Source organism: Cheilinus undulatus, linkage group 8 (assembly GCF_018320785.1).
Source record: "Cheilinus undulatus linkage group 8, ASM1832078v1, whole genome shotgun sequence".
Taxonomy (NCBI): Eukaryota; Metazoa; Chordata; class Actinopteri; order Labriformes; family Labridae; genus Cheilinus; species Cheilinus undulatus.
The window spans coordinates 4,238,169-4,443,168 of record NC_054872.1 but is presented as its reverse complement, the minus strand read 5'-3'; the positions used below and the strand labels follow the sequence as shown (position 1 = coordinate 4,443,168).

General features: G+C 40.0%; 6 protein-coding genes across 10 annotated transcripts in view; 2 read left to right on the top strand and 4 right to left on the bottom strand.

The window, feature by feature from the left end:
• Nucleotides 1–12,178: 12,178 nt before the first annotated feature.
• LOC121513836 (pituitary tumor-transforming gene 1 protein-interacting protein) lies at nt 12,179–43,898 on the bottom strand. Its single transcript, XM_041793832.1, has 7 exons — nt 43,621–43,898; nt 43,382–43,428; nt 40,902–41,010; nt 38,023–38,131; nt 34,252–34,317; nt 21,454–21,500; nt 12,179–12,627 (listed from the first exon to the last, which is right to left on the bottom strand). Exons 1-7 carry the CDS (start codon nt 43,733–43,735, stop codon nt 12,578–12,580), a joined length of 543 nt encoding a protein of 180 aa, XP_041649766.1. The 5' UTR covers nt 43,736–43,898; the 3' UTR covers nt 12,179–12,577.
• Nucleotides 43,899–57,330: 13,432 nt separating this feature from the next.
• Nucleotides 57,331–106,956, top strand: LOC121513689 (NLR family CARD domain-containing protein 3-like). Of its 5 annotated transcripts, none has more exons than XM_041793603.1 (7): nt 57,331–57,360; nt 58,988–59,355; nt 61,038–61,258; nt 65,629–67,468; nt 84,971–85,144; nt 96,747–96,920; nt 103,462–106,956. In XM_041793603.1, the coding sequence occupies exons 2-7, from the start codon at nt 59,039–59,041 to the stop codon at nt 103,469–103,471; spliced, it is 2,736 nt and encodes a 911-aa protein (XP_041649537.1). In that variant the 5' UTR covers nt 57,331–57,360; nt 58,988–59,038; the 3' UTR covers nt 103,472–106,956. The 5 variants fall into 5 exon arrangements, with proteins under 5 accessions (XP_041649537.1, XP_041649536.1, XP_041649535.1 ...); XM_041793602.1 differs by lacking the exon at nt 57,331–57,360 and adding an exon at nt 57,627–57,775 and having other exon boundaries at nt 65,632–67,468; XM_041793601.1 differs by lacking the exon at nt 57,331–57,360 and adding an exon at nt 57,629–57,775.
• Nucleotides 106,957–109,779: 2,823 nt separating this feature from the next.
• LOC121513692 (dysbindin-A-like) lies at nt 109,780–123,192 on the bottom strand. The gene is made up of 10 exons (XM_041793611.1): nt 123,027–123,192; nt 119,533–119,586; nt 117,502–117,552; nt 117,344–117,404; nt 115,265–115,397; nt 114,644–114,776; nt 113,282–113,304; nt 112,887–113,033; nt 111,254–111,382; nt 109,780–110,221 (listed from the first exon to the last, which is right to left on the bottom strand). Exons 1-10 carry the CDS (start codon nt 123,080–123,082, stop codon nt 109,962–109,964), a joined length of 1,047 nt encoding a protein of 348 aa, XP_041649545.1. The 5' UTR covers nt 123,083–123,192; the 3' UTR covers nt 109,780–109,961.
• A 3,319-nt stretch (nt 123,193–126,511) lies between these two features.
• LOC121514113 (protein Jumonji-like) lies at nt 126,512–146,549 on the bottom strand. The gene is made up of 8 exons (XM_041794206.1): nt 146,379–146,549; nt 141,554–141,690; nt 138,929–139,529; nt 137,276–137,420; nt 136,596–136,771; nt 135,332–135,481; nt 135,016–135,233; nt 126,512–134,488 (listed from the first exon to the last, which is right to left on the bottom strand). Exons 2-8 carry the CDS (start codon nt 141,596–141,598, stop codon nt 133,322–133,324), a joined length of 2,502 nt encoding a protein of 833 aa, XP_041650140.1. The 5' UTR covers nt 141,599–141,690; nt 146,379–146,549; the 3' UTR covers nt 126,512–133,321.
• Nucleotides 146,550–150,535: 3,986 nt separating this feature from the next.
• Nucleotides 150,536–161,603, top strand: LOC121513124. The gene is made up of 8 exons (XM_041792666.1): nt 150,536–151,164; nt 153,092–153,204; nt 156,616–156,719; nt 157,072–157,246; nt 157,350–157,458; nt 157,581–157,666; nt 160,210–160,280; nt 160,388–161,603. Exons 1-8 carry the CDS (start codon nt 150,574–150,576, stop codon nt 161,584–161,586), a joined length of 2,448 nt encoding a protein of 815 aa, XP_041648600.1. The 5' UTR covers nt 150,536–150,573; the 3' UTR covers nt 161,587–161,603.
• A 25,004-nt stretch (nt 161,604–186,607) lies between these two features.
• LOC121513596 (aldehyde dehydrogenase, mitochondrial-like) overlaps nt 186,608–205,000 on the bottom strand; it is a 31,933-nt gene continuing 13,540 nt past the window's right edge. The window contains exons 6-13 of the mRNA XM_041793429.1: nt 199,122–199,250; nt 197,158–197,271; nt 196,218–196,320; nt 193,448–193,632; nt 191,466–191,630; nt 190,718–190,875; nt 190,337–190,451; nt 186,608–186,904 (exon numbers count right to left, since the gene is read on the bottom strand). Of these exons, the coding sequence (XP_041649363.1) occupies nt 186,872–186,904; nt 190,337–190,451; nt 190,718–190,875; nt 191,466–191,630; nt 193,448–193,632; nt 196,218–196,320; nt 197,158–197,271; nt 199,122–199,250 (1,002 nt within the window). The 3' untranslated portion in view covers nt 186,608–186,871. The remainder of the gene's footprint in view (nt 186,905–190,336; nt 190,452–190,717; nt 190,876–191,465; nt 191,631–193,447; nt 193,633–196,217; nt 196,321–197,157; nt 197,272–199,121; nt 199,251–205,000) is intronic.

Sequence of the window (205,000 nt, the reverse complement as noted above, 5' to 3'; positions counted from 1 at the left end):
GATAGATAGATAGATAGACAGACACACGGACAGATAGACAGATAGAAAGATAGATAGATAGATAGAAAGATAGATAGATAGAAAGACAAACGGATAGATAGATAGATAGATAGATAGATAGATAGATAGATAGATAGATAGATAGATACATAGACAGACAGGCAGACAGACAGATAGATAGATAGATAGATAGATAGATAGATAGATAGATAGATAGATAGATAGATAGATAGATAGATAGATAGATACATAGACAGACAGGCAGACAGATAGATAGATAGATAGATAGATAGATAGATAGATAGATAGATAGATAGATAGATAGATAGATAGATAGATAGATAGATAGACAGACAGACAGACAGATAGATAGATAGATAGATAGATAGATAGATAGATAGATAGATAGATAGATAGACATTTATTTTCATTGCATTGTAAAAACACAACAAAAATAGAATGGCCGTCTGAGGCGGCAGACCCACACCTAAGCAGCGCCACTGAGGAACTTACATTCCCATTGATTACTCTGGTGTTCAAAATTTTGAAGTCAGAAAAAAAACAAACGGATGCGCAGATCATCACCAAAATCTTATCGATTCTTCCCTGTCACTATCTCAATATTCCCTGAAAGTTTGGTGACGATCCGACTTTCCCTTCTGGAGTTATTTTGTACACATACAAACAAACAAACGAACAAACAAAGATACGGAACCCTTTACATAACCCGCTGCCGATTTCATCGGCATGGGTAATTACATTTGGCAGTCTCCTCTGTGGCAGCAAACACAGTTGTCCAAGCAGTGGTTAGAAATACGCAGCTTCACGCTGTAAACTAGATGTAAACTCCGTCGGAACGCCGTCAGTTCTGGTGTGAGTGTAGGGCTTTGTTTTGCTGCTAGTGATGGAGTGCCGGGCCGCTGCATTCGTACGCACCGCCCCATGCTACCTCAGTAGGTAGCATTCAGTAGTCTCCTGTTGATCAGGCAGTGTTCCATGGCAGTTCCTGGCAGTTGTTGTTAACTTTTAAGCTAGCCAGGAGTGTAGTTGAGACTGAGGTCTTCTTTTTTACCTTTTTTGGGTTTTTCTTGATGGAAATTTCCCCCTCCTTCCCTCAAAGGTGTTCTGGACCATCCAGCTTCGTTGTTTTCACAGGTTTCAACATATGTTGTCCACTTAATTGTGAAAAAACACTCCAAGATATAACTGGTGTATAACTGATGAAGGCTGTCTACTGCAAAGAAACAGTAAAGATCTCTGTGTTAGGTGTTTATGCCTAAATGCCAGCAATAGCCAGGGTACAGGGCATGTTTTCATGTTTGCTTTCCATCCATCCCTTTCTGAGGATGTTTCTTCGAATTTTGCAAAATGCAAAATGATTAATTGATTTGATTTCATAGGTCAAAGGTCAAGATCTTTGGGCCTCCTATTCATCCAATGCATGGGATATACACTAAAAAAGCCAAAAGTGTCAGGCCGCCGGACCATTCCACCAACAGGTGGACATGACATTGAATTAATACCGATCTATAATGCATGTACTGTAATATGGAGTTTCACCCCTTTTGCAGCCACAACAGCCTCAGCTCTTCTTGGAAGGTTTTCAACAAGATTTTGGAGATTTTCTGTGGGAATGTTTTGCCCATGGGATACACGGCGTTGCAGGGGTTAGCGCTGTTACCTCACAGCAAGAACGGTCCTGGTTCGCTTCCTGGTCAGGGCCTTTCTGTGAGGAGTTTGCATGTCACAGACTGAAGAGCATTTTTACTCAGTCTTGTCTTGGTCTGGGACTGTCCAGACTCAGGATTTTCCATCGAGACAGTTGAGACCTAACCTTGCAAAGCAGATGAATACACCCATTTCCTCGTTTCTCACTGGTGAATCCATCTTGCAAAGCTCCCGTCTGAACAGTTTGGGCCCGGTTAGAAGACCAATCAGCGACGAGGGTTAGTACTTTCAGGCGCTGCAGAGTTGTGACGTAAACAAGCAGCTGCAAGAGGCCGGTGCAATTATGGTGGAAGATATTAGCGTGGATGATGCTGAAGTGCCAGTTTTATCAGAACTTGACATTTCTTTGTTAAAAGAAGAACAAAGAACAGCAGTGAGTTGTTTTCTTTTCAAAACTGACAAAAGTCATGCACTGACATGTCTACAGTTGCCAGGGTTCACATTATTTCTTGGCACCTGCGCACGCACACCTCAGTCGTGGTTACTTCACATGTTTTGTTGCTCTGATTGGCCCGTAAAGATGTGACAGACAGAACGTTCATCCAATCACACTCCAAGTTTTTTACAAATCCTCTGCCCTTCCCCAAATGCTGTGTATTGAAGGTTTTCCAGATTTATGTGTGAAACAAATCCATCTGGTGTGTCAGGTTAGGTATAATGTGCGCACGAAATACTGATTAATAATATTAATATCATTCCTGGACAGCTGGGTAAGCAAATTGTTCGAACCTTTTCTAAAGTCTGAGGTAGAGGCAGTAGAGGGCTACACGATGGACAGGGATAGTATGACTGAATTTTATTTTAGGCTGGGAATGAGCTATAAAACCTGGCATTGTAGGAACCATTATTACCGAGAGGCATTTAAACAGAATATTGAGAGCCAGTTTGCTTTACCGGCAAAGGTACGACATGGATGCCAGGATAGGAAGGCGCGCTCGATTTGCTTACCCTGCTGTCCAGGAATGATATTAATATCATTAATTAGTGTTTCGTATGCACATTATACCTACTTCGTGGCCACAAATTAGTATTACATGTGCACATTACGCTTATCTCATGGCCACAAATTGGTATTTTGTGGCCATGAATTAGTATTTTGTGTGCACGTTATAGCTGTATTGTAGCCACAATTTAATTTCCTTTTGACTATGTCAGGTCTGGGGCACTGTAGAATCCACTATTTCATGGATTTGATATTTGTTAATATTTGTCTCGCTATAAGTTGCTTGATATGAAAGCATGGTGAGGCTTTGAAGGGAGGGTCTTGTGGAGTCTCAGGGAAGTTTTTGGCCAATCAAATTCTATTTTGATGGTATTTTTTGGACTCTGGGCAGCTTATACATATTCTAAATACTCATCTTGATTGTTGGAATAAACCCTAACACTACCACACATTTGGAGCACATCTTTGCCCATATCTTGAGGCCTCTTAGAGCATGAGGTCCCTGGAAATTGCCCACCTCTCTCTAATGATCCAGCCTTTCCTCAATAACATGCATTCATTGGGTGTTACTGATTTACAGAAGAGTGTTGGACATTCCTCCGTCCTTTCTCCTGTAATGAATCCATCACATCTTCAGTGTTGTGGTTATGTGTCATGTGTTGCTGATGGTAGAAATCCAAAACTGTCCCTATCCCTGACTAACTCTGATGTACTGCTTGTCCACATCAGGGCTGAGAAGTAGTTGAGTTTGTTAGCCATCAAAAATAGAAATCCCTCAGTATGAGATTATGTTGACACCCCAGCACTGATTTAATTGGTCATGATTTTGCAGAAACATGCTTGAGTGAAAACTCTTTTAATGGAGACATTTGATGATGATTTCCAGCAGCCTCTTTCTGCCACAGTCAGATCAGACTCTGACAGTTCACATTGGTATATGGTTGAGATTAAAGCCAGCTCTGGGATTAAAGCTATCACGGCTATGAGAAGGCAGCATCAATAATCTAAATCCTTCAGCAGTGAGCTCATGAGCGCTGTTCTTCTTCTGTCATGTGTCTTTATGTGCAGGCTGGCATCTCTGATCTGATCATGTCTGTGCTGCAGTCACCACAGCAGCTGCATGAGTAATTCAGAGGCAGAGAGTGTATACCTTAATGTGTCTGAGTGTGGATCTGTGAGAGAGAGCAACCCGGTGTGGAAACATCTCAGGAATGCAGAGGGACGACTGTTTTCATACTGCTGCCTAATTACTTTGACTGGAGCGTGCTCATAATTGAGACGAATGCACAGCTTGATTAGTTTGAATAGGTCCTTCATTACAGAGAGCACTTCTCAGTGATGCGTGCAAACATTTTACAGCTTTATAACACAGCTCTACAGTCGGAGACAAAGTCCGTCTATAGGAGGAAACACTCTCTCATATATTAAAGAGATTCTGCTGTCTTTTTAAAATAATGAAGTGAGGTATTTCTGCGAGAAGGATTACGCCTCAGTACAGGAGGCCCAGGGGAGTCCCACGTAACAACCTTAATGAGACGTTTTAATAACTTGCTCTTTTATCACATCCAGTATTATTTTTACTTAAGATAATCTTTATGAACACAAGTCAGCAAAATGTGTAAACTAAAGGTTAGTCATGGTTTTAGGCTGGCCACACTCAAGACAATTTTAAATCTCAACCAATGTTAAAATAATGTGAGACTTTAGATAGAAGGTGTAAGATTGGGGGGCAGCTAGCCCAAAAATGGGCTAAAGGTTGGTGTGATGATTATATCTTAATTTAAAACAGACGTGTGCGTATCATTGCAAATAAAAATCACGTAGAGGCTCCTTTGTTACTTTTAGGCAAATCTGCAATCTCAATGTGTTTGTTTGAGCGTAAACACTGATGATTGTGCAAAAGGAAGTACTGACCTATACATAAAAAGTGACCTACAGGAAGATTTAGAAAGATGGCTGTCACTGCAGACAGGAGCGCCATGTTCGAGAAAAGTTAGGACAAGTCTAAGGGCCCATGACTGACAGAACCACTAAATAATTTTCTGCATAGTTGCTTCACAGTATTTTTTTAAATTTTATATATATATATACAGTTGAAACCAGAAGTTTACATACACTATATAAAAAGGCACATAAACTTTTTTTTCTCACCATCTAACATTAAATCAGATTAAACATTTCCTGTTTTTGGTCAGTTAGGATTACCAAAATTACTTCTATTTGCTAAATGCCAGAATAATGAGAAAATGATTTTTTTTAGACAATTTTTATTACTTTCTTCAAAGTCAGAAGTTTACATACACTAAGATTACTATGCCTTTAAACAATTTGGGAAAGCCCAGATGATGATGTCATGTCTTTGGAAGCCTCTGATAGGTTAACTGACAACATTTGAGTTAATTAGAGGCACACCTGTGGATGTATTTTAAGGCACACCTGAAACACACTGCTTCTTTGTGTAACATCATGGGAAAATCAAAAGAAATCAGCCAAGATATCAGGAAGAGAATTGTGGACTTGCACAAGTCTGGTTCATCCTTGGGTGCAATTTCCAGATGCCTGAAGGTGCCACGTTCATCTGTTCAAACAATTATACGCAAGTATAAACACCATGGGAATGTCCAGCCATCATACCGCTCAGGAAGGAGACGGGTTCTGTGTCCCAGAGATGAACGTGCTTTGGTCCAAAAAGTGCATCTCAACCCAAGAACAAAAGCAAAAGACCTTGTGAAGATGCTGGCTGAAGCTGGTAAGAGTGTGTCATTATCAACAGTCAAACGAGTCCTGTACCGACATGGGCTGAAAGGCCACTCTCCCAGGAAGAAGCCATTACTCCAAAAGAAACATAAAAAAGCCAGATTACAGTTTGCAAATGCACACAGGGACAAAGACCTTAATTTTTTGAGACATGTTCTGTGGTCTGACGAAACTAAAATTGAACTTTTTGGCTATAATGACCATCGTTACATTTGGAGAAAAAAGGGGGAAGCTTGCAAGCCTGAGAACACCATCCCAACTGTGAAACATGGGGGTGGCAGCATCATTTTGTGGGGTTGTTTTGCCGCAGGAGGGACTGGTGCACTTCACAAAATAGATGGCATCATGAGGAAAGAACATTATGTGGAAATACTGAAGCAACATCTCAAGACATCAGCCAGGAAGTTAAAGCTTGAGCGTAAATGGGTTTTCCAAATGGACAATGACCCTAAGCATACTGCCAAACTGGTAACAAAGTGGCTTAAGGATAACAAAGTCAATGTTTTGGAGTGGCCTTCACAAAGCCCTGATCTCAATCCCATTGAAAATTTATGGGCAGAGCTGAAAAGGCATGTGTGAGCAAGGCGGCCTACAAACTTGGCTCAGTTACACCAGTTCTGCCAGGAGGAATGGGCCAAAATTCCTGCAAACTATTGTGAGAAGCTTGTGGAAGCATATCCAAAATGTTTGACCCAAGTCATACAGTTTAAAGGCAATGCTACCAAATACTAATGAAATGTATGTAAACTTCTGACTCCCAAGAAAATAATAAAAAATTGTCTAAAAAATGATCTCTGTCATTATTCTGGTATTTAGCAAATAGAAATAATTTTGGTAATCCTAACTGACCAAAAACAGGAAAAGTTTAATCTGATTTAATGTTAGACGGTGAGAAAAAAAAGTTTATGTGCCTTTTTATATAGTGTATGTAAACTTCTGGTTTCAACTGTATATATATATATATATATATATATATATATATATATGTATCTATATATTTATATATATATATATATATATGTATGTATATATGTATGTATATATATATAAAGCCTATATATATACTCCTGATCAAAATTTTTAGACAATTTATTGAAAACAACAATTAAACTTAAACAGGCTGTTCATCAGCTGATCAAAAGTTTAAGACCACAGCCTTTAAAAGCCAAAAATCTGTCAAAAAATGTGGATTCAATGTCATTTTCAGTCAGGTATTCACGCTGTCATGACCTCCTAATGGCAACGGCAATAAAGCTTTCTGTCTTTGAATGTGATTGTTGAGCTGCATAAGCACGGTCTATCGCAACATGCCATCGCTGCTTAGGTTGGACGCAGTAAGAGAGTCATTTTCTGGTGCCGACTGCAGCCCAATAACCATCAGACAGCATCTGCGAGGGAAGGGCTCAAAACACAACAAACGTCTTCAAAGGCCTCATCTCCTTCAATGCCACTAAATCGCCCATTTGATCTTTGCAAGGGAGCACCAAACATGGGACACTGAAAGGTGGAAGAAAGTTTTATTCTCTGATGAGAAAAACTGTAACCTTGACGGTCCTGATGGCTTCCAACCTTACTGGCAAGACAAGGAGATCCCACTGGAGATGTTTTCAATGTGGCACAGTGGAGGGGCCGCCATCATGATCTGGGGGGCTTTTTCCTTTAACGGAACAATAGAGCTTCAGGTTGTGCAGGGGCGTCAAACGGCAGCTGGCTCGGTGGAGATGTTGCAGCGGGCATCCCTCATGACTTAGGGCCCTCGTCTGTGTGGTAATGACTGGGTTTTCAACAGGACAATGCTGCAGTTCACAATGCCTGCCTGACAAAGGACTTCTTCAGGAGAATAATGTCACTCTTTTGGACTATCCTACGTGTTCCCCTGATCTAAATCCAACTGAGAACATTTGGGGATGGATGGAAGGGAAGTTTCCAAAAATCAGTTCCAGACAGGGGATGCCCTTCATGAAGCCATCTTCACCATTTGGAGCAACGTTCCCACTAGCCTCCTGGAAACACTCGCATCAACCATGCCCAAATGAATGTTTGGAGTGAACATTAAGAACAGTGGAGCGACTCATTACTGAGTCCTTTTTTGAAACTTCAATTTCTGTTTTGAGGGGTTTTCAGGTTTTTTTACGGTCTAAAACTTTTGATCAGCTGATGAACAGCCTGTTTCAGTTTAATTGTTGTTTTCAATAATTGCTTATCCACATTTTTTTTTTTTTTTTTTTTTGGCCTCACTCTCATTTCTTCTTTTTGCATTTTGAAGCTCTACTTAAAACCTTTTTAAGATCCAACAGTACAAAATGAAAATTCTTGCAATTTTTCAACTGGTCTTAAATTTTTGATCAGGAGTGTATATATTTTAATTGCATTAACACTTGTAATAACAGAATTTAAAAACCCTGTGTTATGAAACACCTTAACCCTGGTTGTATATGCGAAAATAGTGCATTTGAGTTATGTTGCCACTGATGCGTTGGACCCACCCAGTCCTGTGTTCATTCCGTACCTTTGACAGAACAAAATCTGATGTTCAGTCCAGAATCTGCGCTCACTGTAGCATCACAAAGAGTCATTATAAAACACCATTTTTTTCTATAGCCACTAGAGAAGCCTTTACTAAACTTAGAGTTGGGACCCAAAAATGGGTTCCTGGTCCATTTAATTGGGTCTGCAACTGCCAGAGTAGACGCTTCAAAATAATACAGGTGGACAGACATTCAATTTTACTGTCAGTGTTTTCATAAACCAAGAGTTGAATACATCAGAGATCCATCAGCAGATTAAATGCAATCTAAGTGTATAACTTACATCGAAATAAAATAATTAAAAGATCATAAGAGATATTGCAGACTTTTAAACAGAATCAGAATCAACTTTACTGGCCAAGTATGCTTGCACAACAAGGAATTTGCCCTCCATGTTCAGGAATCAAACATTAAATATGAAAAATAAAAAATAAAAAGCATAAAAAAATATGATGTCAATATGTCCACGCTATTGTTCAGTATTTTAAACAGTTTATACCGTCCCTGTGCAATGGGGGTATGCTTGTAAGGTTACCTAATAGAATAAATGGATTTAAAACACTTGAACAACCACTTTTTGATTCACCATGTATTATTACTTGAGGGCTCATTGTTAATAATAGGCATGCAGGTCTTTGTACAGCTGACCCCCGGGGGGTGTGCTGTCTGCAGTGAAGTTACCTGCACGTTTCCTGACTCTGCACCAGTAGAAGACCTGGACTGAAGGAAGGTCCATCCCAGTGTCTGCTTGGTGACAGATCCAAACCAGACGGTGATGGACATGCAGAGAACAGACTGCACCCTGGACGATGAAGAAGATCAGCAGCTCTTGAAGTAGGGTGAATCTCCAGAGCTATCTCAGGAAGTACAACCTCTGCCCAGGCTTTTTCAAGAGCAGCCTATGTGGTAGATGTTAAGGTGATGCATGATATATTTTTATAAGCATGGGAGGGAGAAATGACACCTATCGTTTGGGTCTTAAGTTGATATAGTTTGGGAACTCCACCAGAGCAATGTTGACTTGAAGAGCTCTGGTGATGGCTGCAAAGACCAACAATTTTTGTTCAACTGCTCTAAAAATCTCGAGCCTTTCACTCACTGTTGGGTTTAATGTGTTATTGACTAACAAATAACTCTTTGGCTGTAACGTAACATGTCAGTTTAACAGTTGAAGTATGCATTAGTTAATGTTTTCATAAAATTGATCCACTACTGAAAGGAAAATGCTGCAGTTCTTTTTTTGCTCAAAGGTGGAAAAGGGTGTTAGTATAACACTTTTACTGTATTTTTGAGAGGAGAAATTGTGTGAGTGGTTAAAGGACTAAAAATGGGCTCTTCAAGATTAGTATATTTATCATCGGCCCATTTAATTGAAAAAAAGGCCTTACAACGCCATTTAGCTGCAGGGAAAGGTGCCCAGTTTAGGAGTTACTGCCCCCTTGTCTATAATAGCTGATGTCTGGCCTGCTGGTGGCACCAGATGGCTGAGAGGTAACTACATCTGGAAGCCCACACAGCCAAAGATGTCTTTGAGGTAATGTGAGAGGAGGAAGCTGGTCCGGTACAGTAACGCCTCCACGGAGACCGTTTGTTAATGTCTTTGTTGGTCTGTGAGGAGGCTGAAAAAAAGTTCATATGCTTTGTGTTCATGTCAGCAGTTATTGGTTATGAGGAACACTCGATGGCACACTGAAGGACTTTTATGTTGAATCTGGTCAAATAAGTGCCAGATTTGCTGTAGGTCCTCATTGCTACACCCTGACTGTAGGGCCAGGTCCTGATCAGGTTTCAGAAATGTCAAACTTAAAGGGGCTGTTGGGACTGTTAGTGAACATTGTGTAAATTGAACCTCAGGGATCAAAGAAATATTCTTCATCCTTCAAGTGTTTTTCTGTCCCTTTAAAGAAAAGTTATCACACGATCACATCGTCCTCTCTGGAGCAGAGTGCACCAGGTGATTTATTATTTCCCAGTGTGTCTTCATATCTGTGGCCCATCCTGTTTGCTGGAGTAATGAACTTCGTTTTCATTCTCTGAAAACATTGTGAGATAGTAATGACTATTCCAGGTATTAGTCAAGCCCTCGGGTCCCATATTTGCTACTTTATCCCATTTTGCCCCTTTTAACCAATTTTTGCCACTCTTTACCCACTATATGACACTTTTTTCTGCCAATTTTTTGCCAGTTTTAACAGCCCACTTTTGCCACTTTTTGTACATTTATGCTTCTTTCAACCACTTTTATTTTTACCATTTCTACTGCATTGTTGCAACTTGTTCTCCTTTCTAATCCCATATTTGCTGCTTTATCCTTTTTTTTACCCCTTAAACCTATTTTTGCCACTTTAAACCAACTTTGCCACTCTTTACCCCTATATGACACTTTTTTGCCAATTTTTTTTGCTATTTTACGCAGTTTTTTGCCAGTTTTTAACAGCCCATTTTTGCCACTTCTCAGCTACTTTTTTTTTACGATTTATGCTGCCAACTTTGCCACCTGCAAATTTTGCCACTCTTGATAAATTAACCTCTTTCCATCCATATAAGCCACTTTTTGATTTTTTTTTTTATTTTTTTTTACCATTTTAAGCCAATTGTTGCCAACTTTTTTCCTCTTATCCCATATTTGCTGCTTTAACTCCAATTTTGGCATCTTTAAACATTTTTTGCCACACTTGAACCACTTCTCACCATTACTTTTGGCAATTTAAAACAATTTTTGACACTTCTGCACTGCTTTTCACCATTTTTATCCAATGCTTTTGTTTACTGAAATAGTGAACTTTGTAATGCTTGAAGATTCAACTTTCCTGAGAATCATAAACTAATATTTAGTTGCATAACCACGGTTTCTGATAACTGCTTCACACCTGTGGTACATGGGGTCGACCAACTTCTGGCACCGGTCAACAGGTATTGCAGCCCAGGACAATTTTACTACATTCCACAATTCCTCTGTATTTCTTGGTTTTGCCTCATGAACAGCATTTTTTATGTCAGCCCACAAGTTTTCTATGGGATTAAGGTCCGGGGATTGTGCTGGCCACTCCATTACTTGAATTCTGTTTGTCTGGAACCATGATTTTGCTCGCTTGCTGGTGTGTTTGGGGTCATTGTCTTGTTGAAACACCCATTTCAAGGGCATTTCCTCTTCAGCATACAGCAACATGACTTCTTCCAGTATTCTGATGTACTCAAACTGATCCATGATCCCTGGTATGCGATAAATAGGACCAACACCATAGTCTGAGAAACATCCCCATATCATGATGCTTGCACCACCATGCTTCACCGTCTTCACTGTGTACTGTGGCTTGAATTCAGTGTTTGCAGGACGTCCGACAAACTGTCTGTGGCCCTTAGACCCAAAAAGAAAAATCTTACTCTCATCAGTCCACAAAATATTACGCCATTTCTTTTTAGGCCAGTCAGTGTGTTCTTTGGTAAATTGTAACCGCTTCAGCACACGTATTTTTTTTAACAATGGGACTTTGCGTGGGCTTCTTGCTGGTAGCTTGGCTTCACATAGACATTGTATGATTGTTACAGTACTCACAGGCAATCTTAGATTTTCTTTGATCCTCCTGGAGCTGATCATTGGCTGAGCCTTTGCCATTTTGGTTATTCTCTGATCCATTCGAATAGTCGTTTTTCTTTTTCTTCCTCGCCTTTCTGGTTTTGGCTGCCATTTTAAAGCGTTTGATATTATTTTAGCTCACTAATTGAACTCGGCACTGCTATTTTTTAGAACATGCCCCTTTCAGTAAATGATTCAGTTTCACAGAATCAGCAGCATGCCGGTCATGCCTGTTGGGTCTGTTGGTTTTCTATACCTTTACTACACCTTCTAGAAACTTACTTGCAGTGTAGAAGTTGAAATTCTAACAAAAACAGTGATTTATCTTGCTAGTGATGTGGGACTGCTATTATTTTGAACACAACTGTATGTGGCCTTGCTTCACCCCTTTCACCTGAAATGATGCTGATTGATCCAGTTATTTTCTAAACAGTGATGTGAAATCTGGTCGGTCTGCCGACTTTGCAAGGTTGTTAATTCCACCTGTTAACCACAAAAATGATGAGCTGATTTTGTTTCACCGTCTCTTCGTAATTGATGCCATGGGTTGAAAAAGTTTCAAACTATTTTAGCCTCATAGGATTTCCTGAAAATAAGTTTAAAGAATAAAATATGATTTTAATATAAATGCAGAGAGCATCATTATTAAAAGAGAGGGTTTTATTCATGTGTGAGCACACATTCTTTGTACAATCATTCTTTTGCATGGATGTGCAAAGTGCAAAGATATGAGACAGGGATATTTAAAAAGAAACTACTCGTACAAAGAAATTACAGAAGACCACAAAATTTCAGGAAGATAAAAAAAGGGGTTGACATTCATTCAACACGCTACACTGCATCTTCAGCAAGAATCACAAGGCAAAAATAAATCTGACTTTCTACGATCAGGCTTGTTAATGTTGAAAAAGTGTGAAACTGTGATTTTTAAACAGATTAATGTGTGTTTTCTTCATTGTTTATGAGAGGAACAGGCATCACGCCACACTAAAACTACAGAGCAGCTCAACATGCAGCCCGTGGATCTCCTCCAGTGCAGCTGCTTTACTCGTTCTCAAACTTGCTGTATGGGTGGTCCGAGTCCCCGACCAGACCTGCACAGAGGAGAGAGGAGGGCAGAGAGAGTGGAGACGGAAAGAAAATACAGAAGCTGGAGGTGAGAAAGTGAACATGGAGTTCTGAATTTGTTCTTCTTTTCTATAAATCCTTAGAGTGGTGATCTCTAATGTTGATGTACGCTTCATAGAATAAAAAAACAACCACAAACATCCCAGTATTTCTGAAAATGTAAAGAACACAGCATGCACGAACAGTCTGTTCCTCTCATCTGCCTTGTCCACTTCTCCAGGACGATTCAGGCAGGATTAAGATGGAAGATCTCCACACTTGGACAACGTTTACATAAACATATTAACAATCCAAGCGTTGTTCTTGGCAGCAGCTTTGACGATGAGCAGCCCTTCAGGGGCAGCTTTGGTTTCTAGTATACGACCCTTAGTGAAGGTTAAATCAAGAACAATTTATTCATCTATTTTTCCAGAAAATCACAAACTGCTGACTGTTTTTGTTCTGTTTTGGGAAAGATAAATTAGTGTAGCAGACAAACTTACAAAACATTTAACATTTTAACATCTTTCATTATTATTTCACTGAAACTTAGACCTGATTTTTCAAAACAGACAAAAAATATTAAAGCGAAAATCTTTAATTTTACAACTTTATAGAATAAATTAAACCTCAGAACATTTTTTTCTGAAGAAACCCAACATGTTTACTTAGTAGGTCTGAAACTAGGGCTGAACGATCTGAGAAAATAATCTACTTGTGATTTGATATGCATTTTCTTTTTTACTTCCTCATATTATGCATTTTCAACCAACCAAAGCAATTAATCAGTCTATACCACTGATCATCAACTGGCAGCCCGAAGGCCATATCAGACCCCCCAGAGCTTCCTCTCTGGCCCCTGAAAGATCATTAGATTCAGAAAAGGAGGAAAAGAAGATGTTTTGGTTTTAAGAGTATCCTTTGGCTTTAAATGTCTGCAGCTGTTAAATCTACCCCACAAACAATTCAGGTTGAAATAGTTTGAGAATGACTTAACATTTGATGTATTTTACAGATATTTACTGTCATAATTAGTAGATATTTAAAAATAGGGCTAAGGTCGGCAGAAGTGCTGCAAAAATGACCAGATAAAGAGTTGAAAAGAGATTAAAATGTGGCGAAAATTGGTCAAAGAGGGAAAAAGGGGCAAAAAGTATCATAAATCAGTTAAAAATGACAAAAATAGTTCAAAAAAGTAATGAAAATGGGTAAAAACGGGCAAAAATAGAAGAAAAGTGTCAAAATGGATAAAAGAGTGGCACAAAGGGATAAAACATGTGGGAAAAGTGGTTTAAAGGGGTTAGCGAATGGCAAAAATTGGGTTTAAGAATCAAAAAGTATCAAGAATGGGTGAAAAGTGGCAAAAAATAGGTTTAAAGATGCAACTGTTGACTTGAAAATTATACTGACTGTCAATTGCACTGAATATTTAGGAAAATCAGAGAAAAATATCGTTTGCATAATAATGTGGAACGTGGTGTATGTTTGCAGTTTGCTGCAGCGCACCAGCCTTGTCTTGTACAATCACAGAACAGCCACACAAGAGCTGCACACTGACGGTCATTCATCACAGTCTTTACCTCAGTAAATCTACATGCAGGAAACTTAATTCATTGTATAACTGAACCGGGAAAAAAGAAAGAATTAAAGCATTCTGTACAAATGAGGTGGGTTTCTCTACACAAAAAATAAATGAGGCTTTTACTCTGAAAGGACAAACCAGAAGTGTAATTATACTGTGTGACTACCTACCTGCCAAAACGATGTAAATGTGGCTCTGTGTTTTATTCTCTATCTAAATTCAATTGTCTATTTTGGCCTGGAGATGTGTGCATCTTGCAGTAAAAATTAGCCTTCAATTCTCAGGTGCAGGCGATCTTAAACCTTTAATATTCACGCTGAAATTAAAATCAAGCCATGACACAGCAGTTATGTGGCTGCCACCCCGTCTGAAACCAGCCTGCACATAATGAGAAAATAATGTGATGTGATATTGTTTTATAGTGAATCAACAGTCTGCTACATGTCTCTAATAAACCCACAACAACATTTTTTTCATCACTAAATCTGCAGCAGTTAATCTGAGGGTAGCTGGCAGCTAGCATTAGCTTTATCTGGCTGCATGAGTTTGAAACAAACACGCTGAATGTGAAAGCATGGCTTGTTTACATAAAAGATTCCTCATGAAATTAAAGTTAATTCAGACTTTTGAAACACATTGACTACAAAAGCTTGTGTCACAATCATAATTCATTAGTGTGTTATTGTACAGCCATAATTTGGAGCTGTTTTTGGTTTAAAATGAGCCTTGTACAGTTAAAAAAGGGGCTTTTTCTTAGAGCTGCAGACTGAGCTCTAGTCCAAATGGTGGTAAAACTGATACTAATGAGTGAAATAAGGAGCTACAACTGGTTTATTTGATATCAAAATGAGGCAGCTTGGTTTCAACATTTCTGGTTAATCCAAGGAAAATTTATGCCACTTTATTTAATATTTAACATCCTTTTCCCTACATGGACTAAATGTGGAAGAATATCTATTATTGATGCACTCAAACATCAATATTTACTCCTTTGTTTGTTTCATAGAACAGTAAAGGAAAAAAGGGTTAATCGAGGTTTTTATACTTTTCTTCATGAGAACAAATGACTGGAACGTAACCAGAGCTCAGTGTGTCAGGTATCTGTGTATTCTGGCACTTGTTTCACGTTATTACTGTTTTCAGCTCATGTCAGGATGGCTACATGATAATTAAAGAGTTAACTGTATTCCAGGGAAACCAGAAATCCTGCTGACAAAACAACAGCTGTGCTGAAGGACGGCCAGAGGCAGCTGGGGGAATGTGAAGATTTCTAAACTATAAAATTGTTCATTAGATGCAGACATTCAGAAACAAGAGCTGATGTAGACCCTATGACCATGAGAGCCACACTAAGGGAGTTTAAACCTATTAAAACTATCCACTGACGTCCTGAGGTTCAGGGTTTGGGGTCAGGTCTTTAAAGAGTGATATATGAAGTCAGTCTTGGTTAATGCCCAGTGAAACACCCTTGAATTTTTAACCTGAGAGTTTGTGCATTGTTGAATTAATTAGGTGGAAAAATAGACAATTACCTCAACTGACAGGTAGGTCTGCATGTTTTAAGAAAATATTATCTCACATTCTCTGCTGTGCCATCAAGCTAGCTAACCTCGCAGCTGTCACCAAAGATGACAGCTATAATTTAAATCTAGTTGCCAAATAGTGTGGATGCTCGGTTCGTCCATCTAAGGCTCAATGTGATCAGTAAAATATGATAAGGCTCAGGGATCACATAAAACATGGACTTCACGCATTGGTTTCTTCAGCTCTGTTTTGAAGCCAAATGATGAAATGTAAGAATCAAGCAGAAACCTCTTAACCTGACAGTCCAGACAGACAGCGTCTTTGGGAAACAGTCTGGGTCTCTGTGGAGTCCAAATATCCCCAATTCAAGCTGATATTTCTCCATTTTTCCCTGCATTTTCAGCCTTTTAGAGCAGGCAGCTGCATTTTGCACACTTGGCCTGGCTAAACAGTTGTGAAATACCCCTTCAATACATTCTTTTTTTTTACATAGCAGAAGAGATTTTCTGCGCATAATGGAAAACATTCAAGTGTCATTTTTTGGAATAAGGGCTGAACGACTTGGGAAAATAATCAAAATGCAATTTTTTTTTCAATGTAGTGATTGCAATTTGATATGTAATTATTCCTCAAGTTCCTCATCTTAGGAATTTTTCAACAAACACAACCGATAAATCATTCTATATCATAACCAAAACTATATTAGATAGAACTAGGGCTGAACAATTTTGAAATAAAATATCTTATTGTGAGGATTTTGACTTGTATTGCAAATTCAACATGAATTATTGTAATGAAGAGATGCTTATTTTTATGCCATCTTCATGTTTCATCAGAAAAGTGTACAGAAATGAAGAAAGTAGGATTTTTTTGTGCACTATTCTAAATAATGTCACTTAAATGATTTCATGATATGTAATGCACATCTGTGCTACAAAAAAAAGATTTTAAACCAATATTTTGACACAAATTTAGGGTTAAAGAAATACTGCAACTTGTGCAATTTGAAAATTGCAGCAGGCCAATCTAATTTTCATTTAATTGCCCAGCCTTATTTGGAATGGTACAAAAATCCTCCTTTTCTTGTTGTATGTTTTTCTTAATCAAAGTGACATAAAAATGATAACCCCTTGAATAATGAAATTGATAACAAATTTGCAGTATAAGCAAAAATAACTGCAGTTAGATATTTTCTTAATCGTTCTCCCCTGGTTCATTAGATCAAATATTGATGAAACCTAGCGTCATACCCCCCACCCACAATCAGCTGATAGCTCCCACACCCATTCACAGCTCTCTCTACCATCACTAATCCCTGCTTGCATTAATGCAGAGGGACCACGCTGCTGCTGGCAAAGCTTCACCTCCTCCACCCCAGCCGCCTCCTTCATAGCTGAAAGCTTGGTGCACCCTCATATTCAGATTCATGTTACTATGGATTAATTGCTCCTGAATAATTTCACTGTGTTCAATACACATTGTCACAAGTGTATCTATTCATTTAGAGGTTTTTAGCTGCACACTCCCTGGAAAGTCAAAGCATGCAAACCCAGAGAGCTTCTTTAGAGCAGAGCCTTCTCTGCCAAGTAAAACTGCAGATCTATTTTGCAATAAAATGGTTAAATGTATGAAGAGAGAGTTCCTGACTGAATGCAGAGTATTATATAGATTGATTTAACGCTTGAATTTGTTGAAAAATACACTAGATGAGGAACCTAATGATAATCGCATATAAAATCACAATATTAGGGGAAAAAAAAATCACAATTAGATTATTTTTAGAAATCGTTCAGCCCTAGTGCAAACCAGCGTGTTGTAACAGTTTGTCCAACGGTCTGCCTTAGCTCAACCATCAAAGTTAGATGTGACTGTGTTTAATACGGCAATGACCATAAATTGGCTTCAAACGATGAGCAAATGGGGGATGTCATTTAGACTTCGTCCAATGCTATACAGTCTATGGTTTGAATGCCATCTCTACCACTCTCAATGTGCATCACTCTCCTCAGTAATGCCCAGATTTCTGCAAATGTTCTCTCTCAGATAAGGTGTAAAAGAAAAAAATCGACCCGTACAGTTTTCACAAATAAAGATGTGAGCTACAGAGAGCATGTATGTTTTGAATCAGGCTGTAATCATGGTGTAAAAACAGGCATTTTAATTTGGAATCTGATGGTTTTTGTCTAAAACCTAAAGTGGACAGTCCAGGAACTGCAGTAGTATTTACTTTAACACTGGCTTCATTTTTTAGCCCCAGAGTCTGGCAGTTAGTTTGCATGCATGTCTATTATATAAATCAGATCAGTTACATGTCCAGCAATCACACGTTAGTGTTTTAAATGATTAAAATCCAGTTCAGCCTCAGTGTATAATATCATGACTTGAGGCAATCTGGTGGTGAGACTGACAGTTGAAGACAAACCCTCACCTGGAGTTTTGTTAAAGAGCAATCCTTTGATGCAGGAAAAATTCAATTGTGTGGGAGGAATTACTTCCCATTGATTGAGTCCTGATGGTGTGTGTGTGTGTGTGTGTGTGTGTGTGTGTGTGTGGGGCAGCATCGGTGCTGTAGGCTGTCAATTACGTGGGTTTGTGTACGAACAACATGACAGGGTGATGGATGGCGGCGCGTTCTTCCGGCCTCCTGCTACCATTTGTTTACCTCCACAGGGACTGCAGACGAGGCTGCGCTCCTTTAATGCTCATCCTGGTTGTTCTGTAAAACATAATCCAGGGAGCTGCCATGCATCCTCACAGGGACTAAACACTGAGACGTGCCATTTCCTCAAAGCGCTGGCTCTCGTGTGAGGCAGCAGCTCATTTAAGGTGGCTGAGGATTCCTTAAGGGACGACCGGGAGGTTCTTCAGCTTAATCAGAAATACTTTCATTCCACTGTCAGCTGAAATGATCCCAGCATGGGAATATGAAATATTATTACAGGTATCACTCCAGGCACTTTATTCCCAGCACAGCATTATAGCCAGGATAAGCCGGATAAAGCTGGATCCTGCAGCTGATCTTTGGGTGCTGCCAACTAGTGGTGGCTCCAGTAAGTGCAGAAGTATTTGCAGTGTCTGCAGCTGCCTGCTGACTGTGACAGCAGCAGGAATAGCTGGTTTAGGCAGCTGCTGCCAGTAACATTTTCATATCAGACTTCATTTACCAATGTCTAATATCTATTTAGGGAACAGAGTAAAAAAAAAAAAAAAAAAAGATCATTTGCCACATATATTTAAGACAGGGTTGTAAACATAGCACTATTCTTCTTACCAATAATTAAACAGATGCATTTAATAATCACAGACTGACAGCACTGGAATACATTTTTAATAAATGTTGTTTTCAAACATGTTTTTTCCCCAGTGCAGCTGTTGTGCTAACAATTACAGACAGCTCCTACTTGACTATGCTTGCTAGTTAGTGGAGGACTAATCAATGTGATTATTTGAAGGATCACTTGGAGATCAGTAATAAAATCTCATCTACAAGTAGGGATGGGTACCATATTCGGTACTTTTATAGGCACCAACCGAATACCAATAGTACCAATTCTCATTAAATCAAATGGTACCATTTTTCAGTACCTTAACACATCCTTGTGACTGGAAGAGAGTGGAAGAGTAGTCAATTTTTCATGCTGGACGCGAACACAGCATTGCACACATGAGAGTAATGACATCTGTAGAATACGATGCAGGTTACGCTGCAATATTTGTGACGTGAAGTTCAAGGTTTACCACAGCATTACTTCTAATCTGCCTGGTGTGAGTGAGTCTGAAAAGTTGCTCTCCATCTCTCCAACTTGGCAGAGCTGGCGCCGTATGAAGCTCTCTGTCAGGATGGATGGATCCAGAGGGATTTTAAAGAAGTGACAGAGCTCGTGCTCATACTCACTGCTTATTTTCATTGTAGAATGAAACATTTTGGCATATTCTATGATTTTTTGGAATGAATAAAAATCGAACGTAGGGGATTCAGTGTGCAAGGTTAGGGTGCATGGTGTTTTTATGTGCAGCATAAAGAAAACCCACTGGGTTGTTATAGTGGTTTACATTTTCCATGTTGAAGTAATTTGTAAAAACAGTTGTGGTGTTACATAACAAACTGTGTTTGGTGTTGTTCTGATATATTTGATATTTGAAAGTGTTTTGATATTGAGAAATTCGAAATGTCAAATTCGAAGTTTTGAGGTTATTTTTATAAATAAAATAACATTAGTTATTGCATATTCACACACAGAGGTTATGTACCAGTAGTGGCCCACAGGTACCGGGAATCGGTACCATAGCGGTTCAAATGTGAAAGGTACCCATGCTTATCTACAAGTAATTCAGAAAGGCAAAAATAAACTACACTGCATTTTTTTATCAACTTTTAAAGAAAACTAGTTCTTTGTGCAGTCAGTGAATCTGTGTAAAGTTTCTGCTGTCAAATCGGGGACTTTTCTTTAAGTGAAAGCTTCTGTAATGTGCATTTTGCATGTTTATTCTAAAGTGTGAGGTTGGCACCACTGTTAGAGAAGCTATAAACATATTCTTTCTATCAACCTTTATCTTAACCTGACATGCCAGGTAGACTGTCATATATCCATTGCATGGATATTTCACATTCATCTAGGAAAGCTTGCTATCAAGGTGTTTGAAAAGGGCAGGAAGGAAGCGGAGTGAAGTGGCACTGCAGGCATGCACCGCTGCTGGTCTGGAGCGCCGGCTGTTGAAACACTCTGATAGACCAGAGAGGGAGCGATTTGCTCCGCAATACGATTCACCGGCGGATCATGACGTGGTCGCTTTATGTGGAAATTGGAGGTAAGGGAGTGCTACCTAACTAACGTTAGCTTGTTAACGTTGCTATATAATAGTTTAAGTCACTGTCAGCTTTCACATTCAGTCAGTGATCTGGGGAGGTCATGTTAGTTAAAAGTCAGTCATATTTCATCATGTCAGCACAATATTTTTATATCATGATTTAGAGAGGTCTGTTGGCTCTACCAACTGTTGTTAACTTCAGAAACAGCATAACATGACTGATGTGTTCTGTAGGGATTCAACCCAAACTCGTCTCCTCATTGGTTTGTCTATCCAGCTTAAAAATAATTTTCTTTCATTTAAAAAATAAAAACACAAATAGAAAGCAACCAAACAGTCAGCTTCTCTGAAGTGTACAGAAGTAGGAGATGTTCTTGATGCCAGGGGGCAGTTTGATGAGTGTGTGTGACGCCACATGAAAGCTATGAATTCCCTCCCAGCATGCTCCTTGTTCAAAGACAAACCTTTGCCTGTAGCTCCAGTGACCTGTAAACTCCAGCTCAGAGCCAGGAGGGAACTTCTATCTGGCTCTGCTGTATGATAATTTATGCTCAAATTGATTTAAGCGAACAAGAGATAGTGTCACCTATACATGACCTGAATTACTTTGCTTTAGGAAAGACTATACTCCGATGAATAATGCATAGCTGGCACAGGTTATGGAAATAACAGTCAATGACATTGCCCCAGAAAATCTAAAAGCGATTCAACATGTAGCTGAGACACAGCTGACACGAGCAGAACAGAGAGGAGGGGGGACTACACGCAGCACCGTGGTAGACTCTGATTAACTCGTGTACTGCAGGTGTTTAACTCGGAGAGAGAGACAGGTACAAAGTCTGAGACTGTGGTTACAGAGGTACAATGACAGTGACACAAAAGAATGATTCATACTCACCATACTTCCTGCGGATCTCGTCATGTCTGGCTCTTCTTTCTCCTTTCCTGTAAAACAAAATCATACCAAAGGTCAAAGTGAGGTTAAGTTCTTCCAGAAAAGTCAGAGGAAAATGAAGACTGAATTGTTTATAAGGAAGATCCTGTCTGTTTGAGTTAATACCATTTTTCCATATTATATCATTTGTTCAGAAGTAAAAATGACAAACCAAAAGCTTTTCCCATGGCCTGTAGTCTTAAAAATGCTTCAGTTTTAACAATGTCCACAAGGTTTGAAAAGCACTTGGATTTTGGAGAAAGCGCTTGAACCTGCTTTTTTTCTCTGTAAAAAGTCAGAATATTGTAAAATGAATAAAGTTTTTTTACTGTGATTTAAGTAAAAAAGTGAAACTTCTATATACTCTAGATTCATGTCATACAAAGTGAGATATTTCAAGACTTTCTTGTTTTAATTGTGATGATTTCAGCTTACAGGCCATGATAGTCAAAAATCCACTCTCTCGAAATATAAGAATATCACAAATCATCAGTCCAAAAGGCTTATAATACAGAAGTGTTAACCTTCAGGAAAATTATGTCCATTTATCATTCAGTACTTGGTTGGAGTTCCTTTTGCACAAATTACAAAAAATGATTGTGTCATGGAGCCGATCAGTCTGTGGCACTGCTGGAGTGTTATGAAGCTGAGGTTGCTCTAGTGTCTCTTGTCTTTCAGACCCTCTATGGCAGTGGTTCGCAACCTTTTCAGCCTGCGACCCCAAATATGAAGGTGCCAGAGACCGGGGACCCCCACTGAACCTGAAGGTGGTTGAACACGGCTATTCAAGAATAGTTATTTGCAGACAAGGTCGCCCATAAGGGGGGATAAATGGGAGAGCTTTCTGGTGCCCAGCCAAACTGGGGGCCCATGGAGGTCAGCAAAATCATGATCTAGTATAAAGTTAAGCTGTGATACCCATATTTCATATCTAACCCGATAAAATAACCACACTTGTGAAAGAAACTAATACCTTTTTTAACCATTTGTGTAGTAAACAGCCTTCTTAAATGGGTTTATAATGGCAAAAAAGGTGGAAAAAGTAGTGAAATTGAATTTTTAAAAGTAGCAGAAATGGGTTAGAAGTGGCAACAATTACATAAAAATGGCAAAAAAAAAAAAAAATCAAAATCAAAATAGGTTGAAGTAGAAAAAATGGCCATGGTGGTAAAAGGGAGATCAAAAGTGTCTGAAAAGGCTTTAAATTGGCAAAAATGGGCTGAAATTTGGTGAAAAATTGAATTGAATTGAAAAAAATGATATAAACTGGCAAAAATAGGTGGATTTTGGCAGAAGTTAAACTAGCACAAATGGTCATATCAGACAGAGTAATGTGGGTAAAATGGGAAAAACTGGGTGTAAAAAGTGGTAAAAAAAAAAAGGGGTTAATAGTGGCAACATTGGGCTTAAGTGGCAAGAATATCTATTTACACCTAATCTGCATAGATGTGTGATTTGCCACAGCTCTGGAAATGCTTTAAAAGTCACATTTAAAGCACCTGATTAAGAACTTGGAAAAGGTTTACATACACTGAATTAAAATGAAGCATGTTGTTGATCAATGAAGTTCTGTGTTTGATAAATGATGACAATGTAACCAGTTTGGGCAAGAAAAGAGCTGCCTCAAAATAAAAGGTCTATTTCTGTGCTGTTTCAGAGACTTAGGATAACACTCCTGAACCTGAACCCTGAGCCCGTCTGTGGTTTTAAAAAAACAACCTCTTATAAATGGGTGCATTCGACTAAAAGGATTTGGTTCAGCCATCACAGCTCACTCTTCACTGCTAGCTAAAGCAGCCTACAGCAGTAGTGTCAAAACTCTTCATATCTGAATGATTTAGTGCCCACAGTATAAAAAAAATATGGAGGTAGCTTTAAAGGTTAAAGGGTTAACAGGCATGATGTGCATCTAAGTTGTCGTCCCAACAGTACTGCTCCCTTCCTCCAAAGTGCCACTGTAAAATAAAGCTTTCACAATGATAAAAAAAAAAAAAAATTCTTAGTCTTTTAAAACAGAGCAAGGAATCTTAACACAGCTTTTCCAAATGTCCTTGTTTTATTTTGGATTATTTAGAATTATTTCACTATAACCAAAAACTGTCGGGGTCTAAATGATGGCCCCCCTTTAGAACTGGCCTTTTTTGTTGAGTCATAGCACAAACTGTTGTTCAAATACAGTCTTTAAGTTTGCAATAACCAAAGTTGTAAGATTAAGTTAGAATGAGGCTTATCTTCACATTTACAGAGTCTAAAAACTTCAGTAAAGGTTCGAGCTGTCACTGGAGAAAGCATCATGGCAAAAACTGAAGAAATTAGTTTAGACTGGAGTAAATAAAAAACATTGATGCCCACAAAGCAGGAGAACTACAAAGTTATCTCAGCTTTCCCAAGAGTCAGGAACTGGAGTGAGAAGGTTTATCAAAGAACTCAAAGAGAGTTGCACAGTCCAGAACAAGCCTGGCAGAGGTAGGGAGAGAAAGATTTCAACAACTCTGGAAAGAAAACTAGTGACAGACCTGTCTAAAGACCCCAGAACAACTGCCCAGACTCTAGTGAAGGACATAGCCAAGTCAAAGAAGACCACCTTTAGAGTCCTGCATAGGGATGGACCAAGAAAAAGTCCACTTCCACTGAAGAGACACGTTCAAGCCAGACTGAAGTCGGCTAATGAAAACCTGGAGAAGTATTCTGATACTGGAAGCATGGCCTTTGGTCAGATGGGACCAAACTAGAGCTCTTTGGCCATAAAGACATTGGTTATGTTTGGAGAAAGAAGGGAGAGGGGTGTCACCCAAAAAATACCGTCCCTATAGTGGAACATGGTGGTGGGAGGATTATGCTGTGGGGATGCTTCAGTGAGTCTGGAACAGGTGGAAGGAATCATGAGGAAAGAGGGATATGTGAAGATTTAGAAAGGAAACCTCAAGCAGTCATCAGCTAAACTGGGTTAAGGTTGTGGTTTTGTCTTCCAACATGACAACCACCCAAATATCCATGGATCCTGGTGAAGAACTACCACCAGAGGACCACAGTGAACCTTACTGACTGGCCCGACCAAAGTCTTGACTTGAACCCCATTGAAAATCTGTGGGGTGAAGATGAAGGTCCATGTCAGAAGACTATCAAACCCAGAGGAGCTTGGGTGATTGGCCAAAGAAGAATGGGCTTGGCTTCCTCAGGAGACATGTCTAGACTAAAACTACAACAAACGACTGCAGGCTGTGATCCAGCAAAACAGAGACACCTCTGACCATTAGCATCAGGGGATCATCATCTAGATCCCGGTAGGTTTTGTAAAATAATTTTGTTTCTGTGAGCAAAGTAAAATAATGTTAGCATCCAAAACAAAAACAGGATGGTTAAAAAAAAAGCTGTGCACTTGGGAAATTCTGAAATTTTCAAAGGGGGGCTAATAATTGTTCATTACCTGCACTGATACTACAACAGTTAGTTATTTGGCATCCCCATCTGTCAATTCAGTTGTCAGTTGTGTTTTGGCTTTGTAGGAGTGCAACACACAACGTTGGCTCTGCTGATCCTTATTTCACCTACATCCTAATTACCCCTTCTTTAACAGCACTGTGAAATAGGATACTGACTACACAAATGCCGCCATCACGCTTAATTTTAATGGGAACAGCCGTTCTGTCAATAACGGCTCTGTGTTCGGGGGTTACCTTCTGCGACTGAATTTCAGTCACCAAACAGTAAAACCATCATGTGTGAATCTCCACCAGTCCTCTTCTTCCACCTTTACCATAAGAGTAGGAGCAGGAACAGAAAACATCACAGGATGGCGTTCATTCTCACTTCCTTTCAGAAGGGCCAGGCTGCACGGCTAACAGAGGAGTTAAACATGCAGTGTCAGTGTCAGCGTTTCACCAAACCTGAAGAGATTTAGTCCCTACGATAGCTCAGCTGAATGGAGATCAGATACTAATGAAACCTGGGGGGAAATGAAATCTTAATATGAGATTACAGTGACTGGCACAGGAAGGGAGGAAGTGACTGCAGGTGAAAATGGAGTTTTTAATACCCCATCATACACAACCCTACTGCAGGCTGCAATAAGAGAACATTTCATATGCATCTTCAGCTTTCACTTTAGCAGCAAGATTTCCATGAAGATAACTGAGCATACGATGTACTCTCGGTCTGATGATACGTAGAAAATCTTGCTTTGCTTTAAAGCATTAACACCAGAGAATGCTGCTATATGATTCATGTATGGATAAACTGTTGAGATTCAGGCACTACTGCTGCAGTACATGATACACAAAGACAACATTATTTAAAAAAACGTCATGATGAATGGTTTCATAATTTTTCATTACTCATATATTGATTAACTGTGTTATGCAGCCCTACACAGCCCATTTATCCACAGCATCATTTCTACACAATGTCGATACGAGGCACAAACATACGGAGGGCTCAAAGTGCTACACTGCTGTGAGAAAGTATTTCCCCCTTCATAATTTAATTTTCCTGATATACGCACACGGACAAAAGAGTTGATTCCCTTCCAATAAAGACAGAAAAGAAAAAAAACACAATGGTCACTGAAATAACTCGAAAACTGACAAAAGCAATAATATATAAAAATTTACTGAAAACTGACAAATGAAAATCAGACATTCCTGTTGAATATCAGACAAAGATAATCTGAGTAAATACAAAAATCACTTTTTAAATTATAATTTTATCTTTCAGGGAAAAAAAGCCATCCAAACCAACCTGGCCCTATGTGAAAAAGGAACTGCCCCCTTGTAAAATCATGAATTAACTACGATTAATCACATTTTTTGTAAATTTGCATTCAGTTTCCCTAGGAACACCCAGTCCTGATTACTGCCAGACCTGCTGAATCCAGAAGTCCTTTAAATAGAAGCTGTCAGACAAAGTGAAGTAGACTAAAATATTATGGTGCCATCTGCAGAAACTCAAGAACAGATGAGAAACAAAGTCACTGACATCTATCAGTCTGGAAAGGATTACAAAGACATTCCTAAGGCTTTGGGACCCCAGCTAGCCACAGTGAGAGCCATTATCCACAAATGGAGAAAACTTGGAACAACAATGAACCTTCCTAGGCGTGGCCGGTCTACCAAAATGACTCCAAGGGTGCATCGGCAACGCATCCAGAAGGTCCCAAAAGAACAACATCTAAAGACCTGCAGGTCTCACCTTACTCAGTTATGGTCACTGTTTATGTTTCAACAATAAGAAAGACACTGGGCAAAAATGGCATCATGGGAGAGTTCCAAGGCCAAAACCACTGCTGACCAAAAAGAACACAAAGGTTCATCTCACATTTGACTAAAAACATCCTGATGTTCCCCAAGACTTTTGGGAAAGTCTTAGGGAACTTTTTGGAAGGTGTGTGCTCCAATACAGCTTGAGTAAAACTAACACGGCATTTTATCAAATGAGCATTAAAACATGGTGGTATTATGATGGTCTGGGGAAGCGCCTCTGCTTCAGGACCTGGAGCACTTCTTACTGATGGAACAATGAATTCTGCTCTCTACCAGAAAATCCTGAAGGAGTCCAGCCATCAGTTCTTCACCTCAAGTTCAACAGCACTTGGGTTTTAAAGCAATGATCCCAAACACATCAGCAAGTCCATCTCTGAATGGACTAAAAAAACTAAATGAAGATTTTGGAGTGTTCTAGTCGAAGTCTGGACTTAAATCTGATTAGGATGCTGTAGCATGTCCTTAAACATGCTGGAAAACCCTCCAATGTGGCTGACTTAAAACAATTCTGCAAAGAAGAGTGGGCCAACATTCCTCCACAGCAATGTGAAAGACTCATCACCAGTTATCTCAAATGCTTGATTTCAGTTATTGCTGCCAAGGGTGGCATAACCAGTTATTAGGTTCAGGGGGCAATGACTTTTTCACATCTGGCCAGGTAGGTTTGGATGTTTTTTTGCCCTAAATAAATGAAATCATCATTTAAGTATTTTGTTTTTACTCAAGTTATCTTTGTTTAATATTAAAATTTGTCTGTATCTACACCAGCCAAACAGGCATGAAAGAGCATGTGTGCCTTCCTATGAATAAACATTTAAACTCTGGCTTCTTCTGAGTATTAAGTCACATTTCCACTGATTTTCCTCCTCTATGGGGCGTTTTCATTGGAAGGAGAACACAGACAGTGCAGCAGGCCTGCTGTCAGCCCCTCGCTCAGCCTCTCTGAAGATTTAACAAAAGCCTGGGAGGAGGTTTTGTGGTGCGGACCACTTCTCTTCATGTCTGCACAAAGAGCTGGTGTAAATCCATCAGTGTTTTATTGCCAGGTAGTGATCTGTGAGCAATCGGGGTGGCTGAGCACTGCCTGCCATCTGTCTCCCGCCCCGCTGACGGCTTGTACACAACAAATTGATTGACATGTTCACGCTCTTTCACATAAATATGGTGGCTTTCAACAAGTGTGGCTGCAGACCTCACAGCCAATTAAACAGAAAATGAAGGCACTAAAACACAGATAAATGCACATTACATTCCATAGAGATTCCCGAGGACGATGTAAGTGGAAACGAAGCTTCAGTTTACAAGTAATTAATACGCACCAATGCTGCCAATAGTTTTATCTAATGGATCAGATCAGACCTGTGAATATTCTTAATATCAGACATATCAGAAATCCCTGAAGTGTTCCTGCCAGTAAACATGACGCCCACACTTTGCATGCAGCACTGTGAAGGTCATGCCGATGATCAATGATTAAAAAAGGATTTATAAACAAACATTTGATTCCTGCTCTGACACAAACAGGATGGAAGTTAGCAAAGTTTTATAACGACAGAGAAGAGACACAGTGGCAGTAAGTAGGACAGATAGGTTGTGAAGCAGAGGAGCAAAAACAGGTAGAGCTCATTAAAAAATGTCAATCAAACATTAAAACGAAGCCGAACCTGCTCCAAAGTTCAGCGCCGATACCAACAAGCAGTTTCTGTGTTCGGATAAATTTAACATCTAATTTAATGTGAGCTCAAGGTGTAAAGCATCACTCTCTATAAGGAAAACTACAAAACTTAAACAAGGCCAAACAGAGCTAATGGGATGTTCACTTAAAAACTGTGATGAGCTTCATCCTGTTTATATAAGTACGGATGGGAATCGAGAACAGTTCCAATTGGTTCACTCCATCGACATCATGTACGTTTTATCTTAATGATGCCCTTATCCATGCCTTACCTCCTCACGCCTCAATAAAACTCCATAAAGTTTGTTAACAGTTAGAACTTAAATAAACATAGATTATCCTTGGGCGGCCGACCCAGGTAAACTGACAGGCCATGTCTGCATTTTCATATTCATTTACATGGAAGTTCTTCCATCCTAATTTGCATAAACACAAACATAGGTTTGGAACAGCGGAGGTGACTGTTGACAACACAGGACTAGTATTTCTCTCACAGCAGGCAGTGAGCCACTACATAGCCCATCCAGATGTAGTTACCAGCAGTGTTGTAGTACTCAAGTCCAATTAGTTAAAACATCAATCAGTCATTGAAATCTGCGTTGACATCGGCGAGATAACGCTGATCAGTGAGCTAAACGAGGTGGCATAAGGTAAAATTATGATGTGTTTAATGACAACTCAGACTCTAGAGTATTGAAGGGGGGACAAAGTGAGTCAGAGCATGAGTTCAGTTAAAAACAGGTCTCATTTTCCACCCTAAATACACAAATAATCCTGTTAATAAAACTAATATTAAAGATGAAGAGTGTATCTGTTCTTCTAGCCCTTTAGAATAAAAAGTTGAAGTAATCCATACATTAATGAAACACATCAGTGTAGGCTACCTGTAAAGTTGGAATGGCTTCAAAATAATTAATTCAATTTAATTTGGCTCTAGGTTTAAGGTAATGGGGACTCGACTTGGACTTGGACTAAGATAAAGGGGACTAGACCCTGACTCCACTTGGATTTTCCTTTGGTGACTCAGACTTGAACACAAGGGACTCAGGACTCAACTCGGACTTGAGGTTTGGTGACTCGACTGCAACACTGGTTACCAGCATATCCATTTAACTCATCTATAATCTCCCTTTTCTCTGCACCTTTCGCGTGCATGTTGTGCTGGCGAGTGAGGCTCATCCTCAAGCAGATCACAATGACCGCTTAAGAAACTTCAGACATAGTGCTGCTGTAAGAGATTTAAGATCACAGGTGCAGACTAAGATTTTGCAAAGACTGGGAGTCACTAACTTCACGACTAGAGTAAGAGTCCTTATAAGAAAAAAAACAAAACAAAACAAAAACAAAGCAACTTTGCAAGTTATGGCAACAACCGAAGAAGTATCCTGGAAAAATTTCAGGATAAAAGCTTCCCACAGAAACACACTAAAATCTTGCATATTAGGATTTTCACATGTTAATTTTAAACGGAATAAGCCTATGTCCTGATCGTCCATTATGATGAGTCGAATAAAACAATCGTACAATTTATCCAATTGAGATAGTTGAAAGAAAATAAGTAGTTTGATAAGAAGAAATAACAATAATGTCAGGACTCTTTATTGACTGAAATTTGAATAAATTGTTGAGTTCTGTCAACCAAAGCTTCACTCTACCAGTCAGGGTAAAAAGGACTAAATGTGACTGAAACTAAAGAACATTTTCATCTGAAGACTAATACTGGACCTTAAATAGAAGACAATATTTACGTTGGTACACAGTACAAAAAAACTACTGCACACTGCAGTGAATTGATCTGAGATTGTAGTCTTAACCAGTTTGCTTATAGCAGTGGTTCTCAAAGTAGGGGTTGGGACCCCATTTGGGGTCGCTAGACACGTTCTGCCTATTGTTGTCTCTTTTGACCCATTATCATGGATATGAACCTATTTTCACCCAGGTTTGCCCATTTTAATTACATTTGACTATTTGTTATGCTAATTTTTGCAAGTTTTACCCAATTTTCCCAAGTTCTCTGCCTTAGTTAAGCCATTTTGCCAGTATAAACCACTTTTTCCCACTTTTAAATCCCATTTCACCAAAGTTTCCACCCATTTCTGCCACTCAAATCCCCTTTCACCACTTCTTATGCCTGTTTTTGCCATTTATTGCTGCCTCTCTTATCTGTTTTTTGGCAGCCTCTAACCCTTTTCTTCTACTTTAAAATCCCATTTCACCACCTTTTCCCTCATTTTTTGCCATTTTAAGCCATTTTAGCTATTTTCAATCCATTTTAATTCTGTTTTTAAGAAAAAAACGATGCAGATTTTTAAGAAGACTATCCACTAAAAGATATTTGTTGCTTTGTTAAGAATTGTTTTTATTTAGGTTTATTATTTAATATGTTTATTGCAACTTAAGTGTAGAGTGGACCATGATTTTGCTGACCTAGTTTGCCCCCAGTTTGGCTGGGCCCCAGAAAGCTCTCCCCTTTGTCCCCCCTTATGTGTGGCCTTGTCTGCACATGACTATTCTTGATTGTGCATGGCTGTGTTCAATCACATTCAGGTCCAGTGGGGGTCCCCAATCTCTGGCACCTTAATTTTGGGGGTCACGGGCTGAAAAGGTTGAGAACCCCTGGCCTATAGAATTGATAATCATGCTGAAGAATTGCTCTTCTTTCAAGTTATTAAGGCATAAGACACAAGTTGACACCATTTCAAAACCAGTAAAAACTCCTCTGAGTCAGTTTAAGAGGCTAAACTGCAAAGACCCTGAGTTAGTCACGGAAAAACATGATTATTTTAGCATCAGTCTTGTAAATAGATTTCTAAATCTCTTTTCTGCTTTTAGAGTAGAAACATAAAAATCTGATTCTGTCATTTTAAAGGCAGTTTTAGTATCACTAAGAGTCCAAACAGCAGTGTGGCTCAGTTCCTAGTGGGCTGTTAATGATTTCCTCAGACTGCTCTCTGGGCTCTGATGGAGATGAAGACTCAGCGCTGGCTCTCTGGGGGCCTGGCTGCAGTGTATGGAGTCTTTTCCATGATGGGTCCGATCGTTTCTGAATGTCCCGTTCACAACATGAACTTCCTCTATGTAGGTCACTGCACTAACTCTGACTTCAGAGATGTGATCATGCTCTCTGCAGGAAACCTCAACTGGATTCTGTGGCACGTGAGAGAAAAGCTCCTAGAGGTTGGATAATTCAGCTCACACAGAGAGAGAGAGAGCAGAGCTGTGATGTGATGTTCCCAGCTCTGCAAGTGATGATGATAAACCACAGTTACTGATAATCTTTCTGCACGACTGCCCCGCTTACCAACACATCACCCGGCCATCCTCAGAGCATGAATGCACTGGGAGCACAGGCACCAAAGAGAGAGACGGGGCTGCAACATTTATGCAGTGCAGGAAAGAAGAGGGCTGACTATGAGTAACACAGTGTTTCTTTGACAGAGCAGAGTGCTCCACAGGATGTAGCTCGCTCTATTTATGACCACATTACCAAAGAGCAGCTGCTCAGCCTTGACAATCCAATTGGTGTTTTGGGATGCGAGCGGAGAAACTCTGAGCTCCTCCTCTGGGACGTGGACTTGTTGGGGCTGCACACATGCACCAGTTGCTTAAATCCCAAACAAACAATGGCCCTTTTGTTTGGGACTTGAGTTTTTCCACTGCTGGGAATCAAATCAAGCTCCTGCAGGGAGATCAGGGGGGAAAAAAACCCCAACATGAAGAACGAATGAGATCGGATCTTTAAGTTATTTGCTGATCTTTTGTTCATCTCTGTCATTTTACCTGATCTGACAGCACAGCTGGCTGTGCTTTTAGTAAGGCAATGATACAGTCAATGGTAGTAACAAGTAAGTGAGTAAACATTTTTTTCTCTCACTCTGATATCAAACTCAACTTTTTATGTACCTTTGGGGCTTCATTTTTCAACACCTAATATTCAGAATGGCATCTAAAATGCACAAAGAATACAATACAATCTCAGAACCTGTAGCTAGAGCTGTGTAATTGATAATAAAGTTTGACTGTAATTATAGCTGACAGTCTTGGGATTTGCCATTGTGATTACAATGCAATGCATAAATGGTTTCATGAGTCTACTTGCTTGACTATCAAGGAAAGTGCAGAGAATAATGATTGTTCGAAAAGTGTTTTCTGCTCAAAACGTACAAATATTTAGTAGGTCTTGGCAATTAATCAAAAATCAGATAAAATCGCAATATGGCCTAAGGTAATTTTCAAATCGCAGAAGTTGCGATATTTCTTAACCTGAAATTTGTCAGAATACTCTAGTAGTGGAGTGTGGTTGAAAAGGGCAAAAAACGGCGTAAAAAGTGCCTGTTTTATGCTTGTTGCATCTGCGAGGTCGCGAGTGTCCGCATGTTGAAAGTGACATCAAATGTTAAGACACGCCCCTTCGCGGGGGCCAATTTTCGTCTGGCTGTGCACATCCCTGAAATCTTTACAGACGCGGGTGGCAGATGTCAGATGGCCAATTTTGAGGAGCTTTTGGTGGAAGAAGTCAGAAAATATATGGTTTATAATGTTTATAGTATTTATAATGGTTTATAAAAGGCCGAATGCGGTGCAGCAGGTAATCGAACCTGTGGGAAGACAAACGAAAGTACTGGAAATGTACTTCCTCATCTATCTCTCACATTGGCCGTACAAGAATATTGTACTCCCCCTCGTCCTTCCTCTCTTGATTGAATAGCCATGTGGACCATCTCCTCTCTTTTATGCTGTAACAACAACAGTAAACACAGCAGCTCCTCTTCATGGTTCTCAGTGATGTAAACAACAAATCTTCCACTATGTCTTGCATTAAAAACGCTACAGACGTGATTCTTGAAGACACTGCCCCCTAGCTTTTGGGAGAACATCAGTTTGCGGTGAAGAGGAAGCCGGCACTAGGTATAAATGCACAGACGTTTCCACATCATGATTCTGCATCAGTTTTATCCATGCATCCGTCCACGTGAAAAGCACAACCGAGCCTTTAGGCTTCTAGCTTGAGAAGTGTCAAAAACAGGCAGAAAGAAAGTGGTGGAAGGGGTTTAAAATAGACAAAAATGCGTTTTAAGTGGCACAAATGTGTTAAAACTGGCAAAATTGGTGTAATGTGGCAACAATATAATCTGAAAAATATTCTTTTTTTTTTTTTTTTAAGGGCATTTGGAGGCCCCCTCTCAGTGTCTCGATCCCAACGTTGACAACCACTGCTCTATTGGTTACCCTGGTTTAATCTAAGTAGAGTATAGCAAACTAGAGCATGTACTCTGTCATCTTCTTTAGCTCTGTTGCCTTTTAAATGAACCAAAGAGGAAGCTGCTGGTAAACAGAAACAGTAAAACGACCTCCGTCATATGGAACCAGAAGAGTTTTGAGGAGTTGGGCCAAGAAGAAATTTAAAAGAAAAGAAGAATTTCTTTTCTTCTTTTGAATTTTCATGTTCCAGTGTCTGCTGGTTGGAGCTCATTGCCCTCCCTCAGAGACTTGATGATAATAATGTTACTTTAATCGGTACAGAAAATTGGCCAAAATGAGTCAGAAATTACCCACATATCAGACATCATCATCATTCCTTAAAAATGTCTTTGCAGGGCTCGTTTCTGAGTCTGTGTTCGTGTCATAGCTCCGCTTGTAGTGTTTGCTTCTGCCAGAAGGGGCTGACACGGCATGAGTTATGCAAACCAAGCACTGAAAACACCAAATCCTCTACCTCGAGCATCATCAGGAGTTCATAAGTGTGGAGCTGTTATTTAAATTAACACAGTGAGAGTTGTTGCTGTCAGCTTCAACCACTCCTTCTTAAGCCAGCAGTGAATTTCTTACCTCTCCTCGGCGCGCTGTTTGATCTCTTCTCTCCTCCTGGCAAATCTCTCCTCATCTCTGTCGGGCCTAAAGACAGAACAAGGCAGGAACAAAGTGTCTGGATTACAGTGGAACAAAAACACTTAAACATTCACATTTTTTAAATCATATTCAGTGTCACTTTAGCTGCAGGGATACTCTCTTCACAAAGCACTGCCACTTACAAAGTTAGAGTGATTTAATTTCTCTGGAGCGTGATTTATATTTGATTCACGAATTGTCTCTACAGCTCAAGAAACAAAAGGAAATTAATGTGAAGGAGAGTGGAAGCGTGCGTCCCCTACGATAATGGAATAGTGGAATTTAATGGACGCTGAGCAATCAGGAGGTGGGAAAATAAAATTGCCTGTAGGTAAGGGTAACTGCTGTCTTTTTAATGGACGCTGTCTGAGTGTTGAACATGCTCTACATCCTGTTTTTTTGGTCAGATGATAGACAGGAACGGGACTCAAGCAGCCGCAGGCCTGTCAGTGTGTGACAGGCCGGCCTGCTGATGATTGACTGACATGACATTTTCATTTCGCTGCAGCACAATGAGAGCAGCGCACACGTGGATGTCATGTAGAGGAAACTACAATAAGCTGGGATGAAGCCATAATTCATGAGTGCTCACTTTAACTCCCAAGGTTCACAGCCCTGAACCAAGAAGAGCTCCTTTTCTCTGAATGATACAAGGTTGAAACTTTGATGCACAAACTTCTGGAACGATGGATTCGGACTCTACTTTATTATTTCACTGTTTTTCTAATGGACATAGCTTTGGCAGCAATACACTCACATAGTTTTGGTTTTGATTCCATTCTAGAGCTGGTTAACATTTAACCTCAACAGCCACGCCACAGCAGTGTGTGATATTTTTATAACATCGATCTCTGAGTCTGCTTTAAGAGGAGTTCTTGATTTTTCAAGCCTTTACACCAATTTTGCATATTTTGGATTCTTCCAGAGCAAAGAAAGTTTGGAGTAGACCTTATAACTACTGAGCCTGGACTCCAAAAAATGATACTCCAACATAATAATTTTTTTTGTTTGTTTTTTTATGATGTTTTTGCACAAATTGATTCAGTACAAGACAAACAATAAGAGACTAACAGAAACAAAAAAAAATCAAGTTAATCACAGCATTTTTAATAGTCTAAGTATATTTTTATGTTTTAGTAGGCCTGTTAATATAAACGCGTTAACACCAGTGATCAATCCGGAAAGCTTAATGTGTTAAAAATAATAACACAATTTAATCATATGACTAAGTTTGACCATAACTTCCTCCTGCAGTCGTCCTGCACGGATGTTTACATCGCTGAGGTGAAAAGGTTAAAAGCAGTTCAAACACAGCCAGCAGTGATGAGTGAGGAGACAGACGCAGGTCTGCTTCACGGCAAATTTAGATTTAAAAAGCTGCCTAATGGAAGTCTGGATGAAACAAACTTGTGTACATACCGAGGCGATGAACTGTAGTACACTGAAGTACAATGAGTCTGAAGCACCACCTCCGGGCAAAACGCACCTTTGCCAATGTTAGCAAAGACGCTAAAAACAACACGAGATCAAGCCATGATTGCTAATGTTGCTAATGTTAGCAAAGATGCTAAAAACAACGAGGGATCAAGCCATTACGCCAAGCTACACCGGCGCAGTCCAGCGGACCCGGACCCGCTAATGGGTCACCAGAGACTGCAGACCATCGACATTGTTGATGACAAGGGGCTTCAAGACATCATCCTGGTCGCCTCTACTGAACTACTGTCACAAGAATCTGTGAACTGTGTGACAGCTAAAAAGGTGACTAAAGTGGAGCAGCTGGCCCCAGCTACATTTATTACACTGACGACAGACCACAGGACATCAGTCAGCAACTTCAGCTACCTCAGGGTAACAGCACACCTGATCATTCACTTTACAGCACAACTTATTTTCTACCTGATGTGTTTGTCTACTGGGCTCTACTGCAGTTTATAAATATTATTGCTCAGTGAATAAAGACACTCTGATTTACAAACCAAAAATAAGTTTAAAAACAAAAATACAAGTAAATGGTAGTGGTTTAAATGTTAATTTATATATAATAATAATAATAATAATAATAATAATAATAATAAAGCATTTTTAGTTAAAAGTGCTTTCAAAGTGCTGTACATAAAGTTAAAATAATGAAAATAAACACGATAACAAGAAAGTTTAAAAATCTAAAAATTACTCAAACTGAAGAACTGCTGTGATTAATAATGATTAATCACAGCACAGTGATGTGATTAACTTAATCAATTTTTTAAAGTCAATTTACAGCAATAGTTTTTAGATTTTTAAAGTATGCTATTGTCAAGTGTTTTATTTCTATTCTTTTAATTCTATGTACGGCACATTAAAATGCTGATCCGAGTCCTTATCAATACCACTATCAATACTTTCTATAGTTTGGTGGAAAGACAAAAAAAGGACAAATATTTAAACTACAGGTGGTCTTAGCTGAGTAGAGCTTGAGTTAAAAAGCTATGATTCAGTCTGTCACATATATATAAAAACACATTCACACCGTATTTATTGAAGATTCTAATCAGAAAGTAAATTTTCCCATTTTTATGTGACATTTGAACACAACACAACATAGAAAACAGCTGTCTAATTTACTGAGGTTACCTGAACACATCATATTTTCCGTCTTCAGCTCGTTAAGTTTGCTAATTAACTTCAGTTTTGCCAATTCCACTGCAGATTTCTACACTGCATTAATATTGTTAACAAACAGGACTGGCTCAAAGTTCTGAAGCACGTTTCAGCATTTATCTGAGCAGCTGAAGAAGAAAACTGTCCTGAAGCAGCTGAAGAGAGTGGTATGACCATGGCTTGATCCCGTGTTGTTGTTAGTGTCTTTGCTAACATTAGAAAAGATGTGCTTTGCCTGAAGGTGGAACTTGAGACTCGTTGACTCATTAAATCCTATATTGGCCTTGAATATTGGCAAAATATGCAACTGTACCAGCAGGTACAGGTGATTTTCTAGGGTACCACACACTCAAGGGGGCCCACTGGAAGCCCTGTACATTTTAAATGAAGCCCAAAAAATAAAACTGTTATCAGACTGTTAACTTCCTGTTTCTCTCTTAGCTCCGCCTGATTCGGCCTGGCTTTGCACTAGAGACATTTGCTGTTTTTCACAGAAAAATTACGGTTGCACAATATTGGATTTTTGCAGATATCCGATATTTACAGATTCATTTTAGCTGATATGGATATTTAAATGTTTTACATGACTAAAAATTCAGTCTTTTGAACACAACTTAAGGTTTGAGGATGAAAAACAAAAACTTTTCTTATTAAAACACAATTTCAAGTTTAAAGAATGAGGATGAATAAAGAAAAAGATCTCAACTTACATAGGTCTGTTGGTCCAGCCTAAAACTCCACTAATTTATAAGTATATATGGACAAATTTAACAGTCAATAAATGCTGATATTCACGGCTCATATTCAAAATGCTCAACTAACTTCTTGTTAAAAATAAATCCTTGTATGTATTAAAAATCCACTGTCAAGTCAGGAATAGTTTTAGATATCTGAAAAGTGCGTGTTTATCTGGATTTGTGAGTGAGGCCTCAAAGAAGTGTTGAGGGTATAAGATGGACTGGTTTGTTAAGATCTGGGTTTTGCAGGTGTCTGACATATAAGGCACCTGAATAGATTTCCAGGGAGGCAGAACAATCAGTTCAATCAGGTTAGCACTGCTTGACTTACCCTGAGTCCCGTTTCTTGCAGCAACAGCAGCAGCAGCAGCACACGATGATGCTGATGAGGATGGTTCCACCCAGGACCGCCATGGCGATGATCAGGGCTTCAAAGTTCACTGGAGCACAAAGAGAAGAAATATTTCACACTCAATAAAACACTATCAGGTTTTCTGAGGCCCTGTAATAAATAAAACTCCAATCTCTGATCCCCTTTTCCTTACAATAGAACTTTACCTCAGTTTGTTTGACAATGGCGCCATCTGCAGACTCACTGGTATAATAACGAGTCAGTGTAAAGAAGAAACAGCGCTTCTATTTCAGTGAAAACAAAACCTGAGGTTTATCTGATGGAGATTTTGGGTCAAGGCCAGAAAACACCTCAGCAGCAGTAAAACTGTTTATCAGCTGCTGTGGGTCCAAACTTGAACTTCACTGACGACAAACCAGCCATAAATGATCTGAATCACCGCAATTTCACATGTGGGGGTCGGTAACCTCTAAATACCTGCAATTTAAGCCACATGAAGGAGGCTATGATATCTGATATCTATTAGTATTTAGAATATTTAGAATGATTAATGACTGTTAGAGTTGGTCAGTGGGTTTGGAGCTCTTCAACATATAGTTCAAACTCAATCACAGCAGGAGCCAGATTCTGGATTCAGGACTAACCTGAGGGCCTAAAAGGGTCACCTTTTAACCAGAACCTGTCAACCTCGTTTTACTGGTAATAAATTATGAAAAAAAACTTAGCCCTGATGATAAATGATTTTGAAATTTAGAAAGTTAGAAAGATAAGTTTAAAGGCTCACAATCTGAGAAAAGTCAATATTTAGCCTAGTTCAAAAAGGTCAAAACCTGAGGTTTTTATTTTCTAAAAAACAATGGTTATCATTATGAAGTTTGTTCAAAAAATTTTGAATTATGCTCAAGTGGCTGATGACTTGAAAAATATTCAGACTGTCATTTGCATTAATATTTAGGAAAATAAGAGAAAAATGTCATTTGCTTAATAATGTGGAAAGCGGTGTAATCTTGGGGGCCGGATTTGGTCCCCGGGCCTTGAGTTTGAAACCCCTAGTTTAAAGCATGGTAACATAAAACCACTGATCCTTCATGGCTCATTTCATTTTAAAAACTCACAGACAGCTCAGTGGACTAGACAGAAGTCAAATCAAACATTAACCTTTTCACTGCCCCCTTATTTTCTTTTCTATTTATAACAAGTTCCCTTTTTGTGTGCATGTTATAATCTTTGATCTACTTGCAGTTCCTTAATTTCTTTCAAAATGAAAGCCAGTCTGTATCCAAACAGCAAGTCAGTTACCCTTAGTTTTAGACAGTATGAAAAATCCAGAACGAAAAAAAAAAAGCTGTTTAAAAAGGAAAAAGGTGGAATTACAAAATGGAGTTAACTAAGGAAACTCTGAGACTGCGTGGGATTTAATATTTGAACCATTTGACAGCCCTAGTTTTAACTTAAAGTACTAAACCAATCAGCTCATGCCTAAAAATGTCTGAATTTCTCTGACACTATGAAATTGCTCTCACTGAAACATTTTACCACTTGTTATTGTGTTGTGATACTCAACCCACTCTTTAGTGACCAGTTGCGGCTCTTTATATTCTTACTTGGGGAAAAAAACAAACTCCTTAAAACCTTTATGACGGTAAACATTGTCATTAGTGAAGATTCATAGCAATAATAGCAATAAATCTATTATTAGTAATAAATCTATTACCCACACAAAGAAGACACGCTTTAACTACCAAATCTGTGTATTATTGCCATCAGGTGCACTCGACGGAGGAGTGAGTATAAGAAAAGAGAGTAGAGTAGGTCTGCAGTTGTAGTATCTCTTCAGTAAGGTCAGGTGTGTTTGTGTTTAAACCGAAGCTTTCTATGCCCTTGCCTTCACTATTTTCTCCAGTCACTTCCTGTCGATGCTCTCTCACACTCATGTTTTATGATGATTATGCCTATACACGTCATCCTCAACGAGCCAAACACACACAGATCACATGTTGAGATAACGTAATAGCAACTAGTCCAAACGTGGGTGTTTTATTTGGTCTTTAATGTACTAATGTTGTTAAAACAGCAGAAATATAAAACCAAAGCTACTAAATGAGGCAGGGCCCGTTTTAGCCATTTAGATGCCCAGGGCAAAGACCAATTTGAGACCCCTCCCCCTTTAGCTACAGAGTAAAAATGAATCTCTTTTATGTTAATAAACCCACAGAACTATAGTAAATGCTTCAATGTGAGATAAAAATACCCAAATAGCCAACCATAATCCATCAGCTCTTTGAAACGCACCTTTTGACTTTTTTTTTTTTGCTTTTAAATTGTTTAAAAACCCACTGACAGATGTAAAGGGTGACCAATAGCACTGATTTATAAACAAATTTAAATCCTGATCCTGATAAATTGAGGTACGAAGTTTTGGCCTGACATCAGTGATAAATAAAATAAATATATGCTCATTATCAGTGACATATTTGTTCTTCTGACACTATACAGATAGCCTATTGCATCCTGTTTAACCTCTCAATTATCCACCAATCCACTGTTTTATGTCATTTTAACTATGGATGAACTGATCTATGATCTACCTTACATCCCTGGTTTGGATTGTGGCTCTCACTAAAGTATTTTTAAGACAATGTGGCTCTTTGGTAGAATAAGGTTGAGTACCTCTGTGTGAGACTGTTTCCTTCTTTGAGTGAAATCCAATAAAAATACATTTGATAGTTTCACAAAAACACTGACCTCAGTACAATCAGTGGGAAAATGTAAAACATTGATTTAGGTCGAAATGAAAGAGAAAGCTCATAAAGTGACAGGATCTTTCATAATGGCCACAATAAACCTAGAAAACTCACTCCAGCAGACTCCCCATCGGGCCTGGGACAGCTGGCAAAGAGACGCTGGAGGGAGCAACCAGCTCACCGGGTACTCGGTGCAGTTGTTGGTGGTGAAGCACCACAGGCACTGTGCGGAAAAAAACAAGTTTAACATTTTAGATGTCATTGTTTTAGTTTGATCAAACTCACCAAAAATAGAGTTACACTGTACACTTTACTTTATTGTAAATCTAACCTAAATATTTTGCTGCTAGAGCAGTACTAATTCTTTTAAGGATGCAAAAATAATGTAGCTGCAAACAGTATTCATATTTAAGACCATACATAATGAATCACAACCTGAAGTGCACAGGAGAAATGTGTGTTATGTCAATTTGGCCAAAAAGAAAAACAACTCCATTATGTAAAGCAGGGGTGACAAACTCAGTCACAGCAGGGGCCGGATTCTGGATTCAGGTCTAACCTGAGAGCCTAACAGGGTCAACATTTAACCATAACTGTCAACCTCCTTTTTACCAGTAATAAAATAGGGAAAAAACAGCACTGCTGATAAATCATTTGGGAATTCAAAACAGTAAAAATGATGTTTAAAAGCACAAAATCTGTGATAAAAAAAATCCAACATATTAGTTCTAAAGGTCAGAACAAGATATTAAAAATAGAAAAATAATGTTTTTAAAGATTAAATATATGAGGAAAAATTGAAATCATAAGTTTGAAAGGTCAAAATAGAAAATCAAATTTGAAATCATGAGTTTAAAGGTCAAAATAAGACTTACAATTTTAAATTTTGAGTCTGATAGGTCAAAATATGGGATTAAAAAGCCAAAATAAGGAGTTGAAAATGTCAAAATATAAGATAGATTAAAAAAGAAGGGATGACTTAAAAAGTTTAAAATATTACTCAAATTTAAAATTTGGGGTTTAAAAGATCAAAGTATGATATCAAAACTAAAAATTATTCATTTAAAATGTCAAAATATTATAAAAAAATTGAAATCATGAGTTTAAAGTCGATATATGACTTAGAATTTAAACAGTGAGTCTGATAGGTCAAAGTATGGGATTAAAAAGTCAAAATTAGGATTTGAAAGTGTCAAAATATGAGCTAGAATTCAAAATAAGAACTTAAAAGTTAAAAATATGACTTAGCTTAAAATTGGGAGTTTAAAAGGTCAAAATATGAAATAAAAGGAAAAATTCTAAAACTCTTAAATTCAAACATCAAAATATGAGAAAAAATTTAATCATGAGTTTAAAAGTAAAAATATGGGACAAAAAAGACAAAGTAAGGAGTTGAAAAGTTCAAAATATTGCTTAAAATTTAAAATTGGCAATCTTAAAGATAGAAATGTGAGACATAAAGTCCAAATAATGAGTTGAAAAGGTCAAAGTATGAAATGAAAAATCAAAATTATAAGTCTGAGGCCTAAGCTTGAGATGCAAAATTTAAAATATGAAATAAAAAACAAATTAATTTCTTTCTCTACATCCTCAACTTTTTATGAAATGGTTTTTTACACTTTATTTTTTGGATTTTTATGGCTTAACAACTTATACTGCAGGACACCCGCAGACCTCATACTGGTGGGACAGTTATAATACAGATATGATATGATCTTGTGGGCCGGATATAATTGTCAGACGGGCCAGATTTGGCCCCTGGGCCTTGAGTTTGACACCCCTGATGTAAAGCATCCGCGGGTGTTGTTCAGTTGTCATTCTCTAATTTACTACTTTTCTTATTTTCATGGAGATTTGATGCTTTTGAGAAATGTTTGGGACTCTAGCCCTGGAACAGGCTGTATTCACATTCACTTCTACAACCAGTTCTGATACTTTTGATACAACTGTCAGGCAGTATGTAAAGGGACTGAGACAATCTTCCAGTACAATCACACTGATGTTATCAACAAGAATAATATATTGTTAGCCTCATCCTCAGCCAATCAGATTGCTTGTTACAGTCCATAATCCCTATACTCTCATTCATCTACCAATTATCATCTATTAAGTCATTTTTATTTGTTATGTAGTATTTGTTTTGTGTTTGTTTTTTTAAGAAACTTGTTCACACATCTGGAAGAACTTACTGCTTCAGCATAAATTATAAAAAATCTTTTGTGTTTGCCAAAATATGTTTTTTTTCTGAAAACTGTAAAATCTGACTTAGACCATTTTGCTATGAGGCTAATGATAAACAGGTTTATTGGTCCGTACTGGTACATTTTGACTAAAGATTTGCTGTGGTAGAGCTCTGAAAGTTGACATGTTGTAGAGAAAGCCCCTGGGGTCGCTGCTTCACTGATTTATGGCTCTGTAAACTGAAGCAGGTCTTTGCTCATGTTGTTGGAGGTAAAGTAGGCCGCTGAGATTACAGACCAAGCATGAGACTATAAATGGCTCCGCTTTATGACAGCAGTCAGTCAGAAATTTTAGAGCAAAGGTCTGAAATTATCTATCAAAACTGCAGCCATAATCGCTCCGTGTAATCTTACCTTGGCATGTGGGACACAAGTATCACAGCTGGTGTAGGCAGAGCAGGCTGGGAGAGAAAACAGTAACGTGACTCCTTCACAGTAACACAATACATGGCACGGTGGCGTACTTTAAATTAAACCAATCACTATGAGTTCATTACAGGTGTTAACTTTATCGTGAACGTAGCATATCATAACCAGACAAAAACACCACTGTCAACAGTATTTACGTTGTTTTTTAGTGAAATGAAACTTACGGGTCGGTGGTGGTGATGGTGTTGGAGTAGTTTGGCATGCCCCCTGGCTAACAAAGCTAACACACAGAACAGCGGCACAAAAACAACTCCAAGCGGTCACCGAGAGCCTCTCCATGGTTAAAGAGGACGGCGATGACACGGTGAAGTAAACAGTGAGAACAACTGCGTGTAGAAATACGGAATATCTTCTCCTCGAGAGTGAACGCTGCTTCCTTGAACTCTCCTCAAACACCTCTCTGTTGTGTCTGTTTTTGCGTCTGATCTGGTGCGTGACACTTCCTGATCGTCTGGGGTGAGCTCGTGTAGAGTTACCGTGACGGCCCAGGCGGGTGGAGTTACGGCGCTCGTGGGTACGTTTAGATTTAAAGCCAAAAGTGAAAGATGCTACCATTACTTTTTTTTTTAATACAATCATTTACAGGTCTGAACTGTCTGTCTGAACAGGAATAACTGTAAGTGATTCTTAATGCGTTTCTTCTGCTTCTTCTTAATATTATTATTAAAAAATTGTTATTATTATTACTAATTATTGTTGTTGTTATATATTATTATAATCATCATTATTGTTATAATTATTATTGTTGTAACTGTTTTTACTACTACTACTACTACTAATAATAATAATAATAATTATTATTATTATTATTATTATTATTGGGTCTTCCTTGCTATTCGTGACCTTTATGTCCCCTGGATTTAACTTTGTATGTTACTTGAATTTAAAAAAAAATGTATTTCTCAAAAGGCTTATTTTACAGACTGAGGTCTTCAGTATAATATTGACATACAATAATGTACAGTGCTTAACAAATTTATTAGACCACCACCCAAAGTAAGGTTTACACCACAGCTGCCCTAAATTAACAGCATTGGTAATTACCAAAATCATTTTTTATGTTTCTGCAATGGTTAATACACCAACATGTAGAAGCTCTTTAACCCAGATATTTTTAATGCTAAAATATAATTATTATTGTTAAATTTTCAAATTTACTGAGTTACAAAAAAACTGAAAAAATAGTAAAGCACATTAATATTTCTTGGTTAATATGTCAAATTATAGTTATTTACTTGCATTCCTGAACAGAAAAATGAGTTTTAGTGGTTGAGTGTTATGCTTGATTCATTTCTGACTTCTAAGAGAAGCCCAGTGAGCCGGCTCAAATTTGGGTGAATTCAGTTTGAAATTCCTCATTCCTGTTCAAAATGGTGAAACGGGGAGAGCTGAACTGAACTGAAAATGAGAGAGTCCACATTAAAGCACTTCATGATGCTGGATGGTCTCTGAGACAAATATGACAGGTGGTCTAATACATTTGTTAAGCACTGTATGTTAACATAGTTTTTTAATTTTTTTTTTTCAAATACACTCATTTTCATGGTACACACAGTACTTTTTCCATTTTTAAAGAGACCCCTTCCATCACAGGTGTCAAACTCAAGGCCCAGGGGGCCAAATCCGGCCCGTGGTACAGTTGTATCCAGCCTGCAACATCATACGATCTTTCTATTACAACTGGTCCACCAGTGTGAGGTCTGCAGATTTCCTCCAGTAAACATGTAAACTTATCCTCGATGATTTAAAATGTCCTTGTTCAATTATAAAAATTTGAAAAAGTTACGAGTAAAAGAAGTTAGATAAAAAGTCAGGAAGGTGGGAAAAGAAATTTGTTATTTTATATTTTCAATTTTGCATCTCACAATTCTGACTTAAACTTATGATTTTGACTTTTTTTAATGTTTGACCTTCAAGAGTCACAATTCAAAATTTCTAATTCATTTTTCCTTTTAAACTTGTGATTTTGACTTTCTGTCTCATTTATTTGCCTTTTGAAAACACAGTGAATAGTGACGGAGATCAGAATGACAAACACCGCGGAGGTAGATGCGTGGTAGAAGCCATGGGAGAAAAAGCGCACAGCCAATGGTGGTGGAGGCTACCTGGTGATGTCAGAATATGCAAATTAGATGAGTGAATTTACTCCCATCATAAAGTTTGGGTCATACTGAAGATTTTTCTCATTTACAGTGTGCCTTTATCTCTAACCACTTTCAAGCTACAGCCTTTTGAAAACCTGATATCAAAATTGAATATTTTCTTGAAAAAAAAAAAAGGGTTGAGCGGAAAGGGTTTGTTGTATACAGCTACTGAGTTGTTGTGTCCCAGCTGATTACTCTAGCAGGCCTGTCATTAGCTGGGACTGAACCTCAGCAGTGCTTTTTTTCTGAGCCAGACTACATGTTTCAATCCAAACTCTGACAAAGTGGACATTTATATTTAATAATATATTTGATTTTTTTTTTTTTTTTTTATGGTAAAATATTTGGCAAAATGACACAGTTACACTAAGTTCATTGGATTTCTAATAAAAAAAAGTCATAAAGATCTCATAATTCACACAGATGTTTGAATTTATTTTCATTTTATTACTAACAGCTGACTTGGATTCCTCCTAGGTAAACGTGGGCCAAGATAATGCAGAGTAAACCTGCCCAGAGCCAAAGAAGCTCTTGGTTGATTAACTGACACTCAGACAATACTCAGGGTCACACAGGTGCACTTGTTTTGCTTCTTTGGGTCTACCAGACACGTAGAGGGTGAACTGGCTTGAATACGCTGCCCCCGTCAGATATAAGACAAACAAAACCAAGCACAAAATATGTTTTATCAGGGATAATCAGTGTTTTTTATGGTGTTTTTATTGCTAAACTTTTGAGTTAGCTGCTTTTGGGACCAAATATGGACAAGAGCTGTTTCTGTGCAGCTGGGTTTCCATTACACTTGGAAATGCGCAAAATCAAAATAGCGCAATAAAAAAACTGGTAATGGAAACACCTGAATTTCGAAAAAACCCTAAAATATAGCTAAAAAGTTTTTACGCTTTCATGAGGAGGTTTTTCAGGTGTTTCGATATAGAAATATGTCGCAAAAGTGCAATTGAAACACTTTGTCCGCATTTACAAGTCCCGGGACATGACGTATGGTGTCACGTGACCAGTAGCTCCAAGACAACATGGCGCGGTACATATAGACAGAAGAAGAGACAAGACTTTTCTTAACATCATACTTCTAACCTTGTGCGTGGCTTTTGCCATACATACGGACTCTACCTCTGAACTGTCATCCGTTGCCTTCGTCTTTTGTTCAAAATTATCAAGGCAACCGCCGTAGATGTAACCTAAACTGTACCAACATGCAACAGGTTTTGAGCGTCAAGCTTCCCTGCAGCGGATTCACGCGAGATGAGATTTTATGAGATTTGCAAGGCCTATGCCCAAAGCTCCCTTCAATGGAAATGCATTCAAAGCGCAATTGTACTTCATCGAAATTTAGGGAATATTGCTTTTATTTTGCGAAAACCTGTAATGGAAACCCAGCTTATGAGCCATTACTGCTGGGCTTTATAAGAGTCTTGAGATTCTCTTCTTACTAACAGTTTATAACAGGACAAAGTTGACTCAGTATTTTGTGCCTTTCATGAGAGTGTTTGTCGCTTAAATTCCAAACAGCCAGAATATGGGCGGTGCAGTAGAGAGGGTTAACACAATTATGTCTTCATGGGGCCCCTAGCAGTCTGGGATCCAGTCAATCGCCTTCCTTTGCCTAATGGTAAAGTCTGCCTCTGTTTGAAATCGAAGGCGCTCTCCTCCAAATCATTGTGGCGGAGTGAGTGTCTGTGTTTTATAGGGGAAGTGGTGTAATTTGGTACAGGAACAAGAGCAAACTGAAGCGATAGGCGCAACAATTTTGGGTACATTTTGTGTACTTTTATTTTAAAAATCTGTAGAGACTGTGGCCTCAGACATGTGGCCACAAAGTCAACAAATCAACACATATTTACAGTGAGTGAGAAAAAAGGCAAATACTTTTTCATGGTGATGTATGACATGAAGAAATCTTTCGGGTTCAGGACTGGCTCTACGTGATGGAGGGATGGAGGCGCAGCTTCTCCAGAGACAGGCACAGGTTTGGGTCTTCTGCTAAACACTGGTGCAGCATGTCTTGGCAGTCTGGGGACAAAGCCGCACTGACAGATACTTCACCATTGACATATTCTGTCCTTTTAAATAGTTCCATGTCCCAGTTCATGAGCTTATAGAGGACACCCCCGATCTGCCACACCGTGATGGGAACGGCCATGTAGGTGGCGTAATCATCCAGCTTCAGTGGGATATTCTCTGGAATGCCATCAGAGTCGTTGCATTCTGCCGACTTTTATGTATAGCAGCTTATCCCAAAGTCTGAGTCTGATCCGAGGGGCGTCAGAGTTGATTTCTATCTGGATGTTGTTTAGTTTGATGTCGCTATGTAACACATCCTTTGACTGAACCTCCAACGCAACCTCAACCAGCTGCTTCAATATCGGCCGGCTCTCTGTTTCCTTCAAGGCCTCATCTCTGTCCTTTATATATTTCTCAAGGTTGACTGCAGGAACCGGATGACTTCCTCATCTTCCTCATAGTACTCCAGGAAACGGCTGTGGATTTCTCAACCTCTTGTCCACTGGTCAGTCTCTGCATAACAGCCACCTCCATAGGAGTTCCATTATCGTCGTACCTGACAAACATCTTGAGAATGCGTTTGATGGCCACAGGGATGTGATCTTTGATTCTGTAGCCAGTGTACACAGAACCAAATCCTCCTTCTCCCACCAGATCCAGCTGCTGGCACTTTTCCTCAGACTTTAGGTTGTCGGCTTCCCTCTCCTCTCTAGGCTCCAGTGAGTTTCTGATGGCCTCCTCTTGATCAGAGACTCTCGATCTCTTTCTGGGCTCTTCCTCTACGTCTAGACGTTTCCGTTTTTCTCCGGTGACACCCTCTAAAGGATGAGAGATCTTACACCTCTTCTTAGATGGCTCCTCTGCTTTCTCAGAGGCTTTTCTCTTTTTGGTCTGCTGATCTGCAGAGCCAGACTTACGGACCGGGTCATTTTCCACACAGTCAGAGTCATTCTGGGGAGTTTGGGCTCTCCCTGAAGTAGTTGCTGGTTGAATTGGAGTAAGCTCCCGGGCACACCGCTCTGTGGGGGTGAGTGTTGTCGAGGGTGGAGTTTGGTCTCAGAAGCAAGATCCAATAAGCAACAGCAAAATAAGCTGTTTGGCATTGGCAGAGAAGATTTGGCAAATTTTTTAAGGGCGCAACCCACATACTCCGCTCTGCTGCTCATCCCAAAAATGCATGTTCCTTACAAATGTGGTACCATTTAAAAGGGAAATAAACAGGCTTTCCAACGGTATAAGATTTATTGCCAAGAAGCATTGTTACAACAAAGAAATAACTTACCAAACACAAATCGTCTTACTTTTTGTGCTAACTTTAGTTTTCTGCTGTGTGAGTATAATAGCAAATTTGCAGCGAAAAATGTTCAAAAATATCAGAGTAGACAAACGTCCACAACACGCTTGTGAAAGTTACATTAACATTTGCAAATGGAGTTTGAGCAGAAATGTTAGCATTAGACTAAATAACAAATGACTGACATTTAAGCTAGCACATGGCTAATTAATGTGGCAAAAATTCATGAGATCCCAACTAAAAAAGTCATGCACAATATCTTTGGTAACATTTAAACTATGTACAGATATGCAGCAAACCAACCGTCTGGATGGATTTTGATTTAACCATCGATGGAGAATAAAATGAAGCTGAACCTTTGAGGACTGCAGACATGTTAGCAAAATAAACAGGAAGCAGCAGTTGTGAGCCGAACTCTTGCTTCAGCCAGTCCATTGACTACAGACTTGGTTCCCAACCTGGGCAAAAACCTCACCTCTGCACAAGACAAGCTGTTGGTGTGGCTCTCTGCTCTGGTTTTAACAAGAACAGCGGTCTAGTTCGGACCAGTTCATAAACTGCAGCAGTCTTACCGCGATATCCAAGCTAACAGTTAACGGTGAACAATACTGGAAAAACCAACCGCCATGATCGAGAGCCATGCCGCAACAGACCGGGAGTTGAGTGAGAACATTTTTTTCTGTCACAGAAAACTTTCAGTGTTGCTCTCTGCACTTCTTTGGATAAGACACGTTATCTGGTTCAGATGATAGCACCGCTGCGGCTCAGTCCTCCCAGCTAATGACAGGCCTGCTACAGTCATTAGCTGGGACCAAACTCATTAGCTGTATACAACAACTAACCCTTTCCCCATAACTGTCACATAATCATGCCAAAATGGGGCGGCAGAAAAGCAGTGTTGCTCTCAGCGCTAACTGTGAAGAAGAAATGTCTTGGTCTGGCTAAGGACAAGCTAACGTTAGGCTAGCAGCCGTTGTATACAAGCACAACAAGTAACCCTTTCCCCCTTTAATGATCACACACTCATTCTGAAACAGTTTGGCAGAAGAGCAAAAACACCCTTTCTGTTACAGAAAGCTTTTAGTGTTGCTGTCTTCTCTTGTTTCAATAAAGAAATGTCCAGTTTTAACAAAAGTGCTGCTGTGACCAATTCAAAGCTAATTGCTATACAAGCAGCTGTTGCACACAAGCATTCACACAAGAAGTTACCTTTTCCCCTCAACTATCAAATAGTTATGCCAAAGCAGGTCAGGAGAAAAGTGAAAACATCTTTCCCAACATGAAAAGCTAATAGGGTTGTTTTTATTCTTTGTCGTACAGAAATGTGGTCCAGTTCTGGTTAAACAGAGGCTAAAGCTATATCTGAGTATTTAGAGCAGTGGAGGCAGCCATTAGAGGACTTTCAGCACAAGTAAACCCCGCCCATAGCGCAACTTTGTATCTATGGCTCTAGTGAACACAGTGGAAGTGCAGGAGTCCTGGTCATGCCAAACTTTGTCCGTTTGGGAATTCTGGAGGCTACTGAGCCAGACCCGGTGGCATGGGCGGGCACGGCCCCCCAGTGCCCGCCCGGAGTCAGCTGTGCCCGCCCTGGGACTTAAACCTGTCCATATTTGGGTTTTGTTTGTTTTTTTTTTGTCGGAGTAGCCATCTTATATTATTCCTATCTCAATTTGTCAATCCTACAATTCAACCAATTCAACTAACAAACAAAGGTAACGTGCTAGCCAATTACTAATAGAGGGGGCGGGTCACTGAGTCATATCGTGTCATACGTTCGTGGCGTTCACCGTCACTAGTGCGCAGTGAACTGAACATGGATATCCGGAATTATTTCCAAAAGGTTACAAAAGTACCGAAGACAAAAGATGACGCCGAGGGGAGCGAGCAGGAAGCAGCGCCATACAGCTTGACCTCTATTGGAAACATAAGCACCAAAGTCAACAGCCACACTGGAGTAAACATTCATGCTAGGAGGGTTAGCTACGGCAGCTAGGGAGTACAAGGACCAGCGCCAAGCAGCGTAACTCATCCGCATAGAAGAAACCTGAGTGAAAATCTAAACAACAATAACACCACCAAGGTTCACGGTAACATTACAGCTGCAAGGAACAGCAACAGGCCATTGCAGCCTAGTGACCTTGGGACAGAAAAGCTCCAAAGACCACTCATGCAGAGCTTTTAGGATGAACTGCAGAGCTTTTGGGATGAACTGCCCCTTTTAGTGAGAGAAAAATGATATCTCAGACTGTAGAAGTGGCCACATGCCACTGTCCAGCCTGAAGCAAATAAAATTTAGGTTGAAAAGGTGTGCCCCCCCCAGTTTGTTTCTGCAGCCAGGTCTTTACTGAGCTCTTGGGAACCTTCAGGGCAGCAGACTGTTTTGTAGCCTTCTCCAGATCTGTGCCTGTCAACAATCCTGTCTCTGAGCTCTTTGGGCAGTTCCTCTGACGTCATGACCTGGATTTTTGCTCTATATGCAGTTGTCAGCTGTACTTTACCAGTGTTTTTGCATAAATAACGGCTCAATTTCTGGTTTCTCCAGAAAAATAAATCAACTAAGGGGGCTTTCACACCTATGTTGTTTGGTCCGGACTTTTGGACTTTCAGACTTTTCTGTTTGGTCCAAACCAAAATGATAGGTCTGAAACCTCCCCTGGGCCTTGGTCCGGACTTTCAGGTGTGAAAACACCCTTAAAGAAATATATTAAATGAAAAGTTAAGGCCTTTGCCCCTGCCTTGCGATTTTTTCAAGCGAATAAATCGCACGAAATGTTTCTTTTTTTTTCGAACCAGTGGCAACGTAGCAACAGCAACACAATTCTTTCTAACCGTGGTCAATTTTTTCAAAGTGGCGCTCAGGTGAACACGCATCTGGCCAATGAAAACACTCGCTGGAGCCGTGTTTTAAGGCAGACAGAGGAGCAAAAATGTCCTCTTCACAAACACCCCGTTTGCCATCTTTTCATATCTGTCTGTAGACAGTGCTTCAGTTTGTTTCCTTACGTAGCCTGGTAAGAGGGGGAGACAGGCAGCAGCCAGGCAGACATGTCCATGTGAGCTTAAAAGCGCTACTCTCACAGCTGGAGCTGTTTCCAAACTCGGGACTGTAGTCCAATGAAATACTTGTAAACATGGTCTCCTCTGACCTCAGACATATGGCTAATAAATGCTCCGGATCAATCAGCTCACTGAAATCACTCTTCTGACCAGTCTGTGACACAAACAGGTGAGCCAATCGGTGCGCTACGGGGGGGCTTAAGTCCTCTCACAGCCAACCTCAACTGTGCCATTATTGTTATAAATAATATTCAACAGAATGAATGAAAAGTCGGTCCCTCCTCATAGCAAACTTGGTTGGCACAGTGAAACAGTGAAACTAAACGGCACTGACCTCGTGGCTGTGCGTAAAAGGGCCGTTACGCATGGAGAAAGAGGGAGATACCTCCAATATACATCACTGTTTATCAGAGGGCAGGAGAAAACACACTGCAGACTTTTGCAGCACGAAGATTGAAACATATGAGACAGCCTACAAGTTATTAATAAACATTTCAGAATAAATTAGAATGATTTGAAGTATAATTTTCTTGTGTATGTATATTTTAATGTCACTGTTTCAAACCTGTTGTGTTATTTAAATGTATAGTTTGATATTTTTCCTCTCTGCACTTCCCTGTTAGGTAACTAGAAAAAAAATCTGACCAATTTCCATTGTGTAAGTGCTTAGTCAAAGACAGCCCTAATGACTTCATTGAAATAATAATAAAAATCTTAAGACAATTCAGACTAAAAGCTTTGTTATAATGTTTTATCTATGATGATCACACACTTTAAGTGTTACATAAATAGTCAAAGCTATATTTCTTTTGTATTTTTAGGATTTGATTGATCTACTTTCCCCACATTTTTCATTCCTGAGTGTAGGAACAGTGCACACTGATGACTGGTTCTAATGTTTTGGGTGCAGATAGCATTCAGTTCAGCTCACTTCTTTGTATGTACACTCTTACACAAACACACACTGACAAACAGCTGTCTGTGACTTCATGGGATACTGCTGTGAAGATTTCAAACCAACCAAAGATGTGAAGTCAGGTCAGGTCCAAGTTTGCTTGCAGCACCATCTTGTGGACTTAACAGGAACTACAGAAGAAGTGGTGTGGAGGATTGCAACAGCTTATTCTCAGCAAATGTTTACTGTAAATTGACATGAATTATGTCTGAATGCATACGTATTATTATCACCTTCATAATGATGAAAAGTCAGGAATAATGTGAGAGGAACTTTGAACAGAGATTACAAGTCTTCTTGTGCAGTGTGCAATAACCAACAAGTGTTAAAGTTACTATAGCCCAGATGAAATAAAAACGGGGTCAAATCTGTTAAAGACTATTTTAAAGTTAGGTTTTAGATCAGTGATACTCAAGGAGTGGCTCTTTTGTGATTAGTTGTGGCTCTTTTATGTCTTCATTTTCATTATTATTCCCCCAGAAAACCTTACAAAAGGGAAACTTTTTTACCCATTTCCACATTTTTTTGCCACTTTCCATTCATTAAAGCTACCTTTTGCCATTAAATACCAACTTTATTCTAGTTTTTGCCCATTTTAGCTACTTCTTTTTGCCACTTTTATCCCATTTTTGCCCTTTTTCACCATTTTTCCACTTTTTGCTAATTTAAGATGCTCATTGCCATTAAGTACAGCTTCTTTCCTCTTTTTGCCTGTTTTTGACTCTTCTTTTTACCACGTTTATCCCATTTTTGCCCTTTTCATCACAGTTAAGCTACCTTTTGCCATTAAATACCATTTTTTTCTAGTTTTTGCCCATTTTAGCTACTTCTTTTTGCCACTTTTATCCCATTTTTGCACTTTTTCACCATTTTTTCACACTTTTTGCCCATTTAAGATACCTTTTGCCATTAAGTACAGCTTGTTTCCTCTTTTTGCCCATTCTTGACTCTTCTTTTTACCACTTGTATACCATTTTTGCCCTTTTTCATCACCTTTCATCCATTTAACTTACCTTTTGCCATTAAATACCATTTTTTTTCTAGTTTTTGCCCGTTTGAGCCACTTCTTTTTGCCACTATTATCCCATTTTTCCCCTTTTCACCATTTTTCCCCACTTTTTGCTCATTTAAGATACCTGTTGCCATTGAGTACGGCTTGTTTTCTCTTTTTTGCCCATTTTTGACTCCTCTTTTTACCACTTTTATCCCATTTTTGCCCTTTTCATCACTTTTCACCCATTTAAGCTACTTTTTGCCACTAAATCCCATTTGTTTTCCATGTTTTCCTCCCCATTTTCACCCCTTTCCACCCATTTTTGTTGCTTTTTGACTAACTTGTGTCCCTTAACTTGTTTTTATTGCTCCTTCAAGCTTTTTTTTGCCTCTTTTCACTACTTAGACTGTGGCTCTTGCAAAGGTAGTTTTCAACAATTTGGCTCTCTGGTTGAGCAGGGTTGAGTAACACTGTTTTAGATGCTGTTGTAGCTGTGTTATGCTGTTGTAGGCTTGGACTGCAAGGGGAACTGGCACTGAGCTGGCTGCTTTAAAGGTGTTTTAATTGAGACAAGTAAAAAGTGAGTCATGATAGTCCAAACAGGAGGAAATGAATGCATGAATAATCCTCTCCATCTGAGCTGGATTGAAGTGATAACTATGAGATTTTTAAATAACGTTTGCATATGAAATTAAAGTAATAAAGTACATATAACATACCCTACTTACCAATGATCAATCAATCAATCAATATCAGTAATCAACCACACTGATCAACGAGGGTATACCCTGTACGTAGACCTTTCACTGGTGTTCTTGGCTGACTGCTGCTAATCGAGGTTCAAATGTCACTTGGGCGTGGCCGAGTTGAAAGCTGACCAATCATAAGAGGGTCAGTGGCTGACTTTGGTCCCCAAAACTAAAGGTGAGTTTAGACCAGTTTGATTTTCGTCTTGTCTTTAAAGAGCTGATTTGGATGTGCCTGGTAACTTCATCTTTATTTTCCATGGGACACCTCTTCTGCAGAGTGGTAGGGTTTGAAGGTCTCCTTGGCCCAGGTGGACTCCTTTGCTTAGTTGTGGCAGCAAGTGAAGACCCCAACTGGAGCATTGCATGAAAGAGAGGAAGTTAGTCACAATGTATCACTAAAACAGCAAGCCTCTTTACTTTTATAATGTCTTAACTTGTATTAAAGGCCGACCAATCATTTTTCAACAGTGATGCGTTCTGAGATATGCAGTGTCTCACAAAGGGCAAAAACGTGGACATTAAAACTAGGAAGGGCAGAACACTTGATCAGGTCTACACCAGCCAGGGGCGGAGCTTGGTGTTTCCAACATTAGGGGCTTAGCCCAAGACTAGGGGGGTCCAGGGGCGTTCTCCCTCAGAGTTTTTCCTACTTTACAGACACTATTTTCATTGATTTTAAGTCGTTTGTATTCATGGAATGCACATATTTAATTCAGGAGAACTTTCTGTGCTTATTAAAACAATGTTTATGATTTTAAAGTGCTGAGTTTACACCTGTAACCTACTTACATTTGTTTGTTTTTTAAATTCCAAAAGCAAATAGCAGAACAGAATTAAAAAGCTGACCTGTCATCTATAGGTACTATGTGACAAATTCCTTTCTGACTCTCTCTGCTCTCTCTTCCTCCTCTAATCTTCAACTCTCTCCCTTTCTCTCTCTGCTCCACTCTTTCACTCCTGGATGGAAGTTTGCTCCACTGAAAGAAGAAAATATAAAATCACAAAGTTTCATATTTATGACCATGATATTAGCATTAAAAGAGCAAATATATCTCAGTCTCATCAACTCTTGGCTCCTCTGCTATCTTTTCTGTAACACAGCTCTATTATCAGATTAACACTTTCATCTTCTGCCTCTTTCTTCTTCTGCAACTGTCCTTCACTCAGCACCTTTATTTATTTTTATCCTTCCATTATCTTAAAACTTCTAAATATCAAACCTCACCCATAGGTACCAGGCATGTAGGATTTACTTCAGACATGTGTGGAGGTCCTGTCCCAGAAATCTATCAGCTTTAAAAGCTTTATTTCCTATATTGTGGTGTGTTTCACACTCGTTTTCTCTAAAAATGAAGGGGCTAAATTAACTGTGAGTTTAGGGAAAATCCTCAGGTTAAGTGTTTCCACATTATTGGAGTCAGTAAGGTCAGACTAAATCACCCTAAAATAAAAACTAACCATCTTCTAAAGTCTAAAATCCACATAATATCCCAGATAAATCAGAAACCAAATCTAGGGGGGCGTTCAGAACTGCCAGTATTTTAAAGAGTGAATAAGGTAGTGTTTCCTGCCTGATCTGAACCTCTCCAGTCTACAGTCAGCTCACACTTCAGCAGAAACACAGTAAAGAGTGGAGCCAGGCTAAATCATGAGTGGAAGTTTAATCTCCTCTCTTTTAGATCATCTTTTATTCTACATGATTCATGTCTGACTAGAGTGTTTTAACACAGCCAGAACCAAATGTTCATGTAAATGCACGACAGTTTGTTCAAATGACAAACGAGTCTTCTTTTTCTGCCCAACCCCAAAACGAGTGAGACTCTGTTTGTATAGAACATCTCTGATGTGCTCAATCCGTCTGTGACGGACAGCAGCATCACTGCGCAGACTCACAGCTGACAGGATCAGATCACAGTTTATCAAACACGGTCAGAACTCAGAGGAAAACTTCTAGAAAGAGTGTTGTCTGTAACGTGGAGGATGCAGATTTATTTTCTCAGCTAAAGCTCAGTCATCCTGATTCATCAGATGGACGTGTCTGAGTTTTTAGCTTTTATTCAGAGCAGAGAGTCTCTGACTTAAAACCACACAGTAACAGAGCAGTGGGCTCAGGCTGAATGAACGTGCTGTATGTTGGCTGTCTGCTAAATCACACTTTAGAAACTTTACCTGGATTCTGACCATCTCTCCTCTTTGCTGAACTTTTCTCCCTTCAACTCCCCGGCCTCGACATCTACCAAAGATTGCATATTGCTGACAAGAGCACTCACTTCATCCCCAATTTATTCACAATCAATAATTTAACGGAGGAGCGAGACGCTCTGAAATGTATAAGTTTCGTGGCTTTTATGAAAACATCCGTGGCTTAAGCCCATGTAGCTACACCCATAACTAATCTCAATGAAATGTTCTGAACAGATGTGAAAAATCCACACAAACCAGGGGATTTTTTATTCAACCTGCCAACTGAGCCAGTGAGTCAAAGTTGTTTTCTTGTTGTATCTAAACCCTAGTGTCTTTGATTAATGCCTTTATTTTGAAATCAGCAGAGGGAGATGGTCATGAACTACAGGTTTAAACTCCGCTCTGTTGTCAGGAAATGCCAAAGGGATGAATTATTGGTGAAAGTGAAACTTTAATTCAGACTCCATTTTGAGCAGAGAGACAGACGCACTTCAGAGAAAGGGTGAGTGTTAATAACTCAACATTATGATTGTTTTAGTGTTAAAATCTCGGGTTCATTGGTGAATAAAGCAGCTTAATGCTGAGTCATCCACTTTAAACAGTAAAACAAAGAAAACTGATGAGGAACAGAGCTCCGTCTGGTCCGTTAATGTCGCACTTCCTATTGTGAAATATTACAAGATAAAACATTGTATTTTCCATATATATCAAACATTTTTCTCTGCTAAGGTTCAAGTGAGTGGCTCTTTTTGTATACAGTGATGATGACAGCTAAGGTTAACGTAGTGAGACCACTCTTTTGTTACACACTGAGGAGGCCACCCTGGACTGGGAAGTGTCGTGATTCACTGGACTCCTTTTTGTCATGAAGTGGAGAAGGATCCTCCCCTGAAGATAAAATGACACACTCATCGAGGGTCAGGAGCTTTCTGCTCTGAGAGCTCACTGGGACCCACAGATGGGTGATATTTGTGACATTTTGTAAACTTTATATGTAAACTTTGATAAACTTTGGGTCAATGACCATTTAAGCCGAACTAATGCTCTCTTTGTCCTTCTGCCAATAAGAGAACAGCGCTAAATTCTAACACTATTTTCTCAGCTTTTGTGAGACTAGAAAAGTGAAGGAAATTCAGTTGTGGAGCCAAAAACCAGAAATCAGATCTTTGTAGTAGATGTCAGAAACTTTCTGTGTGTGTAGAGCTGTGTCTGATAAGGAAGAGTGATTCCTCTCTCTCTGAGTCTCATAATGTGAGCAGATTTAAATAGCAGCTGTTAGCAAAGTTCACTTTAACAAACCTGAGACAGGATTCCTGCTCTCTCATCTCACAGTCAGTGTTTCTGGGTTCTCTCAGATTAAATGGGCTCACAGGGTTTTATAGCAGGATTCTCTCCACCCTTTAAGTCCTCATGACAAAATGATAATAATATGAACCTGTGAGGTGTGTGAAAAACACTGAGACTGTAAATCAGAAGTGTCCTCATGGTTCTCAACTGGTGGGTCGGGACCCAAAAGAGGGTTGCAAAGTCTTTTTTAGCGGGTTGTGGAACTAAAATATGGCAAAAGGTTTTTGGTGTGCTTTTATTTTGAAGGATTTGTCTCCATCACAGCTTCGTTTGATCTTAAGTCCACACTGTCTCATTTTCAATGAAAATTTGGTTCTGATTAAAAATGAATTCAGTTTGGTTGATTTGTCATTACGAGAGTGATGGTGGGTCCTGAATCTAGACCAGTTTAGATCCACTGGTCTGAAAGGATCCAGTGAAATGAGAGTAGAGGTTTACATTTTCCTTGTGGGTCCAGAGCTGCTGTTTCAGGTTTAATGTGATTTTAATGACATAGTGATAATACCATACACCATGAGAGTGTTTAAGGAAGGTTTAATGGTGTTAGAAACCGGTTACCCCCTAATCCTGGTCTGAGATCAGTTCTATAACCAGACCAGGGTCAGATACCCAGCAGTGATCCAGATCAGATTAGGGTCAAAACAGACTGCAGTGAGGTGTGGGATCAGGCAGACAGGAGTGAAGGTGAAGTCAGATAAATTCTCTCTTTAGGTCATGAGGCTTGAATTTATGAACACGTTCTTCCTGTTTGTTTCTCTCCTGTTTGTCTTCCTTGTTCTCAGGTTGTTCTACCTTCATGTTCTTCATCGTCCTCTGCACAATCTGGACTGAAGATGATGGGGGACCGAGGAGACGAAGAGGACAGAGGAAATTCTCCTCCTTCCAGTGGTGTCTCTGTGAAGAGTGACTGGTCTAAAGAAGAACCTCCATTCTTTAGTAATGGACCAGGACCAAGACCAGTGCCCCCTTTTTCCAGTGGTGTCTCTGTGAAGAGTGACTGGTCTAAAGAAGAACCTCCATTCTTTAGTAATGGACCAGGACCAAGACCAGTGCCCCCTTTTTCCAGTGGTGTCTCTGTGAAGAGTGACTGGTCTAAAGAAGAACCTCCATTCTTCAGTAATGGACCAGGACCAGGACCCTCAGATCCACAGTAAGAGAACTTCTCTTTAACCTCTGAACTGTCAGGATTCAGCTCTTTGTGTCTTCAGAACTAGAGTTGTCTCAGTCCCACATTTTTATCTCTGATATCCTGGTAATAAAAGCAGAAATTTGGTGTATTTAATGATTCAGAGGCTCCAGACTAAGACTAATATGAGGCTCTTCAACATTTTTCTAAGTTTAAGTTTAATGTGGAGACTGAACTGAATGTGAGCAGAGATCATTTAAAAGTTGTTTTAAATCAAACTGTTCAAAGAGAAGACAAAAATCTTTGGAGCAACCAGGAGATAAATTTATTGTAAAAAATTAAAAACAGGAGCAGAGACAGTTAAATCTAGACATGTTTCTAAAATAATCCTCTGAATATTGTTAGTTCAAACCATCCTATCACTGTCTTAAAGCAGATAAAACTTGTCATTAAGAGTCCAGTAATAAAATCAGGAGACAATCAAAGTCCAAATCCCAGACGTCCTTTTCCTCTTCCTGGCTGTGTCTGTTACTGTAAAGCTCTCTGTTCCTTCCTGGACGACACCGACCCCGTCAGCCAGCACACCTGAAGAGGACAGATCACAGCAGCAGTGCACAGCAGAAATCTGGCCTCTAGATTCCTTTTCTTTCCCATGCTGGAGTGATTGTAATCCCCAAAGGTAGCAGCTTCTCTCTCATTGGTTCCTTGGAATGTGGATCAGGCTGCAGAGAGCTCAGCAGTGTCTAGCTATTGTGCAGTGAAATCATAAGTTCAGAGCTGACCAGTGTGCAGCTGCCCGTATTTCTGAAAATCAGTAGTGAACCGTGGCTCTTACACATGGGCCGTCTGCTGCCACCGCTACCGCTCCCACACAAACACACACACCAAAGCAGTCCAGCCTTCTGTGTTCACCTATAATACAGCAAAATAGTTCTGACACAGAAAATATAAAGCTACAGAGTTTTTCTTTACTCACACAAGTCCAGCCTTATCAATGGAAAGAGAAAAATCACATGAAGAGAGAAAATTATGAACAGAGAAACAGTGGATGTCACAAGAAATGTTCATCTGACTTTAACACAGTTACATCACACAGACTGCACGCCCACTTAGATCCTGAAGGTCCTGAAAACAACCCTGAGAGCAGACCAATGACAGCTCCCCATTCCTCTCTACCACACAAGACCAACAACATGTGAGCCAACACAGACAGGAGGGACACAAACTTCAGCTCCACTGAACAGTGAATAGTGACTGTAACTTTATAAACTCACCATCACAGACCAGCAATATTGTTCATGAATAATATTAGAATGGCAACAACAATAAAGGTTTAAGATTCATCAGCTCCTGTCTGAATTCATGAGAATCTAACATTTTAAAGTTCATCACAAACAAAAAGCAGGAAACAATAAAAATAAATCAGTCCCTGGTACATGAAAAACTCAAAGCATTTGTCATCAGAGCGTCTGATCTGTTTGAGAACCAAGAATTAAAACCTGAACATAAAAACCAAATCTGCCTCCATCAAGGTGAATAAAAATACCAGTTTGATTTTCCAGTCTCTGTGTGTTCAGGATGAAGGTGCTGTCAGATTTTGGAGCAGATTGTTGTTTGAACAAGAACTCAGTATCAGACATTTAGCTCTACATAGCTTTTTAACATTCTACTGTATGTTCTAATCTGTTTATCCTTTAAATCCCTAGAATAAGAAAGAGGCCTGTTTCAATGGAGGAACAGCTGTCCAGCTGTGCTCTGTGTCAGGACATCCTGAGAGATCCAGTTTCTACCGGCTGTGGACACTGGTTCTGCAGACAGTGTATCAGCTCTTACTGGGACCAGTCTGCTTCATCAGGAGAATCCTCCTGTCCTCAGTGTGGAAAAAGACCACAACTACAGATATCCAGTCAGTCCAGAAGTGTAACAGGTAAGACTGGTGTCATTAGTTTACATGCAGGTAGAAAAAGTGGATTTATGGTCTGACTTTGACTAAAACTCCTGAAAAAATGAGTGATAAAATCCAGTGTAGAAGCCACACTTTGATACCTATTTGATCTGTAAAAACCTGGCTGTGGCTGATAGACCAGGACGACTTTATAGGACCAGGACAAAGAGCTAAGACAGACAACATCATCACCACAAGCAGCTATCACTGCCACACACAAACTGAGCTGTTAGAAGGTCAACAGGGAGAAGGTTCTAGAGCAGTGGTTTTCAAACTGTTTTCACCCAAGACACACCTAAGGTTAAGCCAAAATCTCAAGGCACACCATATTTAAATCAATACAAAATAGACTTTTTAAATAATGTTACAGTCAAGGTGGCCTGTAAGGGGAGATAACGGGGAGAACTTCCTGGAGCCCAGACAACAGGGGGATCGTGGAGATGGCAAAAGTAGGCAAAAGGTGGCAGAAATGGGTAAAAAGTGATTTAAAAAATAAATAAATAAAAAAAAACATAGCAAATTAGGAAAAAAGTGGCAAAACAAAGTCAGAAATGGGCAAAAATTGGAAAAAAGTAGCAAAACAATAGCTTGAAATTGGCAAAAACTTGTTGAAAGTGTCTAAAAAGTGGCAGAAATGGGTTACAAGTGGTCTAAAAGGGTTAAATGTTGTAAAAAGTTGGAAAAAACGGATTAGAAGTGATTAAAAAGAGCCAAATTGGGCATGAAAGTGGTGAGACAAAAGCTAAAGTGGGCAAAAATTGGCAAAAAGGTGGCATAAATGGGTTGAAAAAAGTCAAAAAGTGGCAAAATAGATCACGAGTGGCAGAAAGTGGAAAAAATGGCTAAAGTTACTGAAAGGTGGTAAAAAGGGGTAAGAAGTGATGGGAAAATGGCAAAAAATGGCCAAACAACAGCAAAATTAGGCAGAAAGTGGCAAAAAGGTAGCAAAAATGGGTTAAATGAGTCGAGCGGGTAGAAATTTGAGTGGAAGGTGGAGTGATAATTAACGGAACGGCGTGAATCCCCTCTTAGCAGACGAGCAGGCGCAAGGAGCAGCTCTGTGAGCGAGGAGCGGGAAATCTCATCACTCTACTCCGCTCACATGCTCTGGTGCAGACCTCCGCCATTAGCCCTATCTCCTAATAGTAAGGATTCCTTTAAAAAATTCCTGGATCCAGATGGTGATCTGAATCACTCCCAAAATCTACTCAGTTCTTCCTTATGCCATTTCTGACATTTCATCAAAATCTGTCTATAACCTTTTGAGTTATGTTGCTAACAAACAAACTAACTAACAAACCCTGCTGATCACATAACCTCCCTGGTGGAGGTAATAAGTGGTGAAAATTAGGGATGCATGATAGTTATCGGCACCGATAAATTATCGGCCAATATCGCATATATTTTACATATTTTAATTTTGCCGATAATAAAAAATTAACCGATAAAACCCACCGATAATAAAGGCGTTTGTTTTCATTCTCACCAGACTACACATTCCGAAACAGCAGGTGGCGCCGCCGTACGTTTCCCACTGTTAACCACCAGAGAAGAAGAAGGACACAGCCTCAGCTGTACTGCCGGAGTAATTCAGTATTTACAAGGAGGATAACCCGACAGTGTTTACAAAGTTTGTCCCGCAAAGATTCTGAAGAGTGGAAAACAGTCCTCGAGTTTTAACACAACGGATCTTATAAGTCACTTATTGTCATCATCCTAACGGCGTTAAAAAGAAGCGGCAGCAGCCGCTAGCATTAGCCGCGGGCATGAGGACCAAGCCAAAGGTTAAGACGAGGCAGAGTGCTGATTGAGCAGGCACTGGAAACTGCAGAAAGTTTGTCAGAGCCAAAAGGAAACGCTAATAATGACAAAATCATTTTGACATCTCCTGATTCATCGCTACTTTCATAGACGTATCCCTGCCTGTTCTGTTTGACGTGGTTTCATTCAGTCTGATCCACGTTAGGAACAGAAGTTTAGTCCGACCACGGTGGACTTTACATTTTAACCTATCTCTAATATGACTTATGTAAGTGCATATTTTTAATCTTAATGTAAAACATCAGCTCTCTTTATTTCTGACTTATGCAGCAAAAACCAAAACCCAGACCCTCAAACATTTCCATTTGTTAATCATGACAGCCTGTTATCATTTAGTTTTATGTCTGATTTGACACAAGTCAGCTGAATTCTTGTTTAGTTAAATGAAATGTCAGATTTGACCACTTGTCAAGATACTTAAATTTACTTCAAGGGAACAGGGGAAAATGTATGTCAGTTGTTTGTGTATGTTGTACTTTGGTACACAAATGTTTAACTAAAAAAACAGCTGTAAAGTTTTGTGATGTAAACATGAGTGATATTAGAGTAAGTTATAAATATCTTTGCTCACTACATATTAACCCCTTCTCGCCCCCAGATGTGCATAAATACATCAAATAAACTTTTTTTAAAAAACAAAAATTGAAAAAAAAAATCAGTTCTTATCGGTTATCGGCCATCAGGAGTAGGAAATTATCAGTTACCTGTATCGGTTCAAAAAAATACTTATCGTGCATCACTAGTGAAAATGCTAATAAAAAGCAGCAAAATGGTTTAATTTGTCAAAAGAAGTGGCAAAGATGGGTAAAAAAAATTGGTTAACTTGGTTAGAATGTATAACCTTACAAAGTAGATGGATACGCCCATTTCCTTGTTTTTCACTGCTGAATCCATCTTGTTAAGCTCCAATCTGAACCATTCAGGCCCAGTTAGAAAGTGACAGGACCAATCAGTACAATCTTATATAAATGTATGTAAGTGAATTAATCATTTCAACACCAATTTCAACCCAATAATAGCTTGCCATGCTTTTCAGCTCTTAATGCGGTAACTGTTAGCCAGGATGCTAGCACTAATGCTACTGATCAAACACACATACACTGATATCATCAATAAATCCCAACTGGGGAGGGCCCATTCTCTGGGATTTTTCAGGGGTCCAGCCAGATCTGTGGGCAGGCCTGGTTACAGTACTTGCCATAAAGTTGTAATAATAACGTCTTGTACAAATTCCCACGGCACACCTAGACTTGCCTTAAGGTACACTAGTGCAACCACTGTTCTAGAGTCACTGGCTGAAATGGAGACATGACCACCTACTGTAGCAGACAACAACATGCTTCACTGGAATCTGAGAAACGTTCTGATTGTGTCTGAGAACAAGACTTTTGGATGTTCTTCATTAGATGGTATGTAATGATGATATATTCTCATGAAACCAGAACATTTGAACATTTTAGCTGAAGCCTGTTCTTGTTTTCAGTTTATTCTCCTGTAGCAGCTCAGATTTATTACAGGGCTATTTTTGAGTTGTGCAGTTCGTGTAATACTAGCGAATCTCAAAAAATTAGAATATCATGAAAAAGTTCAAAATTTTTGTCACTCTTTTCTGAAAGTGAAACCCATTCATTATATAGACTCATTACACATAGAGTGAAGTATTTCAAGCATTTATTTCTTGAAATGTTGATAATTATGGCTTACAGATAAGAAAACCCAAAATTCAGTGTCTCAAAAAATTAGAATATTACATAAGATCAATAAAAAACAGGATATTTTCCAAAGATATGTCAGGCTTCTGAAAAGTATGTTCGTTTCTATGCCTTCAATACTTGGTTGGGCCTTCTTTTGCATGAATTACTGCATCAGTGCAGCGTGGCATGGAGGCGATCAGCCTGTGGCACTGCTCAGGTGTAACGGAAGCCCAGGTTGCTTTGATAGCGGCCTTCAGGTCATCTGCATTTTTGGATCTGGTGTCCCTCATGTTACTGTGATTGATTGGGCAGCAAACTGGCCTGACCTGAACCCCATAGAGAATCTATGGGGTATTGTCAAGAGGAAGATGAGAGACACCAGACCCAACAATGCAGATGACCTGAAGGCCGCTATCAAAGCAACCGGGGCTTCCATTACACCTGAGCAGTGCCACAGGCTGATCGCCTCCATGCCACGCCGCATTGATGCAGTAGTTCATGCAAAAGAAGGCCCAACCAAGCATTTTTTAAATTGACCTTATGTAATATTCTAATTTTTTGAGACACTGAATTCTGGGTTTTCTTATTTGTAAGCCATAATCATCAACATTTCAAGAAATAAAGGCTTGAAATATTTTATTTATGTGTAATGAGTTTTTAATGAATATAATATATGGTTTTCACTTTCAGAAACAGGTGACAAAAATATTGAACTTTTTCATGATATTCTAATTTTTTCAGATGCACTGGTATCTAACAATGAAAATGGTCTATTTGATCATGTTCTAAACCAGATCCCTGGTGTCAGTCCAGTCTGATATTGTTGTGGTCTTTCAGCAGATAGAGGTCTACAGGAGGTTCTAGATGAACACAGGATCAGTCTGAGGGAGAGATGTGAACATGTGACTGAAGGAAGTGATGAAGCAGGAAGTAGAACCCTCCTGAACAGGATCTACACTGAGCTCTACATCACAGAGGGACAGAGTGAAGAGGTGAACCGCCAACATGAGGTGAGACAGCTTGAGACAGCTTCCAAGATGGAGAGCCTCCATGAGACTCCAATCAAGTGTCAGGACATCTTTAAAGCCTTACCTGGCCAACAGAAACCCATCAGAGTGGTTCTGACCAACGGTGTGGCTGGTGTTGGAAAAACCTTCTCTGTGCAGAAGTTCACTCTGGACTGGGCAGAGGGCTCAGAAAACCAGGACGTCAGTCTGCTGGTTCTGCTTTCATTCAGGGAGCTGAACTTGATCAGAGATGAGCGCTACAGTCTTCTGGAGCTGCTCCGTGTTTTCCATCCAACATTCCAGAAGGTCAGAGCCCAGACGCTGGCTGTCTGTAAACTTTTGTTCATCTTTGACGGCCTGGATGAAAGCAGACTGTCGTTGGATTTCAACATCAGTGAGGCTGTGTCTGATGTGTCAGAGAAGTCCTCGTTAAACGTGCTGCTGACAAACCTCATCAAGGGGAATCTGCTTCCCTCAGCTCTCATCTGGATAACGTCTCGACCTGCAGCAGCCAATCAGATCCCTCCTTCATGTGTGGACAGGGTAACAGAGGTCCAAGGCTTCACTGACGCCCAGAAGGAGGAGTACTTCAGGAAGAGGTTCAGTGATGAAGATATGTCCAGCAGAATCATCTCCCACATCAAGACATCCAGGAGCCTCCACATCATGTGTCTGATCCCAGTCTTCTGCTGGATCACTGCTACAGTTCTGGAGTATATGATGAGCACGGAGCAGAGAGGAGAGCTGCCCAAGACCCTGACAGACATGTACTCACACTTCCTGTTGGTTCAGACCAAGAGGAAGAAGAACAAGTATGATGAGGGACCTCAGATGAGTCCTGAGGAACTCACCAGATCTGACAGGGAAGTTCTTCTGAAGCTGGGGAGGCTGGCGTTTGAACATCTGGAGAATGGAAACATCATGTTCTACCAAGAAGACCTGGAGCGCTGTGGTCTGGATGTCACAGAGGCCTCGGTGTACTCAGGAGTTTGTACTGAGATCTTTAAAAGAGAGAGTGTGATCTTCCAGAAAACAGTCTACTGCTTTGTTCATCTGAGCGTTCAGGAGTTTCTGGCTTCAGTCCACATGATCCACTGTTTCACCAACAGGAACGCAGATGTCATGGAGGCGTTCCTACAAGAGGACAACAACAGAGACTCATCCAAAAACTCCTCTCGAAGAAAAAGGAAGTCTTTTCAAACTCCATCCCTGGATGACTTCCTGAAGCGTGCCATGAAGACATCCCTGAAAAGTCCAATTGGACACCTGGACCTGTTTGTTCGCTTCCTTCACGGCCTCTCTCTGGAGTCCAACCAGAGACTCTTAGGAGGTCTGCTGGGTCAGACAGACAACAGTCCAGAAATGATCCAGAGAGTCATCAAGAACCTGAAGAGGATGAACAGTGATGGTGTCTCTCCTGACAGAAGCATCAACATCTTCCACTGTCTGATGGAGATGAACGACCTCTCAGTACATCAGGACATCCAAGACTTCCTGAAGTCAGAGAAGAGACCAAGGAGGAAATTCTCTCTGATCGAGTGCTCTGCTCTGGCCTACTTGCTGCAGATGTCAGAGGAAGTTCTGGATGATTTTAATCTGAGTCAGTACAACACATCAGCCCAGGGACGACAGAGACTGATTCCGGCTGTGAGGAACTGCAGGAAGGCAAAGTAAGTCCAGATGTGATTAAATAAGAGCAGGGCTGGTTCTAGTCATTTTAGGGCCCTAGATTTGAATTTGGTGTCCCCCATCCCCAACACTTTGTCATAAGCTCAGAGTAAAGTTAATAGTTTAGTCACTAATATTATTGTAGAAGTTTAGTTTGTGTGTTTGACTAGTAATGTCTGCTCTCTTTAGCACATATGATCTGCTGCTCCTCTCTTAATGCACACAGAGCTTCTCCCAGCCCTCCACCTCTCTGAGTCTGATCTAAGATCAATATTCTTTAGCTTCACATGTCAGCAGAATCATAGAAATCTGGTTTGAACTGTCAGTCGGTATGAAGTGATCACAACGGCTGGTCTTTGTGTTGATGAGGAGGATTGTTGATGAAGATCACAGTGATTTACAGTCAACAGAGAGCAGAGGAACATGGAGAACATCAGAAAAGCACTCAACGGCTGAAAAGTTTGATCTTTGACATCAAACTTCACAGCTCTCTCATACATGAACAATAAGGGGTGTAACAGGGCTGCTCTTTCTCTCTGATCAGCTGCAGATACACCTTCAGCTACAGGTGTCAGCTCTACTTTTACAGCCCAGAATGTTCTCTAGATGATTCATCATGGACAGGACTCTAATACAGTTAAAACACAGAAAATGTTTAGAAATACAAAATCAAAGGACAGCACACTTTGGCACAGGTGTGGTCCAATAGAAACACTGGTTGTTACATGAAGTCACCATCACCTGACCAATGAAAGGTCCACCATAATGTCATTGAATTTAAACACAAGGATGTGCAGTGTGTTTTTATTCAGGGTTCCTGTGGATCCTAGAAAAGTCTAGAAAAGTCTTAAACTGGACATTTGAAAGAGAAGTCCATCAGAGTCTTAAAGTCTCATTTTGACCAGGAGGAGGTCTTAAATTTTAGAGAGGACACTAAGACGTGTCTTTATCCAGTCCTGGTTTTCTAGCCAACCTTAGACGGTCTGAATGGTTCTTTTTACCCATAATTCTGCTCCATGTGACAGTTAGCAGCATTTCCAGCAGTGCTGCCTGTACATAACCTGTGTGTGTCAGCCCTGCCCCCTCAGTGTGAGCGGCTCAGAGAGAAGCCTTCAGTGTTAGAGAGAGATTAGCCCCAGATTTAAAGAGAAGAAGAAGAAATGAATTCAGCCACACAGAGAGGACTTGTGGTTATTAAAGGCTGTCCCAGAAAACAGCAGAAAAACAGCAGCAGCAACATGACGGCTGTACAGTAAGGATTCAGAGTTCTCTGTCCATGTGCTCATCCTCACTCAGTCATGTCTGTGTCTCTGTACCTCTCTATGTAGAATCATGAGCCAGGATATCCTTTATGAATTCATATTTAGCACCATGGCCTGTTAGTCCTGGAGGAAATATCAGTCTCATGTAGTGGTGGACCATAAACTGGTATTAACACACTGCCTGTCCAGATAAAAAGTCTCACACTCTAATATTTCACTGGACCGCCTTTAGCTTTGATTACGGCACACATTCTCTGTGGCATTGTTTCAATAAGCTTTTGCAATGTCACAAATTTTTTCATTCAGAGTTGCATTAATTTTTGGCTGACCGCTGAGGTCAGCCCTACATATGGCCTTGTCCGTGTTCTGACTGAGTAACTGAGTGAGTGATGCTTTTGTTTAAGCCATATACTACAGAGTTGCGTTTGCTTGGACTAAATGCTGGCAGCGATGGCTGCTTCCACTGTGTTAACTAGGCTCCAGTTAACATTATGTATGGCTTAATCCATACAGAGTTGCTCTATGGGCGGGGTTTACTCATGCAGAAAGCCCTCTAATGGCTGCCTCCACTGCTCTAAATACTCAGATATGGCTTTAGCCTCTGTTTAACCAGAACTCGGCTGCATTTCTTTATGACAAAGAATAAAACAACCATATAAGCATTTCATGTTGGGAAAAATGTTTTTACTCCTCTGCTGAGCTGCTTTGGCATGACTGTGATGGTTGAGGGGGGAAAAGGTAAATTGTTGCGTAAATGCTTGTTGACTAGCCGAACATTAGCCTTAGCCAGAACAACACATTTCTTCATCACAGCTAGCGCTGAGAGAAGTGTGGAAAGTTTCTGCGGAAAAAACCCAAGATGCAGCTCTTCTTCCCCCGCTTTGGCATGACAATGTGACAGTTAGGGGGAAAGGGCTAGTTGTTTTTATATACAGCTAATGAGTTGTTGTGTCCCAGCTAACAGCTAGTAGGCCTGTTATTAGCTGGGGCTGAACCGCAGCAGAGCTTCTGTCTGAACCAGACAAGGTGTCTGAATCCAAACAAGCGCAGAGAGCAACACTGAAAGTTTTCTGTGGCAGAAAAAAATGTTCTATCTCCACTCCCGGTCTGATTCGGCATAGCTTTCTATGACCTAGACTGCTGTTGGGAGCACACGCTGATGAAGGGATTAGCATGTGGCTACCACAAAGGGTTAATGGGGAGTCCAAATGACCTCATCTAATAAAGAATCAAATGCATATCAGAGTGATCAGAACAGCCCATTTCGAAGATAACACCCACATCCAGCCAACTAAACCAATGAACTGGGGAGTTATGGTCATATAGCAGAGAATGATGAGGGAATGTTCAATAATGTAATAGGCAAAGCTAGCAGACTGCTGCTGCTAGGCTAACAGTAGCCTCACTTTGAAGCATTCAAACTCCACAATTGTCCCCAAAAACAGCGATCAGGGGCATAATCAGATGATCCTATGCTGTCAGAGCATAACACAGCAGTGTGGAGCTGATAAGTTATGAGTTTGGAGAGAAAAGTGCTAATTGATGCTGCAGGCTACAGCTGTTTTTACACAGAGATTCTGCAATAAAGGCAAAAAGGAATGCCTGTCTCTGTTCTGCAACGATCAATTCACACAAAGGTGTAACAGAGACGTGCACGCCCAAGCTTACACACACACCCTGACGTCCCATAATCAGATGGCAGCCACTGCCCATGCTGCTGCTGTCAATGAAACTCGAATCTCTGGATTTCTCGATTCAAAACTTTGTATTTTCTAAATGAAATACGGGGAAAATAAAATGAACATTCATTGTGATCGATTATATCCAATAGACTTTTTTCCTCCATGTTTCTGAGTTGGAGGTCCGACATAAAGCAGTGTCACAGCGCACTGTTTACATCGGAGGTCAGAAACTTTAGAGTACCTAGCTCACTTGAACACATCATGGAACTTTTCAGATGCTGCTGTGAGCAGAGATGTGTCTGCTCTCTTCTCTCCTGTACAGAGCAGTGTTTCCCCTAGGATGGAGTTGTAGCAGTGGAGGTGAAGCGCTTGCCCCCCCCCCCCCCCATGGGATTTTAAGATTTTCAAAGTAAAATCAACTGATTTGTTTGGGGGGGTTCAGTTTGAATAAAATTTCCATGTTGTGATCAGCAGGGTCACTGTATTTATCAAAATACATATTTCTTTTTACATTCATCAGTAATCAGAGACCTCTTTACCAAAGTCAAAGATTCAGGGCTTTTGAGAAAACATAAGGGGCATAGACCCCACAAGCCCCCCCATGGCTCCAACTCTGACTGATAAACTTATACACCACACAGGATTTACAAATCACATCAGCACAGTGTCAGAAACGTAGGGTTATAAACACATTAGAAAATAATTAATTACCGACATATTTGAAGAGCACCTGCAGCAGATTTTTAGGAGAATTATTCTGTTAGATCCACTAAAAGAGCCTAGTTAGAGGGCTGAGTTGTGATCAGGTCTGAATTTAATTTTTGTTTGCACTAAAATTGTTCGTAAACAAGGCACAGTATAATTCCATAAATGTGTACAGAAGCTTTCACACTCTTCATAGTGAAGAGTGGATACAATATTATAATTTCTTAAAATGAACGCAGCTTCTGTCATTCCGTGCATTACGTGTCAGGTCAGACTGTGGGAGGAATTGGACGCGCATGTTGCACGTACAGGTGGGAGGGAGAGATGACACACACTGCACAGGCGGGTGTTAATGGCCAGGAAATCAGCAGGAATGGTCAGGTAGGATGTTAGCTGTCCGATGCAGGACTGTCCGTTCAGTTCAGCGCTGTGTGAACGAGGAAAATGACAACTTTTTTTAACGTCTTGTGTGCGTGTGCCGAGGGCGCGTTCTCCCGCTTACTTCCGTGTAAATGCTTTTGCGCCGCGAGTGTCTGAAGCTGTCACCTCTCCCTCCTGCTTTCTTTTGTGAAGAGAAGACTCACCTTACTTGAATTCTGATTGGCTCTATGTTTTAGCTGACCAATCCAACCGACAAATGCAACATGTATTAGTCAATCAGTGGCTGATGAGGACATGAGGGACGAAATACAGAACAAGTGGCGTCCCATATTGACTTAATACAGGACGCTGCATTTAAATGCAGCAGTGGCGGTGCGCCGCTATAGGGGAAACACTGCAGAGTATGATCAGCTCTCTAACCTCGCAGTCTCTCCAGTTAATCCACATTATTCTTTGTTTTATCCCCCTGTTGTTTTCTCAGGAGAAATGCTGATCGATTAAACTGCGCTGGTTTTTAAATCTCCCCTTTATGGAGACAGCAGCGCACACTCACCGTTGCAGAATGCCATGACGTCCTTTCACACTTGTTGCAGAAAAGTCTGTTACGGCTCTGATAATACCTCTGGATCCAGATCAGAGGTGGGGCGACATCGACCCCCCCCCATTGCGGAACGGTCACTTTCATACGTTGTGGAACAACGGCATAACAGACACGGAAAAGAGAGGCAGTGTGAAAGTAGCTTATAAATAGCGTGGCTATTCACGTGTACCAACATGGAGTCTGCAGCGTCAGAGAGCGGTGTTTAAAGCCAGCGTATTAGACAGCATGAAGCAGAGCTGGTATGAGGATCAAACATCCACCGTGGACAGAACAACTGAGGAACCTGTACCTGAGGGTGGTCGTGAAAGGGAAACAGTATGCCCCGAGGAAAACACAGGAGATCCATGGGCAGGTAATGATGGGCTCCACAGGTATCATGGTGTTGTGAAAAAGACCTTTAATTATTCATTAATCAGTAATAAATCCATTCCCTCCTAATCAATCATTCACCTTTGCCCTTTCTGCGTGTTGATTAATCTGGAAGAAGAGCCTGGAGCTGGATCAGGTCTCAGTCGACGAAGATTTGTTACAAGAGTCGAGAAGGTGCAGTACAGAGTCTCTGGGTTCAATTACGCGTCCCTGACAAGCAGACAGATGCTGGGTCAGTTGACAAAGTCTGAACCCCGTCTACCTTTCCCTGAACCCTTTTATCTGCTAACATTGGTTCTCTAAGTATGAATGTGCATCTTCGGGTGTTGTCTGCTCCTCACTGGTTGTTCACTTCCTCGTACGTCAACATTCTTTCATCTCTGGGCAAATCAGTCACTCCGCCCTGAGTGACTCTCCATCTGTAAGACACAGAACATCCTGCCCCTACATATTTCAACCTGCTATCTGACTCCACCAAAACTGCTTCTCCTTTTTCACAAACTTCTTACGGTTAGCACTATCTGTCTCTACCCTGTCTTCCTGTTTCACAAACATCATTATGTAGTAAAAAAGCTTATGTGTGCTGCAAACATAAACCTTGTGAGTCATTTTCATTCCTTTGTACTGAGTGAGCTAGCGCCTCTCAGGAGTTTTAAACCTTCACAATGTGCTCAACACAACATAACCTGCAAAATAAGCACATTAGTATAAAATGTTATCAAGGCACTTTGTGTTAGCTTAGTTACAATATAACCTATCCCTTCAATGGCCGCCGCTATTTGGAAATAAACGGTGAGTGGAGAAAAAAACCCAAAACCCCTTTAGATTCCAGTGTTGCGCCTTAATCAGGTGTACAAAATCACAATCCATACTGGTCCAGCTAATAATGGCCTCTAATGGGGCACTGATCAGAGGAGGCGCCATGGAGAAAAGGAGCATTGAAAAGTTGAAGACTGGGACATCTGCCCAGCAAAAAGACGTGCAGGGGAGGTGACTTCACTAGTCTCACTGATGCCCCCTCTGGGCGCGTAAACTACAATCATGACAGCATCACTCTGCCAGAACACATATTTCAGTCAGGCATTCCCACAAGCATCCCAGATAGTTGTGGTCAGCCACATACTAGGTTTTTACCTAGGCCTGTTCACCAAGATCTCGTATTGATGATGGGAGAGTCAGACCGCTGCACAAAGTCTTCTCCAGCACATCCCAAAGGTTCTCAATGGGGTTCAGGTCTGGACTCTGTGGGGGCCAGTCCATAGTCTACTCTCATGGTAACAAAAAAGCATCTGAGTGCATTATTTAAACACTGATATACCATGAGACGCATCACTGCATACATTTTGGACCAGTGACAACAGTTCATAGATAACTGAAGGGCAGAAACAAGAGGAATGATCTAAAACGCTGTAAAAGCAGAGAGCCAGGAAGAGTTATCAGCTACAGTCAGAGTTTATGAGCTTCAACAACTTTTAATGTGGATCATTCTAACAAACTTTCACATTAACAAGCTCATCCCCTTATCTTTATGGGGATTTCTCCTCTCCTATTAGCATAGTTTTTAGCCCCTGGCCCAGGTAATAAGACAGTGAAGTAGTTAAAGGAATTACAGTGGCAGGGATTCAACAGAAGGTGGCGTTATTTGCAGATAACCTGTTAATTTATTTGATGGAGCCAGAAGATTCATTTAAAGGGGTTAATGGAGTTACTTTGGCAAACTTTCAGGTTATAAACTAAATAAACTTAAAACAAGAAGTAAGGAAATTTGTGTTTGGTACATTATTTCTTTGTAACAGTGCTACTTGGTAATAAATCTTATACCGTTGGAAAGCCTGTTTATTACCTTTTTAAATGATGCCACATTTGTAAGGATCATGCATTTGTGGGATGAGCAGCAGAGCTGAGTATGTGGGTTGCGCCCATGAAAAATGTGCCAAATCTTCTCTGCCAATTATAGCGAGAAACAAGGGGAAATCTCAGATAAATGTTAGATAAACCTCGTGGAAATTGATGGGCACCACCGATTGATTAACTACTAATCAGTCTGAAAAGGGTAATTTTACAATTGGCAACAGATGTTCTATTATCAATCAATAAAATTAATTAGGATTCAGTCTCATAACTAAAGGGTGAATTCTCCATACATTGACCGTTACCTCCCAAAATAAAACAGAGATGTGACTGCGTTTTAAAGATTTATTTAAAAACAACACAGGATCACAATATATCAATCACGTAGCTAATTGACTTAGGTTATGTTTACTAAAAGGGAATAGTGAATAGATCATTTTTAGTGATATTAATAAGGTTTGAGGAAGGATGAGTTTGATTATGAGCCGCTATAAGAAATGACGGGTTAAAGAATTTAGAGGGTGAATTTTGGAAAATTTAGCCCAATTGAATTAGTTGATGGGACCGAGTAAACACACACACAACCCGTTCAAGAAAGGGGTGGACCAAAGGTCGCCTACTTGGATGTAGAACAGGATCCTTGGACCGTCCAGATGAAAGGCAAGAGCCCGGAAGCTGCCACCAGAACCGGCAAGTTGGATCGCCGGACGACCAAAGCCGAAGCTGGGCGTTTCTGGGAGATGGTGGTGCTCAGGTGGGTCCCTTGGCAGGAGGTCAGACTCACAGGCGGGGTCCTCCTTCTCGGGTCCAGTTCGTCGGTCCTTCGGTACTTCGCCCAGTTAACTATAAAAACAGCGGCGCTTGGCCAATAGCGCCGCTCTTAATCTAGTTCACTGAAGAAAGTCTGGTGACGTCGGGAACTCTGACGGCGGGGCATGTTTGGGCGGAAAATTTAAAAGAAGCCGGTTGTAAGACAGACGTGTCTCAAGAAAGGGTGGCTGGAATTAACAGTTGAAAAAGATCTCACAGGCCAATCTCAGAAACAGTCCAAAAGGCCCTTAAGGCCGACGGAGGAATAGTTGACCGGCAACCAAAACAACGTCGGGGTAGATTAAAAAGAGAGAGAGAGAGAGACTTAACGTGAAGCCGCTTGGAGGCCAAGCTCCACACAGTAGACTGAGCGAACTAAAGAACAAAGGAGATAAGAACTGAACTGCAAAGTAGTGATGAGAGTCGAGAGAGTCAGCCAAAAGCCGAACAAGAGGAGAAAAATAGGAAAAAAGCACCGAAAGGAGCCGGACGCTCTTCTTTTAAAGGAGAAGGCGGGGTTGCGATCACTGGGCGCGTCTCGGACTCATCCGTCCTTTGATAAAGGTCTACTACATTATAAAATAAAGTAGCAAATATAAACCATGAAACAATATTGAGGTAAACACAAATTTCACATCCTGAATTGGCTATCCTTATCCCAGGTATACTTGGCTAATAACAATGGGAGAGTCACAGTGATAACTAACTACTGTTACAGGAATTAGGCAAAGATAACATCGCCGACACATATAATGAGGACATGGCAGCATCACATTACATTCTACAAAATAATCGATACACAAAAAGGTAAATAAACATTCATAGTATTAAACTTATTTAATCCTCTTTTAGTCTCGTCTTTGAAGCCTGTACTAACCAAAACGACCAAAAGGGGGCAATGTGGCTCCAGGAAAGATTTCAGAGTCTGGGAGCAGTGATGGGATTTTCCTTATATTTGGGACAATTGAAAAGAAAATCATATCCACAGGCAGCAATTTTCATCCCCAATACATATATGGCGATGTACTGGAGACCAAACATATGATTACAGTCCTTTTGGAGGATTGTGGTTCCTTAGTCAGTAGATGAGAGCTGACCAAAAGGGAGTTTATGACTTGCAGTGTCCTTCCGTTGATCCCACCAGGGGTGAAAGTTTTTAATGGCCTGAGGGCTTAGAGTGTTTGTATAGTCCTGGTGTGAGTTATCTTAACCAAAACACCTATCGGAATGGGCTAGGCACTAATGGAGTTTGTTAAGCCCTTTCTGTTCTGGTTTCTTTAAGTTGGGGTTTTGAGGTGTCACTTAGACTCCACAAAGACTGAAGAGGTGTCATAAAACTCTAGGAGGGGGAAGTTCTGTCTCTTCTCACTCAGAGAGGAGAAATTCCTTTCACAAAGTCTAGATTCTCACTACACAATGCCAAACAGCTGATTCTGCTGTTGCTATTGACTCTTGTTTTGAGCTTCTGGTACCCCCAGGTGCACCTGTGAGCACGGGTCCTGCTACAGTGGTCAGTAGATGTCTGCTTCAAGAATTGGCATGCCACGTTTGACTGATCTGGGTAGGGCCCGTCAGTTGGGCAACTTCAAGCTGGTGTTCCGCAAAACTAAGTTGTGGCATTGTTTGGAGTGAACCCTAGTACCATCTCCAAACTGAAGGTCAAGTTCCATATAACGGGGAATGTCAGAGACAGGCCGCAAAATGGGCATCCCAAGAAGACAACAACCCAAGAATACTGTTTATTCACCCTGTCAGCAGGAACTCTATCCTCCAAGATGACAACATCACCCCCACAGAGCGGGGTTTATCAGAGACTACCTCCAGAATTTGGGAGTGGAGAGGATGGAATGGCCTGCTAGCAGTCCTGACCTCAACCCCATTGAACACTTGTGGGATCAGCTTGGGCGTGCTGTTGGTGCCAGAGTGACCAACACAACCACGTTGGCTGACTTGCGACAAATGCTGGTTGAAGAATGGGATGCCATCCCACAGCAGTGTGTGACCAGGCTGGTGACCAGCATGAGGAGGAGGAGCCAGGCTGCTGTGGCTGTGTATGGTTCTTCCACAAGCTACTGAGACTCCTGTTTGTTAAACGAATAAATGTTTAAACGAGAGTCAATGGCAGAATCAGCTGTTTGGCATTGGCAGAGAAGATTTGGCACATTTTTCATGGGCGCAACCCACATACTCAGCTCTGCCGCTCATCCCACAAATGCATGATCCTTACAAATGTGGCACCATTGAAAAGGGTAATAAACAGGCTCTCCAACAGTATAAAATGTATTGCCAAGAAGCATTGTTACAACAAAGAAATAATGTACCAAACACAAATTTCCTTACTTATGTGACCTTAAACTTTACTGCTTCGAAGAATCTGCAAGATAAGTCTTATCCCCTTCCTTTGGCTGAATTCAAGGATAAGTGCCATCAAAATGAAAATACTTCCTGGCCTATTATATATCTTTCTTACTCGATCATAAACGATCATCAGTTCAGGGAATGGGATAAATTGATCTCTGGGTTTATCTGGCAGGGAAGGAAACCATGAACTGGATAAAGTATTTAACAGTTAGATAAAGACAGCGGAGGCGTGTCGCTCCCTGGTCTTAGAGTTTATTATAGTGCCTCCCAGTTAACCCCTCTACTTTACTGGTGCAGTCAGGAATACAAGGCTAAATGATAGCAGTGTCAATTTGGTAGCTGTTTTTAATTTTAGTCTTAGTTTTAGTCTGAGATAAATTTTAGTTTTAGTCACATTTTAGTAATTTCTATTCTTTTAAGTTTTAGTCTAGTTTTAGTCCATAAAGAGTCCTCACATTTTAGTCTTTACTTTTAGTCCAAGCATTTATTCTCCTGCCTAAATCTGGTACCAAATCATGGTAGTGTGCACCCTGCCAAACCTGGGGTCCCTGCTTTCTACAGCTAAAAGGCTGAATATCTACAGCTGCACTGCATTGTGACAGATTTAACCACAGTGGAGAAATATCATGGATTTTGAAAGTCAGATGAAAACTAAATTACATTTTAGTCTAGTTTTAGTCATGTTGACTAAAACTTAACTAAAGCTACCCATACATCGGAAGACTTTGAAAAGATGTTGAAAAGACTCTTGGAAAACGATCACCTCACACCTGCTCACATCTAAAGACAAGGGTTTAGAGTTTTTAGTCACAGCCTAGTCTCAGACTGGGATTTTACAAAGACTGTGAATCTTGCAGGGTCACTATTTAGAAGACTACTACTAGATTCTTTTGGCAATTTTTTCCCACCATGCAATTTTTTCCCATCATGCTGCTCTTTGTTGGACGGTCCATATATGTCGGGACCAGGGCTTGACATTAACTTAGTTGCTCACCAGCCACAGTGGCTAGTGGTTTTGCAAACTTACTAGCCACTCGTTTTTTTCCACTCGCCACAATTTAGATGTTGGAAACTATGAGCTATATGTCAAATTTGGTAGGGTATGATACAGTATGACTCGTGCTCTACTTCTCCTGTCCTCTGCTCTTTTCTCCTTTAAACTTTATGGTGGAAAGGTCTTCATATGTGTGTCTTAAATTAATTAAAATATCTGTTTAAATAATAGATGACTTACATTTGGTGCATGAAGCTCACATTTGAAGAACATTAAACAACTGTACTGTTTGTTGTTTAATAATAGAAGCAAAAAAAATCAGTTTAGTTTAATTCCCTTTGACTCCAAAGTGAACCGTTACAGACTTTTATCCTTCTGCCTCTGTTTCTGACTGCCTCAGTGAACTGAAGTTTCAAAGTTTCTCTTATCTTTTATATGCGTTAATGATTTATATAAGGCAAGTCATTATAATAAAAGTATCAAAGGTATTAATGACATTTGATTATGCGCGCATTTGTGGAGATTTTATCATTTAGAACGCTCTCAACAAAGAATATAGATGGAGTATTACTCAAATAATATTCAGACACACTGCACACCTTGGCTCGCATGAGTGAGAGAGACACACACCTGGAAAGTTCAGGGGCCTGCTGCACAAAACGAGGATAAGGGATTAAGCCAGGATATCTTGGTTATCCTGGCTCAACTTATCCGTGATCCGGTTGCACAAAAGCAGGATAGTGGAAAGCGGGATATGTTATGGCATAAGTTACCATGGAGATTTATTCTGTGGAGCTAGCCTGCTCCAGACCAGGCTAAGTTCCAGGATCTATTTAATCTCATCCCTTACCTCAGTCAGCAGTCACCACAAATGGAAACCAATAGTTATTCCACTGCCCACTACACAATGTTGTCACATTCAACTAGACCCACCGTCATTATCTAAACACTTGTGATTTTAAATTTCAGTCATTTTAGATGAATGATTATTTTAGATGATTTTGCAATCATGAGATAATTTACAGTTTCCCATAGACTATATATGACATATAGATATAGATACACATCAAAGAGTAACATGAAGTTCCTTTCTTGAATAAGGATAAATCAAATCAAGAAAACCATCAGCTCCTTTCAAAGCTGAAGTCACACAGTGACTCTGCAAGATAGAAAGCACAGAATCACAGCACATTATAGAACATAAGAATAAATACACATTCAAAGGTCTGTACATCCCACATGTCTGCACACTGAAATAAATGGATACATACACTTAAAAAATTACTGCTCTTAATAAAATCAATGAAAAAATATTACAAAAATATCCCAAAAATATTACACAAATTGTCAAAAATGAGAAAATCTAACTCATAGTTTCAATTATGTCTACATAAATTGAGTTATTAGAATTAACAAATTAAATTGAGTAAATGTACTCAACGTTTTTGGGTGGTAGAAATCAATTTTTTGGAGTAATGATTTCTTGTAGGTTTCTGTTGGGTAGTTTTTATAAAACTGTGTTCTACATCAACTACAATCATCCCTTTTTTCTATCACATGCTTTAATCTTGAATATTACTGCCTCCTCATATAGTCTGACTTGTGTGACTTCAAACTTCAATGAGTGAAAAGTGCACTTTGATTGATGATGTTCTCTTTCATCACCTTCAGTTTATCATTCACCACATAGCCTACCTGCCCCCTACAGGCACAACGAGTTAGTGTCCTCACTCGTGGTGCAAATGTGTCTAATGCCCAAAGGCATTCTGGGACAAAAAATAATTACAATGGCTGTTTACCTAAAACTTAAAATGTGTTCAACAACTCAGAAATATAGAGCTAAAATAGCTATTTTGGATTTTTAGTTTAAAACAATCGATTTTTTTATAACAACCTCCAGCAGGTCGGCCTTACAGCGTGCTCAGTTGTTGCTTCTGTAACGGCTGCTTTCTCTCGTTGTTTTATAACTGTGGCGGTGCTGCCTTCTTTTTATTTGGTCCTTTACCTCCTCGTAAGCCTCCATGAGGAATTCTGCCTCCGACGGGGAAAAGTACGCCGCTCTCGTTGTCTTGGTGAATCGGTGAATCTGTGATCGATGGCAGGGAGGAAGCCGCATGTGCGCACTAATCCAGGATTGGTTTCACCTGGCTTGATGAATCCGTGTCTGCTCATCCTGGCTTGGTCTTTGTGCGACCAATTAAGCCTGGACACTCTTGTTTGGGATTCGTTGAACCCAGCTCAGTCATTTATCCTGGATGTCTGAATCCTGCTTTTGTGCAACGGGCCCCAGGTCTGAGTTTATCCTCCAACTTTCTGGAACTTTTTCCCTAAACAGATAGAAGCCTTCAGTCTAAATTACCAACACGTCAGTGCAAGTGTGTGTCCGTATATGTGTGTGTGTGTCATGTTTATGTGTGTCATACAGCATGAAAGCCCTTGGCACTGCGTAAAAACACATGAATGGATGACGAGACTAGCCACTTTTCAGTTGTTTTGGGGGAAATTTGAGGCTTGTATATGCTAAAAACGCCTCTATGTAACAAGCCTAAATCATAAGGGCTAACTGACAAGCACTTTCAGAGTGAAGCATTATGACACTGATTAATTCAACCCGCCATCGTGGCTAGTAAGAGTCACGCTGCTATCCACCATGGCCGAAATCCATCCACATGTGTTTCCCATGTTTTGTGGTTTTTGCTACACCTGTGACACATGCCAGGGCAGCCTGTTGTGGAGAGACAGCAACACGGTATTGACATCTGTGTTTGATTTTTTTTTTCTGAGGTCACGTGTTCACGCAAGCTCATAGGCAGGTCGGCAGGTGTGTGTCTCCAGTGATCTGACAGTCTGGCTGAGTCATCTAGTGTGTGCGTTCAGAGGATTAAAGATGAAAAATCTTTGGAAATTGTCCTTAAGTCTGTGGTCTCTCACAGTTTTAAAATCGTTTCAGATTAAAAAATTGTTTTGTGTGTGGCTGCCGTTAGTCTAGTTTTTGTCATGGACTAAAAGGCTGTCGACCAATAGTTTTAGTCAATGAAATCAACACTGAATGAAAGAACTAGTATTTAGACAGGCTGATAATTTTCCTCTCCAGGCAGCAATCAGTGACAAAGGACTTAGACAAGATGAAGGAAATCAGAAACCCTTGGGTAGATCTTACTCTTAAAGCATGGCAGAAGGAGGTACATGCATGTGGAATTTATAACATGTTCAGACTTTATAGATGGTGTGTCTATGATACTGATTTTCTTCCTAAGAGAGGAGACAAGAGGTTCGAAGAATGGACAAACAAAGAGTTAACAGCATATCTTTCATTTACACATAAAGGGATATTGCAGAGTTTTCAAAATCTTAAAGGGGACATATTTAACCCTTTTAAGACAAGTTTTTATTGGTCTCAGAGGGTCCCAAAACATGCCTGTGAAGTTTATTGCTGAAGAAACACTCCAGGATTGGATTTCTGCATGTCTAAAACCCCTCTGTTTCAGCCCTGCTCAGTTTCATTCTCACTTGTTTCTGTGTCTGTGGTTTTAAATGGTAATTAGCTGCCTGACTCCGCCCCTGACCACACCCCTCTCAAGAAATGGATGCAGCACTTGTGATATTACAGACTTTCAAAAGTTTAGACTGGGATTAAAACCATCAATCTCCCAGACCATAGTCAGCAGGGTAACCCACTGATCTATCCAGCATCTCAGCTGGTAGCTGAGAGGATCAGGAGAAGAGGGAGGAACTCTCCTCCAAGTGGGGAAGGGGGAGAGGGGATGGATTTTTCTGGTACTTGAGGAGATTGTGGACAGGCAAGGGACACATATTTGTGTTAGAAAAGCCTGAAAAAGTGATTTTTGCATAATATGTCCCCTTTAAGGACAGGCACGGCCTGGAGCAGAGGGATTTTTTCCGACTGCATCATTATTTCCAGCAGAATTACAAGCTATAAGATTTTTCAACAGCAGAAAATGAGATTTACAAAATCTTAAACCATGCTTTCTCCTCAAAGCTGAATAAATGTATTTCTGAATTATAAACAGCTCTCCTTAAAGCAAAAGATGCTAACAGCTTACACGTTAAAGAGAAGAGGGAGAAAGAAGCAGGAATGAAACTCTCAGTAGAGTCCTGGGAAGAAATGTGTTGTTTTCAGTGATCATCAACAAACTCAGGAGATTGGAGGAAACACTGCTGGAAAAATATGGAGGAGTGAAACAAAACTACTGCAGCAAGTAAAAATGTATTACAAGAAAATGGTTAAATATAGCTCTGCCCACATTAGAAGACTGGTATGAAATAATTTTGGTAATATACAAAATGGAGCATGGACTTATTCCTTGAGGATCCAAAACCAAAATTTCTACCAAATCTGGAATAAGTGGATTGGATTTCTTGCACCAATATGTTCAGATTTTGTGACTCTAACAGACCGTTCATACTCCCTCTACCCCCTCCAATGACTAACATCACTGTTAGAAGCTCCCAGAGTTCCTGTGTAAATAGTTCAGATGTTAACTTTCTGTGATTAGAGCAAGCAAGAAAGGCTCCGATTTAAAATGTTCAGCAGAAATGGAAGCATGCAGATCCAATGTTTATTTATTTATTTATATCTTTTAATTTTTGTTTTCTGTTTATAAATTTGTCATTTAGTTTTCTTTTATTTGACAGATTTACCAAAAAGTCAAACAGATTGAGTTATGGACAAATTTGTAAGTATAGGACTGAGTGAATCTGCCCTGGCCAAGTGGTTTAATATTGTAGCTTCTGGTGCATAGATGAGTAAAAACTGGAAAAGTTATAGCAGTGGAAATGTTCAGGATAATGTACATTTTGTAATATTGCCTTTCAAATAAAAAATAAAAAATGAAATTACAACAGACAAAAAAAAGTCTGTGATGACCTGCCTGTACTCCAGCTCGTTCCCCTCAGACACACACCCCACGATGGCTGTGTGGTCAGAGAACTTCTGCAGGAGGCAGCTCCACCGGTTGGTGGTTCCTTTTATGCAGAGATAAACACAAGTCATTTTTTTACGATTCTAGTCTTTGGTCACAAGTCCGAGACAAGTCTCCAGTCTCCCATGGTTGTACTGAGTGTTCTATGATCTAATAACCCCCATTCTGCTTAAACTTCTGCTTATGGTGTAGGTGTCTGTATGTGTAGATAAAGCTTAGAAATGCATTCAGTTATCAGTTAAGATAACAGATGACTGAGATTTGCTGTGTTAAGTTTAAACTAGATTTAAACATTTGTTTTTGACTCTCTCTTTGTAGTTTAATATCACTGGAGTTAATCAGATCATTAGGAGTGTGACGAGACACTTATCCCACGAGACGAGACAAGATTTTACACTTTTTTTTAATTTTGGAAAAAAAATACATCTGTTAACTGACTTTATATCCTTTATACAGCTGTACAGCTGCCTTTATACAGCCCCCCCCTTTGAGGGTTTTTTTTTTGTTTGTTTGTTTTTTTTGTTTTGTTTTGTTTTGTTTTGTTGTTTGTTTTTGTTGGGTGTGGGATTTATGTTGTCTTATTGTTTGTGATATACACATCTAACTGTCTGGAAAAATAATTTAAAAAAATTTAATGGAAAAAAACTATGGAAAACTGCACTTTCCCGTATTCATAGCTGTTTAATAAATAGCAGAAAGAGGTTAACACAGTTGAAAGTAATTCACCGTTTTATTATTCTAAAGATAGGCTTCGTAAGTTTTACCCCTCTGTGTCTCTTAAATGTGATAAATGTAAAGTCAGTGATGGTACAATGTTGCACTTATTTTGGGACTGTCCGTTTATTTACCAGTTGTGGTCTAGAATTTGTGTCTTTTTCTCGGGGGTTTATAATAGGAAACTCTCTCCTGACAGGGACTTTGCTCTTTTTGGAGCCTCAGAGGACTCATTAGTGCTCCCCGCACACATTCAAGCAGCGCTGCTAATGGGCATGGTGTTAGCTAAAGAAATGATTGTGAAAAATTGGAAGACACCAACTCCACCATGCTTCAGAAACTGGATGCATGAACTGGTTTCAGTTATTCACATAGAAAAACTGTGAAATAATAATCTTCAGTGGCAACTAAAAGTGGAGGAAACATGGGGTCCCCTTCTGCAACACTTGGAATCATCTTAGATGCATTTGCATTGATTGTGTTACAGTCTTCTTCTATTGTTTGCTAATGTAAATCTCCATCATGAAATGTTTATGTTTAACAGGATCAGCATGGAAGGCATAATAGATTCCTTTTTGTGTCCTTTGTCAAGAGTTATGAGAAATGTTTCTTTTGTATCTGTACCCCTCCTCATCAGTCAGAAGTGTTACTGGAGCTTTTTTTCTACTGGTGTGTTTTTGTTTTTCTCCTGCATCATGTTGTGTTCAGGTGTTTGGAGTTTTCAGCGTCTAAACTCTAAACCTTCATCAGCTCTGATCAGATCATTGACATTTAATAATTTAAAACAATAATGGTATTTAAAACACTTGTTCATTTAATCTTTTTATTCAGGTTGTCAGACTGTGGTTTGTCAGAGATCAGCTGTTCTTCTCTGGCCTCAGCTTTAAAGACTAACCCCTCACATCTGAGAGTGTTGAACCTGAGTGACAACAAGCTGCAGGATTCAGGAGTGGAGCTTCTTTCTGCTGGACTGAAGAGTCCAAACTGTCGACTGGAGACTCTGAGGTAAGACAGCATGTTTAATTTCTCTGCTCAGATGAATATGAGGTGAAACTAAAGCGTAAACATCAGACTGATATTAAACTGATCCTCACTGAGGATTTCAATGATAGGGTCCATTTTCTTCTTCTGTGGTTTTGTCTGTTGATTGGTTGAACAGTTTTTAGTGACACATTTCAAACCTCAGAATAAAAACAAAATCAACACAGTCTATTTCCCTCTAACCACTCAGAGAGCTGATGATCTTTTTCTCTGTCATGTTGTCTTTTTCAGATCAATCATGAATTGTTCAACAATAGACTTTATCCATAGAATAATGATGTATTCATGTAGAGATGAATTTTTCTGAGACTTCATGAAGCTGTTTGATGATTAAAATGATGGAAAGTTTTAATTTGAGATGCTTTGTTTAAATCTCTTCTCTCCTCCTATAATAAATATTACAGATGTGTTCTTTGTTCATGTTTCTCCTCAGTTCATCCTGACATTTCTGGCCTTAGAGGAAACTTTGAGATCTACAGTTAAATCTAAAATCAGTCTGAGAGTTTTCATTTCTGTCTAAACATCATGAGTTTGCCTGTTTGAAGAATTCATAATAAAGTATCATGTTGGTGTGATTTACTGGAGCTTTTTTTCTAGTGGTGTGTTTTTGTTTTTTCACCTGCATCATGTTGTAGGTATTGTAAGTAGGTTACAGGTGTAAACTCAGCACTTTAAAATCATAAACATTGTTTTAATAAGCACAGAAAGTTCTCCTGAATTAAACATGTGCATTCCATGAGTACAAACGTCTTAAAATCAATGAAAATAGTGTCTGTAAAGTAGGAAAAATCTGAGGGAGAACGCCCCTGGACCCCCCTAGTCTTGGGCTAAGCCCCTAATGTTGGAAACACCAAGCTCCGCCCCTGATGCAGGGGAAGAATCGTTGCCTTTGTGGGAGAAGATATGGGATAAAATCTTGGAATCAGTCAACAAACGATTGGACCTTCTAGATCCTAAATGTGAAGATCTTATGAGCACTCAGCTGGCACTAACTGAGAGAATTGTTGCCATAGAGGAGCAAGGCACTGACCACGAGCGACGCATTCAGACATTGGAGCTGTGCATTTCTGAGATGAACAAAAGTAACGAAAAACTCTTAACAAAAATCAACGACTTGGAGGGACGATCTAGACGGAATAATGTTAAGATTGTGGGAATACCGGAGGATAAGGAAAAAGGCAGGCCTACAGAGTTCATCACAGAGCTGATACCGAAGTTACTGGAGGTGAACAACTTTACGAAGACTGTGACCGTGGATGGAGCGCACCGCATACCTGTGCCAAAACCTACGGATGTTAAAAAGCCAAGGAGCATCATTGCCAGAATTGACTTCTATCAGGAGAAAGAGCTGATCCTTCGGCTGATCCAGCAACAACAGATGATCTCCAACGGCCAACGGGTGTACATTTACCCTGATTATACAGCGGAGGTGATGGCACAACAGAGGGGATTTGGGCAGGTAACCCAAGCGCTCAGGGAGAGGGAGGTAAAATGCACCTTACGCTTCCCAGCAAAGCTTCATGTCCACTATAATGATCAGGTAAAAGTCTTTACTAGACCAGGAGACGCTCTGTGGTTTCTAGAACATGACATGAAAAAAGAACTTGTTGAAGCAGGCCTTTGAACTGAGAACTTTGAGAACAGCAAGTTATCTACATCAGCTTACCGTCTACCTCCTTCATTAGAAACGGAGGATTAAGTGTTATGACTTAGGAAAAAAATAAGGACAAAAGGGGGAAAAACAAAATTTAAAAAGGGAATTATAACAGAAAAAACACGAGGGGGAAAGAAAAGAAAAACACAGAACAAAACAAAAAAACAACAGAACAAGCACAAAAAGACAACAACAACACAACACAGCCCTTCCCCATCTCATTAGTGTGTTGATATCAGTTCATCCCTCTGCCAGTAGCATTTAGTTTTTAGGTGGACTTAGTCTGACTGTAAGGGGTGTCTTCAGTTCAGATGCAGAGGTCCTTTTGACAGCAGATCCAGAGTCTCACTAGGGAGATAGTCCAAGAGGGGTTTCCACATAATCAAAAACAGCTGTTCGTCACCCCTAAGAGAGGCACCTATCCTCTCATGAGGAAGTACAGAAAAGATCTCTCTGTACCACATTGTAACAGTAGGAGGTCTATCTTTAATCCATTTCAACAAAATGCATTTTCTTGCCAAAAGCAGTAGTTTATCCAGTAGTTTGAATTTAAGAGAGGGAAGTGACAGATCTTTAGAGGGAAGACCAAGCAAGAAGAGCCCAGGGTTTTTTTAATTTTAGTTTTGAAAATGCCATTAAGTTCTTTAGTTACGCAGTTCCAAAACTGTGAAATGTGTTTACAGTGCCAGAAAAGATGGATATATTCCCCCATTTCTCTTTCACATTTCAAACACAAAGGAGATAAACTTGGGTCCATCCTGTTCTGGATATAAGGTGTTATATGTAACTGATGGTGGATTTTGTATGGAATTTCTCTCAATCTGTTACAGGAGAAAACAGTTTTGATACAGTCAACAGCTTCTTGCCAGTCGTCCTCTATGTATTCACTGTCAAAACCCCTTTCCCATTTGCGGTGAATATTATATAAGCTAGCAGGGCATAAAGAATGTAAAAGACAGTAGAAGGAGGAGATAAAATGAGAGGAGTTCTCACAGTTCATTAGAAAGGACTCTATAGGACTTAGTGTAGGGGTATCGAGACTTGGGAGACTCTGTTCATTAACAAAGTGGCGCATCTGTAGGAACCCGAAGAAATGTTTTTTAGATAAGCCATATTGAAACTGTAGCTGACAAAAAGACATGAGGCTACCATCTTTGAATAGATCTCCATCACTCTAATGCCTTTGGGTTTCCATAGGTAAAAAACTGAATTGCTAGCAGCTGGGATAAAGTCAGCATTCTCACAAATCGGTGTTAGCATAGACACTAGATCTTTTCTCCCAGAGAATCGAGTATTATCCCTCCAAACTTTAAGAGAGTTGTAAACCATGGGGTTTGCTTTGACCTGCTTGATAGCTCTTTTATTTTTACAGTTTAATAGGCTCCATAAGGAGAAAGGTGAGCAGGCCCAGGAGTCTATGCAAGCATTTTGAATCAAGATATGATCGAAGCCAACCCCAGATTATTCGCGTATGACAAGCCCAGTTATAGAAAAGTATATTTGGGAGACCCAGACCACCTTTATCAGTGGGCATTTGAATTATGTTTATTCTTTCTCTAGGCTTTTTACTATTCCAAATGAATTTACTGAAAAGCCTTTCAATACTCAAGGCCTCTTTCTTTGATACCCAGAGGGGCAGCATTTGTAGTGGGTATAGAAGCCTGGGGAGTATATTCATTTTAATCAGGCTAATGCGGCCCAGAAGGGACAGTGGGAGACCTGAGCAGCGATTTAAATCTCTCTTAACTGCGCGTATGATTGGTGACATGTTAAGTTTCCAAAGTTCAGTCAGATTAGAGGACATTTTAATTCCTAAATATATGAAGCCTGAGCTTGACCATTTCAAGGGGAAGTTCCCTGGGAGGTCAGTAACGTCAAGTCATTGCCTCAGATTTGTCAAAGTTTACCTTGTAACCAGATAATGCACTAAATTCTCTTAACAATGATAAGACAGCTGGAATGGATGATTCAGGAGAGGAGAGGAAAAGTAAAATATCGTCAGCATAGAGAGCTATTTTGTGAACTGTACCCCCCACAGAGATTCCCTTTATATCTGTGTTAAGTCTAATAGCAGCTGCAAGGGGCTCCAGAGCACATGAGAATAGCAATGGGCTAAGGGGGCACCCCTGTCTGGTGCCTCTAGCTAAAGGGAAAGGTTCAGAACGAAGGCCATTTGTAATGATGCTAGCTGTTGGTGACTGATATATAATTTGTATCCACCTAAGGAAGTTACCTCCCAGACCTAATTTTTTCAAAACATCAAACAGGTAGCACCACTCAACCCTATCAAAAGCTTTTTCAGCATCCAAAGACACTGAGAGAGCTTTGCTTCTGGACTGATTTGTATATTGAATTACATTCAAAAGACGCCTGATGTTAGAGGTTGAGAGGCGGTCCTGGATAAATCCAGTCTGATCTGGGTTAATTAGACCAGGTAACATGACCTCTAATCTCCTTGCCAGGACCTTGGAGAGTATTTTGCTATCGACCGCTATTAGACTAATGGGGCGGTATGAACTACATTCATCCGGTGGTTTGCCTCTTTTAAGAACAAGGGATGTATTGGCAAGGTTGAGAGACTGCGGAAGACTATGGTTATCAAAAGAATGCCGATACATATCTGTCAGAGGTCCAACCAAAATCTTGCTAAAGCAGAAATAGCCAAAACAAATAAAAAATCAAAAAGCACATGTGCTTATATTGTACTGTGAGCTTTGTTAGAAAAAATAACTTAAAGTGCAGCAGGGCCTGCTGTTACTAGAGTACAAAACTTTGTGTATAAATGATAAATATCTGTATCACATACAAAACTTAAATACACAGACCCAATATATGTCCTCATTACACACAAAGCGAGATTTATCACGTAGTCTGCGCTCCAGAACAGAGATCAGGCTCTTCAGTAGGCTACGTACCGTGTCCCATGGAATTACGGCAGTGGCTTACAGGTGAGTTATACCATGGGAGGGAGAAAAAAGTAGCAAACATTATCCAAGTCCAGTGATGAATTTCTCCGCGTCCTGGGGAGTCTTGAAAGAGTGATCCCGACCATTGTGTTTTATGCAGAGGGTTGCTGGGAAGCGAATAGCAAAACGAATGTTTTTCTGGATGAGCTGCTCACAGACTTTGTTAAACTCACGCCGAGCAGACTTGACTTTGGGTCAGGGTTGCCAGGTCCGCGGTTTTACCGCAGAATTAGACTACTTTTGACGTACTGCTGCGGGTAGATTTTGTTGAGCAGACCCATTTTTTATGTTTTGTCAGTGGCGCAAAAAGTGGGTATGCACTATATGCGGCGCATAGGAGCGCCAAAGCAATGAGGGTAAAACTATTTCGAGTCGGCATTTTCTGTATTTAACAGCTGTTTGTGGATGTGTAAACGATATGATCAATAACAGAGGCACGTCTCTGATTAGGCGCCCCTCCCCTCCTCTCCCCCCCCCCCCCACTATAGGCTCTCCAGTGCGCGCTCCCTCGAGCACGCAGGTGCTTTCATTTGAATCGTGGCTCTTATAAGGCTTACTTTGCAAAAAAAAAAAACCTCCCGAAATCCTCTATAAAGGTGAAAACTGTCAGCAGTAGCCCAAAGACTGCAACAAGTCATATCAATAAATCTGAGTCTACACACAGAAGACAGACTTTAACTGCCAAATTCAAATGAAAACGGAGGAACGTGCGTAAAAGAGCGCAGAGGACGTCCGCTGACGGAGCGTCTCTTCAGTAAGTCCATAATACCTTCATAGAGGTGTGCTGTGCTGTGTTGAAGCTTCTAATGCTCTCGTTTTAACACATTTCTTCAGTCATTTCCTGCCGATGCTCTCCCATACTCGTATTTGATGATGACTTTTGTGATGCGCATCATCATCAACGAGCCAAACACACACGGATCACATCTTAAAATAATGTAAAGTTGAGTAAAACTTGTCCAAACATGGGTGTTTTATTTGATCTTAATGTACCAATGATAAATACTGTCAAAAGGGCAGAAACAGAAAAATGAAAGCAACAAACTGGCAGAACAATTTGTGAGGGAGCTGCAGGTGAGAGGCAGGGCCGGTTTAAACCATTTGGAGGCCCAGGGCAAAGAAAAAACATGGGGACCCTCCCCCTTTAGCTAAAAGTATGAAAAATTAGAGAAAAAATAGAAAGCATCCCTTTAAGTTAACAGAGTCACAGAACTACAGTAAATGTCCAAATATGAAATAGAAATACCCAGACACCCATAATTCATCAGCTCTTTGAAAAGCTTCTCACAGCTCTAAGCGGGGGGGTGTATCCACATACCCCTCAGAGAGTAGGTAGTTGTGCCCCTGTGTCTAGTGTATGAGTATTTAATATCTGGAGCAGAGAAACTACTCTATTTACACTCAAGTACAACTAAAACAACCTGCAGAGAGGCAGGAAAACATGAAACATGGCACAGACATACACGCCACCCACAGAAAAGCAGAATGTCTGCAGGCACTCAAGCAATATATGCAGTATGGCAGAGGTTTTAACTGTATTATTTTGAATTTCAGCATTTGAATTGTTTTTGGGCTAGTTTTTATTGGCCATTGGGCTGGTTTTAGGCTAGTTTTTATTGGCCATTGGGCTGGTTTTAGGCTAGTTTTTATTGGCCATTGGGCTGGTTTTAGGCTAGTTTTTATTGACCATTGGGCTGGTTTTAGGCTAGTTTTTATTGACCATTGGGCTGGTTTTAGGCTAGTTTTTATTGGCCATTGGGCTGGTTTTAGGCTAGTTTTTATTGGCCATTGGGCTGGTTTTAGGCTAGTTTTTATTGGCCATTGGGCTGGTTTTAGGCTAGTTTTTATTGGCCATTGGGCTGGTTTTGGGCTACTTTTATTGGTCATTGGCCTGGTTTCGGGCTAGTTTATTGGCCACTGGGCTGGTTTTGGGCTAGTTTTATTGGTCATTGGCCTGGTTTCGGGCTAGTTTAATTGGTCATTGGGCTGGTTTTGGGCTAGTTTTTATTGGCCATTGGGCTGGTTTTAGGCTAGTTTTTATTGGCCATTGGGCTGGTTTTGGGCTAGTTTTTATTGGCCATTGGGCTGGTTTTGGGCTAGTTTTTATTGGCCATTGGGCTGGTTTTAGGCTAGTTTTTATTGGCCATTGGGCTGGTTTTGGGCTAGTTTTTAATGGCCATTGGGCTGGTTTTAGGCTAGTTTTTATTGGCCATTGGGCTGGTTTTAGGCTAGTTTTTATTGGCCATTGGGCTGGTTTTAGGCTAGTTTTTATTGGCCATTGGGCTGGTTTTGGGCTAGTTTTTATTGGCCATTGGGCTGGTTTTAGGCTAGTTTTTAGTGGCCACTGGGCTGGTTTTGGGCTAATTTTATTGGTCATTGGGCTGGTTTTGGGCTAGTTATATTGGCCGTTGGGCTGGTGTTGGGCTAATTTTATTGGTTATTGGGCTGGTTTTGGGCTAGTTTTATTGGCCACTGGGCTGGTTTTGGGCTAGTTTTATTGGTCATTGGGCTGGTTTTGGGCTAGTTTTATTGGTCACTGGGCTGGTTTTGGGCTACTTTTATTGGCCACTGGGCTGGTTTTGGGCTAGTTTTATTGGCCATTGGGCTGGTTTTGGGCTAGTTTTTATTAGCCATTGGGCTGGTTTTAGGCTAGTTTTTAGTGGCCACTGGGCTGGTTTTGGGCTAGTTTTTATTGGCCATTCGGCTGGTTTTGGGCTAGTTTTTATTGGCCATTGGGCTGGTTTTAGGCTAGTTTTTAGTGGCCACTGGGCTGGTTTTGGGCTAGTTTTTATTGGCCATTGGGCTGGTTTTAGGCTAGTTTTTAGTGGCCACTGGGCTGGTTTTGGGCTAGTTTTTATTGGCCATTGGGCTGGTTTTGTCACACAGACCTGGCAACCCTGCTTTGGGTGAGAAATCCGGCTTGATAGATAAAACACGGCTGTTGTATCTCAGTGGCCCCCTTTCCCTCGCCGCCTGGAGAATCCTCTGTTTATCACTGAAGTTGTGAAGTTTAATCACCACCGGCCTGGGTCTATTATCGGTCCGTGCTCCGGACGTGCGGTGTGCTCTGTCCAGCTTCACTCTGTCGTCCTTGGTCTGGAGAGTAAGCACATTCAGTAGCCATGTTTCAAAAAACTGCAGCGGCTGGGTGCCCTCAGTGCCTTCTTTGAGCCCAACGATGCGTAAATTGTCTCTCCTACTGCGGTTCTCAAAGTCTTCAGTTCGTTCCTCCATGACTTTCACTGATTGCCGAAGGGAGAGCACCTCAGTTTTAAGTGAGGACACATCATCTTCCGCGGCTGATAGACGCGTTTCAGCTTCAGCAATGCGAGTGGAGTGGTCTTGGATTAGACCATATAAATTGTCCAAGATAGTTTGAAGGCCGGCAGACTTTTCCTCCATCATTGCGCTTATTTTGTCGGTCACCATCTGGGCAAGATGAATAAACTCGTCGGGGTCGGCGCCATCTTTAGCCAAAGTATCACCTAGCTGGCTAGCAGACTGAAGTTTTTTAGCTTCTGCCCAAGTTCTTGCTGGAATCTCCGACTGAGACATACTCGCGGCACCCGAAGACATTTTTTCACTTGTTTGTGTAGTGAGAGGAGCAGTTAGCCACACTTAAACCGTTTTTAAAGCTAAAGTTGTGCCTCTAGGTGCAGGAGATCAGCGAAAGCCGTCCACTCAGGTCGAAAGCATCACGTGACCTCCGTAATTGGGGGGATTTTAATTGTTATTTAGATGTCATTTTAGACAGATCATCCACTAAGTCTCCTCCAGCCATTAATTCTGTTCAGACCCTTAATCATTTGATTCAATCAAGAAATATGGTAGATATCTGGAGAATAAAATACCCTGATGTCAGGGAATATTCCTTTTATTCAAACGTTCAGCAGACATATACTAGAACTGATTATTTTATAGTTGATGCCAGTTTGATTCCAAATATCAGAAACACTTTCTATCATAATATACTAATTTCAGACCACAGTCCTGTTACACTGCAGCTGCAGTTATCTCTCTCCAGACCAAAATACAACTGGAGATTTAATCCCCTACTTCTGTCAGAACCCAGGTTTAAGGAGTACATGTCTAAAAAGCTCACTGATTTTCTTGAGATGAACGATAATAAAGAAGTTTCAGATTCTACTTTTTGGGAAGCACTTAAAGTTACCATGAGAGGAATTATTATTTCTTTTGAAAGCTATAGAAAAAAGGAAAAACTTAAGAGACAAAAAGAAATAGAACAAGAAATCAGTCAAATTGAACAAATACATAAAACTTCTCTGCTGCAGTCTGACTAGAATAAGATTCTGAGATTGAAATCTGAGTACAATTCTATAATGGGAGGTGAAATTCATAATCTTCTACTCAAAACCCACCAAAAACATTTTGAGTTGAATGATAAACCTCATAAATCACTTTCAAGCAGAGATGGCAAGTAACGAAGTACAAATCCTCCGTTACTGTACTTAAGTAGATTTTTCAGGTACTTTGTACTTTTAGAAGTATTAATTTCTCTGACGGGTTTTTACTTTTACTCAGTTACATTTTCAACATAAATATCGGTACTTTCTACTCCTTAAATTTCCCAAAAAGGCTCGTTACTTTATATAGCCTAAGCCTATATATTTTTTATTTTTTGGCGCTGCGACACCGATGCGCGTGAACTATTTCGGGTTTTGAAAGAAGCAGGAGGAGACATGGCTGTCTGTGTGTGTGTGTGTGTGCGTGTGTGCGTGTGTGTGTGCCACCTGTCTCTCAAGCTCAACACACCACTACCTGCCTCAGCTGCCTGTGAGAGGCTTTTTAGCACAGCAGGAAGGATTTTTAGACCCAAGAGGGCTAAGCTACTTCCTGAGAACTTGGAGAACCTGCTTCTCATGAAGCTCAACAAAAGGTTTTGTTAGATTTGTTTTGTTTATCATGCCTTCACATTAGACTCACATAGAGGGATGGAGTGATGCAGTGTAGAGAGATGGAGAGGGGGTCTAGTATGTGTTGTGTAGGTGTAAACATAGTGAGTTACTGTTCAGAGGATCACAGGAATTGTGTCTTAATTGTGAAGGGTTTTTCATTGAGCTTCACTGAATGCACAGTGTACAAATTTGTTTTGTCTTTTCATTTTGTATTAATTCAATTGGCAGGGACATAATGGCTAGAGAAGCTTAGTTATTTTCATCTGTAGTCCCTGGGTGTGTCACTCTCAATAACACACCTGTACAGTGAGAAACAATTGTTGCCTGATGTGCTATTAAATAAAGTGCTATTAAAAAGGTTGATTAAGAGTTGGGCCTATGAGCATGATTTGTGACACCATAGTTTAGAAGCCTTCCTGGTCCAAAATTCAATGTTCAGAAGTGTGATGTGTGAACTTTAAGTGAACAGTACAAATGCCTGAAGGAATATATAGTGAAGTCCATTAGGATACCAGGCAGGTAGTGTTTGTTCAAACAATAACATTGCTAAAGTAGATTGCATATAAATTATCCTGTGTTTAATAGTTTTGCAGCCAGTGAATTGTGCAATCGAAATACTTTTTACTTTTAAAAGTACTTTTGAGTACATTTCAGAGCCTGTACTTTTTACTTTTACTTGAGTAGATATTTGGATCAGTACTTTTTACTTTTACTCAAGTCCAGGACCACATCACCTATTTAGGTGTTAAAATCTCCAAAAATCCTAAACAGCTGTTAAAATTAAACTTACTAGAGGGCATTGATAAAATAAAACGTAGCATAGAATACTGGAGGACTCTAGCACTATCTATGATCGGCAGAGTTAATGCTATAAAGATGGTATCCCTACCAACATTTTTGTACCTTTTTCAAAACTTGCCAATTTGGATGACATCTGATTTTTTGAAGAAACTTGAAACAATTGTTGTAGATTTTGTTTGGGGTTATAAAAAGCATAGAGTCTCCAAAAAGCATTTATACAGAGCGACTCAGGAGGGTGGTCTGGGCCTTCCAGTATTTAGGGATTACTATTGGGCAGCTAATGCTAGGGCAATGGCATACTGGCAATGGGGTTCTCCAGACCACCAATCACTCAGTTCTGCCCCCCTCTGGCTAAAATTGGAGCTTACATCTTTGATAAAACCATACTCTTCACTTTCCTCCTTACTTTTTCCCAACCTTTCTTCTGCTATGAAATCAGTCAGTCATAGCTTTGTTGTGAGAAACTCTCTTCAAATTCTCAACCAAATCAAACATTTCTTTCAAACTCCTGGTATATCAGTTTATACGCCGGTCTGCCACAATCATGCTTTTGTCCCAGCATTGCTGGACAATACATTTTCCTTATGGTGTGCTAAAGGGTTAAGGTGTATAGGAGATTTTTATTTAGACAACAACTTTGCATCATTTGGGCTGTTTAACAGGATCAGCATGGAAGGCATAATAGATTCCTTTTTGTGTCCTTTGTCAAGAGTTATGAGAAATGTTTCTTTTGTATCTGTACCCCTCCTCATCAGTCAGAAGTGTGTGAATGTGTATTGGTGACTGTTTCTGTGTTTGTTGGGGGGGGGGGGGTATGATGATGAATGTTTTGTTATTATAAAGATGTTAATAAAAATAATATATAAAAAAACAGATTTTATTTGTTCATGTTTCTCCTCAGTTCATCCTGACATTTCTGGCCTCAGAGGAAACTTTGAGATCTACAGTTAAATCTAAAATCAGTCTGAGAGTTTTCATTTCTGTCTAAACATCATGAGTTTGCCTGTTTGAAGAATTCATAATGAAGTATCATGTTGGTGTGATTTACTGGAGCTTTTTTTCTACTGGTGTGTTTTTGTTTTTCTCCTGCATCATGTTGTGTTCAGGTGTTTGGAGTTTTCAGCGTCTAAACTCTAAACCTTCATCAGCTCTGATCAGATTATTTTATATTTAATCATTTCAAACACTAATGGTATTTAAAACACTTGTTCATTTCATCTTTTATCCAGGTTGTCAGACTGTGGTTTGTCAGGGATCAGCTGTTCTTCTCTGGCCTCAGCTTTAGAGTTGAACCCGTCACATCTGAGAGTGCTGTACCTGTGGTTCAACAAGCTGCAGGATTCAAATGTGAAGCCGCTGTCTGATCTTAAGAAGGATCCAAACTACAGACTGGAGAAACTGGGGTAAGTAGAGGGTTTGATTTAGTCCATGCTGGTCTCTCCAGTGTTACACTATCAGTTCAATCAGGAGAGACTTCATTATGAGGTTTATTTTCAGGTTTAGAAATGAAGGAAATGTGTAATGTCTTTGTGATTAGACTCCATGGTGTTGTCTTCATGGACTCAAAGGTGTAGTGAGGCTCAGATCAGGATCACACACACCTGATGGAGAGTAGACCCTGGTGGTGGAGGAAGAGGAAGGATGCAGGATGAGCTGAGGGGTGTTCTTAATGAGGGGATCAGAAACCATCAAAATCAGTCATTTCCAACATCCATTTCCTTCATCTACACCACTTATCACATTCAGGACCACAGGGGCCAGAGCCTATCCCAGCTGTCATTAGGAGAGAGGAGGGGTACCCTGGACTGGTCACCAGCCAATCACAGGGCTGACATCTAGACACACACAACAACCAGGCACGCTCACACTCACATCTGTGGGCAATTTAGAGTGAGTTAAGCTAAAGAGCATGTCTGTGGACTGTGGGAGGAAGCTGGAGGACCCTGAGAGAACCCACTCATGCACTGGGAGCCCTTATTTTCTAACAGACACTGTAAACAATGAACATTCAGGTATTGGAGATATTGAGAATATGGTTAAGGAGTTTAATTATTTTTGTTAATGTAGGCTCAGATTTGGTAAAGAGATGACTCTTCACTGTGTAGAAGATAAAAATGTGAATTTTTCCTTCAATAACTTCAGTGTTTTCAGAGGAGTTTAGGAGACTGAGGTTTCAGAAGTCATCAGAAAGTTTAAGAAGAAAAATCTACAGATTCTAATGATCCTGATGTTTCACTCATTAAAGAAATAATTTATAGTGTTCTTAAAGCATTTACCAATATCTGTACCAAATCATTTATAACAGGGACTTTTCCTGTTAAAATGAAAACGATGTATAAAAATGATGACAAGGATAGTACCAACCTAAAGAACTGCATCCTGTGCAGTTTGGGTTCAGAGCAAACCATTCTACTGAAACAGCATGCTGCTACTTCCTTGAAGTCATTAAAGCAGCCTTGATAAAGGGGGCTGATGGCTGCTATATTTTTAGACCTGTGAAAGGTGTTTGACACAGGTAATCATTCAGTGCTCCTTTCAAAGCTGTCAACATTTCAACTCTCAGTTCATGTATTAAACTGGATCCAGTCTTATCTGCTAGGCTGCTCCCAGTGTGTGTGGATCAATGATAAACATGGTCTTTAAAAGCCTGTGTTTCAGGAGTGCTGCAGGGCTCCATCTTAGGACCGCTGTTGTTTAGCACCTACATTAATGACCTTCCCTCAGTGTGTGAAGGTGTGGGGACCCTGATGCATGCAGACAATACGGTCCTGTTTACCTGTGGGAAAGATCCAGAACAAGTGTCTGCTAAGTTCTCATCAGCAATGGAAAAAGTTAGAGTGTGGCTTCAGTCCTCTCACCTCACTCTGAATACTGACAAAACAGTGAGCATGTATTTTTAAACAGAGGAATATGGTTTTCACAAATGTTTATGTCAACGGACAAATGATCAGAAATGTTGATGAGTTTAAATACCTGGGTGTAACACTAGATTCACTCTAACATTCAAAAGCCAGATTAAAAGATGTGTCAAACACTGAAATATAACAAACTTTAGACTCATTAGGAGCTCATTAACAGTTGAAGCCTCTAAAACACATTTAAATGCTGTGATTTTACTCTAACTGAACTTTAATCTGTGATTTTTTTTTAGGAAGCTCCTGATCTGTTCTTATTTTAAAATAAATGTATTTTAACTGTAAATGAAGGCATCAGCTGTTATATGAATTTAAACGTTGCTTTTCAGTCATACAGGCTTCAATGTCAGAATAAATGAAATGTAATTCTTTCTCAGTGAATAACAGTTTTATTGGGTATCCCATTAAGATCAGCACCCATGGGTGACTAAAAGCCGTCAGCATCACTGCACCTGACCAACATCCTCTGGATTCAGCGCCAGACAATTGCCCAAGTCCCTCCGATCCGAGTCCCAAGCGAGTGTCAAGTCATTTGGTCCAAGTCTCAAGCAAGTCCCAAGTTTTTCCTCTTGTGGGCAAGTCAAGTCGAGTCACAAGTTATGTGGAGTCAAGTCGAGTCGAGTCACAGGTTATGTCAAGTCAAGTCCCTCACCATTGTTCCCCAGCCCACCCAAAAAGGTGGCGCAGCAGTTGCCATTGTTACACCCGCGCGCACAGTGCCCACTGATCATCACTGTAATGGAAGCGGATGTGTAGTAGGAACGTATGTGTGTACCGTGTCAGGTGTGGGCAGTAGACGATTTGTTGGGTTTTTTTTAACAAGTGGGATGCACCTTGTTAACACCACCACCAATTATGGTCAGTCACGCTATGTCAGGATGACGTCATAAAAACACTTTGCCTGTGAGATGTCATGGTGCCTTTAAGAGCAAACCAGAAATCTAACCTATACTTGAATGATAGGCAGGTTGTTTAAAACTGAAAAGTTAATATTTTTTGTTATTTTCCTTTGTAGAAATGTAGACATTTGCCAGACCCAGGGCTGGTTAGCCATTTTGGTGCTCTAGGGGAACTTACAATTTGCCCCCCCCCCCCCAAATGTGTGGTTAAAAGTGCATATTTCTTAAAAGATGCAGAAATATTAATAGTAAGGTTTTTATCTATGCTGTAGCATGTGCTTTTAAGCTTTTCAAAGTTAAAAAAAAAACATCTGATTTAGGTTTTTTCAGTTTGGCAACAAGAATGAAATTTCCATGTTGTGATCAGCAGGGTCAATCTGTTTATCAAAATCCGAGATAGTTCTTTTTACATTCATCAATTATCAGAGATTATGTACGTTTACCAGAGTTAAAGATTCAGGGCTTTGGAGAAAACATTAGGGGCATAGACCCCTGCAAGCCCCCCCATGGCTCCACCTCTGACTGATGAACTTATCCACCACACAGGATTTACACATCATAATGCTAAAACTGTGTCAGAAACGTAGGGTTATAAACACATTAGGAAACAATTCATTACAGACGTATTTCAAGAGCACCTGCAGCAGTTTTTAACCACAGTTATCCTGTTAGCTCTCCTAAAAGAACCAAGTTAGAGGGCTGCGTTGGGATCAGGTCTGAATTTAATTTTTGCTTGCACTGAAAGTGTTTAAGTTAGTCAACAAGGAGCAGTCTAATTCTTTAAATGTGCACAGAAGCTTTAACGCTCCTCGTAACGTTGCGGACATTCAGTATGAGCGTCTCCACTGCTCTGATGCGCGTCACGACGCACAGGAACAGACTGGCACAAAGGTACTGAGCCGACATTCTGTTATTTCAGGGGAAATCCCTTCTATCCATAAAAATTGGCCTCTTTTCATAAAGCGTTTAATTTACTGACAAAAGGACAGGGACAGAGGGGGGAGGGTACGAGCTGACTGGAGTGCGCGGAGCTTTTGGCACTCGCGAGCAATGATCAGGAAAATAATTCCACCTATAGCTTAAAAAACCAAGGATGTGTTCATAAAGTCTGTTAGTATGATCCTGACATTACTCTCATCACTGTAACCAGGGTTAAATTAGTCCAGGCCAGCTGTTAGAGTCGATTTTTTAACGCTATGGCTGACGATGATGTGTTTTCTTTCGTGCTCCATTCAGTCAGAAAACTTTGACTAGAACAGTGAAAAACCTCATTTGTCAAGGACAGAGCTTTAGTGAACGCAATATTATAATTTCTTAAACTGAACGCAGAGTCTGTCATTCCGTGTTTTACGTGGATGATTAGAGGAAGAATTGGACGCGCATGTTGCAGGCGGGAGGGAGAGATGAGACACACGCACCAGCAGGTGTTAATGATCAGGAAATCAGGGGGAATGGGCAGGTAGGGTGTTAGCAGTCCGATGCAGGGATATATCTCTACATCCTGTCCACTAAGCGCTGTGTGAACGAGGAAAAAAGAAAACTTTTTTTCTTCTAAACGTCCTGCTGGGCTCCCAGTGAGCGTGTGCATGGAGAGAGAGAGAGAGAGAGACAAAGTGAGGCTGGACTGTTTCGTGAACGAGGGGCGCAGAGGTTAGAGGAGCGCAGGAGCTGATGATCAGGGCTCATGACGGCTCAAAGCCTATCGTCTAAACCCAGAACCGGCCCTGCATTGGACAGTTCAAGTTATGCTGGATGGGAATGCCGACGTGAAAACGGGGGGCTAATTAAACAGTGGTGATCCGCTGCAGTTTAATACATAAATGGGAAAGCCTGTAAAGGATCAATGAGTGAGGCGGAACATACTCAACTAAGCATCCCTGCTCTGCCCTGACAGAGGGGGGATGGCAGGTTAACAAGGGGGATGCATTTTGGTCATTTTGCTAACAAGGGGGACACCATCCCCCCTCATCCCCCCTCAAATCGCCTACTGGGTGTGGGACTATAATAGGTGACGGACCGAGTGTACTGTGAATGGAGCGTCAATGAAGTGAACCTAAGAGGTAAGAGCTTCGTATCTCTCTTGTCTGGCTCTTCATACAATGCCTGAGCACGACATGTTACAATCACAGCGCATGCGTGCTGCCAGCCTGCCAGTGCTTCTCGCTTACATGAAAAAAAGGGAGCCTGCCTGAACCTGCCAGAGAGCGCGGCGTGCACACAGACCGCTCTGGTCATACTAGAATGATATCCACGTGAACAAACATGCAACGAAAAGAAAACATGCTACAATTTTTCCGACTCATGTCGTCTCAAGTCGAGTCAAGTCTCGAGTTTTTACGTCCCAAGTCCGAGTCAAGTTGCAAGTCGTCAAATTAGCGACTCGAGTCCGAGTCCCTATGACTCGAGTCCAATTGTCTGTTCAGCGCTCTATTGAAGCTGGAAGATTTCCAGTCTCTCCCTCTGCCCTGTCATTTCCAGCTCTGAATCTGTACTGGGCTCCTGCTTTAACCCCTCCTCCACCCCAGCATCCATCTGTAGGCTCCACCAGGGTTAAAGAAGTTCTCTCATCACTGCTCAGATTCTGCATGTCAATAAATCTGCTAGAATAGAAGAGGTTGGAGCCTGACACTAAAACAGTCCTGCTCTGCTGCTGTTATAAAGGTTTGAACTATTGGAAATGTGAGCTGACTTAAATAAAGAACAACATTTAGAGCTGAATTAGAACAGTGTTGAGAATGAAAGAGGTCATAAATGTCAGATTTGTAGGGACACACAGATAGCCTAGTGGTCTAAGGAGCTAGCCATGTATCCAGCCTGTGGTCCTTTTACCGCTCATCTCTCCCCACTCTCTCTCCCGTTTCTGACTCTGTCCACTGTCCTCCTATGGAATAAAACCATGAAAAGCCCAAAAATAAATCTTAAAAAAAGAAAAAAAGACAACAAATTTCAGATTTTTTTAGACTCCAAACTTTGTTGGAAGCCACACATGGATCACTTCAAACAGAGAGTCTCTCAGTCTGTTGATATTCTTTACAAAACAAGAGATTTAGTGAAAACTGTCCAATCAGAATCAGCTTTACTGGCCAAGTATGCAAACACAACAAGGAATTAGACTCCTGTTAGCTTTGCTCTCAGTCTACAGGAATGAAACAGTCAATAAAAATCAATAAAACTGAAAGAAGTATTTGAAAATGAAGATTTATAGATGTAGAAGCTCTTGTTAGGAATTATTTCTAGTTTCTACAAGTGCAGAGGGTGCAAGGATGCTGACTAGACATGATCAGAAGAATCAAACATGCAAGGATGTGGGCAGATATCCATGAGGAGGATAAGATCATTGAAGAGAATTGATGATTGATTGGTGCAAATGTGCATATGAGGAGAGGCTTTAGCACAGATCTGAGGTATTGAAGTGTTCACTAGTAATGCCTTCTATGTCCTACTGCTCAGAAATTCAGGGAAATACATAGAAAACAAATGGAGACTCTTGAATGAAACTGCAGTTTAACAATGTAAAGGAATCCTGTATTTACACAGCAGCTGTAGACCTCAGACCTTTACCATCAAAGACCAGTCCCATCGCTTTCTCCTCCACCATGGTCAAAGCTGCTGTCATAAGTCCCTCCCCTTCTTGATTCTGATTGGCCAGTGATGGAGACGTGACCTTGATGAGCTCAGTGCTGTTCTAGAAGTGAAAGTGTTTTAATGTGAGAACGCTGAAAACACTGAACTCTGTTGGTTTGGTATTAAAAATGAATCCTGACAGTGTGAAAAACAGCAGCTGTGGACACAGGCTCCTTAAGTTTGTTAAATGAGTGCTTTTATTTCTGAAGCCTCTCCAAAGGCAGAGGAAATCACAAACTACTGCTGTTCTATTTCAAACAGGAAATACGTCACTAAACGCTCTCTGACATCATGATGCCTTCAAGGACTCTGTTTGCCTTTAAGCTTCAAGTCAGCAACATCTGAAGAGGAGAGCTGAGAGAGAGCGTGCTACTTTACAGGATTACTGTGATGTGAGCAGGACTGAAGTCCCTGCTGCTCTTCTTACTGGATGTTCTGATCACTGATAAGAACTCATGAAGTCCCTCACAGTGTGGAATCTCTCTCTCTCTCTTTTATACCCTCAGATGGAGGTAAAGTGTTTAAAGAGAGGATCCTGATTGTCCTGCTGGTCAGAGAGGAGGAAGCAGCAGCAGCTTGTGTGTGGTGAGTCTGTAACTGGGCCGTGTTACTGGGAGACTGACAGACCAATCCCAACCAGTGGAGATGAGACTGCTCTGAGATCAGCTCCACTGTGGACCTCCCTCATGTTTCTATTCTAACACAGATTCTCAGCGTAAACTGCTTTAGGACTAAATGACTGAAGATGAACGCCTCCATTTGGATACAGATGTTGAGCTTTCTGTCACAGCGCCCCCCTGTGGAAATACATGAACCAGGGTTAGCTCAACTTTGGTAGAGGCCAGCTTTGGCACACCACAATCTCCCAGTACCAAGAGAAACATTTTCTGATCCCTGATCTTTAACAAATAGCTCATTACCAAAATAAATGGGACAGCCATGTTTCTCCAGTGTTTAATTTCTGCTTTTATTTTTACCTTTCTCTGATTTTATTCATATTATTGATCACTGGATGTGAGTGTTTAGTTGCTGTATTAATTGTATTTCTTTTATCAGCTCATTTGTAAATATCTGATTGCTTTTATTCTGATTGTTCTGTTATTTTGTGTCTGTCCGTTCTTTGTGAAGTACTTTAGGCTGGAAAAGGAAAAGAGGTGGACAGATATTGTTCTCTCTGGGCCGATACGGTTACAGATTATTAGTGAATGAGAGCCATAACTGATATTTGGAGCTGATATGTATTTAAAGTAAGGATGAGCCGTTGGTTTCAGTCATTTAAATGTTAGATTAACAACATGTCCGTTTTCTAACCCTGGCCTCCAAAGCTAGAAATCAACTCTATTTCTGACATGTGCTGTTGTCTGTAAAGGAGAGCTACGAGGAACTGAACATTTAGCACAAAGGCAGGAGAGAGCAGCAGAGGGAGAGGCAGAAAAACAAGCCTAAGTCAGAGAAGCTAACTGCTAAGCTAAGCTAACAGTTCAGCAGATGGCGCTAAAGAGCCAGAGTGCTTGATGATGACCTGCAGACGTCTAAACCAACAGCTACCAAACTACAGCAGTGATGAGAAATAAAGTCAAATCAACAGTTTAGCTCTGGCTCTATCAACAGGAGAGACGGCACAGAGAGAGACGCTGAAGTGGTGGGAAAACAGGAAGTGATGTCACACTCTCACTGTGACAGGCTCCTGTGTTTATTGGCTGTTAATGTGTGGCGTTGAACCAATCAGAGTCAGAGGGAAAGGCTCACATCACAGCAGAGCCAAAGTAGCAGACTTTTTAACCGATGAATTTAATCTGTGATCAATGAAATAAAATACCAATACAGATCATGATGAAAATGTCAGATCTGGACCCTGAAAATCAGCCAGGACCATCATGGATCCACCTCTAGTCTGGAGGCTTTTACACAGAGAAAGCTGAGTGGAGTTGTTGTGATATTTGATGGTGTGGAAACAGCTGAATAATGCTGACTCACTCTTTTATTTTCATGAGTCATGTCAGCGTAACAAAGGATCCATTAGAAGATCCAATCATCTGTCATTTTAACCAATCATTTTGATGTTTACTACAGTTTGATGTTTGAGCCTTCTCTTTTCTGATTCTGGGATTATAAACTGAAATCAAGTCCATCAGTGGAGTTTGATCCTTGATCAAATTCATGTTTAGGGGCGTCCTGTTCCTGCTATCACTGCTTTCTGCCAGCAGATGTCACCATTTCCAACGTTTTCTCCCAGACTGATGGATCTGAATACATTCTTTATCTGTGAGCAGGAAACCAACTTTGAAATCCTCACAGCGAGAATTAATGTCAACTCTCACATTAGTTCTGATATTTCTGAATGTCATCTTCAAGTCTGTTTATTTTCTCTGTTTTTAAACTGCTGCCCCCTACTGGACAGGAGAGTGGAGCACTCCAGAGTCAGATAAAATGATGAATAATCTGTCTGCTCTGAGAACATTGAGTCAGATTTGTGATGAATTAAAGTTTTAAAGAAGTTGAGCTTTACTCGGCTCTGTCTGCTGTGTTCATCTTCATTTTAGAGGGTAAACCCAGAGAGGGATTTTCTGTTTCAAAGACACTCACAACAAGTTTAAAAGGCAGAGTTTTTTCTTAGGAACTTCCAGTTTGGTTCCATGATTGATTATTGATTTATCTGTGATATTACTGCTAAATCTGGTCAAAACAATCCAACAATCGACCCTCTAAAAACATCCACTTTGAGCGTCTTTTCAACAGAAATCCTCACGGGGATTTTTCTGTCTGATGAACTGTCCCAATTATTTTGTCACAAGCCGTTCTTGATGCCAGATCCACCAATCCCAGTTTCTATGATGTGTTTCTATTTCAGAGAATGACCTGTTTGTGTAGAGGGGATTTATGTGAGCAGAGATTTCAGAGAAAAGCCGTTAAAAATCTCCTTTCATCCGTTCAGCTCTAACATGAAGACGTTTTTAACATTCAAAGATCAAACTTTGTTTTGTGTCCCGTTGATGTTCTCCTGCTATTTTATCAGGATTAAAATGGTTGAAATGTGTTCTCAGATGTTTGGAGCTGATTTGAACGTGTTTTGAACCAAACGTTGTTGTTGAAATCACGGCTAGTGCTCTCTGGGTATGTACCCCACCACATCAGTTCAACAGATGATCTCCATGTTTCTGTGAGATCAGATGAAGCCAGGGTTTAACAGAGGCTGCTCTTTCATTTCTACTCTTGCTGTAAACCCAAACACACTTTTATTTCTGTCATGTTGGACATGGATGTGACTCTAGATACCTGGACTAAAGAATGTTCCTCCAATCTATTCTCCATTTGAAATGATTTATCAGGATAACTGCCAGGATGTTAGAGTCATCAGTTCCAGTCCTTCCACATAGAGTCTAATATGACAGAAAAACATGTCATCTCACAGCAGAGTGTTGGGGAACAGACCACCAAAGACAAACAGGCTCAGAACAACCATGGAGTGATTACAGTTAGACTTTGAACCCCACTGGGACCAGCATCCATGAAAGACTGGTTGAACTGGACTGAGCTGTTCAAATCCTCAGAAATAAAGACGTATTCATCAGATATTTGAGCTTTCTATCAACATTATTCTACTGGATTTGGAGCTCACTGAAAGAATGGCTCATTCACTGCTCCATGTTTGATGTCCCATAAAATGAGCTGACTTTAATGGAGTAGAGCTGAATCAGTGTCTAGAACATCCATTCTATGTTCATATGAAGCCTGTCTCTATGAGAATATCTCTACTGTAGCTGTAGATCCTCCACATGGCTCAGTGGGACACACAGGCCGTCACATTGATCTCACTGATTAATAGTCTTTATAAAATCACTATTAAAAATGATTCTCCTGGAGGGATTTCATCAAGTAGATCTTCTCTGAATCCTTTAGTGAGCACTAATCCCTCCCTGCACTCTCTACACACTGTTCTTGAGCTAATCTCAGGAGTGAGGAAATTTCACCACTGGACTTGTTGCACAGGTGGCATCCTATCACAGTACCACGCTGGAACTCTCTGAGCTCCTGAGAGCGAGCCATTCTTTCACAAATGTTTGTAGAAACAGTCTGCATGCCTAGGTGCTTGATTTTATACACCTGTGGCCATGGAAGTGATTGGAACATCTGATTTTAACTATTTGGATGGGTGAGTGTATACTTTTGGCAATATAGTGTATCTCCTAACTTGTGTAGCAGATACAAATGTAAATACCTGGAAATAAAAGCTGAAATGATGATATCTTGTCTCATGTTCATGTTTTTGTGTAAAACCCAAATGTTTTCAGTCTACAGTAAAAATAAAGGAACTGGGCCCACCGTTCCAATACTTTAGGAGGGAAATGTAGTTTGACATGAACATGCTGCATCCTCATTGGTGAAAAACACATGAAGGAAAAAGATTTGTTTTAATTCTCAGGCAGTGAAAAATAAACTCTCAACCCCCCAAATATTAAATTTACGCAGATATCGGCTGCTTTAATCAACAATAGTTGGATTTTTGTAAAATTGATAGAGCATTAACCAATCTTTAAATAAAATGTTTCCATTTCACTTTTTTTGGATTTACTTAAATATCTATAGGCAGAGGCGTAACTCGGGATTTTGGGCCCCCTGAAAGAATATTACCCAGGGCCCCCCTAACTCACTAGCCAAGAACTGAACGTTGCGTCATTTTTACAAATATCTATGCATTTTAATGTATTATTGAACCATAATATCCCCATTTATGAGCAGTATTTTTACTATATTTAAATTTAATTTACTTGTATTATTTTGCAGCGCTGGACTATACCATTTTGACATTTTTAAAGGAGGAGCAGGGGCCACCAGGATTGGGTTTTACTTGATTTTATTTGTTACAAATTCAGACTGTTGACTGACTCACTTGGTCGCTTTTGATTCAATAATGACACTAATTACTAAGAAAAATAAAAACACACTTTTCATTGCAGGCTTCTCCAGGGTCCCTCTTACTGTGGGTCTGGGTAATCAGTAACGTTTTTTATGCTCATGTCTGTCAAGATCATATAAGGAAAGAAAGAAGAGACACCCTAAATACAGCAATATTTTTTTTCCACAGCACTTTTCTGAATTTAATCGAGCTTCTGGAGGCCAGATTGAAGCTGTGGGGGCCTGATGTGGCCCCCTGGCCTCCAGTTGATGGTCAGTGATGAAAATAATAAAAAAATGAATAAATCATGAAAAATAATCAATAAAAGTTACTGAAATAATAAGAAAAAATAATTAATTACAATGTAAATACGGTAATGTAGTTGTAATGTGCAACTACAGCAGAGGTATCAAACTCATATTGAGTCTGGGGCCAGATTTGCTCTGATGAGAAGACCTGAGGGCCGGACTAGTTAGGCCAGGATTGTGAAAGTCAATCATGGATTCTGAATTAAGGCCTTACCTAAGAGCCTAACAAGGTCAACATTTAAACTGTCAACCTCATTTTCACCTTTGATAAAATATAAACAACACTGATAATAAAACACTCTGAGATGATAAAAAAGAAAATGCTAAGTTTAAAGGCTCAAAGTCTGAAAAAATTCAAACTTATCAGTTCAAAAGGTCAAAATATAAAATTTAAAGGCAAAACAATGTTTTTAAAAGGCAAATAAATGAGATACAAAGTCAAAATCACAAGTTTAAAAGGAAAAATATGACTTAGAATTTTTGAGTTGTGAATCTTGAAGGTCAAAACATGAAAAAAAGTCAAAATCATAAGTTTAAGTCATAATTGTGAGATGCAAAATTGAAAATATGAAATGAATATTAATTTCTCTTCCCGCCTTCCTGACTTTTTATCTAAATTCTTTAACTCTTTTTCAGATTTTTATAATTTAATAAGTATTTTTTAAATCATTCAGGTTAAGTTTACACATTTATACTAGAGGAAATCTGCAGACCTCACACTGGTGGGCCAGTTACCATTTTATTTTTTTATTTAACCAGGAGAACAACCTCATTGAGATTAAAAATCTCTTTTTCAAGAGTGTCCTGGCCAAGACTGCAGCAGCCCAGTCAAAGTCAGAGACAAACAATGAGTAGACATACAAGTAAAATGTCAAACAACAGTACACTGAAAGAGAAAGCAACAAGTAATTGTTGCAACCAGCGATGATCAAACACATCATTGAAAACATTTGCAGATAGATCTGACTGCCTCCAAGTCAACCAACCTCCTCTTAAAAGCTTCCAATTAGACCAGTTCACTAAGTTTTAGGTCTTTCTGTAAGTCATTCCAGGCAAAGGGAGCAGCAAATTTAAAGGCCTTTTTCCCAGCTCAGTTCTGACCCTGGGGACAGACAGTAAGAAAATAATAGAAAGATCAGATGATCTTGTGGGTCGGATACAACTGTACCAGGGGCCAGAAACATGAAGCACTAATCTACCTTTCCTGTATGTGTGGGTGTATTTTAATTTATAAATGCTGATCCAGTTTTAAAATTTAGACTCTCAGCAGAAGCACTGCCAGTCACTGTGGATGAATAAATGAGGGAAAGGTATCTACAAAACCTTGACTAACTGTAGACATTTAGAGTTTAGTCTCTCTCCTTCACATGTCGTTGGCTCTCTGACTCTCATGGATCCATCTGCTGCTGAATAGCATTATATTAATATCAAATATCAATGAAAGTAAAAACGAGGAGAGTCTTTTATCTCCTAATACCTTACCCCTTCAAGGCCCATCCATAACACCATGCATGTTTTAGAGGGAAACCCAAGTACTTTAAAAACTGGCACCTCATTTTATTTGAAGGGCACAGTGATGAATGCAGGCGTGTAAATGACATCAGATGAAAAGACATGAATTGTTGTAATACTCCTTTAATAGGATGCCATGTTTAGAGTAGGGTTTAGAGACACTGGGATTATCCTGTAGACATAAAAGAATTCTAGCTCTGCTCACATTGGGGATTGATGTTTTTGTTTCAGGCCATTACAGAGTCCACAAAAGTGTTTTTAATGGGGTCTCAATAGTCCCAGACTCTGGCTACCCTGAGGGCAGCTCCTCTGCAGGGTCGCTGTCGTCAGAGCCTTTCAGTGGGCCGACATCCTGAAGACCCGACAGAGACAAGTCAGGCTGGACGTCCTCCTCGTCCGACTGAACCACCAGCTCATTGCTCTCCTCGCTGCACGCTTCCTCTTCCTGCTCCCACGCTGCGTCCTGATTGGATTGTATGGGGTTTGTGGGAGGGGTTTGGTGCATTTGGCTTCTTGAAGATTCAGAGGAGCAGGACTCGAGGTCTGGACCTGAAGGAGAGACAGGTGAGTGACCGAGGGTTCATCCTCAGAGGAAAAGGATCGCCATGTATTGCATTTTAAAAAAATTCTAAATATTAGACGTCAGATATTCACAATTCAAGATCAGACAAGCTTCATCTTGACTGGGAGCAGTACAATAATCATTTAAATCTATCATTGTTTGTTTATTTGTCACGGCTCTCTATGCTTTTACTCAGGTAGGACAGTAAACAGCGTCATAAACTGGAGATAGACGGAAAGGGACACATGCAGGGAAGGGGCCACAGGTCAGACCTGAACCCAGTCTGCGTGCCCCTTTACATGGGATGTGCAGACCAAGCGGCAACCTCCGGTCCTAAAAAATGAAGCCAATGCGGAAGTGCCAAAAATTGCTACACCGCGAGTGTCCACTTGAGGCTGGCTGCAGGAAAACCGGAAATTCCATCTGCACACATGTTAAACAGCCTGTTTTGAGACACAAAATAAACTGGTTTACAGCCTGGTTCAAAACACCACACGTGTCTCATTAGCTAGTGTCTCATTGTGCTCCCACTGTACGGGGGGTGAATGTTTTTGTACCACGATCATTTGGCTTATATTTAGGATGAGAGCTGATTGGCACGTCTCGTTTGATCGACAGATAGCTCGGCAGGCAGAGGCTCCGTTTCTGTCAACCGGAATGCTAGCTAGCAGGCTGACAAGAAGTCGCGCTTAGTGGGCGGGCGTTAAGTTCGGCTGAGACTGCGATTTCAATATGGAAGCCTCCACGGATTGGCTTCAAAAGCCGTTTGAGTCCGCCTATAGTAAGCAGACGACTGACGTCACACGGGGTTTGTCCAATTCTTTCCACAGTCTGTGGTGCAGACCAGCACCTCTTGACTCCATGCACTTAGACGTAAAATCTGTGGTGGCAAGTCTTGGATCAGACCATGTCCCTCCATCATTGGAGGGGGAAATCAGGCCTCAGATCGACTAGTGTGTAGCCAGCCTTGGCAGCTTTGGCCTGCATTTTTAGGTAGTAGTGTTACTGTGCAGGGTTACCTGAGGTCAGAGACGATCCAGTGCTGATGTCATCACTGGTGGAGTTGAGGAAGTCATCCAGCGCCTCCAGGTCTGACGTGTTAGTTATCGTCATCTGGTCCAGGACACTGACGTCGGCGCCGGTGGATTCTATAAACAAAGAGAGAATCAGGGCCTGAGTCATAGAGGGGTTAAATGGCTAAACCTGTGCAAATAAGTCAAAGACACTGTCTGATTCATGAAAAACAAGAAAGGGTTAAATGCACTCCTGACTGTGCTGCAGAGCAAACAGCTCTCATTGTACAGAGTATCTTCCAAACAGTGACCATGGTATTTATTAGAGATGTGACGCTCAAACTCTCAAGTAGTCAGGAAAATAATTCCACCTCTGTGTGACTTCAAAATAAATGAGGTCTGGTGCCTCATTTATTTATTTATTTTAAAATGAGTTTGATTATTTGTTGGATCTGCATGTACCAGTGGAAACAGTGAACGATAAAATTATACAGATGGAGGAAGAGGTAGACAAACAACTCCTTTTTTCTTTATAGCAACAGCATTTTTATAAGGAAAATTATATCCTAGGACAACTGTGCAGCCAGGATTACAAAACTTTTCACACCTTTAGTCATTTAGACCAGCGGTCCCCAACCACCCACCCATGGACCAGTACTGGTCTGTGGGTCATTTAATACTGGGCCCCAAGGAAAGAATAAGTACATTTTTCCCATTTTATTGACTATCCCAGTGTGACAGATGTTTTATTTTGGAAAGGCCTAGGTGCTCTTCTATTATGTCATCGGCCCATTTGATCTCCTGGCTTAAATCAAGACGTTTGTCTTGGTTCCATGAAAACCAAAAGTTTAGCCAACAAGCTAAGTTAGCTAAAACAAGTAAAAAAACAAACATCTTTGGAGGGATTCTTTGCAAATGAGGAGACAGAAGTAGAGCCTACAACTGCCAATAAAAAGAATGCTCCTTTTAAAAGAAAATACCAGGAGTCCTACTTAAAATACGAGTTTATTTGACCTAAAATTTGTGTGAAAATACCAGTTTTAATCTTCTATTTTTTTGCAGTAGAGATGTTATGCATGACATATCATGCAATCATTCAGGTGCCATTTTTTTAGTATAGTCTACAAAAATCCTACCTTCTTAAATTTTTACTTTTTTCTTACTTAATATAAGAATGACAAAAACCCTTCGATGCAAGAATTCAGATCCAATTTGCAATACGAGTCAAAATCATCAAAATTAGAAACTTTTAAAGAATTGTTCAGCCCTTGTTAAGGAATAAAAGTTAAGGAATAATCTCATATCAAATTGCAACTGCAATATTGGGGAAAAAAATCGTATTTACATTATTTCCCAAAATCGTTCAGCCATAATCCAAACAGACTCTGAAATAAAGAAACCACAAACCCAAGCCTCTTTCAAATTTCTCTTTTAAGGTTTCACAAAACTGACCGAGAGAGTCACTGCAGATTAAACACACTGATGTTTCTACTGCCTGCTGAGTCTCTGAATGTCGTGTTTGTTCCCTGACCTGACAGGAGCATCTGCCATTCCTGATGTTTAACTGAGGTTGATGACGACACTACTGTGTCCAGATCTGACTGAAACTATATTCTGTTTTTCCAAACATGTCACTTACGTCTGGTCTGCAGGTATCCAGTGGACAGGTACTCCTTCATGTCCTGGTTAAAAGCTTCTTCGTATACTTTCTGTCGTTCTCTCAGTTTCTGCTGCATGGCGTGCTCCAGCTCGGCCACCTTCTGAGCATGCTCAGCATTCAGCTCCGCTACACATAAACACAATAATATCAGTATTAATTTACAGTATAAAAGCAACTACAGAATGATTTTCTGCAGATGGCAGATAAACCATGGCTGATGTGGGACAATAGTTTATTAAATATACATTTTCTATCACGAAGGCTTTATCTATTAGTTATGTTCTTCCTTGTCCATCTCTTACTATCAATAAAGACAAATGTAGTTTTATAGAAGGGTTTTAATAGCACAGCTTTATGATGGTTCTGCAGCTCACCTTCAAATGCCTCCAACTCCTTCCTGTAAAACAGAGTGAGCATGATTAATAATTAACCAATGACAACATTTACATACATGTAGCATGTAATCAAAACGATTAAACCATGTTTAAAAATAGCATGGCCAACAATTTTGCTTTTCCAGGAATTTAGAAGATTCAAGGAGAAACAGAAAAATGTACAGCTAAAATAAAAAATATGATTTCCTCTGGTTCTGGTCCCATCTCTTCTTCTCATAGTGCCACAGCTGTTTGATGTATTGCTGTTTGGATGTATATCCAGCCTTTCTTCTTGCTCACCTTATTGATACATTACATGGACAAAAGTATTCTTCCACACCTGCTAAGTATTGAATCCAGGTGTTTCAGTCAGACCTACAGGTGTATACAATAACCACCTAGCCATGCAGTCTCTGTTTACAAACATCTGTGATCCTAAATGCATCGTTCTGAAGAGCTCAGTGACTTCAAGTGTGGTACTGTGATGGATGCAACCTTTGCAATAAGACGGCTGGTGAAATTTCATCCCTGCTGGATACTTTTAGAAAATGGAAGAGTTTAGGAACAACAGCAACTTTGCCACAAAGGAAAGAAGCACATAAAATCACAGAGCAGGGTCAAAGACTGCTCATGTTGTGTAAAATCTCCAACACTCTGCTGATTCTACAGCTGAAGAGTTCTGAACTTCCACTGGCATTAATGTAAACACTAAAACTGCAGCAGGAGCTTCATGAATGGGTTTCCATGGCCGAGCAGCTGCATGCAAGCCTCACATCACCAAGTCCAATGCTAAGCATCAGCTAGAGTAGAGTAAAAGACATTGGACTGTGGAGCAAAGGAACCGTGTTCTGTGGAGTGACCAATCATGCTTCTCTGTTTGGCAGTCAGATGAGCGGTCTGGGTTCGGAGGATGCTGGGAGAACATTCCCTGCCTGACTGTGAAGTTTGGTGGAGGAGGGATAATGGTACGGGGCTGGTTTTCAGGGTCTGGGCTAGGCCCCTTATCTCCAGTGAAGGCCAATCTTAATGCTCCAGCATACCAAGACATTCTGGACAATGCTATGCTTCCAACTTTGAGGCAACAGTTTGGGGAAGGCCCTTTTCTATTTCAGCATGACTGTACCTCAGTGCACAAAGAAGGACTATAAAGACACAGACCCCTGACCTCAGTCTCATCAGCACCTTTAGGATGAAAGAAACACTCTTCTTAGAAGAGTGGAGGTTGTTAAAGCTGCAGAAGGGGGCCAACTCCATATTAAAGTGCATGGATTTTAATACCATGCTTCTGTTGGTGTAACGGTCAGGCTGCTGAATACTTTTGTCCATATAGTGTCTGATGTTGTTTGGATGTGTATCTCCTACCTTTTCTTCTTCTTGTAGCCCTCCAGCTGGTTGATGTGGTGTTGTTTGGACGTTTGTTGTTCACATTGAGCACACAGAGTCTCCAGATAAACCAGTCTGCTCTCCATCTCCTCAAAGTCTCCCTCCAGCAGCGCTGCAAACACAAGAACAACAAAATCTCCAAAGTCTCAAACAGATCGCCATTTCCTAGTTTATAAAACATTCCATTCAGATAAGAAGAGGTATAACTTTATTCATAAGTCTTTCACCTTCAACCAATCATATCCATGGTCTCTAAAACATTAAGTGGCCTTAAACTACACAGATCGAAGCCCAACTCAAGGTAAGATTTGCCCCCTGCACCCTACCACAGCAGAGCCTCCCAGACCTTTAATCATGCATGTTAAACATGTCTGATATTTATTGTTCCATGCATTTATCATGTCTTTGTTTATTCATTTATAACTGAAGTCTGTGTGGTTCCATCCAAAATAAAATATCAGCTCATTGCAGATCCGTGAAGTTATTAGAACAGCACAGTCTACTGTAAAGGGATGACATTAAGGCTCCATTCATGGGCAATAAAGTTGAATTTTAGTGGGTTTTTTTTCATATTATCTAAACTAAGTGTAGAGTACACACCGATGTTGGCAGTGATGGTGTCTAGTTCACTAATGAAGGCTGGTAAACTCTGCAGCTGTTCCTGAAGCTGATTCAGAGCTGTTCTTCTTCTCTCCCAGTGAGCTGACAGCATCACAATGTCGCCATCTGCTGCCTGAAACATGACACGTGAAGAAGGTTTAATGTCTTTTTTTAGAAACAGAAAAGTGCCCATCAAATAAACTTAACCTCTCGACAATCAAACACCACAACTCTGCAGAACCCCAGTCTGCAAGTTTATTCCCAGATAAGGTCCCTGATGTTTACCTCTGTTAATGCATGTGTGGTAAAGTTTGCTGGATGTGTCTGAGTTTAACACATTTACTCTTTTTTATTAGTGCTACGTTGCCCTTTTGGATGCACCACAGTGAGGCAGCACATAGATCAGGGGTGTCGGACTCAAGGCCCGGGGGGCCAACTCCAGCCCGTGGTACAGTTACACCCTCCAGATCATACCATATTTCCATTATAACTGGCCCACTGGTTTGAGGTCTGCAGATTTCCTCCAGTACAAAAATGCAAACTTAACCATTACGATTCAAAATATCCTTGTTAATTCATAAAAATGAGAAAAAGTTAAAATAATTAAATAAAAAGCCAGGAATGTGGCCAAATACGTTTATGTTTTCATTTCATATTCATAATTCAAAATTTTGCATCCCACAGTTTCCCACAGTTATGACACAAAGTCATGGTTTTGACTTTTTATTTCATATGTTGACATTTTCAATTTTGACTTTGTCTCATTTTTTGACCTTTTAGATCCTCAATTTTAAATGTTTAAGTAATATTTTGACCTTTTAAACTCATAATTATGATTTTTTTCTCATGTTTGACCTTTTTAGCCCTTAACCTTGACTTTTATCTGATAATTTGACCTTTAAAACTCAAAATTCTAATGTTTTTCTCATGCTTTGAAGTTTTAAACCGATGATTTAGTATCTATCTCATATTTTGACTCTTAATAATCATGATTTCAACTTTTATCTCATATATTTGCCTTACAAAAACATCATTTTGACTTGAAATGCCATGTTTTGAACCTTTTGAGCTATTAAGTCTGAATTTTTATCTCAGATTTTGAGCCTTCAAACTTGTCATTTTTACCTTTTCAATCTCAAAATCCAAAAATGCAGAGCTGCCCCCCCCCCCCCCAGTAATTCATTGCCAGTTTATGGTTAAATGAGGACCCTGCTTGGCCCTCAGGTTGGACTAAAATTCGAAATTCAGCCCCTGCTGTGATTGAGTTTGACATCACTGCCATAGATGATTGTTGATTGTTGGTCTCCTAGAGAGGCGCCATCCTCAAAGGTCGTAGCTGCAGCTCATAATGAATGTAAGTCAGTACCCTGGTTAAAATGTGCAGAACTCCCTAAAATGTGCACCAATTTCCAGGCTGTTTGTTTAATACCAAGTGTCAGACATGTAGTCATGATCCAGGTGACTTGGTTCAATAAAAGAGCATGCCAAAATCTGTTTAGACTAATAAAGCGACCCAATAGATTCATCTGATCATGACAAAATAAAACAGAGAAAAATCAGAGGGTGTCACAGCTGAAGAGTGTGATAAATTATTTATATTTTCATACATTTCTGTGAATTGGCGTATTCTTTAAAATAGTTTTAACTGAGGCTTATTACATATCATTTAAAAGGAAGTCTGTTTCTGTGAGTTTGATCAAAATCACTGAAATTTTCTTCAGTTTCTGGAAATCTGACACTTTGATGAAAGTCTGCACAAACAATAGTCTTTGTTAAGCATGCAGTGAGTACATTCTTCCACCAGGGGGCTCTTAATCAAACAAATAAAACATGATGTCTTCAAGGATAGCAGGAATATTGGATAATTCTCTGCTACTCCAATATAAAAACCTTGACTGTACCATAGTCACATCAAAGTTAGTTTAGTTATTTTTCAATGTAGACATTTCAGTCAAATCAGCTACATACTGACCCTTTAATACAGGTACAGCTCCATTAAAGTAGGAACCGCCTGTACATAGGAAAAGGGATAAAAGGTGTGAGGATGTTTTATGCGTATCAGAGAAGAGCTGATGTTACCTCTGCAGACTGGGCACAGTCTTTGGTTCTTTTATGGAGAACAAACCAGCCGTCCTCATACCTACAGCAAACACATTTATTCATCAGATTTGATATTTATATAAAACACAACATCTTCTTTATAAAACCAAGATGTCTAGATGAGTGAGTGGACATACCGGCTGAGGATTTCAACTCCAGCACTGAAATAAGGAAGACTTTCTTCAAACCTGAAAAGAAAAAAAGAAAATTTGGACATGTTAGGGCTTCAGCAGCATCATACTACATACACATGTGGACAAAATTGTTGGTACTCTATGTTTAAGAAAGATAAATCCACAGTGGTCACTGAAATAAATTGAAACTTACAAAATTAATAATAAAAAAAAACTGAAAATTAAGTAATGAAAATCTTTGGACGGATGAGACAAAACTGGAGCTTTTTGGACAGTCACATCAGCTCTTTGCTCACTAACATAAAAATGAAGCAACAAAGAAAAGAAGACTGTAGCTACTGTGACACATGGAGGAGACTCGGTTATGTTCTGGGGCTTTGCTGCATCTGGCACTGGGGGTCTTGAATCTGTGCCGGGCACAATGAAACCTCAAGACTATCAAGGCATTCTGGAGCCAGATGTGCTGCCCAGTGTCAGAAAGCTTGGTCTCAGTCACAGGTCATAGGTCCTCCAACAGAATAATGGCCCCGAACACACAGAGCTTAAAACAGCCAGGAATGGATAAGAACAAAACATTGGACTATTCTGAAGTGGCCTTCTATGAGTCCTGATCTAAATCCTATTGAACATTTGTGGAAGGAGCTGAAACATTCAGTCTGGAGAAGAAACCCTTCAAACCTGAGACAGCTGGAGCAGTTTGCTTACAAGAAAAGAGCCAAAATACCTGGGACAGGTGCAGAAGTCTCACTGAGAGTTACAGAAATCACCTGATTGCAGTGATTGCCTCGAAAGGTTGTGCAACAGAATATTAAGTTAAGGGTACCATCATTTTTGTCCAGGCCTGTTTCATTAGTTTGTTTTTTAAAAAATTCTGCTGAACCACAATTCAAAAGCAACATCTGATTTTCATTAGTCAACTTGCAGTCAGTTTTTATTTATTATTACTTTTGTCAGTTTCAAGTTATTTCAGTGATCGTTGTAAGATTTTCTTTTCTTAAATCAAAGGGTACCAATAATTTTGTCCACGTGTGTGTATTGAAAGATTTTACTGTTTTCACATCCAGTACTTTTACATTTAGAGGTAAAGGCTGGCTCAGACTTAACCATTTTTTCAAACTATTGCAATGAAAATCGTGACCTTTATATGCCTAACGACTGGCCAGACTAGCAGTCTGATCTTGACTGCTCATTGTCTCACGTCACCACTGTCGTTGCAACTGTGTGTGAATTCATAGGTCGTTGAGGAGGCGGGGCCAAAGAGTGTCAATCATAGCTACAATAGAAGCGCTCTAAGGGATATTGGTGGTATTTTCCTCTGAAAAGAAACAAACAAACAAGTATGGATTCGTCCTGATGTATCAAAAGGAGGATAATATGGAATGGACATCTGTCAAAGAGAACTTGAGGTTTGAATATGATAGCATGGAGAGCCCCAGTTAACCTGACAAGTACTTACAGCCTGACTATCAGCACAAAAATCCCTGGAGGGAGAAAACAAGGAGACTGGTGTGATGTCCGTCTGATAAATGATGATACAAAGATGAGAGTTAACGCCCCACTATTGCTCAGAGTTAGGATTCACGTTGTTGATGTCAGGTCAGGATCTCAAACTAGGAAAAATTCTGACATGCTAGTATTGTTGAATCACGGTCATGGGACGTCTAAGACACATCATTGCTTATGTCACACTACAAAAGCCTTCATCGTTCCTGAAGCTCAGGTCAAATACAGTCTGAGCCAGCCTTCAGATGAACTACAGCTACAGCTCCATCCGGATAATCAGTCGAACTACAGCCTTAATCCCAGCACACATGCACAGTGACAAAACAGATGTACTGGTGGGAGCATGTCCACTCTGCTAAGGTAGATAGTAATATTATAACCCTGTTAGCCAGTCACTATGGACCTTCTTCCTACTGACAGCAGAGGTATTAAAGCTGTGTAGTGTTCCCTCTCCCTGTGCCACAGCAGTTGGTATGATTTTGAGGTTCATGATTGTGATAGTTGACACAAACCCAACCAGCAGATGCTCACCTGGGTCTCCTTCTGCTTTTGGGGTCTCTTGATTTGTCTCCAAGGGTCTTAAAGCTGAAGAGACAAAGACACAGAAAGAAGTTTTGGCAAAGATTATTTTAGACTTAAAGCTCCATGTTTCTACTGGTTCTGTAAGCGGTTTAGGCAAGAAAAGGAGTGAGGAACATCCTGACAATGAAACAAACTTTCAAAATAATTTAAAAAAATGTGATTTCATTAAGGATGCACAACATTTTTGCTATGATATTGGTATTCTGCCAATAATTACAACAAATATTTTGACTTTAAAAATCTACCTGTATCAGCTGAAAACTTTTGTCCAAACAAATAAGTTAGTGGAGTTTTAGACTGGACCAACAGATCTACATCAGCTGAAGTATTTCTCTTTATTCATCATCAGCATAAGGACTGGGGTTCTAGGTCTGAACTACATTTAAATAATGACATCAGCTAACATTAATTTGTAAATATTGGCATATTGTACAGTACTGTGCAGGAGTTTTAGTCATGTAGAGCGCTAACGGTTCTTAACAGGTCCTGATGTTCCACAACCCCAGGCTGAAGAGAGGAGGGAGGGCGGCCAGAGTCAGCGTCGACACATTTGACACGTACATGTGTCGCACAGCAGCCAAGGTCGAGCTTAACAGCATTTCTTTTGTCCGGGCCTTTGCACCCCTGGTAATACGCCCAGCAACCACCAACAGTTTTCAGGTGCTAAGAACATACACACGACAACTAGGGGGTTGTGGCAACCCTCCTACCCGCCCTAACAGTACCCTAGGCCAGGGGTTCTCAACCTTTTCAGCCTGCGACCCCCAAAATAAAGGTGCCAGAGACCGGGGACCCCCACTGTACCTGAACACAGACATGAACATTCAAGAATAGTCATGTGCAGACGAGGCCGTTCATAAAGGGGATAATGCAAGATGTTTCTGGGACCCAGCCAAACTTAACTCGTAAAGTTAAGCCATGAAATTCATATCTTATATCTAACCTGAAAAAATAACCACTCTTATCAAAGATTTTTTTTTCAAACATTGATGTAGTAAATAGCCTTCTTAAAAATGTAAATCCCTTTTGTTAAAAAATTATTAGAATGGTTTAAAAATTGCTACAATGGATGAGTAAAGGCAAAAAATTGTGGAAAAGGTGGTGAAATTGGATTTAAAAGTGGCAGAAATGCTTTGAAATGGAAAAAATTTGATAAAAATAGAAAAAATGAGCATAAACAGTGGTAAAAGACAGTTAAAAGTGCCTGAAATGGCTTTAAATTGGCAAAAATGGGTGGAAATTTGGTGAAATAGGATGAAAAATGGATATACACAGGCAAAAAAAGGGTTAACTGAGAAAGAAAAAATAGGCAGATAATGACAGAAATTGGTTAAACTGGCAAAAATGGGCATATCAAATGGTGAAATGGTGAAATGTGGTTAAAATGGGAAAAATTGGGCATAAAAATGCGGGGAAAAAGGTGTTAATAGTAGCAATAATAGGTCAACAGAGGCAACATTAAGTTCAAGTGACACAAGTTGGTTTAGAAGTTGAAAAAACAGGCAGAAAAAAAGTGGTGGAAAAGTTTTAAACTGAAAAAATAGGTGTTAAATGGAAAAATGTGTTAAAATTGGTGGGAAAAAAATGACAAAGAGGATTAAAAAAGGGTTTTAAAAATTGTTGTGAAGTGGCAACAGTGTAACTTTTAAAAAATTGTAGTTTTTAGGGCATCTGGCAACCCCCTCTAATTGTTTCACAACCCCCAAAGGGGTCCCGACCCCAAGGTTGAGAACCGCTGCCTTAGGCTTTGTTTGAGCGCCACATCTACCCATAACTCCGCCCTAAAGATGTGGGTTTTGTTTTGTTTTCGTCAGATTATTTTCTCATGCCCTTGGTAATGTACAAAGACATCCAGAGCATGTCCTGGGTTGTGTCAATCATCCTTCCCACCCAATGGGGCCCTCGGGTGGGTGTACTTGCCATTACATGCCTTACTTCAGCCTTACTTCCTTCTTACTGCCTTACTTCAAACACGCCTAAAACTTCTGCACAGTACTGTGTATCGGCAACACTCCAATATTGTGCATCCCTAGCATTGTTTTTTTTTTTTCTAATCAGTAGCTGATGGTGGGTACCCAAACACTCAATTTAAAAACAAATTCACAAGGATTTCTATCCATTTTGGGCATTTAGATTAGTGCTGCACAATTAATCTAATCACAACTGCAATAATAACAATTGTCAGGCAGTGAAATTTCCTAATTGCATAAAAGGCTAAAGTTATTTTTGTGTTAAGCTGTCCTTGAAAGGTTTATAAAAATGCCTGCAAAAGTTTACAATACTAGTATTATTTAATAGTGCCATTACTGGCCTTTTAAAAAAGGTAGCAGTGTGTTGATGCATTCAAATTCAAAATGAGCTTATATTTTTGTGAATATTATATGGTTTTATAACATTTCATTGATTTTGATTTTTATTTACATTTTATAAAGCACCTAAACTTTTTAGGAATTGGGGTTTTAGCCTACATTTTCTTCATTGCAGAAGGTAGACTTTCTATTTTGTTTAAATTGAACTCTTCTCCTGTCATGTCTGTGTAATTATTGAGCCCTGGATATGACAAATTTTCACTTTAAAATAATTAGAATTTTTTAATTTGATTTGTATTTGTTATTGTGCTTTGTGTCCCTTCATAAAATGCTAACTTTTGATGTTATTAAGTGCTAATTGTTGTTTAGTAGTGATTTATAAAGAGTGAAATAGGGCTTAAATCGTCCATAGGGTCTTTTAAATGAACTGAAAAAATCTCTAAGCACATGACAGTCAGCTGAAGGTAATAACCAGGAACAGACAGCTCTGTTAGCAGTTAGCTGTGTGGTGCTAAAACAAACCACAACACTCGTTAATGTTAGCCCAGTTATATAAAACACAAACACAGTTTCTTTATCTCATTAGGGACGGTAACACGTAACGTTTTAACCCAGTAAAGCCACAATACAGCTGTTTAATCAAGGTGTTATTGAGCAAAATCAGGAGCTTTAGCGGTGTTATGGTTTAAATAGTGACCGTGTTATCTGGTGACTCACCCGAAAGCGTCTGCAGCGGCAATAGTCAAAAACACAAAATTTTCTCCTTCTATTCACTTTTAACGATTACAACTTTTGTTTATACATTATGATAAAAAAATTAACAAATAAAGGGCATTCCTTTGGACCATTTCCGACTTTAACAACTACGACAAAACTACGACAACCACTGCGAATTCGGCCACAAGTCACCAGTTAACACGGTCAATGCTTAAAGCGTAACACCAGTTAGCTTGCTAGTTTTCGCCCCTACAGCTGCTAATCAGAGTGTTCAATAATCAGGTGCGATGTTCCATGATTCAAATGTAAAGTTTAGGCTTATGTAGCAGATGGTATCTGAGAAGGGCTTTAATTTCTCTGATGCTAGCTAAATCACATATTAACATTAGCTGACATAGTGACAGAAAATAGTCCTACCCGGTGGTGAAATCCTGTTGGACCATATGAAGTCTTTCTCTGAAGTTTTCGAACATTATTCCTCCTTGAACTTACTGAGTAATACTAAATTTTCATCCACAAATATCAGACAGAGGTAAGCTCAGCGATATGGACGTGAGGGGAAACTCTGCTTCCTCAGGTTGAATGTGTGTACAATTAACCCTCACTCTAGTCTGACAGGAGGCATATCTTTAGCAAAACCAATAAAAAGAAGACGTTTATTCAACAGTGCAAGCTTAGGAAGCTGATTTAGTCATTTATGGCTAGCATAAGATGCAGATGTACCGAATATAATTACAAATAAAGGTTTTAATGTGTCTGAAAATGTTTGCCTCACAAGAGTGATACCTGTCAGACTAAACTCAGAGATTATATAAATATTAAATCTGTACACAAAAGGGAACTTCTGCAAATCTTGGTTTGTTTAGGTATTATTTTGAGACATAATGTGTAGTCAATTCACCCTATGAAAAGAGCAAGGACTAGTATGGAGTCTTTATTGTTTCTAAACTCAAGCACTTTTGTGACAGCAAGGTTGAAGACAAATAAAGTGTGCTTTAAGAAAATGAATGTTTGAACAGGCTTATAACCACTTGTTTTGCTGGTACAAAATCAAACCATGATTCCTTTATTGGCTGGCTATGCCAAATTTAAAAGATGCTTCATGTGCTCTCTAGTCACATTCGTTCGATCAATACTTTTTAAAATCAATTTTTTTAAAATTAGATAAATGTCTTTGACTAAAGTGATCAAATTTAGGATTTTTAAAATGGAAAGAATAGACAAAAGCAGTGATTACAGGCCTAGGAAGCTGAGTGAAATTATGAGGGTATGAAATGGAAGAACAGCAAAAGCATTTTGAACAGTAACAGTCACGCAAAGTGCAAACTAAAATGTTACAATATAGAACAAATATAAAATCTGATTATAAATTTCATGTAAAACCTTTGATACAAAAAGCATGACTGCATGGTAGACACCACTCAAGACCATGGTAACATATTTGATAAGCTAATCTTTGGATGGCAGTAAACAAGATTACTCTTTCAAGAAAATTCCTACCATTGTTTCTGTACATGGAGAAAGACTGACTAAAATATATCAGTCAACCCTGGTGAACTACATTCAAACTAGAACTCATAGTTAATGGCTGTATATTAACACTTAAAATCCACTTAACATAATGCACATATCTGACTAACTCATCAGCTCTGTGGGAATGCTGCAGCATGACCAGTGGATGGGGTAGGGGCGGTGTGCAGGTGGACTGCAACTGGCTGTCAGCAGCAAGAGGAATTTTTAGAATGGAATTTGAATGGAAGGTTTGAAGAAAATTTACACCTAAAATCAATAAGTAATGATCTTAAAACATAAAAATGTACTCTTGAGTTTTGCAGCGATTCCATAATCTACCAACATGCATGACAATAAATGGACAAGTTATTACCTGTACATACCGTCTGCTAACATAGTGTTAGCTGTGCAGCTGGTGTATTGGTCCCCCCAGATTTAGAAACAGCTTGCACCAACAACTTAAGGAAACAAACCTATTACTAAGACCACAGGAATTATGGCAATGAGCGAATTTGTCAAAATGTTGAAGCATCCCTTTAAACCAGACTTAAATGTTACGGCTGGACTGTTAGACATATTAAATCCATTATATTTCTGCATAAAGTATAGGTCAGGATTTTCTTCAGTGTATTTTAAGCCCATTAAAGTACTGAAATTGTCAGAATGTCTTACATTCATATCAATATTTAATTGACCTATAAAATTAGTTCAAAGATAATGAACATTATGACTCAGACTGGACTGAAATGTTTTTGCTGACTAAAACTAATCTAAAACGAAAAAGGTTTAAAAAAAAATGACAAAAATTACTGATAACTAAAACTAAAGATAATTTCAATTTAAATGTTAATTTAAAAAATCTGCCAAAATGAACACCAACTCAAGACATTTTAATACAAAGTGGTTTTATTGCAAACTCCATTCAAATCATTCACATTTATACAGACTTTTTACAGTAGATGTCACTGCTCAAATATCCACCCTTTCCTGTGCTAAACGTTAAATCACATCCCCTTAAGGGTCGGAAGAGTTCGTACCAAAAAGTCAGAAACACATAAATGACAGAGAACTAAACAATCGGTTAATAACAACTCTAACAACACTTTAAAGTTGCATTAACTGGCATCAAATCACAGAAATTCACAGTTAGGAAAAAAGGCATGAATGCATGTCTTTATTATGGCCTCCTTTCTCTCTCAGGGAAATCTTTCACTGATCGGATCAATGAATTCAAAATTAACGGCTCAGAATATAATCTGAAGACTTGATGCAAAAAGAGCATAAATATAACACACAAACTTTTTACCCATATATTTTCAGAACAAGTAAAGAGTGGAGAAGAAAAAACATAAAACTAGTGAATCTGCACCCTCAATTAAAACATTTACAATAAAAATTAAAGAATGGCTGTATAAAATGCATGACTGAACAAACAACACATCACAGATCATCAATGAAAACTTGCTCAAATATGCAAGTAGGGATATGTTACTAGAGTTATATTTCCACACCCAAATCAGGAACTTTCATTCTTGTCAGATAACTTCTTGTCGTCCGCTAACACCGTCTCCCAACAGCATCACACAGCACTGCATGTTTGCTGTTACAGATTTAATTCTCTGCCCTGTACATTTCAGTTTTCCCTTATTAAAAACGTCATGTGGTGCTTTTATTTTGAATTTGGTCCAAAACGCCTTTGGCTGCTGTGAGCACAACTTTCAATTTCTGATGTGGATATTATCTGTGCACCACAATCTCCACTTAAAACTAACAAACTCAGTAAGGGGCAAATGATAGCCAATGAAGGAAATCTTTCTGTTAGACACTCCTGATACCTTTTCATCTCCTACTTTCTTAGTTCCTTGGCTGTCTGCAAGCAACAGAGAGAAACTGGAATGGAAGAGCTTTGCTTCAAGCTTTCCACTCGTATGCTTTCATGGTAATCCAACAGGAGTTAGCGTAATCAGACTGATTTTGTCTCTGAAACTCGTTTGCATTGCGTGCCATTAGAGCATGGTTTTAGTCAAATGTGAGTAAACTTCACATCATTAATGCTCTGGTAAAATCAAATGTCTAAAGCCGGCCACAAACTAGACGATTTTTACATCTGAAACTATTTTAAAATCGTGGGAGACCACAGACTTCAGGACAATTTCCAAAGATTTTTCATCTTTAATACTCTGAACGCACACACTAGACGACTCAGCCAGACTGTCAGATCACTGGACACCACACACCTGCCAACCTGCCTACGACCTCACATGATCACAACTTTAGAAAAAAAAAAACACGGATGTCTGTCGGATGCCGTCTTGCTGTCTCTCTGCAACAGGCTGCCCTGGCATGCATTACAGGTGCTGCAAAAATCATAAAACAAGGGAAAGGCTCGGGACGAAATCCTGGCTGGAATTAAGTTACAGTTGTGTTTATGGTTGTGAGCGGTAAGACTACGTATGGTCCGTCTGGTGACGCTACCCAGTGTGCTCGCTCCAGTCAGTATACGCCCCCACGATCATCGGGGGGGTCAAATCTTGCCTAAAATCAGGATTAAAATCCGGTAGTATGTGGCCGGCCTAAGGCATTCAACCAATTAAGAAAGAGCTCAAAACTAAAACCTCCAGCCTGTAAAATTCCTGTACTTTCAGAGTGTTGTCACATTATGCAGATGTTTAATGCCATGCATGGATGGGATTGCCCTGATGGCAAGCAACCAAAGCCATGTAGGTCGACATTTGTATGTGCTCCCATGCAGAAAATGGGATCCATCCTGAAGGCTTCTATGTTTTTTATCATTGCTAAGCACAAAAAACAACCCTATTCAAACTTCTACATCTACCATGCAGCTCAGAGGATGAAATGCACCGATGCTGCATGGATACATCAGTTTTTCAACAGACAGGAGAGGTTTACAAACAACTTTGCAACTCTGCTAGCTAACGAGTAACCCTTACTTGAGCAGGGTTGTGAACAGGCCTAAAAACACAAATCATGCCCCAGACAACCTACAGTATGTAAGAAGACTCAGAGATGGTGCCCGAGTACAGTACACTTGTCTTTACGGTGATCTAATGAACCATACTTGACCCCCTTTGGAGGTTCTAAACCCCCTCGACAGGGACTTTAAAGAAAAAATAGAATATCCAAAAAACTTAACTTTGACCTAAACTCACATTTTTAATGCATGTTAAAATATGAAGAGGTGGAAAGACAGCTTGAATCAGTTAAAAGGAAATTAGTTTCTTAATTACATTGTGTTTAAAAGTATAAAGTGTGGGACAGAGAGTTACCATTCTTTCACTGTCCGCTTATTAAATCTCATTTAACCATGAGATGGATTCATGCCTTTATTCATAACATGTCAGCCATAAATTAACACACTCATAAAAAAGCCACATTAACAGAAGTATGGACAGAGTATAAATAACTCATTTACAAATTCATTTGTTAGTCACTCACATAAAGCCCCTATGTGTTCAAATATGAGGGAATTACTGCAACTTTTTATAACATCAAAATCTTTTCTGCACACAGGGGCTCTACTGAGAGGAAATGTGCAGTATTAATGTACTAATTTGATTTAATACAGACATAAAGTTTACCACTCTTCTATTCAACCATTCCAAAATCACTAAATGAGTAAGCTAATAGCACCTGATAGCACCTGAAATTCTCCTTGAACCTTCAGTAACACTTTTGGCCGGATCAGACCACACGATTCTTTGTCAGACTAGGACATAAAATCTCATCCTGTCTCAGCCGACAGACTGGCCACGCTACATCCTGGTTAATCATCGTCTGCTGTTGTTGTGACGTTACCTGCTGTCTTTGGGACAGTGACAGTTCATAGGTCGTCTGGGAGGCGGGTCTAAGAGTGTCTACATGGCTACAGGAGAAGATCTGTGTTCATCTAGCCCTCTTGTGCTCTGAAATTATGAAAACAACAAAGAAAAAAACGCTTGTGGAGGACAACATGGGCTGGCTATCCTTCAGAGAGACCCGGAGATACAAATGTGAGAACATCCATCCATCCATTCTCTATACCGCTTATCCCGTTTGGGGTTGTGGGGGGCTGGAGCCTATCCCAGCTGTCATTGGGCAAGAGGCAGGGTACACCCTGGACTGATCGCCAGTCAATCACAGGGCTGACATATAGAGACAGACGACCAGGGAAGCTCACATTCACACTTATGTCCAATTTAGAGTCACCAATTAACCTAATGCATGTTTTTGGTGGTGGGAGAAAGCAGGGGTACCTGGTGAGATCCCACGCATGCACAGGAAGAACATGCAAACTCCACACAGGGATGTGACCAGGAAGTGAACGAGGGACCTTCTTGCTGTGAGGCAACAGTGCTAACCCCTGCACCACTGTGCAGCCCTATGTGAGAACATGGCTATGATATTAACCCAGTGAGCTAGGCTAACTACTGCTATGTGGGGTAGCGATGCTAGCTTTGCTGTATGTAAACAGAAGATACCCCCCAGGGATTGGGCGGCTATCACTCTGGTAAATGAAAAACAGAGATATGTTTTAATACGCTCACCTGTAGGCAGGTAGAGTGGCAAGAAATTCTTCTGTTTGCTCAATGGGAAAAGGATGAACAAAGGGAGGAAACCAGACCAATATCCATTTAGATGGATTAAGTTAAGCTTAACACATGTTGACACACATGCGTGTCACTGGTGGCCAAGGTCAAGCTCGACTGCATATATTTTTGTCTGCACATTTCTCATGGAGACCGCCAACAGTTTTTGGGGCCTTGGGACATCCACAGTGCAGCCAGAGGCTCATGGCAAGCCTACTACTACTCTACAGGTTGGGAATGAGATCCTGCCCCAAGTGGAGGAGTTCAAGTATCTTAGGGTCAGGTTCACAAATGAGGGAAGAATAGAGCGGGAGATCAACAGGTGCATCAGTGCAACGTCGGCAGTGATGCGGTCTCTGCATCGGTCTGTTGTGGTGAAGAAAGAGCTGAATCAAAAGCTCTTGGTTTACCTGTCGATCTACATTCCTACCCTCACCTATGGTCATGAGCAGGTAGTGACTGAAAGACTGAGATCACGGATACAAGCGGCCGAAATGAGTTTCCTCCACAGGGTGTCTGAGCTCTCCCTTAGAGATAGGGTGAGAAGCTTGGCCATCCGCGAGGGATTCGGAGTAGAGCCGCTGCTCCTCCGCATCGAGAGGAGCCAGATGAGGAGGCTCGGACAGCTGGTCCGGACGCCTCCCTGGTGAGGCATTTCAGGCAGGTCCCACCGGGAGGCCCAGGGAAGACCCAGGACATGCTTGAGAGACTTTGTCTCTTGGCTGGCCTGGGAACACCTTAGAATCCCCCGGGAAGAGCTGGACGAAGTGGCCAAGGGAGAGGGAAGTCTGGGCTTCCCTGCTAAGACTGCTGCCCCCGCGACCCAACCTAGGATAAGCGGGAGAAGATGGATGGATGGATGGATGACACTTTTCAGCTGAAATAAAGCTGCTGGCTGCTCATTCCCTACTGAATTTTGTCACCAGTCTGAACTTTTTGCCACTCAGCAGCTGGAACACTTAATTGACTTGCAGCTGGAACACTTAATCGACTTGCAGTCAGACTGCGACATCACATGCATTCTTGCTGAATTGTGGTTGTAGAGCGTCCTGGATGCACTGCTGATTTGTCACACTTTTGTCATTCCCTATGTGAACATCCAGGCCTGATATTTGACGATAAGCGGTGGCATGAAGTCAGGTCAAAATCTGTCTGAATTCGTGTTTTCTGATCCGGCCTTTACACAGCCACTTATCATACAGCATGATGGCCTCGTTAACAGTGAAGGCTGCATCATGTCACCAGTTTTTACTGATATATGGTCTGCTATTCGCCCTCCTCATGGAGCAGAAAGACTCTAAAATACCGAAACCACAAACCAAAGCATCTTTCAAATTCCTCCTTTAGGATTGACAAAGCTGATAAATGGTTCTTGTAGCCACAAGAGGCAGTGTGGATGAAATGGGTGGATGTTTCTGCCATCCTCAAAGGTCTCTGGTTGTTACTGCTGTCTCAAAAGAGCACGGACTTCCTGTATGAACAATAAACCTGGTTTTGCTTGCTGTAATACATCTTTAGGATTCAGGATTACACAAAGCTTATAGATATTTTCTTTGTTGACTTTTCAGTGTTAGTCACTGTACCGGTGGAGATGCTGTAATCATGTTAAAGACCTATCTAAAGAGGAAGATTTGGCTTCATATTTGATGTGTGGCCACATGATCACTTCTCAAGTTTCCATACGGACTCTTAACAATGAAGCACATGGAAAAGGAAGATTTGTCTGGTAGTTTTTTGATTACCACCACATGCTACACCATAATGGAAGAAAATTTGGACATTATTCCCAGAGGAATATTTCACATCAGACTAAAGGCGAGGGGATTTTAAGATTGCACAACAAATAATGGGTGTAGATAGAAGCAAACAGTCCAAACATCACCATCCAACCAATGTAGGAACCCACTGACTGTGACAAAAGTTAGGTCTCAAATATGCTGGTTCGGCACTTCGCCGTGTCAACCTTGGTCCTGTACTGCTCACACCTCCTGATGGCCATCGTCCAGGCCTGGGCCAGGCCCATGCCCCATATCTCCAGGTATCCTCCTGTCTAACCCATCCACACCGCTGCCTCAAAACCTAGTCCAACCCATAGAGTCCCAGGCACTAGTACCGAGTGAGCTGGATCAGGTTTAGGAAGGCATGCCAGGTGTCTGTAGAAGCCCTGTTGCTGCTCCTGTATCCAGAAGCTAACCATCCCATCCTCACTCTCCTGGGCACATGAGCATCAGACACAAGGTCTAACAACACCCAAAAATACACCAAGGTCATCACAAAGGTATCCAGCTGGTGTCAATGGGCACCAGTCTAAGTCTCACAAGATTTTAGCAAGAACAAAGGGACCAAGGACTGAAAGACTGACTTTCATCTGTGTGCTTGGATACAGTGAGCACCCCATCGCCTTGCGCAGCGAACCCATCATCATGCATGCCCAAGGCCAGGTCTGTGGTTGACCCGGCCCACAGTTAGCTGATCAATGGATTGCATACCAAGATAGGCAAGCCCTGTAACACCTGCACAAGTTACAACTCCCTACAAATTTAACACAAATCTACAGGTTTTAATGCAATAAACTTCCCTCAAGTGTAAGAGCAGTTCCCTACAGCAAATATAATAAGTTACATTTACAGGGATTTATTATGTTTTTGGGAATTAAATAATCTCTGGCTTTTAAAAATAATTATTTCCCACAATGCAATATGAAAATGAAAACTAAATGTTTGTGATTCTCTACAAATGCCAGTGGGTTTAAGTCAGCTTAAGCTCAAGTCACAACAAAAATCGAGTTATGGCAAGTTTTTGTACACCGTGAAACAAGAAGTTGTTTTACCAGTCTTAAAACACTGGTAGAGCCAAAACTCATCTTAAAATCTCTGTCCATTCAAAATTAGTTTTTAGTCCCAGGCAGTTTTACCTTGTATGATTAAGACAAAGTAACTTGCTTTAATAGGGGAAGCCAGCACAGCGTTGTGAGTTTTGTCACATAAAACAGTTATTTTTTTGTAAAATGACTTTGACGTGGATCAGATGACCCCCTCTGAGGACTTAATTCAGGAAAACCTCTTGGATTCTGAAGAATATTCCCAAATTGATGTCAATCCTCTCCTTTTCTCATTCAAAAATTTTGTGGTAAGATTCATGGTTCTACTTGTTCTTTGAGATTCTGGAAAAAACAACTTCCTGTTTCATGGCAAACAAAAAAATGCTATAACTATTTTTTGACATGGCTTTAGCTTAAACTGACTTGAACCTACTGGCATCTGTAAAAAGACTACAATAAACAATGACCAAAAATTTCATTTTTGTGTTCACATTACATTTGCAGGAAGTTAAGACAATCTAGAGGGATGGTGATTTTTACCTCCCCATAAATGTAATAAATCTGCAAATGTTAAAGTTATTTTATTTGCAGTAGAACATCAAAAGCTGCATATTTCTATTACTATTGTGGTTAATTATGTTAGTGGGCAGTTATTACATTTGCAGGTCCAGCAACTTCAGTGCTCTCAACATCAAGTCTCAGGGCATTTGCAAAAATGTTGAGCTTCTGGTGCAACTAATGGCTTTTCTGATGACTGACATCAAATATAAAGGGCCAGTGTTTCCACTTCCCTCGCATTTTACAATTAAAGGTGTGAGAAGGAAGCTGGAGATTAGAAAATAGTATCTACAATTGGATAATTTGCTCTTAAATGCAGATATCTTTTAAATGAATGGATAAAAAGGCCCAGTGGTAGGCAGATAATGTTTTTACTCTCCTTACAACCAAAGCCTGTCTTCCCTTGTTGGCCAATACTATTCTGACAACACATTGAAACCTTAAAAGAGCCAAAATGTCAATCTCAGAACCCACTGGTCAAGCAGCCAATGGGATCCACATGTAATCTGATGTGGAATTAAGTCTGTAATATTCCAGATAAGCCATGAAGATGATCTTGCTACAGCTTCATTTGTTTGCCCCATTTAAAATTGCGAAGACACTTGAGACGTTAAAAAGACAGGAGATAATGAGTGATGACTACAACAAGGCTGTGATCAATACAGAGATGAGTGAATTGTTAAGTTGTCCTACAGAGACAGGCGATTGATTGGTTTGGGAATATCAGTTCAGCCAATGTACCAAAACCTTTTCTGTTCACTGCACTGAGTGCCTGATTCACAAAAGGACTGTGCAGCTTTCCTGCAAGTCAATCCACCTTTAAATGTTGAATGTTTAAAATTAACTTCAGAGGCTGACATGTACCCAGTACTCTGGCAAGGTTGCATTCACCTCTTTGCTCAAGCACACGTTAATCCTGCCAGAGAGCAGCTCTTCAAGCAGACATGATTAAACTGAACTGGACTTTGGGGTCAAAAGTCCTCCAAGTCCCTAGTGTGACACCATCCTAAGTGAATCAGGCCCTGACTGTTCTCCTGCAAACAACCCAATTTTGCTCAAATCTGATTGTTCGATACTTCTCAGCTACACACAGAAACCAGAATACAGTAGACGCTTACGTTTTTGTCCTTTTGGATACTATCTCATCAGCCAACCACCATCATGTTTTCCCTATGAAATACAGCACACACATTTGACTATTTACCAACCACCTTCTAAAATTCTCAATATGTATATCAGCGCTTCAGAAGGATTCTTGGGCTGGTCCTGGTCTTAACGGCTGAGGTAGTGGTCTTGGTCTCGGTAAGGCCCTTTGTAGAGCCCTTGGAAGTGCTAGAACTGTCCTTAGTTGAATCCCCTGTGGTGTCCTTGGAAGAGTCTTTTGCAGCACCTTTGGAGTGATGGGTCGAGTACCTGCTTGCTGGTGAAGTACACTTGGTAATGCTAGTACCTTTGTTAGTACCCTTAGCAGTGTGCTTGGCAGAGTTAGTGGCTGGTGGGTCTGGTTGAGTAGAAGTCACTGAGTTGATAGCAGCTTTAGTAACAGTAGTCCTCGCGGCAGCAGCAGCTCTGGCTCTAGATTCAGTAGTCCTCGTGATTGGCCTAGGGAGTGTGGATGAAGCAGGCTGGTTTCTCTGGATCCGTCTCTCTCGGACCTGTCTGACCTCGATGACCGGGCCAGGTGAACAGTTTGTACCGATTTTGGCTGAGTCTTTTGAGGGCTCCAGGGAAGTGGTGCTTCCGGCGTTACCATTGTCCTGTAAGTCTTCACTTATGCAACCGTTCGTCTGTAATATCTTCTCATCAACATCCCCACATCTTTCTTTTCCAACTTCTTCCTGGCTTGCCTTTTCCTCCCCGTTAACTTGCTCACAGTTTGTCTCCTTCTGTGGAATCTCACCACTCTCTGATGGGACATCTACATGATTGTATTGCGTTGTCCTGCACTTCCTTGTTGAGTTGTTGCCCTGAGGATTAAGAGGGGTAGGGCTGGTATCTGGTGGGAGGCCTCTCTTCCTTCTGGACACCCTTAGGTTATCACTCTGCCGTCTCGTAACCGAGCCATTAGCCAGCAGCGTCTGAGCTGGACACCTGCGGGAATTAGTTCCTGAGTTCTGGAGACTGCTTAGGGTCTTGGGATTGCTATAGCAGTTGGAGACTGTTCGGCGCTGGGGAGGAAGGGGGTGATTGCGAGGCAGCTGTTGGTTGCTTGGTTGCCTGGAGAGGTTTTTGTTGGTTCCCTTGGGTTTGCTTTGTTGATGGCCTTTGGGTTTCCTGGTACTGCTCGGCCTTGTCGAGGGTCTGGTTGAACCTCTGCTGCGAACCCCTGTGCTCCGTTTTAAGGGAGCGGCTGACCTACCAGACGAGGCTCTTTGTTCAGAGGCTTTAGTCCCCAAGGCAACCTGCAACAGAGAGGCAATATGTAAGCTCTACTTTTTAGGGCAGGAATGACCAAAGTTGGGTAGACACCTCAGCGTGATTTTTATCTGATTTTGACTCGATTTCGTGAGTTACAAACTGAAATTTGAAGTCAGGCCATATCTCAGGAATAAACATGTCAGACTGTAGATTTCCAGGACGGATCCACCTGACCACAGACATGGTATCTGGGCAATCCATCAGATTTGGAAAGTTAACAGTGTGCAGGAGTTTTCCCATATCTTTTCAAGGTCAAAACCAAAAAACTTAAATGCATTTTAGTTTTAGTCACATTTTAGTCATTTCTATCCTTTTTAGTTTTAGTCTAGTTTTAGTTGACAAAAACAAAACATTTTAGTCTAGTTTTAGTCCATAAAAAGTAGGGATGCATGATATTATCGGTATCAGCAGATATTAGCTTAAAAAGGCAAATATCGGTATTCTGGCTCCTTTAGACCTTATCTAGAAAAACAGTTTTCAGACCAAACATGATCTAGAAAGATGATCATACCTTGTTGTTCTTCCTGACCTGTAGGGGGAGCTGGCGTCGTCTCAACTGGTGTCCCTCTTTCTTGTCTTCCTCTGCTCCTTTACTCCGCCTCCTCCTCTGCAGATCCTCCTCTCTCCTCTCCCTCTCCTTCCTCCTTTCTGCTCGGACGCTCAAAGTAGTGGCGGCGCTGACCTCCACAGAGCGCCCACTTCCCCTAAGAGGTCGAGCGTCTCTTTGCACTGTGGGAGGACGAGAAACAATCAGCAGATAATTCAAAATAAAAACCTCTCTCACTCTGTATGTAGATTTACTAATGGGTTTAGTTGGGTTAATGTACCTGCTGTTCTACTGAGAACCTTCGTGCTCTTTCCCTGAGCTGCTGTCCTGTGATTGGTCGACAGAGAGGAAGCAGGATGCTGAGTGTTGGCGGGCTCCTTTTCTCGCCCACTTGCCAAAAAGGCCATGTTGCTAGGCAACGCTGCTGAGCCTAAAATGAATGAGTGTAGTTATTGATTTTGAAGGTTGAAGATTGATTGGTGAGTGTTTGTGGGCAATTATGAATATCAGAGACATCTGTTTAGAGTGTTGGTGGATGTTCTAGCAGGTTCTTCAGTTGGTGACCTTCAGCAGGTATAGTTTCCCAAGTGATGGAGACCATCCTGTGAGTTCACAGATGCAAACGGTGCATCTGCAAAGCTTTCAATGACCCAATCAATCTACAATCCAACACTCAGCTCTTTGGGTAGTGACCAAAAGAACAAGATTGCAGATTCAAACAGCTGGTAAAGAGTCCCCTGAAGGGTGTCTGGTCTCAGTTTTAGAGACAAGGCGCAAGGCGAGGAGCTCGGACATCTACGGAAGCTCAGAGTAAAGCCGCTGCTCTCTCACATCAAAAGGAGTCTGTCAAGGTGGTTCAGCAGCAATGAACTGACTTGCTTAGCACAACATCACTGTGAACAATAATCAAAAAGCTGAAAAAATGGATGGTTGATGGATAATTCAGAGGGATGAATGGTTTGTTGATATTTGTATTGGCTGATTGATAGATAGATGAAGACATGGTTAGAGGATGGATGGATGGACAGATGGGCTCTCAAGAAGTGAGCAGTTCAGGATCAAAGCTCACATTCAGGATTGATGTCTCTGTAAACACTTCATTACTTCTTCTTCATTTGTTTGTAAGCCATTTAGATGTGTGTTACTCTTACCTAAAAACCATCTCTATACCAGTGGAAGGGTACCAAGGTCCTTCCAAACCACCATCGCTAGACTGGTGGAGGGATATCAGGGTCTTTCCAAACCACCACCTTTAGACTGGTGGAGGGATATCAGGGTCCTTCTAAACCACCATCGCTAGACTGTTGGAGGGATATCAGGGTCCTTCCAAACCACCATCTCTAGACTGGTGGAGGGATATCAGGGTCCTTCCAAACCACCATCACTAGACTGGTGGAGGGATATCAGGGTCCTTCCAAACCACCATCTTTAGACTGGTGGAAGGATATCAGGGTCCTAGTCTCTAGACTAATCAAGGTCTTGGTGCTGAAAGGCAGGAAGCCTCTCTGGGATCCCCTGGCTCAGACTACCTGTGGTGTTTTTACCTCTTAAGCAAAGAAAAGACAGGAAGTCCTCCGTCTTTGGTCGACGTCGGGTCAGACACGTGCCTAACTGCGGGCTGTGGGCGTGGTTATTACTGCGTGCTGATGTCATCAACATAGGAGGTCCCGGAGAGTTTGGAGGAGACTGGGCAAACTTCCTCTGAGCTTGGAGCCTTGGTCTGCACAGAAATACACCAAGAATTTAAGAATTTTTACTTTTCATTACATCTGGCTTGGACCTGTTTGGAACTTTCTGTCTTCTGCCGTTGTAGGTGTGTTCTTCACTGAGTGTTTGTGCTGCATGTTGTGTGTCTGTTTATGTTGATTTCTAAATAAGGATAAATATCAGGGAAACATCTTAGTAGCTTTGTCTACTATAATCAAGTGTTATCACAACACCAGAGTTGTAATTTTTAAATCCAGTTCTAATTTTGGTGCAACAAACTGGATCCTGGAAAGATGATGGTTCAATACTATATACTTAGGATGGCCCAGTCCAGTCCTGGTTTCTGATATTTGTCTGATCCTGATTCAAATAGCTACATCAGATCTCTCTGAGAATGGGGGAGTATGAGCCCTGTCAATGTTTTCAGTTCTAAGGTAGCATCCAAACATCTGAACCGTGATGGCTCAGACAAATACAGATACCGTCACACCCTTAAAAAAGGACGATGCTTTCTGACCTCTTGCTGGCAGGATCTTCTTTGTCATGATGGAGGCTGGCAGGGCGGCGCTGTGGAGGACCGGGTCTGCTCTGTAAGGATCTAATCCACGTCGGACTGGCTGAGAGGAGGGACTGACGCCGACTGAGACCATTTACCACCGAGCCTGTAGAGAGATTAAGATAAGATAAGATAAGATAATCCCCTTAAGTGCCAGAAGAATCCACCCCCCACCCTCCTTTCAGAAAATGTGTGCTGAAACAAGCCGTTCTCAGATTTTCCCCTCATGATGTCATGTGGGGAGAAGAAGAAAGTTGCTCCCTCCTCTCCTGATCTGCTAAGCTGGCAGGTGAGAGGAAGATCAGGAGAGCTACATCCATTAAGCCACATCCATTTCTTGAGAAGGGCAGGGTCAGGGCCAAGTCAGACAGCTCATTAACATTCAAAGCTAAAGACACAGTAACAGCTTGTTCTGAGCAGGACTGAAACAGAGGGGTTTTTAGACATGAAAAATCCAATACTGGAGTATTTTTTCAGCAATAAACTTCACAAGCATGTTTTGAGGACCTCTGAGAACAATATACACTTGTTTTAAAAGAGTAAAATATGTCAATATATATAACATCAGCATTATCTTTTTTAAAAAAAACAAAGCATTAAATGCATAGTATGTTGAATTTCCCATGCTTTTCAGTTGCTGTATCTCATTCATGTTTTGTGCTGCTTACTGTAATGGACCACAATTACTTTCTGGCATAAAAAATATTTTTTTTATATCAAATTCAAATGATCATATTTCCTGTTTTACTTGGCCTATTAAAATCAAACATGAAATCTGAAATCCAGCTGGCACGATCGTGGACCCCTAAGGGTTAATGGGGTCGTTTATTATGTTTTTGACATATGTTTTTTACTTTGATCGCATTTTTGATAAATCTGCTTCTTGTACTTGCTCTTGCTAAAATGTTGATTACATTTTTTTTCCAACTGTAGTCAAAGTTAAATTTCTGATGTTAATGTTTTTTTTTTCTGAGGCACTGCGACCCTAAGGTCCAGTGTGCTAACATCTTAGAGAGGTTCTCATAAGTTGCATTCAAGCCCAAAAAAAGTAAACATCCTGAATTCTTATTGTCCAAAGCTCTAAACTTATTCTAGCAACCATACAAAATTCCAGGACTCACAAGGGCTTGAGCAGCTGCACAACAGCTGTGATCACTATTGGTATCTGGATACAGGCTGTTCCATCCTGGGTGCTGTGCTCAAGGTAAGCAGGGCGTGCAACTAGAAAAGGCTGTGAGCAGCGAGATGAATCCAACTGCCAACAGCTTCAACAATTCTTGGCAATTCAGAGCTGAAAATTTGGCCCTGTTAGCTAGAGATCTGTTCCAGGACTTCCTGTATAGGGGTCTAATCTAGAAATCTGGCACCGCAGATGCTCACTCACTTTACATTCTGTTAGGACCTCCTGTTAGAATTACAGTATACCTGAGATAGGAAAAGCTGATTACTTAATACCTGTCTGCACTGTGAAATTGAACAGATTAAAAAGCTACAACAATGAACATTGCGTTATTGATGATATTGATGTTATTGATTATATTGATGATATTGATCTGTTACTGATAAAATAAAAGAGTATTAGAGGACAGAGACAGAGTCGCCGATGGTACTGACCTTTGAGGTTTGTGGGCGTTTGTGACCTCAGCGACCGAGCCGGCGTTGGTGTGTCTGCTGGCGTGTTCGCCGTTGTAGGTGTGTTCTTCACTGAGTGTTTGTGCTGCATGTTGTGTGTCTGTTTAGGTGGCAACGGCGCCAACTGTGTGGTGTGAGAGCGCAGTGTCCTGGTGGATGCAGACGTCTTCTGGTCCTCTCCATGTGGTTGTGTTGGCGTGTTTCTGAGCGCATGTGGACATTTTGGCGTGTTTGTATCCTGAGACGGCAGAGGTTTCTGCCCTTTGTTATTGTTGTGTTCGTGATGCAGCGGTGGTTTGGAGACTTGTTGGTTTTTCAGCGTCTGTGTGCTAGTTGATTTGTTGGGGACTTTCTGCGGTGGTGCAGTCGCGCTCTGTCGTTTCTGCGCGTGAGTGTTTGATGGCGTCTGCGTCTTCTGTGGAGCGTGTAAAACTGTGTTTTTAGTGGTGCGCTTAGTAGCGCACGCTTGTATGTGTGGTTGTTTGTGTGCGGCTCGGTGCGTGTCTCTGAATTCCCTGAGGGAGAGGAAGAGAACTTTCCGGACCAGACGCTCTTCACACCATGGCATCCCATCACTGATGTCCTGCAGAGATATGACATAAAAACAGGATTAAACACTAGTAATGATCATGTGACTGTAACATCACCCAAAGGAAAAGTACAGACGAAATTCACCAAGGTATATAGTAACTGGATGCACTCCATTGTAAACTTTTATTTGTCTAAATAGCGTCTACGGGATTATTTTAGTGCTCCTATCACACCAGAGCCTCTGTGACCTTGGGTCAGGACTGCCCCTTCCAACAGGACACACTTGGAGAAGATGGGCTGTACAGCACCACAGACAGATACAGCAGCTCCACGTAATTTAATCAAGTTTAAGGTAAAAATGTTCCAAAAAACTATGCTGGCTCAATTTTATGCTATCAAACCTTTTTTAAAGATATGGGATGAAACAGGCACCAGTGGCTGGACCTGAACCCAGGCCATAATCACACATCAGCCTGACGCAACGACCAGGCCATATTTGCTCCTATATGAAACACTTCGAAGAGTTGCTTTTCACTAAGAAAGCTCTGTCTTTGACACCATTCTGCAATACGAGCTTCAGCTATGAGAACTGCGTTCTTCCACCTCAGCGTTTCTGAACAGCTGTTTGAGGAAACAACACCATATTACTCTGAAATATAACAAAAATTAGCCTTTTGACTTAAGAAATAATGATGTTTGTGAACTGTGTATAAGAGGAGAGACTTTTATGATCTGGAGTACTCAGAGAACTTTTACTCAGCAGGAAGAAAGAGGAGGAGAGAAACTGGTGTAGGTCCCAACTAGGGCTTCACAAAAAATAACCTGATTGGGGTTTTATTCCCCAATATTGTGATTGCAATTTAATATGCAATAATATTTAGGTTCCAGGCTGCATGATGGCTCAGGGGTTAGTGCTGTTGCCTCACAGAAGAAGGTTCCTAGTTCGCTTTCCAGTCAGGGCCTTCTGTGTGGAGATGGCTTGTTCTCCCTGTGCATGTGTGGGTTCTCTGCGGGTACTCATGCGTTCTCCCACTACCAAAAACTTGCTTGTCAGGTTAATTGGTGACTCTAAATTGGCCGTAGGTGTGAATGTGAGCGTGCCTGGATGTCTGTCTCTATATGTCAGCCCCTGCCCTGTGATTCTTAATATGAAGGTGTAACAAGCTTTAAGCTATAAAGGAGGAGGCTGGGGTGGAGGAAGTGAAGCACCAGCAGCAGCAGTGTGGTGCATCAGCACTGATAAAAGAAGGGACCAGTGGGGATTATGCCATTTTTAAATGGACCGCTGTGCTGAGAGACAGAGCTGTGATTAGCTGTGGAAGCCAGGAGGCGATAATTGGTAGCAGCTGACTATCGGGTGCAATAGCGGGTGCAGACACCTGCAGCTTGCATCACTCTCCATCCAGAGTTCTCTAACTTATTAAACCCAGCTGTTTCACGGGTCTTCTTCAACTTTCTGGGGATAAATTTGAGATGTGACCCCAACCAGAAGAGCTGAATGGAAATTTGTCATCCAAGGAAGTTTACGGCTGTGACTTTATTCTTTTAATGTCTGATGACTGACTCGTTTGACTTCGGACGAGCATGTAGCTGAAGCTCACATTGCAAAATAAAGCCAAACACAGAGGCTTTCCGGGCAAAAGATGAAGTGCTTCAAAGTTTTTGATAGAGTGTACAATTGGCCCATTTTTAGCTGAAACTCACTAAACTATGCAGAGAAGCTATACCTGTCTGCGGTGCTATATAGCCTAGCTTACTTTCTGAAATCTCTGGAGGCTAATGCCACTATCACCAAGTACTTTACACAACCCAACTTTAATAATAACAAATATCCCTTCAAGTATTTTCATCTTAGTCTTCATCTTCATCCCCATCCTCAAAGAAGAGGAGGTTGAAGAAGAAAAAGAAGAAAACCGGCTCCCCCAGCATGGACGCTGAATCTCTAGCTTAGGATTTATGAATCTAAAGGGGGTCTGTAACCAGCTAAAATCACCAGGGTCAGACTCCTCTGTTGTAAACCGATGCCTGCTTCAATAACCAGCGTGTGTGAGATAAAGAGACATAAATGTCACCTACATATTTCTTTTTGATGATGTTGCGTTTTGGTCTGTCTGTACTCATCTTGTTCAGCAGACGCCGAGCGGCACATGAAGCGCAGAAAAATCGCTTTGTCTTTGTTTTCTCCGCAGGTTTGGAAATCCCAGAGCTCGATCCTGAAAAAAAAGAGAGAGAGGATATATTAACAAAAAGGAGTATTCAGCTTTTTTCTTACAACATTTTATGTTGATGTGATGGCCAACAGTGATCATGAATAAAGAGCCAGTTATAAAACTGTTCTGGAGTAAGATGTTAAGAGAATTAAAGGTTTATCTAAAAATTTTAACAGAGATCTAAATTACTCAAAGGCACTGGTGCTGCACGTGTTCTAAGTCCCAGGCTGATTTTCTGTTTCAGTTCATCCTAGAAAGCTTTTTTTAACAGCTAAACTTCTACCCTGGATTATCATCCCAGTCCAGACCTGGTCATAGTAGTAGAGAAGGTAGAGGAAGTGAGTGGGTAATAGTGGGTTTCAGATTACAATCAACTTGTGTGGTCAATTGTTTGTCAGGAGGCTTAAGACCTGCCTCAGCCCTGCTTCTATTAAGGATGCACAATATTCGATATTTACATAATCATTTTAGCCAAAACCACTATCAATACCGATATTCAAACATAGTTCAAACCAAAAACGCCAGTCCTTAAAACAGATGTGTGTAAGGAATAATAATCAGTGAGAAAAATACTTCAACTGACACAGGTCTGTTGGTAGAGCCTAAAACTACACCAACTTATTTGCTTGTACAGCCAATATTTACAAATATATAGGCAGATTTTCATAGCCAAAATAACTGTTGTAAATATCTGCAAAAACTGTCATATTGGCCATTACTGATGTTTCACTAAGGTCGATAATATCATGCATACCTCTCCTCTTTGTCTGTCTTTCCTGGTGATTATCTTGCTTTTTACTACCAGATGAGGTCAAGCAACATTCTACACAAGTTACAACAGCATGGCTTCACAGTGAAAGAGAGCGGGGCCTAACTGGCTTACATTCAGAAATAAAGAATGTAATGTTTTATAGGCTTTAAAGGATGACATTATCTTCAAAGGCAGAGGGTGGAATGTTCATAAAGCTGGGGATGTTAGGGGCTTCTGTCCCATTTCTGCCCAACAGTAGGTCGTAGTTGGCACCTTCGGGATAAGTGGGCAGGACTGGCAACTTTCTTCAAAGTTGCCAACAAAGGACAGTCAACATATGGGCAAGACTGCTGATATACACTATATTGCCAAAAGTATTAACTCACTCATCCAAATAATTGAATAAGGTGTTCCAATCACTTCCATGGCCACAGGTGTATAAAATCAAGCTCCTAGGCATGCAGACTGTTTCACTGTGATAGGATGCCACCTGTGCAACAAGTCCAATGGTGAAATTTCCTCTCTCCTAAATAGTCCACAGTCAACTGTCAGTGGTATTATAACAAAGTGGAAGCGATTGGGAACGACAGCAACTCAGCCATGAAGTGGTAGGCCCTGTAAAATGACAGAGCGGGGTCAGCGGATGCTGAGGTGCATAGTGCGCAAAGGTCACCAACTTTCTGCAGCGTCGATCGCTACAGACCTCCAAACTTCATGTGGCCTTCAGATTAGCTCAAGAACAGTGTGTAGAGAGCTTCATGGCAATCTGATGGACGAGTCTGGGTTTTTGCGGTTGCCAGGAGAACGGTACTTGTCTGATTGCATTGTGCCAAGTGTAAAGTTTGGTGGAGGGGGGATTATGGTGTGGGCTTGTTTTTCAGGAGCTGGGCTTGGCCCCTTAGTTCCAGTCAAAGGAACTCTGAAAGCTTCAGCATACCAAGAGATTTTGGACAATTCTATGCTCCCAACTTTTTGGGAACAGTTTGGGGATGGCCCCTTCCTGTTCCAACATGACTGTGTACCTGTGCACAAATCAAGGTCCATAAAGACATGGATGAGAGAGTTTGGTGTGGATGAACTTGACTGGCCTGCACAGAGTCCTGACCTCAACCCGATAGAACACCTCTGGGATGAATTAGAGCGGAGACTGAGAGCCAGGTCTTCTCATCCAACATCAGAGTGTGACCTTACAAATGCGCTTCTGGAAGAATGGTCAAAAATCCTTCCCAGAAGAGATGAAGCTGTTATAGCTGCAAAGGGTGGACCGACGTCATAATTAACCCCATAGATAAGGAATGGGATGTCACTTAAGTTCATAAGCAAGTCAAGGCAGGTGAGCAAATACTTTTGGCAATATAGTGCATGTTTGTGTTCTTATCATAAGCAGCTGATGAAGAATGCTGTTTTTTTCATGACTTGTCTGTTTTATGACCTACTTTACGGCAAAAATATAGGGAAAAGGCTCCCAACATCCCCAGCTTTACCAACATACCACTCTCTGTCTTTGAAGACGATGTCATCCTTTTAAGTTTCTAAACTTCGCATCCTTGCCCTGGAAGATGATATCAAGGGTCACTGCTGCTTCATTAAGCACTACAAAGACATAAACCTAGAAAGAGACAAAGAAGCAGCGCTGAGGCGGAGCTCAAGGCTCCTGACAAACAGTAACATCAGCCACCCCTCTAATCATGCATCATTGGCATCGTTCTATAAACCAAAACAGTCGAGTAAAACACTTTAGACATTTCAACTGGGGTGAACACCAACCCAACATGACATCCCACCACTTCTAGAGAAATATGTCATTTGTCTCTTAGGCAGTGCCAGAAGAAAATTTTACATTTTATATATATAGGTTTTAAAGTTTATAAAACATTCCATCCTCTTCCTATGAAGAAGATGTCATCCATTAAAGTTTATCCATTAAAGTTTATAAAACATTCCACACTCTGCCTTTGAATATCATGTCGTGTTTTTTAGTTTATAAAACTTTCCATCTTGCATTTGAAGATATCTTTTTTTAAGATCACAAAACATTCCACCCTCTGCCTTTGACAGTGATGTCATCCATTAAAGTTTATAAAACATTCCACCCTCTGCCTATGACAGTGATGTCATCCATTAAAGTTTATAAAACATTCCACCTTCTGCCTATGACAGTGATGTCATCCATTAAAGTTTATAAAACATTCCACCTTCTGCCTATGACAGTGATGTCATCCATTAAAGTTTATAAAACATTCCATCTTGCATTTGAAGATATCTTTTTTTAAGATCACAAAACATTCCACCCTCTGCCTTTGACAGTGATGTCATCCATTAAAGTTTATAAAACATTCCACCCTCTGCCTATGACAATGACGTCATCCATTAAAGTTTATAAAACATTCCACACTCTGCCTATGACAATGATGTCATCCATTAAAGTTTATAAAACATTCCACCCTCTGCCTATGACAGTGATGTCATCCATTAAAGTTTATAAAACATTCCACCCTCTGCCTATGACAATGATGTCATCCATTAAAGTTTATAAAACATTCCACCCTCTGCCTCTGACAATGATGTCATCCATTAAAGTTTATAAAACATTCCACCCTCTGCCTCTGACAATGATGTCATCCATTAAAGTTTATAAAACATTCCACCTTCTGCCTATGACAGTGATGTCATCCATTAAAGTTTATAAAACATTCCACCTTCTGCCTATGACAGTGATGTCATCCATTAAATTTTATAAAACATTCCACCCTCTGCCTATGACAATGATGTCATCCATTAAGGTTTATAAAACATTCCACCTTCTGCCTATGACAGTGATGTCATCCATTAAAGTTTATAAAACATTCCACCTTCTGCCTATGACAGTGATGTCATCCATTAAAGTTTATAAAACATTCCACCCTCTGCCTATGACAATGATGTCATCCATTAAAGTTTATAAAACATTCCACCCTCTGCCTCTGACAATGATTTCATCCATTAAAGTTTATAAAACATTCCACCCTCTGTCTTTAGAGATGATGTCATCCTTTAAAGTTTCTGAAACATTTCATCTTGCCTTTGAGGATGATGTTACAGGTCACTGGAGCTGTACACAACACTCCTAAGACACAAACTCTGCCCCCAACATTTGCACTTTGGGGATTAGACGTTGGTTGGACAAATATTTATGTCAAGAACGTTGTTGGTGCCTCTGACTGAGCAGATCCACCTGCCCAGTAAGGGCCAACTACTGTTGACATGGCTTTGTATCTACAGCACATAACAGGGTGTTTTGATGTTCAAATGCATTAATATATCTGAAAAAGGTATGTTGGTAGATGGTATTTTACTTTAAAAATGAAGGAAAAAAACTCAACTCGTGGACTCGGCTTCAGATAGCATTTCTGTATGACAGCCACAGCCTCAATAGCCCCGTCTGTAACCAAACTGTTTACGTCCCCCAGTATTTTCAATGATGTTATGGTCTAAAGGAGGCTACATCATCATCCAGCAGGATGTCCCTCCACTTCAGAGCTCATTTGAACACCATGGTCATGAGTGTAATGGAGGTGTGGTCGTAGTAATATCACTGAAGCTGTGGTCAAGGGGCCCAGTCTGATCTGTGCTCATGGGGCTCAGAAATCCAGCAGACGGCCCTGTATGGAGATAAAACTGTGGTTTAATAAAGACTAGAATCCTCCCGGGTAACCACGGAGAGCCAGCGGGTCATCAGAGCCCGGAATGATCACAGGAGGCCGGCCTACAGCGGCTCCATCTCCCCGGTACAGCCTCCATCTGTGACCGAGCACACCGCACGGTAACGGGACACGGATTCACGGTGTGAGCATCATAACGGAGCTCTGACTGACAATTAGATAATATTTAACGGCAGAATATTCACATTTACTCACATTGGAGCTGAAACAAAGCAGACACGAGCACGTTATCCTCTCACCTCCTCCTGCTCGATCACCGGCCTACATCCTGAGCTCTCTCACACCGTGGGGATCCGTTAACACCGAGCCTGCTGCGGCTCGGCACGGCTCGGTTCTCCGTGATCCTTCCTCCTCCTCACAGGGCCGCTCACCGTCACTCCTTCACGGCTGTCCGGCTGCAGGGAGGCGGCTCTCTGCGCTCCTTCAGCCGCCGTTTCAGAACCAAGGCCAGCCCCGGTCACATCTCACTGCGCGTATACTACCGTAACTACGGCCCCATGAGACAATGAGGACTTCCGGGTGGCTTCCAATGCGAATGTGATGCGTACAACACGTGACCCGGAAACCGGTCGAGGTGTCCGATCCTCCGAGATCTCTTAAAGGACTAGTACACCGTTTCATCGTTCGTCACTCCTCCGAGTAGTTACCACCCCCAGATCAGTCCGGAAAACACGAGTATAACCGCTAACGTTGATTTAGGACTGCGCGTCTGTTAGTGTCATTAGGGTAAATGTTCCCCCAGCGTCCAATCAGCACACAAGATCAACAATCATTTAAAATAGTGAATTATCTTTGTTCCTAATAATGAAAGTTGAATTTTCTCCTTTATGGATTAAAAAGGCAGTTATAGAAGAATGAAGTCACATACAGAAGAGGATCGGGACACTAATATCTGAGATTAAATTTTTATTTCAATCTCAGAATTCTGTTTTACAGTCACTCTGAAAAGAATTGAACCCCTAGGATGTTTCCCCATTTTATTGATTTTATTAATCAATCATGGCCAATATATTTTTGTCTTTAATGTCAAAGTGAAAACAGATTTCTACAAAGTCATGTCAATTAAACAAAAATATGTGATGTGAAATAAGTGACTGCATAAATATTCACTCCCTTTAAAGTGACTAGCAGTCTCACAATTAGTGAAAAATGGATCACCTGAGTGCAGTGAATGTGTCTCAGTGATTGTAGTACATAGAAACCTGTGTCTGGAAGGTCCAGTCACTGGTTCATCAGTAGACTATTCATGGCTACCATTACACCATGAAGACAAAAGGACACTGCAAGCAACTCAGAGAAAGGGTTACTGAATAAGTCTGGGGAGGGATACAAAAACAGTTCTTCACCAGTCAAAGCTTTATGGGAGAGTGGCAAAGAGAAAGCCACTGACAGGGGGGTCCCCAGATGTCCTAAAAAGACTAAGAATATATTTTTGAATTACACTGTTGCCATATTACGCCAATTTTGTCAACTTTTTAACCCCTTTTAATCATTTTCCCCACCAATTTTAACAAATTTTTACCATTTAACACCTATCCCATCACCCATCAGTTTTCAACTGTTTCCACCACTTTTTTTTTTTTTTGCCACTTCTAAACAAATTCTTGCCTCTTAAGTTTAATGTTGCCTCTGTTGACCCATTATTGCTGCTATTAACCCCTTTTTACACCAAATTTTTTCCCATTTTGACCACATTTCATCATTTGATATGCCCAATTGTGGAAGTTTAACCAATTTCTGCCTATGTTTTTCTTTCTCAGTCAACCATTTTTGCCAGTTTATAACAATTTCTATCCCATTTCACCAAATTTACACCCATTTTTGCCAGTTTAAACCCATTTCACCCACATTTGGTCTCCCTTTTACCACTATTAATGCCAATTTTTGCCACTCCTAACCCATTTCTGCTACTTTTAAAATTCAACTTCACCACCTCTTTCAACATTTTTGTCCCATTGTTAACACATTTCAGCAATTTTTTAAACCATTTTCCTTCTTTTTTTGGATAAAAGGGATTTACATTTTTTTGAGGGCGTTTCACTACACAAATTATTAAAAAAGCTATTTGTTTCTTTGATAAGAGTGGTTATTTTCTCAAGTTAAATATGAAATATGGATACAACAGCTTAACTTTACAATGGACCATGGTTTTGCTGACCTCCATGGGCCCTGAATTTGGCCTTGTCTGCACATGACTATTCTGAATTGTGCATGACTGTGTTCAACTACCTTCAGTTACAGTGGGGGTCCCCGGTCTCTGGCACCTTTTTGGGGGGGGGGGTCACGGGCTGAAAAGGTTGAGAACTACTGCTTTAGCCTGATGAGATCAAAATGGAGCTTTTTGGCCATCAGACAAGACGCAAAACATATCACCACAAACACACCATCCCCACTGTAAAGCACAGTGGTGGCAGCATCATGCTGTGGGGATGCTATTCAGCAGCTGGCCCTGGAAGGCTTGTAAAGGTGGAGGGTAAAATGAGTGCAGCAAAATATGTGAAAATGCTGGAGAAGGGCCAGTTGGCTGGACTTGAAAAAGGCTGTTCATATATGATCCCTGTGCAGCCTGACAGAGCTTGAGCAGTTCAGCAAAGAAAAATGGAGTAAAATTGTCCAGATGTGCACGCCTGACTGAGATCTATCCACACAGACTCAGTGCTGTGATTTCAGCCAAAGGTGACTACTAAATACTGAATTGAAGGCATGGGCGTAGCACAGGGGGAGAAATGGTACTGATTACCCAGGCCCAGAGTAGGGAGTGTTTTTTATTTAATTATTTATTTATTTTTACATAGTAATTAGTAACATTATTGAATCAAAAGAAACTACATGAATCAGTCAACAGACTGAAATTTGTATCAAATAGAGTCAAATAAAATACTGAGGGGCCCCAGCTCCTTCCTAAAAAATGCCCAAATGGTATAGTCCAGCACTGGAAAATAAGGCAAGTAAATTTTTACCATAGTAAAAATATTGCTCTTACATTGGGAAATTATGGTTCAGAAATACATTTAAGTGCTTAAATTTTTGTAAAAATGATGCAAAATTTGTTGCTTGGCTAACTAATTAAGGGGGGCCCTGTGTAAAATTCTTTCAGGGGGCCCAAAATCCCTACCTACGCCCCTGCTTGAAGGGGTGAATATTTTTGCAGTCACTTATTTTACATTACATATTTTTAATCAGTTGACACTACTTTGTAGAAATCTGTTTTCACTTTGACATTAAAGATGTTTTTTTTTTTTTGGTCAAAAAGCCAAATTATATTGACTATGATGGATTTATAAAATCAGTAAAAGGGTAAAACATCCAAGGGGGTCATAACTCTTTACAGCAGGGGTGTGAAACTCAAGGCCCAGGGGCAAAATCTGGCCCATGGTACAATTACACCTGGCCCACAAGATCATATCACATTTTACCTTTAACTGACCCACCGATAAACTAAACCTTGATGATTAAAAATATTGTTAAGTCATCAATATAGAGTCAAGAGTAAAAACAATAAGATAAAATTAATTTGTGTTTTCATATCCAATTTTCAATTTTGCATCTTTCAATTACAACTTAAATTTAGGATTTAGAATTTTTATTTCATATTCTGGCCTTTTCAATGAATAATTTTGGCCTTTAATCTCATACTGTGACATGATATTGATTTCTTTCCCTCATATTTTGACCTTTTAAACTCATGATTCTCAATTCTATCTCCAATTTAGCATTTAAAGTCATGATTTTAAATGTTACCTCACATTTTGCCATTAAAATTTCATTTTTTAATTTAACCCATATTTGACCTTTGAACTCATGATTTTGAATTTTCCTCATATTTTGACCTTTAAACTCACAACTTTTTATTAAATGTTCTCATATTTCCCCTTTTAAATTCACAGTTGTGAATTTTGTCTCATATTTTTTTCTTTTAGATTCATGATTTTGACTTTCAATCTCATATTTCTGCCTTATATTATTTTTTCTACTTTTCTTTTAATTTTGTGTTTTGACCTTTTGAACTAATACATTCGCCTTTTACTTCAGATTTTGAGCCTTTAAACTTACCATTTTGACTTTTTTAAATCCAAATACCCTTTATCATCAGAGCTTAGTTGCTTTTTACTTCCCATAATTCATCACTGGTGAAAATGAGGTTGACAGTTTTGAGTTAAATGTTGACCCTGGTTGGCTCTCAGGTTCAGATTCTGGCCCCCACTGGGATTAATTGGACACCCCTGCTATGCTGCATGGGTTTATTCTTTAAATGTGTCTCCTCTGGGACACAGTCACATGTCTACAGTCATTTATCTGATTTAAAGTGATTTTTTCATTAAACTGCTTTATTTAAACCTCATTATTATCATATTGACTCATTGTTGTTGTGTCCTCGCGCGCGTCCAATCAGCAGTGAGCAGGTGTGATAATGAGGGCGTGTCCCAGGTAGAGATGAGCTCATTCCTCCTCGTGCTCTGCTCCGTGTTTCTCCTCATCATGTCGGCGGTCTCGTGCCTCCTCCTCCTCTCTCTGCTCGGTGTGTCAGAGGGGGGTCCTGTTCAGCACGCGGGCTTCTATCAGGTGCAGACAGAACCTGTCGGAGCCGCGAGCCCTCCTTTCTACCACCTGCCCATGTTCCTGCACGCACGAGGACCGGTGGTAGCCCGCGAGATGTTCCTGCCTGCTCCTCACAGGAGACCTGTACCGGCGGGGATCACCGAGCTGCTCCTCCCGCGAGTGTCACCGCAAACCGCACACATGCTACAGATATCACCGCAAACAGCGCAGATAGCGCAGGAAACATCGCCGCAAACTTTTCACATATCTCCGCAAACATCTCAGCAAGGTGCGCAGATTAGCGGGCCACGCGCCGTGGAGGTGTGGTGTGGTGAGGATCAGATTACTGTGCGCGTGGATTGTTCCCAGATGAGCTCGTGGACTAACCCCTACCTGTTCAGACTGGGCTCGTGCGGGGTCAGCAGTGTCACCCAGCAGTTTCTCTACTTCCGCTCGAGACTGACCGAGTGTGGAGGAGAGAGCCAGGTAAAACAGAAACCACCTCTGCTCACTATACATGTTAAAATGGATCAAACTGGTGGATTTAGCCCACTTTAGCACCTGGAATATTATCATCACTAACAGATGAGTCTGTCACACTTTATCAGACTACACTGGGTTTTAAATTTGCCTTATTAATGTTCATTATGCCAAAAACTCCCCCACAGTGATGTAAAGACTCACTGACAGTTATCACAAACACTTGCTTGGATGGATGGAACAGTTCGTCAGGGGCGTAGCTAGGGATTGAGGGCCCCTAGATAGAATATTACACAGGGCCCCCCTTAGCCGGCTAGCAAAGCAACAAATGTGGCATCATTTTCACAAATAAACATGCATTTTGATGTATTTTTCAACCACAATTTACCAATGTATAAGCATTTTTTCATTACGGCTAAATGAAGTTTACTGCATTATTTAGTAGTGCTGGACAACACTTTTAAACATTTTTAAGAGAGGGCCCCCCAGAATTGTAATTGACTATTTGATACAAATTTCAGTCTGTTGACTGATTCATTTAGTCACTGTTGATACAATAATGACACTAATTATTAAGAAAAATTAAATTAAAAAAAACACTTTTCACTGTAGGCGTATGGAAGTAAGGAAATAAAAAAAAGAAATCCAAAGTCATAATTATAAGATTAAAATTTAAATTATGAGATAAAAAATCATTGTTAAAAGATGCAAAGTTGAAGTAAAAATGATTGGGAAACACTGATATACATCACTGCTGGTCACGTTGCTTTTAGCCACCATCAGGGTGGTGTTTGTCAACCCTGGGGCTTATGTTTCACAAAATGTCAGTTTAATTTCTGTCAAGACTAAAACTTAAAAGGGTAGAAATGACTAAAATGTGACAAAAACTAAAACACATTTTGTCTAAAGACCAAAACTACGACTACAATTAAAAATGGCTGGGAAGCAGGTGGCCTAGTGGTTAAAGGCGCTCCCCATGTACGCGGGAGGCCCGGGTTGTAATCCGGCCTGAGGCCCTTGTCTCCGCATGTCTCTCCCCCACTCTTGACCTTGTTTCCAACTCTATCCGCTGTCCTCCTCTATCTTATAAAGGCACCAAAATGCCCAAAAATAAATCTTTAAAATAAAAAAAAAAAAGATGGCTGCCAAAATGAACACTGGTCTGCATCTAGATAACTACTCCTACAAGAGACACATATTGGGTATGATAACAGAGTACACTGTTTAATCTTAACCAGATAAATGAGGAGTCAAAGTCAAGCTGAATGATTAGGGAAGATAATCGAATTGCAATTCTTTCTTTTTTCCGTAAAAAATTGCAATCATGATTCAATAGGCGGTTATTTTTATGTTCATCGTGTTGCATTTCTGTATTATAACCAAAAAAATATTTGGTGGATTAAACCAAGGCAGAAAATTCTGAGGAATATTGAAATGCAATCATTTGGACTCATTGCAAATTCAATATGAATTGTATTGTTGGGAATGATGATTTATGTCTTCCTCATTTTTAATAAGAAAAACATGCAAAAGTTAGAAAAGGGATTTTTTTTTCAAACTTTTCCAGGAAAAAAAAAAATTGAGACTCAAGTGTTTGAATGATGTGCAGTACATAACATCTCTGACTCAAACTGTATCAAACTGTTTTTTAAACCCATTTTAGTTTAAAGAAAAACACTTTCTGTGATTTGAAGATGGCAGGCCATACTGCGATTTAATCTATTTTTTTTTAATTGTCCAACGCTAGAGGAGAGGGAATAAAACATCATCAAAACTGATTTGAATTATGCTAAGAAATCTCTAACAGCAGGGTCCAAGCCCTGACAGTAAAGTGGTGGATGAACGATGCTGTCCTGGTTTATGCTGTGAGCTTCTCACAAAGCATTCTGGGATAGCGGCACTAACCAGGAAGTCTGATGCCTGTTTTTTTCAGGTGGTTGGTGGTCAGCTGGTGTACTCCTTCACTCTGTGCTATACTCCGCCTCCTCAAGGAACCGTCATCAGAGCGGTCCCGTTGACACTCCCCATCCACTGCCGCTACAACAGGTAAAAATTACTGAAGTGTTAGGAATTATCGACACCTGTCCTCTTTGTGTTTGGACTTAATTGGTCGCCAATTTCTGGTTTCTGTCAGTGAACTAGAGTCCTGCAATTACCTGTAGACAAAGAGTATATAAATTCTGCCACCAGGGGGCTCTAAATAAAAACAGTAACAGAAGTTGAAGAGTAAAGATGTGCAGCTCAGCTGGTACAGGCTCTTGTGGATGTTTGATGGAATTAACAGAAGTTAAGCAAATTTTCAAGCTTTAATTAGGAACTTAAAATCAGATGTATCACATTCAGACAAAGACCCAAACTAATCAAATGTCGATGCCGGGGAACTGGGGTCCATTTCATAACGCAGGTTTAGTGAAGATCTTGAGTCTGTTAACCCTGAAATGAAGGAAACTCTGAGATTTCCGTTTAAGTGAAGGAGGAAACTCAAACTCAACAATGAGGGGTTAGTCGAGCTTGTTTCACAAGGAGAGGAATCTTAAGCACTGAGTCAGTTACCGTGGTAACTAAGTCTGTGAAGCTGGTCAGGAGCAGGATTTCTTCAATAAACCTGCGGTTTCTCTCCATCTCCTCCCTCTGACAGAGCCAGAGATGCAGGTTTATTTCCACATTCTTTCATTCAGTTTGCATCAGGTGTTTTTCACATTTACTCTGAATAAAAATACACGCTTTGTTATATGAATATAAATACACCAGAAGACATTAAATTTACATTAAAGAATATAGATTTAATTGGGCTGAGTTAATGCACCAATCAGGATAAAAGGGAGTTTATTTGTTTTTGAAACCTACATTATGTTGAGGAAAAAACTAGTGCACCTTTGCCTGTTTAAGGAAAATCTAATGAGCTAATAACCTGACACGCCAGATGGATTTGTTTCACACATCCATGTGGAAAACCTCTCATAGACAGCGTTTGGGAAAGGGCAGAGGCTTTGAAAAAATCCTCGGAGGGTGACTGGATGAACGCTCTGTCTGTCACATCTTTAGGGGCCAATCAGAGCAACAAAACACACAACGTAGCCGCTACCAAGGTGTAAACTCCATAGAGAACTGCACAACGTGACCATGGCGACTGTTGACATGTTGGTACACAATGTTTGTTGTTACCTCAGCCAAGGAGGTTATGTAATCGGGTGGGTTTGTTCGTTCGTTTGTTTGTTAGCAACATAACTCAAAAAGTTGATGAAATTTTCAGGGAATGTCAGAAATGGCATAAGGAAGAACTGATTAGATTTTGGGAGTGATCCGCATCACCGTCTGGATCCAGGAATTTTTTTAAGGATTCTGTACTATTGGGAGATGGGACTAATGGCGGAGGTCTGCGCTGTTACGACTTTACACCAGGAGATGGCGGACATGAATAACTTCAATCCCAGCAGCATTTTTTGGTGTGTTTCTATTCAAAGTTTTAGAGTTTATAGAGTTTGAAAGACGCACGCCCGGTTGAGGAGACAAGTCGGAGCGTAACAGAGAGAAAGACAGCGAATTGTAGCGAGAACACTCACAATGCTGGGAGGAATAGAGGAATATTCACCCTCTGACAGGACTTCCAGTCGTCCAGTGAGACCATGAGTGCATCTTTTGGCACCCTTACCGAAGCCAATGCTTTGCCTCACTGTGTTTCCACACCATCGGGGAGGGAGTAATCAGCAAATGCCGTGGTGGGGGGCACATGGAGACGGATCCAGGAATTTTTTAAAGGATTCTTCACTATTGGGAGATCTGCGCTCTCTGAGTGCTTTTCTAGTTTTTGAAAAGAAAACAACTCACTGCTGTTCTTTGTTCTTCTTTTAACAAAGAAATTTCATCAAGTTTTGATAAAACTGGCACTTTAGCAGCATCCACGCTAATCTCTTCCACCATAATTGCACCGGCCTCTTGTTCCTGCTTGTTTACATCATGACCCCACCGCCCCTGAAAGTACTGCCCCTAAATGCTGATTGGTCCTGTCACTTTCTAACTGGGCCCAAACGGTTCAGACGGGAGCTTTGCAAGATGGATTCACCAGTGAGAAACACAGAAACAGGCGTATCCATCTGCTTTGCAAAGTTAAGAGAAGATTATAATTTTATAAGATAAAAGCCATCAATTTAGGATATTGAAGTAGCCTAGTGAATTTACTGTGTTAAGGTTGTTCTTTCAAGATTGAAAAATAGAATAGAGCAGGTGATCATTTTCATTGTCAATTTACCAATGTGTTTAACTGAAACTGTTTTTTCTGAATGCTCAGGGTTTGTATGATTTACAAGTTATCATAATCTAAATGAACACAAAGCCAAGGTATTTTTATAAACATTCTAATACAATGTGATAAAACTGATTATATGAGGCATCAACATATATGAAATGATCAATCCTAGGGCCTAAATATAAACCTGTTTAGGTGGAATGACTATCTCACTTCAAAATAACACAGCCAACCATCAGCTTGAATTATAACATTATTAATTTGTCACTTGAATGTTGTAAATTTATGACTTTAACCTCAGAATTTAAGACTAATTCTAGTAAACAGTGACAATCATTCAATATTATGAATTTATTTCAAAATCTAGCTTCATTACTTTTATGTGGCCCTGTTAGGCTAAACATCATAAGAGGCTGAACTCTTTATTCCCTAAAACTAAGTACATATTTTTTTAAATTTAAATTTTTTTTCCCCAATATTGTGATTTGATATACGATTACTCCTAAAGTTACTTATCTTATGTTTTTTCCAAAAAACACAAGCAATAAATCATTATGTATTACAAATATGAGATAAAACTAGTGCTGAAAATTTTTCAAAAAATATCTAATTGTGATGATTTTGACTTGAATTGCAAATTTGATATGAACTTTGGTACTGAAGGGAATGATCATTTTTGTCATCCTCATATTTCATTAGAAAACTGTAAAAAATGTCTTGAGTGATATGTAAAACACAGCATTTCTGCTGCCGCAAAAAAAGTTTTAAATGGGTAGTTTGACGCAAATTTCAGGTTAAAGAAATATTGCATCTTCCGCAATTTGAAAATTGCAGCAGGCTATAATACGATTTCATCTTATTTTTTATTAATTGCTCAGCCCTAATAAGCACAGTGAATTTTTAGATTGAGAACTTAAAGTATGTAAACCTACCCATTGCCATGGTGAATCATTATATCTGGGCTCCATTGATGATGGCTTTTCATGGTCGTGTTGAATGACTAAGTGAACTTACTCAGAATTGATTTAACCGACTCAGATCCGCTGTTCTGAAACTAAAAACTCAGAGTTTGTCACCTGAGGGTAGATCAACTCAGAGCGCAGAGTTAGCTTCTGAGTTTGTTGAACTACATTCTTGAAATGGGCTCCTGTTCAGGAGAAGAAACTCAGAGCTCATGGTTATGTGTTAATTTATGTTTTATCCTGTTTCAGGTTCCATTACTCTTACAAGGTCGGCTTCAGACCTCAGGTCCAACACACAACGTTCATGAAGAGCATCAGGAGTAAACTCAGCTTCAGTCTGACGGTCTGCAATGGTAACGCAGCTACAGCATCATCTGATCACATGTTAAAGGGTCATTCCTGTGTTTTTATACCAAGGATCGTTACGGTTTAGGGCTGGGTTATTGTGCTGTGAATTAGTTTGTATTTTTGTGGTAGTACTTGGATTGGTTTTTGGGGACTAGGGTTGGTGTGTTGCAAGTTTCAGGGCTTTTTATGATCCCAGTTAGACACTCTCATTTCAGCTGCTCTGCATCCGTTCACTGATATCATGAGAAGGTTTTGATTTGACAAGGAATATTGTGCATTTTGATAAAGTTTTAAACATTTAAATTCAGGCCTCATCTCAATGTCCCTCGTCAGTATTATCTGTGTTTTCATTAACAGCTCAGTGGGAGCCCCTCCCTAGTGCTCACTGGTTCATGTTGGGGGAGCCGGTGTATTTTGTGGCCCAGAGCAGGTTTCTGTTAGTTGGGGAGAGGCTCAGTGTGGACTCGTGTTACGCCACGAGCTCCAAAGACCCAAACAGCCAGCCCAGAGTGGACGTCATCACCAACAACGGGTGAGTTTTAAACACTTCTAAGACTACTAACTGTAATTGTAACAGGATTATTTAATGGTCAGTGGTCTGCTTCCTCACATGACGTTGGCGTGTTTGTCTGCAGTTGTATGACAGACAGCAGGAGGGAGGGCAGCAGCTCCCGCTTTCTGTCTGCTAGTGGTGCTGTGATCAAGTTCTCCGTGGATGCTGTTCTCTTCAGCGCTGTGCCACAAGTGAGGAGAGAAATCTCATTCTTCATTGAATATCACATCTACTCACACTGTTTTAGTGGTACTGAGAAGACTTATATTTTTCAGTTTTTTCTTACAAATTCATTATTTCTTCACTGCTGCAGGTGTTGTATCTCCACTGCTCGATGTCTGTCAGTCTTTCTACGTCTCCCTCCTCCAAATCCTGCAACTATAACTCAGAAGCTGGAAGGTAATCGCTGTTTCATCTACATTTAAACTGGGGTTGCCATCGACCCAACATGACTCCCCCCACTTTAAGAGAAAGACGTGGTTTGTCTCTGAGGTAGTGCCAGGATGTGAATTTTACCTGAGCCTCTGACTAAAGCAGTTCTAATGTTTTATATCATACTCTGTTGGCTTCTTCTAGAGAGTTTAAGTGAAGCATTTAAAAATACCAAGATGAATTTTATGTACCTACCAATTTTGTAACACTTGTACTGACAGTGAGTTAAACCTGCTGCTCTTATAGGATATAAAACCTGCTGGCTAGGACGGCCGAGGCCAGCGCTTAGTAATCTAGTGTTTGCCTAGGATTGATGGATTATTAGCTGTTGACATCTGTTCAGCCTCTTTCAGAGTGTTGGGCTTTTTGTAGAGATTCAGATTGTCTTAGCTCAGTAATAAGACACAGTCTTTGGTTCCTATGTGGAGAAGGCTGTGGTACCTGTTTTTTTCTTTTTTTTAATACCATTTTGCCTTTTTATATCTTTAAAACAACATGAAATGGAAGAAAGTCATTCCACTCTAACCACTAGCCCATGAGGTTTATTTACTGAATACTCTACATGTGTGTCTTTTAAAGCATGTTTATGACAACCTGATGGAGAAAAGCTGTTAAAGAGGCATCACTAGCTTCAGAAAACATCATCTCTCTATCATTATAAGAACACAGATATACCAACAATCTCTTCCTTATGTTGTCTGTCCTGTGTTACAAACTTTTGGTAAAAGACAGTTGACTCTTAAGTTCTATCAACTTTTCCAAAAGTGGCCAACTACGGCCTTCTATTTGGCAAAATAAGGGATAAAAGCCGTCAACATCCCCAGCTTTATAAACATTCTCTCCTTTGCCTTTAAAGATGGTAAGATCCTTTAAAGTTTACAACACATTCCATCCTTGTCTGTAAATATGATGTCATCCTTAGTTCATAAAACATTCAGTCCTTTACCTTTATATATGTCATTCTTTAAAGTTTATAAAACATTTCATCCTTGCCTGGAAAGATCGTCATCCTTTAAAGTTTATAAAACATTCTATCCTTGCCTTTAAAGATGATCACATCCTTTAAAGTTGATAAAACATTCATCCTTGCTTGTAAAGATAACATCATCCTTTATAGTTTATAAAACATTCATTCCTTGACCTTCATATATGATGCCATCCTTTAAAGTTTATTAAACATTCTATCCTTGCCTGTAAAGATGATCACAACCTTTATAGTTTATTAAACATTCATTCCTTTACCTTTGAATATGATGCCATCCTTTAAAGTTTATAAAACATTCCATCCTTGCCTGTAAAGATGATGCCATCCTTAAAAGTTTATAAAACATTCCATCCTTGCATGTGAAGATGATGTCATCCTTAAAGTTTAGAAAACTTTCAGTCAAATACCGTTGTGTCATCCTTTAAAGTTTATAAAATATTCAGTCCTTGTTTTAAAGATGATTTCATCTTTTAAAGTTTATAAAAACATTCCATCCTTGCCATTAAAGATATCCTCCTTTAAGCCTACAAAACCTCCATCCTTGCCATTAAAGATATCCTCCTTTAAGCCTACAAAACCTCCATCCTTGCCATTAAAGATATCCTCCTTTAAGCCTACAAAACCTCCATCCTTGCCATTAAAGATATCCTCCTTTAAGCCTACAAAACCTCCATCCTTGCATTTGAAGATCTTGTCATCCTTTAAATGATATAAAGCATTCTACCCTTGCTTGTAAAGATTACATTATCCTTTAAAGTTTATAAAAACATCCATCCTTGCCTTTAAAGATGAAGTCATACTTTTAAGTTTATAAATTATCTATCCTTGCCTTTAAAGATTAAGACCTTGCCTGTTAAGATGATGTAATTTTTTTTTAACATTTATAAAACATCCATCCTTGCCTAAAGTTTATAAAATATTCAGTCCTTGCTTTAAAGATAATGCCATTCTTTAAAGGCTTGTTGACTTATTTTTTATAAAGACCTGATTTACTTCTTTATATAAAAAAATAAGGTTGATCAAAGACAATATCCACAGAAATAGGAACTTGTCATGGATTGAAAGTAAAATAAGAGTTTGTTAAAAAGGCTCAGATGACTTCTGACGTGTCCAGTGAGCTGTCTGTGAGTATTTTAAAGTGAAATAAGACATAAAGAAGCAGTAGTGGACTTATTTTACACCACTGTAGCTGTAGGGAGATGCTGACACCCCTAGTCTGAAAACGTTCCATCATTACCTTTTGCATAAAAGCCAGTCCAGAACCCCAGTTGTTATTCCAGTCCCACCAGTTCACTCAGTTTATTTCCTTAATAGGATATAAATGGATGTAACTTGTTTATTTTCGCTTCTTTTTTATTTTTTGCAATTTTGTCACGTTAAATGCATTTTGTTTGTCATCACTAATGTATACCAGTTCATAATCTTGGCTCTCAGGCTCATGAACTGCTAATTTATCAGTATCTTTGACCAACCTCTACCAGTAAAACTCATGGTCTTCATTGCTTTGTCTTCTTTATCCCTGTAGGTGGGAGGAACTTCAAGCCTCGCCTTCGGTGTGCTCCTGCTGTGACTCCGTGTGCTCTGATGGACAGGATGGTGGGTTCAGATAGAGTCTACCTAGAGCGTCATGCCTGTGTTTGTGTGATAGCAGCAGTATGCTGAAGATTTAGCCTTAAACGCTGTTTTTATTATTTACTTTTCAGTGGTAAAAGGCACCGTGAGCAGCCAGAGCTGGTTTATGGGACAAAAAGCTGAAGAGAAGCTGAGAATGAAGGCGATCTCCTTCCAGGCAGAGGAGGGGCGAGAATGGGAGGATGAAGTGAAGAAGAGTGAAGAAAGGATGGAGGAGGACTTTAAAAAAGTCCGGTCTTTTCCTCCAGAGACAGAGATCAGCCATGAGGAGGTGAAGGAGAAGGCTGTGGTACCTGGAGCCAACAGAGAGTGGAGGAGCAGTTCAGTCAGCCATCAGGGGGAGGAAGAGGAGAGAGAAGAGGCTGAGGATGGGGGTGATGAGGTGAAGGAGAATGGATTGGTAATAGATGTCATGAGTGTGTCAGAGCAGACAAGAAAAGAGGAGAATGAAACAGTCGGTACTAAACCTAACTCTGAAAATGGTAAAAACAGCAGCATGGACTCTCTTAAAGATGGATCTGAAAACCAGACTCTGACTGCAGGGGACTCTAGTTCTGTTTCTGATCCTTTCAACCAGAGTTCTCCTGGTTCTGCTGGGAATGTTTCCATTGCTGCATCACTTTGTCCTGAAGGGAAAAACTGGAGCTGCAGTGGTGAAAGGGTTAATAATAGTTCAGTCTCCATGCACGCTGCTGTGATCCCGTCTAAAGATAGAGCTTCATCTGATATCAGCAGATCTGCTGCTGGTTGGGATTCAAGTATCCTGAAAAGGCGACTTGGCAGTGACCTCGGGGCCTCGGCCCAGTCAGAGCAGGTTGAGACGCTGAATAAATCACTGGACTTGAAGTCAGAACGAGTACCAGAGCCAGCAGACAGGACAGGACGGCAGGGAGATGATGAAGTGCTTCACGGTCTGCAGATCAGAGGGTTAGAACCAGATCTTCATCCTGCTGGGTTCAGCAGGTCATTCACTGAGTCTGATTTTGATTCTGGACGTGAAGAAGGCGAAGCTCTTTATCGTCAGTTTACTGAAGCATTGATAAATAAAGGCATACAGAAGTCTAGGTCTGGTCCATCCAGGTCGGGTTCTGTTGGATCAGAGCTGATGCATCCAGACGCCCCGGGTCATTCCTCGGTGGTGATGGTGACTGAATCTCGGCATGGCTCCGACAGCAGTAGCATGTGGGCTGAGGTGGAGCCTGAATGGGACCTGCAGAGTTTAGAGTTAATAATGGGACAGCCGATGGGTGTGATGAATGACGTCTATTAAAGAGAAATTAAACCTGAGTGTCTGTTCTTATCTGTTTGGGTCGATATAAGTCAAAGAAACAAAGGTATTGGATCAGGGATGAACAGTCAGATATTCATGTATTTATATATTTAATTTATCTGATACCTATATACTTGTGTGGTTACACCCTGAAACTTGAGTTCTAAAAAACAGCCAATATAGGCGTGTATTTAATGCTGATATAGGTCAATTTATATAGCTGAGGCTGATATTTGCAGCCAACTATATTTACGGGCAATAAAGGCCAAAAGTTGCTGATAAAGCCTTATAGTAATGACCAACATACCAGACATGTCCATGCTAATGCTAACTAGCTGTGACTCTCACCATGTTTTATTAGCCCTTAGTTATCCATAACTAAAGAAAAAGATAAGGTCACAATTTTCCCCTCACCACTAGTCAACCATTAGGTAATAGGTAGATAGGGAATAATTTCTTGAATATTTAGATTAGCTCAATATTAGACATCAACTTTTTGGCTACTTTAGCCTCCTTTTGCCATTTCTTGAACATTTAAGCCACCTTTGCCACCGTTTGCATTGTTTTATTTCAATTTTGCCTTGTTTTGTTGCTGCTTTTCACTAATTTTTGCCTCTTTTTATCCATTTCTGCAACTTCATTTTGCCACCTGTAGCCGATTTTGCCCCATTCTGCCCCCTTTAACTCATTTATACCACTTTTCACCCACTTTTTGTCTCTTCACAATTATTCTATTATTCTATGCTTTTCCTTTTGACATTTATGCACATTACTGCCTACCAATGAAGTCTAACATTACTTAACATTATTTTCCTAATCATTTAGTTCAGTTGCCAATCCTCATAGTTAACATGAATTACAGAAAGGTAATTCTGTTTTAAGAAAATGGGTTTACATTTTAAAAAAGGATATTTTGTACTACCACATAAATAACATTTTCGTTTTGTGATAAGAGTGCTTTTTATTCAGCTTAAGAATTAAGTATTGTTATCACAACTTCATTGTACAATACACCATCATATTGCTGACCTCCATGGACCCCCAGTTTGACTGGGCCCCAATAAGCTCTCCCCTTTATCCCCCTCCCCTATTGGCAGCCTTGTTTAAAGGTACTGCTCTAAATTGGTTTAAGTATTATTTGTCAAATAGATCTTTTCAGATCAGACTTGGGGACTCTACTTCATCATTTGCACCTTCCATGTGGAGAACCATAGAGGTCTATCTTAGGACCAATCCTGCTCTCTCTTTCCCTCCCCCCTGAGGGCTTGATTTAAAAAAAAAACATGTTATATGGTACCACCATACCTGCCTTTAAAAAGAAGCAATGGCAGCACTATTGATCATCTGCTAGACTGTCTCAAGGACATAAAAGCCTGGATGGCTCTGAACTTCTGAAATTTTAATGTTAGTTAAACTGAAGTTGTGTTTGGCTCCAGTGGAATCAATGATACACCTTTTATGGACCTGGACCTCCTGATACCCTATGTTAAGCCAGTGTAGAATCTTAGTGTAAAGATCAGTGGTAATTTTATATTGGATCAACAGATTAATTCTGTTGTTAAATCCATTTTTTATCTTCTAAGGTTTTTTGATTCATGCTCTTATTTCAATGCACTTACCACCAGATTAAACCAGGCTTCCCTTACATGTATACAGTTAGCCCAAAATACTGCCACTACTAACAGGTACTTGAAAACATGATCTCTCCCATTCTTGCTTCCCTCTACTTGCTCCCTGTTCATTTTAGACTTCATATTAAAATTTTGTTTGTTTGTTTTTAAATTAAGATTTGCTCTCAAGTACATTTGCTTTGAGATCTGTTGATCAGCTCCGTGTTCTTGTCCCAAAGACCAGATTAAAAACCTGAGGGGACCGAGCTTTTCTTTTGTGGTGGTTCCTACATTGTGGAATGAACTGCCTCTGGAAATCATAGCGTCCACCACCTTACCTTCCTTTAAGGACTGCCTGTTTATTGTTCTACTTTTTAAATATATAGATGTGATTAAAAAAACATCAATACTGACTGGGACTTTATAAGATAAAATTAAAATAAAAAATTAAAAATGTTTCTGAAACCCAAAAAACTACCAAAGCTAGAGCCTGAAAAAGCTGCAGAGCAAAAAAAGGTCTGCCTCTTAAATAAGTGAAGTTGACATGCAAATTATTTCTGTGGCTCCTTTCTCTTTTTTCCATTTAAATTTTATTTCAAAGTAAAAAAAAAAAGAACAGAACAGTGACATCAACAAAACACATGGCATACATACCACAACAAAGAAAAAGGGGTACATATCATTATTACTATGTTACATACACAGGTATGCGATGTATGTAATTAGAGATCAGTCAGATTGTCATCCCATTATTTAATTTTTCTCTGAGAATAGTCCCTGATGCATTCAACCTGCTATTACCACTTAAAGTTGAAGCCACATTCTCCATTGACAGCAAGTCCAAAAAGTCCATGAGCCAGTTATGGATGTTAAAGCAGTCTGGTTTGCAAGTCTTCCAATTCATAAGTATTGTCCTCTCTGCAGATAGGAAAGCTAGAGCAGCAATGCGCTGCGTAGTTCTTGATTGCAAAATATCCATTGTGTTTCCAAGTATGCACACATCAGTGCATTTAGGTACATGAACATCCATAAACACTTGTAGGGCATCGATTACCTGGGTCCAGAATTTTTCTACCATAGGGCAAGACTACAATAAATGTTTAAGTGTGCCAGTCCCTCCACATCCATGCCAGCACAGTTCAGAAGTGTTTGTGTCCATTTTTTTCATTTATATGGTGTCATGTAGGTGTCCTCTGGCAGCACTGGCTTCCTTTAATTTATTATTAATTACATAATTAGATCGTGGTGTAATCCCTTGATGTACATATTTTTTCAGAACAGATCTCAGTTGTAAATATTCCAGGAAAGAAGAGTCAAGCAAACCAAACTGAGCTTTCAACTCTTGAAATGATATTGTATCTCCATCCCTAAAGATGTGACTGATTTGAGTTACATTTTGGTTTATCCATGTACTCTTTGTCAGTGTTAGACCACCTGCTGTAAGCAGTGGGTTGTTCCATATAGAGCAAGATGGAAGGGTAACACCTTTAATTGATAACTGTCTGTGTAATGCCCTTGCAATTTCACAGGAAAATTCAATTAATGGATTATTGATTTTAACATCATATTTGGGGTAATACCATAATGACTTTAAAGATATTGTTCTGTTGTATTCTAATATAACCTTTTTCTCTAGCCATTCCCAGCTATCATTTTCATTTTTCCATTGTAAGCCCAGAACAATGGGAATCTTACATTATGTGCCAGGTAGTATAAATAAACATTAGGAACTCCAAGTCCACACTTTTTTTGGGCATGGTCAATTTTTTGATGGCTAATTCTAGGTTTCTTTCCCCGCCACAAAAACCCAGAAAATAAACTCTAAACTTCCTTAAACCACCACTGAGGAAACTTCAGTGGTAAAAATGATACAAGGAAAGAAAGTCTAGGTAATAAATTCATTTTTATCACTTTTGTCACCTCTGCCCCACAGAGATAATGGTAATACTGTCCATCGCTTAATATCTTTTTTAAATTGCTTTAGGAATTCTTGGGCCATTTAAATCAAATATCTTATTGATTGGAGATTTAATAATTATTCCAAGATATTTCATTCCTTGAGATTTCCAGTCAAATGGTGCAGAGCCGAGGTGAGTTGCAAAAGTATACTGGTTGAGTAGGATAGCCTCGCTTTCACTGCAATTAACTTTCTATCCAGAGATATGACCAAATCTTTCTAGGAGCACTAACAGATTTGATATAGATTGGCTGGGGTTGGACAAGGTTAACAAAATATCGTCAGCATAGAGACGAGCTTTAAAGTCATATCCACATAGGTTGATGCCTGTCATACAACGGTTAGTGTGAATAGCACAGGCCAGTGGTTCCAGCGCTAAAATAAAAATGGCTGATGAGGCTGGGCAGCCTTGCCGTGTGGATCTAAAAATTTGAAAAGGATTAGATATACAATTACTTTTCACACAAGCAAACGGCTCATGCTTTAGACATCATATGGAGAAGTCTCCTCATGTTATTTGACATAAGTCTGCCTTTTATAAAACCTACTTGATCCATATGCACTAGTGAGGGAATAACTCTCTCCAAGTGTATTGCAAGGATCTTTGCAAAGATGGAATGGTTGGAATTCAGTAAGCGCCAAATGTCAGTCAGTGCCAACGTATTTTTCAATTCCTCAAAACCTGTAGATGAAGCTCCATCTGATGGGAGTGGACGACTTGACCGGTCAACATTAGGGTCACTGGCCAGGTTGAAGTCTCCCCCATCAGGATGGGGTCTCCAGCAAACTTTGCCAGAAGTACAGTCAGGGATGATAAAAATACAGCTTGTCCAGTATTGGGTGCATAGATATTAACCACAGTACATTTTTGGTTTTGCAAATACCCTGAGGCTATGATAAATCTCACATCCTTGTCAACTATTTGTTGTTTTAATCTAAAGAGACTCTCTTTGTAATAAGGATACTAACACCCTTAGCTGCCCCACTACCAGGGTATGGAGCTGTGCTCATTTGTCCGCTCCACAGGAGTTGTAATCTGAAAAAACGTCACACACTCGGCCCTTGCACACCGAGTCCGTTGCATTTGTAATTTGCCTTGACTGCAAAAATTTGTAAAATGTGGCAAATTTTTTGGTACTGCGAGCCCGTGTTTGTCACTCCTTCAAAATCCTGCTGGATCCATCCTGACAGAGAGCTTCATCCAGCACACACTCATGCGTCATAGCGCAGAGACAAACAGTACCGCGGGAAGTAGGGGCGCTGGTGGCACTGCAGCACCCCAAAAATGTATTTACCCAAAAATAAATACATGAAATAAAGTGAAACAAATAAAGTGGATAAAAAAGAAAATGCTATAAGTTAACTGGAAACACTAATCACTATCACGGTCTGGCTTAATGTCCATTATACAGTTGTAATGGTAAGACACTTTTCTTTTTCAAATGCTGCCACCGCGCAGCACGCCTTTTACGCTGTTCAGAACCACAGTTACATGGACAGCTCCGACAAATTGTTTACTGTTGCCAAGGTTACACAGACTCTGTGACACATTGTTTGTTCCATTATGTATGTGTATGTAGCGCATTAAAATACATAAAAATAATTCCCTCTATTGTTGTGCAAGCCACGCTGGTATATATTGAAACTGGAGTGACATGAATCTGATCTGCTTGTGTCAGTCCTTCTCACATCTCTCTTTATATGTTAGAAAATGCATTAAGTATCAAGGGGGTTTTCTTGTTGTATTTTAAACGACTGAATTAACTCCATTTCTGACACCAAGTACAACAGGATCAATGAATCACTGCATCTCTATAAATATCATTGTAATTATGTAAGACAGCAAACCTATTTTCATTATTCTTCTTTTCATATGGCTTTGAAGTAGTTTTTTTTCTTTAGAATCACAAAAGTGAAGAATAAAAGACAAAATATCATGTCCAATTTCTCTAAGGCTGAGTAACAGTGAAGACTCAACCTGATCTTTAACCAGTGTAACAACACAGTCCAACCTTGGAGCAAAAAAAAGACGTTGCAGGTGTAAAATGATTTGTCCCCTAGCAGGGCAGCATCTCTTGATCCAACTTGCGTTTGCGATAGCCCCCAGACCAGAGGAGCAGCCTGTCCAGTCTGACCAGTTCACTCCCCAGTGTTGTGGACAGTCTGCTGCCAAACACCTGGTTGGTGGTGTTGGGGACGCGGTCAGAATAGAGGGACGCATCACTGGTTAAAGGCTCTGATGGCTTTACCTGGCCCTGAAAATACACAGGAGAAACATTCCTTCCAAAATATACAGCACAAGTATTAGTCCCTTTCTGATTTTTTTTTTTTTTTTGCATATTTGTCACACTTAAATGTTTCAGATCATCAAACATATTTTATTATAAGACAAAGATAACTCAAGTAAATACAAAATGCCTTTTTAAATGATGATTTCATTTATTAAGGTAATAAAACATCCAAACCTACCTGGCCCTATGTGAAAAATGTATTACTATGTTTCCCTTAATGAATGAAATCATCATTAAAAAACTGCAGTTTGTAGTATTTAGGTTATTTTTGTCTAATATCAAAATCTGTTTGATGATCTGAGACATTTAAGTGTGACACATGCAAAAAATAGGAGGGGGGGGGTGTGTGTTTTTACACAGCATTGGAGCTACATGACATGGAATTAAACCACAACACAACACTTTACAAAATGGCATGAATGGGCAATAATGCTCATGTTTTCCATGCACATTTAACTGTTTAGACCACAGGTGTCAAACTCAAAGCCCGGGGGCAAAATGCGGCCCGCGGTGCAGTTTTACCCAGCCCGCAAGATCATATCTTAATTAGAATTGGCCTGCTGCTATGAGGTCTGCAGATTTCCTCCAGTTTAAAAATGTATATTAAACCTTGAAGATTAAAAAAAAAAAAAAAAAAAACCTTGTTAAGTCATAAAATTCTGACAAAGTAGAGAGCAGAAATAGTCAGGAATGAGGGACAGAAATTAATTTGTAATGTTAATTTTCATTTCATATATTCATTTTGCATCCCAAAATTATGACCTAAACTTAGGATTTTGACTTTTTATTTCATATTTTGACCTTTTAAATTAATAATTTTGACCTTTTCTCTCATATTGTGACCTTAAATTCTCACAAATTTACATTTTAAATCAAATTTTGACCTTTTCAACTTCTAACTTTGACTCCTAATCCCATTTTTTTTTTCACTTTTTAAACACCTGATCGAGAATTTTATCTTATATTTTGACCTTTTAGAGTCACAATTTAGAATTTTATCTTATATTTTGACCTTTAAGAGTCACAATTTAGAATTTTATCTTATATTTTGACCTTTTAGAGTCACAATTTAGAATTTTATCTTATATTTTGACCTTTAAGAGTCACAATTTAGAATTTTATCTTATATTTTGACCTTTAAGAGTCACAATTTAGAATTTTATCTTATATTTTGACCTTTTAGAGTCACAATTTAGAATTTTGTCTTATATTTTTACTTTTTAAACTCTTGATTTTGTAATTTATCTCATATATTTACCTTATTTTGACTTCTAATTTTGTATTTTGACCTTTAGGACTTATAAAGTCTGCTTTCTATCTCAGATTTTGAGTCTTTAAACCCATTTATTTATTTATTTAGCATTTATTTGGTATGGACACAGTAACATTGATGCTGTGATATTTAATCATTATAGCTTTTTTTTTTTTTTTAGAAATCTTAAAATCATTTATCATCACTGTTTTATTTCCCCAAAAAATTCATTACCTGTGAAAACATGTCTGACAGTTTTCAGTTAAATCTTGACCCTGTTAGACCCTCAGGTTAAACCTAAACTCAGATTTCAGCCCCTGCTGTGATTGAATTTGACACCCCTGGTTTAGACAGTCTCTCAGTAAAACATGAGTTTAAAAATTTCTTATTTGAACATACTGAGAGATTAAACCTCCAAAGGTGTTAGATGGTAGCAGATAGTCCTACATATAAAAATATACAACACTTCATATGTATCATAGTCTAGGTTTAGTCTTACCATCTGATCATAGTTCCTCAGAAAGGCCCAGTTCTTCTCCCTGTGGACCAGAATTTAGACATTAAGTCTGCAGATTATGAAGCCTGTACATTTAGGCTTACCTTGTCTGTAGTCTGCTCTTTCACGTGACGGTGTCTCGCAGAGGTCACGCGCTTGTTCACATCCATTCTGACTGATAAGAAACAAATTAAACTGAGGCTCTCACTTCAGTTAAAATCAATAATAAGTGAGCTGAGTGTGTGTGGTAGTCAGAGGAAATCACTGCTAGTAGCCTGCTTCGGCCTCCTTGTTCACGTTTCCATAGAAACGGAAAGAAAAGAAAAGGTTGACAATGAATTGTCGTAAAAGTGTACACAATTGACTAGGACCTCCTGGAGCTTACGTATAATATGCTTTAAAGAAACTGAAATTATTTGTCCATTTAGTAAATGATTTGTTTACACTCAAAAAATAATCTTCAATATTTCTGTAGGCAGGCCCCCTGTAGGTAGGTAGCAATAGGCTACATTTCTTAATTCAGTGTAGACCTGCTTTAGGGGAATTCAAGGGGATTCAGACTTGAACCATAGCTGAGATAGATAGGCCTGTCTTTAGGCTTATCAAAATTCCAAGTTTTCATCTATAAAGGTCATAAAAATTTTGATTTGGAATTGGGTTGTACCTTGTTGCAGATTTGATATGTCCCATCCATCAAATAAGGGTGATGGGACAGAATATTTTTAGATGATTGGACAGTGCTGTAAAGGCTTTAAAATGATCAAACATGCAATAGAAAAACTTTTTCTAGATGCCCTGTATGTACCAGACATGGTTTCCAACCTCTCAAGTGTTTGCAGACACTAATCAACCACAAAAATGTAGATGTGTGAGCTGGTGCTTCTCCGTATTTGCTTTTTGCCTGCTGCCAGCTTGTAGAAATAACCAGTAAAATCTCTTTAGTCCATTTAAACTAATATACAGTAATCTTCCCTTACCTCAATAAAAGGTGGTCGTGAAATTTTGATATCAAGCACTATTTGAATTAATTTAAAGCAAATAGTTGCAGATGAAAAATTTTCTTCACATCAGCCTTTAAATTTCACACCAAGTCACATAAATGTTACCAGAAAAAAAAGGTTTTTGGCCATTTTCTAGCTAGAGAGGTCATTTCTTATGATGAAACCTTCCCTTCTTCAGAAACGGATAGACAACATCTTCAGAGTAACAGAAATGCAGCACATGTACGATGTTTTTAGAATTAAGTATAAAAACTTTAAGAGGGTCTAAATTCAAATATTGTCCTGCCTGAATTCAGTCTTTCCTACAGTTGCACACAATTTCTTGTCCCATCACATTTTGAGCCAGCCCCCCTTTATTAGAGGCAGACCCATCCACAGAAATGGCCGGGCCCCTGAAATGCCCTCAAATAGACCCTTCTTACAAGCCATTTAAGTATAATAACAATGATGACTAATGCATGTTGGATCATTAGCATTTGTGCTAGCCTCATGGCTGACTTTTGCCATTACTGTAGACTCACAAATGCTTGTTGTGGGTCCTGGCATGGATATACTATCCCACAACAATACTGGTCTAACAGTTAACTTCAGTGGGCCAGCCTCCAACTTTGTAGAACAATACTAAAGAGACAGACAGACACATGGCTCCTATTGTTCTAAGAAAAAGGGATCTATTTTTTGAAACAGGTAACAATAAAATATTTATTTTTTTGTTAGCATTGTCTGCGTTCAGCTCATAATGGTGCTGTACCTGAGTGGCCAAGGTAGCAGGAAACAATTTAATTTTTCTTGATTATTTGAATATTGTATGTTAAATGGGCCACACACAAGTTTCATGGGTTTATTTTTGCATCCTTATTCTTTTGACCACATTCACCAGCAGTACATTTTGTGAAGACAATGAAATACTGTTACATTTGGAAATATTTCACTTAATATTAAGTTATCACAACAAGTGATCTGTGTGTTGTTGCTTATTGTTGATGATATTGCACAACCATCATCGTTAAGGACATAGAATCGGTGGCTAGCAGCTGCAGAAAACTAACTTTTTTTTTTAATTTAAAGTTGTAATATAAGGGTGGCTGTAAATATACCTGGGTGGCACACACATATACAGTGCTTAAAAGGATACTTCCAACATTTTGGCAAATTCACCCATTGCCATAATTCCTATAGCAAGGGTCATCAAGTACATTTGCACAAGAGCCAGATTTAGTCTTGACAGAGTCTCTGGGGGCTGGACTTCCAAATAAAGAAAAATTAAATCAATATATTGTTCTGATTAACATATTATTTTATTAGTATTGGTATTTTCTTTTAAAACACAGGACATTTTTAGGCATTATCAGTGAGATCTGTCCTTATCTATAATGATGTATAAGGAGACGGGCATGCCCACAGAATTGGCTGGAAAGAATGGGCCCTCAACAATTATTATTTAGCACCAGTATGAACTCATGTTTCACACTTTCACTACTTCACTGCTTCAATCTGCCATTTCTGCAACATTTTGTGCCACTTTTAACTCATTTTTGATACTTTTTGCTATTTTTATTACTCTGTAACCCACTTTCCCGCCTTTTTACTGCTTTGACATTGGCTATTTTTGTACCATTTATCCACTTTTAACACATTTTTGATACTTTTTGCCCTTTTTGTCCACGCTCTCGTGGACAAGTTGTGACCTGTACATTCACCATGCTATGAAATAATCATGGAACATTCCGAGACGGAGACATTTTAAAGGTAAATGCAAAGCCAGAGCTACACTCCAGACATGGCTGCTGCACTGTGTCACTCCGCCCAGTGGTTTACTAAAGAAATAGTTCAGAGTATTTGCTTCATGTGTCGTAATGTTACATAATTATACGTTTTTTTTGATAGCATGGTGAATGTACATGTCACAACTTGTCCACGAGAGTGTTTTGGAGTTGTTGGATTGTGTATTTGATGAGTTTGATGAGGGAAAGCAAAAAATACCTTCTGCTAACATAGTGTTAGCTGTGCAGCTGGTATATCGGTCCCCCCCAGATCTAGAAACAGCTTGCACCAACAACTACAGGGCCCCTACCGACTAGGCTTAACTTCATAAAGAACTACATAACATGAACCATGGTGACTGTACACGTCAGTACACGACTTTTGTCATTTTTGAAAAGAAAACAACTCACTGCTGCTCTTTGCACAAGAACATGATTTTCCATTGTACTAACTTATTTTTAATCAATGTAGCACTTTGATATTGTTGAATAAAAAATGCAGTGCAAATGCAGCAAGACCTTCATATTGTTAGATTTTTATTCGACCATGCAATGTTTGATCTGAACTAAAAAATGTAAAATTCTGAATATAAACTTGGCATGTTGGTAGGATTTTTTTCAATGAGGATTTAGCTTATTTAAAACAATGAAAACTTACCTTCACACATGTATTTAAATGAATTTCATCATTCAGTAGCACCAGTTATTAGAGTAATTTAGGTTTCCATCAAATGTTATTTCTTGTTCTGATGATAGCACTGTTTGAACAGGTATTATGTCTGTAAGATATTTAAAGGCACTCACATAGGTGTGAATGTTAGGAAGAAGAATTTCTCTGTGCTGATTAGTTTGCATGTGTACAAGCTTTCAGCTTATGAGTGCATGGCTATTATCCTTCTAACAACACAGATGAGAACAATTCAGCAGTTTCTCCTAGCAACTTTCTAAGAACAAATTTAAGAAAATCATGATGGCATATTGGTGAATGAGGCCTATTTGTCATCAGTGTTTCAGATATTTTACTCAAAACTTACTTTAATATGCACTTCAGTACTTTTTAATACCAATTTTGAAATGATAAATCTCCTTTATTGTAATTATTAGCAGCATCAAACAGTACTAAAGCTTTAAAAAGAAAACATACTGTACTAGTCATACTATTACTTGTACTACTGCTTTTCATATATTTGACAAAATTCTGCCACCAAAGTAGCAAACAGTGTGAAACACTTGGTCACAAATCATTCAGCCTAAATGATGACATATGCAGAAGTTTAGTAAAACAATATTTTAGCTAATACTGGGGTCCCAGGACTTCTGTTTTTGCTCTCCAAATCAGTGTGTTTTATGATTTGTATTTCACTATGATTATATTAGAGTTTTAAGAACTGCTAATATGACAACCCACCATTAACATACCTCCTTTAAAAGTCCTGACTTTAAACTTAAATGTTTCAGATCATCAAGCAAACACTGTTTGTTGAATAAGTATTTCATCTATAAAGGGAAAGAAGCCATCAAAGCCTACCTAAATACATATTGCTATATTTATTTGTACTGCTATTGACATTTCAGAAGCTCAAACTGATTTTGATTAATTTTTATCTTTTTTTATTCTATTTTTTTTTTCCATTAAATGGTAGGGCAAACCGGAGCACCCGGGGAAAACCCTCAAGGAGTTGGAGTTTAGGTGGTGGCTCAGGAGGTGTCAGAAGGCGAAGAAGAAGACTTATTCTCCTCCTTTTCCTTCCAACATTCTCGTGTCCCCCGTTCGATGGCGTGTCCAAACATTCTGAGGCATGAAGACCAGCTGGAGCCTGCTGGTCTGCACTGTCCAAACATTTTGAAGCATGCCGACCAACTGGAGCCTGCTGGCTCTGCAGCGTCTTCCTGGATCTGTTGTGTCGTTCCATGGGGGACAGGCCTTGTCTCCTGGGTTGGCTCAGTCTCTTGCCGTGTTTCTCTCTCTCATCCCTGAGCGCTGTGGAGAGCTCAAGATTGATAGAGGGTTGGAGTGTGAGCTGAGCTTTTAGTTCCTCGGTGGTTTTGGAATAGGTCTTCTCCTCTTGCAGGATCTTTGCCTTCAAGAAGTCCATGTCCTCCGCCATCTTTCTAAAGGAAGCCTGCTGTTCCACCACCAGGGCCATGGCTGCTTTCCGCTCTTCATCAGCCTGAACTTTCTCCTCAAGTTGATTTTGGAGAATGCTCACCTCATGTCGGGCAGCTGCAACCTCTTCATCATATCTTCGGCCCAGTTCTTCATGCATCATGATGATCCTGCCCTGTTCCCCCAGGTGAAGCTTGTTCTGGTCTTTTTCCTGCTGGAGATCAGCAGCGAACTTCTCCTGGCTGATTCTGTGCTCCTCTCTCAGCTCCTCTATCTCTTTTTGAAGAAGGCTTTGGTCACTAACCTGATTGTTTAGTGACTCCACCTCTTTGAGAAGATGCTTCTCTGTTTTCTCTGATTTTTCTCTCAGGGCGTCAATCTCTTCCACCATCTTTTCATGATCAGCCTTCAATTTTATGATCACTTTCTGGTCCTCCGTTGCCCTGTCCTCATAAGTCTCGATAACCCTCCTCAGTTCAGTGAGATGGATATCGGCATGATGTTGGACAGCAACAACATCTGTTTCATACTTCTGACTGAGTTCTTGGCATGAAACCTGGAGGTTCCGCTGATGGTTTTGAAGACAGCTGGTTTTCTCTCGTTCCTGCTCTAGATCAGCAGCAAACTTCTCCTGTTCGTGTTGGAGTCGCTGGTTCTGGTCCCTTTCCTGCTTGAGATCGGCAGCTAATTGGTCTCGCTCTCTCTGGAGAAGCTGGTTCTTCTCTCGCTCCAGCGTGAGATCTGCTTCAAACTTCTCCCTTTCTTGCTGGAGAAGGTTGTTCTTTTCCCATTCCAGCTTCTCCTTTTCCTCCTTATGAAGACGGTCCTGGAGGCTGAGCTGACTCTTAAGCTCTTCAATGACTCTCTGACTGTCCATCATCCTGTCCTGGGTATTCTGGACTTCCTTTTCCAGTTGCCATTGAAGGTTGTCAACCTGATGTTTGTAAGTAGTCACTGTTGTTTCAAACATTTGGTTGACTTCATCCACTGAAACCTGAAGGCTGTCCTTTTCTTTCTGGAGAAGCTGATTCTTCTCCCGTTCAAGCTCGAGATCAGCAGCCAGCATCTCCTGCTCCTTGTTCTGGTGTGGAGCCATTCCTACATTGAGGACGTCGTTTAATGCTGGGGCTGAGATCTCATCTTTGTCCTCCAACACCCTGTCTTCTCCAGACTTTAATTCCTTCTGAGGTTCAGATGGAGGGATTTTTACCTCCTCAGGTTCACCCTCATCAACCCTTTGTTCTTGTTTTTTCAGGGCCTTTTTCTTCTTTTTCTGCTCTTTTCCCTTCTCCTCCTTGATAGCCATCATAATCCTCTCTTCCTCCTCCACGCTGAGCCAGATTCTTGGTTTGGTCCTCTGGCTGTCACTTATCTCTTCATGCGAGACTTTGTCCACAATGACAAAGTCCAGTTGGCGTTTGCCTCTGACAATTTTTCTAGAGGAATCAAACTTCTGTCTTGGTGGAGCCATTCCTGCATGGAGGTCACCCTTTAATGCTGGGGCTGAGATCTCATCTCTGTCCTCCGACACCCTGTCTTCTCCGGACTTTAATTCCTTCAATGGTTCAGACTGAGGGATTTTTACCTCCTCAGGTTCACCCTCATCAACCCTTTGTTCTTGTTTTTTCCGGGCCTTCTTCTTCTTTTTCTTCTCATTTCCCTTCTCCTTCTCCTCGAGAGCCATCATAATCCTCTCTTCCTCCTCCACGCTGAGCCAGATTCTTGGTTTGGTCCTCTGGCTGTCACTTATCTCTTCATGCGAGACTTTGTCCACAATGACAAAGTCCGGTTGGCGTTTGCCTCTGACAATTTTTCTAGAGGAATCAAACTTCTGTCTTGGTGGAGCCATTCCTGCATGGAGGTCACCCTTTAATGCTGGGGCTGAGATCTCATCTCTGTCCTCCAAGACCCTGTCTTCTCCGGACTTTACTTCCTTCAAAGGTTCAGACTGAGGGATTTTTACTTCCTCAGGTTCACCCTCATCAACCCTTTGTTCTTGTTTTGTCGGGGCCTTCTTCTTCTTTTTCTTCTCATTTCCCTTCTCCTTCTCCTCAATAGCCATCAAAATCTTCTCCTCCTCCTCCACGCTGAGCCAGATTCGTGGTTTGGTCTTCTGGCCCTCACTTATCTCTTCATCCGAGACTTCGTCCACAATGACAAAGTCTGGTTGGCGTTTGCCGCTCATCCCAAATCTTCGCATCTTGAACATAAATGTTATTTAAATGATGAAAAATGGGTTAATTCTGATAATCTGGTTTAGAGACCATATCAGAATAAATTGTGAACACCTGACTCGCAGATTTCAAAGCTCTCTCTGAGTGAAATCACCTCTGACTCTGAAATTATCACAATGAATAACCAGCAGAATGTTTGTTGTTGTTATAACATTCCATGTCCTGGATGTGTGACATCCAGGCCACGGGATGTTATAACATTCCACGTGACATCACACCAACTGACCAATCAGCAGTGGCCTAGAGGAAGTCCCACTTCCTGATTCCTCCAGAACTGGAAAAATACAGTAATAGGTCTATTTTGGTCCCAAACAAATGGCTCTGAAATCAAAACTAACCTGTGCCATGAAATAAAGCTTTGTTTTAATTAACAGTCCAATGATCAAACATCTTCTCTCTTTCTGTTTTTTTTATTCTAATTTAAATAGATTCACTTAGAAAAGTAGATATAATAAGTAAACAGTCATTGTTGCAAAAAGATCCAGAAACGGTTGCCATTTATTGTAGAATTTGTTCAAGAGTCCCCTTTTCGAATATCTAAATTCCTCATTAATCCATTGTGGTGACGTAATCCAAGAAGGTGACGTTTAGCAGTTACAGAGGTAAAAGCTATTACTCCCAGTTCCTCAGTAGAGTCCGGGTGTATTCTTCCAGAAGACTAAAAATACCAATGTGTGGTGAAGTGTCACAGAGGAGTAAACTCTATAGAGAACTGCATAACGCAAACCATGGCGACTGTAGACATGTCAGTACATGACTTTTGTCATTTTTTAAAAAACAAAAAAACAACTCACTGCGGCTCTTTGTTCTTCTTTTAATGAAGAAATGTCATCAAGTTCTGATAAAACTGGCGCTTTAGCAGCATCCACGCTTATCTCTTCCGCCATAACTGCACCTGCCTGTTGTTGCTGCTTGCCTACGTCACGACTCGGCCGCACCCTTAAGTACTGTCCCTTGACACTCATTGGTCCTGTCACTTTCTAACCGGGCCCAAACAGTTCAGATGGGAGCTTTGCAAGATGGATTTGCCAGTAAGAAACATGGAAACAGGCGAATCCTTTCAGTGTAGTGGAGTCGTGACATAAAGAAGCAGCAACAAGAGGCCAGTGCAATTATGGTGGAAGACATTAGCGTGGCTGCTGCTAAAGCGCCAGTTTAATCTGACCTTGACGACATTTCTTCATTAAAAGAAGATCAAAGAACAGCAGTGAGTTGTTTTCTTTTCAAAGACGACAAAAGTCGTGTACTGACATTTCTGCAGTTGCCATGGTTCATGTTATTCCTCGGTAGCTGTGCACGCACACCTCGGTCGCAGCTGCGTCGCGTGTTTAGTTGCTCTGATTGGCCCGTAAAGATATGAAAGAACGTTCATCCAATCACCCTCACAGTTTTTTCCAAATCCTCTGCCCCAAACGCTTGGTATTGAAGGTTTTCCAGATGGATGTGTGAAACAAATCGATCTTGTGTGTCAGGATAGAGCTGTGACTTTAGCTAAACCTGGTGTGAGAGCTATTTTCTTGTTGTTCTTGCCACAAAGAAAAGATTATATTTTACAAAAGATTATATTTTACCATACAATTCCTGCCTCTCAGTACTTAAGGTTAACTTTAAATGATATACTTTTACTGTTACTAGAGTAGCATTTAACCAGTACTTTTAGGCAAAGTTAGGATTTTTCTCAAAGTCGAGATTCCTACAAAAGAGTGACAAAGGAACAAAACTTTATAAATGACATATTTTTCATTACACTACTAAAGGAAACAAGTAAAGAAATGATGCTAGAGGAAAAAGAGAAATATTGCAAGAGTTCACGGACCTTTGAAAAGCTCTAGAGGCCTGAAAACTTGCTAAAAAAAACCTTTCATGACACTTCCCCTCTATGTCTTAGCTGTCCATAGTTTGAAATAGGCTCTCAGTCTAAGAGTTATTTGTCTCCATGGCGATCCAGTGAAACTTAAACTCACTTTTCCACTAAAGAGCAATCACTGTGAGATAATATGTATCTGAAGAAATATGCAGATGTCCAAGCCTAAGAGGTTCCTAAGAGGCACCTTTAACAGTTGTTATAATGAAGCACAACAAGATGATTGGAACAATATGAATCATAATGTTGGCACCTTTTTTGGGGGGGGATAATTTGTGGAGAAGCAGACCAATTAAGTATTCAACAGATCTCATATAAGTCATGACACCAAGCCTTGTGTAATAGACTTGGCACACTTCATGATTTAGAGAATCAGATAAAACCCTTCAGATTGTTCAAACAAAAATGCACTATTGAGAGGAGCTCCACAGGAGTCATTTTGGAGAAATCAGCAAAGAAGGTGGTGGCTATTGCTACTCCTCTAGCCTGGTGATTAATACTTTATAAAAGGAAGGGGAAACTTTGGATTAAAGACCTGATGGCTAATCCACGAGAGGCTCCTCTAGGAGGTTAAAAGTCATATCGCAAATCCTATGCAGAGGAAATGGACTCTAACAATATAACATTTTTACATTGATGCCCCCAAACAACAAATTTATGTAAATGCATTGTATTTATTATTTTTTAAAACTTTATATTCTCTTTCAGTTGTCTAGTGCAGTGGTTCTCAAAGGATGTAGCAAGTCACACTGGTGTGCCTTGAGCCAAGTTCTGGTTTGCTGTGGGAATATGCACAACCATGAGTAATTACAACAACTACACAACAACTTAAGTTCAATCAGAACCACTTTGTCAAGAAAATTAAAAAGCTCTTCTTTATGAGCAGTTATAACACTGATGAAGTCAGAGGCAGAATAAAGGAGGAGCTGAGGTGGAGGAGGGCTGGAAAAGGAGGCTTGCAGAGGGAGCAGCAAAGTGTAGCAGTTTGAATATGGCAGCATGAGTGCAATTTGCCATTTCCATGCTTCATAGCGTGGTGAATGTGCAGGTCACAACTTGCACGAGAGCGTTTTGGAGTTGTTGGATTGTGTATTTGATGAGTTTGATGAGGGAAAGCAAAAATTCCATCTGCTAACATAGCGTTAGCCGTGCAGCTGGTCCCCCCAGATCTAGAAACAGCTTGCACCAACAGCTAAAGGAAATGGACCTATTACTAAGACTATAGAAATTATGGCAATGGGCGAATTTGCCAAAATGTTGAAGTATCCCTTTAACTAACGCTATGCACTTGAGTTACTGTACCATGTAAGAGGCTATTTTGTATAGCTGTTGTTTTGGTGTGCCTTGAAATTTTGGCTTGATCAAACATGTGCCTTGGGCAAAACGATTGAAAGACTGAAAACCACTGGTCTAACGATCAACCGGTGTGCCACACCACACGGATCGCCAAGGTGAATTAACTCGTAGCCACACATTAACTTTCTCATGTCCGCGCATTAAATATCTCCTGGCCACGCAATATTAGTATTATTTTTTTATATATTTTTTTAATTTCTGTTTCATGAAATGATCATAATGAGCCTAATGGTGTATATAATAAAACAATGTAACATTGTTAAAAAATATAAGCGCTATTTAACGTAACCTATCTTTATTATAAATTTATAAGTTTGGATTTTATTTTGGTAGGGACTCCATTTACATCATGGTCACGTGCTTCCTTTTTCGTTTCCAGACCTAAAACAGTAAAACGAAAAAGGGAAAATCCAAAAACCAATTTTGGGCTGTTATTTGATTTTGGTTTTTGGTTTTGCATTTTTTGTTCAGAAAGAAATAAACGGTTTTTCATTTTTGGTTGAAAAGGAAAAAAGGAAAAAGGGTGCCATTTTCCTACAAAAAGAGGGCATTTTTAAACACAAAATTAACGCTTTTAAATATCACATTTGTGTTACTTTTTTCATCGAATGAGTAGTTTAAATGTCGGACTTGCATAAAATGAGAAAAAAACGAAAAATGATCATTTGAAGAAAACAACTTTGTATCCATTTTTCTCAACCACCGGAATGTCGACTTGCAGGAACTTTATCTGGCTTCGGTCACATATTTGCTTTGACAGGATAGTGTCTGTGAACAATTTTATAGAGAAACTCTTTAATTTTATTTGGGAGTATATATCTATGAGGCAACAAAAAGACTGTGTTTCATTGTTTTCTGTTCAGACATACTGATCGATATTTACAAATGGGAGTGGTGATATGTTCCAGATTATTCCGAAGAAAATTATTTGTGCACTTTCTGTCCAACAAATCAATAATGGAAATGGGTCTCTCCAATACAGAGAGTGTGCACTCTGAATACTTTGAGCTAGGGTTATAATATTATAAGGAATTGATCTGAGAACCACATCAAACTCTTGTCTGGAATGATCAAATTTATAAATATCTAAAAATGCCTCAGCTATATAATTCACTATTTTCATGTAGGAGTTGTATTACAGTATTTATGTTGCTCACAGACCAGTTATCTAAGTACAGAGTTTTATTTCTGTGTGAAATGTATTGTTCCATAAGATACAATGGTGAGGCGAGTAATTATGTTTGTAGAGAAGTGCCCAGTGTGATAATGCTTGCCTATGAAAGTTAGTAAGTTTGACTGGTAGTTTTCCTGTTAAATAAAGACACTGTAAGAGAAAATTAAGGCCACCTGTTTTCTGGAAAAGATAATTAGGGATAATGTTCCATAAACTATTGGGATTTTTTAAGTACCTTTTAATCCAATTGATTTTTATAGTTTGGTTAAAAACATTAAAAGTTAACACATTTAGTCCTCCTTCAGCCAGAGGGTTGGTAAGAACAGGGTTTTTTTTAAACTTCGTGGGGTTAGTCTTCCCATGTAAAACTGTAAAGAATTCTATCTAGTTGTGAGCATGTGGATTTGGAAACATACGTATAAACAACAAATGCAAAAGAGGCTCTTGACATTCTTTCTGCTTTGCTTAACAACACTCTTCCATATATTGATAAATCCCTCATCAACCAACAGTTAAATATCTTTTTAATTGATTCTACAACAGGAGCAAAGTTGTTTTGTTCTGTCTCTTTAGGATTATTACTAGGCCTGAACGATTTTGGAAAATAATCTAATTATGATTTTTTCCCCCAATATTGCAATTGTGATTTGATATGTGATTATTCCTAACTTTCTTTTATTCACAAACAAGGGCTGAACAATCCTGTAAAAGTGTTTCATTCTGATGATTTTGACTTCTGTTGTAGATTGGATATGAATTATTGCATTGAAGGGTTTCACACACAGTGCTTAACAAATTTATTAGAACACCTGTCATATTTGTCTCAGAGACCATCCAGCATCATGAAGTGCTTTAATGCGGACTCTTTCATTTTCAGTGAGCTCTCCACGTTTCACCATTTTGAACAGGAATGAGGAATTTCAAACTGAATTCACCTTTTTATACCCAAATTTGAGCCGGCTCACTAGGTTTCTCTGAGAAGTCCGAAATGAATCAAGCATAACATTCAACCACTAAAACTAATTTTTCTGTTCAGGAATGCAAGTAAATAACTATAATTTGACAAGAAATATTAATGTGCTTTACTACTTTTTCAGTTTTTTTGTAAATCAGTAAATTTGAAAATTCATGGATAACAATAATAATTATAAGTTAGCATTAAAAATATCATTTGGGTTGAAGAGCTTCTATTGGTGTATTAACCATTGCAGAAACATAAAAAATGATTTTGGTAATTACCAATGCTGTTAATTTAGGGCAGCTGTGGCATAAACCTTACTTTGGGTGGTGGTCTAATAAATTTGTTAAGCTCTGTATATATTTATATATATTATTATATAGTTTGATATTTTTTTTTTACTGATATATATATACGCTATATTGCCAAAAGTATTCGCTCACCTGCCTTGACTCGCATATGAACTAAAACAACATCCCATTCTTAATCCATAGGGTTTAATATGACCCTGGTCCACCCTTTACAGCTATAACAGCTTCAACTCTTCTGGGAAGGCTTTCCACAAGGTTTAGGAGTGTGTTTATGTGAATTTTTGACCATTTTTCCAGAAGCGCATTAGTGAGGTCACACACTGATGTTGGATGAGAAGGCCTGGCTCTCAGTCTCCGCTCTAATTCATCCCAAAGGTGTTCTATGGGGTTGAGGTCAGGACTCTGTGCAGGCCAGTCAAGTTGATCCACACCAAACTCTCTCATCCATGTCTTTATGGACCTTGCTTTGTGCACTGTTGCACAGTCATGTTGGAACAGGAAGGGGCCATCCCCAAACTGTTCCCACAAAGTTGGGAGCATGGAATTGTCCAAAATCTCTTGGTATGCTGAAGCATTCAGAGTTCCTTTGACTGGAACTAAGGGGCCAAGCCCAGCTCCCGAAAAACAAGCCCATGTGGGTTCCACGTGGCCATCGAAGTGAAATTAAACTCAGCTTTCCAAAACCTGTAGTTAATCACAGTTAACTAATTATTTACCAAGGGGGGCAATTACTTTTTCACAAAGGGCCAGATAGGTTTGGATTTTTTTCCCCTCAATAAATAAAACCAACATTTAGAAACTGCATTTTCTATTTACTTAGGTTGTCTTTGTGAAATATGAAAATTGGTTTGATGATCCGAAACATTTAAGTGTGATGAATATGCAAAAAAATCAGGAATCAGAGTGGGGGCAAATACTTTTTCACAGCACTGTATATTTAAAGCTGTTAAATGTCTTTATTTACAGCTCATAAAGACCTATATTTAATGCTGTTACAGGTGAATCACAGTGATGATATCGTGCATTTATTTGGATTTGCTCCACAAGATCTCATGATCCTGCAGCAGTGAAACAGGCTCTAATTTCTGCAACATGATGGTAGACAAGTCTGTCAACTAAATATTGTTTCTAGTCAGTATCAGGCTCACAAAGTTATTCATGTTTTTCATTCTACAGTCAATTCAAACGACAGAAGGCAGCAGGCTGACCCTGGAAAAGATGAAGAGCAGGTAGAGGAAGCTGTTTTCATGCCCTTCTAGCAGGTTAAACCCAACAACAAGAGGCCTCCAAAACCTACTGCCACCAGAGGGAGCCAAACCAGAGCAACGGAAAGACAACAGTTCCAAGGTAAACACAACATGACCAAGGCCATCACAGCTCTGAGTGTCAGGCCGGGGTTGTGTAAAACCTTCTCATAAATTTGATGTTCAAACCCACCTTCAGGGCCATACAAGCTGTGTCTCAATTCAGGAGCTGCATCCTTTGGAGGATGCATTTGAACATGACAGGCTATCATAACTTTGCTGTAGGAATTCTGAGGTTTCTGACACCCTTAAACTTCCTCTACTGATTCCTGTAATGACCATGGATCAGCGACTAACTGTTACTGTGATTAAGCATTTCTCTGCCATTAAACAGGAAGTTGTTTTAGGAAGGCTTAAACACTTGTACTGCCATTAATCTTGATTGTAATTTGCCCAGTCAAGAACTTAGATGGATAACTTGAATTATTTAGGTAGGTGTTGCAAAATGACTCAGTGACGCCCCCTTGCAAAGGGAATCTAACATTTTTGGTTTTTGTGAATCATGTGTAAAATTTGGTGTTTCTAGGTCTCTTTTTCTAAAATTCTCCTTCTGACTGAATCCAACCCAGTTTAAACTTTTTGAAAAAGTGAAATAAAGACCTTTTAAAAAATACATTTTTTCAGCTCTTGTAGAAAAATTAAAGGGTATTGCAGTCAAAGTGTATCACCATCAGACAGGAAGTGTTTAATAACTCAAAACAACATCCTAGTTTTATTTTTGATGCTAACACTACTTTACTTTGCACACAGAAACAAAATTATTTGACAAAAAACAAAACTACCAGGGTCTAAATGATGACCCCCCTGTAGAACTGACCCTTTTTGTTGAGCAATATCACAAACTGCTGTTGTTCAATAATGTCTTTAACTTTGTAAAGCTCAAAGCTGTAAAACCAAGTTAGACTGAGGCTTCTCTTCACATTTACACACAGTCTAAAAACTTCAGTAAAGGTCCAAGCTGTTACTGGAGAAAGCGTCATGGCAAAAACCCAAAAAATCAGTTTAGACTGGAGAAAAAGAATCGTTGATGCTCACCAAGCAAGAGAAGGATCTACAAAGTTATCACAGCGTTTCCAAGAGTCAAGAACTGGAGTGAGAAGTATAATCAAGAAATTCAATGAGAGCCACACAGTCCAGAATAAACCTGGCACAGATAAGGGAAGAAAGATTTCTAATACTCAAGAAAGAAAACTAGTGAGAGACTTGTCTAAAGAGCCCAGAACAACTGACAAGACTCTAGTGAAGGACTTAGCCAAGTCAAAAATGACCATCACTAGAGTCCTGCACAGGAATGGACCAAGAAAAAGTCCCCTTCTGCTGAAAAGACACCTTCAAGCCAGACTGAAGTCTGTTAAGGAAAACCTGGAGAAAGATTCTGATACCAGAAGCGTGTCCTTTGGTCAGATGAAACTAAACAAGAGCTCTTCGGCCACAGAGATGTTGGTGATGTTTGGAGAAAGAAGGGAAAGGTGTAAAAGCCAAAGAATGATGAAGATGATTAATTGGTTCTGGAACAGGGAATCTGGTAAAGGAAGGAATCATGAAGAAAGACAGATATGTGAAGATTGAGAAAACCTTAAGCAGTCAGCAGATGAACTGGGTCTGGGTTGTCTCTTTGTCTTCAACATGACAACGGCCCAAAACATCCATGGCTCCCGGTCAGAAGACCCAACAGAGCCTTAGTGACTGGCCCGACAGAGCCTTGACTAGAATCCCATGGAAAATCTGTGGACTGAAGACCAAGGTCAATGCCAGGGGGAGCTTGAGAGATTGGCCAAAGAAGAACGGGCTGGGATTGGTTCAGAAACTACAAACGACAGGGGTGTCAGACTCAAGGCCCGGGAGCCAAATCCAGCCTGTGGTGCAGTTATGCCCAGCCACCAGATTATATGATATTTTCATTAAAACTGGCCCACCAGTATGAGGTCTGCAGATTTCCCCCAGTTTAAAAATGTAAATTTAACCATGATGATTTATAAAATCCTTGTTGAGTCACAAAAATAAGAAAAAGTAAACAGTGAAAATGATTTGATAAAAAGTCAGGAACTGAGGAGAAATTTGTTTTCTTTATATTTTCAATTTTGCATCTCACTAAAAACAGTTGTGACCGTTTGATATTTTAACCTTTACACCTCATAACTTTGACTTTTTTTCTTATATTTTTACCTTTTAGATTCATAATTTTACATTTTAAATCCTATTTTGACTTTTTAAAGTAATGATTTTGACTTTTATTTCATGTTTTGACCCTTTTCAACTCCTAACTTCAACTTTAATCTCGTTTTTTTACCTTTAAAACTCATGATTTTTAATGTCATTTCATAATTTGACTTTTAAAACTCATGAATTTGATATTTAATGTTATATTTTGACATTTTGAAACTCACGATTTCGCTGTTTATTTCACATTTTGATTGTTAAATATCATGATTTTAAATTTATCTCAGTTTTGCTGAACATTTCAACTCCTAAGTTTGACTTTTATCTAATTTTTTTACCTTTAAAACACATTTTGAATTTTATTTCATATTTTGACTGTTAAAAATCATGGTTTCAAATATCTCATATTTTGCCTTTTGAAAACATTATTTTGACTTTAAATGTAATGTTTTTGCCTTTAAAACTTTTAAGTTTGACTTTTTATCTCAGATTTTTAGTTTTTAATTTGTCATGTTGATCTTTTTAACCGCAAAATCATTTAGGTTAAAAATTGACTTTGTTAGGCCCTCGGGTTAGACCCAAATTCAGAATCCGGCCTTTGTTGGGATTGAGTTTGAAACCCCTGATTTAGACCCTGGAAGGTTTTGGTTTTTAGAGAAATAATTTATTTTGAAATAATATTAGCATCCAAAGTAAAACTAGCGTAGTTGGAAAAGCTATGTTAAAAATCCCTTTCTCTAATAGCACTTGGGAAACTCTTTAAAAAATGCATTTTCATAGAAGCGCTGATGATTTTGTCCTCATGTAAAGGGTCGTCTGATTGGGCTCTAAAAACGTCAGCAGTTAAACTTTCTTGTCTGATGGATTTCCAGAGAACCAGTGAGCCAACACTTAGAAATCTGAGGTAAAATAGAAAAATACAGAAAATAAGACATTGTATGGCCTTAAAATTTATCTTTATGAACATGAAATACATTGGTGTTTTTAAGCAAACCTCTCATGAACCTGCTGAAGACAGAAACATGCATGTCTGACTGACCCACAGCTGCCTGGAGCTATCATTTTAACTTTATCTCTGCAAACTCTGCTCTGATCGTCAAACAGCACCGTCTCTGTCACATTAAAAATAAAAATCTTAATATAACATGTTAATTTATATTACTCACACAAAAGGAGACATAAGTGCACCAAAAGCATTTATTAAGAAAGATATAGCTTTTATAATGTCCATGAACACAGCTGAAAATTAAAGATACATGGAGTCTGATTATGAACAGAGACTCTCTTTTTTTTTTTAACATATGAGGGGATGTGTGGAGGGGTTTCACAGTAAAAAAGTTTTTAATGCTCAAATTAATGTGATTATTGTCTTATTATGTTTGTTCACAGGTTAAATCAGTAGGGACTTGGCAGTTTGATGGAGTCTGATGGCGTTCGCTGCTCACGCTCACGAGTTCTTCTGTGGTACCCTCATGGTCACCTGGACAGAGAAGAGAAGTTCAGGATGTAAACACATTTTAAAAATATCCCTATGAGATACAGAGATAGTGAGGTATTTTTAAATATTTCAGGGTCAGGTTTAGGCATTTTTTGTTTACTTGTTTAAGGCAGTGGTTCTCAACTGGTGGGTCAGGACCCAAAGTGGGACACAAAGCTGTTTCAGTGGACCACATACAGCTGCATCTCAATGAATTAGAATATTATTGAAAAGTTGATTCATCTTGGTAATTCAATTCAAAAAAAGGTAAACTCATTTATTATATAGACTCATTACACACTTGTTGATATATTTCAAATTTTTATTTCTTTTAATATTGATGATTATGGCTTAAAACTAATGAAAACACAAAATTCAGAGTCTCAGAAAATTAGAATATTGTGAAAAAGTTCAAAATTGGAGACTCGTGGAGTCACACTCAAATCAGCTGATTAACTCCAAACACCTGCAAAGGTTCCTGAGCCTTTAAATGGTCTCTCAGTCTAGACCAGTAGCTTCACAGTCACGCTGACTGGACAGATGTTTAGAAGACGATCACTGACCCTGCACAAGGAGGGTAAGACACAGAAGGTCACTGCTAAAAGAAGCTGGTTGTTCACAGAGTGCTGTATCCAAGCACATTAAAGGAAAGTTGAATGGAAGGAAAAATGTGGTAAAAAGGAGCACAAGCAACAGAGATAACGACAGCCTCGAGAGGATTGTGAAATGAAGCCCATTAAAGAATTTGGGGGAGCTTCACAAGGAGTGTACTGCAGCTGGAGTGATACAAGAGCCACCACACACAGACGGATCCAGGACATGGACTACAACTGTCCCATTCTTTGTGTCAAGCCACTCTTGAGCCAGAGACAACTTCAGAGGTCTTACCTGGGCTAAGGACTAAAAGGACTGGACTGCTGCTCAGTGGTCCAAAGTCCTCTTTTCAGATGAAAGTAAATGTCAAAGGTCCCAGAGTCCGGAGGAAGAGAGGAGAGGACCAGAATCCTTCAGGTCTTGAGATCCAGTATACAGTGGTGGGAAAAAGTATTTACCCCCTGTCTGATTCCTGAGTTTTTTGCATATTTATCACACTTGAATGTTTCGGATCATCAAACCAATTTTTATATTTCACAAAGACAACCCAAGTAAATGGAAAATGCAGTGTTTGAAAGATTATTTAATTTTTCAAGGGGGGAAAAAAATCCAAACCTCTCTGGCCCTGTGTGAAAAAGTAATTGCTCCCCTTGTTAAATCATAAGTTAACTGTGATTAACCACAGTTTTTGGAAAGCTGAGTTCAATTTCACTGGCCACACCCAGGCCTGATTACCACCAGATATGTTGAATCAAAAAAACACTTAGAAAAAAAAAACAATAGAAGCTGTCAGACAAAGTGAAGTAGGCTACAAGATCTCAGAAAGAAACGCATCATGCCACGAGCCAAAGAAATTCAAGAACAAATGAAAAAACAAAGTAATTGGAATCTATTAGTCTGGAAAAGGTTACAAGCCATTTCCAAGGCTCTGGGACTCCAGCGAACCACAGTCAGAGCCATTATCCACAAATGGAGAAAACAAGGAACAGAGGTGAACCTTCCCAGGAGTGGTTGGCCAACCAAAATCACTCTGAGAGTGCAACGACGACTCATCCAGGAGGTCACAAAAGAACCTAGAACGACATCCGAAGACCTGTAGGCCTCACTGGCCTCAGTTAAGGTCAGAGTTCATGACTCAACCATAAGAAAGACACTGGGCAGCAATGGCATCATGGGAGAGTTCCAAGGCCAAAACCACTGCTGACCAACAAGAACACAAAGGCTCGTCTCACATTTTCCAAGAAACATCTTGATGATCCCCAAGACTTCTGGAGAAATATTCTGTGGACTGACGAGACAAAAGTTGAACTTTTTGGAAGGTTTGAGTCCTGCTACATCTGGCATAAAAATAACAGCATTTGATAAAAAGAACATCATGCCAAAAGTCAAACATGGTGGTGTCAATGTGATGGTCTGGGGCTGCTTTGCTGCTTCAGGACCTGGACCACTTGCTGTGATTGATGGAACAATGAATTCTGCTGTCTACCAGAAAATCCTGAAGGCCAACGTCCAGCCATCAGTATGTGACCTCAAGCTCAAGCGCTCTTGGGTTATGCAGCAGGACAACGACCCGAAACACACCTGCAAGTCCACCTTTCAATGGCTCAAGAAAAACTAAATTAAGGTAAATATAAATATCAATATATAAATATAAAAATTGGTTTGACGATCCAAAACATTTAAGTGTGATAAATATGCAAAATAAAATCAGGAATCAGAAAGGGGGCAAATACGTTTTCACACCACTGTAAAGTTTCCACAGTCAGTGATGGTTTGGGGAGCCATGTCATCTGCTGGTGTTGGTCCACTGTGTTTTATCAGCTCAAAGGTCAGCACAGCTGTCATCCATGAAGTTTTAGAGGACCTTATGCTTCCCTCTGCTGACAAGCTTTATGGAGATGCTGATTTCATTTTCTAGCAGGACTTGGCACCTGCCCACACTGCCAAAGGTACCAAAACCGGGTTTAAGGACCATGGTATCCCTCTGCTTGATTGGGCAGCGAACTCATCTGACCTAAACCCCGTAAAGAATCTATGAGGTGCTATGAAGAGGAAGATGAGACACCAGACCCATGCAGAAGAGCTGAAGGCCGCTATCAAAGCAACCTGGGCTTCATAACACCTCAGCAGTGCCACAGACTGATCGCCTCCATGCCACGCTACAATGCTGCAGCAATTCATGCAAAAGGAGCCCCGACCAAGTACTGAATGCTGTACACGTTCATACTTTTCAGAAGTCCAACATTTCTGTGTTAAAAATCATTTTTACTGGTGTTAAGTAATATTCTTATTTTCTGGGATACTGAATTTTGTGTTTTCATCAGCTGTAAGACATAATCAACATTTGAAGAAATAAACTCTTGAAATATATCAGACTGTGTGGAATGATTCTATGTTAGGAATGAGTTTCACTTTTTAAATTGAATTACTGAAATAAATCAACTTCATGATGATAATTCAAATTTATTGAGATGCGCCTGTAACAATGAATGACCTGTAAGTGCGCCTGTAAGTAATGTGTAAAAAGCTGAGGTGGTGCTTTTTAAGCATGTTTGTTCCTTGTCCTCATCTTATTTATTGTGGACCGTCTGTGGTCTTTACTGCATTTCTCATAAAATCTGATTGGCTAAGAAATGTCAGAAATCGGAGTAATAGTTTCTGCTGAGGCTGGAGGGTCCCTGAGTCTAGACCAGCTGGTTTAGGAGAAAGTATTTAGTATGACCGCAGCAGCAAAATGTTTATAGGAAAGCTTGTTGCTGGTTGAACCATACAAATCAAAGTCAAAATCATAAGAATGTCTTAGTAATAGACAATCTTTGTGTTATAAAACCGTGTTGTTACCGTTTTGACTTCAGTGTAGTTGTCCAGGCCGTACTCTCCGAGCTCTCTGCCGTTTCCTGAAGCCTTATATCCTCCAAACGGAGCCTGAGCCCCGAACACGTCATAACAGTTTATCCTGCAGAGGAAGCACACGGGCAACGCTTTAGTCAGGGCTCCAGAGATTATCAATGAATTATCATAAATTCATGCATAAAAAATCATGGATTAATGCATAAAATTATGATAAATTACCAGCACTGCACATGCTTACAGAGTATCACCTGCATGAATTCCTGCAGTTAATGAATGATCTTTAAATCCTGAAGTGTTATTTCTGACATTCATGATGTTTTCTTTCATTGTCATGGAGGGAAATCTGGATTATAATGACTGTTCTCATACCAGACGGTTCCTGCTCGCAGCCCGTTGGACACGTAGTTGGCCTTATCGATGTCTTTGGTGAACACAGCCGCTGCTAGGCCGTATTTAGTATCGTTGGCTCTGTTCACCACCTCCTCCAGATCTTTAAACTTCAGGATCTGCATCACAGGGCCGAAGATCTGCCGGAAAACACAGGGCAGGAACAACAAGATTACACAAGATTAAATACCTTAAATCTCCAGACACTGACAGGACAAATAAACAAAGATAAACAGACAAAACGAAGACGAACAGAGGAAACGAGAGCTCAGAGTCTGCAGACAGATTTAGACTGAGGGTTTCACTCAAGTATAGTAAGAAAGTTGATTTTGACCTCTACATATTTTTCTTATTTTTAGCATACAAAAGAAATAAAGGAAATTTAAAATAAAATGGTGCAAACATTTGAATTATTGTATTTAATTTGTCCTCTTTGTCAGGCCTGGTGAAGGTGATGTGCACAAAAATGACATAACTCTTTTAGGGTTAATGAAGAGGAGTTATATACATTTTTATGGTTTATTATCTCCTTTAGGCCTCAGTGTTTTTTTAGACCCTGAAGATTAAATATTTTCTTGGATGACTGAAAGAAAAGTGTGTTAATTGTATTAAATTTAGCATAAAAATGCAACACTGTTGACTGAATTAAACTGTTCTGCGTGGTCTTTGTTGTTTTATATCTCCATCATAATTCCCAGTCCTGCTGTTCCCTCCCCTCACGCCATCCTACCTCCTCCCTGGCGATGGTCATGTTGTCCTTGACGTCTCCAAACACGGTTGGCTGGATGAAGTACCCGCGGTCTGCAGCCACGCCTCCTCCACACATCAGCTTGGCGCCCTCTCTCTTCCCACTGCTGATGTAACCCAGGATCTTGTTGAACTGCTCCTGGTCCACCTGAATGTCACAAAAAAAAAGAATAAAAAGGTGTTGGATTGTTAACAAGACTATATAAAAACCTAGTATATGACTGACTGCAACTATCTGGGATGCCTGTTGAAATGTCTGACTGAAATGTGTGTTCTGGCAGAGTGATTTTGTCATGATTGTTAGTTTATTATTTTTAGCCAAAGTTATAGTAAGTGGTTACTGAAATGTAAAAAGCTACATGTTGTCCTCTCTCTCTCCTTTTGTGTGTGTGATGAAGCCCAGAGCTGCGTCATCCCCCTTCCCCTCCTGCGTTTCTTCTACCATATCTGATTGGCTAAACACAGACAGACACACACACCGCCTCAGCTGCAGTTAGGGAATGGAGGGTAAAAGACACTCTCTATATTCTTTGCCATTAGTGCGTGAAGGGAAGACAAGACTACAAGAAACTGTCAAAAACCTCTCCTATGCACAAGACAAGCTGTCGGTGTGGTTCTCTGCTCTGGTTTTAACAAGAACAGCGGTCCAGTTCGGAATAAACAGCAGCGGTCCTACTGCGACATCCAAGCTAACAGCTAATTTCAGACAACACTGGACAAGCCCACCGCCATGATGGGAAAGCCATGCCGAAACAGAAACAGGAGTAATGCGAGAAAATTTTTTTCTGTCACAGAAAGCTTTCAGTGTTGTTCTCTGCGCTTCTTTGAATAAGACATGTTGCCTGGTTCAGACGATAGCACCGCTGCGGCTCAGTCCCAGCCAATGACAGGCCTGCTAGAGTCATTAGCTGGGACACAACAACTCATTAGCTGTATACAACAAGTAACCCTTTCCCCATAACTATCACATAATCATGCCAAAGCAAGGCGGCAGAAGAGCAACATCATTTTCTGTCGCAAAAAGCTTTCTGTGTTGCTCTCAGCGCTAACTGTGAAGAAGAAATGTGTTGGTCTGGCTAAGGCCAAGCTAACGTTCGGCTAGCAGCCGATGTATACAAGCACAAGTAACCCTTTCCCCCTTTAACTATCACACACTCACGCTGAAGCGGTTAGGCAGAAAAGCAAAAACACCCTTTCTGTTACAGAAAGCTTTAGTGTTGCTGTCTTTGCTTGTTTTAGAAAAGAAATGTCCACTTTGGACCGAAGTGCTGCTGTGATTAATTCAGAGCTAATCGCTCCTCGAGCAGCCAGTGTACACAAGCATTCACACAAGAAGTTACCTTTTCCCCCCTCAATTATCACACAGTTGTGCCAAAGCAGGTCAGGAGAAAAGTGAAAGCATCTTTCCCAACATGAAAAGCTTATAGGGTTGTTTTTATTCTTTGTCATACAGAAATGTGGTCCAGTTCTGGTTAAACAGGGCCATGCACAGCATCACAGAAGTTGAGGCAGCCATTAGAGGGCTTTCAGTCCAACTAAACCCCGCCCATAGCGCAACTCTGTATGCATGGCTCTAGTTACCACAGTGGAGGCAGCCATTACTGCCAGCATTCAATACAAGCAAACCCAACTCTGTGTGGTAGGGCCCTCAAAGTAGCATCAATCATTCAGTCGGTCAGACACGGACAGAGCCACCTGTAGGGCTGCTCTCAGCAGTCAGCCAACAATCTTATGATAGTTTTGTGCTGAGATTTTCTTTTTAGAATATAACATCTTTAACCATAAGGACAGCAAAGAAAACTGCAGCTTTCCAGGATTAAAAAGATGCAAAAATAGAATGCTCCTTAAAGAACAAAATTTAGTATTTTGTTAGACACGGAGGAAATAGCGCTCTTAACTCCATCAACTGATATCACATTTAACTGATAGCTAATAGTAGATGGCCTAATCAATAATCCCTGTTACCTGGGGCCCCTGCTCCGTTTTTAGGTCGAACGGGTTTCCCACCACTCGTCTCTTTGCCCTATCCACGCTCCGCTCCACAAACTCGTCATAGATTTCGGACTGGACGTAGGTTCGAGAGCCAGCGCAGCAGCACTGACCCTGGTTAAAGAAGAGAGCAAAGTGGGACTGCTCCACGGCGTCCTCCACTGGAAGAGACAAAAATGTCATGTTTAATGACAAATATCATGAAAATTAAACTAGAATTACAGATTTAATCTGGTCTGGATTAAAGGATGTATTACATATTTTCTCAGTGAAGGATATATTTACCCATGCACTCAAACGCCTTCTCTTTATATCTGGTTTGAGATTGAAATTCATCCACCAGAAGGCCAAATCTCTCACAGCACTCAATTCTCCTAGTTCTCCACTGAGGCAGTTCCTTCTCAGCTGTCTGTCTCTGTGACCTAACATTATATTTATAATCATAGTTCTGAACCAACTCAAACAATCTTTACTCAAAAAGTCCAAACATTGCACGAGCTAGTCTTCTGTTATGTTTTCTGCACTGTCGTGAACCATCGGCTCTGCTGCTATCTTTTAGCTTCCAGAGAACATGCAGAAACAGAGATAAAACTAATGCATCACACAGGCAGGAAGCACCAACCATATCTGTATCAAAGATAAATAAAGCTAAATAAAGCTTTGGAGCTGCAGTGGGGAGACCACTGGTTTTCAAACTTTTTTTTGCCCAAGGCACACCATATTAGCATCAATACAAAATAGACTCTTTAACCAATGTTACAGACAAGGTTTGCTTAGATATAGCCTTCTTAAAAAATGTACTCTCATTAAAACAGCATTACCTTTTTATTGGTAATGCTAACAATGTTGATGGGGACACTGAACTAGATGATAAGGAAAGGACTGTCAACTTCATAGCTAGACCATAATGTGCAGAAACATCAGGATGCTGGAAAATAAAGTAAATACTGAGACAACTTTGATTGAGAAGAACTGAATAATTATGAAAAGAGGCAACAAATAGGCTGACATGGCAAAATAGGGCAAACAGTGGACAAACATGGGCAAAAAGCTGCAAAAATGGGTTTAACATTTTTAATCTGGCAAAAGGTGGGAAAAAGGTGGCAAAAATGGGTTAAAAGTGATGCAAAAAATGTTGGAAAATCCTGCAAAAAGTGGCAAAACAAAGGCAGAGGTGGGTAATAGTTGACAAAATATGGAGAAAATGGGTGGGTTCAAAGTGGTGAAAAAAAAATTTGGCAAAAAATGGCCAAACCATAACAAAAGTGGCAAAAAGGTGACAAAAATGAATTAACGGTGACAAAAAGTTTCAGAAATGGGTCAAAAGTAGCAAAACAGTGGTGAAAATGGCAGAAGAAAGCAGCAAAATGGTTGAAAGGTGTCCAAAGAAGTTGCAAAAATGGGTAAAACATTTTTTTAATGTGGCATATTTAGGCAAAAAGTAGTAAAAAATTGGTTAAATTGATTATTTTAAAAAATGATGGCAAAAGGTGGTTTAAGGGTGGCAAAAAAGACTTAAAAGTGGTGCAAAAACATGGCAAAATTTGGCAAAAAGGTAGTAAAAATGGGTTAAAAAAATAAAAAAGTGTGGAAAAATTCTGAAAAAGTGGCCAAACAAAGGAATATGGGGCGAAAATTGGCAAAACCTGGCAAAAATGGATTTAACATTGCAAAAAGGTGGTGAAAATTGGCTGAAAGTGATCCAAAAAATGTGGAAAAATTAGGCAAAAGCTGGCCAACCAAAGGCAGAAGTGGGTGAAAATTGACCAAATGTGGAGAAAATGGGTTAAAAGTGATGGAAAAAAAATGGCAAAAAATGGCAAAACAATAGCCAAAGTGGTAAAAAAAACAAAAGGTGCCAAAAATAGGTTTGCAGCTGCAAGAAGTTCCAGAACAGTTGCAAATATGCCAAAAAGCAGCAAAAGTGTTTAAAGGGGTCCAAACAAGTGCCAAAAATGGGTTAAATGTTTTAAAATGTGGCAAATAAAGGCAAAAAATATTAAAAATTGATTAAATTGATTAAAAAAAAAAAAAAACAATGGCACAAGTGGGCAAAAGGTGGCTTAAATGAAAGTGATGCTAAAGCATGGCAGAATTTGGCAAAAAGCAGCAAAAGGTGGTAAATATGGGTTAATTAAACAAAAAATGTGGGAAATTCTGTACAAAAGTGGCCAAACAAAGGAAAAGTAGGCGGAAATTTGCAAAACATGGCAAAAAGGGGGGAAAAGTTGCAAAAAGGTGGTGAAAAGGATTTAAAGTGATGAAAAAAATGCCAGAATATGGCCAAACAATAGCAAAGTGGCAAAAAGGGGACAAGGAGGGTTAACAGTAGCAAAAAGTTAAAAAAAAAAAAAAAAAGTGGCTTAAATGCAAAAAAGCAACAAAATGGTATAAAAGTGTCAAATGAAGTGGCAAAAATGAGTATGAAAAAGTGGCTAACTTGGTTAAAAGTAGAATGAATTAATAATTTCAACACCCGAACCCAATAACAGCCTGCCATGCTTTTCAACTCTCAGTGAGGGAACCGTTAGCCAGGATGCGAGCACCACTGCTACTGATCCAACACATAAGCACTGCTATCAATGAATCACATCTGGGGAAGACCCATTCTCTGGTTGGTTTTCAGGGGTCCAGCCAGATCTGTGGGCAGGCCCAGTTACAGTACTTGCCATAAAGTTGTAGTAACAACGTATGGTTGTACTAACTCCCAAGGCACACCATTAGAGAACCACTGTGTTAGACGTACGGTTGGCATCAGACAGGATGATGTTGGGACTCTTTCCTCCGAGCTCCAGAGTGACCTTCTTCAGGTTACTGCTGCCTGACGCCTGCTGGATCAGGTGACCCACCTGAGGGACACAAACACAGAGGTTAACAATGCATTTTCATGGATTAATGCTGAGTTTTGCTCATTCAGACAGTGAGAGACATCACTTTAACATGATTCCTGTGTCTTTCTACAGTAACTTGGTTTAACTACATGCGGTGTGCAGCGAAGGTGTGAAATGGCTTCAAGCTTAAAGGCATAGAGCACCCTTTTTTAATTCCATTGTTTACTAATTTAATTTCATCAGAGTGTAGGTGTGGGCCTGTAAGTAATGTGTAAGTAATGGCTGTCCTGGCTCGTCTTTGCTTGTATGATCCTAACAAAGAAGGTTTTTAGTCTGCAACCCAACCACAATGAATGACCTGTTTTCTTTCTGGTTCCTATCTGAGACACCAGGGCTGGAATTTTGATGAACGCCCTTCCCTAACAACAACAATTTCTCTGGAATTATTTTTGCTGCAGAGTGCATTTGAGATCATGATTTCCTGATTCTGTTCTCAGATTGTTCTTGGATCTTTCCATCCAAACCTGCCTCCTTGTTCTTAGATTTTCTGTTTGTGTTCTATATGTCTGCTTGCTCAAATTTTAATGTGAAATGTAGCCCGACTTCTATGAGAGAAGACAAGGTAGACTTAATGAGCTTCACTCATCAGTCAAAGATGCTCCTACATTCTGGAGACATCGTCTCTTGGCTAAGTTTGTCCCAGTCTTTCTCTCTCCCATCATCAGAGCCCACTGTTGTGCTGCTGCTGATCAAAGTTCAACCCTGTGTCTACAGCCACTGTAGAGCTAAACCTGCCGTTGTTGTGATCACAGCATGCTGCTTACAACAAAAACACTTCAAACAGGACTTTCCTACCTCTGTGGAGCCAGTGAACGCCACCTTGTCAACGTCCATGTGGCGAGCGATGGCGGCTCCAGCTGATGGCCCCATACCGGGCAGGATATTCACAACACCTTCAGGGAAACCCACCTGCAAACATAAATACATGTAATTAACCCTTAGAACTCACACGGCACAAATCTGTAACACAAGAGGACTTTGGTAAATTGCCATGGAAATAATACTCAGCTCCTTATATGGACATCCTGGGGGTGTGTGTGTTAATAGACCATATTTTCAGGCTTTGCAATATGTGCTTTTTCATCTTATGTGTTGCTGAGTCAGAGTTATGATTATTTTTGTATTGCAAACTTTTTTTTTAACTCTGTCTTCTTGTCGTATACAACAAGAAGAGACACATTCAAAGTTTAAAAACATGTGAACCATAAATCACAGACATTGACTTGTTTTTTCCCCCTGAAAACTCTCTGTTGTGCCTTTCTAATGATGCTTTTTAAGCTTTGTAACTCTTACAGAACATTTTATAGTGCGCCAGGAACTTGGCTGTCTTTCCTGGCTCTTTGAATATTAAATCCATGCCAGTAATTCTGATATTGGACGTCTTTTTATCAATTTAGAATCCATTTTTCGATCGTTCCTGCAGTTAGCTGGTTAGCCTGCTGCCATAGTATCTGTTTGCATCCCAGAAAGCACTGCGACTGGGTTGTGACAGCCAGTTGTTCTGTTGTTGCATCATACTTTGCCGAACAGTTCCTGTGCACAGATTTGGAAACTGAAAAGAGAGCCTGAATGACTCATAATGGAGAGAAACAGACACAGAGAGGCTGTGACGTGTCCCTCAGAGTCACTGCACTGTAAATACTGACTTTTTTTTGTAAAAATGTGAATATTTTGAAGACTTTTTGTCACAGAATTATCATTTTTTAAATTTTTATTCCCAATGAGATGGGAGAACAAGTTTATGCAAAAATAACCCTAAGTCATTAATGTTTACTGTGTTTAATACATAAAAATCTGAGTTTTAATTCCTGATTAGTTTTTTCTTTTGTCCTTGTAGTCCCACAGGTTTTTTAAAATTCTAGTGAAACAGCTGCACACATATTCTTAAAGCCTGGCTTGCCCTGAAGAAAAGGATGTTTAGATCTTGACTGGGCTCCACAGGGTTGATGTTTTATATGCTTTTAAAGGAAAAAAGTCCAGCTGAGACACAATGGATAAGAAATAGGCAAGAGATCAGAACTTTAATATCAAATTCACCTATAAGAATAAAATTTGCAGCTCGGCTTTATCATCTCTGCAGCTAGACACAAAACATTCCCCGTCCTGCAACAAACATTTCAAATAAGACCAACATAGTGCACACATATCTAATCATAAGATTGGAATTTAGATTCACTTCCTTCAAGAATATCTTGTGGTTCACAGTTAAACATTAATAATCTGCCACAAAGATTAAATGTGGCTTTATAGTGGAGAGAATTGGGATTTTTATGAAGTACTTTTCAATAGTAGGTATAAATGCAGTAGTGTTTTCAGTAAACTCTAATTGCAGAATTATCAGGCACTGTGGGAGAGAAGAGGTTAAAAAGTGGCATAAGCCTGACCTATATGGCCTGTGTAGTTACATATTCTGGCATTTTCTGAGCAGTGAAGCCACTGCATGCAGGAGGCAAAGACTGGAGTGGATTTCCAGTCATGTTAGACATTTTGTGATGTGTGCTGCATTCATTGATACCCCAGATTTTGTGCTAGAGCTTATTTTGGTCCTTTACTGGCATTCATGAGTGATGACTGAGCATCTACGCCTACTGATCACTATAACTAACCTCTTAACCAAGGTATGAACATATTCTGCTTCTCTGCTTTAGTCTTTTTTTAATCACTGCTTAGTTTATTGTGATGAATTTAAAAAAGTGTCTCATTGCATTCATGATCATTTGAATTTTCCCTACAAGCAGACGAAGCATAAATAAAAGTACCTCTTTGATGAGGTTAGCGACGTAGAGTGCTGTAAGCGGTGTCTGCTCTGCAACCTTCATCACCACGGTGTTTCCCGTAGCGAGGGCAGGGCCAAGTTTCCAAGCCTGCATCAGCAGAGGGAAGTTCCACTGCAGAAAGAGAGAGAGAGAACAAGAGGAAGACTTGCATTAATCACAGCTAATTAAGCAGATAATCAGTGCATTAATCCATCCAAGAACTGAACCAGGCCCAAGACTTCTGAGCTCATACAGGAGCAGGTGAACTCAGGGTTGTAGGGCAGTAGGCTTAGTGTGGTTTGGCTGTAAACTCAATCTGAAGATTTTCTGCCAGATTTTACCCACAATTCCCAGTTGGGAAAAGTCTGCACTAGCTGGGGACAATTGGCTAGGCTAGTTGTAGGGCTGAGCTATTAGGGCAAAAATTGAAATCATGACTAATTGAACTTTTTACCTCGATTATGATTGATGTACGATTATCCCACCCCTGACTCCGTTTGTGCTGTAAATATTTGTATGATTTTAAAACAAATAACTAAAAGGAACATGCTCAGATTTACAATTTATGGTTATTTATTGAAATCAAAACACACATCAGCTGAAATGTTTTTTCACATTTTCCTAGAAAAGTGGAAAATAAAGGTCTTGATAACAAAATAAGTTATTTTTATACTACAGTATAAACATAGAAAATAACTTTGCTGCTCACACAGTGCAGCTGGCTCTATGTTTGAGTTTTAGAGGATTTGATGGGACAGTGTCATGTGACTACCATTTCTCCTTTTAGGTTTCTGGCAGGCTACCTGCCTTGTGACATCTGGCTGCTATCACAGCCAGTAGTGTGCTCTTAAAGGGGACTGTGCATTTGTAGAGAGAGAATTACAAGAAAAAATTGAAAGAATAATTCAAGCAATTTCAATAGGGTTGTCGCACCGAGGTTGGTGCTCAGGCCCTAATAATTGACAGGGCAGGTTTACGTCGCTTAGAGCAGGGGTTTTCAACCTTTTTAGTTTGCAACCCCAAAATAAAGGTGCCAGGTCCCCCAGTGTACCTGAAGATGGCTGAACACAGCCATGCACATTCAAGAATAGTCATGTGCAGACAAGGCCACCCATTAGGGGGGAAATATGGCCTAGCCAAACCAGGGGCCAGCAAAATCTCAGTCCATTGTTAGGTCCAGCTGCTGTATTTTAGATTTAACCTGAATCATAACCACTCTTATCAAAGAAACAAATATCTTTTTAATTTATTTGTGCAGTAAGTAGCCCTCTTAAAAAATGTTAATCCTATTGTTTAAAGCACTATTCAAATACATTAAAAATAGCTAAAATGGGTTAATAATGGAAAAAAATGCTAGGAAAGGTGGTGAAATTGGAGTTTACAAGTAGCGGTAAGAAGTGCCTAAAATTGTGGCATAAAAAGTGGTAAAAGGGGATTAAATAGTGGCTGAAATGGTGTTAAAGTAGCAAAAATAGGTGGAAATTAAATTAATATAAACTGGCAATAAAGGGTTAGCTGTGGCAGACATAGACAGAAAAGAGTAAGACTGGCAAAAATGGGCATTTAAATTGTGAAATGTGATGTAAAAAGTGGTAAAGAGGTGTCATTAGTGGCAATAATGTGTGAACAGAGCCAACAATAGGCAGAGAGTGGCAAGATTTGGTTTAGAAATGGCAAAACAGGCAGAAAAAAAGTGTTGGAAAGAGTTTAAAACTGACAAAAAATGGATTTAAAGTGGCTAAAATGTGTTAGAGTTGGCACAATTGGTGGGAAAAAAGTGATGACAACGGTTTTAAATCTGGCAAAATTGGTGTAAAGTGACAACAGCGTAAATTGAAAAATACTACTAGATTTTTTTAAGGCATCTGGAGACCCTTTCTCAGTGTCAATGGACCCCCAATGGGGTCCCGACCCCAACATTGAGAACCAACAGGATTAGAGGCTCCAAATGTTGGTTTTGATTATTTTTTGCTTAATTTCCCGGCACTAGCTAGTCAGCACAAAAATCTGTTAGTGTGTGTGGGGAACAGACCCGACCAGACCGGGTAGTGTGAACTGACTGACTAAACTGCAAACACGTGTTGTTAACAGCAAGTGAAAAAAAGAGGCTGGTACAGACCGCATGCTTTCCAAGACCAAAGGAGGAGAAATTCTCTCGTCCGAATTTTGTTTCAACAAGTTCTTAAGATTTATTCAAAGATGAAGAATTCAACCACAGTGCACAGCTGGACTCCGCTCTCTCATCCTAACACAGGCCAGTCCTGTCCACACCTCTAGCCAGTTTCCTGCATGTCAGGCCTTAACAGATGTGAGAGGTTTTTGCCTTATAAAACAGCTTCTTTCTGAGTGGTTATAAATGCTGTTCTCAGGATAAACTAATCCTTCGTAATTGCCACAAACGCGGACATCTTATCTCACTTTGGGAAGTGACTCAGTTCAATGTCCAGATTCATTATAATAAAGCTTCCCAACTCATTACAATAACAGTTATCATGTAAAACTTATTTCAACTGAATTTGTTTATATAATTTAATTTTTCTGTCAAGATGTGAAATTGTAGTCTTGATTCCCTACATTTGAACGGACATTATTTCTACATCCTGTGGCATATTTACCTTCAAGTCTCATCAAATGGTAAAAAAAAACCAAACAAACAAAAAAAAACACTCATAACGGTAAAAAAAAAATCTTTATAACTGAACATTTAATTCTAATCTGGCCACTCACAGCATGGACAGCATGTTTGGTCTTGGTGCAGAGCTTAAAGGTATCAAAAATTATGATTGGAGATGCCAGAGTTCATGGCGCATGCAGGAATGTCAGGGGGATTCTGATAGAACGGACATACAGAAGAATGACTGTACATGTGTTTAAAGTTAAGCTTTCACTCATCAGGAGAAGGTTGGGAGCTCTTTCAGAAGCATTTTGGCACACCAGTGAGAGAAATCTCTGTAGGATTCGCCTCTTTTTGTCTCTTTGCCTCCTCTCTGGACTCTGTGACCTGATCCCAGGTCAGGTGAGATAATCTCGGAGTCGGATCAGATATTGTAAACAGGTTGCTGTTTTACAACCTTAACAGTGATACTGAGTGCTTATTTACACTGTTTTCCACATTATTATGGAAATGACATTTTTCTCTTATTTTCCTAAATATTAATGCAAATGAGAGTCAGAATATTTTTCAAGTCATCAGCCGTTAAAGCATAATTCAAATGTTTTTGAACAAACTTCATTATGATAACTGTTATTTAAAAAATAAAAAATAAAAACCTCAAAATGCACTGTTACACATTATTATACAAAACAGAGTTTTAAAAGATTTTAAAGGTTGTAAAGAACTGAAAATGGTCATTCATTGAATTGGCAGCATTAGGAGGTCATCAAAGCTATTTAAATCAAAGAAATCTGAACAGGCAGGCAGCCAATTTATCTTTATTTAGTTGTACTGATGTTGCTAAAAATAGTCTGGCCTGCAGGATGTGTCATTGGACTACATCTGGCCCACAAACCCAAAATTACTTTGACACCCCTGCTTTAAATGGTCGCCCTTGCAAGTTAGCGCGAGAGTTTGATGCATTTAGTTGGCTTTAGTTGGTTTGACAAACCATGTAGTCTTTCAGTCGTCATGCAAAATCTGCTGAAATCAGTCTGTTAGTGTGAACTCCTAGACTATTTGAAATCTGTAAAGACTGTAAGTTGTGTTGTGTGTCCCCAGCTTAACAGTGGTATGGGCATAAGGCATCAAATATTTATATTTCAGATATTCAGATCCATAGCCCTGACTTTTCAGCATGTTTGCTCCTGATTGGGTTCTTTGGCTTTTGCAGGTCTTGTAGGAAAAGTGCAGGAAAAAATGCCACAAAAGCTTGTGTTTTTTTGTGCGAATAATTCCAGCAAAATTTATGTCATGGCTTGTTATCTGTGCTGTGTTTTAAGTGTCTTTGTTGACTAAATGTTAACGCTCTATTGTTAAATGTCTTCATTTAAAATTAAAAAGCAGACAACAAGGTAGTTTCTACTTTCTGTTTTTCTACGTTTCAAACCCCGGACAGCCTTGTAGAGTGTCTTCCTCTCCCTCCAACAAGCTTGTACTTGACAATGTGGCCTGGCTGTTATCACATCCTGTGGTTTACACTAACATTTGTCCCAATTTAACCTCGCTCCTTGTTGCTCCCTTACTGCTCCACGAGGATATCAACAGACAGAAATGTTTTCATAAGACTGCAGAAGATTTATTTTAAAGATGGGTATTCAGAGCTGCATCTTAAAGAACTAAAAGAGAGTTTAAGATCAGCAAATGCCTGAACAGGACAGAATGAGGGGATGAGGGTGTAAACATTCAACAGATACACATCTGTAACATACAGCTTGAACTAAGGTTTATATAATAACTCATACAATACTTTGATTTCAGTAAAGAGATATCAAAAATCTTTTTGACACCAAAACAACAGAAACAGACGTCCTAGACACCCATACCAGGTTAGTTATTGTTGCCGATTATAAAAGTTGCAGACAAACTCTCATGTTTTTGCCCAGGAACACTGGCAATGTCTTTGAGAGATCTGGACCAGTGGTGGAGGTGGGGGTTCAACTGGGTTTCAAAGTTTCTTTCTTCCTGTTTGTTTCATGTTACTTCTATCTTGTGACTTGTGTATCAAAATGGATGCTGTAATCTCAGTGACTGCTAAACAAAACTACCTGTGGTACAAATAAAGTAACCTGAAACCCAAAAACTTAAAAACAACTGATCTAGGCAATATGCATGAGTTTGAATGCTAACTTCTGTTTTTGTTGCTTATATATCAGGAATGTATCCATATTGTTTTTTTTTTCTTTTTTTCAGTCATATCAAAGATTAAGACTGGTTTCATGTTAGATGCCGGGACCAGATCCAAGTACACTTGTCTGATTTACCTGATAAGTGTGAACACAAGTGTGCCGTACCCAGGTGTAAGCTGATTATGACTCAGCTCCCTCCTACTTGACCCTGAGACGCTCCGAGCCCACCTGAATGCAGCATCCTTGAAGCACATGGCGAGTGCGAGGAATGTGTTCGATTGAGTTTGCAGTTTCTTGAGGATTAGGAAAGTTTTGATGGACTATAATTGTGGTGTGTGCATCTGTGAGCCAAGTGAGTTTACATTTATGCATGTTACTGTTTGCAGTGTTAATGGTGTTAGCAGGTTTTCATAGATAAAGTGAACATATTTGATGTGTTCTCTAACCTGTAAAATGTTGCAATTGCTCACTAATTAGACCAATTAACACTAGCAAAGCTTGTTAGCGTGGATATGCTGCCTTTATTCAGTTGTTTGTGCAGAAGTTATTTGTGATCACTCTGTGTGCTGCAGGACCTATACGTAGTGAGCTAAATGATGGTGACAAGTGATGCATAGTTTATGGATTGATTGTTCTGTTTGTACTAGTTCCTATATTTAGAGCGGGGTACACACATAAGGATTTTCTAAATCTTAAGAGATTTTTATCTGTTAGAGACCCCACACATGAAGATAAAAAAATCAGGCATTGAACAGTTTTGATCATACTGTGTGTGGTGTGCTCCAATAATCTGAACACAGCACACCACACACATCATGATTCTGTCCCACCACCGAACTAGAATCTCATCCTCCAAGCCAGAAATCTTGCGTGATCATACGTGATCTAACAAAAACGAAGAAGAATAAACATAGCAACAACCGGAGAACACAACACACAGCATGGATGAGGACACACAAGAGGAGGGAATGATGGTGTTCTTGGGACTATTTTTAACAGAAAAAAATCCCAAACTAAAAAAAACAACTTTATGATGCTTCAGCAGGTCAGTCATGCTTGTTTTTATTTACGCCTGCTTCCTTGTTCCTCAGTCAGCTCGC

Bases quoted from the DNA above. Each gene is read 5' to 3' on its own strand.
- LOC121513124 (XM_041792666.1), top strand. From the start codon at position 150,574: ATGAGCTCATTCCTCCTCGTGCTCTGCTCCGTGTTTCTCCTCATCATG. The intron at 151,165-153,091 runs GTAAAACAGAAA...TGTTTTTTTCAG, and splicing joins AGTGTGGAGGAGAGAGCCAG to GTGGTTGGTGGTCAGCTGGT. The intron at 157,667-160,209 runs GTAATCGCTGTT...TTATCCCTGTAG, and splicing joins TATAACTCAGAAGCTGGAAG to GTGGGAGGAACTTCAAGCCT.
- LOC121513692 (XM_041793611.1), bottom strand. From the start codon at position 123,082: ATGTTCGAAAACTTCAGAGAAAGACTTCATATGGTCCAACAGGATTTC. The intron at 117,405-117,501 runs GTATGTCCACTC...TGTTTGCTGTAG, and splicing joins GGAGTTGAAATCCTCAGCCG to GTATGAGGACGGCTGGTTTG. The intron at 111,383-112,886 runs GTAAGTGACATG...CTTTGTTTATAG, and splicing joins TGGATACCTGCAGACCAGAC to AATCCACCGGCGCCGACGTC.
- LOC121513836 (XM_041793832.1), bottom strand. From the start codon at position 43,735: ATGGAGAGGCTCTCGGTGACCGCTTGGAGTTGTTTTTGTGCCGCTGTT. The intron at 43,429-43,620 runs GTAAGTTTCATT...TTTCTCTCCCAG, and splicing joins ACCATCACCACCACCGACCC to CCTGCTCTGCCTACACCAGC. The intron at 21,501-34,251 runs GTAAGAAATTCA...TTTGTTTTACAG, and splicing joins AAACAGCGCGCCGAGGAGAG to GAAAGGAGAAAGAAGAGCCA.
- LOC121514113 (XM_041794206.1), bottom strand. From the start codon at position 141,598: ATGAGTACAGACAGACCAAAACGCAACATCATCAAAAAGAAATAT. The intron at 137,421-138,928 runs GTCAGTACCATC...ATCTCTCTACAG, and splicing joins AACGCCCACAAACCTCAAAG to GCTCGGTGGTAAATGGTCTC. The intron at 135,482-136,595 runs GTAAAAACACCA...CATTCATTTTAG, and splicing joins GTCTTTTCTTTGCTTAAGAG to GCTCAGCAGCGTTGCCTAGC.
- LOC121513689 (XM_041793601.1), top strand. The intron at 61,259-65,628 runs GTAAGACTGGTG...GTGGTCTTTCAG, and splicing joins TCAGTCCAGAAGTGTAACAG to CAGATAGAGGTCTACAGGAG. The intron at 85,145-96,746 runs GTAAGACAGCAT...TCTTTTATCCAG, and splicing joins TGTCGACTGGAGACTCTGAG to GTTGTCAGACTGTGGTTTGT.